Source organism: Ciconia boyciana, chromosome 7 (genome assembly GCF_034638445.1).
Source record: "Ciconia boyciana chromosome 7, ASM3463844v1, whole genome shotgun sequence".
Classification (NCBI taxonomy): domain Eukaryota; kingdom Metazoa; phylum Chordata; class Aves; order Ciconiiformes; family Ciconiidae; genus Ciconia; species Ciconia boyciana.
Genome location: NC_132940.1, coordinates 56,122,114 through 56,405,390, shown reverse-complemented (window position 1 = coordinate 56,405,390; position 283,277 = coordinate 56,122,114). Strand labels below are relative to the sequence as shown.

The following is a 283,277-nucleotide window of genomic DNA, read 5'->3' as shown; positions in this document are numbered from 1 at the left end:
TACACCTTCTGGTACTCCAGGCGAACACCCGGGAGGCCTACCAGCTCACAGAGTTATGAACAGAACATCAAACAGATTGGCACCTTTGCCTCCGTGAGTATATCCCCGTTGTCCTTGTGTCACTTGGGCATGGCGTGGTCATCGTGGCTGGCTTACTCCCTGTGTGCTAGATGTATGCACATGCAGGCTGTGCTCTTGTTGTCAGGAACAGAGGAGAGTGAGTGATTTGCCATGACTTATGTATAAGTTTTTGAATTACCTACAGCAGGTGACATGTCTTAAGCAGTTCTCCTCTGCCCTGTGCCTGCAGTAATGGTGGTAGCTGGAATAATAACAGAAAATGAAAAGAACTCCCATGTAGCTTAAATCGGCTAGCTGGAGCAGAATTTGACAGGTAAGCAAGAGAAGAAAGGAACAGCTTTTCTGGATTCAGTGTAGGTGTGGAGCAAAGACTGTACAGTCCTCCCCACACACATCCCCCCTGCCCATATTTCCACCACAAAGACTGTGTTTGGAACAAGCATCTGGCGTGCTGTACATACAAGCAGCTGGTAGTCTGTTGTCTGTTACCTGTCTGGAAGTGATGACTGGGGTGCAGTTTGGTGTTGCAGTGAAGTTCAGTAAAAGGCAAACTGCTCTCCCTTTCCGCTTGCACTCTTTGTGGTGGTTTATTCCTGGAATAAATTGAGCATATCCTGGAAAGGCAGTGTTGTGTTGTTGCATGATACTGGCAGTGTAAAATCATCATTAAGATCCCAAGATACATAAATGAAACATGCCTCCATTGTAGAGGCACCACTTACAATACCATTTTCAAGGCTGGGAATTCTGTTGGCTGCTTTCCTTTTTATTTATTTATTTATTTTTAAATCTACTATTTTTTCCAGATTTTCCAGGGTCCCTTGCAAATGTTAATTTTGCCCACCAGTAAATCTCTGTCTTGTGTAATGTGAGAATTTGTAACAACATCCCTTTATCCCTTCTAGAGGCTGCAAAAATATGCCTGTCCAATAGCTGGGTTGTGTTATTGCATCCACACAGGATAAGAGTGGGAAGAATAGCTCTAAGCCTATCGTCAAGGGTAGTTACTGCTCCTGTTCCCCTGTGTGAGCAAGTACTTTCACTTCAGTGAATGAAAAATGTGGCTGCTGCATGATGATCTGGCAATAACTTTTCAGTCTGTTAAATCAGTTTAGACTTAACATTGACTTTTAGCTCCTTAGAGGAAAGTCTTCACACATTCTGTTGTCTGCTCTTTGCTGCAAAGACTTTGTGGTTGCTGTTGTAGTTTGGAAGTGCTAGAGTTCAGTTAGGATGGAGAGAGACTGGCCAGCAGATCTGATAATGTGTTTGGTTCCAAATCCTGTTTAAGAAGGACGAAGAACAAGCTTCAGAAAGAATTGTCTGAGCCTAAATCTGGGTTCAGATTTATTCTCTGCTTTTCAGTAGAAGGCTCTAAAAGCTTTTAAATGCTAACCACTAGAGGGCATGTTCACTTGGCGTAAGAATTTATTTTCCACACTGCATTTGGATGTGTCTGACAAAAATAGATTGCTTCTGACCCCACCTCAGTCTTGGTTCATAATTTTATTGGCTATAAAAGCAAATTCCTGCTTGGATGGCAGAGGTCAGAGATTGGAGCAGAATTCCAAGTGCTGACCAAGTCATTAAGGTCTCTGATAAAGTACTTGGGATGGTGTCTAACCCTTCCAGCTCCACTGCTGGTCTGCTTAATAGCTATTGTCTTACTGAGTAGAGTCCTCTTAAAATATGGAAATTAGTATAATCTCTTCCAGTGCCTTGTTTTGTTTTAAAGATCCAGCCTCTCTAAAATCCTTTTTTATCCAGAGAATCTCAAAAGATAAATATGTTATTTTTAAGAATTAGAAAAGATAAGTCCCTTGTCTTCCGGCCAGATTGTCTGAAGTAGACAGAGGGGTGCCAGAATGGAAACTGGTCAAAGTGAAGTGGTCCAAGTGTACCATGGCAGACTGTAAAAGGAAATAAGAGGTATTTAAATAAAAGCTCTGAATAGTGCCTTGAGATCTTAAACCAGTACCAGAATGTGTCTTTTTTCTTAAAACCTGGATACAGTAAAATTAAATACAAAAAATGTCTCGTTTGGAGGCTCCTGCAGTCTCCACGACTGCAGAGAGCAGTAGTTAATGCAGGGCTAATATGTATAGTGTAGAGAGGCTTGGCTGTACCTGATGCACTTGACACATATCCACTGATTGAAAGTTTGGGCAGTAGGATTTACAAGATATGTTTGGAACTGTTCTCCAGAGCAGCAGTTATCTTACCACGGATTTCTTCAAACAAACACCAAGTGACTGTGGAGGCACCTGTTGAATATTTCAAGTGGTCATCTGGTAATGGAGCCAGTCAGAAAAAGGCACCCAAGCTCTGATCCTACCGCTGCCTTCTGGGTATCCTAATCAACACCCTTGTGACGATAAAGTAGAACAGAAGAGGGGAAGGTGGCTCTGGCCAGCTGGTGTAGAAAGGGAAGCCTGTTTCTGTAGGAATCCTGGCTGTGAACAGTCTGAGCAGCTTTATTGTGTGGTTCATGTCATTGCAGGTGGAGCAGTTCTGGCGGTTTTACAGTCACATGGTACGTCCTGGGGACCTGACAGGCCATAGTGACTTCCATCTTTTCAAAGAGGGGATCAAACCCATGTGGGAGGTGAGTTGGAGCTCTCATTTCTGCCTTGGTATTTTCACAGAGTATTCTGGAGAGAACCTTCTACAGTGAAGGGACTCTTGTCTTTAAATGACACTCCAGGCTTCTCTTGGGTGCGGTCCTTTCTTCTGGGTTTCCTGTAAACTTGTCCTCAGAACTCTGTCCCATGTAACCTAGCAGTCCTGTGACTTGCTGGCAGAGGAGAAGGAAGATGCAGAGAGTTGCTAGCTGCACTCCCCCAAAGGTTTCAGAACTGCCTTTGCTTGTGGGCCCAGAGGATCTCTGGGCAATGTTACCTGGAGCCCAATGAAGGGGAGACCCTAACTAAGTTCTGTGTCTCCTAATACAGACACTTGCCCCTTCTTATAGCTTTGTCCAGTGACAGCAGCGTGGGGCTTTCCTCTAGAAGAGCTGGACCCCTGTAAGTGGAATTCAACAAAGCTTATAAGAAACCAACTCTCCTTTTCCAGACAAGGAAGGAAGAGGTGCGTGTGGTTAAAAGCCTACAGCTGTACATAGAGCCGGAGATGGAAAGAAAACTTAGCCCTTCGTTTGCTTTTTTTGTTCCAGGGCACTTAGTTTGCTTCTGTTCATTCCTATCCAAATCTGTTAAAAAAGAAAATAAAAATCTTTGCCCACCAAATCATTCTTCCAGTTCCTGGCCTGCTTCCAGCAATGACCAATACCATTCGCAATATGAGGATTTTATGTGTTGCTCTGAAGTACCTAATTATGCTGCTTGGTCCTGAGAAATTTATATGTGACCCTAGTTGGCAATTATTTTAAGCAAGGTGTTTTATAGCCAGTTACTGCAAATACAATTTATATAGAATGTTTAACCCTCTTCGGACTCCTAGTGAGCTAGCTGCTCTGATAATGTGTCAACCAGAGAGTCCACAAGTTAATGATACCAGAATTTCTATAAAGCATTTCCCTGTAGCCATTTTAAGACGAGGGTGGAGAGATTCTTTGGTTTTTTACTTCTGGCCCCACTCCCTTCTTGTATTTATAGAAGAGGACCTGGGATCTTGCTGCTGGCCTTCCCTTTGCTGCTTGTTTTGTAGGGTTTGTTTATGCTCCTTTCTCTTCCAAACTAATCCTTACTTGCTGTCATTCTTATAGGCACATATATGCGTGTATGTAGCTCTGATCTTTTTCTAGATCCATCTGTGCCTTTTCTGGGTAAAGTCAGAAGCACTAAGCATAATGTTCCCTGGTAATTTACTGGGCTGCAGATCATTATTATTCTGGTAAAAGGAAATCAAATGCTTGACTGAACTGAAGCTTGTTTAACCTGAAAGAAAACTAACAATAACCATAAAACACACAATACAGCATCTGTTTCCCAATCACTGTTCTCTTTGTAGCCTTGAACCTGCTTAAACCACCTTTGAAATATTTTGAGCAATACCATTTTCTCTTCTGACCCCTATTAGTCATTGTGGAAAGTTTGAGGAGTTAAACCCAACTCCCTGCTTAAAGGCTGAAGCCTAGACGGCTTCGTCCTTAGAGTGTGATGTTCACAACTTGGAAAACAAGGATGCTTAATCAGAAAGTAGTTTGCATCTCATGGGAGTATGCCACATTCCTAGAACTTGTGTTTATTTGGATTCTTCACCTTGCATGTGGCTGCCGTCATGCTTTTAGGTTTCTCCGGAGCTGACGCCTTCCCCTTTCAGTACAGGCTTTATCTCATACCTGAAAACTAGGAGTCTGGTGAATGCTGCTGTTATGCTGGCACTTCCATGTTTGCTCAGGATTGCTTCATTAGCACTTGCTCTCTCTGAGAGCACACAAATTTTTAGTTTTATCTGAGCCCTAAAGAAGCTTTAAGGCTAAAATAAAGTTAACTTTGTTTCATTAAGAAGGGTTGGGCTGCTTTGCCTAGCATCTTTAAGGTGTATCCCAGCTTGGCAGAGGGAATTACTGGTGATTTGGCCAGGGATGTCCTGTGTTGTGCAGTCCCATCTGAGTTATCCTTTGTTCTTCTCTGTTTCTGTCCTAGACCTGTCTTCCCTTTCTCTTCCTAACTGCCACCTCTTTGACTTCTTCCTACCTCTCTCTTTTTGGCTTTGGATGGGATTTGTTCCCCTCTCACCCTGTAAGATTTCACAGCTACAGTGTTGTACAAGAGAATGCCACGGTGTTCTGTACAGAGGAGGAGCTGCTGTTTGACGTAGGTGTGCATTCTGTGAAGCAGGGGACTCTGTAGCAGTTTTCAGCTCTTTTTCAGGTGCAACATATGGAATCACAATATTGAGATGTCGGACTGGGCGCTTAGCATAAATTTTTTCTTTACACTCTCCCCTCATTTTTGGTTATTTCTCTGGGTCACCACAGTCTGGAACAAACATCCAGCTGTATGATGTGTGATAATGTCAGTGGTTCACAGAGAAAGGACTGGTCCTTTCTGTGTTAACACAACTTGTGAGCCCATTCCTGGAAATGTGGAAGGAAAGTCTTTTTCAATGTCTGCTTGCATTTAAATATCACTTTGCAAACTCTTTCCCTGCCTTCCATGTTCTGTGATGAGGCATTTTTCTTGTTTTACAAGCAGAAGTACATATACAGGGGATTAGACAAAGAGGGAATCGGTCTCGGGTTTGGGAATAGTTTTAGGGTCCTTGCCTCTGGTTCTGTGTGCAGATTGGTAGGCTGGTGTTAGTCTTTGCTAGTGGGATCAAAACACTAGAGCTGAAGTCTTCAGTGCATAGAGCTTCGTCTGGAAAGCTGAGAGTCATTGTTTCAAATACTTTGTATTCAAAGTAAGTGGTATACCTCTGTCTGCTTGTATGGGGGAGAAGCAAAATGTTTTTGCTTGAAAATACCTCCATTCTGTCCCTTGCCCCACCCAATCAATATCTGCTCCTGTTTGTGGCTCTGATGTCTTATGGGAAGCAGAAAAGAGCTAGAAGAAAACAAATCGATTTCTTGCCCCTCTTCCTAGGATGATGCCAACAAAAATGGTGGTAAATGGATTATCCGTCTGCGAAAGGGCTTAGCGTCACGATGCTGGGAGAATCTCATTCTGGCAATGTTGGGAGAACAGTTTATGGTGGGGGAAGAAATCTGTGGGGCAGTCGTCTCTGTCCGATTCCAGGTAAGTGCTTCTGAGAACTGGCATGTACTTCCATTTGGCAGGGCTACAAAAAGTACCATCTGCTTACCCCTCACATCCTATTCTGTAGGAGGATATTATCTCAATATGGAACAAGACAGCCAGCGACCAGGCCACAACAGCCCGGATACGCGATACGTTACGAAGAGTGCTCAACCTACCTCCCAACACCATCATGGAATATAAAACACACACCGATAGCATCAAGTACGTGTGGTGGCAGGGGGAGGGCCTGCTGCTGGTTGCATGCGTGCTTGAGCAATTTAATGCAGATCGCAAGAATTGAGAGAAGTGCTCATGTGCGTTGGGGCTGTTCACTGTGAACAGTATCACAAACAGCAGCAATTGTTGCCAGTGTGCTTTGAAAGCCAAATATCTGTGTCATTATCGTGCTGTTGTTAGGGACATTTGGTTCTAATAGTAAAACCTTATTTTTTTGAAGTGTATAGTCCAGGGCTTTGTTAGCAATCCACCCAGCCTGTCACTTGGGAGATGGGCAGCCCAGTGTGGGACTGTGGCTTGATGTATTCAAAGACAAGATTGCAGTGGGGGGGACGAGATCATTTGAATAAATAGAGATTCTGGGGAATAAAGTGCGGAAGCTAACGGGGATTTATAGTGCCATTAGACTTATAAATGGTCTTGGGAAAGTGCTGTGTGAATTTACAGTGCTGTACAAATGATTTCTAATCATAATAAACGTCGTATATTAAGTCTTCCAGGCCCTGGTGACAGAGGCTCTTTAACAAGACTAGAAGATCACGGTACACAGAGAGGACAGCTATGTTTTTAAATAAACCTATTATAGCTTACCATACCAGGCCATTCAGGGTGACTTTTATTTCCCACAGAGTGACGAAAAATTGCATATATAGCTATTAGTTAGAAGTGAAAATGTAATTTTTTTTTCTTTTTTTCTTAAGCGTATTATAAACCAATACACTGATTAGGTCATACTGGTTAAATTAACACCTGAAAAGGTGTACCCAGAAAAAGAAGTGGAACAAATTAATAAGACATTGATAGAGCAGTGAGCTTTCTAATCTAGCCTGTAATCAGGGTGCAAGTACCTTTCATGACTTCCTTTCATTATGCTAGCTTGTCCTTTCCACATAATCACCCTGTCATCAGTGTGCTGTCAAACAGCTTGGTGAGATCAATCCTGTTTTTAGCAGACAGCTAGCTTCCAGTTGTGGCCAATTTTGAGTGTGGGTCACTAGCAGTAATACAGAGGTCTCATCCAAACTGCCTGCAGGCATCTAGTGTTCCATGTGGCCCTCTCTCCTGTGTGCCTGGGGAAGAGAAGGGAAGGAGAAATTATTATTAAACTGAATCTTTTGCAGGCAGCTTTGGTTTCTGAAAGTTCCTACTTCTGTTGTTGAAATCTTGTATTCATGACTTTGCCAGTAACATTTCTCATGCACTTTTTGCCAGGAGAGGGCACTATCGACTCTCTGTCCGTGTTATGAGATAACAAAGTGCTCATGTGGACACATAACAGGATATTTTACTCCTGTTCAGCAGTAGCAGACTGCGGTGATGTGGCTTTGTGGTGAGAGCGGGGAGGTGTTTGACTTCTCTCAGTCTCTGTAGGGAAAGCTGTGTCCTGAGCCAGCTCTCCGAAGCTGTGGTGGTGGTTCGTGTAGCAAGTTTAGAATGGAAATGATGTGGGCTTTCCCTTACCAGCTATTGCTACCAGCACTTCCTAGGACAGAGAATGCTGCTATAGCAATGTTTGTAACTGTTCTTGCTCTGGCAGGTGGCAGTCCTTGAGTGATGGTGCATCCAATATCATGGTCTTATTTCCCTACAACAGTGTAACATGCCATGCTTGCTGCCCTCTCTTCCTGCATAGCATCAAAGTTTCATTTTGTGCTGCTGACGTATGGTGCAAAATGAGCTTGTCCAAGAATAACAGGTGTTTGAGGAATCAAGTTTAGTAGCTCAGATTACAGCTGGGAGCAATTCTTAAATAGGAGCAGACTGGCTTGTCTCCCACTTATTCTTCTGTGGGTAGGAGGGATAGTCAGGACTTGGTTTGATGGTGTCCTAGTGAGGTAGATCTAAGCAATTAACCTTCTGCCATGTAGGGGATCATGAGAGCTCTTTTTTTCCATTGCCTCGCTTGAGCTGCAGCAGTCTGATTGCAGTGCTGTCCGACATCTCCTTCTAATGGCACTGGTGTAAATTCAGAGCAGAAATGCTTGTCAGTGGAGTTTCTGTGTAGTGATGCGTGGACCGACTTCTTGTGCTTTTCTCGCCTGGTACCAGCAAGCAGCAGCAGCTGCAGAGAGGTAATGGTGCCTGCTTCGTTGACAGAAAAGAGCAGGACAGCCCCAGCTTTCAGTCTGACTCTGTTTGGCTATGCTTCATATCATTAAGGTTCTCTCACTAATGAAGAATCTCTTGTGTAACTAGTTCTATCCTCCATAAAGTCTGGCTCCTTTTCCTCACCCATCTATCAAGCCCTGTTGAAATACTGTCCATCATGAATAAACTCCACTTATGCTGTGCATGTACCATGTGATTTATGACTCGGGAGCGCTTTCTAAGCCAGCACTCTATATTCACACTCTGGCTGTGTTTTATGAAAGACTCTAATGGAAGAGCTGTGCTGTAGGCTTTGTCAGGGCTGCCTTTCTAGGGGGGCTTGTGGCATTTTTCATTTGTATGGGCTGCATCTCTCCACTAGAGCTCTGCTCATGTGCAGGGTTTGATTGGCATTGATTGTGCTTCGGGGAAGGGAGCACGCTTAGCAAGAAAAGAACAGGCGTTTCTCTAAACCTTGACTTTTAGGTAGTGAATTGACCTGGATTAGCTTTTGACACACTGTAAATGAACGCTTCTGTAGAAATTGCTAGCATACCCCTCACTGTGGAACCTGAGCCTCGTGCTTCGGGTTTTATATATTCCTTTTGTGATGATGCATTTCATATTAACTCATTTTTAGATACCATTTTTCATGAGTTGTCAGTGAGGCTGCAGCCCCCTTTGTTTCAGAAAGTGGTGGTGCTGCCAAGCTGCGTTTGAAAAGTATCTGTTGCTTCACAGCTATTCCAAGGAGCTATTCTGCATTCTGTCCTTTCTGCTCTCAGTGGTGGGGCTTGTGCATTTAGCTAGATAAGCAGATCTTTCATTGCAATTTTCCTGTGTTTGTCCTTTCTCTTGCTTGTGATATTGACAAGCTGCCTAAATCCCAGCGAGTGGAAGGGTCAGCCTAGTCTGTATTAATTTCCAATCTCGCTAGAAGAGCTAGAGCAATCTCTTGGACTCTGCTTAATTCCAGGGGATTTATAGTACCTTAGACGTTACAGTGCAAAGCACCTGAAAAGAACATATGTGACATTTTGTGGGCTACCTTGTTTCAGTAGCTGGAGAGAAATCACTTCTCTTTGTTCCCTCGGAGGTGGACTGAGAGGGGTGCACTGGGATGTAGTGGACCACTTAATAGGTTCTGTTCATCAGTGTTGTTAACCTTGGAGGTGACATGGTCCAGCAGTGACAGTGGGTTATGGACAGTGGCACTCCCTGTGGTTTGGAATTAAGAAAAAAAAAAAAAGACCTCTTACTTTTGCTGCCTTAGGAAGTGCACTGTGCTTTTTTGAAAGCAGAATATTGCTGGTCACAGCCTAGTCATGTCTCAGTGAAGCCACTGAAAATATTCAGGTATCTGTGGCAAGTGAACTGCAGTTGGGAGAGGGGTAGAGGGGAAGTGATCACTGTAAAGTTTGATTTTTGAGCATTGCAGCATGAAGTGCTTGGCTGTCTTGCATATACCTTTGCCCTGCTTGGGGTTATCAGCCTTTCTTTTCCGCACTGATAACTGTATGGTCAGTGACCATCTCCTGTGTTGAGAGCTCTCACCTGCAGTACCATGCCGGAATCCCAGGCAAATTCAACAGTATTGCTTCGTATGCCAGGAGAGACCAGACCTGTGGCCGTACAGCAGGCTGCCACTGAGTGGGCTGGTCTGAAAATATTTTGGTTGCTGTGTGACTTTATGGATCATCCTGTCAGCTCTAAAGCAAGGCTGCTTTTTCTGAAAACAAAGCTTCAGTTATTTGTAAGAGCCTGCTGCAGTGAGAGCTGAGCAGAGTATAAAACTATCCTTTCCTTTCAAAGTCACCACTGATAACTAATGGGATGGCTCGAGTAAATGAGAAGAATAGTTGATCTTAATAGGGCTGGCACTGGGTTCATTTCACTGCAGGCAGTTGGAGGAAATGGCCTCAGAGTATATTTTAGCTAGGAAACAAGCAGACATCCTATGGAGGAAATAAGGGTATGCACTGTAAGAAGAGTGCAGGGGCAAGGTTCTCAGGACAAAAAAGTGAGGAATGACCAAAAAAAGTGAGGAATGAAGAAGAGACATCCCCACAGAAGTGGCAGGTGTTGGGCAAGAAGATCAGTGTTTGTGAGACAGTAAGCTGGTGGTGGGGTGCTTGTGAGAAGTCTCCCTTGTTATTACATCAGAGTTCAGCTAATTCTGTGACTCTTATGTTTTTATAGCACTGGTTTCCATTTGCTTGCTAATTTCCAAGACCTTAGGAGAACTCCTCAATGCTGCTGTCCTAGTTGTGTCATCTTTGTCTTTGTATCTTAAATGGTGGTGGGCAGGCTTAATTTTGTCTGAACTTAGGTGGTTTGCAAATGGGACCCGTACACACTGTCTGATGCCTCTCAGTGGAAGGCAGGTTGCCTTGGGTCTTGCCAGCTCTAGAGAGCTGCATTGTTTCACCCTCATTCCTTCAAGTCTGAAAGCAGGAATAAAAGCTAAAGGACAGCAGTGAGGTTCCAGATCTGATAGCTATCCTCTTCTCCTGAGTCTCTGCAATGCTGGCTTAATTCATTTATCACTCCATTCTCCAATTCAAGTAATATTTCCAGGTGCTGCAAGTCTAAGAGCACTTCTGTAGACCTGGGCTTTGAAATGATGGATTCATTGATTCGTTCTCTGTCACTGTAGTATGCTTTATTCAGAAGTGTCTGTGACTTTGTAAAAGGCTTCCTTATCTTGGTGGCCTGTCTCTCACCAAAGAAGTGACTATATAACCTATTTATTTCATGTTTCTTTTCAAGGAGGTCAGTTCAGATGTGTTCATTTCTAAGTCATGATGACTTCCCTATTTGCCTTTGCTACAGATACTGCCAGGTGTGTGAAAGAATTATTTCAGGCTAGAAGGATATCCTAGATTTTTTTAAAGCTATTAGTTTTCAGGCCTGTCACAAAGTTCTTGACTGGCTTTGAACAAATCCCAAACACTCTGATAGAGCATGGAGAGCACCCTGGAAGAGGCTGTGCTGCTCTGGACACCATAGCTGCAGAGTGTAGTGAGTGGTCAGTGTGCTGGGAGGTTGCGTGCAGGCTGGCGGAAGGGACAGCCCTTGGTGACTGTTGTGAGGGTAGCATGCACTATGAGGTCTCTGTCTCCTTTTTTAACTGGGGAAGGAGATTGTAAGGAGGCAGGGCTGCACAGGGAAATACTGAAGGGGAACTGCTAGGACTTAAAGATTGAGGGTGGTTGGAGAAAACAGCTAGTGCTGCTTGCACAGTGGTGATTTGGAAAGTCCCTTGAAGCAGCTGTGGCTGCTCTTCCTCTTTTTACTGGAGTCCCTGATAGTGGCTACTCTTTGCATTTTTTTTCCCCAGTGTACTTGATGGGGATAAAGCGAGCCCTGCCTGGGTCCTGACCCTGGGCAGTGGGGGAGAAGGTGGGAAGTTTCAACAGTTGTGGGTCAGGAATGAGTGTGGAAGAACAGCTCTGGCTGGCTTTATTTAACCTGCTAATGTTTCCATTTCCCATCTGTTCAATGGGAGTAACCTAAGTGTTGGGGATCAATTCACTGAGTATCTGATTGCTGCGCAGACAGTATAGCAATAAGGTACTAAAAATGTCTATACATAAAAATAACCTCTTAGACTCTCTGGCACTGTGCCTTTGGCACGTCACAGGTCATAAAGATTCTGCCAGACGAGATTAACTGGCAGCCTTGTTCGGTACAAAATGGAGAGCAGTTTGCTCCGCTAGCATAGTTTAGGTACATTAGGGCAGACTCATCCTGGTGGATTTTTTCAGTCAAGTCAGCAGATAGTTGGACTAATTAGTACTATAATATGTATGAAGGTCTTGGCTTAAAAATTCTTGGCTGGAAGAGCTTTTTCTCTATGTCTGTGAGAAGGACTTGGCAGCTGAAGGACTACGTGCATGATGTTATTGGGATGTTGCAACAGGGAACTCCTTGGTTTGAAAGGGGTAATAAATTATCAATTATCTTGACAAATAATCTGCCCTTGTGTCCCTTCTGCAGAGAACAGAAGTTACAAGTTTGGGGAGAACTGTGGGAGAGGAAAGAGAGAAGATGTGATTATGGGTGATGGGAATGTGGTAGAAATACAAGGCATGGGAGGTTGGAAGGAAGACATGAAGGCAAGGGCTTTAACAAGGCTGGAGATGTGCGTTAGCTTTCCAGCCTGTATTCAGCAGCTAAGAGGGCTTCAGATCCAGAGTTTCTCTTCCCCTTTTCTTCTGGAGGGAGGCAGTTGTACCCACAGTGTCTAGTACCATGTGCTGACTGGGTGACATGGGCAGTTTTCCTTTCTCTGGAAGATTTCTTGGCCTTGTGGCCTTGAAGGGAGCTGTGTCTGGGGAGACTTGGGGGTAAAGTTCCCATTTAGGGGCTTCTGTGCTGCTGCCTTGCTTAGAATGAGCCATTTGTGTATTTCTCTCCTGCAAGCAGCGTACTGCTGTACGTCAAGCTGGATTGCAGATCTGACCTGGTGTACTAATGTACCACAGCTGTGTCCTGTGTGCTGTCCTGTTGCATCTACAGCACCCTTTGCTGTCTTTCTCACATTTCCTTTCGCTTCAAGGGCTCATGTCTGAGGATCAGCTAGAGATACCGTGTGGCTTTGGGACTCCCATGGATGACTGTTACTCACTTGTCCATCCTAGTCAAGATCAGGAGGATTTTGAGCTACCATGGATGGAGGGAAACTGAGGAGGAAACCTAGCCAGCCATAGATAAGGACTCTCTTAGACCGGTTGATCACCTTGGTAGGTCACAGGAGCCTGTGCCTTGGAGAACTATGGAGATTTAGTTGCTTCCTGGAAGTTTTGTCAAAGCAGTTTTGAACTGGGAAGAACTGGAGTGTTTTGCTGCTCACCAGGCTCGTACTGGTGGTGCTGAAGTCAGTGATCTTTAGGATTTCACCTTCAGCGCTTTCAAAAGAGGGATTTGCTGTCCTGTGGTCTGGGAAAGCAGTGTCACAAATTCCAAGCTGTACACCACAGCGACAAGCTTCTTGCTTGCACCCTCTTGGTTGGGTTCCCAGCAAGACTGCCTGTATGTGGTGTACAGTCTTGCAGAGTGCACGTGACAGGCGCTCTGCCAGTATACTCTGTTTATTTGGGCTATGACTTTGCTGGGAAAGAGCATATGACACTGACACCTGAGCTGCTTTTGCAAATGCTGATTGGGAGCTTGACTCTGTGAGGCTCAGGTTAAAGCGAGGCTGGGGCTCTGTTTTTGGCACAGGTGCTGACTAACACAGGATTTCCATTTCTGGACTCTCCTGTTGTGTTGCAGTGGCCTGATGAGGCAATGCAGAAAACAAGATGTGAGGTAGCTGCTAAGTACCAGCAACAAAATCTGCAGGGTGGTCTGGGTTTATGACTGACCTGGGTTCCCTTTAAGGTCTCTCCAGCTCCATGGGACTCTCTGGGTTCAGTAAATGGCTTGGCATGTGCTGTAGGCACTAGGACGGTTTTGCTGGGCGTGGAGAACTATGAGGTTCTTTGATGTCTCTGATCCCAGAAGGCAATAGTCATGCTCACATTAACCTCAGTATCTTTTCCCTGAGAGGGCTTTCAGTATGCTGCCTTCGTAAAACAGACAGCAATTTTTCAGTCTGCTAGCTTCGTCCGTCAGTAACATTCTCCACCAGGGAATGCAGCGTTAGGCCTGTCCCTCTAACTTATCTGAAAACATTTTCATTTCAAATAGCTGTAATGTTTTTACTGGGTCGTCATTAACAATGCAGGTTTACAATAGGAAATTAGACTTTCTAATAACAATTGGATTCTGCCACCTGATCGAAGAATTTCGTAATAACTAAGCTATGTGGCATTAAAAGAAGCCCCTTTTGGGGGGATTACTACATACGCAGGTATGTGGTGAACCATGAGGCCAGTAACTGGCTATGGTTAACCAGCCAAGGAATGTGATAATCCTCCAGAAAGACGTAACATCGGCTACTTTATTAGCAATAGGAAATGGATATTCCATTTGTGACTGGGAAGGTCATACCTGTCTCTGGGTATTAATGTGGCTATATCAGCAGCAGCCAGTGGGAACGCTTCATGTCTGTGCAGAACGTTAAAGCTGCCTCGCGCTGTCAGATGTTTGGCTGGGTTTTAAGGATGCTTCTATCCACTAGGGCTATCAGAGAATATTGCCTTGCTCTCTGAAGACAAGTGCCTTTCAAACGCCATTGAATGTTTCTGCTCTCGTTAAAAGTTAAGAAGCCTTTGATCTGAAGTGCTGGTTTTTTTGTTTTTTGTTTCATTTTTTTTTTTTCCCTCTGGCTTGCCAGGGCCTGGGAGGAGTTTCATGGCCTGGTGAACAGCAGTGGCCGCTGATCGAACGCTCCCCCTCCCTCTGTCACACCCAGGGTAGGGCCTCATCTTTCTTCCTATGTGACTTCATGGCATACCTCTCAGCTTCCAACCCTCTTCCCATGGGCTGGCATGTTCTCTTGCCTTATGGGCCTGGTGGTGGGCCCATTCTGCTGCTGGCTCTTTCCCAAAGGTCAAAATTATTTTTTTATTTTTTTTTTTTACCAAAGACACCAACATTCACCGTGGTCTCCATTCACGCAGCGTTTTCTGTTGTGATGCTGTGTGCTATTTTGCTAATGTGTCCTTCCTCTGTGCAAGGCACTTGTGCCCCAGGCCTGGTCCCAGGAGGCTGAGAGGTATGTCTTCAGCTTGGGTCTGTTGCCTAGGGTTGACTGTAAGCAGATATGGAGTGGTAAATGAATGCTAAACACATCCACGTGATGGGCACTGAGAGAGGCGCCTGGAGCTTGGCATACATGCCTTTGCTCTTGACAGTGGGCTGGAGCAGAATAAATTAGTCTGTCAATAAAAGCTTGTTCAGGAAGGACACACAGTAGCTACTGTATTTAGAAATAATAATGCTGTGGCTAATGAGATGAAACCACCTGCTACTTCTGGTAGTGGCAACCAACCATGTGCAGAGAAAATAGCCAAGGTGAGCTCAGGGCTGTTGTGAGCCTCGCAGCTCAGATTGTTTTTCCCCTCCAGTGCCCGCTTCGCTGATGACAGGCCCTTTCCTTAAAAAGGGCTAGCAGGAGGCCTGGTGATGAGAGTTGCATTTGGTTGTAGCCAAGTGGGATTGCTGCACTGCCGAGTGCCAGAGCAGAAGAACCCGCTGGAAGGCAGCGTTACATTGCCTAGTTCCCACCCCATGGCGGCATGTAGCTGCTCCAACATGGCCGAGCTCTGAGGGGCCACTGGGGATCCCAAAACCTCCCTCCACAGCTTTGGGCAAGCAGCGTTCTCATAGCTTGCTCTGAAGTCATGGGTGAAGATAATATCTATCTTTCCTCACAGATTTGGCTTTTTGTGAGGATCAATGGTTACAAAATGTTACACAGGCACCTAGTAGTGCTGTTATTGTTAGATGACATTCAAGTGACCTTCCAGAAGAGGAAAGCAGTTCTCTTCATGAAATACCAGTCTCAGAAGACAGTAAATGTGCCAAGTGTATAGGAAAACAGTGATGGAGTTGATTTAGCTCTCAACTGTATTGGGTTACCTATGCTGAGCAGGGAGAGTAGTGATGAGCAGAGGGCCTGGGGCATCCCGATAAAGGCAAAAGGAGGGGAAATGTAGAAACCTGTCCAAGAGAGAGCTAACCAAAGTGTGCTGTCCTCCTGAGGTAGATGGCACAGGTGAAAGTACAGTATGGGATAGAAAGCCAAACCATTGTTGCAAATTAACTGGAATCCAGTTAATGAATCCTGAATCATGTTCCCAAATGGCAGCACAGCCTGCTTTGGCTGGCAAGTGCAAAGGTGAACCCCAGTCTTCTGCAGGTGGCCTCCAGCATGATTTTTGCTGTCATGTCATAGCAGAGTAACTTGTTTAACTCTCTAAAGAGTGTTTTTTACTTCCTTCTGCTCCTCCAGCTCTCCAGCCCGCTTCCTGGAGATGTTCCAGTATGTACTGTGCTGTGATGTTACAGCTACCGTGCAGCTCTTAGCAGCGCACAATGCTAGCTCAAGGGTTTAAGCAGGATTTTACAGTCCTGCAGAGCACCTTGCTTCTGAAGCCGCTGCCTTTGCTCTTCAACCCAGCTCTGCTGATTTGGTGTGGTATGTGCTGGGGCATCCCTAGGTGTTTGGTTTGGGCAACTTACTGCCCTGTCCCTGTTATGGGAAGAGCTGCCAAACCTATCCTCTCAAAATAATGGTAATCTCATTTATTTCCATTTGAGTTCAAAAAAACACACCACCTTTCTATTAATGTGTAAATATGCTTTGCCTACTGCTGCTGCTCACAGGCTAGCAGTAAGCATTAACGCAGGTTTCTGTAACCTGCCGCATCTTCAGTTACTGCCGTGTGCCGCAAGACAATACAAATGAAGGTTGTGGACCAGCAGTCCTTTCTTTGTCAGTAGCCCCTGCAACTCATGTGGCTGTACTCATGTGAGTAAAAGCTGCTGAAGAAACTCTTCTATTTAAACTTGAGGGAAATGTCCCTTTCAGATTAGATATTATTTTAAGGTAGCAGAGACCAGAGAACTAAACTGGTTGACAGCATGACAAAAGGAGCCTAAATATGAGGGACAGAGGCAGGAGGAGGTTGGACTGACGGTATATTTGTGCTCCAAGCAGAATCCCTGAGCACAAGTGTTTGGGAAGGAAGAGATCTTGCAAGTTGTTTAAACACCAGAATCTGTCAGGGAGGTTTCCAGAGTCTATCATATGCTTTGCTCACAGGAGATGACACTTTTTTCTTCCTGATGAATGGGGATGAACCAGGATCTCCTTGTGTTCCAGGTGTTCTGGAACAGCAGGTTGACTCATGTGAAAAGTCTCTAGTTAGAAAGCAGACCTGCTTAGGAGGTTTAACGAGCGTTGATTGGAGTGATACGCTGGGATGGCAACACTGGTAGCCATGGTGGGTGGAATGGGGGGGTACTGTGATCTGAAGGAATGCACACCTTTAACCTCTTTCTTTCCTCTGTTTTCCAGGGATAATTCAAGCTTTCGAAACACAAAAATCACATTGTGAGAACAAGAGTTGGCACTAAGCTCCTCTCTCCGTGTTGAAAGCACTGAGAGGTCTCCACCAGTGCCCTCCGACCTCTGAAGGGACTCATGGGCCACTCTCTCGCACTCCTCCTTGGAGGAAGGATCCATCTGAAGCCCTCCAGCAGCGGTGACAATAGAGGCTGATTTTGTCATACACAAACTTTTTTTTAGCAGTGGGGCGGGAGGCCAACCTTTCAATTAGCAGCGTGCCCTCGGGGCCGCATCTTGCAGCACTTTCCTCTCTTTCTCTACATGGCATGCAGGATCTCTGGGATTCTGCCTCAACGTCAGAGCCTTTTGCTGAGGGATACCAGTATTATAAGTCTCTCTGCAGCTGGGAGGAGCTTCCCAGTTGAGAGTCAGCCCTATGGTTTTCAAATGCCCCCTTTCAGCTCTGCCAATAAATTATTGGGTCTCTTTGTTTCTTTCAGTCTCTCTGTTTTTTTGGCTCTGTCTAAAAATCGGTGGGGTGGTATTTCTCTAGGCTGTGGTAAGGCCCAAGGCCTGCTTCTGCCAGCTCCATAAAGCATCTTCCCCTGAGCTGGGGGGAGCTCCTACATGAAGCAGCAAAGCACCCCAAGTGCCAGCCATGGCCAAACTTCGCTGTATTTGTGGACTTACATGGGCAGAGGAGTTAGATATGTAACATCTTGCTTAAAAAACAAGATGCTTGCTTTGTCTTTGCCCCTTCTTCATACTCCCTGGTGAGCACTGCCTTGCACCCAGCCCTATTTGTTCGGGGGAGGGATGCAAGCTTCCCTTAAACTAGGACAAAGAGATGCTTGGGGTCACTTAGTTGCCTTGACTCTGGCTGTCTCGGTGGAGAGCCAGCGGTGCTGCCCTGTGTTGGATCCAAGGAAAGGCTGAATGCAGAGCCATGCGTGCTTCTGGGGTGCACTGAGGTTTGCAAGTCTCTGGCCATCTGGGAAACTGGACCCCAGTGGGGGTAGCGGAAGAGGATGATGGCCCAGGCTGCTTCTTATAGCTGCATGAAAGCTGTGACCAGAAGAGGGGCTGCGAGTGACCCCCTGTCTCCTGTCCTCTGCGGTGAGGCTAGACTGATGGGTTGTTGCCTGGAAAGCCAGCATGGCTGCCATTCGGATGCCACAGAAACAATAGGAGCTAATTATTTCCTCTGATTCTGCTTGACTGCAACACTAATTGTACTCATTAACAGCTCCAGCCTTTTCCCCTTTTCCTTGGGGAATCGCACAATTGCCTTTCGTTTTTAATACAGCCTTTGCATCGGGCCCAGGAGGGGAGGCTGCGGCCAGAGATGGGGCACATCTCTTGCCCTGCGTGCTCTGCACAGTCCCCCAGGAGAAGGGGCTGCTTGGGCCAATTTGGTCACGACCGCAGAACTAGCAGCCCATGTCTGGGACAATTACTGGCCTTGGGGACTGGGAGACCTTCAGCCTCATGACTCCAATTGCAAATTCCTGGTGTTATTATTGAAGTCTAGACTGAAGGCAGCCAGGACTGGCAGAGGAAGCAGTTTAAAATATTCAGTCTTCTGAAGGGTTTGTTTTCTGCATTGAGGGTGTCAGTCCTAGGCTGCCTCTAGAAACATTCAGTGCACTGACAGCGATGACTAACTGCTCTCCGTGGTCAGGCAGTTTGTGCCTGCTGGCACCTGGCTGGGCAGGGAGCAGGGCAGTTCCCTGGGCTGTGATGGCATCTCTCTCTGTGTTTCTTGAGACCCCGTGGTCCTATTCCTGCTCTTGCCATTTGTTTGTCACCAGCTCTCAACCAAATGCTCTTTTCCAGGCGCAGTTTGTTTTCCCTGCTGCGATCAGGTACTACTACGGCTGCTACTTAAAATTCCTTTTAAATACAACTCTCCCCTGCTGCTCTCCGGTAGTTGTTAGGGGGGATTTAGTTGTAATTACATTTTGGCAATCTAAGCAAAAATAGCCTTGCAAGGCAAGGCTGAAATACTAGCTGCAGGCTCCTTTTATCCACAGCGCATTTAGCTTCTTGCAGATGACATCACTTAGGGCTTTAGTCCTGTTGTTGTGCCCAGCTGCGCGTCGCGTCCACCTCTGCTATTTCATGTACTCGCCCACTTCTCGCCTCTGATGCCCCGCATCTAAGCTGGTGCTGATGAGTACAGGCTTGCTATTAAATCTGAAAATGCTGCAGTCCTGCTGTGTTCGCCCTTAAATATGTTTTGCGAGTGAGCTGTGGAAGAGCCCTTCCCTGGGAGGCTGTTCCTCTCCTCTCGCTGACACTGTGGTTGAGATTTGGAGGAACTCAGCACTTGTTCCTCTTCCTCAGCCTCGAAAGGAGTGAGCTGGCTGGAGCATGGAGTTTGTCCTCTTTCAGGCTACAACTTTTCCTGAGGTCAGAAGACGAGCAGTGTCCAATCAGTGCCACGCACCAGGTTTGGTGCCTCCTATGGCTTGGAGAGGCATGGAGCCAGACTTTTTTGAGCAGGGCTTTTGGGTTGCGGTCTACTGTGTCCCGCTAATAAGAGTGGTGAAAACATAGCCATGGGGTTGTTTGGGAGGGGAGGGAGCCTCTGTTGTGCTCTAGAAAAAGGTTTCAGATCCTCTTTATTTACAAAGCAAGTCTGGAGCCGTGGGAGCTCCAAATCTGTGGTGAGTCATGACCTTCCTTGTTCTCCTCATCCTGAAGGCTTTGTCTACCCTTAAACTTCCTCAGATCCCTGCATAGTGGCCTTTGGGGAAACCGGCAAGGCTTTGAACGCCTTCGAGCCCTGGAGTCCAGCCCCAGGGCTCTTCTTTCCCAAGGGGATGGTGAGCTGTGGTGGGCTCATGGGCTCTGGGTGTCTCTGGCTATGGCTGGTCAAGTGGGGGCTGATGGCTGGGCTGGGCTTGGCTGGGGGGCTCAGGGAGTGTGGGGTGGGGGGTGGTGTTGCGCTGGGTGTCTCCGAGCTGGAGCTAAGGAGGAAATGTGCTTCCCAGCCCACAGAGAGAAAGGAGTCCCCAGTTTTGGAGGGCAGCAGTTGGGGGATGCTTGGAGGATGATGTTGTCTTAGTGCTTCTTGGGGTGTGGGCACCTGCGGCTAATGCTGGGCTGGGGGGGCTTTTCCTCTCTCACTGCACTCCCCCCAGCACCCTGCTAGCTCTGGATAGGGTGACCTGTGAGGTGTTCCCCCACCAGATCCTGCAAGGCACATCTGCTGCCCGAGACCTCTGGCACCCCGGCTACTGCTTTTGTTTTTGTCCTTGTTTCTAGTGTGGTGATAAACCCCAGGGACCTCCAGAGGGCAGGAAAAATCACTGCTTGGGGGTGGTGGAGAATGCGGTCTCAGTCGTGTGCTCCTGGCAGGCTGGAAGAGCTCGTCCCTTTCTGATTGTGCTGTATGGACGTGCCGAGGACTGAGCTCACCTGAAGAAGCAGCAGCTCTGTAGAGCAGGGAGAAGTGGGTGACAGTACCTGGCCCTGTTGAGAGCCCCCTTGCCCTGGGGACTGGCAGCAGGGTGACGGGGACCCAGGAATCAATGGGAAATAGCCAGGCAAAGACAGACCGGAGCTCATTAATTCTGCACCTTCTTGGGGAGCGAGAGCCCAGGGGCTGGGGACGTGCCTGGTGCTATGGTTTGGGCAGCTTACGGCAGCTCCTGACTCTCGCAGGGCTGGGGACACTTGGCCAGGGCAGCCTGTCCCTTCAGCCACTGTGAGGCTGGGGAGAGGACATCGGCGTGGGGTGGCTGTGTGGGGACAGGAGTGCTGTGCAGTGCCATCACTCACCAGCAAGAAGGCTGTGGCCAGGACGAGTACGGTGTCCCAGGACCTGGTCACCTTGCCCAGATCACGGTCACAGCGCTGCCCCCATGGGAGGTGACCCAGGCAGGGGAACAGGAGGCAGGACCCAGCCAGGGCACTGGGTGCTCGGTGAGCTCCTCTGGGCACCCTGCCTGCGTTGGTGGGCACCATCCCTGCCTGCTTCAAGGTGCCGGCCTGGAGCACCAGACCCACCTGGTCTCGGTGCTGTGGGCATCACACAGCTCCCGGGGATGGGGCAGGAAGAGCCACCTTACAGAGAGCCCGGGCAGGCTGGCACAGCCGGAGGGTGGCTCTGGGCCATGACCAGGCTGCAGGCATCCCAGAGGTGATGTCTCTGCTGCTCGGTGTTTACCTCCCTCCTCCATCCGTGCCCACAATGCCCTCACCTCTGGCAGGCAGTGCCAGGAGCTAGTCGCGGGCCGTAACCAGCTGGTTTTCTCCCAGCAGCAGCAGAGGCAGCTGGTATTGGGACAGTGATGCTGATGGAGACACAGCACGTCCTGGAGCCGGGCGCAGGTGGCGTGAGCTGGACCGCAGAGGAGCAGACGCTGCCCGACACCGTTCCCAGGCTGACCTCCCGCATCTCCCCCGCCAGCAGGGACAAAGCCGCGGGGGCCCCAGAGGTCAGTGAGGGGCACGGGGAGGGGACGTGGCATCTCTGGGATGGGGGAAGGGGCCGTGCTTGACAGAGATGCTCCCGTGGGGCAAGGAGGGCCGGCGGGGGAGGGAGTCATGTAATGATGTTCATAGCAGGGTGGGTGCTGAGGGACACCCATCCCTAAGGGGGTTTGGGTGCCTGGTGGCCCAGGGTCTTCCCACTCCAAGCTGCTTGCTAGGGAGCAGGGACAGCAATTCAGCTGTCCCCAAGAGCCATGGCTCGGGCATAAATGGAAGGAGGAATTACCTGCCCCTAATCCCATCCGTGGCTCCATTGCTGCCCCGGGATGAGGGCTGTATCCATGATTCCTGCCCCGTTGCCGCCATTGCTGTGGCAAGGGATGCCAGGGGCCCCATTTGCCCTGGGCTTGAAGCTGTGAATTTGCAGTGGGCTCTTGCTGCTAGCACTGGTGCATGGCTCATCAGGTGCCTGACTCTGCTCCAGTTCTGCCTTGTCTCGTCTCTCAGCACCCTTGTGGGGTGCTGGGACAGGACTGTGTGGCTTAGAGGTCTGCAGCCAGCCTGCACGGGTGGCACACCCAGCCTGTCTGAGAGCGGTAACCCCATCAGTGGGCATGCAGCAACGATGCCACAGAGGCTCGCGAGACTGCCACAGGCTTTACTTCCATGTTCAGCACAGCATGGCCACCCCGTGTTGTCCCCTTCCCCATCACCACCACTGCTGCGGAGTGGCAGAGCCCTGCCACTCCCAGTCCTCCTCCAGTGCTGTGCTTGGCACCAGGAGCTGCTGTGGCTGCAGGGATCTCAGCCAGGCAGGCTGGTTTGGGGGCACCCAGCCCCTGGGTCCGGCAGTCCCAGCAGCAGGAGAGCTGGCAGGTGCCTGCGGGCATCACTGCGGCAGGTACTGCTTGGGGTCCCCAGGGAAGGGCAGGGCAGGTGCCTGGTTGAAGTGAGCCATGAGGAAGATGCCGATGGTGCCGCACATGAAGAGGGAGGCCATGATGAAGAAGCAGACACGGTCAATCACCCGTCCCACCAGGATCCACTCTTCGCTCTCCTGCCGGTGGTACGAGGAGGGGGGTGAGGGCTGCCCCCACTGCCCCCTATGCAGGTCCCTCTCCCCCCTGGCCCTGACTCACGCTGCTGAAGTCGTTCTGTTCCCGCGTGGCATTGGCGATGTGGTTGCAGGCATCCACGCAGGCGCGGATCTCAGGGCTTGCCTCCTCCAGGCTCTGGCAGAAGTCCTGGGCACTGCCGCTCTCCAGGCCACGTCCTATGGGCAGCGGAGCCAGCACAGTGGGCACTAGTGAGCGCCCAGCCACCTGGCACATCGCCCAGCTTCGCAGGGAGGTGCCAACCCCCCGGGGGCACTCACCAATCTTCTCCAGCACGGTTTTCATCAGCCCGTCCCTCTCCTTCTGTTTCTCAAAGAGCAGCTCAGTCCGGGCTTTCCAGAGCATGTACTCGTCGGCTTTCACCATGAGCCCCAGGGAGCTGCGTCTCCGGGCAGCTCGCGGTGGCCCCGGTGTCTCCTCTGGCATGTGCATGCCCAGGTAGCGGGGCAGGAGGTGCAGGCACACCTGGGCACAGCATCACCCGCGGGGACCTGACCCTCCGCACACCGCCCAGGGCACCCAATAGGTGCGACTGGGTCCCCTTGCATCGCCTGGAGCATCCCCATGGGGTACCCTTGTGCCACCGGGATGCTGAGTGTGTTAGCACCTGCTGCTCCCCAGTGCTCGGAGTGGCTTGGAGGGGTTTGGTGGCACAGTGTGGTCCCTTGGGGACATCTGGGGGGTCCCTCTTTGTGCCAGGACTTGCACTCAGATGAAGGCATGCCCACCACCCCACTCTGCGAGGGACATGGCCTTAGTCCCCAAATACCCACCCCATTCCCCATTTATAAGGGGTAGGGGGATGACAGCAGGTACCTGGCGCACTCTCTGGGACATGGAGTGAGTGTTGGGTGTTCTCAGTGAGATGTTGAGGACAATGACAGCGTTCACCACGATCACCACCGTCACCACCATGAGGAAGGTCAGGTACCTGGGGAGGGGACACCGGGCCTTATATGGGGCTGCTGGGTCACAAGCTATGGGCATGTAAGGTCCTTCTCAGTGCCCTCCTGGGCTGTACGCTGGGGACCGGCAGTGGGACACAGACACGTGGTAGCCCTGTGCCAGCCCCACCTGGGCTGGGGGTTATTTCTGTGCCAGGGTCCTGTTCCTGGGCACTGGCTGCTGCACAGCACCCAGAGACCCCACTGGCACAGTGTGACAGCAGGGCTGGCACCCCCGTCCCTGTGCATCACTTACTTCCCAATGAGAGGCACAGCCTGGGAGGTCTCGGGCACCTTCTGGGCAATGAGGAAGAGGAAGACGGTCTGGGCCAGGAGGACGTTGATGGAGACGGTGCATTTCTGCCCACCCGCTGCCAAGGAGGGGGGAAGGCAGAGGTTGGCACAGGGCAGTGGTGTGGGCATTGCCTTCCTTTGGCAAAAAGCCTCCACCTCAAAGCTGAACTGGCCAAGTCCTGCCATGAGGCTTTAACCATGGGGTACCTGGAAATTCACCCCCCTCCAAATATCACAGGAGTGGGTGAGAGATGGCACTGATGGTCCCCAAGCACAGAGGGGACAATGAGCCCTTCCTTGCCCGTCGCTGCCCCACTTCCACATCCCCGTGCCCCCCATGGGCACGGCACCAATGTGTACCTTTGGCGGGCAGAAAGTAGACCAGCACAGCCATGGCAGAGATGAGGACACAGGGCACGATGATGTTGATGATGTAGAAGAGTGGCTTGCGCTGGATGATGAGGTAGAAGACGACCTGCTGGTACTGAGTGTCATCTGGGGTGAAGTGCTCCGAATTTATGATCTTCCGAGCAGGGCGGTGCTTGATGACCCATTCGCCGTTCTCTGCCATGCAGCGGTGCCACGTGAGTCCCACCACCCTGCCGGGGGCACTGGGGCTGCCAGCCCCCTTGCCCGGGGGGGGAGGAAGGGGAGAGCTGGTGATCGGTGTGGGCTCCACGGGGCACCCAGGCTGGACACAGTGTGAGGAAAGGTGCTAGAGCCGCTGGGGAGGGAGATGAGCACTGCAGAGCATGCCAGGGTGCCGGGGCAAAATACCCCAAAAAGCTGTTGGAGGGGGCAGCCAGGCACATATGGGGCACCTCGAGCCCCTTGAGGGCTCCCAGGGTGTTACGTGTGGGGCTGGGGTCCCCCAGTCTCCCTGCCCCCAGGGTACCATGGGGGGAAGCCGAGCATGACGCTGGGTGACAGCGTGCTGTTTTCCCCCACTGTCTGCGGGAGCGATAGATTTTTCCCAATCAAGATCGCAGCTCGGGCCGGTAATGAAAAAATAAATCTCGCTGCCCGAAAAGCATTTTGTTCCTTCAATATGCAATTAAAATGTGATGGAAAACGTCATCGTTTGGCCGTGACAGCTACGTTCCCAGCATCAATCAAGCTCCCAGGAGCGGTGCTCTCCGGGAGCAGCTGCCAGGCAGTGAAAGACCCAAGCCGGGGGGGTTAGAAAAACAAATCTCTCCCACACTCCTGCTTCCACTAATAGGTTAAGTGCCTATGTAATGGCGGGAGCTGCTAATAGCCCCCACAGCCCTGCTTTTGGCAGCCACCAGTGTAGCACCAGGCCTGTTGGGTGCCCCCCGTGGCAGGATGCTCTTGTGCCACGGGGGCGGCCACGGTGTTACCTGTGAAAGCCTCGGGGTCAATGGAGATCCACTCCACCGTCTGGCCTTCCTCCACTGTCAGCAGCAGGTTGATTTCATTGGCACTGTATGTCTGGGACCTGGAGAGGGAGAAGGTGGTGGCACAGGCTGGCATGCAGCAGGGTGGATGGGCAAAGGGTGCCAGTGTGGCACCAGGTCACGCTGGCCACCTCCAGCTCTGCTTTGGGGTGCTTGTCTTGGCCAAGGTGCCTCCTGCCACCGATGGGGTGCCAGGGGACAGGTAGGTGGCACTTATCTGCCCAGGGACTTGTTGCCCCAGGGCAAAGGTGGACATCCCATGCTAATCCCTTGTGTCCCAGGAGGACCCGCCATGGTGCCCGCGCATGCCCAGCCGGTGCTCACTGGAAGACCATGGTGCAGTTCTGCCAGTCGAAGGGGAAATAGGTGACATGGATGGCGCAGGCGCTGCGGTAGATGGCGGGGGGCAGCCAGTAGATGCTGCCATCGGGGGACACCAGCACGTTGGTGTAGAGGGTGATTTCGAATGTCCCGTCGATGCTGGCGGGGAAAGGGTGGGCTCAGCCCCAAACCATGCTCGGGGGGGGCAGCTGCCATCCCCTGGGCAGGGATATGTCCCCATTGCCCCGTCACCTACTTGTTTTCCAGGACGATGTCAGGAAGCCAGACCATGGTGGAGGGCACCCGCAGCAGCTGGATGTTGTCGTATTTCTTGGGGTCCCACTGCAGGCGATAATCGGACCATTGCTGGGGGAAGGGGAGCAAAGAGGGATGGTCACGGTGCTCCCTGAGGTGGGGGAGCTTGTGAGCTGCCTGTCCCGTGCTGCCCCCCAAATAGGCTCAGCTGGGGGCACCCACAAAAGGGGGTGCAGGTTATGGTGCCAGCCCTCCACAGGGTGCCACCCTGAGATGCAAACGTGGGCCAGGGGGGTCCTGCCTGGAGGTGAGGGGTCTCACCATCTCGATCCAGACGTTGGTGGTGAGGGTCTCCTCCCGCTCGTTCTGGCAAGGAAGGAAGGGGGGAGATGGCTTTAGCACCCTGCCCGCCTCTGCCCACATGTGGGGGCAAACCCATCCTGCTATGGGGACCAGGGAGGGGGTCTCTCACCAGGGAGATGAGGTTGGTGAGGGTGAGCTTGAGGGTGACATCGATGATCTGGTCCCCATGCAGGGCCGGGCGCAGGTGCTGGTTGTAGTTGGTCATGAGGTCCTGGAGCAGCTTCTCCTCCTGGTTCCTGCAGCCCACACCTGGGGAGGGCATGTGCCATGGGGGCACCCCGGGGTGGGGACAGCAGGGCCACCGATGCCCCCAGGACCTGCTGGCGTGGGTGGGGGGGCATGGGGTGTGCAAGGAGAGGGGATGCCCACGCTTGTGTTACTGTGGGTGTGCACACGCGGCTGCGTGTGCCTGACTGTGTATCAGCGTCACAGCGTGCAAGCAGGGGGGTGTGCGTCCCCCCCACGTCCCCCACCCTGCTCACCCCAGGGACCTCTCCAGGGCAGGACGTGGGGACAGCGGGCTGCCAGCATGGGGACACCCCAGAGGGACGGTGCACGGCAGTGCACTACACACCTGTGGGTGACAAACCCCCAAGGGCAAAGGCGAGGGGAGACCGGGTACCCCCCCCCAGGGCAGGCACCCCTTACCTGCCAGGGCGCAGAGGGCGAGGAGGAGGCCGTGGCAGCGCATGGCGGTGCTGCGGGGCACAGGGGCTGGGGCTCTGCTCGGCCGCCCATGCGGCGGTGTTCTGGGCCCGGCGCCCGGTGGGACAGGACAGCTGTCCCCTGCCACCGTCAGCTGTTCCCAACAGCCACGGGGGCTGGGGAGGGACAGGTGACCACCCACGCCCCCCCGCCGGCCGGGTGATGGCAGTTTGCTGGGAAGCTCTTCTGGCATTTTGTGCCGAGGGGGTTGGAATTGGGTCTGGGGGCAAAATGAGCTCCGTGCCTCAGTTTCCCCGTGTCCCCCGCAGAGGGGCAGTGGAAACCCAGGCTTTCATGGGTGATGGAAAAGGGGTGCCCCCCTGCAAGCACCCCCAGCAGTGCCCTGTCCCCCCCATGGCGGTGGCTGCCCCCAGGGTGTAGGGTGGGGAAGGGGCAGGCAAGTCCCACCACGACAGCCTGGGGAACGATGCCTGCCTTGGTGGTCCAAATCCTGCGAGACCCTGTGCAGGGGGGTCGGCGTGGGGGGGTGAGATTCCTGGCTCGGCAGAGGGGATGTGACAGCTGTCCCAGGCCATTGCTGGTGGGGGGACGTCAGCTGTGCCCCCTGAAACCGGAGCCCTGGCGTCCCGCTGCCGAGCTGGGGAAGGAGACAGCCCCTCGGCCCCCAGCCAGGCGCTGCGGGATGGGGTGTGCCGGGGGGCACTCGTGGGTCTGGCTGGGGGGTCATGGGGACGGGGGGTGATGTGGGCACTGCAGTGGGTCTGCAGGGAATGGTGCCATGCTGGGGGGGTCCATCCCCTTCCCCAGCCCATCCTGTCCTGAGTGCCCAGCCCAACGGGGGTAGCAGGGCTGGTACCACGGCATCCCCTCTGGGAAACACCCCTTCCAGCCACAGCTGAGGACCACCGTGCTCAGGACACCCAACAGCACCCATTCCTTGGGTGGGCATCACCCTCCCCAGCACACACACAGCACTCAGGGTGGGCACCGTGCCCAGGGGGACACACCGAGAGCAGCCACCAGCTCAGCGCCCCGTGGTGAGAAGCATCCAGCTTTATTTTCCCAAGCCAAGGCTGGTGAGTGGGAAGGAGTGGGGGGCTGGCACACGGGACACCCCCCCTAGATGAAGCGCTTGTTCTCCTCCCGGTAGTCGTAGGGGTCTCCGGCAAAGGGCAGTGGCGGGGGGTGGTTGTAGATGCCCATGAGGAAGATCCAGAGGGTGCCCACCACCAGCATGGGGGTGATGAGGAAGAGGCAGAGGCGATCCAGGGTCCGGGCCACACGGTTCCAGTTCTCCTTCTCCTGGGGAAGGAGCCAGAAGCCAGGCAGTGGGGGGCACAGCAGGCACAGGGAACCCCCTCTGCCTCCCCATGCCCGCAGCCCCCACCTCATTGTAGCTGTTTTTCTCCTGCATGTGCTTGACGATGAAGTTGGCACCGTCAACGATGGGTTTTATGTGCTCGTAGAGCTGCTCCTCGCCTGCATCCGCAGGTGCCAAACCTGGGAGCGAGGCGGGTGGTGAGACAGGCTCCAAAGGGCTGCCACCCCCAGAGACCTCTGCTCTGCCACCCTTCCCTGTGTCCCCACAGAGGGGCTGAGGCTTACGGGCAGGGGTGATGCGGCTGGCCAGCCCGTGCCGCTCCGACTGCTTCTCGAACATGAGCTCGCTGCGGGACTTGACGCTGAAGTACTCCTCCGCCTTGGCGATGTAGCCGGCCGAGCTGCAGCGCCGGATGCACGGCGTGCCCACTGGGCTCTCGGCCGGCTGCGACATGCCCAGCAGACGGGGCAGGCTCTCCAGGAAGACCTGGGGCACAGGAGGTGGTGTCAGGTCCCTCGGCCACCCCTCAGTGCAACGACATCTTGTCCCCACCCTCTGCCCCCAACCCGGGCATGCAACCCCTTGGGGTGGTGCAGATGGGCCATGCCAATGCAATGGCGGGGCTGTGCTGTCCCATGCCCTCTGTGGGGCACGGTGCCACCCCTGCCCCCACCAGGTCACGCACCCCAGCCTAGCACCCCGCTCACCTCTTTGACCCAATCGGACATGATATGGGTGCTGGGGGTGCGGAAATGGAAGTTGAGGACCACGACACAGATCACCACCACGGCTGTCACCAGCAGCATGATGAAAAGCAGGTACCTGTGGGGGGGCATGGACCTGGAGCTGGCATTGCCACAGGGGCTGAGCACAGGCAGAGGTGCCCTTGGCACCACGGGGACCCTGCGATGTCCCCGCTGCACCTAGGACTCACTTGCCGATGAGGGGGATGGCGTGGGAGGTGGCGGGCAGGCGCTGGGAGATGAGCAGAAGGAAGACAGACTGGGCCAGGAGCACTGAGATCACCAGGGTCATCTTCTCACCACCTGGAAAGCAGGTGAGCTCAGGGCAAACCCTGCTCCAGGTCCACCTCCCAGTGCTCCCAGTGCCAGGATTGCCCTCCCAGTGTCCCACCATACAGTGCCCCATATAGGGTTTTCTATTATGGGGGTACCCCAGGGTCCCACATGGGGTATCCTATGCCCAAGTGTGCCCCTGCCAGGGTGCCTGGCTGGGATGATGGTGTATGTGGGGGTGTCCCAGTACCAGGATGTCCCCGTGCCGGGCATTGGGGTGTCCCCATGTCCCAGGATCTGGTGCAGGTGTGGGACATGGAGGTGCCCCATGGGGTGACCCCCATGCCTGGCACGGGTGCTGTGGGGCTCACTCACTGTCGGCGGGCAGGTAGAAGACAAGGATGGCCATGAAGGCGATGAGGATGCAGGGCGTGACGATGTTGATGACGTAGAAGAGCGGCTTGCGCTTGATGATGAGGTAGAAGGTGATGTCCTGGTGCTCACTGCTCTCGGGGGGGTTGTCAGGGTGGATGTTCTTGCGGGCTGGGCGGTGGATGATTTCCCATTCCCCGTTCTCTGCCGGGGCACATGAGACAGCATATGGCATGGGGGGCCCCTGCCATGCCCATCCTCACCAGCCCCACCAGCACCCGTTCTCCCTGTCCTGGGTCTGGGTAGCTCCAAGCTTGGTGGGATGGGTGCCAGGGTGCCAAAGCCCTGGGTGCTCGGGTGTCTCCATGGCAGGGTGCCCCAATGCCAGGGTGCCCCCAAGCCCTGTACAGGGTGTCCCGCTGCCACAGGACATGGCAGAGAGCACAAGCGTTACCCGTGAAGCCTTCAGGGTCGATGATGATCCACTCCACCGGGTAATACTTGCCCGTCTTCGGGTCGCTATCCGTCTTCAAGTGCATGCTGATCTCTAGGGCACTGTACGCCAGCGAGCTGGCCCGCGGCCGTGGGGGACAGGCGGTGAGGGGCTGCGCCTGCTGCTTGTTACCCACCACCCACCCACCCTGACCTCCAGCACGATGGACTCAGGCCACTGAGTCACCTGCAAACCCTCACCTTGCTGCAGCCCAACAGCAAGGGAAGGTGCTGGCAGCAGCAGGCACTGCAGGGGGCCGGGATGCCCACCCTGCTGCCTGCCCCTGCCCTGCCCTGCCCTGCCCTGCCCCAGCCAGCCCCCTGGCACCTGAATTTGAGGGTGCAGTTCTGCCAGTCGAAGGGGAAGAAGTCGACGTTGATGGGACAGGCGCTGCGGAAGATGGCAGGCGGCAGCCAGTAGACGTAGCCCGTGTTGTAGATGAGGACGTTGCAGTAGTAGGCGATCTCAAAGAGCCCATCGTTGCTGCACCAGGAGAGAGCCGAGGCGATGGCAGGGCCGGTGAGTGGCAGGGGAAGCCCTGGGCATGCCTTGTGGGGTTCGGGAGGGGAAACTGAGGCACGGCTCACTTGTTCTCCAGGACTATCTCAGGCAGCCACAGCATGTCTGGCGGCAGGCGGAGCACCTCGATGTCCCCAAACTCAGACTTGTTCCACTGCAGGCGGTAATCGGTCCAGCCCTGGAGCGGGGGATCCCCAGGTCACCCTCTCACCGCACTGGGACACCCTGTTGCCCGTGCCTCAGGGCACAACTGATGCCGTGATGCCTGTCCCTACTCACGTGCTCAAGCCATAGGTTGGTGGTGAGCGTCTCGTCCACCTCTTTCTGCAACAACAGTGTGGGGCAGTGAGATGCCAGGGCCTTGCCCAGCAGCTGCCCCCCCCCCCAGCCCAGGACCCCCAACCCTCACCAGCCAGGGTTCGGGGCAGCAGCCCCAGGGCTCCCCTCACCCAGCCAGCCCCTGGGTGAAGCATGGCTGGAGGGCACCCCACGGCGGGCACTGCCCTCTGGGGCTCACCAGTGAGATGAGGTTGGAGAGGGTGAGGGCGAGGTAGACGTCCACAACCTCGTCAGTGGAGACGATGGGGCGCACCTCCTTGTTGTAGCCCTTCTCTTCGAAGAGGTGGTGGATGAGCCGTTCCTCCTGGTTCACGCAGAGCCCGCCTGGGAGTGTGGGGTCAGGCAGACTGGGATGGGGCTGGGGGGGGTTACTGGGCCCAGTGCCACCCCACGGGGATGCTCAGTGAGGGCAGGGTGATGTAAGGGTGGAGGAGACAGGAGGAGGCGAGGACACTGCATGTCTGTGCTGCACAGGGGCATGGACGTGGGACATGCAGGAATGACACACGTGCGGGAGCACATGGGCACACGTGGGCATGGGACAAGGATGTGAGCATGGACACAGAGGGACACAGATACAGACCCAGCACACACAGGGACCCACAGACATGAGACACTTGGGTACAGACATGGTGGCACTGTGCACATAGGGGGATGCACAACACAGAGGCACGTGTGGACACGGACACATGGACATGGACCCAGTATAGGCAGGGACATGTGGTCATGGATGCAGCGTCAGTGTGCACGCAGACAGGCACACACAGGGACACACAGACACAGTGGCACTGTGCACGGACAGATGGACTCATACACTGGCACACAGGGACACAGGCACGGATGCAGCCCCACCGTGCACAGACAGACAGACACACACACGGCCCAGGCAGGGACACAGCTCCGGGTGGCACAGCCAGGATGGAGATGCAGGGGACGCTCAGTGATGGGGCTCTGCCAGGTAATGCCCAAAATGCAACCCTGGGGCACTTGTGCCCAGCTTGGATCCTGCCATCATCACCCCCCACCAACCCCACTGAGGGGGCCCAGAACCCCCCAGCAATGGGGCAACCCCGTGCCCAAGACCCTGGGGCCCCGCTCACCCGACAGCACCAGCGCCCCAAGCAGGGCCAGCCGCGCCAGCAGGTCCCCCATGTGGTGCCCGCAGTGCCCTCGCGCAGTGCCAGGCCGTGGCCACCTCCCCGCCTGGCCTGGCCAAGCGGATGTCCGGCTGCCGGCCGGAGCGGGAGATGGACGGTGCCAGGTGCCGAGGGGGAAGGGTGCCGGACCGCATACCCGCTCCCACCCCTCTCTTCCGGCACCCCCGCGCCTGGAGAAGGGGAGACGGGCAGGCGCAGCTGGCCTCGCCAGCCCCACGGGTGTCAGCCCATCACCCTGCGCCTGGGCACCCCAGCATGGGCATCGCTGGGCAGGGGGAGGAGCGGTCCCTTCCCTGCTGCTCAGCAGCCCCAGCGATGCGGCGCGGAGGCAGCAGGCTCCCCAGGAGCAGGAGGGGTTGGTACCCGCCGATGCCCAAGCACGGGGGTGGCACCACCCCGGCAATCACAGCTGGCCCAGGGCACGCTCGGCCCCTGCACCGGCAGGAGGTTTCCTGTGGATCCCCGAGGGGGTGGCACCAGGGCTGGGCACCGGTGTTGTGCTACGGGTGCCGCGGTGTGCAGGAGGGGGGGCTGGGGAGTCTGTGCCAGGCTGGGCACAGCACCGATGCCAGGGGCAGGAACCGAGGCTGGGGGCATCACTTTGGGGTACAGGGGAATGGGAAGGGGGATGCAATGGGATGTCATATCCCCCATGGAAAGTCCCCCCACCGGCGCCTGCCTCGCCAGCACGGGGTGGCACAGCACCCGCTTCACACTCGCCAGCTACTGGAAAATAGAGCCCTTCTTTATTGAAAAATAAACCTTTCTCTGTACAAATAAATAACAGCCCAAGTGCCTCTAGGGAAAATGGGGTGGGGGTGGGCTTGCCAAGGTGGGGGTCCCAGGGGACAAGAGGGCTGTGATGCCCGGCTGAGATGCTCCAGGTGCCCCCCGGTGCCCCATTGCCCTGGGGAGGTCAGACAGCGCTGGTGGGAAGAGGGAAACTGAGGCACGATGGGTGTCAAAAGGGTGGAATAGCCTGAGCTGGGAAGGGAGCTGTGTTTGAAGGACATGAGAGGGCCCTGCCCCAGCGCCCCGTCCCCATGCTGGCACGGTGCCCCAGGGCACCGCAGGCACCGTTAGGTTTTCAGCGCCTCGAGCGCCAAAGCGACGAGGCCAGGCATGCTGCGGGCCAGCGAGTCACTCTCCAGCCCCACGAGGCCAGCGAAGACCGTGGGGCGGCCCCCCACCGTGGCCCGCACCTGTGCCCGGTACAGCCCCTTGGCGTTTTTGGAGCCCAAATCCACCAGGATCTGTGAGAAGATGAAAACACTGTGAGTCCCAGGGGGGCCAGGGCCACAGCAGGATGGTGATGGTCTGGGGGGTGGCCCCGCCTGCCTGCTGGGGCAGGGGGCTTGGAGCAGCTGGACGAGGCACTCACCTCCTGGAAGGTCATGGCCAGGTCCGGCTCGGGCACCTGCAGCACCCAGGCGTACAGCTCCCGCACCGCACCCACCCGCACCACTGACTCGTTGAGGCCGGGGCAGGCTGCAGCCCCGGGGACGGGCAGGAGAGAGATGGAGGGGGGACATCAGGGGTGCGCTGAGGGGTGGGACGAGTCACGGGGGCACCATGCTGCTGCCCGCCCCGGGGAGGAGCACCCATGCTCCGGGGACGCTGAGGGAGCAGGGGCAGAGGGTCCCTGTGGAGGGGGGGTACGGCCGAGGGCTGTCCCACCGACATGGGACAACCAGCCCTGGGACCAGAGTGTGAAGCCAAGGCTGGGCTTGCCACCGTCCCCATGGTGGCATATGGCATCCCACAGTGGCCAGGGGCTGTAGGGCACTTACCTCTGCCTGTGCCTGCCTCCTCCTCCTCCTCCTCCACCCTCGGCAGCTCCGTGGGCACCAGCTCACGTTTCTCCCTCGGCACGGACCCTGCCACCGAGAGAGATGTGAAAACCCTGGCGGGGACGCTGCCAGTGGGCACTGCCTGGGCACAGAGCCGGCCAGTGGATGGATACCCCGCTGCCCCGTTGGCCCCAGTCCCCCCAGCTCCCAGGGCTCACGGCTCGGCATGGGGGTCCCTGCCAGCTCTCTGGGTGCCGATCGCAGCTTTGTGGCTTCAAGAGGGGTGCCAAGGTCCAGCTCTGCCCGCAGCTGGGCGAGGAAGGCTCGTCCCTGTCCCACCAGCTCCTCCACCACCTCGTCGCCCTGCTGAAGGGAAGGGGGGACAGGATGGACGGTGGGGCACCCACGGGGCACCCGTGGGCACCGTCAGATGCACAGTGGCAGAGCGCAGGGCACGGCTGGGCCGGTGTCGGATGGGGCATTGAGGACACACGACGTCTTTATGGCTGCATTGGGTCAGATCCTAAGCTGTGGGGTCAGACCCATGGCTGGCTCTGCACTGGTTGGACTGGGAGCACTGGTTTCAGCTGCAGAGGGTGAGATGCCCCCTCTGTGGTGGCAGAGTGGGAGATGCCACCTCTGTGGCTGCACGGGGGATGATGGGCCCAAGGGATGTCAGGAGGGGACATGGGGGAACTGCTGGGCTTTGGTCCCCGGTGGCACTGTTAACAGAGGGGCAGGGGCTCCCCCCAGCCCATCCCTCCCCAAATACCTGCAAGAAAAGCCATGTCTCCCCGGGGAGCTGCCCCCCGTCCAGGGTGGGTGCTGGGGGGCTGCCCCCCGCCATGGCCCTCAGCGCCTCCACCCAGTCCTGCAGCCGGGGTCCCACGGCCCCAAAGAGCCCTGCAAAGGCGGGCGGCCGCCCGGCCCCCCACCTGCAAGCACAGCAGGGCAAGCTCAGGCAGGTGCCCGGTGGCACCTGTCCCTGGGCAGTGCCACCCCCTGCCCTGCGCACCCCTGGTGGGACCTGGCTGGCCCTGGGCACCCCGGGGGGCCGTGCCCACCTCCATCCGGGTGTGCCCTGGTTGCAGGAAGAGCAGGACCCCAATGCCTTAGGCCATGGCCAAAAAGCCATGTCAGCACCCATGGGCATCTTGCCCACCTCCTAAAACCCTTTAGCCCCACCTTGTCCTGTGGCCCACCACGCCTCACCTGGTGGGAGGTCTCTGGGGTCCCTCTGCCATGGAGCTGGGCTGGCCCCCTGCCACAGCCAGGCCTGTGGGGACAAGAAAGGGACAGGAGGGACAAGGTGTAGGGGACTCTCACGGGGGTGCCAGTGAGAGTCCTGCAGGCTGCTGGTGCCCTGGCCACTGGCATGGGGGGGCCAATGGGATTCCAAGCGGGCTCGGGGTGGCCCAGCCCGGGAGGGTACCTGGGGTATCCCTGCGGACGCGGGGGTGGAAGAGGTGCCCATAGATCTTGCCCAGGAGCTGGGGCAGGGCGCGGGTGAGGAAGGAGAAGTCGAACTGGTTTCGGATGAAGTCCCCAGCCTGGCGCAGGAGATCCACCAAGGTCTGAGCGTAGGAGCGCAACTCTGCGGGCGCAGTGGAAAAGTCATGGCCTCGGCACCACGCCAGCCCCACGCTGCCAGAAACGGGGTCCCACTCCATACCCTCACCCAGGTTTGACCCCCGGCTCACCGCATCGTCTCGTCCTGGCGCGGCAGGTCTCCTCGGACAGGCGGTCGCAGGCAGCCCGGCCCTGGGGGCCCCGGCAGGACCCGGCGTAGAAGGCGCAGAGGCGGGCGCGCTCAGGCGGCTGCTGCTCAGGGGGCAGCTGGGCCAGCGCCAGCAGGTCGAAGCAGCTCGGTTCCCGGCTGCCGGGGGCAGCTGCGAGGGCACCGGGGCTGCCATGAGGTGCTGAACACCCCCTTCCCAGGGCGACGTATCCCAGCAGCGCCCTGGGCATCTCCATCCCCCCCGGCACGGCCGGCGGCACTCACGGTCCATCTGGAGGCTGAGCCAGTCCGCGAAGGCAGCGACGCGGGTGTAGACGCCCGGTTTGCCCCGCTCGCCGCAGCCGTCGCCCCACGAAGTGATACCGTAGAGGACGAAGTGGTGCGAGGAGGGGTCCTGGCATGCCAGTGGGCCCCCCGAGTCTCCCTGGGAGGGGGGATGCCCATGCATAGGTCTGGGCCGGGACCCCAGCCGCGCTGCCGGGCTGTGCTGGGCGCGTGCCCAGCGCTGTGTGCCACGAGGGACTTTTGAGCCCTGGGCATTACCTGGCAGGAGTCGATGCCGCCGGACAAGTACCCGGCACAGAACATGGCGTTGGTGAGCATGTCCCTGCCCAGGGCACCCCGGCACGTCTCCTGGCTGAGCAGGGGCACTCGCGCCTCCATCACCACGTCGGCTGCCGGCCCCTCTGCCGGGCAAGGCACCTGTTACAGGGTCCCCCGTGCCTGGGCACCCCCCTCTCTGTTGCACCTCCCTGCCCTGGCTCAGTGCATCGGCACGATGGGCGTCAGAGAGGGCACTGAGGGGGATACCCCATAGACCCCGCAGGTGTTGGGGTGGCACCTACCTTCGTAGAGGGAGCCCCAGCCTGCGATGTAGCAGGCGGTGCCAGGGCTGGGCTCTGAGGGGCCGCTGGGCAGGCACACGGGACTGACGGTGGGCGATGGGGCCAGCGGCACCGCCAGCTCCAGCAGCGCCAGGTCCCCGTGAAATGTCTTGGGGTTAAACTGGAAGGAGATGGGGGGGTGTCAGTAGGGGGCCCTGGAGCATGCACAGGGAGGTCAGGGGGTGCCCACCTCCACTGACCTTGGGGTGAGGCAGGATGCGCCGGACGGGCACTGCCCGCTCGCCCACGTCCGGCTTGCCCAGCTCATGGTCGCCCACCACCACCGTCCACGCCAGCTCGTTCTGGTTCCTGGCAGGGTGGCGGGCAGTGAGTTACAGGGGTGACAGGGGTGCCACCCCATGCCCCCCTCTGCAGGGACATCATCCCTATGTTGCCGTGCCCCCCACCGTACCCGGCGAAGCAGTGGGCTGCGGTGAGGACCCAGGAGTGCCCCACTAGCACCCCTCCGCACATCAGCTCCCCGTGGAGCCGCACCGACACCAGCCAGGGCCAGGCCCCCCGTGGGGCCACGCTGCCGCCCATGATCCGTCCTCGGGGAGCCGTGGCGTTGGCTTGGGGGCCCCTGCGGCGCCCGCAGCTCCCTGGGGGACAAAGCTGGGGTGAGAGGGGGGGTCTTGCAGCCCCACTGCCGGGACGCCACCTCTCCTGGGTGGGCACTGGGTGGCCAGGCACGGCGGTGCCGGGATGGCCATGGCAGGCGGTGGGAGCGGCGGGTGGCCCCCGGGGGGGTCAGACTGCGCTGGGCGTGCTGTCAAGCCTCATTGTGCTCACGGAGGCGAGCGGGCGGCGGGACGGGGGCACCCCGCGGCCCGGCAGCTGCCGACGCTAACCTCTGCCCCCCGGCCCAGCAGGCAGCCAAGGGGCCGGGGACGCCCACCGGTATGGTGGGGGGGTGGCGCGGACACCACGGGGCTGCCCTAGCTCACCTGGCATCGCCGCCTCTGCTGGTGCATCGGGGTCCGGGGCTGCGGCGGCCGTCCCTGTGGGGACAGGCTGTCATGGCAAGTGGGGACACCCCACCCCGATGTCACCGCCATGTGCCTGCTGTCCCCAGTTCCCTCTGGTTCCATTCAGTGCCCCCCAGACTCCCATCATCCCAAACAAGAGCCCCTGTACACCCCAGGAGTGCTTGTCACCCCCAGTGACTCGGTGTCCCCAATCTGTCCGTCACCTCCCCTTGCCCCGTTCCCCCACACTCCCCTTTCCCACCCCAGATTCTCCATCGTCCCTCAACACCCCATCCCCCCCAAACCGCTCATTGCCCCCAGTACCTCCATCCCCCAAATCTCTACCTCTCACCCCAGATCCCTCCATCCCCCCCAGTCTCCCATCCCACCAGAGATCTCCCATCACCCTACCGTACCCCCACCTCCCCGGCCTGCCCACCCCACCACAGCACCCCCTGTCACCCGCAATGCCCCATATCCCCTCCAGGCAATCCCAGGCATCCCCTGGAGTGCCCTGTTTGTTTATTGTAGGGTCTCCCTTCTTTGGGAGGAGCCAGGGGTGATGCGGGTGCCCACTCACGGCACTCCTGGAGGCGGTGGCGGCAGAGCCGGGCGCTGAGTGGGGCGCAGGCGTGCTGGGCCCCCTCGGGTGGGCACAGGCGCTGGTAGGGGGCACAGGCCTGGCTCAGTGCCCAGTTGCGCTGGGGCAGCTCGGGCAGCGCCTGGGCATCCAGCAGGGCCTGGCAGCTGGGGGGCATGGCGGGGGGCACGGCCGGCGCTGCAAGGACAGCAGGGCCGTGGGCATCCCCATGTCCTCCCTGCCTCCTGCCCACCTCCACCTGGGCCACCGCAGGCTCCGCTTTGGGACGGGTGGGAAGGGGGCACGATGGGACTGCGGTGCTGGCGTGTTTTGGTAGGGTCTCCTGGGTGCTGGGATGTGTTTTTGCGGGGATGTCTGGGAAGGAGGCAAGGGATTGGACAATGTTTTGAGTAGGGTTCTAGGTGATGTTTGGGTATGATCTAGAGAGGATGGGGAATTCCTTGGGCAGGGTCTCTGGTGTTTTGGTAGGGTCTTTAGCAGTTAGGGATATGTTTTGGGAGTCTGGGCACTGTTTTGGTAAAGCCTATGGGGTAAAGCCTACAGGGGAGGGGGTACTGTTTGGGTAGGGTCTTGGGGTGTCATTTTGATAGGGTTTCTAGGGGATGGGGTGGTGCTCTGTTAGGGACCCAAAGCAATATTTGGGTAGGGTCTCCAGGCATGGGTGCCTGTTTGGGTAGGGTCTCTTGGGCATGGGGTGGTATTTGCATAGGGACCACGGGCAGCGTTTGGATAGGGACCCTGGGCAGTGTTTGGGTGGGGACCCTGGGCTCTGTTTGGGTAGGGTCTCCTGGGGATGGGGCCATGGGGGCCGGGGGCCGTGACTCACGTGGGCAGTGGTGGGTGAGGTTGGTGCAGGGGGGGAAGAGGCAGGGGGCACAGAGCCCGCAGGCGCCCCGCTGCCGCTGCTGCTCAGCCAGTGCCCGCTCCAGCGCCAGCAACGCGCTCCTCAGCGCCGCCTCCAGCACCAGCGTCCCCCGGCTCGACAGCGCTGCCGGGCAAATGCAGGGCACTCAGGCCCCCGGTGCCCCCACCACTGTGCCCCACCGCGGCCACGGGGTGCCCCCAGCCCACCCAGTGCACGTGTCCTGATATCTCCATGGTGGGAGTCAGGCTGCGCAGGACCTGTCACCTGTTGGCATTGCCTAGGGTGACAGGCACGACGGTCACCTCCCTGGTGGTGTTGGCACATGGGCGCATGGTGTGGGGAGGGTGTTTGCCCAGGCCTGTGTGTGCCTGCTGCACGTGGGGGCCCTGTGAACACACGTGTGCAAATGTGGGCATGGAGCAGGGTGTGAGCCTGGGCAGGTGTGCCCCTGCGTGCCCATGCGTGTCCGTGCGCACGCACCTCTGTGCACACCTGTGCCACACCCTGGGTGCTCACTTGTGTGTGCCAGGGTCTGTGTGCCCGTGTCTGCACGTCCCTGCGTGTGCCCACGTGTGTACAGTCCTGTGCGTGCCCTGTATGTGCATCCCCACGTGTGCCCGTACCTGTGCCCACCCGTATCCACCCACAGCCGCCCTCCTGCTGGCCGTGCCCTTGCAGAGGGTCCCCTGGAGCTGGCGCAGGTACCTGGGGCAGGAGGGAGCGCTGGTGGCCGCGGGACATGAACCACACCGCTCCCCGCAGCCCCGGTGTCCCCGGGTGCCACAGGCAGCGTTTGCTACCCAGTACAGGTGGTGCGGGCATGGGGGGCTTTGCCAGGGCCCGGGCATTGTGCTTGCGCTTCCCCCTCTTCCTGAGAGTGAACCCAGGAGTCCCAGCTCCTACAGCCGCCTCGTCCGCAACCAAACCCTCCGCAAAGATGCCCCGTCCCTGTGCCCCACTGACCTTGCAGGACGCCGGCTGGCATGGGGTACAGCCCCTGGCCCAGGGGGGCCCCCTCCGCCAGCTGCAGCAGCGGCAGCAGCGGCAGCAGCATGAGGGGGACCAGGCGGACCCCGAGGAGAGCGCCCCGTGTCCTCTTTCCTCCTCGCTCCATCCCCGGGCGGGCAAAGGGGGGCAGGAGGGGGGGAGCCCCCGAAATGCCCGAGGCGGGTGAGGAGGGATGGATATATACGGTGCCCCCCGGGCGGTGGGAGGAGAGAGGGGCCGGGGGAGCACAAACAGGCGAGTTCATTAATGTCGCGCCAAGATGCCAGCTCGGGGCGGGGGGCGCGGGGGGGGCGCAGCCGGGGCCTCAATGCCGCCTTTGTTCGACGGGGCCTCCGGGCGGGCAGCATCAGACGGGCGCTGCGCTCCGGCGCTGCCCGCGGCCCTTGATCATTTTCACGCCAAACCCCGGCCGCGCCACCCTCCCTCCGGCGGGCCCCGGGCGGGGGCAGCGGGCGGGTGGGAACGCACCGGCGGCTGCGGGGCGCGGGGGGCCCGGGCCGGGCGTGGGAGACCCGCCGGGGGCTTCAAAGGCGGGCAGCGGGCCGGGAGCGGCCGGGCGGACATTGCGGGGGGGGGCGTGGGGATCCCTCTTTGTGTGCCAGCCCAAACCCGGGTGAACGGGGCACTGCACAGCCGGGCTGAGCACCGGCTGCCCCCGGGGACCCCCCCCACGGTGCCCCCCCAGCACCCCGTGTCCACACTAAGGCCGTTCTTCGCCTGGGGTGCAGGAGGGGGGACGCCCCCCGGGGGGGTGCCGGGGGCGCAGGTGGGGGCGAGGCAGGGGCTGCCTCTTGCTTTTCGGCAGCGGCAGGCAGCGAGCGGGCAGCAAGCGGGTGGCGTGCCCGGGTCTGGGGGGCAGCTTTGGCCCCTGGGAGAGGGGGGCCACACTCGCCTGCCCAGCTGCAGAGGGTCCCCCCAGTGTCTACAGTTTGGCTTGTCATTGTCCCTGCACTTTTGGGGTGCCCACACTGCCCTCCTGCCCCCATTGCCACCCTCCCATACCCATGGGCCCGGGCTCCGCTCCTTTAGCGGGGCAGGGTGCGGCCACATCCCCATCACCTTTTTGGGGCGCGGGGGGTGCCCGTGCCCCCATCTCTGTCCTGTTAGGGGCAGGGGTGCCCGGGTCCGCACCTCTGTCCCTGTTAGGGGCAGGAGGTGCCCGTGTCCCCCTGCCCATTTAGAGGTCTGGGGGTGCCGTGTCCCCATCCCCATTTGGGGACGGGGGTGCCCACGCCCTCCTCTCTCTCCTCCTTAGGGGGTGCCTCCCCGCCCCCCCCGTCCCCGTTGGGTGCAGGAGGTGCGCGTGTCCCCATCCCCATTTGGGGGCCGGGGGGGTGCTCGTGCCGCCACCCCCGTCCCCATTCGGGGCAGGGGCGCCTCCGTGCCCGCAGCCCCGGCCGTGCCGCGCTCCCCCCGGCCCCCGGCCCCGATGGTGCCAGCGGGGCGCGGACAATGCCGCTTCAGTGGCACATCAAAGGCGCGGCGCTGCCCGCGGCTGGCACGGCGACAGGCCCGCCGCAGATGAAAGCCCCGGCCCCGCCGGGCTCCCACCTCGGCCGCGGGGACACCGCGGGGGCACGCTGCGCCTCCGCCCCACGGGGGACGGCGGGGACGGGGGGGGGGGCAGCGCCATTCCACCGCGGGGAGCGGTCCCGCGCTCCGCCCCGGTGTCCCCGCACGGATCCCCCCACTCGTGTCACGGGCTTGCGCCGTGGGGGGTCAACCTCTCGGTGGACCGCGGGTGCCCAAGGCCGGCGTGAGGTTCACCCCCGGCCCCACCGTGCCCCCCCCCCGGCCCCGGTGCCGGTGCCAACCCCATTAACCTAATTGGCGAGGCGCTCGGCCGCCCCGGGCGACGGCGGCAGTGGGACCCCGGGGCCCGGGCAGATCCCAGCCCCGGCGGCGGGGAGGGAGGGAGGGAGGGAGGAACGGCGCCCCCGAGGGCCCCGATTGTCCGGTAATTGGCGCGGGCAGCCGAGCCCGGCCGGCACCGGCGAGGGGGGGCGCGGGGAGCGGGCACCGGGGGGGGCAGTACCGGGGTCCCTGGGAGCAGCCTGGGGGTGCCGGGTCGGTATCGGGGTGCTGGCCACAGGGCGACTCCGGCCGTTGGGGGGTCGGGGGCAGGGGACGTGTGGCGATGCAGGGGCGCGAGGGCCGGTTTTGGGGTGCCGGAAGGAGTGGGGTGAGTCTCGGGATTGGGGGTCAGTGCGGGGTACCAGGAGTGGGGAGACCCCGAGAGGGCCGGGGAGCGGGGGGATTTGGGGTGTGGGGTGACTCTGGGGCTGGGGAGTCACTATGGGGGTGGTGGGGTGGGACACCTCTGGGGTAGGGGGGCGGCGGGGGGGCCCACTGTGGGGGTACATTTGGGGCCGGGGGCTGTGGGCGGGGTCAACAAAGGGGCGGAGCTAGCCGGCAGGCTGGGGCGGGGTCTATATTGTTGGGCGGCCCCGGGGGCGGGGCGTACCCTCGGGGTTGGGGCGTGGCCTACTGGCAGGTTGGGGCGTGGTCTATCCGGCAGGGCGGGTCCGGAGGAGTGGCCTATCCGGCGGCTCGTGGGCGTGGTCAGCTGGGAGGGGCGGGGCTGGGGGCGGGGCACAGCGGGTCGGGCCCGGGTCGGCGGGCGGGGCCGGCGGGGGCCGGGGCCGGGGCCGGGGCCGGGGCCGGGCGCGTTTCGGGGCCGGCGGGGGCCGGGGCCGTGCCGGGCCATGGCGAGCTCGGAGCGGAGCGCGCTGCTCACGTACCGCCTGTGCGGCGGCTCGGGCGAGGAGGAGCGGGGCCGGGAGTGCGCCCGCGGCCGGGCCGCCGCCGCCCCCCGCAAGCTGCCAACCTTCCTGGGCGTCGTGGTGCCCACGCTGCTCTCCATGTTCAGCGTCGTCCTCTTCCTGCGCCTCGGTGAGTGCTGCTGCCCCCCCGGGCGTCCCCGCCTCCTCCCCCCTCCCCCCTGCCCCCCCCGGCCGCTGTCCGGGGCCCCCCGAGACTCACCAGCCCTGCCCGACACCCCCAGTCCGGGCCCCGTGTCCTCACGAGGCTCCCCGCTTCCGGAGCCCCCCGAGTCCGGAGCCCCCGTGCTCACCCCGAGCCCCCCAGTCTGGAGCCCCAGTATCCTCCCTTTGCTCTCCCAGTGCTCCCTCCCCCTCCTCCCAGTCTGATATCCCCGTGCTCCCCCCAGAGCTCCCCCAGTCTGGGTCCCCAGTGTCCTCCCAGTGCCCTCTCCCGAGCATCGCTCTCTGAAGTCCCAGTGCTCCCCTCCAGTGCTCACCCCGGTGCCCCAGTCGGGCCCCAGTGCCTTCCTAGTGCCCTCTGTGCAGCCCCCCAGTCTGGAGTCCCAGTGCCCTCTCAGTACCACCTCAGATCTCCCCCAAGCTGGGGTCCCAGTGCTGTGTGTCCTGGCCACTCCAGCCTAGGGCCCCAGGGCTCCTGCTGTACCCACAGGGCGGGAACTCGGTTAGGGACCTCAGTGCCCCCAGTAAGGGACCCCAGTCTGAAGCCCTAGTCTCCCTGGGGCGGGACCCCTGTGCCTTCCCAGTGCCTTCCCTAAGTGGGATCCCAGTGCCCTCGTGTCCCCCCATGCCCCAGTACTGGGACCCCACTGCTCCCCAGGCATCCCCCAGGGGCCGGGTTCCAGCACCCCCAGTATAGCACCCCAGTTGTCTCCCAGTTCCCACATGGTGTTCCCAGGGCAGGACCCCAGTGTCCCCCATCAGGCACCCAGCTGCCCCCCGGCTCTGTGCTCTTCAGAGGGCACAGATGGGGTCCCAGTCTGCTCCCAGTTTGGGTTATAAGTTTGTTACTGGGCAACCTGGGAGAACTAGGGGGGCAGCTGGGCATGGACCGGGGGAGGTGGCAGCCCTTTGGGGGGCCCTGGGGGGAGGAGATGCCCCAGCCCGGCCCGGGGCAGGCAGAGGCCCAGAGCAGGCAGCGTCTGCCCTGGTCCAGGAACAGGGAAGGCTTTTCCTCTTTCACTTTCCGCCCACAGTCAGCCCAGGGCGGGAGTTGGCTGCGTGCCCGGGGGGCCCGGTAGGCCCTGGGGGGATCTTGAGCCCCTTCCCCTGCCTGGGGGTCCCCCCGAGCTGTGGGCTGTGGGCACAGCTCTCCCCTGCCATCAATCACCCCCTTCCCACCCCCCTGCTTGGGGTCCTCGCACAGGCTCTGACCCCCCAACCCCTACCTCACAGCGGGCAATGGGGTCCCCCCGGCTCCCTGCCCGGGGGTGCGTTACCCCGGGGGGCCGTGGGGCTGGAAGGGAAGTGCGAGGGGAGGGGAGCTGCCGGGAAGAGAAACTGTCCCACCTGGGGAGGCCGTGGCTCCCCCCGGCAGCCCCTGCTTCAAACACCCCTCAGATCTCCAGGGTGAGCAGCCCCTCCTGCTTTCGGGGCACCCCTTTATTCCCCCCTTCCCTGCTTTTGGCACTTGGGCACCCTCCGGCCTTCCAGGGATCGCAGGGGTGTCCCCAAACCCAGCCTGTCTCCCCGAGGGGGCACCCTCCGGCCTTCCAGGGATCGCAGGGGTGTCCCCAAACCCAGCCTGTCTCCCCGAGGGCTCCTTGCAACGCCCATGCCCCGGCACCCCCCTCGCTGCCCGCAGGCATGGCTGTGGCCTGGCTTGCGGCTGAGATAGGGCATCTCCTTCCAGCCGAGGGCAGCCCCTTCCTGCCCGCGGTGCCGCCGGCTGAGCTCGCTTCCCGTCACCCCGGGCAGGGCCGCGGGGGCCTCTGGGTGCCCTGTCCCCGGGGGGGCTGGCTGGGGAGCAGTGCCCCGGCTGGCGGGGACGCCCTGGGGCTGCTTTTGCTTCCTGCTTTGCAGCGAGCAAGCGGGGCTGCGACGTGCAGGGACCCCATCAGCTCCGGGTGCCCGATCTGGGGTGCAAGGCACCCCCTGCCCACTGAGGGTGGCAGCAGGGCATGGGGGTCCCGGCACCCCCCCCGCAGTGCCCCGGGGCCCGGCAGGCAGCAGAGCCCCTGCCCTGTTTGTTTGCTTTTTGGGTGTACGCCTCTGAGCTGCCTGTGCCCAGAGTGCGCCCGGGCCTGATCCTGGCACAGCAGGAGGGTGGAGATGCCCTGAGGTGGGGGGCACCGGCTGGGCTGGCCCCGGGTGCTGCTGCGGGTGGGAGGTGGCAGCACCCTGGGGTGGGGACATCCCCACCCTGGCAGGGAAGGGGGTGGCATGTTTGGGGGGAGCTGAGGGCAGGGGGATGGGAGCAGCCCATGTGCCTCTGTGAGGATGAGGTCTGGGGGTTGGCTGTGCCCGGGGACCCTCTCTGGGGGGTGGTCCGTGCACAGCTAATGGGCACACCGGCCTCTCCCCCATCCTCGGCAGGGTTTGTGGTGGGCCATGCCGGCTTGTACCAAGCCCTGGCCATGTTCGCGGTGTCATACTTCATCATCGGCATGACGGTGCTGTCCGTGTGTGCCATTGCCACCAACGGGGCGCTGGATGCTGGAGGAGCCTACTGTATCCTTTGCTGTGGGAGCTGCTGGGGCAGGGCATGTGCGCCAAAATTGGGTGACCACCCAACATCCTTGGGGGGCCACACTGGGGCTGTGACCCCCCTGGCCTGGGAGGGAGGGGTGGAGGCACCCAGTGGTGGTTTGGGCTGCTGGCATCTTCCCTTGACTTGAGCAAGATATGATCAGCCGTGCCCTGGGCCCGGAGTTCGGGGGCAGCATCGGGATCATGTTTTTCCTGGCCAACGTGTGTGGCAGTGCCCTCTATGTGCTGGGGCTGGTGGAGGCGGTGGTGGACAGCTTTGGGATCCCGCCTGGTGAGTACCCCCGTGTGTGGTGGCAGGGGATAGCGGGTGTCCCTTACCCGAGTAGCCCTAAAGTCCTGCCAGGTGTGCCAAGCACCATGCCCGGCATAGCCGGCATGACTCGCCCAGCCCTCTGGCCGGTGAGTTGGTGCCTGTCATGCCTGGCACAACGCCGGTGGCTCTCAGCTCCCAGTGATGCCCCCTCTGAGCCCCGCTGATCCTGGCTTCTCTCTGCCCAGGGCAAAAAGTGGGCACAGGCGTCCACGTCCTGCCTCAGAGCTACTGGTACGAGCTGCTCTACGGCACTGTGCTGCTGGCCCTCTGCCTCCTCGTGTGCCTTGTGGGCGCCTCCATCTATGCCAAGGCCACCTTCCTCATCTTCCTCATCGTTGCGGGTGTCCTGGGCACCATCCTCGTCAGCTTCTTCGCTACACGGCCCCTTGGGGTGCCCATCCGCCTGCCCTACTTCAACGGCTCTGAGACCGAGAACGGCTCCTTCACCGGCTTCTCACTTGCCACCCTGCGAGACAACCTGGGCGGTGAGGAGCGGCTCTCCCCACCCTGCCCACCGTACCCACCGTGGCACCTGCGCCCCGGGGAGGGGTGACACTGGCACCTCCACGTCGGTAGGGGCTCACCAGAGGGTGGGGGGAGCTTGCAGGTGCCGTGGGGTGGTTTCTCCCGTGGTTAGCCTATGGGGACATTGAGGAGAGGGTATATGGTGGGGCTATGCCGCCCCGGACAGCCTGTCACAGTCTGTGCCCGTGTGTCCTGCAGGCGGGTATGCGGTGGACTACACCACTGGGCAGATGATGAGCTTCAGCTCCGTCTTCGCAGTGATGTTCAATGGCTGCACTGGCATCATGGCAGGCTCCAACATGTCAGGTATGGGCAGGGGGTGCTGGGCTGGGTGGCACCAGGAGCAGGAGCTGAGGCTGGAGGAGAGCAGGGGGGAGCTGTGCCAGTGGGCACTAATGCTGCCTGCTCCTGCCCACAGGGGACCTGAAGCGCCCGAGCTACTCCATCCCACGGGGCACCATCTCTGCCGTGCTCTTCACCTACCTCGTCTACAACCTGCTGGCTTTCCTCATGTGTGCCACCTGCAACAGGTACGGCCACCCGTCCCCTCACTGGGGCCATCATGCCAGGGTGTGCCCAGTGCCAGGGCATGCTGGCCCGAGCCGAGGCGGGTGCCAGCCTGTGCACGTCCCTCTCCAGGACCCTCCTGCAGAAAGACTATGGCTTCCTGCGTGACATCAGTATCTTCCCACCCCTGGTCACGGTGGGCATCTATGCTGCCACCCTCTCTGCGGCCATGAGCAACCTCATCGGGGCGTCCCGCATCCTCTACGCCCTGGCCCGGGATGATCTCTTTGGTGAGTGCCCGAAGCGCGCCGGCACCTGCCAGACCCCACCCGGCACGTTGTCCGTGCGAGGGACCAGCCCTGGCACTAGGGAACCCTCTTGCTGGTGTGGGGCTGATGTTTTTATGGGTTGGTGTGTGCCCACTTGGGTCACCTGCGTGCCCTGGCATTTGCCCACACCTCAGCACTCAGGGTGGAGACAGGACTCCTGGCTGGTGGCCAAGCCTGTTGGTGCCCACCCGGGTGCCCCAGCCCAACCTTCCTGCTCTGGCTGCAGGTCGGGCGCTGGCGCTGGCCAAGAAGACATCTGCGAGTGGGAACCCTGTGATGGCAGTGATCCTCTCCTGGCTGGTGGTACAGGTGAGTTTGACGGTGATGTTCCTTTCCCAGCCCTGCCGGGTGAAGGTGGGCTGGCGCCTGGGCTGGGTGTCATGGAGCCTGGCACATCCCCCTGCCCCTGGGTATATCCCTGCCCCAGGTGTCTTGCTGCGGCTGTGTCCTTCCCTCCCTGAGCCCATAAATGAAGGATAAATCACAGCAGGGGGCAGGAATTCGTGCCCGTGTGGCAGTTGCCCGTACCCTTTCCTGGCACACTGCTGTGGCATGCCCCAGGCTCGGCAGGGCTGGCTTGGGCACACACCGGGAGTGTCATCCCGGGGGGCGCGTTCACCCTGTGCCCCCCGTGCCATGCTCTCTGCAGTTGGTGCTCTTCTCTGGGAAGCTCAACACCATCGCGGGGGTCGTGACCACCTTCTTCCTCCTGGTTTATGCCACCGTCAACCTGGCCTGCCTGGCACTGGAGTGGGCATCGGCCCCCAACTTCAGGTACCTGCTGGAACAGGGGAGGGAGGCTGCGCTCAGATGTTGGGCTGGCACCTGTCCGTCCATCCGTCTGTCTGCGGTTACCCTCCCATCCCTGTGCCTGCTGCTGAGCACCCCTCTCCTGGGCGTTAAGAGGGGCAAAGACACCGCCATCCCTCAGGAGGGAGAAGGGGCCAGGTCCCGGCGTGGCACTGTCTTGGCACAGTCCCCACGCCCTGGCACCGCTTTGCTGAGCGGGTACAGATAAATCCAGCACCACCGGGTACCACCCGCCCCCTCCCCTTAGGCTTTCCGGAGGTAATTTATAGCCTGTGCCCGCCCGGCATCCCCCGGGCCGCTTGCCAAGCGGTGATGGAGCCCACTTTCCATTAGCGCTAATTAAACTAACGGGGAAGGGGGAAGGAGGGAGGGGGATCCTGGGTGGGGGGAGGAGAAGATCTTCCAGGAAGGAGGATTGTGCATGGCAGGCAGCCCCAGCCTGGGGTGGGGGTTGTGGGGTACCCTGGCATGGGACTGGCCTGGCAGGGCTGCCCAAATCTGGGGGGGCACAGCCTGGTGGCTGGGGGAAGCCTCATTTCCCTCCTGGGTGATGCCTGCTGCCCTTGGTGCAGGGTGCTGTGCTTCCAAAGCAGGGAGAGTCCCCCAGGTGAGACAGAGGCGATGCCCGAGCAGGGCTGGGTGGCACTGCCCGGCGAGCTCCCAGAGTACCCTATTCCCAAGGGAGAGCTGGTGTCTGTGCCAGGCTGGGGCTTGGCCCCCCCCAGCTGCTCCCGTGGCCAGGCACGGATGGGGCAGGATCGGTGTCTGGGGGGAAGGCTGCTGGGGTGGCTGGCGACGATTCCCTTGCCCACCCCACATCTGGTGGCCCCCCCCTCTCCACACTGAGGTCTCCATCAAGCGCAGCGGAAAAGGATTTTAATTACCTTTCAGGAAAAACAACAATTAGAGAAAATAACAGCTTCTTGCCTCCCTGCCTCCGCCTCCGCCTCCCTGCGCCAGGCTGAGCGGGTGTCGTGGCCGCCGGCGCTGCCACACGCTGCCCGACACTACCTGGCCCCCCGGCCGTGCCAGGGCAGTGCCAGCCCCATAACCATCATTACCCCTGTTTGCCAGGGGCTGGCAGCAAGGGGCTGCCCGATGCCGTGGGGGGTACCATCTCCCCCCTGTGCCCTCTCCTGCAGGCATCTGCGATGCCTGACATGCCCTGGGCTGGCACAGCGGGGTTTGCTGGGGGTGGCTGGTTGGCACCTTGGCACAGCCCCCCTTGCCGTGCCCACCTTGCAGCTGTCACGGGGGCCACATGGTAGCGGGTGTCCCCTTCTCCCTGCTCCAGGCCCACCTTCCGGTACTTCACCTGGCATACGTGCCTGCTGGGCATCGCGGGCTGCTGCGTCATGATGTTCCTCATCAGCCCTGTGTCAGCCTCGGCGAGCCTGGGCTTCCTCCTCCTCCTCCTCCTTGCTCTCCACTACCTCTCGCCCAGCAGCACCTGGGGCTACATCAGTCAGGCCCTCATCTTCCACCAGGTGAGCTCTGTCCTCCGCTGTCCCCTCATGGAGTGGAGAGCTGGTGTCCCCGTGTCAGCTTCATCCCAGCCAGTGTGTCCTCGGGGCTGGCATCCCCATGGGTGGTTCGTTGAAGGAAGGAGGGTTCCTCACCTGTTACCCTTCCTCCCTTCCTCCCGCCAGGTGCGGAAGTACCTGCTGATGCTGGACGTCCGGAAGGATCATGTCAAGTTCTGGCGCCCGCAGATGCTGCTGATGGTGCAGAATCCACGGGGCAGCGCCCGCCTCATCGACTTCGTCAACGACCTCAAGAAGAGTGGCCTCTACGTCCTGGGCCACGTTGAGCTGCAGGACTTGGGTGAGGGTCTGTCCTGTCCCTGGCGCTGGTGGCTTCTGCCCCTTGCTGTGGTGCTGGGGGGTTCCCAGAGTCCATGGGGTGCCACCACTACCCAGCTCCTGGCTGGGTAGGGTGGGCATAGCGGGGGAATGTCAGCACTTTGGGCACACGTGGGGCACCTTGGACTTGGCACGGTGTGGGGGACGTAGGTGGCTTGTGTCTGTCCCACGCCTCCTGTGCACACATGTGCTTGCACACACATCCTGCATGCTTGCACATGCGTGTGCTCAAGTATTCGTCCCTACACATGTGCTTGGGGCTCCTGCATGTGTCGGCGCTGGTGTGCACACATGGCATGTGCCACCCAGGCTCCTCTGGGCCCCCACACGGCATGGTCCCATTGCACGGGTCGATGCCTGCGCACACCCAGCACAGGCGTGGGCACGCACTCGGCACAGCCTTGCACATGTGTGTGCCTGTGTCCATCCTCACCTCATGCCTGCCGCTGTGCATCCATGTGCTTCAGGTGTGTTTGCACCCCGGCGTGTGTTGGTTTGCACACGTGTGCTCCCTGGCACATGCCGTGGCTGTCCCCATCCCCGCCCCAGCGGATGCACGGGCTCTGCTCCCCCCCCCCCCCACCGTTGCCGTGGTGACTAATGGCCTGAAATTGGGGAGGGGGGATGGGGCTGCCTTGGTATTTTTTATATATTTATGTATAATTTCATATCTCCGGCTGGAAGCACCTGCTTCCACCCTCCCTGTCTCGTGGGTGCTGGGGTGGGCGCGGGGGTTGGCACTGGTTTTGCAGGTGGTGTGCTGTGGGGACACCAAGGTGAGCTCCCGGTATGGGGTGCCCAACCCCCAATGCTGTTCTCGCTCCCCACCCAGACGCGCTGCCCTCAGACCCGCTGCAGCCCCAGCAGGACTCGTGGCTGAGCTTGGTGGACAAGCTGAACGTCAAGGCCTTCGTCAGCCTCACCCTCGCACCCTCGGTGCGGCACGGTGTCCGGCAGCTCCTCTTCACCTCTGGCCTCGGTAAGTGGCACCTGCGTGAGGGTCCACCCCACTGCCGCTATGGCGTGAGAAGTGCCAGGGAGTTTGGAGGCACCTGGGTGGGTGATGCCAGAGCCAGGTTGGGCCTTGGAGGCATCTGGGGCGAGCAATGCTGAAGCCAAGTTGGGGCTTGGAGGCATCTGTGTTAGCAGTGTTGAGGGGCTTGAAGACACCTGGATGGCCAAGGGCAAGGGGGTTGGAAGCACCTGGTTTGGGCAGCGCCAAAGCCAAGATGGAGTTTGGAGAGGTGTTGGGTGGGCAATGCCAAAGCCAAGCTGGGTCCTGGAGGCACCTGGGTGCACGATGCTGAGAGGTCCGGAATCACCAGGGTGAGCAGTCCCAAAGCCAAGCTGGGGCTTGTTGGCACCTGCAGTGCCAGAAGGGCTGGTGGGGGCCCTCCACCTCTGCTCAGCCGGCCCGGTGCGGTCTCTCCGGCAGGTGGGATGCGCCCCAACACCCTGGTGCTGGGCTTCTACGACAACGCGGCACCGCAGGACGGGCTGGCCCGGCACCCCGCCTTCACCAGCACCCGCGAAGAGGTCCCCCTGGGCTTCCCCCCACTGCGGGCACCCGCCGCACCCAAGCTGCTGTCGGCCCGGGAGTACGTGGGCATCGTGGCTGACGCCCTGAAGATGCTTCGCAATGTCCTGCTGGCCCGGCAGCTGGAGAGCCTGGACAAGGCCTGGGAGCTGCGGCGGACCGCCAGCCCCCCGCCCACCATCCACGTCTGGCCCGTCAACCTGCTGCGGCCCGACAGCGCCCGCTACGCCGACACCTGCAGCCTCTTCCTGCTGCAGATGGCCTGCGTCCTCAACATGGCGCGGGCCTGGCGCCGGGCCCGCCTGCGCCTCTTCCTCTGCGTGGAGGCGGGGGCCATGCCCCATGCCCAGGAGGAGAAGCTGCGCCAGCTCCTCAAGGACTTGCGCATCCAGGCCCAGATCCAGCTGGTGCCCTGGGATGCCGTCACCCGCCTGCACTGGCAGACCCGACGGGGACCCCCGGGGGGGCCGGCGCCTGCCGGGGCAGCGGAAGAGGAGGATGAAGGGGCCGTGAACTTCCCGGCCAACACCACCCAAGTGTCGGATGAGTACGTCTGTGCCGCCAACAAACTCGTCCTGGAGCAGAGCCCCGCGCCGGCCGTGCGCTTCCTCTACCTGCCGCGGCCGCCGGCCGACACCAGCCTCTACCCGCTCTACCTGCACCAGCTGGAGCTGCTCACCCGTGGGCTGGGCCCCACCGTGTTGGTGCACGGGGTGAGTGCCGTCACCAGCACCCAGCTCTAGGTCACCCCCCGGCTTCCCCTGCCGCTCCCTGTGCCCTCATTCGCCCAGTGCCTTCAGCAGCCCGAGCCTGGGGTTGTCCCCAGCCCCGGTGTCCCCACCGCGGCACGCAGGGAGGGGTCGGCGGCTGGGTGTGTGTGTGGGGGGTGTTTTTTGGAGGGGTGTCTCCTGCAGAGTATTAAAGCTGCCCTGGCAGGATCTGGGCACAGCCCTGGCACCGGCCGCGCAGCACGGTGCATTCACAGTGCCTTTTCTTTGGGGTGGAGGTGGGGGATAGCAGGGTCCCAAGGGGGGTCAAGCACCGGGTGCCCCAGTTGGCTGCTGGGAGCACCCTGCACCCCCCCTTCCCCGTCCTTCCCCCCCTCCTGCAGCCCCCAGCCTCTCCTCTGCCGGCTCCTCCGGGCACCCAGCCAGCAGCGGGGATTGATTAAAGGCAGCCTCGACCTTGGTGCCCCGGCTCCCCGCCATCCTCCCTGCCTTTCATTAGGAAAAATTAAATGGGAAGGGGTGGGGGAGGGGAGCCTGGACGCCTGGGTTCCCTGCGTGAGGCTGTGGGGGGGGGAGCAGCCGGGTGCTGGCCCTAATGTCTGCGGGCTGTGGCACCCCAGATCTATCTTGCTCAGCACCCCTGGTGCTGCTGGGTGGGGGCACCCAGATGCTTTAATCAGTAGGGGCCCCCCCCATGGGGTCTGAGCCCCTCGTCCTGTCAGGGAGGGGGAAAATGATATGGGGGTGGGGTGGCCTCCCCCGGACACCTGGGTCCCCTGGCCTTGCTCTGGGACCTGTCTTACGGGGCATCACCACCTCCCCATAATGATCTGTATGGGGGAGCTGGCATTGCCCCCTGCCCCCCGCTTATTCATTAGAGGAGGGCAGGAAATTGCCTGGGTGCTGGGTGATAAATCCATCAGGTGCCTGGCAGGCGGGCAGCACGCCCGGCCCTTGCCTGATGGATCGCTTCCTATTAGCCCCGGCACAGGGGGGGCTGCTCCGGGCCAGGCTGGGCTCCAGTGGGGGGGACAAGTGTGGCACTGCTGCCTGCACCCGCTCTCGCCAAGCCTGACACTGCCAGCTGGCAGCTCGGCTCGGCTGGAGGGCTGGAAAAACCCAGGTGGCTGGGTGCTGCTGGGGGGAAAGAATGGGGTGTGGGGGGGGGTTCCTCCCCACATTTTGCAGTGGGCTGTGCCCAAATTTGTGCCCAAATCCCCACCCTGGCAGGTGGGCAGGGGGCTAGGGCTGGCTTTGCTCCCCGCCACGGGAGGTGGGTGCCGCGGGGTGGGCACCGCATGGCCTGCGGGGTTTATTTACAAACAGGCGGGAGCTGGCACAGGGCAGCCGGGCACCAGCGGGACCCGGCGGCCTATAATGTTAATTATCACCACGTAATTAAAAGCCCATAAAAAGCCTCACACTTCATTAAATTAAAGCTTCCCTGCACCGTGCCGACGGGCTCCAGCAGAGTTAACCTTGGCCGTGCCAGGCACCAGCTCCGCTGCAGCTGGGGACCCGAGGCCGGGGGTGTACAGCCCCCCACTGCATTGTAGGGGAGTGCAGCATTGCACGTGCATGGGCACCGTCCCCAACATCATTCATCACCCCTGGGCCACGTGTGCCTGGGCACATGTGGGGAGCACACCCGGCTGCAAACACGGTGTCACACACACAGGGATGCTGTCTCAGTCGGAGATGCCCACACGGCATCGCATGGATGTGTGTGCCCATGCCACCCCTGCAGACATGCCGTCGCACGCACCGGGATGTGGGCAGGGGGCTGACACGGGCATACACGTGCACACCCAGATGTGCACACACAGCGTCCACAGCCACTGCAAAGGCAGCATTGCACGCCGGCACAGCAGCTCCGGCACACCAGCTCTGGCGCACAACGCCCACACGGCACACACCTACACAAACAACATTTCTTCTTCCCTCCTAACATACAGACAAACAGACACACAGCCTGCGTCTTCTCCAGGCTCCCACCCATCGCCACCGGTGTCTGGAGAGGTGGTGGGCTGTGGGGAGAGCACCCATCTCTGCCTGTCCCCTCTGTGCCTCAGTTTCCCCAAGAGCTGGGCTGTGCCGGGGGGAAGAGTGGTGCATGGGGGACCCCCAAACCCTCCTGGCAGCTGGGTGCCCTGGGTCAGGGGTGCTGTGCTGAGATCTGGGGTGATACAAAGTGGGGGCGGGGGGCCAGCGCACAAGGAGGGGCACATATGCACGGGGTCAGGGTGTGTGTATGCGTTAAGGGGGGATATGCATGGACTAGGAGTGTGTGTGTGTGTGTGCGCGCACACAGAAGGGGGGTGCTGTGCGGGGGGGGGTGTACGTGCACAAGGGGGTGCATGCATGTGCACAAGGGGTGTCTATATGTGCACATGTATTGGGGTGTATATATACCCACCCCTAGGTGTGATGCGCACACAGAGCTCAAGGGCGGGGGGGCCCAGGGGAGCGCACACACCTGTGAACACAGGGTGTGCAAACTGGCACACGCGTGTGCCCAGCACCCCTGGGCACTGCTGCCGAGCGGGGCTGCGGGCAGGGGCCGGCTGGGGGGTTGCGGGGGGCAGGCGCCGGCGGGTGCCCGTGCCCTGGCCCCGCGGGGGTGGGCAGCCAACGGGGCCTCGGCTATTTCTTGGAAATTTTGCAGCATTCATTTCAGTGCAAATAAAAGCTGTCATTGCTGGAGAAATGATACTGATCGGGGTCTGAAAAGACAGCAAATTACCCGCCTGAAAATGCACCGCTGGAAAAAAATGCATATTAAACACACAAAAAGGCACTTTGCCATCAGCCGCGCTTCCCCCGCCGCTCCAGAATAACCACACTTTACATAATTCTCCCTCTCCACCTCCGAATTAATTTCGCAGACAGAGGCAGAGGCAACCCTCTGACAATAGCGGAGGGGAGACATGGTGGCGGCGGGGGGGAGCGGGGCCAGGGTCTGCTGGGGAGGCGCCTGGCTCCGGGCTGGGGGTGTGGTGGGTAACAGGGTGCTTAGGGTTGGGGCTGGGGGGGACCGAAGGGTCTGGGGGGACTGAGGGGTTTGGGAGGGTTGGGTCCAGGAGTGAGGGTTGTGGGTGCTGGGTGGATGCGCCCAGCTGTGGGTGGAGTGCTGCTGTCCTTCCCCTCTTGGGTGCTCAGGATGGGGTCCCTTGGGGTGGGGTTTGTGGAGTGATGCCCACCCCAGCTGGCACGTCTTGGGCCAAATGTTTCCTACGAGGGACTAACCCTCACTCCCTAACACCGGGGTGGGCCCGTCGTGCCCACCCCAGAGCCTGGCACCCTCTCTGGAGGCAGGCAGGCCCTGGTGGGGTGCACATACCCAGCATGGTGGGTATGCACCCCCCTGCCTCACTCTCCCACTCGCAGTGCCAGGCATGTAGGTGCACCCACGGGGCACTGCGAGGTCGTGCTGCCCACCCAGGTTGACACCCCCAAACTAGCATCCCTCTAAGAAACCCCCCAGGAACCTGCCCCACCAGGCATGAGGGCACCATGCCCAGCACCCCAGCACTGCCAAGGGGGAGCAGCGGGTGCAGTGGGGGGTCCAGCAGCGATGGCAGGGGAGTTTGGCTGGCCGGGTGCTCGGCACCGAGGGGCTGGCAGAGGGGAGGGTGGGTGGTGGAGGTTGGCACTGTGCTGCTTTGCATTTTCAATGACAGACCCATGCCGGGTGCTCGGGAGAGTGGAAAAATCTTATTTGTCACCTGCTGGCGGTGCGCGGAGGCTCCCGCGCCGCGGCTAATCTCGGGGAAAATGAGGATGCCGGCGGGGTGGCCCGCGGGATGGGCAGGGTGGAGTGGGGCTGGCAAGGCGTGTGCCACCCTGGGCCTTGCTCGGGGTCGGAGCTGTGGGCCACAGGCCGGGCAGGACCCCGGGGTCACAGCAGCCCGGTCATGCCTGGGTGTATTGGCACCAGGGCGCAGATCCTGCCTGCTGGGGGTGTGTGGGCTGGGCAGCGCTTGTGGGCATCCCGGAGCAAGTGCCCTGCGCCCCCAGCCCTGTCTGCAAAGGCACGACCTCTTTTCCTTCCATCCCAGCTTCAGGAGCAGCCACTTGCCTTGCAGTGCCACCTCCGCAGGTTGGCACTGCCCGCGCATCCCCTCAGGGCACTCCGATTTTAGGGGGGGATGGCACTCGGAAGCGGGTGCAGGCACTGCCTGACCCCCCCTATATCTACACACAGGTGCCCGTCCCGTGCCTGCTGTACCCCAGCTTCTCAAGATGCCAACTCCTGTGGGACGCCGCAGTGCTCTGCGGCCGGCTCAGATTTATCCATTATTTTATATCCACACGCTTTTAATTTTTACAGCCCTGTTGGAGCAATACCCAGGGCTGTTAATAACGCCAGTCCCCCCCGCCTCCTGTGTGCATCCATCATGCTCCCACCAAGGTGCCAAGCGGGTCTCAGGGCTGTGTAAGTGCAGGCATGAGGAGGCTGGTGTGGTGGCAGCCGGCCCTGTGCCCCCACCCTCCAGCCAGCCCCCCTGGTGAGCGGCAGGGCCGAGCACCCCATGTCCACCCACGAAGCAGCCTGGGTCCGGGTGCCCTTGCACCCCGTGGGGTTGGTGGTGCCCAGCTGGTCAGGGTGCCCAAGCCAGGGCTGTCTCTCCGGTGAGAATCACGGAGCTCCCTGCCCTGGCACGTGCCCCAGGAAAGCTTTGCTGCAACGCCCGAGTGTGTGTGTGAGCGTGCGTGAGCGTGCCAGGGTACATGTGCCTATAACGGGAGCGGGACGGCAGTGCATGTTTGGGTGTGTGTGTGGGGGGGGCACAGAACATGTGTCTGTACTGGTGTGTGTCGGTGTGCATGGGCGTACATGTGATGTACATGTGTGCTACTGCCTGTGCGTGTGCTGTTGCATGTCTTGGTGCTGCAGTAGGCACCTTGCCCGGGCCGTGCCCAGCACCCCGGCACCCCAGCACAGGAGAGCGCAGCCTCAGCCACCGCAGGCAGTGAGGACTGTGCCTGGGGCCGGCCCACAGTGCCCACTGGATAAGACAGCATGTCCCATGCCAGCTGAGCCACCCGTCCCACGCCAAGCATGATCCCTGTGCTGCGTGTGGCACAGCACCCACTATGTGCTGCCTGGGGGTCCCACCCCAGCACCCAGAAAGACCCAGGGCCCCCTCCAAGCACCCGGGCTGTGCAGAAGCAGCGGGTGAGGGTGGCAGGACACCCCTGAGCATGGCAGGCAGGATGGCCATGCGGGGCCGGGATACGCGGCCGCTGCGGGGGGCTGCTGCGGGCGGTGGGAATTGCTGGGCTATAAATCTCCTTGCTGGGCCCCCCCGTGGCAGAGCGGCTCACGATATTTATGTTGGGGATTTATCTGCAATGCAGTTTAATATTCCCGGACCTTCGTATGTGTGTGAGTGTGTGGCCCCCTCCCCATGCCACCCCGTGCCATCTCCATGCCCACCCTCTCACTCGGAGCCTCCCGGGCACTGTCTCCTGCCCACCCACAGCCCTTCCCCCTTGCACCCACCCTGGCTGGACGGGACGGGCCCCCCAGGGTGCCCGGGCACGGCGGGGGGGTGCCGAGCCGCCGGGATGCTCCTGGCACAGGCCTCCGGCCGTGCCCACCCGTGTCCCTCCTGGGTGCCGGGCTGCCGGGGGGTGGCAGCAGGGTCCCCGAACGGGGGATGCCAGGCAGAGTGGCACTGCCAGCCCCGTGCCAGCCCCCCGGAGTGGGGGGCCCGGGGACCCCCCCTGCCCTGCCCCCGCCGGTGGGGATGAGGTAAGGCTGGCGGGTGGCACAGGGCTGCTCCATTTGCATAATAATCTCGTTAATGGAGCCTGGCCTGCGGGAGAGCCGGGCTGGAGACGCCACCCCCTCCCCGCCCCGCTGCCTCCCTCCGGCCCCGCCGCTCCGCCAGCCGCGGCGCGGGGCGCGGAGCGGAGCGCGGGGCGCGCAGCCGGACGGGCAGCGCCGGCCCGGCCCGCCAGCAGCCCCGGGCAGCCTGCTGACATCCCCCGAGCAAGCCGGTGAGCACCCCCGAGCACCCCCCCGAGCATCCCGGGCAGCGTCCCCGAGCATCCCGGGAGCATCCCCCAAGTGTCTCGGTGAGCAAGCGGCGAGCGACCCCCGAGCACCCGCGGACATCCCGGGCAGCATCCCGGGGAACATCCCCTGAGCACCCCCCCGAGTCCCTCGGTGAGCAGCCCGCTGAGCCCCCCCCCGAGCAGCCCGGGGAGCACTCCCCGAGCCTGCCGGCGAGCACCCTGCCAGCATCCCCCGAATATCCCGGGCATCATCCCGGGCAGCACTTCCCGAGCATCCCTCGAGCAACCCTCGAGCATCTCCCGAGCACCACCACCGGCTTCATCCCGGCGAGCACCTCCCGAGCATCCTGGGCAGCATCCTCCGAGCATCCCGGGCAGCATTCCCCGTGAATCCTGGGCAGCGTCCCCTGGGCACCCCCGGCCGTCCCCCGAGCATCCCGGGCAGCATCCCGGGTAGCATCCCCCGAGCATCCCGGGCAGCATCCCCGGTAGCATCCCCCGCGCATCCCGGGCACCCCGCGGCCCCCCCCGCGCCCCGCCGCGCCGCACCGTGCCCGCCGCCGGCCCCGCAAACTTTCCAGCGGCGGCGGCGGCAGCTCCCCGGCACGGGCACCGCCGGGCTGCGGCGCCGGGGCACAACTTTGCCCAAGTTGCGGAGGGAGCGGGGGCCGCGGGACTTGGGGGGCCCGCCGCGGGGATACCGGCCACCTCCCCAGCGGCTCTTTGTCCCCAGCCTGTCCTCCCCCGCCTGCAAATCCGGATGCCATTCTGCACCGAGCAAGGATTGGGGTCCCCTTTTGAAGCCCCCCCACAACCCATCTGTGCCCCCACCCTCCTTTCCCCATGGGCAGACCCCCTCCTCCCTGGCATGGCACCCCTGCCAGACACCCCTGCCCATTGGGCACCAGCCAGCAGAGAGCAGTTGGGTGGATGGGGGGGGGTGTGTGCCGTGAGATGTCCATAGGGTCCAGGGCTCCCCCCCAGACTGGAATTAACTTTGCGCACACATCACGCACCGCACCAGAATTTGACACAACGCAATGCAACACGGCGCACCACGACCCAACCCAACACAATGCAACGCCATGCCACACGCCACGGCACAACGCGATGCAACCCGACGCAGGGCCAGACAACCTGACCCAACTCGCAACACCCCAACCCAACGCATTCCCCTGCAAATCTCCCCCAAAGCCCCTCAAATCTTCCCAAAGCCCCTCTTCCCCAAGCTGCTCACCCCCCTCCGTACCCCACGCAGAGGGACTGGCAGCCCTGTGCCCCCGCCAGGCCGGGAAGGGCTCTCACGGTGTGGTGTGAGGATGGGCTCGCTGGACCACCCCGGACATCCACCCGGCGTGGGTGCTCTTGCTGGTGCACTGGGTGGGCATGGGGTGTATGTGGGTGTGGGTGTGTGGGATGGAGCTGTGCCAGGGGCCGAAACCCCCCTGGGATTGTGCAGGCAGGACCCTGCCCTGTCACCAGGGGGGCTGGCAGTGGGGACAGCCATGGGGTAGAGCTGCCACCGAGCTCCTGGCACAGGGGCCAGTCCCAATGCCACCAGCGGGGCACACAGGCAGGGATGGTGACGCAGGCGACGATGACGGCAAGAAGCAACCCCCCCCCTTCCTTGCTCCTCCCAACACCCCCCCCCCCGAACCACCTCCTTTGCCTTTTCCAGGAGCTTCCTGACTCACCCGGGCACCCTCCACCACCTCCCTGCGGCAGGCACAGCTCCAGCATGAACCGTGGGGTGCCCAAGCCTGCCCCCCGCCTGCCCTGAGCCCCCCCGCACCCGTGCTGCCTGCGGGGAGCCCCATCCCCGGCCATGGAGAAGACCTACTCATTGACGGCCCACTACGACGAGTTTCAGGAGGTGAAGTACGTGAGCAAGTACCAGAGCGGCACCCTGCCCAACGGCTTCGCCCTCCAGCTGGGCACCGGGGCCAAGAAACGCCGTGGGGGGCTGCCGCGCTGGACCCGCCGGGAGGTCTGCCTGCTCTCGGGGCTGGTGTTCGCTGCGGGGCTCTGTGTCATCTTGACGTCCATGTTGGTCCTCAAGTACCTGGCGGCCGAAGGGGACAGCTACTGCCTGGAGGGGTGCCAGGAGAAGAAGGCCTTCCTGCGGGCGTCCCGCTTCCTCAGCGCCAACATGGATGCTACCATCGACCCCTGCCAGGACTTCTACTCCTTCGCCTGCGGCAGCTGGCTCCGGCGACACGGCATTCCTGAGGACAAGCTGGTGTACGGCACCATCGGGGCCATCGCTGAGCAGAACGAGGCCAAGCTGCGGGCGCTGCTGAGCCGCCCCGTGCGGCGCCGAGCCCCTGCCTCAGCTGAGAGGAAGGTCAAGGAGTTTTTCCGCTCATGCCTGGACCGTGCTGAGATTGACCGGCTGGGCCCGCGGCCCATGCTGGAGGTCATCGGGGAGTGCGGCGGCTGGGACGCGCCCCCGGGCCGCGGGGACCTCAACGAGCTGCTCTACAAGACGCAAGGGGTCTACAGCGCTGCAGTGCTCTTCTCCCTCACCGTCAGCCTGGATGAGAGGAACACCTCCCGCTACGTCATCCGGGTGAGGGCACCCTGCCCCTGGGGCTGACCCCCCCCCAGCCACCCAGCTGTGCCGGTGACATCCCCCCGGTGACACTGTCCTTGTCGCAGTGGCACTGGGTGCCTTGCTGGTGTGTGGGTTTGGCTGCAGCAGGCGGCCGGGCTGGGGACAGCCCCTGTCCCTGGGACCCCCCCATCTCCCCATCATGGAGTCCGGCGTCAGGCTGCCCCAGGGTGAGGGTGGCACCTCCGGGATGGGGGGAGGATGTGGGCAGGGGAACACGGGCAGGGGGACATACAGAGTGAGGTGGTGCTGCCCACCTGGGTCCTGGGGACAGCCCAGCGGGGCACCAGGTTCTCCAGAGCACCAGTGGCCAAGCCCCTCACCTTGGCATCCTGTCTGCCATCTGCACACAGGGGCCAAACCCTAGGAGGTGACGGGGGATGCCCGCTGGCCCCACAGCGCCGGGCCAGGGTGCCAGGGTGGTTGCCCATGGCTTTGTCAGCCTTTCCCACCCCTGCCAGCTTGTGTCCCTCACCCTGTGGTGCCACCAGGGATGGGTGGGCTTTGTCTGGGTGGCCAAGCCTCAAGCACCCTTGGTGGGTGTGGGAGTGTGGTGGCGGGCACAGTGGGGGCACAGCAATGGCATGGTGGGGATGCCATGGTGGGCACAGTGATGGGCATGGGTGGCCATGGTGGATGGCACAGCAGCGGGGGCACAGCAATGGCACGGTGGGGACATGGCGGGTGGGTACAGCAGAGACATGGCGGGCATGGGGGGAGTGACCATGGTGATGGCATGGTGGGGACGAGGTCTTGGGGATGGCAGGGGCACTGGGGGGACACAGCGGTGGGGATGCAGCCTCCCCGTTCCCTGTGAGAGGGTGGGGCTGGGGCCGAGTGGGGGTGTGTGGGGGCGTGTGTGGGGGTGTGAGTGTGAGTGCGAGTGCGAGTGTGAGTGTGACTGAGTGTGAGGGGCCAGGGAGGAGCAGGGCCGTGCTGACGGGCCACGCGTGTGTACACTAGAGGGAGCGTGTGTCACAGGGAAAGGGGTGGGTGGGTGGCGGGGCTGAGCGGGAGGGTGCAGGTGTGCGCGGGGTGTGACAGGCTGGGCGTGGGGGAGATGGGTGTGACAGCCAGGGCTGGGAGTCAGGGCTTGGCTGGCTGTGTGTGTGTGTGTGTGTCAGGGTGTGATGCGGGGTGAGCGGGTGTGCGATGGGTGTGAGTGTGACGGGGGTGTGGGGGGCTGAGGGCTGCAACGTGTGGCAGTGCCTTTGTGGGGAACCAAAAGGGGGGGGAGAGAAAGGGTGGGGGTGCCTGTGGGTGTGCAGGGCAGCGCTGCGGCTGTGCGCGTGTGGGGGGCTGGTGGGGTGGGACACGGCGGAGGGTGAGCGAGAGAGAAAAGGGGGGTGGGGTGCCGTGTGTGTGTGCATAGAGAGGGGGGTAAACTGGACGGTGCATGCGTAGGGGTGTGAGGGGGGGTGAGCACGCCTAGGCGTGTGCCATGAGGGGTGAGCTACAGATATGTGTGTATATACACACACATACGTGCCAGCGTGTTCAGGTGTGTGTATGTGTTAGAGGCTGTGCCTACAGGATAGCGGGGGGGTGTGTGAAGGGTGGGGGTGTCCATGCAGCGTGGCGCATCCCTGCGGCTCCCCATGGGGCAGGCTGCAGCACAGGAGCGGGGGCAGCCATGGGGCAGGTGTGGGGCCAGCATGGGGCAGGCACGGGGCAGTCTGTGGGGCCACACAACTCAGGCCATGGAGCAGGGACCTGCCCTGTGCCCAGCCCTCCCAGGCCATTGCACACTGCTCATAGCAGCTCTGGCACTCTCTAGCAGGAGGGAAACTGAGGCACGGGACCTGCCCATGCCCAGGGCTGACCCACCATGCTGCCACCCCACAGCTCATGGGGTGCCAGGGCACCCTGCAATATGGGGGAGGCAGGGGGTGCCTTTCCCAGCACAGCCCCACCCCTCCTTCCGCTCACCCACTGCCCCCATCTCCCCTCAGATCGACCAGGACGGGCTGACGCTGCCCGAACGGACCCTCTACCTGGGGCAGGACGAGGAGAGCGAGAAGGTGAGGGGCGGAGGGCACAGATGCTGTGGGCATGGGGACACCAGGACAGGGACTAGCACCCAGTATGGGTGGCAGACGGAGGGCACCCCGCCGTCGGCAGTTCTGGGGCCAGGGTGCCTGTGGGGTGGCACTCAGTGTCCCTTCCCTTGGCACAGATCCTGGCCGCGTACCGGGTGTTCATGGAGCGGCTGCTCACCCTCCTGGGGGCCGAACATGTGGAGCAGAAGGCCCAGGAGATCCTGCAGCTGGAGCAGCACCTCGCCAATGTGAGGGGAATGCCCACCCTGGGCTTTGGGGCCCCCCTGCCCAGCCCTTGGGCACCCCAGTCCCAGATCTTTTGGGCCCTCCGTGCCTGGTCCTTAGGGACCCCATCTCCATTCCCTTGGGAACCTCCACTCCCAGCCCTTGGGGACCTTCATGCCTGGCCCTCGAGGATCCCAGACCCTTGAGGACCCTGTGGCAGACCCTCAGGGACCCCAGCCCCAACATCTTGGGAACCCCCAGTCCCAGCCCTCAGGACAACCAGTCCAGCCCTTGGGGACCCCTGTGTCTGGTCCTTGGGAACCCAGTCCAGACCCTTGAGGACCCCATGCCCAGCCCTGGGGGACCACAACTCCTTGAGGACCCCAGGCCCAGCTCTCAGGTCCCCACTGGCAGCAGAGGGTTCCCGGGGCAGCAAGCCGGGAGGGTTGTGGGTCAGCAGCCCCTCTTGCCCTAGACCTGTGCCCTATCCCTGTGCCACCCCCAAGGCAGGCAGCGGGATGGTGACAACCATGCCCACCCCATGCAGATCACAGTGTCCGAGTATGATGACGTGCGGAGGGACGTCAGCAGCATGTACCACAAAGTGACCCTGGGCGAGCTGCAGCGCATCACCCCCACAGTGAGTATCCCTGGTGCCCAGCCTGCTACCCCATATCACCCATCTGCCCTGTGCCCCACACTTGTCCCTTTCCCCCTGCTCCATGTCCCCTCTTGCTGCCAATCCCATGTCCCCAAGGCCAGCCTGCACCCTGGGTAAGACAGCACAAGCCCCAGCGCAATACCCCGGTGTCCCCAGAAATGTCCTCGCTGCCCCCCATATAAGTTCACTTGAGGGTGATGAATCCATCCTGCACGTTCCTGGGTGGGAAGGGGTGGTGGGAGGCTGGAAAGCTTGGAGGGGTTTTCTGCACGGTGGCATGGAGGGGGGGGTCCCTCGCCCCCCCGACGGTGCCCACCCTGGCAGCTCAAGTGGAAGCGCTTGCTGGACCGCATCTTCCACGACAACTTCTCAGAGGAGGAGGAGGTGGTGCTGCTGGCCACTGACTACATGCACAAGGTGTCCGACCTCATCCGCGTGACACCCAGCAGGTGAGGGCGGCTGGCACCCCCTGCGCCCCGGCACCTTCCCCAGCCTGGCAGGGGGTTGGCACAGGGTGGCTGTGGCTGGTCCCCCCCCATCACCCCCGTCCTGGGGAGGCCGGGCTGGGCAGGGGAACTCCTGGGAAAGCCCCTGGGAGAGGTCACTGTCGTGGGCCCCACAGCACCCTGGTTGTGCCCGGCCACCCGCTGAGACCCCCCCATGCTAGAGATCACCAGACTCATCACACAGCAGGGAGGGACACGGTGCCAGCGCGTCCCCCGGGCCCCCACAGGACATGGTCATGCCCATGGCCTGCCTGGTCCCCAAGCAGGGGTGTCCCCACCCTGGTGCATGCTCCCCACCCTCCCTGAGTGCCTGGGGACATGCCCAGCGGGGGGCCTGATCCTGCCCCCCATCATCAGGATCCTTCACAACTACATGCTGTGGCGCATCGTCGTGGTGCTGAGCGAGCACCTCTCCACGCCCTTCCGTGACGCCATCCATGAGCTCTCCAAGGAGATGGAGGGCAACGAGAAGCAGCTTGAGCCAGGCAAGATCTGCCTGAGCCAGGCCAACAAGCACTTCGGCATGGCCCTGGGCGCCCTCTTTGTTGAGGAGCACTTCTCCTCTGCCAGCAAAGCCAAGGTAGGGGATGCTGCCTGTGGGCATGAAGCCACTGTGTCCCTCCTGTCCCCTTGCCAAGGTGCCCGCCACCACCTGGCACTCCCCTGAGGACTGGCTGGCAGGGTGATGGGTGGTGAGGATGCCGTGCCAGCACCCACGGTGACCCGCCATAGGTGCAGCAGCTGGTGGAAGACATCAAATACATCCTGGACCAACGCCTGGATGAACTGGACTGGATGGACGAGGAGACGCGGAGAGCAGCCAGGGCCAAGGTAGTGGCCCTCAGCGTGGACCCCTGCCCTTGCCTCCACCACAGCTTGGGGGCATGGGGGATGGGGGCCTGACCCCACCGCTCGCTTTGCCCGCAGCTCCGGTACATGATGGTGATGATCGGGTACCCGGATTTTCTGCTGAAGCCGGAGGCCATCGACAAGGAGTATGAGGCAAGGGGTGGCCCAGGGCCATGCAGGGGCATGGGCACATGGAGAGGGAACATGGTCCCCACATCTGCCTCAGGGTCTGCGGAGACCAAGATGAGGAGGTGCCACCCCAAAGCAAGCCACCTCCTGGTAGCTCATTGTGCCCACCACTCACACGGCCACGGCCACGTGGGCAGTGCCATGCTGTCCCTGGGGTCTCGGATGATGTCCCCTTCCCCACACCAAACCCCCCAGAGCTCAACCCCATCCTCAGCAAGGGTTAGGGGTGCCCCTAACCCTGCGTGGCCCAGGGACCCCACGGAGGTGACGGATATGCAGCCACCCACATGGCCACACAGAACAGGACATGAGGACGCACTCGTGCCACATCTAGCCCATGGCCACACCCCCACACCTAAGGCCCACGGGGGTGGGAGGACACCCCAGCCCTGCTCCCCACACTCTTGGGACTGGCGCCTGGGGCTGGCATCCCCCTGACATGGCCGTGCCCCCCAGTTCGAGGTGGACGAGAAGACCTACTTCAAGAACATCCTCAACAGCATCGCCTTCGGCATCAGGCTCTCAGTGAAGAAGATCCGGCAGGAGGTGGACAAGTCTGCGTGGGTATCCCCTTGCCCCGGAGGGGCCATGGGGGGCACAGCATGGCCCCACCAGTGCCCCCTGTCCTCATGCCCGGTTGCACCCCAGGGGTGTAGGCAGGAGGGCACAGGGCAAGCCAGGAATGCCCTCCTGATCCCCCAGCTGTGCAAGGGGGTGGCATTTCCATGCCCCCCGGTGTCCCCACAGCCTGGCACCGCTGTCTCTCCTTGCAGGTGGCTGCTGCCTCCCCAGGCGCTGAACGCCTACTACCTGCCCAACAAGAACCAGATGGGTGAGGCATTGCCCGGCCCGCCGGGCTCAGCGCCCCGGGGCAGGGGGTGCGGGGAGGGCCCGAGGTGGGGGGCACGGCGCGGCGTGCCCTGGTGCCAGGTGATGCTGCAGGTGGGGACGGGACAGGGTGGCCCCCCAGCTGCAATGCTCTCCTGTGTCCCCAGTGTTCCCCGCTGGCATCCTGCAGCCCACCCTCTACGACCCCGAGTTCCCGCAGTGAGTGTGGGGCTGGGGCACGGGTGGGGGGTGCCAGGGCAGGGTATGGGGCTGGGGACAGCGGCATGGGCGGGGGGTGCCAGGGCAGGGTATGGGGCTGGGGACAGTGGCATGGGTGGGCAGGGTATGGGGGTGTCAGGTCCTGGGGCCACCGCCATCCCTGCCAGCACTGTGCCCTCCACTCTCTTACCTCTGCTCCCCCCGCAACAGGTCTCTGAACTATGGCGGGATCGGCACCATCATCGGGCACGAGCTGACCCACGGCTATGATGACTGGGGTGGGTGACCCCCACCCTGTGCCGGGGCGGGAGGTGGGGGGAGCAGCCAGGCAGGGTAGGGGCAGGACGCCTGGGTCCCTCAGGACTACTGGCGGTGGCGGTTGCCTTGGCAGGGGGACAGTACGACCGGCACGGGAACCTGGTGCACTGGTGGACGGAGCGGTCGTACAGCAAGTTCCTGAAGAAGGCGCAGTGTATCGTCAACCTCTATGACAACTTCACCGTCTACAACCAGCGGGTGAGACCCCCCTCACCTGCTGGGCCACGCCTGGTCACACACTGCCCCGTGGGGGGGTCCCCCGCTGCTCCGTGCCCACAGGAGAGCATGGGCTCTGCCCTGTCCAGCCCTGAGACCCAACAACTCATCACACCTCAGCTGGGAAATTCCTCAGGGCACTGGGTGGGCGGAACTGTGGCACAGCCTGGGCGCCAGGGTGGGAATGGGGGGATGCCTGGCTGGGGGGGGGCATTTCTTCTCACTCCATGTCTCTCTTGGCAGGTGAATGGCAAACACACGCTGGGGGAGAACATTGCTGACATGGGGGGGCTCAAACTCGCCTACTATGTAAGTGTCCCCCCACCCTGGGGTGTCATGGCCCGGCAGGGCCATGGGGCAGCTGCTGATGCCAACCCCACTGGGGGGGCAGGAGACCCCCCAGCCCCACCTTGCTCCCTGCAGTAGGGAGCAGGTCTGATCCAGCTTGCTGGTGGCTGGGCGGCTCTAGGGGGAGGCTTGGGGCAGGTTTCGGGGGCACCCAGGCTGTGCTGAGGGCAGCCCTTGTTCTCCAGGCCTACCAGAAGTGGGTGCGGGAGCACGGCCCCGAGCACCCCCTGCACCACCTGAAATACACCCACGACCAGCTCTTCTTCATCGCCTTCGCCCAGGTGAGCCCCTGCCCTCCCCACACGTGGCGCATACTGGGGAAGGGGGTCACCCAGTGTGGGGCTGGTGGCCCCGAGGGACGGGGCAAGAGCCGTGCTGGACCCAGTGCCCATGGCCAGGAGCCGGGCTTGGCTCCATCAGCAGGTCCTGGGCGCAGGGCACGGGGCTCAGCCCTGCGAGGAGCATCCCGCACAGCCCCGCTGCTCCTAGGGACCCCACAATAACAAACATGTGCCCCCCCCCATCACCTCCAGAGACCCCACAGTAACAAATGCACATGACCCTGAACTCCTAGGAGACCCTACAGCCAGGCAGCCCGCTCCCCTAGGAGACCCTACAATAACAAACATGCCCCTATGCTCTCCCAACACCATACACAGACTCCCAGGAGACCCTACAATAACAACTAGGGCATCACTGCCCTAGTGCCCCAGCAGTAAGAAGGGCTGTTGTGCCCCGGTGGGTGCCAGGACCCCACGGGCCCCGGTGGGTGCCGGGACCTGGAGTGCCCCATCCGGCTCACCCATGGGAACCCTTTCTCCCCTGCAGAACTGGTGCATCAAGCGGCGATCCCAGTCCATCTACCTGCAGGTGCTGACGGACAAGCACGCCCCGGAGCACTACAGGTACAGCCTTCCCCACGTCTGGCAGTGCCGTGCAAAGCGGGGTGGGCACCAGCATGGCTCTAGGAGGCTCTGGGTGGGCATCCCTGGGGCAGGGGATGGGGTGCTGCTGGGGTGAGTGGGTGCCCCGAGCGGGGTGCATGGCAGTGGCGGAGAGGGCAGGGGGGGCCCGGCTCTGAGTTGCCCCCCTCTCCTGGCAGGGTCCTGGGCAGCGTCTCGCAGTTCGAGGAGTTCGGACGGGTTTTCCACTGCCCCAAGAACTCGCCCATGAACCCGGCGCATAAGTGCTCAGTATGGTGAGGCTGTTCCCCCCCCGGCAGGCTGGCACCCCCCATCCCAATCCCTGCCTGAGTGCCACCCTGTGCCTGTTCCCCACCTCCTCCTGTCTCCCCTGCCTACTCTCCAGGCAAAGGGGACACCCCCGGGAGATGCGGGGGGTTGCTCCCCCAAAGACAGGCACCCGCCGGAGGGGTGGAGGCAGCAGGGAGACACTTGGGGTGGGCATGAGCTCCTGCCCAGAGGCAGCTGCCTCCTGCCCATCCCCTTCCTAACCCCTGCCCTGCGAACTGGGGGGGGGGCCCTGAGTCCCCATGGAGGAATGAGGCAATGCAGGGCACCCCCCGAGGCACCCGTGTACTCCCTCTTCTGTCCACCCACCCCAAACCCTTCACCCAGCCCTACCACATCCAGCCCAGCACTGGTCGGGCCAGGGAGAGTGAACCAGAGACGCCAGGGGGCTGCCCCACGCCAAAAGCCCCCCTGCCTGGTGCCCTCCCTGGCACCCCCTGTGCCAGCCCCATCCTGTCCCCACACCAGCCCTGCCAGCGGGTGGGCACAGCTGGCAGGGCTTGGGGCCGGGTGATGCCAGCCTCCCCGGGAGGGCAGGGACACGGATGCCTGCTGTATTTTTCGCTGCTGTTTCTGGTCAATAAAGCGCTGGATATGCTGGGCGGGTAAAAAGAGGGGCCGTGGACGGGGGACGGACAGCAGCGGGCAGCACCCCCATCGTCACACCCCACATTTATTAACCACTGAGTACCCCGCGTGGGTGGTGGAGGGCCCCCCCGTGCCCGGGATCTGCTGCCCCACAGCTGCTGCACCCACACCAGGGATGCTCCAAAGAGGTGCCGGCCACCTATGGGTGCTGCAGCCATGGGAAGGGGGGGGACGCGGCTCCAGCAGCACCCGTGGGGTGCCCCGGGGCTGTGGGGTCAGTGGAAGAGGGGCAGGAGGAGGGTGGGCAGGAGCAGGGCCAGGGGGGTGGCATGGGTGCCGGGGGCAGAGTCCCGCTGGCGGCAGGTGGTGTAGGGCTCGAGGCAGGCGGCGTAGGCCATGGCGTGGGCCACGTAGGTCTGCTCCTGCACCCCGTGGAAGAGGTGGGCCATGGGGCCCTTGGCCAGGATGGCCACGTCCTCGCCGCCGTGGGTCTCCGAGATGAGGGGCACGGCCGCCTGCTGCAAATAGTCGTACTGCTCTGGGGAGGGGGGAGAAGGGGGTGAGAGGGCCAGCAGTGGCCCCCAGCCCCATCCCACCACCTGGTCATGGTTCCTGTGCCCTCACTGGCTGTGTCCTCGTCCACGTTGGTCCGGCTGGCACCCGGGTAACCCGGCCCATTCCCGTAGAGGATGGATGTGTAGTTCTTGTGATCAGTGGCTTCGCTGGGGGCCAGACCTGGGGATGGGGCGATGGAAGGGGGGGGAATCAGCCAAGAAACCCCTGTATCACACCTCCGGCCGCAGCCAGGGTGCCCCAGAGCCGGCAGCGCCCAGCATGGGGCCGTGCCCCACTCTCAGCAGCTGGGCAGAGCCCTACCGAAGATGGAGGAGCCGCGCAGGGTGTAGCCACCGAAGGAGAAGACGTGCGAGTGGTCGGCGGTGACAACGGTGAGGGTCTGCGCCTCGTCTGTCAGGGCACCCGCCCGCTCAATGGCCCGGTCGAACTCCACCGCCTCTGTCAGTGCCTTATGGGCTGCACCATCGTGGTGGCCGTGGTCGATTCTGCCGCCTGCAGACAGGTGCCCATGGTGGGCTGGGGACTGACAGCAGCACCCCCAACTCTGACCCCCACCCCAGGGTGTGGGACCCCCCCTCCCGCCTGCCCCAGGGGCACTGGCCCTGACTTATCTTCCACAAAGAGGTAGAAGCCGTTGGGGTTCCTGCTCAGGATGGTGATGGCCGCCTCCGTCATCTCGGTGAGCGAGGGGTCCATGGTGGTGTTACGCACCAGGTTGTACTTCATGTCCCCGGGTTCAAAGAGACCTGGGAGGGGATGCGTTGGGGACAGCCTCAGCGCCTGTACGCGTCTCAGTGGCTGCCAGGTCCCACCACATGGGACATTTGTTACCCATCAAATAATTCACGCTGGGGTCAGCGGCGGCAGCCAGCATCTCCGTCTTGTTCCAGACGTAGCGGGCACCCTGCGGGCAAATCCCATGGGGGGTTAGTGGGTGGCCCTGTGCCCAGGGGCAGTGGGCAAGAGGACCGTCCCCGCCACATCACCCACCGGCCGTGCCTCCAGCCACATGTTGATGAGGTTATTCCCGTCCGTGCGTGTCCCATTCTCTGTCTGGTAGGTGGGATATTCGGGGTCCGGCGTCCCCGCGGGGGTCATGTATTTCCGACCACCCCCCAAGATCACCTGGAGGGGACGAGACGGGGGCACATTAGTGGGGGTGCCCGGGAGGGGTCTGCCCTTTCTCCCCCCCATCATGCATGGGTGCTCACATTGATGTCGACGTTGTGGACCAGCTGCCAGGCAATGTCCTTGCAGCCCTGGAGGCGGGCTTCCATGGGCATGCTGCAGTCCGCGTACCAGTTGCGGTTCACCACGTGGGCATAGGTCCCCGAGGGCGATGCGTGCTGCACCCGCGTCGTCGTCACGATGCCCACTGCCTTCCCTGCCACCTCCCCACCCGTCAGGCCCCATGAAAGGCGACCGGCGGGGGCATGGGGTCCCCCACCACCAAGCCCTGGGATGCTCGTGGAGGGGGCAGCCCTCGCCTTGATGCCCCTTGTCCCCGCAGGGTCACCCCCAGCCCCGCTGCCCCCCATTACCAGCTTTGCGGGCTCGCTCCAGCACCGAGACCACCTCGTTGCCCGCCGTGGTGTTGCACTGCGAGAGGCGGGCAGCCGCGCTCAGCCCCACCGTCTGGAAGTTGCCCTTCACGCCGCAGAGGTAGGCTGTGGCTGTCCCCGCGCTGTCGGGGACCTGCCGGTCCACGTTGTATGTCTGCCGAGGACAGGCGCCAGGCTCAGGGCAGGGGGCGGCTGGCAGAGGCACCCGGCGGGTTGCTCCCCCCAGCACCCCTTGCCACGCTCACTTGCAGGCCTGAGGACAAGCGTGGGACAGGCAGGGACCCTGTGCAACCCGTATGCGCATCCCCAGGGTGCTTCTGTGCCAGCAGCCCCATGGGCATCACCCTGGCCCCGTGCCTGGGGTGGCGGGGATTTACCTTGGAGAGAGCCACGTAAGGGAAAGCATCCAGGGCGAGGGGGGTCTCGGGGCCCAGCTTCCCCTGCTCCTGCCCCTTTAGGATGCGGGTGGCCGTGATGGTGGGGATCCCGAATCCTGGGTGAGGAGAGAGGGTCTTGGTCACCCTCCGGACTGGGTACCCTCCCCGCGTCCCGCTCTGCGGGGCACTGGCCAGGCCAGCCTGCCTGCGGGGGTGTCAGCGGGACTCACCGTCCCCGAGGAAGAGGATGAGGTTTTTGGCTTTGCTTATTCTGGGCTGAATCTTGAGGGAGGCCTCAATGGCTGTGGCCGCCTGCTTGTTCCAGAAGGATGGCTTCTCCTCCTCCACTGGGACAGGGCAGCACCCATCAGTTCCAGCTCGCCAGCACCCGCATCCCTGGGGTACCTGCATCCCTGGGGTACCCGCATCCCTGGGGTACCCGCATCCCTGGGGTACCCGCTCCCATCCCTGGGGTACCCGCTCCCTGGGGTACCCGCATCCCTGGGGTACCCGCTCCCATCCCTGGGGTACCCGCTCCCTGGGGTACCCGCATCCCTGGGGTACCCGCATCTCTGGGGTACCCGCTCCCTGGGCATCCCCATGGTGGGACCTTCTCTGACACGGGCCAAGCGGGTCAGGGTGCTGTTTGGGACGGGGAAAGGTCACAAGGGCTTGCATCCGCTGCCCGGCCTGGCGAGAAGGAGGGGGCAGCAAAAAGGGACACGATGGGGGGAACTATCTGGCAGGTCGGATGGGGCCACATCCATGGAGGGGGGAGGTTACAGGCACCTCCCCCAGCCCCCCAGCCCAGAAGCAAGCAGGAACCTGACCCCACAGGGGGAAACTGGCTCAAGGTCCCCGGAAAAGCAGGAGTAATGCCCATTAACCCTTGCAGAGCCAGGCAGCCCCTGCTCCCCTCCCCAGACCCTCCCCGTGGCCAGCCAGGCTGGTGCCCTGCCGGGTGCCCCACTTCCCTGGGCACCCGCTGCAGCCAGCCCGGCACCCGTCCCCATCCTTGTCCCCACCTGGGATGACAGCAGCGCTGAGCCCTGCCCAGAGGCCCAGGCAGAGTGCGAGGGGTGCCAGGAGCTGCATGGTGAGATCCGGTAGCCCAATGTCGCTGGCACCGTCTGCAACTCTAGCAGATCTGGGGAGGGACTTTGGACCAGGATCAGCCCTTGTGGGGTGCGTGGAGGGGTTCGGCAAGACTCCGACAGCCTGGCGTCCTGCCGGGCAGTCAGCGCAAAGGCCATGGGGCTGGGCTGCAGGCACCTCCTTGGCACACCACCTTATTGCTGCTGGGGGATGGACAGACCGGGGGTGCAGATGCAGGGGGTGAGGCGACGGGCAGTGCCTGGCAGGCATCCTTGCCTGCCCTGGCTGAGGTGCCAGGCGGGGGGATGCCCTGGCCTGGGGTGCCACAGGCAGCGCTGAGCATTGGACCTGGGCCAACAGGGGTACTGGGAGCAGCCCTGCTCTCTGCTGCTCTGTGCCCAGCACTTTCTTGAGCAATAAATCCACTAATCTGGACTAAAACTCCGCTCCTTGCTCAGCCCTTGCCAGGAAGGTACCAACCCTTGTGTACTGTGCCCCAGCCTGGCAAAGCTGGGGGGGACATGGCCTCCCCTCACCCTGATTTCACCCTCCTTCACCCCAGTGCCTCCAGTGCTGGTCCCAGAGGGGGAACTAGGAGCTACGACCAGCTGGGGAAACTGAGGCACGGGGCAGCACCTTAGGAGGCGACCGCCGCTGCAAACCGTTGCACGGCAGATGGAGACGAACAACCCGTGTTTTATTGCATCCCTTGATCCTAGCCACAGCAGGGACCTGGCTGCCAAGACCCTCGATGGGCGGCTGGGAGTGGCTCAGCGGGGGCCGGGCAGCCCGGGTTGAAGCGGGGCTCGCCAGGGTCTTTCAGCCCCCTACCAAGCAGGTGGCCATGCAGAGGGTCAGGAGGGCGAGCAGGGGCTGGGGGGAGTGCTGGGTGCCACGGGAGGCCCTGCGGGCTGCTCCGCACCGGGGCTCGGCGGCGTAGGGCTCGAGGCAGGCAGCGTAGGCCATGGCGTGGGCGATGTAGTGCTGCTCCTGCACCCCGTGGAAGAGGTGGGCCATGGGTCCCTGGGCCAGCACCACCACGTCCTCCCCGCTGTGGGTCTCTGTCTCCAGGGGCACGGCTGCTTGCTGCCTGTAGTCCTTGTCCTCTGCAGGGTGGGCAGGAGAAATAGGGCTGGGGGGCAGCAGGCTCCCCTACCCATCTCAGGGATGGAGGGGGGGCAGCGCCCATCACCCCAGCGTCAGGGCGATTCCTGCCCAAGTGACACCTGAGCCACGCGGTGGTACCAGAACCCAGTGCAGCCCCAGTGGCCATGCCTGTGGGATGCTGCCCCCAGCCACCCTGCGCCCCCCACCCCACCCCCAGCAGGCTCCTACCCACGGCGGGGAGGCTGGCAGCCGGGCGGCCCCCATCACGGATGCTGTAGCCAGGCCCATTGCCGTAGAGGATGCTGGTGTAGGCTCGCTTGTCCTTGGCTTTCTTGGGGGCCAGCCCTGGCACAGGGAAAGGCACTGTCACCCCCTGTCCCAGCTGGGTACCTCTCCCCTGCTACCCACCTTGGCTGGCTCAGCCGCCAGTGGGAGCAAAAGGGGTAGGTGGGAACAGGGATGCTCGCAGCCCCTCCCTGGGACCCACCAAAGATGGAGGTGCCGCGCAGCGTGTTGCCCCCAAAGGTGAAAACGTGGGAGTGATCGGCTGTCACCACGGTCAGGGTGTCGGAGGGGGAGGTGAGCTCGCCCACCCGCGCCACCGCCCGGTCCAGCATGACGGCCTCCATCAGTGCCTGCTTGGCCCGGCCACTGTGGTGGCCATGGTCGATCCTGCCACCTGCACGGGGAACGCGGTTGTCACCCCCTCCCTGGTCTCCTGGGACACCCACCTTCTCCCATGACCTGCACCCCACCCCAGCCACACTGCCCGCCTGGGGCTACTCATCTTCCACGAAGAGGAAGAAGCCGTTGGGGTTCCTGCGCAGGATGCGAATGGCCTTTTCTGTCATCTCCACGATGGAGGGGTCCGTGGAGGCATTGCGGTTCAGCTCGTACTTCATGTCCTTGGGCTCGAAGAGGCCTGGGGGAGTGGGCCGGGGGGGGGGGTCCGCACTGGGGCTGCTTTGTGCCCCCACCAGCACCCCCGGAGCTGGGAGGAGGAGGAGGTGTTGCCAGTGGCGCAGTCAGTGATGCTCTTACCCATCAGGTGGCTCACGGAGTCATCCTTGACCGCGTCCAGACCCTTCTTGTCCCAGACGTAGCGGGCGCCCTGCCAGCAAGAACAGAGCCAGTGCCAACAGCACGTGCCCCATGCCGGGCATCACATCCTCTCTGCCCCAGCGCGGTACCTGCTTGGCACTCAGCCATTCGGCAATCAAGTCCAGGCCGTCCTTCCTGGTGCCGTTCTGAGCTGGGTCCTCTGGGTACTCGGGGTCCGGGGTCCGCCTGGGGGTCATGTACATCCGCCCGCCGCCCAGGATCACCTGCCGGGAAGCTCAGCAGACCCTCCCAGTGTTCCTGGTGTCCCCTCCCTCCCACGCCCGCTCCCCGGCTCACGTTGATGTCCGTGTTGTGCACCAGCTGATAGGCGATGTCCTTGCAGCCATCCCGCAACGCCTCCTTGGGCATGTTGGCGTCGGCGTACCAGCTCCGGCTGGCCGAGTGGGCGTAGGCTGCCCCGGGGGACGCGTGCTGCACCCGTGTGGTCGTCACGATGCCAACCGACTTGCCTGCAGCGTAGGCAAGGATTTACAGGGAGACCGTCCAACCCCGCACGGCAGGGGATGGCTGTGCCGTGCCGTGCCGTGCCAGGCTCTCTGATGGGGGTCCCTGTTGTCCCGTACCCGCCAGCCTGGCCCGGTGCAGGATGGAGTCCACCTCGTTGCCAAAGGCGGTGCGGCATTTGCCATAGACGGCCGCCCCGCTCAGCCCCAGCGTCTTGGCGTTGGCCTTCACCCCGCAGAGGTAGGCTGTGCCCGTGCCGGCGCTGTCGGGCACCTGCTGGTCGATGGTGTAGGTCTGGAAGCAAGCGGGGGCCAGTGGGGTTTCAGGCAGGGGCAGGATGGCCACCCCCCGGCGCCGCCCCACTCACCTTGGCCAGGGCCACGTGGGGAAAGGTCTCCATGGCCAAGACACTCTCCTCACCCGAGCCGCCGGCCAGCTGCCCCTTGTAGATCCGAGCTGCCGACATGGTGGGCAGCCCCATGCCTGCGGGCATAGCAGAGCTGCGGGGTGGCAAGGGGCCGGGAGCAGGGAGGGTGCTGCCCTTCCCAGGCATTGCCTGGGACTGGCCGGGGAGGAGGGGACCTGCACCAGCCCCATCCTCTCGCCAGCTGCGTCCCCCGGCTGCTGTGGAGCCGTGGAGCCGTGGGCCCTGGCTGGGACCCGGGGGACTCACCGTCACCCACGAAGAGGATGATGTTTTTGGCCTGCCGTGCTGCTGGCTGCAAGGCCAGGGCCGACTCCAGCCTCCTCCTGGCCCCTTCGTTCCAGTAGTCCAGGGTCTTCTCGGCATCTGGAGGCAAGAGCAGAGCCGGGGGCGTGTGGGGGCACTGGGCATCCTGAGGGTCCCCAGGGACATTCCCCCCCAGGACCAGAGCGGGCATCGCCACCCAAGGCGAATTTAGCTGCTCTGAGCCCCCTTCCTGGGGGCCTCGGAGGGGCCAGGAGCCCTTTGGGGATCAGCCCGGTCTTTGGCAACCCCAGCATTGCACAGAGCCCATCTGCAGAGGGGGAAACTGAGGCACAGTTTGGCAGGGAAGTTCCTTGTGCCTCTCGGCAGAGGGCATGAGGTGCCCGAGCATCAGCCCCCCGTGGCGAGCGTGCCATGTCCGGGCAACCACAGCCAGCTGCGGCTATCAAGCTGCTTGATCCAAAGCCACTGCCAGGGGGGCGAGGGGACAGCGGGGCTGGGGGGGCTGGGGACAGGGCCTGCTCTGGTGGGGGCTGAGGCAAACCCATTCAAAGGTTGGGGTCTCAAACCACCCTGAGGTGGCCGGGAGAGCTTGCCTTTGCTGGTGTTCCAGGGGAGGTGACAGGGTCCCCGGAGACCCCCAGGGAAGTGGCACCAGCCCCAGCGCCCCCCACTAAGGGCTCCCACCCCCCGTCCCACATGTCCCCTGTCACCTGAGGCTGCAGCGGCGAGCGGGGCGAGGAGGCAGAGGAGAAGGCAGGTCCCAGGGGAGAGCGGCTGCCCCATGCTGCCCACCCTGGCTCCCTCCCCAAATGCTGCCTGTGTCCAGGGCGGGGGGACAGCCCTTTATGGCCCTTCCCTGTCCCGCCGGAGGGCTGAGCCCCGCCGTGGGTGAGACGATGGGCTGATAACACTCAAGGACTATCTCCCAGCCCTGCCCAGGGCCCTCCCAGTGCCCCCAGCCCTCCCCGGGGCCATCCCTCCCCCACAGCGGCGAGGGAGGACCGCCAGCCCATCCCTGGGACCCAGGACACCTCAGGGCCCCCAGCTCCCACGGTGGTGGCTGCCTGTGGGACCCCGGGGAGCGGCGGGGAGGGCACAGGGCAAAGTGCTGTTTTTGCAGACAGGCTGAGCTGGGCTGGGCTGGATTGGCCTTGTTTCCCCTGAGACAAACCTGAGGAAGGGGACGCTGGGCTGAGGGGTAGGGGGAAGGCATCTTGCCTTTGGTGTCGGTGTCCTCAGGTCCCCTCTCCCAGGGGACATGGTCACACGCTGCCCGTCAGGCCCCGGGGCAGCCCGTGCCAGTGCACCCGCACAGCGAGGTACCTGCTGCGGGCAGGGAACAGCCCCGCGTCACCAGTGCCCAGCGAGGAGCAGGACAGCCAGGGAGGAACGGGCTGCTCCCACCCGCTCCTGCATCCGCAGGTGACGTCCACGCACGGTTGCACGAAGCCATCTGGAAGGACGCCACCAGCAGCGCAGCCCCTGGGGACCACAGGTGACCCTGATGGCTTTCGTGGCTCGCCAGCTCCTGGGGAGCATGTTGTACCCAGCCCTGACCCACCCCTGGGCCTGATCCCCTATCCTGAGCTGGGCAGCCTGGGCTTGGCCAGCTCCTGGCTCCTGCAAAGGGCAGATTGTCCATGCCAGGGCCACATTTGCCACCACCCACGAGGCAGAGAGAAGCAGGGCCCCCTCCCTGCCTGGCACAATGGCTCCACTCCTCCTCACCAGACGTCAATCCCTCCACCAGCCGCTGCTCGTGGCTGCCCGTCCCTGTGGGGGTGACGAAGCGGAGGCTGCCAGAGCAGCCCATGCCCCCGGGGACACCCTGCACAGTGTGGGTGGGGGACGCGGGCTGGAGAGCAAGCAGAGGTGGTGGGCGCAGAAGGGCCGGTTGGTCCACAAGGTGCTGGATGCTCTCTCGAGCAGCAGGGAGAAGTGAGGACGTTGGTGCTGCAGGGTCCCCGCGCGGGGTGAGGTTGGAGGCCGGGGAGTGAGGGGCTAGAGCAGGCACCCGGTGGCACCCGGTGAAGGCTCAGACTGAGGGATTAGCTGCTGGAGTGGGAGCCAGGAGCACACGTCCACCCGATCATCCCCCACGCCCTCCCGCCAAGCACATGCCGGGGCTGGGGGAGGCGGCGAGGCTGCTTGGATTTCACAATGCCCAGGAAGCGGCAGGCAGGGGAAGGCAGAGGGCTGCCCAGGAGATGAGTTCCTGCTGGGATTCCCAGCCGGGGAAATGTGGAGAAGACAAAAAACCTGCGTGAGCCATCCACGCGGCTGCTAACCTGGCTTTTATTACATGACACATAACCCTGCAAGAAACCCTCCTGCATGGCCCCATGGCCACATCCCACTACATCCCACCGCATCCCACCCGGGACGGTGGAGCCAGCCCCTCTCTGCTCCCAGCATCACACGTCCCTGCTCAGCCCTCACCACAGGCACCCAATGTGGTTGGGGACAGATATCACTGCCTTAAAAAAAAAAAAAGCATAAAGCTAAAAATATCCAAGAGTAGAAATGCTCTGCTTGGGGCAGGCTCAAGCCCTGAGCCTTGCTCCCAGCCAGAGTTAAAATCCAAACCAGAAATAAAACGGCTTCAGTTCTAAAACTCAAAATCCCAAACTCCTCGTGGGTCCCCTCCATCCCCAGTGGGTGCCGGTGCAGGGCCTGGGAGGTGAGCAAGAGTTGGCAGTGGGGAGCGCACACAGCCCAGGGCGCTCACTTCTCCGAGCTCGGTCTCTTCAGCAGGGCACTGTACTTGAGCGGGATGCCGTCCGACGTCAGCACGACCTCCACCAGTGTGAAAACGGTGATCACCTTCAGCGAGGGAGAGAAAGTCAGAGAGAAGAGGGTTTTTCAGGTGGCTTGGCATCAGACCAGGATTTGCTTAGTGCTGTGCTGGCTTTTGCTGCCTTCACTGCAGCACCCATTGGGAGCTGGGGAATGGGGCAGGATGGCTTCAGATAGCTCTGCTGGGGTCCAGGGTGCTCCTGGGGCTGGGGCCGGATGCAGCATCTTCAAGGGCAACACCACTGGGCTGCAAAGCCAGCCAGGGAACCCAAAATGACCCAAATGAGCCTCCCAAAACATCCTCACTTATTCCAGCCTGATCAGGCCCCAGTCTTGTTCTCTGCACAGTCCGGGAAGGAGCGTGGGTGATTGTGCCCTTGGCTTTGGGTCTCAACCTCCCCTAAAGCCCGCCCGTGCCTCCCTTCTCCAGCCAGAGAACGCACATCATCCCTTAAAGAAGCAACTTGGCCAAGCGCCAGCAGCGAGCTGCGGCCAGAAGGGTTTTCCACATGATGCTGAGTGTTTTCTCAGCATCCTGCAAGGAGGGAATGACCCCCCCGTGCCTGCACAGTGAGAAGAGACCCAGGAAGGAAGCATGATGGATGAGAGACACACAAGGGAATAAAGACCCCAGGAAATCAATCCCTCCTGTGCAGGAACGTGCCGCCACCTCCCTGGTCCTCTGACTCCATCTCTTCGTGCAATTGTGTGGATTAGAAGCGCAAAGCATCGACCAGGTCTATCCACAAGGCATGGTTAATGGGCTGGCTGGGACACCAGGAAGGGGCTGCCCTGGGGCCGTGGCCAGGCATTTAGGGACTTCGCTTGCCCTGCGCTGCAGCAGGGCTGGCTTGCAGGAAGAGTGGGCATGGAGCCACCGGTGTAACCTTGTCAAACCCCTCCTGGCTCATCCAGCGCCGGCTGCTCCAGATTAATTATTCAGAGCAGGAAAATCTCATTGAGACTTAAACGTATCAAAGTGGCCAGCGAGGAGCAAACAGCAGGGAAATCCTTTTGCAGATGGCTGCCCAGATAGCTGCTGGCTATCTAGCACCAACCTCCTGCCCACCCTGGCTGGCAGGAGCGCATGGGGCAGTCCCACACGTCTGGGGGAGTCCAATGGGGATCATCAGGGCTCTCCCTTAGCAATCCTGTCTCATCCCTTTGCTGAACTGCCAGGGAACAGCACGATTTCACATCAAATCCCCTGAGTCTTAGATCCACTTCATACTCAAGCCCTGAGTGAGGTCCTGGCCATTGCCTGGAGCTCGGGGAGAGACGAGGGCAACACCTCCCCTCCGTGGCAGGGCCGGCCAGTCCAGACCCCTGCACAGCTTCCCGCAAACAGCCTTCCCCAATGTTCCCTCTGCCTGGCTGGGCTGAGCCAAACCGGGAAGCAGAGGCTGAGCGCCAGGGCCAGGCAGGGAGCTGGGGGTGCTCGGTGCCGTGGGGTGTCTGGGTGACATCCCCCACGGTTCAGCACAGCTCCCAGGGATCCGGCTCATCCAGGGATGGTCCATGGAGATTTATCAACTTGGGGATCTGTCGGCTTGGAGGACAGCTCAGATCCTGCTCCCAGGGGAGGGCTCTGGTGTTTACTTAGGAGGCGTGGAGGGTTCGTGGAGGAGTTTTGTCTACCGCCGAGTGTTTGCTTAACCAAAACGGGCCCTGCTCATGCTGGGGCGTCATTTTTCATGCGGGTCCCTGCTAGGGCGTAAGTGATACCCGCTCCTGTAGGAAAGGAGGAACTGAGGCCACTTTGGGCCGCATCCAGGGGGCTTCTCTGAGCCAAGCTGAGAAAGGAAAGCTCAGCTTCAAAGGGAAGGAGGCCTGCAGAAACGCCTGCAGCAGCTGGGGAGCTCAGCTGGCTCTGACCACAACATCTCCCCTGGGAAGGAAAGGACTCCCCAGGACACGCATCATACCAGCTGGGAGGGTTAGCCCAGCCCTGTATCGGGAGTCCTTTGCATCCAGCCCTAGGTGGACAAGGATGGGTTGTGCTGGGCTTGCTTGGAAATGGGGTCCAAGCACAGAGCCCCCGCAGCGGTGCAGGGAGAAGCTGGGATTCAGCCCTCCCATCCCTGCCCAGGCAGCAGGCAGGGATCACACCAGTCAACACAGCTGTGATTTTATAGTGACGCCGGACAAAAGTTGGCAAAGAAGCACCACTTAATCAAGCCAGACAAATGCGATTGCTCCCTTTGATTGAGTTACCAAGTTAATAGATGACAGGGACACAAGAGAGATTTCTAGATGCTGTTAAACGATTTGACACTGCAACTCAGGAAGTCTGACTTAAAAAATTCCTCCTAATTGCCATCCCTGTCACAGGGATGGAAACCCAAAGGAAGGTCCATGCCACCGAGGGGGAAAGGAATGCCAGGATGGGGGAAGGGTCTAGACAGGCGCTGCCTTAGGCTTGATCTTACTTAACATCTTAATTGGTGGTCTGGAAGAAGGAAGTAAACAGCATGATAATTCAATTCCTGGAGGAAACTGAATTGGGAGGCAGGGCACACAGCAGGCAGGGCACAGTCTGAAGGCTGTGGAGGGGTCAGATGCCGGGGCAGTGATGGGATGGAGTGGGGCTGGATGGCAGAGGAGGTTGAGGCTGGGGTCGGGCTCACTGGGGAGGGGACACAAAGGGACAGCAAGACCTGACAGCCTGAAAGGCAGTCCTGCCTCCTGGAGCTGTCCCTGCAGAGATCATGGGATCCATACGTTGCACACAGCCTCCACGCCAGCCCCATGGTGTTGTGAGCCTGTCCCGCACTGGGGGGTCTTACCTGGGGCAAAGATTCCTGCTCCGGCTTCTCCGGCTCCCACATGAGCGTCAGCTCTGGCTTCCTCCCCACCTTCTGGAAGTGGAAGCCCAGCAAGGGCAGTGCCTGCAGGCAGAGAGAGTGTTGGGAACAGCCTGTGGCCCTGACAACATCCCCCCACTCAGCTCTCCCCCTCCACTTTGCCTGCAGATGGGGATGACATGGCTTTTGCCCGGCACGCTGCCTCTGCAGCTCTTTAACAACCGGGATGCAGCAGCCCATGAGCCTGAGCCTAGCACGTAAATCAGGGGCTGCTGTGATACACAAACAGCCCATATATCATGCTATATGTCCTGTTTAAAGATGTCATTGCCAGCCATATAACCAGGTTATTAAGAGAAGATGCTGTCACTAACCGCAGGTGCTGGCCTACAGTGGTGCTGTCACAGCCCCAGATATACCGTCTGATTAAATGAAATGAAAACCAGCCTCACTCCCTTTCCTCACTCCAGTGTCAGCTCCGTGTTGATCTCTATCCCCCTGAATCTGTCTTTATTTCCTTTTACCTAGACTAGATCACCCCCAGCACGTAGCAGGGAGAAGCTGGTTCTCAGAAACTGGGCTGTTCCAGACCACCCCAACCCCTCGTGCCTGCCCAGGGCTGAGGGATGGAGGGAAAACCCCATGAAAGCTCCCTCCCCTCCAGCTAGCCCAGCTCAGGCACAGCTCTGCCAGCGGCAGGGCTGGCACAGAAGGCCACCAGGACAGCCACTGCCTCCGATGATGCCAGGCTGCTGCAGCCCTCTCTGGTGAGGCAGCGTTGGCACTATCTCACACTGCTGAGGTACTTACATTGCAATAGATGCGCTTCTGGACTCCAAACTTCAGCACCAGGACATCGAAGGCCTCATTCAGGACACCCATCACCATGGCCTCTGACTCCAGAGGACCACACTCCTGCCAAGAGACAGGGCTGTCACTACACCAGCATCCCCCATCCAGCCATCCCCAAGGGCAGCCAGTGTCTCCAGGTCCTGGAGCTCTGGTGGTGGTGGTTGCTCAGTGCATCCCCTCACTGTTTGCCTTCCCCAAGGCCAGCTGGGCAGCCGCACAGCCCTGTGCCTGAGGCAGAGGCTGAGCCTTCATGGGGAAATCCAGAAATGCCTTGAGGGAAGATAGTCTTGGGTCTTACCCTGACGAAGATGGCGAAGAAGAGGTCAGCACTGAGCTCCTGCACCCTCTTGGAAGCCATCTTCCGGTCGTTGCAGTGATCTGCCTGTCTCTGGATGGCCTCCTTCTCCATCTTGATGGGGGAGCTGGCACCTGGGAAGGGGACAAGTGACAATGACGTGCCCATGCTCCCTCCTGCTCCAGAGCCATGCCATGGCACCCTGGACCCAGATGCCCAGCTCACCTCCACACCCCTGTTATTTGAGGGCACCCACATGTCAGGGAGCTGCCCCGTGGGATGCAGACTCCAAGCACCCAGCACCCATGGCAGGCAAGGCAGGAACCTGGGAGTCCTGCCTGTGCTGGGCACAGCCATCCCCTCCCCTCACAGCACCCAGAGCTGCTCCACAAGCGGCCGGGTGGCACCCACCGAGCGAGGCGGAGAGGAGACGGTGCACGATGACATCCGCGTAGCGGCGGATGGGCGAGGTGAAGTGCGTGTAGAGGGGCACGTTCAGGGCGTAGTGTCGAAAGAGGGTCTCGTCCTCCAGGACGCCAGTGCAGAAGTAGAGAGCCATCTGAAAAGGGTGAGAAGTGGGGGGAAGGGTGTGAGCAAGGATGGCGGCAGGACCCTGCACGAGGCTGGAGGGGTCTGTGTCTGTGAGACAGAGCTCCAGCAGCTGATGGTCCTTCACCTGCTGCTCAGTTCGGGCTGTGCAGGGACAAGGCGGGTGCTGCAGGAACTGAGCACAGAGCAAAGCGGGCAAAGCTGCTGCAGGGAGCTGCTGGCTGCCAGCTGACCCCAAGGATTGCATCAACCTTCATGTCACACATGGGTTTAAGCAGTCTCCTGCTTCTGCTCAGGCCCTGGGGCTCATTCACCATCCCCCTGTCTTTCAGAGGAGAGCCCAGCCTGTCCCATGCCCCCTGCAGATGCTTTCCCAACAAGGGGTCTTGCAGAGCAGCTCCCATGCCAGGCTCTTTGGTTCTGGGTCCGGCTGCAGGCTCCGCACACCCATTGCGCCTGGCTGGAGAGCACTGGGGGCTGGGATGAGTGGCTCCTCTGTTCACTGAGGAGGAGGAGACAGCCCCGCTGTGATCCCCGCTGCTCCATCCCACTACGACAGCTGGGAAGCCGAGTGGCTGAACTGCCCACATAAACCAACACTGGGGCAGCGGCACCGTGCTGCCCAGCAGCGTCTTCAGCGGGAACCTCTCCTGGCTGTGCCGCCCCTGTTATCCCACATGTTACAGCTTTTATTTTTACATCTGTGAAACACCAGCCCCCGGGGCTGGGAAAACAACGGGGGCTGAGCCCAAGCGGGGAGGGGAGGCTGTGCGGGTCAGGGGGGTTGCGGCAGGGTCACAGCGCAGTGGCGATTGAATGAACCCGTTTAAAAATAAGACCAAGTGATTTAAAAAAAACAGGAGTAGCCAGCTCTGATTACGGGGCCGTCCTGGGATCCATGGTTTGGGCAGCTGTATCCTCCACTCTCCAGCCCAGCGGCACAGCCAGCTCCTGCTGAGCAGCAACACACTGATCCGGGCAAGTAAATAGAGCAGGTTAAAAAAAGCAGCATTGGTCCCGGCCTTATTATGAGACCCAAGAGCTGGGATAGGAGCTGTGGCGGCTGCCAATTTCCACAACCCAGAATTAAATTGTTTCTGATGGACTCCACAAAGTATGGTCTCCACTCAATTAGCTCGGCTCCCCCCAAACACGGCTCTGCACAGTCGGGCAGGGAGACACGGCGAGCACTGGAGGCTGCTGCAGGAACAGATGAGTGCCCTTGTGCAGACAGACAGCATGAAATTACAGGGAGTTTATAGGCACTTATGCCTGGCTCCTGGGCAGAAGGGAGGAAGGTCCCGGCAATGCCAGGTAGGTAGGGAGCAGAGCACAGGTCAAAATTCCCCCTACGAGAAAGCCACTGGGAAGGGCTCATCCCTTCCCTAGGCCCAGCAGTGCAGGGCAACCCCTGCCTTGTTTCAAGTTAGAAAAGATGCTGAAGGTCCTGTGCTGCTTGCTGTTGTCTGGGGCACTTCTTCCTGATGGATGTGCTGGCCAAACCCAGCTGCTGCTGGGTTCAGTACCATTTTTGACACCCTTTTGGCAGCACACGACCCTCACTGAGGCTGAGTATCATAGCAAAAATACTCCCCTGGGCTGTGGTAAGGTTACACGCTGCAGGGAGCCCAGTCTGATATGTATCTGATACCCGTCCTTGCCACCACGACAGAGATACCCAGTGACATCAGCCTGGCATAAAGCAGATGTTTTCTCATTAACAGATTTGACTCACAAGTGGTCTCAAATCCCCAGCGTTTGCCGCAATCCCCGGAGAACTGTGAGGAGCCTGGAAATAAATCAGCCCGAGCCAACCAGGGGCGGCTTTGCTCTCATGGACAGATTGAATCCCCGAGTGACTGAGCCCCTGAAAAATGGTATGTCGCTGCTCCTTCATCTGTTACAAGGCTCCTGGCATGGCAATCCAGGCACTCCCGCAGACACACGCATTACCAGTTGCTTCCCATCTCCCTCCTCCTCCAAGAGGCTGATGTTTTGACCACCAGCATGCAGCTGGGTGAAGATGGAAGACACAGGCTTGGTGTGACCATGGGTTAAACCTGTGGGTAGCTTGTTTTGGCCAATTTAACTGCAGCCTTGTCCCTGAAACACCAGCTTTATCACTGGCAGCTGAGATGTGTGCAGAGATACGGGTGACTCCTCAGTGCTCTGACCAGACGGTCTCGCCACGCCATCTGTCAGAGCGATGGCCCAGCCCTTGACACCAGCACAGGCCCCTGCGTGGCTGTGCTCCACAGCTGCCAACGCTCAGATCTGTCCTCTCCCCCATGAGGGACCGCGACATCCGGGGACACAGGCAGGATGGGGCTGAATCTTCCATCTGCTCTAATACTGGTGGCAGACAGCAAAAAATCCTCCTCCCAGGGAAAGCTCCTTCTGCTTAGTAGCTGTCTGCCCTTTCCAAGGGGCACTGACACGGCTTTGTGCTACCCATCCTCTGCATTTAGCAGCAGGAACAACGGTGGGAATCTGAACTGCTCAGGATTTTGGGGAGCTGTGAGTCCACCCCACAGCAAGTGTGGTCAGGGACCAGAGACCACAGAGAGCAACAATGATGTCTCTCGCCCCTGCAGTGCCGTGGTCCTTCCTTATGGACTGGAGGTCATATGGATCCACCATCACGAGCACATCCTGGGTCATACTGGAAAGCAGCCCTAAAGACAAGAGGGGAGCGTCTGCTCACCTGGCCAATGGCTTTGGGCAAGTCTGAAAATCCATTTACAAGCTAAACAACAGTTCAGCAAATGGCCAACTGCATAAGCTCACCCCAGGATCAAGACAGATTCCTGCTTCTTCTGGCTCATGCATCACTTCCAATAATGAGAGCACCCCATCACGCGCGGCAATACCATTCTGATGGGGAACACTGGCAGATGGGAATGCCAGCAGATGGGAACGCTGCTTGCCATCCAGACACGGGCTGCCCTGCAGGGCCAATGGGCTCAGCTGTAAACTGGGTTTTGCCTATTATGGGAGTGTGCCAGACAGCAGGTTTGCCAGGCCCGAGTGGACTGCACAGCACACCTGAACACACGGGCACCTTGGTCTTCTGACGAAATGAGTCTAGTTCCTGCCAAAATCATGTCTTGTGGAATATCTCCTTCAAAAGTTCCTCTTTCTTCTTCCCCAAACTCCCTGTCTGGTATCTACTCTGCAGAAGACTTCATCCCCAAAACCTTGATACCTCTTTTGCGTATGGATCTAACGTGTATTCACAGGGCTAAATCTTAACAAGAGCCACTGGGAGGTACCTCAAACTACACCCACCACTTCTCAGACCACAGCCTCAGGAGACCACAGAGGCAAAATTTCAGCAAGTCAGTGGGTCCCAAAAAGCTCATCTCCTCCTTGGTGCCAGGGCAGAACCAAATTGCCTTCTCCTTGCTCATCTCTCCTGGCCCACAGCCAGGCTTGCTCCAAGCACTGCTGCTGGCAAAGCCCAGGCTTGCACCACAGTCAGCAGGACCAGAGAGGGACCCCTGTCACCAGGGAATGCATGTCACCAGGGCATTCACCTGTTAGCACCTTCCACCAGAAAAGGAAGATGTGACAGAAGGGACCAGGACAAGTCAAAGCAGGACAGGGGATCTGGGACAACGCAGCCAGCTCCAGAGGACACTCCCTGCACTTTACAAAGCAGCACTCCTGAGCTGGACACATACACGAGGGGGTGATTTACTGAAGAACTTCAGTCCCCAATCCCACTTGCAAGCAAGCATTAAGTCACTAAAGTACAGCAGGACTTCAGGCAACTGCTAATGAGCAACTGGAGCAAATAAACGAATTAGAAGAGTGGCAGTCAAATAAGTGGTGTTGGGAAGATGATTCATTCCTGCAGCGATAAGCAGGCCACAGCAGAGAGACCATTTCAGGAATGTGCCCCTTCTCCCTGTGGGGTAGGACTACCCTCAGAAGAGGCTGTGCTATGCCCAGCTGCAAACGTAGAAAGGCAGATGCTTCATAGAAACTTTTTCTGATGGTGATAAGCAGCCAAGTAAGTGTCCTGAGCCGCAGACGCTCCAAACACGACAATCAGTGTGAGCAGCACAAGTCTCCATCGTGGAGACCTTCACAGAAGGCATCTTTGGTCTCGAGGGAGACCAAAGGGTTTCCAGAGCTTTCCTGCTTCTAAGAGCATGTGTCCGGGTATCGTATTGTGCTTTAAGGCCAGTCCCGCAGCCCTACATCATCCTTACCCTTGATTCCTTCTTTGGACCAGTTGGGATACCATGATGTGAAGAAATGGCACAAACATGAACCATGGAGCCCGCCACCAGCTCTTCACAGAGCAGGCTGGGTCCTTGTGAGTCTGTTAACATCCTGCATGCAACGTCAAGGGTTCATCATCCCAACCAGTAATAACAGGGACACTATGGGGGGGCAATGAAAGGCTCAGCCTGACCATGCCATCCAGTGAAGCTCTGTTGCCCAGGGGATACCCCCACTGCCAGCTGCATGGGGCTGGAGGCACTGCGGGAAGCTGCCGGCAGCCCCACAGCACCATGTTCAGTGTCCATTCACTCTCCCTGTGTGTAACAACCAGCTACGGTAATGCAGAAGGGGCGAGGGTTGAAGATGGAGCCACAGCAGACAGTTACAGCCAGATGTGTCTGACAGCACAGTGCTGTTCTCACCTGCATGGGCCTGGAGAACATGTTCGTCAGCACTTCTTTCCTGGCTTCAGAGTATTTGTCAGCACCAAATGTTTCATTTAAGCTTTTCTGGAGGAGAAAAGAGAAAGAGCATTCAGTGTTGGCAAGCTGTGGTGGTAGGGGGACCCAGGCAGCCCTTATTGGGGCAAACAGCAGCTCATCAGAGCCAAATTCCTCCTTTCCCTGCAAATCTCTTGTAAACCAAAAAATGCACGTGAAATTGGGTTTTGCTCTGGTCCCAGCAGCCCCAACAAGACTGCACACACAGTCCTTCTGCGTGTTGATCCACCTCCCAGGGTCAACAGCAGGAAGCACCTGGGCCACGGGGACCACTGGCTCCATCCCCAGACCTGCAGCACGCAAGAGCAACCGCAGCCCGTCTCCTGACTCGTGCCTGGCTCCCATCCAGCTACTGAGAGCTTCAGTGCATGGACCAATGGGACTCTGGGGAGACGTGGATACAGGAGGTCACTGCCTGGGGTTAGTGGCGAGGAAGGGCTGGAGGGTTCAAAGTGCGGAAGAGGAGCTGAGTGCGCAGCCCCGTGTCTGCTGACATAGCCTCAGTGCAGCCAGCAAGGGGGGAAAGCAGTCCCAGCTGACGGAGGGGTGTGCGGGAGGCCAGTGGGGATGGGATTAACAGAGGATTATCCACAGTCCAGTTGCAGTGAGTAAAGAAAATCCTGGAACCTGTGCTGTGCTGTTCAGCTGGAGTTCAGCCCCAGGACATGCTCACTGGAGGATCGGTTGGATACCTCCCGCACTGGCTGTGTCTGACCTTTCCCAGTACCGCTATCCAGTCCTTCCCAGTTCCTGCTCCCCACCCTGCCGTCCCTGAGACCTTCAGCAGCCCAGACAGAAAGACCCCCTTGCAGAGTTACTGCTTCTGTGGTACAGAGCAAATGCCCTGCCCAGGACCTGTCGAGAAGGCAGAGAAAAGAAACATGGGTGTTCCAGCGAGTGCCTCTGCACTGAAACATCCTTCCCATTGCCGAGAGGGCAGCGCTGGGGTAACTTGCAAAGTCCTCCTCGCCCTGCTCTAAGCTCTGTGCACAACACGGCTGACAGGGACAGGCTGGGCCACCCTTGCCCAGCACTGGTGGGGTCAAGAGCAAGTGAGGAAGGTGTTTTGTTTTGGCATGGGATAGTTGTCAGCTCTGCTTGGGTAGAGGGGAACAGGGAATAAACCACGTGTTGCTGTAAACATGCCATCACACAGCTGCCCACCCTTCACCCCCATGGCCCTGCTCCTCGCCAGGCCAGGCCACTCACGTGCAGGGTCCCTGCGCTGCTGAAGTCAATGTCAAGGCCAACTTGGTTGCAAAATTCCATGAGGTCTTTCAGCAGCTTAGTTTGGGGTGGGGGGTGGCGGCGAAGCAGGGCCTGCTCCGGGAAGGAGCGGTAGATCTGATGGGCCACGGCCATGTTCGCGAGCAGCATGAACTCTTCCACCAGCCTGCAGTGCAAGAAAAACAACCCCGGGCCCCAGTTAGAGAGGGGAGTCCCCTGAGACGCCAAGCCAGTCCATAGTGACGGGAACTAATACGACACAGGGGGACGGGGGAGCAGCTTATAGTTGCTGTTATAAGCAAAGATTAGATGTGAGACTGAAGCAAATCCCCCTCCAAATTCTCACTTTCTAGCTGAGGTTTCCCTGCGGACTCAGAGCAAGCTGTCCTGCTGGCGCAGACAAGCAGAAGTCAGTGATAAGTTGACAGCTTAAATTAGGATAAAATAATCTCCCTTTAGGTCATTTTATCTCCTGAAATGCTCGACAAGCAAAACAAACGCTGTGCGAGAGATAGCATGGAAAACAAACACACATCGCTGTCTTCCCGGGCCAGAGAAAACAGCATCTTGCTCGCTCCCCCATCCCGGGCTCAACATGTGTGGTCAAGCCCAGCCACCGAGCCCAGCCTTCACGCTGGGCTTCCACCCACAGCAAGATGCAGCGTGGCCCCTGGGCAGTGCAAACCACCAGCGCAGCTTGCTGCGGGGCTGCCCCCGGCATCCAGGCAATGCAAGGACTCTGGGGGCTCCTCCATGTGACCTGCAGACTGCTGGGGGTACCCCAGGCTGGGGTGAGCCCCCCCACTTCTGCTTCTGAATGTACACGCATTGAACGGAAATCTCCGGGGCTACACACTGCAAAGAAAAGCAATCCCAGTGCTAGAGATCGTCTTTGGAGCATTTATGAATTGTGCTACCAGCTGTAGGGCTCTGCCACAGGAGATTTGTTTAACTGGGCTTAGATAAGCAGAGAGATGTGCTTAACTGGGCTTCCTGCTCTTTTCTGCATGTATCCCCAGGGCTCCTAACTGGTGCTAATTGCCAAAAAAGATAATAGATTTACAGAAGTAACCTCATCCTCTGAGATGTCCACCCTCAGCAAAGCCCGAGCGAGCTGTCACTGACTACGCCAGCTCAGCCGCATCGCTCCTGAAGGCAAAGCAGTGATCTTGCAGGGCTAGCTGGGGAACCCAGTCTGGAGCTGGTGGTCTGCAGCTCCTGGCCCTGGCCATCGCTGGGAGGATTGGCCAGGAGAGATGTGCATGGTGCTGTGCTCCTGGGGTACTTGCTACAGCAGCGATACATTCCCAGCCTGGGAGTACTTGCCACGAACTCAAAAGAGAAAGGAAATAAAGACAAGCCCAGAGGAGGAATAAGCACCTGACCAGTGATAATCAGTGGTGGAAACGTTCATCTTTAATGGCAAGGAGTTCCCTTAATAAGAGCCTCGTGGTTTCTCCCAGAGTGTGTTGTGCCAGAGGCCAATACTTCAGAACCCGCAGGGAGGGCAGGAGGGACACCCTCTCGCATGGGCAGGGTGGGAAGGGGTGGGGAGCAGCACAGCCTAAGTGTGAATGGGCCACCCATCCTGTCCCCTAAACACCTGCTGATGGGCAGATGCTACCAGAAGGCCAAGGGCTGGGTCAGGGGGTGGGCAATGCGCCCGCAGCCCGGCGTGGGAGCAGGGTCCAGGGTCCGTACACGCTTGTGATGGGTGACTTCCAAGAGGGTTGAGCCAAGCTCTTGCTGCTCCTGTGCAGCTAAGCCAGCAGATGGCAACATCGGTCCCTCTATGGCCACCTGCACTGGGGGGCTGCGGGACAGCATGGGCCAGGGGTGCTGGGCACCCTGGCTGCGCAGCACCCAGGCGTGGGAGGCAGGGCAGGGAGTGGCACCCAGAGGGTTATGGCATGGCCATCCCCATCTCCTGGGTGTGGGTGGACCCACCAGCTCTCACCCAGCTGACGCACTTGCAGATGGCACGTGGGGAACGGTGGCCTGAGGACACGTGCGAGACTGTGCCGGCCCACACTCATACCTGGGAAACCCTTTCTGCCCAAGCCAGCTCACAGCGAGGCACAGCAAAGAGCGCGGGCTGCGAAAGGCAGCACCTCACCTTCCCGCGGGCTTTGGTGCAAAGAAAAAGGGAGACATTTCCAGCACTGGCGCCAGCTACACAGATGCACAAGTGGGCAAAGGCTGGCCATGGAGTTCCTGTGCCTCCCTTGAAACGTGGCCTATACGGAGTGTGGTGCAAACCCATTTTTAAAGACAAATCAATAAACACCCGGAACAGCATCTCTTCTCTGTCACAGGCACAACGTGCTTATCTCACGTCCTAGAGACAAACACTGTAAGCGAGTGCTCAAGCAGCCCCTGCCATTCTTGCTCCCGTTGCGCACTAGAGCGTGAAGCCTTTACCTCTTACCTCCACTGACACTTTGGGCTGGATGCAATTTCCACCTGATTATTAAGTTCTGTATTTTGTTTTACCATTTTGGGGCTTGGGGCTTTTACATTTTCCTGAAGATATCCTTGTTCTGATGTTGCAGGTAGCACTGACTTGAAGCTAACACCTGAGCGCCCTCCTGCCAGGGATGCTTTTACCCCCAAAGGAAAACTAACAGCACGTACTTCCCGCTTTGCTCTGCAAAACCCCATCCTCTCTCCCTTCAACATGTCCACACCTGGAGCACCAGCCCCCAGACAGCATCCAAGACAGCCTCCATCAAGAGGAGGTACCCAGCACATGGTTGGATTGACCGCGTGGGCAGGAAAATCTTATCAGGAAGCACCCAGGAACTTTGCACGCATGACAGGGTGCACAGGACGCAACCACAGATATTCAGAGTTGAAAAGCTACTCATCTTGCTCAATCACCCAAAGGCAGGGGTTGACTCTGCGAGACACGGCTGCGGTTTGTGCGTCCGAGGAGCAGATAATGCAGGTGAGGTTGGACACTGCCCTGTATCCAGGGGGAAGAGAAGCCCCAGGACCCAATGGACTGGCTTGTGTCAGCTCAGGTTAACAAACCATGGTGGCCCAGGAAGGCTCACTGCCCTGTGGGTTGATGCCAAAACACCCTGCAGTGATGGAGAGTCCTTTCCAGGTCTGGATCACGTAGGGGTCACAGAGCTGCTCCCGCACACACACCCTGTTGCAGCAGCTCTGCAAGCATGAAAGAGATGAACAGCGTGGGGCTGCTCTGTGCTAACTCCTAGACAGGTTTGTTTCAAACATCGAGATTTAGTCCCCAGAGAGGGAAAAGCAGCTTCCAGAAGGGACAGGTCACAGCTGGGTTAATCTGGAGCATGTGAGAGCCTGCCAGGGTCAGAGGGAAAGGGCTGAGGACAGTGAAGGAGCTGGCATCTGCGCTCAGAGTTAAGCCAGGTCACCTCTTCTGCAGGGGAACGGGGTCTGCGGCTCAGGACACGAGGAGGGAGCCAAGATCTGCAACGAACAGCTTAACATGGCGGTCTCACTGCACCTAAAAGGAAAACCTTATTTCCATATGGGGCTCACGCTGAGACTCTACACGGGACACTGGAGACTCAAGAGGATGAGCCAGGGCTGGGACAGCCCACAAAGCCGGCGTGGCTTCAGGTGCTGAGGAGCAGCAGGGCACAGAGAAGCTGCTGCCTTCCTGCCCTCCCCACATGGCCTTTTAGCTGCACTTTTAGCTAGTGTCCTCACCAGGGCTTCGACTCGGCACGCACTACGCCGCGGCTCGGAAAAAAAGCAATGGATGCTGAGGCAGGCGGGAGCAGAGGCTGGCTGGCAGCAGCTGGGGGCCAGACCAGTGCCTGGCACTGGCGCTCCTGGGAGCCGCACTGAAGCCCTGCTAACTCGCCAGCAGGTCAAACGACAAGAGGGTTTTTTTCTTTTTTTTTCTTAAAACAGCCTAGCTCGGAGCTTGGCTTGGTGTGCCTGGCAGACGGGAGTGCAAAGAAAAATATTTCATGGCTAAAAAAATGGAGACAGAAAGACTGGTCCATCTGAACGCGCACTGAATGAATCCCATGTGAAATGCATTCTAACGCCATCGCTACAGTTTCCTCTGGATTAGCTGAGCTATCCTTGGCTCCTGACTCCATAAAATCCCATAAACAATCTGATCTGAACTTTTGCCCTTTCTGTGCTGATGCGAGGTTTCCTCCACCGTCCTGCGGAGAGGGCTGGGGGTTAGCAGGTGGCTGTCCCTCCCGTAGGTGCCTCCAGATCCTGGCTGTCCTGCTCACCGGGGCAGCAGGAGGGAGCGTTTCCAAACCTGTTCAATGCATCATTTAACGTGTGCACATGTGAGAGGGAGGAGAGGGAGGGGCGGGACGGCTTGTGAGCTCTGTAACATGCATAAGCGTCTTCTGCCGGCTCTTTCAATACCCAGATTTTGCTTATGAGTTATGGGTTCGGTGGAGGACTTAGTGGGTGAAACTCTATAGCCTGCCTTATGCAAGAGGTCAGCCGGAGTGTACTGTTTTCAAAAGCACTCGCCTCTGTGTTTCAAACATGATTGAGGCATGCCAGCTCCTAAATCCCACCGACTGTCGGGGAGCTTTCAGGCTCCTGAGATGCTCTTAAACACAGGACTTGGTGCTTTTCAAAGTACCTTAAATGATGGTCATGGCTCCTGCAGGCAAATAGCCACCTATGAAACCATCCAGCTGATGAGGACTGATGACACCTCGATGGCAGCCCCAAACCCAAGCTACTGCGGTGTAAATCCTCTCACACAGCGTCTACCAGAGCCAAACATCCGTGGGATGCAAGAAGAGGAACTGCACATTCAGACCCTGGAATTGCTTTAGTAGCAGCATTACTATTTGCTCTGTAAAAGGTTAGCTAGACCCTTTCCAATCTCTTGATAGTAACCTTGAAAAACTACTCAGCAAGTTGGTTGGTTGACGGCAAATAAAATATTGGCTTCTCATGCCAAATCTCTGCAGAGTGAAGCTGGGCAAGTAAAATGGCTGTTTGGCTGCTTGTCTCCATGGCAATGCGGCCAGGCTATACAGCAGCCATAGAAGTGCCCACTCTCCCTGATTAACTTGACAAATGACATTAGCTAAGCAAGGTTCACTGCAAGGGAGAGACAAGGAGTACTTTGTTTTCAATCCAGTAAGTGCAGGAACGAGGCAGGCAGCTTGGTTAAAACAAAGCAGCATTAAAACATCTGCTGTTCTACCAGTGTAACAGACCCATAGGCTTCAGAGCAAACGGCAGCGAGGTAGGGCTGAACGGATGAGCACAGCTCTTCCCCCATGCCGCCTTCTTCACCCCCATCCCCTCCTGCAAGATGTAACCACTGGGTGTATCCAGGCATTGGAAGTGTTCTCATAGCTGAGGTGTAGACTCAGAGATAAACCCAAACCACCATGTAGCTCTCCCATGGCAGAGGGTTTTTTGCTTTTGACAGACTGGAGAAGTTGGTCTTTTCTTCATGTGTAGCTCATTGTGGAAACCTGCTCCCAAAGGGACAGAGCTGAACCATCCTGAGCTGCAGTCTGAGCCCTCTTCCAATGGTGGTCCATCCGGACGGGTGAGCTGCCACCAGGCAAATCCCAGCATCTTTCCAGCATCTCAGACTTGAGCCAAATGTGACCAAATAATTTCTGCAAAGGTTACCAAACTTCTTTCCGCTATCCCATTACAAAATCCCATCTGCTCCTCTCAATCTTGTCTCCCCATCACGGCACTTGCTCCCTCCTGCACAGGGAACAAGGCTTTTGCTGTTCAAACTCCTTTCCCTCTCCAGGTGGGTTTACTATCCCGGCTCAGCATGGGTTTGTGCTTCAACCAGCAGTCAAGGCCTCTGGCTTCTCAACCTATAGCTACGTGTCTGCCTCAGGTGTCCAGCTCCATGCTGGATCCCAATAGGAATAGGACAGGTGACCGTTGAAGGCATCAGAATTGGTTTGTGTTTGAACCAAACAGTGCCATGGGAGGCTAGTACTGCAAAAAGGAAGCCCTGATCTGTTTGTGTGTGTCTGAGAGGGCTCTAAAGGCACTGATGGATATACGACCCCTTGCTAAGGGCAGTACATCGCTGACAGCCCTCGCTCTCTGCTGGCTTGAAGGGGATTATCGCTGCAGTGCAATCTCATAACAAACAAGAGATCTACAGCCACCTCCTGGGAATGGGACTCTAAATCCTGCTGCATTCACCAAGAGAAAGTCACCTTCCACAAAAGGCTGCAAACAGTCCTGTGCACATCAAACAGCAGCAGCAGTATCAGCTGAAGGAAAACGGTAAAGAAACAGCACCACAGTTTAACCAACAAACTCTCTCCAAAGCCTTAAGTCCAAAGATGCTGGATGTGGTACGACTTTTTCTTCTTTTCTTTAAATCATGTACGTTTATTTTTGATTACAGCTCTTCCATGAAGCAAAGGAACTTGAGAGGTTTCTATAAAAGCTCTTCTAAAAGCAACATGAGCTAATCCCGCATCTCCTGAGAGCACAGCCAGTGACAGAATCATGCTCTTTGGCGAGTAGCTGGACCGGCACTTGCGATGGCTCTTTTCCATGCAAAATGCTGCAAGAACGGTGTACTGTCTTCCTGGTGACGCTCTGCCTATCCAACGAACAGGAGCATCTTCAGCCACGCACTCCTGAACAGCACTGCTGCTTGAAGAGTTATGAAAATCAAATCCCGTTATCCAAAAAATTGGATCGCGGTGTTATATATGAGCCTTGCAATGTTGGTGTGGAGCTCCCTTTGCCAACAACAGTTGCCAAAAGCCCAAAAGCCCTACTTTTTTTTGAAATAAAAAGTAGTAAAAGGCAAGAACGCTGGCGGTTCCTGGCTTGATGAAAGTCATTTGTGCTCCTTTCGCAGCTAGCAGTACCCTTGAACAAAGCAGAGCTAAATAATGGAATTACTCCACTTTCTGAGATTGCTCAATTAGCTCTTGGATAAAACTGTTAACATTGAAACTTGATGAGAATAGCAGCTCTGAGGCAGTTTTAGATTCATTTCTTACTAAGCTAGAATGGCTTTTCCCTCTAATGAACTCCCTTTTCGGGGTATAATGAATGCCCTTTTTATTAGCTATGGTGCCTTCCCAGTAATAGATGCCTACAACACAAATGCAGGGGAGGGTTTTCTGAATACAAATGTCACTTACTGGCCACTCTCACACCTTGAGGCTGGGAATGCCATGAGACCACTCTCTTTGCTTTATCCAAATTAACTGCGGTACGGTGGAAAACTGTTTTAAGCTCTCAATACCAAAGCTGGGCTACTGAAGGCATTCAGCATGATTAGGAATTAATTGCTTAAAGCCTGATGTACTGGGTTTGCACACAGGGATTTAGGCCGCTAGAAAAACCTCAACCATTTGCCTAAGTTCCTTTGAAAATATCGACACCACCTTGCAGCCCCGTTACATAAAAGAGCTGACTTAATCAGGCAGCACGACGTCAGGCCAGACGTCAGGGTGCCAAAGACAGCACAAGTCAGTCGTGGGGCCTCCGGCACCTATTGGCGCTCGGCTGCATGGATGGCAAATGCTCCCCACCTGGCCTGGAGCTCCTCAACCTCATCTGTGAGTTGTATGGAAGGGATAAAGGCAACGCCTGTCCGTCCCACCACCCTCCATCCTGTCTTGATCCAAGTGGCAAAGAAAAAGTCATCGAACTGAAGAGCGAGTGTTGCAGAGGACGCAGTCTCTGCGGGCTGCGCCTCTTCATTAAATGTTAATATGACTGCAGTCTGCTTCTTTTCATGCAAATTGGTGACAACCTTCAGACTCCTGGCATGAAGCTGAAGTGCCCCTCTGTGCCAAAACAGCGTCTTCAGCTGCCGCGGGCCAGGGATGAAAGCTTAGACCTGCACCCACGTGCTGGGCCACACAGGACACGCAGGCGCAACTTCAGCAGGCTCCCTCGGTCCCAGCTCCCGTGTTCTCCACAATTTTCTCAGAATGATCACATTTTCGAGCCCGGAGCAGAGGACTTCACCCTCAGCATCACAGACAGAGGAAGATCTCCCTCCAGGAATGGCCTTCCTGGGTCAAGAAACCCCTTTTTCCACGAGCCCTAAAGAAGCCTGCAGAGTGCCGTTTGCCCAGCGTGGGCACACAGCCCCACATCTACCCCCTCCTAGAAATGCCTCCACTGCTGCCGCTGCTGTACAGACCTCCCCACTCATGCTGGATGTCAGCAACCAAGTGACAACGCTGTTCAAATGTCCTCCTTTAAAACACAACCCCTTCAGCCTGCCGAAGCATTTCTCCGTGGGGAAGACAATGTCAGCACTGAAAGGGTTTGCAATCCCTGCGTTTAGCTCCAGGAGCTGAGCGGCTGGGAATCCCAGCCCAGCTCCCCATGGATCCGTATCAGATCTGGTTTGTCTTTCCAGGGAGCCACCAGCTTACTGAGATCTCGTCTCTCAGAGGGAGCTATGATGGCCAGGGCCCTGCTCCCTCTCCGCAGAGCCACAGGGGAGGGATAAGCAGTGACCATTAATGCACATAACTCAATGCTGTGTGCTTGGCTAACGGGTCTCACGGGGGCAATCACCACCTGGGCTGGCAAGCCTTACTTTCGGGAATGCATTAGGATGCTCCCGAGCAGGGGTGCTGCCCAGGGCTACAGCAGGGACCCAAAACAGTTTTCTCTGGCCCGTGGGAATTGCCGGTGGGCAGAAGAGCCCAGAGCCAAGCTGGGTCTGGGACGGTGCAGAGGAGCGGGGAGATACCCCCCCAACCGGTGCCCAAAGCGGACTGGCAGTCCACATTCCGGAGACGTACAGCCTGATACGCCACTGGCTCCAAAAGCAGAGCTTATGACAAGAATACTCTCATGGACACATAATATTAATGTCATCCAGAGTCTGGCTAAGAGGGGAATGGAAAGAATTCCTGAAGAAATGCAGACAGCCCCTCTCCTGACAGGAAAGTCTCCGGCCCCACACATCAGGCCAGCACCGCCTGTTATCAGCCTGCATTTCCCACTGAAAGGAGGAAGCAGGAATGAAAGGCACTTTTCCTCACCATTAAAAGTTTACGCAAGTGATTTACGGGTCAGAAAAATTAGCAAGTCCGTTGCTGAGTGCTCCATACAGCAGCACGTGTTACATGGCTGCTGACCAGAAATGCCAAGACCCATTAGGTGGAAGCAAAGGGCAGCACGATGGTAAGTTAAAGATGCTTTTTGCCCATTTAATTAATTAGTCAGGTCTTTTTTCTATCCCCTGCAGCCTTCATTAATGTAACATTGAAATGAAGGAATATTAACAATTCAGACAACACATTAATATTAACCCAACACCTGCAAAATGCAAATGTAAGTCCATTAGGTAAACAGATGATCTTAAGCCATTGAGGCAGAAATAACATTCTGACATTTCCTAGCACAAGTATCCTGCAGAGATACTGTCCATCACTTCTGCTCCATTATAACGCCATGGCCCCTTGTACGTAGGGGGCTCCTCATCTGTTACTAGTCCCCGAAAGGATGAGAAAAACCTACATTTCCATTAAGACATTTGCCAGTTTCATACGGAAAGTGTCTTACTAAAGCCATGTCATGAACCAGAAAGATCAAAAGGGATTTTTAAAAGGATTTTATCTCAGTGCCAGCAAGGGATGGAGATAAAACCTGAAGCTGATAGCTTGTAAATATTAACCTACACTTGGGATCGCTCCAGAACCTGAGCTTTCTATTACGGTGGTTTAATCTGAGACAAGTTTTCAGTAAGGGAGAAACAAACAGTTAATCACCCGGAGATCTGATAGTGCCGTAGGGAGTCACAGACTGCTAGAACCGGCCTTCCTGTACCACGTTCCTCACCAGCTAATGCTCTCCCAGACACTCCCGCTGAGGAGACACTCACTCCTTGTGTGCGTTTCTCCTTTCAGTCTTTGGCTTTGCTTTTTCCCGGCTTTCCTGGCATTGAAGAGTTGATTACTCCCAAAGCAGGAGAGAAACTGATGGACAAGGGGGAAATAAAGAAGGGATGAATATCCCAGGCTGGAAGTTTACTCTGAGATGGCCAATGACTGGGGAGAACATCCATCTACCAACCAGGATGTGACCCAGGGACAAACAAGCAGGAGCCTGCAGAAGCTCATGAAGAGATGAACAACAAAAGCTAGCCAAAAAAGTTTCAAAGACTAAAACCATGGAAAGTAATCTAAATAAGCTGGCAGCCAAAGGCAGTGGTGGCACGACAACCCGATGTGTACACCCTGATGTTCATGAAGTGGAAGCCAGGCAGCGACTTGCTAAGTAATGCCCTCTTTTGCTGCAGGTCTCTGGTCCAACCTCCTGCTCAATGCAGGATAACTTTGAAGTTGGATCCGGTTGGCCTTTTCCAGTTGAGTTCTAGCAATCTCCAATGTCAACTATCTCACAGCCCCTCTGGGTCCCTGTTCCAGTCCTTAACCACGCTCATAAGTGTTGTTTGGGCTCATAGGAAGAGAACTCCAGGAGGAGCAATAACCCGGACTGGCCAGCCTTTAGCAAGGGCCTTGCTGAAGAATGATTGCTCAGGAGAAACTGGCTGCAGATCAATGGAATTAGAGCAACCAGCAGGACCACTGGTTCTGAGATCTGTGTCAGGAAAACACATTCAACCTAGCAAGGCCCCCAGTGGACAACACCCAAACGCAGCTGCTCCCTGGCTGTGGGACGCTCTGCTGGGGGTACTTTCCAGGCAGGGCCGTGGCCGTGGAGCAGGGCTCACAGCGCTGTCCGTCACCGCTCCGGTTCAACCTCAGATTTGCAGTTGTAGCACGGAGTGTGGGCAGGTTAAGGGGAATAGTTGTATCAATACGGAGTGAGGGATCCAGCTGGCTCTGGCTGTATTATTCTTGGTCTGAAATGATTGCGAAGCATAACACATGAACCTTCTGGTTACCAGGACTTTCAAAGACATGGAAACCCTAGGGGGAGGGGAGCAAGGTACGGGGGACATGGACAGCAGATCGGGGTTAAAACAACTAATAAAAGTTGGCAAAGGGGATGAAAGGGAAATGGGCAACACAGGATTTGGGGGTGAAGTTTTCTAAATAAGGACTACTGAAATACTCTGGATAACTTCTGTTTTCAGGCAGCCTCTTGGCAGATTAAAACGTCCCAGAAGGTTTTATACCCAGCTCCTACAATCTTAAACTAAATATTAGGTGAGAAAAACATGCTTCTAAAGAAAAGTCAGGCACAGCCCTGAGTGAAAAACAATGAGCAGGAGAATTAACGTATCGGGTTTGTTGAATATACAATCAACAACAGCTTGCTTTCCCAAAAATAAAGCTAAGGGAATGAAATGCAAAGAGATGAGCAGGATGGAAAAGCTGCAGGAAATTTAGGCAGTCTCCCCCCATCCCACGTCTCCCCCAGGCACTACTCTCACCCTGCCTGGCCTCAGCGGGCAGGCTTGGAGCTACGCCGTAAATTCCTGAGAGCGCCTTACCCCCTCTGCAGTGGGACAGATTCAAGGTACAATAGGTCTTTTCCATCTGTAACTTCTCTCTCTTGACTTTTATGTGCATCGATTCAAAAGATATTTGATTTACTGGCGTAGGGGTTGTGAAGAGTCTGGCTTGGTCTAAGGACAGCCTGAGGTTAAAGGCAGCAATGCAATTTCACCACCCCGTCCATTACAAGAAAATGTTCAGGTCTGGATTTATAGTCACGTTCCAGCGAGCCCACACATCACAGCAGGCTGAAATTAGCCTCATTTACGCAATGGGATTGAGAAGAAACAGCTAAACATTCTACTGGAATTCGGCACACAACGGAGAAAGCCAAGTGGCATGGGAGCGGGTGTTGAACGGCACGCTTGCTGTCAGAGAGGAGGGTGCACGGTTTGGTGACAGAAGGCTGTTTGCCTCCAGCTGGAGCTACTTACAGACAGATGGACAGATGAGGATAGATGAGGTAGTTTCAATGAGACCATAATAGGTAAGGATGGGTGGCAAAGGACCTACTGCTGTAAGCAAGGAAGAATCATGTCCTTAAAGCCCAGAGATGGATATGATGACTCTCCAGAGTTCGATTAGTAAGAAAGGATTTTGTTTCACATCACAGTCCCTCTGCTGAGATCGTATAAAAGAGAAAACAAGCTCTGTTCACACTGAGGTCTGCAAAACTTCACACACTGCTGGGTGAAGGTAGCAAATGTCTCAGTCCCTGGCTGTCACAGCCAGTGAGCTAACCTGGTTACTCCTGCTAGTTCCTCCACTGACTTTTATGGGTCCTTCAGCTGCATCTAAGAGCAGAGGAACCAAAGCTAAATCCACCATGATACCATGAAACTGCTCCTTTGGGCCAGAGTTTTACTAGATCAAGGAAAGACTGGTTAATATGGAGACCCAGGTGTGATGAAGAACTCTTGCAATGTTACCTTCCAGGCTCTGAACTGGAAGCTACAACCAGAGTTCAGCAGCACAGACCAATCTCCTGAAAAAATCTACCATCACCAAAAAGCAGACACACAGATCTGTCAGCATATTTGCGCTGCTGAAACCAACAGATCTCAGCACTGGATCGTGATAAGATTTGCAACACTGTCATCTTGCAGAGCCTTGGCAGTGCCTTTTAATCTTTAGAAAAGGAGCATTTCAGGCATCAGTTCTTGCCTTTGCATATGAGTGTTGCAAAGCCAAAACAACAACCTCTCTTGGAACATGGGGCATATCCTAAGATGCCCCGGAGCTTTCTTGTCCTACAGACATTGACTAGTAATCTCCAAATGACAAAACAGAAATAAAACCATATATCCTCATGTTTTGGTGAGCCTCCAGTTCAGGCCTGACAGATACCTGGCTCTGGGTGCTGCATCTCTCAGACTGCTTAACCCTTGAATGAACAGGATAGCTCTGTCCATTTAGAAGAAGGAAGCACAACGTTAAATCTGCCTTTTGTTTCTAAATCACCATCCTGGATTGGACAGCAATGCCCATCCCCTTTCCCAGTGCCCAAATCTGTCAGTCCACATTGGAATCACCAGGGCAAGTCACCACCTGCAAGGGCCTTGCTGTTGGAAGTGCAACTGTGGCTCCAGCCCTGGCACAGAAGGACCTCCGTGGCTGGATCTCTTATGGTGGTTGGACCCCAACCAGTCATATTCCTCCCGGGCAACCTAGTTTATCATGCCTTCATACTTGGCAGTCAAATGTGAATGACTTGGATCCTAGACCTCTGTTTGACCACCAGATCTGCATGCTGGGTCAGTCATTTGCAAATCTGAGAGTGCCAGTCTGAAACAGCCCATGTGGCTGCACTGCACTGCAACCTCCAAGCTCAGACTAAGCAGAGAGCTCCCTTGTCCTTCCCAAGCTCAGAAAATACTGTGGGATGGGAGAAGAGCAAGTGGCCATGATGACTGCTGCCTCCAGTAGGTCCCTGATGCTCTGGTCACACGGGTAGGAACATATTGAGGTCACTTGGGGAAGGCAAATGCAGTGCCATGTCCTTCCTGAAGTCTGACACCAAAACAGCTGCCCAGCTCTCTACCAAGAGTTATTCAATAACATCAGAGTAAAAGCTTTGGGAGCTTCCTCCAACTGATCAACCTCTTAAATCTGGACAGCGGGGGAGAAGGCCAGTGAAACTCCATCAAATGCCCTTCGCTAACCAGTTTCAGCAGGGGACAAAACCACTCAGAACCACTGCCTGCAGCAGCAATGTGATTGTGCCAAGAGGTGTTAAGAGAAAGGGGACACACACGCTAGTTAAAACAGACAATCCGAGTCCCCAGGAAAGGGCAGGGATTACGTGAACCTGGTAACCCACCACAGGGGGTACAACAGCTTCTGTTATTGCCCACATTTCACGTGCTCACTTACTGTTGTCTGGACAGACAGACACCAGCAACTTCTGTGAATGCTCGTTGGAGCATGTTCCTCCGCAGCAGGAGTGGTACCAACCCCATTTCAGCCTGAGCTTGCTCCATAACACACCGAGATAGATCCCATATAGAAAGGAAGCAGTTCAGGAGCAATGCATGGATGGGCTGGATGTCAAGGCATGGGAAATACAGCTCATGGTACGTGCAATCCAGGCACATCGTACCCTCTCTGAAAGCCACTCTCCCATTGTTATTTAACATCCTGCAAGTTTCAGCCAGAGACGCAGTCTCCCATCCGCGCCCCGAACTGGCCTGGGAATGGCTGGGAAGAAGAAAGGGAGCTTGAAATGAACTGTGGAAAGATTTAAGTGCTCTAACTGCTGCTTTCCAATACAATTTTCCACTTGGGGCAGGGGAAGGGAAGGAGGAGAGCCTGACAGCAGTTTAGAGCCAGTCACAATTGTGACAGGTTCTTCTTTTCCATTTCCAACCAGCTCACAGGCAGAAGGAGCACTTCAACCTCCATTAATTATCACAGCCTTATTCCAGCCCAGGGTTTCAGAGCAGCAGTTGCAAACTCTAAGGACTAGTTAGGAGCAGGTCCTGCCTCAAATTGTGCTTTTCAGCTCAGTGCAGTAAAACTCTGTCATTCATGGAAGCAAGAGCTACTGCAGCGCTTCCTATAGTACCTTAGTTTGCAGCTAAGGGCATCTCCCGTAGGCAGCACCACTACTGCCAGAGAAGAGGATCACACACATGACTTCTTGCACTCCAGACTCTGAAAACAGGTTATCAGCCATTTAACATTCAGATCTGTTGTACAACCAAGCTGTACACACAAAAAAAGGAACTTAACAGAGGAATGCATCACTTCTGCCTCCTCTCTGGCTATCAGAGACTCCTGCTGTAACTCTACCACCACGTGAAGTTTACTGCATTTATCAGTACTGATCATTGGATATGCAGCCTGAAAGTGTGCATGTGTTCAGGGAGACACGGACAGCTTGAATACACATAGCCCTCATATAATTGGGGCAAAACTAATATGAAATATTGCTATGTGGTTTCTCCCACTGCTTGGCTTCATTACAAACTATCAAAGATCATTATACAAAAATAGCTGTAACTGAGATGTGCCTGTGCAGGGACTAAGCGTGCCCTAGCTCAGCATTTCAGCTCACACTGCTCTGTGTCCCTTTCTGCTCCGCTGCTGACAGGGCTGATCCACCCTCAGCTGGTCTCCCCTGCCGAGATCCGGCCCCTGCTCCCACCCACTCCCAGCACCCAGCTGCAGGTACCATTCCTTCATGCTCAGTGACGATGAGATGCGCCATTCTCCCTTCCCTGGTGACACAAGACCTTTGCAGAGCTGCCCGCTCTGACACTTGTGGCTTGCAAGCTGCTCACAGGTATTTTTAGGATTACCCTTTGGCACTGAATAACAAAAGGAGGGAGATGCTGCTGCTGGACGCAGCCAGAGCTCTTCCCGGCCACCCCGCAGTCACACCAGGAGATGCGGGTGAGCAGCTTTCTCAGGGTTCAGGTGTTTCGTGGCTCTGAGCCAAAAACAAGCCCAGCCACAAGCAAGGCAGTCGTTTCCCCTCCTTCACTGCCTGGAACAGCTGATGGCTCCAACCGTGGTAAATTTACCAGTATACAGCAGGTAAGGAGCAAGGCAGTGTGCCTGCGTGTGCGCAGACACATTGTAAAGGAGGGAGCAGGACTGGCTTCCAATTCGTATTTAGAGTGATGGGGACACACTGTGCTGGGATGCTGAGGTTCACACAGCAGAAGCCGGCAGCTTCACATTCAGCTCTGAGTCTCACAGGAACCAGCCTGGGGAGCAATTACTGGTGTACAAATGCTCTTGAGCTGCAACAAAAGGACGGCAAGGAGTTTCCCATCAAAAACCCTTGAAGTCTTTATCTCCCCCACTTAGGCTTGGGAGTATACTTCCTCCTGCTCAGACAAGCGAAGCCTCAGCAGAGCATCTGTTGGGGGGCCTGAGATGCTGGAGGGAAAGTGTCCAGTGATGTGAGTCAGGGGCGAGCAGCAGCCACTGTGGCACGGCAGGTTGGCCCTGCCAGCATCACCCTGCTCCCCTGCCAGCACTTGTGACTGCAGGAACTACGCTCCGTTACGAACAAGCTGTTCCTCTAATTCAGCCCTCCTGACTCTTCTGTTAAAGAAGATTTTCCTGAAATTGTCTGGGGCTTTGACTAGCCAAATGCACTTTTACATCTGACTTCAGTCCTCTAGCTGCCACTGCACCGCTCCCTGCAAGCCCAGCCTGTGCTACTGAGAGCCACAGGCAGGAGGAAACCCCTGAACCACAGCCTGCTCTGAAAACCAGGTCTGCAGCACTAATAAGCTCCCCACACCTCGATCCTTCCTCCCGCATCTTCGCACATACACGAGCTTTTTATGCTAGCAACCCCATAGACTATCTTAGGACTGAAAGGGAAAAACATAACAGCAAGTGCACACCCAGATGTTCATTTTGTATGTGCTGACAGTCTCACTTTAATCCTACTTTCCACGTTTAAGGTGTTAATGGGAACCTTGATGCATTTCAGAGGGAACACGCACGGATAGAAGATAGATGCGTGAGTCTAAAACCGTGCTCTCAGATTTCATATCAAGTGCCGGATTTGTTTATATCCATATGATACAATCTCCATAAAAGCAATCAACCACCACTGAAAGGAGATGTTTCAATATCTGCACAGCCTTCACACAGACTAGGCATTAGGTTTGCTTTTATGATGCAGAATAATATAATGGATTCCTTCCACAAGTTCCCAAACGTTGTTATTAAGTATTGCTTCTCTAATAAAATATGCTGCAACATACAGTAGTACATGATGTGGCATTTACACAAGTCTTTTTTCTATATAGGACTTGCTGGCTTTTAAACAAATCTGTCTCTTCTACACACTACAGAAGCACAAGATGAGTAATTATGTTCTCTGCTTAATAATGTTTTTGCACTGGCCAATTTAACAGCTAATCTCCACAAACCTCTGAGATAGTCCCCCAGCAGCTACATTTGCATGTTGTAATCAAGTCTTGCTATTAAATCATACTTTGCAACAATAGCTGAGCTGTCAAGTACAAGCAGCGGCTCTCGTGCTGGCACTGTACAGGCGAAAGCCCTGGATAAACAGGCACAAAGCCACACTGCCCCACCAGCTAAGAGAGCTTCCCTTTGCACTTTTGGGAGCTTGGGGATGGCTGCACCCACCACGGATCTTAGGACAAGCATCCTTTGTCTCTCTCTGCTTTCTGGAGAGGCCAGTCAGCTTGCAGGTTGTTTTCTCCAGGCCTGCATGCTGCTCTCTGCAGTGGTGCAAAGCCAAACTGGTTTGGCTGTTGTGCTCTGTCTTACTCCTCAGGCTGCTTTCTACGATGTCCTTGAAAAATTGAGCACTCCGGGTGCAACAGAGACATCCCTTCATTGCAAAGGTCTCCTCCTTGGCTGCGTGGGCAGAACAGCTTGTGGAGCCGTGCCGTGAATCAGAGTACTGCACCCTTCAGGGTTAACTACCCTCCTTGAAAATACCCTGCCCAATTTTCTGGTTTCTTTGCTGTCCTTGTTGATCACAGTACAGCATGAAGATGCAGCTGAGAAAGAGGGCAGGCCAGCACTCGTTCAGTTAAGTGTCCCTGTTAGTGTCACCATATTTTGACTGTGGAGCCTGGGAATGGCTGGTGTGATACACAGCATGAAGCAGATGTTTGATCTTCCTCTACCGGCTTCTACTGGGGACTGATCCGCTGCTCCTCACTGTTTCATTCACCCTCCCAAAAACTCATCCCCAAAGTGGCCCATCAACCCCAGCTTAGCTCAGCACCATGCTCCTGCTCCTGTACGTTCACTGAAGCAACATGTCCCTTCTCTGCTGTCCCACAACCTCAGTTTTTTCTTGATGGGGATAGGGACTGCAAAGATCTGAGTGACCTGAGTGCATCTGTCAAATAACTGCACCAAGAGGCAATTCCTATGAATTCCCTGAAGGAAACATCACTGCACGGGTCCAGGCTGTTATCGGTGCCAAAAACTCTTGCTCTGAACCAGATTCTGCCTCTCTGCACTCCCCTGCAACATGCTACAAATGTGCAATTAATAGCAGAGACCTTGTTGAATTCTGCCTTTTGCAGTAGCCGTACCACGAGGCAGAGTTTCAACACAGGGATGCAGATCAGCTGCAGCCCGGCCGCATCGACGATGCTCTTCTGTCCTAATGATTCTTCCTACGCATTAGCACAACATTTATTTCTACCTTGCCCTGTACTTCCCATTTATCTAGAAATCTGACAAGGTCTCCTGCCTTTTAACACGGAGACAGAGGGAAAGGAGAATTTCTTGCTGGAATCGTCTCACTCTGTGAAAGTAGACAGATCAATCTAGATTCAATCTGTCTCGCTAATTGTTGGGGGCTGGAACTGACCCCGGGCTGGCCTGGCTGGGAGCGAGCACGGGCAGCCTGCCCCCAGCCTCTCCTGCTTTACACTGCAAACGAGTCACACCAAATCTCTTTGATTACGGTGGACCCTGCCTGCTCCCCTGTAACCTGGACACTTGTGCCCAGGCAAGTGGCACCACACCAGACGGTGCCTGACTGGCAGCAAGACTGCAAATGAGCACTGAGCTTAAATAAAGCATGAAAAACTCATTAATAAGATGACATCTCCAAGAGGTGCCCTGTTTTACTGCAACAGAGCTGCCTCCCCACCTCTCTAGGTCCTTTTTGACCACAAAGTCCCTTCCAGGGGTACTTCCAGTGGGGCCAAGGCAGTGTGGCCTTTCTTGTCTGCCAGGACAACTGCACGTGTAGCTGCTCGCTAACCTGATTATGTTGAGATGAGTAGGGTTTGCATCAACTCTTTTACTACATCAGGCTGTTTAACCTGGACTGTGTGAGCGAAATGAGATTATGTCAGAGATGCAACATGTACAAGAGCTCTGCCAGGGCTGGCTTTCACCAGGGGGATGGGCAGTCGGGATGTCGGTCTCTGCTCAGCTCAGTTGGAGATTAAAAGAAATAATCTACCGGCAGCCCAGAAGGAGGCAAGAGCTCTGCTGAATGAGGCAGGAGTGAGCAGCGATCCGATCAGTGAGAGATGCTCAGTAACAGTTAATCACTGCTGTGTTCAAGCATCAAAGTTAACAGAGGAGCAGGAGGGCAAGGAGAGAGGGAGGGTAAGCAGGGGATACCGAGTTGCTCAGCTCAGGAGACCAGTGCCAAGAGTAGCACGGCCCCACAGAAACAGTAAAGCCACGCAAGACCTTACCCAGGTTAAAACCCCAGCGGGGCTCTACACCGCCTGCAGGCAGGCAGGCCTGCCCGTACCAGGCAAACGAAGTGTGGCAGGTAATCGCGCCCAAGGCAGCAGAGCTGAACCACCCCCTCTTTGCAGTAACAGACTTGCGTGGCAACGATAGAAGTTCACTTTCGTCTATTCTCTCCTGTTTGATGATTGCAAAGTGCTTTATAAATGCTAATAAAAAAGTCCCAGAGGACTCTTGCTCTTTTCTTCTTTACAGACGGCGGTAGAGCAGAGACAGACGACGTGACTTGTCAGAGACCATGCAAGGGACAGCCTCTGAGTTGGGAGCTGACCCTGGACCTCCTGCCCTGCATGTGGCGACCTGGTGAGGGGTCCAGTGGGGTCACCAGAGAACAGGACATTGCCAGAGAGATCAACAGAGGCCGAAAAACTTGCAGGACATCTTGGCCAATAATGACGCTGCTCATTTAAGGGTGCTTCTGCTCATCTGCCCCATTTTAGACAAAGCAGGTGAAGGACACAAAATTTAACATGTTCAAAGCTGATCTGAGGAATTTAGAACCATCTCCCGTTAAAATTAATGGAAATATTAATGCAAAGTACACTCAGATCCTCAAGCAGGTTCTTTCCAAGCAAGATCTTTCCATTAACTTGAAAGGAAGTTGTGCCCAAATCCTCTTACATTGCTGGAAACGTCTCAGACAATACAGGCAAAGCCAAGATACAAAGCCATTAGGCTCCAGATTGACTAATGCATGGCAAATTGAAAGAGGTGAAAGTGCTAAGCTGTGACTGGAACCCCACTCAGGGTGACCTTGACACTGTGAGTTGCTGAGCACACAGAACATGCTTGTGATTTGAAATTCCTTTTTTCGATGGAGAAGAAGCAAGAGAGGTGTGGAGGGAACAGAGTCCATTGCCAGACTGATTTAGCTGCTCTGAACTATGGAAAAACAGTTGAAAAAGCAGCAAGACCCAGAGCAAAGCACGGCAGTAGCTGGAAAAGTAGAACTGCTCACCCTTGCTGCTCAGGAGGTGGTAAGGAGAGATGCTTCCTCTCTCACCTTCTGATTTGTAAGGACATCATTTCAAGCAATAAGGTACACTGAATGCCCAGCTCGGCAGAGTACATGGAGAGGGGGCAGGACTCAAAGCAAATGCCCTGTTCTTCCAGGCCCAGCAGCTGGCAAAACCCAGCTTTGCAAAGAAGTGAGCAGTGTCAATGCAACGCTGATCCTTTACATTAACACAGAGCAGTGTGCCAGGAATTTAAGACTGGGAGGATTATTCCAGCAGCTGACCTCCTGTGTCTGGAGGGCTTCAGGTAGCTACTGCTCCGTTAAATCCACTGACTTGTAGGGTCTAAAACACCTCCCAGAAATGCACTTGTCCTTGAGAGACGGAGAATTCCCTGGTCTTCTCTTGGGACATTTTGCCAGTGATTAATCTCTCTTGCCTTTCAAATGCATGCTTTATTTCTAGTCTGCATGCTTCAGCTTTCAGCCAGTAGCTCTTTACAAGAGAGCAATCCCAGCTGGCTGACAATCCACCTGGTTACTCCAGCTTACATTGCCGATCCCCTGGGGAACGAAGGTACTTAGTGCTGAACAGACCGTAGAGGTCCTGCCCACGGCAAACTGAAAGTCCTCGCTCTCTCCAGGCAGAAAGCACAGATCAAACAGCAGGTTGGCGAGCGGGACTGGAAGGTCTGTCTCCAAGCAGAGCATCCTTCAACACTGCCAGCACAACACATGCTCCAAGTACTCAGCATCCCCTTCGTCATCTTTGGTCTTACTTCACTGCTTGCCACTGCATGCAACTTTCCACCATTAGTTTGTACCTAAAGCACATCCTAACAAAGCAAAAGAAGGCGGCACATGTACTTGCCCACTGGTGCCAGTGCTCCCTGCTTGTAACATCACAGAGCAGACAGCAAAACCTATACCTGGCAGAGAAGTTGCTCTGTACCATGACTATACATTTGAGGACACAGAGACTAAGCCAAAACAAGGACTCCTCTTCCATATTTGTTATGAAAAAGTATGCCTAGAAATCCTGCTGGGAGAGGAATGGCTACGGGGTCTGGAGATTTTCTAGACAGATCTCAGCTCAGGAGAGGGCCTTCCCGGACACAAAATCAATCCAGTGACTTGTGTTCAAGGTGAAATTGAGAGGTGCTTCTTGTGGAAGGAGGACTATTCACTCCTTCCAACGTCAGACCTGTCCTCTCCCATGTACCTAAGGGCTGATCAGAGACTCGTCTGATTCAGGGCTACTAAGAAAACCCAGATCCATAGGTTAGCAATTCTAGTCCAACTGCCTTTGGCACTAGTCAGACATATATAGGCCAGGGAAATGGTGCTGAAATGCTGATGAGGGCTTCCAAACATATTCTTAAGCAAATGGATACGTAAACAGATCTCCAGGGATGATACATGGAGACAGCACCTCTGACTCAATTACAATTGCAGCTGATTTTCTCACCTACTTGACTGCCACCGAATACCCAGACACCTAACACTGACACAAGGAGGTTTTACAGCTCCTCTCCAAGCAAACACTCTGAAACAGGTAAGACAACAAACTCCCCTGATTCAACCCAGGGAGAGCAGGGAGGTTGCGCACTCACATGGGTTTAAGAGCCCAGTCCTTCCTCCCCCTTGAGGGTGGGAGCACACACTGACTGTTCTGGTACCCCACAAGGATTTAAGAGAGGGATCTACCAGTCGATGTGGGATGTTGTGTAGGACACCAAAGAAAGCCTCAAATGTTCATTTGGAAGGGGTCAGGTCATCTTCAAACCCCATCTGCTTGCTCAGGGGAAAGGCAGGTTTCCTTGATCACCTTTTCCACTTGCAGCCCCCACATGGCACTGACACTCCAAGGAGCTGGCAGTTACTATTTCTACAGCACTGACGGATTGGAAACCTGTTATTAAGCAGCAGGGTGGCAGGAGGAGGCAGGTCTGTTGTCAAGAAAAGCAGCTAAGCAGTATCTGGGCAGAGCCTTTTGCAAGAGCCCTTCTTCCTCAGCTAGAAATGGCCACAGGGTCCCTTCTGCAAGGAAAGAACAACTCGCTGCTCCTCAAAGTCTCAAGTGACAGAGGCTATTTTGCAGCATACGTCCCAGCAGCCTTTGGTTGTGGCATACAGAAAACCAAACTCATGCCTTAGGCAGGAAGGATTATGTATCTTTTGAAGTTTTAAAGGTCAACCTCCAGACTTAATTCTCCTGAACAATTTTCCGTACACTGAACCAATGCCAAAACCAGGAGGACGGGTTTATCTCCACGTACGGTGACAGAATAATTCACCAGCCTTGCCTGGCCAACTCCAATGCCTACCCTTTGGCAGGTGAAGGATATACATCACCTGCTGACTTGAGTAAAGTTTAGTGCCAATAAGTCAAACAAAAACCAAGACACGGTATCATAAGAAAAACTCCAACCTGCTTAGTCTTCTCTTTTGTAGAGCATATCTTCTGGGCAGTACTAACTCACACCCTGGCTTGCATTTTGCTTCCAATCCCATTCTCATCCACACAGGCACACCTTCCACCAGAGCTGGGTAGTGTTTTAAGGCCAGGGGAGGCTGGCTTAGTCTCAGACCCAGGGGCTGGTTACAATGAAAGTGGTGGTATGAAAATACCACCTAATGAAAATACAGGCTTATTTACCCCAACTGCCTCTGATGTTTTTCTGTGGCCTCCAAAGGCAGATAAACCCTCCCACAGCTCACCAGGAGAGTCACAGGGCAGCTCAGCTACCTGTAATCCAACAAGACTTGGGCAATGCTTGCAGAAACAGAACTGCAGTGCAGTGGGACATACCTCGTCCCAGCTAAGCCACCTTGTCGAACAGGGCACCATAAAGTGAAAATCTTACCCTGGAGAATTTGACATTGGCTGGCAGATCCATTTCTGGAAATGGAATTAATTTTATTTTGATCTGAAATCTAAACAAGGCATTTCATAAGCTTCAGGTGAATAACTGCTACTAGACAGCATCCGTCCAAGCCTGTGATGTCAAGGGATTACACGTATATGGATTTCCCCCATGAAATCCCAGTCTGCCAGGCAAGACAAACAAGAGTAGACTTCTGGCCATGCAGGTCAAAGTAGGGCAGAGCACATATTTGCTGATTACTAACCAGAAAATCAGATGCCATTAGGGGAGACGACCACCTCCTTTACACCAATACAAGCAGTGCTGCTTCACTGGGATGCATGCCATGAAACAATTTATTAAAGGCAGGTCAGGCATCCAGCAACTGTGTGAGCTGTGCAGCAAGCAGCTCCTTGTACAAACAACCCACTCTGCAAGCCTCAATTTCTCATAAGGAGCAAAACATACTACGATAAACCTGCCAGCTCATTGCAAAGCAACCAGGTCCATGCTAAAGTCCAACAGATGAGCTCTACACCTGGGAAGTACCTCTGAAAACAAATCAGTTATGCTGTGTCAGCTGCTTTACATACTTTGTTCCTAACACTCTAAGTCAACAAGTCTCCTAGCAAAAAAGAATAAACCCCAAACAATTCTGCTTTGCTCTATTCAGAAAAATACCCCCCCCCCAAACCTCCACCCAAGCTCTGTTTACACCAAACCTGCTGCAGCCCTGAATGGCAGCAATAAATGGAGTGAGCTAATGTGTTAGTGACAAATAACCCGTTCAAACAATTCAAGCATAATTATAGGCTGGCTCTCCTGATGTAACATTGGGTACATCACTGCAGATATTACATTCACCTTATGAAAAGATTGCACAGAGGAGCTCGGTTGGTAACCCAAACAGCATTATATATCACTAGCCTGTCAGCATCAGGAGTGCATGCACCCTGGCATTTGAAGTCCTGGTGTTTTAAGTGATAATCCAATGTACCAGGCATCATTGATCTCTATATAAAAGGGGGCACCACTTTTCCTTTCAACTGGAGCTATTTTTCACTTCTTATCCTGAAGAGTTGTGTGGTGCTGCCCGCAAGTGGCTACACTGCACAGCAGCTCTATCTGTAGTACTCCGGGTCCCCAGAGAGAAAAAATGATCAATACTCCAACACTGCTTTTGTAAGAGGTCTCTAAGTGCTTTCATGCGAGATGCTGCTCCTCTGGGTTTCGAAATTACTCTGAAGAGAACATGAAAGCCCCCACTGCAAATTCATAATCCTGACACAAACGCCAGCTGCAGCAAGGAATTAAAATTAAATTCACTGGTGAACTGCAAGCTGGTCTATCGGCAAAGGCGGTGTCTGCGACATGAGGAGGGGACCTACAAAAGAGACCAATACCTGGAGGCTAAGGGAGCAGGAAAACCATGTTAAAGGAGAACCACCTGGGGACAAGGAAGCATCACAATGCCCTGCAAATACGGCCTACGTAACAGGATGAATCTTGACAGGGATTTATAGCTCCTCGGTGGGTCTGGGACGGCAGGGACCCTGAGCACTGCATCATCTGAGAAAGGTGACAGTAATCAGAGAGTCCTGGGAGGAAGACAAAGGCATCTGAAGGGTCAGACTTGCTGTGGGTAGGTGAGCAGAGCCTAGGAGGTCTCCAGAGAAGTGTCTGGATAGCAACAGTGAATGCAGAAAACAGATTGAATCTTCTATTTCTTGGATACAGCCAAAAGACACTAATTTCTCGCAATTACTTTCTTCCAGGGGGTTCTCAAGTTGGCTTTGGCTCTTCCTGCACTTGGGCTGGAAGAATTCTTTCATGATCATCTGTAACCTTTCTTGACCTAATCCTTCTCGCTGCCTGGCAGCCCGCAAGAGTAGGACCAGCTGCGCCAGGCAGGCAGGCTTCAGAACGGGCAGCCAGTGTTTCTTCAGCAGCACCAGTATCATATTCCTAGATTGGGGACCAGTGAGTGCGTGTTGTAAGACGGGATTCATGAGCCATGGTGGATGCGAATGGCCTTGATGGTCTTTTACTACCTGGCTGGGTCTTGCAATTGGATGCTGTGCAGGGCCAGAGAAACCCAGCCTGTGCAGGAGGCAGCGGCAGAAAGTCAGTCCCACCCTCAACACCTGACTCGTGCCGCAGTCTCACCGTGGATGAGTCTCACTGTGTCCTCTCCTGGATGTGACTGCTCTGGGGCCACATGAAGGCTGACAACATGCTCCTGTTCCGAATGTCACCCAGCACACATCACTGGCCCGTCCCCATGGCACGGCACAGCGCTCCCGTCGCAGGACAGCCTTCCCACAGCGGCCTGGTGCAGCAGCCCGGTGCTCTATCGATTATACTGACTGATCCCCATTAGGGAGAATTTAAGTAACATGGCTTGAAAATGAGAAAGCAGAGTGCTTGCTTCTGTGTGAGGTCAAGTCATTTCCTCTGGGGCCACGAAGGACTGAAGGGCTGGGAAGGACTGGCAGCCAAGGGGAGGAAAGTGTCTGGGTCTGAGCAGGGGAAAAGGGGAGAAGTGATGTCCCCTGGTCTCACCCCTGTGACCGCAGGGGCAGCGACAGCCTCTCTCCTCCATACAGCTCCAGGCACAGCACTTGGATCGCTACTGGGACTATCAAGTGCCATCGGATACCAATATATTATAGCAGGGGGTGGAGGGGTGAGCAGCTGGCTGCTCAGCACCTCTTCTACTCTCAGTGCAAGGCTCCCAAGGCTCTGCTGAGTCCGGTCTCCCCAAAGTGCTCTGCACCCAGGGTGCGATAGCGGAGTGGGCACCTGCCGAGCGTTGTGCCCATGAACGCTGCTGCAGGCAGGCAGGCAACGGGAAGCTGCCGGGAGAGGGCAAAAATTCCTTGGCACGGTTTTATAATTTTAAAGGGAACAAATTCCAATTGATTGCCCTTGTAAGAGCCTGCATGGTACTTGCACTTCTAGCCTAAGCAATAGAAATTTTAATTGCTCTGGTAATTACACTTTCAGCAATGCTGCAGTCCTTTGTTCTGAGAGCAGGAGGCCAATATCCGCTGTTCTCCGGTGGCCCCGTCTGGCTGCAGCTTGGAACAGCATTTGCCACTTGGAGGGGAAGGGACACTCCTGTGGTGACCAAGGTGGCACCGAGCCTTGCCACGCACAGCCCCACTCACACAGACCTCCGGGGCACCGGCCACACTCTCCAGGTCAGAATGGGTTCCTGTGAACCCGGATCACCTCTGCTTCCTCCTGTTAAAGCTGCTGCTCGAGAGCTTCACACACTTGCGCTCCCGCCACAACTCTGTCCCCCGCGCAGGTCCCAGCCCCAGCGCTCTGCCGAGGACGCTGGGCTCCGGGGTGCACATTTCCTCACATGCACAAGCTTGCAGGGATCCACAGCATATTGCCAGCATTTCTTCTCTGGGCTGTAAACAGCTCCAAAACATGGTGCAGACACAAACGTTATGTTACTTTAACTTCCAGATACATCTTTAGAAGAATGCAGAAGAACTGTTATCCCCTTAGGTCACAATGAGTACTGTCAAAGCCTGACTAGGCTTTGGAGAACACAAGGCCTACAATTTACCCTGGGAAATTGCTATGGAAAAATTATCACGACAACTGCAATGCTATTGTATGGATAACAAATCAACCCCATAAAAGGCCCACTGCTTGAGAAGTACGGTCTCTGCTTGGCTGAGCAGGAGCCACATCCGGTGCTTCACTACACTAGTCAAATGCAATGCTCTGCTGCCAATAAAACTGCAACGCATGTGGCCTCCTCCAAAATCACCCAGGGTACAACCAGAACCAAGCACACGTTTGGCTCAAGGGCACTTTACCTGCAAGAATACATCAGCCGTAGCACAGACCGTCATGCTTCAGTTCACCGGCCAAGGAGGGTTGGAGGTGCTGGGCTGCACGCACAGGGCTTAGGAGGGTAAGTGTGGGCACAAGTGAGGCTCTCCCTGGGAAATGAGATCCTGCTCCCCCCAGGTTGGTCAAGCTACAAAATACAAAACACGCGGCCCCACAGGGAGGTACAACTGCAGTTTGGATTCGTTAGACGCGCACAAAGTCTGGGTTTACTTGCAGTCCCACTCATCCTGCCCACACCATATTTTTCCAACCCATGATCCCGGCTGGCATGGCTCGGGGTGGCTCGGCTCCCACGCTTGCCAGAAACGCAGGTCACAGCCATACATCTCTAAATCAACAGCTGCCAACATGCCGCAGCTACTTTGTCACATGCTGGACCACTCACAGCTAAAAGCAAGGTTTCCAAGCGGAATTGCTATTGGCCTTAGCGCTTAAACAAAATAGCTCCACTCCCATCCCCGGAGTTTCCTCGAACAATGGCACAAAACACCCACCGGAGCCCGGGAGAGGAGGGTCTGTGGCAGAAAAAAACGCAGCTTCTGATTTTTGAGATATACGCCACACAATTAGAAACACTGGATCTATAAACATCCTTAACAAACACCAATAGGTCTGCGGGTTTTCTTTTCCTTACTGTCCATTGTGTGCCACTGCCTTTAAAAACCTCAAAACCAAAACACCCTGCCCTTGTTGATTTTATGCTTTGGCGCTGAACCGCACGTTTCCCTGTTAGCTTGGCAGTGCTGGAGGTACCAACTCTGCTCTTCCATGCCTCTGGGGCCAGGATAGTTGGGAAGGGACGGTGTACCACGTGCTAATTGCCCATCCACAGGTGGGAAGGATTCTCCCAGAAATGATCTCCCTTCTTGTTTACACACTGAGATTTCTCAGCTTATAAAGGGGTAGGTGCTGTTTGTGGATGTCCCTCTTCCTCGTCAGGATTGTTCTCGTCAGCGTTTCAGAGCAGATCTAATTACAGGCTGTTCCATTCATTGACAATTTCATATATCCTCCTTTTTTAGGTTAACCTTCAGTAACTGGCAAGAAGCAGAACTATATGGGTGGAGGTAACAGGCTATAGATTTATGACATGCTGGTATTCAGGCAAAGTAACCCACCGCGAACACAGAAATATCCTGAACTGTGCTGCTGCTGTCAATTTGATAATGAGAATGTGATTTGAAATGAAAACATCTTGGGTGCCAATTCACTACAGCAGCTAGTAAAAATAGGCAGAATACCTAGAAATTGAGGATTCTGTTCTCCAAACACATCCAAAGCTTGAATATCATACGGTACCTTACAAAAACTGAGCGCGTGGCTGCACTGGGGCTACAGTACCACAAGTGAAAGGCCACTCAGTGAACCCGTGCCTGAGCTTTAGCAGAGAGAATGGGGTGCTGCGTGTCTCTAGCTGAGCAGAGGTGAGGGCTGCCCTCTTCGGTGCTCTGCAGCCTTTGGATGCTTAACCCCAGCCCATGCTCCCAGAGTCACCCCAGCACAAAACAGTGCAGGGTCTGAGTTGCAAACACCCCTGGGCAAAGCCTGGGTGAGTTCTGCCAGAGCCCATGGTACCCAAGAGCCGGCCTTTTACCCAAATAAAAGCAGCTTTTAAGTGCTGCAGAAAAAAGGGGGCTGCAGGGCCTCGTGCATTTTAAAGGATCTGGCCTTTACAGGAGCTGTTCCCAATTTCAGGTCAAGCCTGAAGCCTGCTTTAATCTACTTTTAAGTGGTACAAGCAGTCGTGATCCCTCTGCCAGAAGGCAGGGCAGTTTCCTTTCAATGCACCTTCCCCTATCTGCTGTGTGCAATCTTCTGTGGGACTTACTTGTTGCTGTCCCGGTACTGATAGATATAACAGCCTTGAGGCATCCCACTCGCCTGGTCCAAGGTAAACGAGAGCTTCAGCTGCAGAGAGGAGAGGGGGTGGGGGAGAATGAAAAGAGAGAGAGAAAAAAAAGCAACATTTTAGGCTCTCAGTCATCACAGCAACTTCAAGCGAGGCTTGAGGGAGAAAGCTTAACTCACCGACTGACACGCAAACACCGTGGCCTGGAACATACTGTGGGGTTCCAAACCTCAGGGAAAAGTCACATGCGTTGCAGAAACCTCTCGCTTTTTCCACCCTTTGTTACTATAAAGTGTTTGTGGTTCTTCTGAAATGCATGGGTCATAACGGTTCACCCCTCCAAACCCACCCACACACACCACCCTTCACCAAAGCGATTGCGGTTCCCCTCAGACACTAAAGAAATGAGTCTTCTCCATCGGCAGCTGTAGTTCCCACGAGTCTTTCCCTGAAAACTTTCCCGGCTCCATCTCATTCCTCCAGTGCATTAGAACAGAGGAGAAACCACAGAGGGAAAGGTGACAGATTTTTCCTTCTGTGCAGAGTTATTAAAGAGCTGTTAGAAGGGTTTGCAGTTTGGATCTGCGTCCGGCAGGAGGCTATGATGTGACCTGGAAGCTGCTTTCTTTGCAGCTCCAAGGCGGCGTTCAGCAAGGGCTTTCAGATTTCAAACACGGCTCATTTTATTTAAGGGGGAAAAATTAATCCTCTTTCAACAAGCAACAGAACAGTTCTGCGGGGAGACATTTTTGCTGAAAATGTCTCCAGTGATTTTATATGCTGAATTGCCTAGAAAATAGCACAGGGCTGAGCCCTGCAACAGCCCTGCATATCCGAGCAGCCCCTCATTCCCCAGGGGAAGGCTGCTGGCCCCCAGACCAGTGTCCCACCAGCTCCCGCAGCCACAAGGTGCAGCCCCTGGGCTCTCCAAAAGGGCTGCAGACTCTGACCAGGAGCCAGCAGGCTGGGTAAGAGGGGCAGCATCCTTCGGAGGAGGTAGCTGCGATCTTTATGCGCTGAGCGCTTTGGCTTTTTTGGGGTCACAGAGATTACTATCAGCAGGGGCTGTTACCACTGCTGGATTGTGCAGGACTCTTGAAATGGTCTGGGAAGACCATCACAAGGGCTCAAAGCTGAAGGAGGTTTGTTATGATGAGCCCAACCTTTTTAAACAGTGAAAGGAGAGAGCAGTGTTGAAGCACTCCATTTGATCACAGGCTCCTCTCCTCTGGGCTCCAAGGAAATTGCTAACTCAAATTAACAGCTTATTCAGGAACGAACACAAAATTAAAACATCTTTCTCCCGTAGGCTGTTAAGAAACCCCGTGTGCTGAATCATTAGATGGTGCACTGATTTTCTCTTCCCTAAAGGGTAGCAAAGTCATACGCTGTGCTCTCACTGACCCAAATAAAACTGCATACCATGAAATCATCGAAAAATTCACCATCTCGGATACTGAGTTAAGAACCAAGTACCAGGCTGAGGCCAAATCCAGCTGATCTCCCTTGACTTCTATGCCCCTAACTCTGTAAGCTATTCTGAAACACGCACTCCTGTGCCAGCATGTATCACTTGTGTCCATGCTTTGCATGTGTCCGTGGTACAATTATCACGATTTATACTGCTGTCCAGATGGCAACCTCTTATGCTGTCAACCACTACCCCTTCCTGCAAGCTCTGATCTCACTACAGCTTAGCAGATTCCTCAGATCCATTTTGGAGACCAGTGCCTAAGGCAGGACTAGCAGGGCTAGCTGGGAACGTTTCTTCTTGCCGAGATCCACAAAGCCAGGCTGCAGCTCCAGCCTTTCCAGATGCTTAGATGGCACATGGCAGCTACCCCACGGCAGCAGGAGGTCAGCAACAAACAAGCCACCTCCCCAAGGGAGACAAACGATCGCCTTGCTGTGGCATGGGCAAAGGTCACTTGTCCATAACCAGAGTTCCCCAGGTGAGCTGTCCTGGTTTGGGGAACTGAAGGAGGAACTGAGAACTGCCCAAAGCCATTTTTCTGGGCCAGGTTCTCCAGAGCTTTCCTGCTAGAGTATCAGAAAGCACCTCTGAGGCAAAAGGGACAGCAGTTATCTCGGGCACAGCTCCACCTGGTCCTGCGCTTTGAGGAAAGGGCACTGCACTGCAGAGTCGCTAGAGAAGAAACACAAAAGAAAGTGCAAAATCGGGCAAAAGCATGGCTTTGGCCACTTTCAACTATATTTCTGATCAGGGCAAACTCAGGAATGCCTGAGCCTCTTGTTTGCAGCTCTCAGCTAAGCAGGCTTTGGGCTTGCAGTAACCAAGCACCCCTGGTTACAGCTCACCTGGGCTCTGGGCCCCTGGCACCACCTGGGGCTGGAGCCAGCTCTGTGCAAGGAGACAAGTCCAGGGGAAGGGAAGGAAGGAAAAGGGCTTGGAAGGAAAACAGCCTTGTTTGGACAGGCTGCCAGGGAAAGCTGTGGGGCAATCAGGTATGGGAGCGTGACCTTTCCACTATCTGGGGGGACGGGATTCCATGGAACCCGCCTACCCAAAAAGGAAAGATCACAGTTCCCAGAGATAGCGGGTTTTCAATTTTCTGTTATTTTAACCCTTCTTTGTCTGCTCACGGTATTCCAGACAAATAAAACACACCCTGTTTGGCAGGCTCAGCCGCCTCTGCTTACCCGCCAGTGCCAGCAAAGCCTGTGTAACAGGGACATTGAGGTGCTGGTGGGTCTCCCAAGAAGAGCAACGAAGCTGGTGAAGGGTCTAGAGCACAAGTCTTATGAGGAGCGGCTGAGGCAACTGGGGTTGTTTAGCCTGGAGAAGTGGAGGCTCAGGGGAGACCTTATTGCTCTCTACAACTACCGGAAAGGAGGTTGTAGCAAGGTGGCTATTGGTCTCTTCTCCCAAGTTACAAGCGATAGGACAAGAAGAAATGGCCTCAAGTTGCACCAGGGGAGGTTTAGATTGGATATTAGGAAAAATTTCTTCACTGAAAGGGTTGTCAAGCATTGGAACAGGCTGCCCAGGGAAGTGGTTGAGTCACCATCCCTGGAATATTTAAAAGACATGTAGATGTGGTGCTTAGGGACATGGTTTAGTGGTGGACTTGGCAGTGCTAGGTTAACGGTTGGACTCGATGATCTTAAAGGTCTTTTCCAACCTAAACAATTCTACGATTCTATCTGGGGCAATACTGTCAGGCAAGAGGATGCTGCTGTCACCCACAGTGACAAGAGGACCCCACTCAGAGAAATGTCAGGGTCAGGCTGTCACACGGAGAGACATGTAACTAAAGGTCTGTCCCAGCAACCGTAGCTCAAGGCAGCTGTGCTGTCGCTGACACACAAAACCCTGTTCTTCTGCCGATCTACCCTGCTGATGCACTGTCATGGCCAGCCAGGAGGGGGAAGAGGGGACCTGTGATTGTCACCCAGGCCAGGAGTCCTTACAGACCCCAGATGAACAGCCAAGCTCTGGCTGGGGGCCACAGGCAACGTTTCAGCTGCCTTGCTCATTTGGTGGCATTTGGTCTCTGCAGGCAGCACGAAGCGCCCAGGCAAAACTCATCACAGGGCGGAAAGTGAGCGGGTAAGACAGGTAGAGAAGGACTAGCTGAGCGCTGCCAGGAGGCAAACTGGTATGCAGAGACTGTAAGCTTCCTACTAAGCTTGAAAAGGTTGTCCACACCCACTCAATATCATGTAGTTGGGTCTTCTCTGCTGTTGGAGCCACTGGAGTGCTCCACTGACCACCCTCAGGCAGGTGCTCACTTCTGCATGGCCGTGCTCAGCTGCAAAGGCACTTATGCTCCCCTGCACCTCGGTGCTTCGGACGGTATGCTCCACAGATTTTTCCTTTCCTCCTGAAGGTAATCTATGAGGCGCCTGCTGCCACAGATCTCCAAGAACAAAACTCAAGTGTCCTTTCCCAGCTCTCTGCACACCCTACACTGCTACTTCTCTCCGGTCCCATCTTCTCCAGCAGCTGCCCTTTCCTTTTGCCTTTGTTCACTAAGCTCAAAACCCCTGGTTACTTCTGAATTAAAAAAGGTTGCAGAGCAAGGCTGGGGGCAGGAGAGATGTCAGGAGCTGATCGACCACTTTATCATTCCTCCTATCTGACTTCTGCTACAGCAATGTCCAAGACATCCAGAGCCTCCCAGATACACAAAGCTCTACAAAACAAGCAGGCTTTTGCAATCCTCCCTCTGGCACAGCTCTAACTCTTAACCAATTTGACAACATTGCTCCAACACCGCGTGCTGCTTTGAAGCTCCTTTTTTTGTGTGTCGGTGCTCCTTGTCAGAACGCAAAGGCTTGCCGTAAAGCCAGCAAACAAGCTAATACCAAGACAAAGGAAAGGGCACTGCTCTTCAAAATACCGGATTTTATGCCTGCAGGGGCAATGGGGAACTGAAGTTTCTTACAGAAATGCAAGTGCAAGGTGACCCCATCACAAGGAAGGCTCATCAGATCAAGGGATCTTCAGCATTAAACATACGAGATAATTTCATTTTACAAGACACTGCTGGGCTTCACTGGGAGAGGAGGGGGAGAGGAAATTTCCCAGCACCGTACTGCGGTGTGATTTGGCTTGCGCTGCCCCCTTCGGCAGTGTAGCCCTGGAGCTCACATGCTAATAAAGATCCCTTTCCACTTCAATAGCTTTGCACATAAAGAAACGCTCGGCATGGTGCGTGCGTGAACTCAATGGGAAAGGGAACTGGAACGTAGCCATGCTGAGAACAGAGTGCTGCCTACCAGGCAAGCCCCATCAATAATTGAGATGTCAGAGGCACAGGGAGGTGTGCGAATAAGAGCTGTCAAAAGGAGTAATTGGGATCTGTGTGGATACAGTGATGGATAGGCTCGCTCGCTACCAGACACAATTGCAATACACCCAAACAGAAGAGGAGCAAGGCACTGAAATTCAAAGGGGCTGAGGCAGGCTGTTTGATGGGCAGGACGTCGTTGCCTCCGTGGTACCCAAAGTAACAAGCAGGCGTGGGCACGTTATCTGGTGATTGGTTGATGGAGCAAGGGAATGTATTCACAACACGTGGCTGATCCTTGGTAATGTCTGGTGGCACGTATCGCAGGCTCGAGGTGAAGCTAATGCCACCTCCTTGAGGAAAGTCATCTCAAGGAAAGTCATCTCCTGTTCACAGTGGTCACTGGGCACAGAGTGCTGTGTGCACGTAACACTTGTTCGTGCAATGACTCCACTCTCTAGATTGGTAACATCCTCCTGCTCTCTATTCCTACATCCTTAAATCCAGCAGTTGGCTGATAGTGGAATGTCCCCTTGTTCTGCCATCCATCAGACACTGACGTGCTTCATCTGCACTCAAGGGTTCCCACACACACTCCCCTGACAGTGGTGAGCAGACACCAAACCAGCACGCAGGCACGGACAGACACAAGACACCGGTGAAAGCAGAAGGGCTCAGGGCAGCTGCCCTTCAGTGCACCGACAGCCCTGCGCTGCCTGATCCCTGCAGGGACCCAGTGCCCTGCTCAGGCAGACAGGCCTTGGTGGGGGGTGTTGGGGAAGCTGCCTACATCTTGGGGCTTCCTCCACCAAGGCCAGAAAGAGGCTTTTCAGAAAGGGGGAGCAGTGCTTAACGCTGTCATGGACCTCCAGGCTTGCCTGGACTTCGGTGCAGCCAGCAGCCATCCTAATTTTAAAGAAAGTTTTAGACCTGCAGCAATTAGGGACCCACTCATGCGATAAAGCCTGGTAGCTCCAACAAGGAGAGAGCATGAGGAGCAGCCTTCTGGCTGCTGAAATGCTGCCAGTACCTATATTGACTTGACTGGGCAAATTCTGCATGCCCCTTGAGCAAATGGTTTGGCTTGGATCCCCCTGTTCCCAGCCTTGGCTCCGAGCAGCAAACCTCCGTCATTAGATGAAAAGTTTTCTCTACACATGCACTGTATCAGAGGGGTATTATCGGTTCAGCCGAGTAACCGGGTCAAAGATTTCAGATGTCCCAGTTCTGGGGCAATGTAAGGGCATGCTTCAGCCAGCCTTGGTTATAACTGTTCAAGGTAATTCCACCAATGTGGTGGGGTATTCAAGCAGAAAGACTTCACCCAGGGCAAGGAGGAGAGGCAGAACACGAGCCTCCAAGACAAAAACCAGGGGGCTGGATCTAAAGATTACACTGAGAACAGTCTCCTGAAAGGCAGGAGTTCTTTTCTACCCTTGGCACTCATTCAAATTTAACCCCATCTGCATGGATGTTGAAAAAGACTGGTATCAGCTCCCTCTCACAATAAAGGCTCCCCCCTCCAGCAAGCTCTAGAAAGCTTTTTAAGAATAAACTTAGTCATCAAGCAGGTTTTTATGCCCCGCCCAAACTTCGGTTTTGACCCGAAAAAAAAATAGCCCTGAAGTCCTGACACTCACTTTTAAAACCACAAAAAACGAGCCATGCTCCAGTAACGTAATCACAGAGTTTTCTGGCACCTCGTCCCTTAAAAATACATCCATCTGCCTCCACGCAGGCCATCAAACTCAATCTTGTTCACAATGGATTTCCCAATTCCTGCGTGCTGGAAGGACTGCAGTGGTGCTGGCTGTGCCGGCTGGACGAGCCCTTACAGAAGCGCAGGCTGCAAACCTCACAGCTGTGTTTTCACTTAAAGAAGCTGCTCTTGAGACCGAAGCACTTCTCCTTCCACGAGCTTTTCTATTTGTGCTGCAGTTCAAAATTGCTGGAGAAAGACCCTGAGTAGAGGCTGAAGAACATGTGGTAAGGACAGGATGGGGGTTATAAAGGACAGACCAAAAGTCCTACAGGTGAAAAAGAGGAAAGACAAGGAAACTTGCTACCAGCTCAACTAGTCACCTCTCGCATTGGGTTGGGGTGGTCCTCCCCTTTTGGCTTTGCAGACAGAGAATGGCTGACCAATCTCAGCACCTCGTTATGGGACTGCTGTTGCTACTGGTTGGAAGTCCTGAACTGGTCCTAAACTGGTCGCATCTCACCCACTGCCTCCTCAGTAAGACTACTCCTCCCCATCCCTAAATGCACATTTTCCAGGTGAAGGTTTAAATTCTCTAGGAGGCTCCTGAGGCCGTCCCTGCTGCCCCGTGTCCTCAGCACTGCTGATCCCCAGGAGACAGAGACAAGCAGAAAGGTAAAACCAGCTGTCCCATAAGCCTGCTCCTTGGGGAAAGGGTGCTCTGATGGGGATGTCACCAGCAGCTGCTCTTCCCACCCCACTGTCACCACTCCTGAGACATCTCAACCCCCAACCCGAAATGCAGAGCAGGCACAGGAAGGAATCAGCAATGATCATGCTGGGCACCCAGCACGCTCCACAGCCGGCCAACCTGCACGTCCTGGAGCTCCTGGGTGTGAGATGATGGTGCCGTGTTTGACAGAAACTCCATGCTAGCCTTGCCCCCTTTCACGGGACACAAGAACAACTGGGTGCAAATGGGCAGCAGAGCTAAGGGTGACTTATTTCTGGGGGTGAGACGACCTCTCCATTCCTGTTTTGCTTTGTCATCTCAAGGTCTCCCATGCAGAAAGGTTCTCTTACTTGCTGTAATACAACACATGATCTTGGGTTTTACCCATTCTGCACAACCCAAGCAACACAACTCTCTAATGTCTCTTCCCTCTCATGACATTAGCCCGCAAACTACCTCTGTTAACAGGCTACAAGATCCATGTGTGTGGCTAAAGGACAATGTCAACCTGAAACCCAATCCAGCCTAGGAAAAGGAGCTGAAACTCATTTGGGGTATTACTCTGGTCTGAAGCCCTCTGCCCATTTCTATTTTACAGTCCCATAGAATCATAGAATCATAGAATCATAGAATCATAGAAAGGTTTGGGTTGGAAGGGACCTTAAATATCATGTAGTTCCAACCCCCCTGCCATAGGCAGGGACACCTTCCACTAGACCAGGTTGCTCAAAGGCCCATCCAACCTGGCCTTGCACACTTCCAGGGATGGGGCATCCACAACTTCTCTGGGCAACCTGTTCCAGTGCCTCACCACCCTCATAGTTTACTCAAATGTGATTCTTCTCCTCTATTGCTGCCTGCATTATACAACTGCATAAAATATATGCAAAGCCAGTGAATCCCTGACATACAGGAAGATAGCAGATAGCTTTGCACCCTTCTTAAACTAACCTCCTAGTCTAGAGGTTCCCAGCCTGGGACCCAAAACCAGTATAAGCTATTACTAAATTATCCCACAGGCTGCAGGAGGTCTTCCTCTCCAAATATCTCCCCTGGGATGCAGCGAGGACCCTGGGGTCTTCCCATCATGGGAGCAAAGTCACCAACGCGTGTTCCTTAGCACATACAAGGGCTGCCCTGTTGCTCTCTAGTGGCCCCCAAAACCTCCACCGCAGGTGGTTGGGCAGTGCAGCAAAACCAGAAAGAAGCGTGGCTGGATCCTTTGCAAAGACACAGGGATGCCGTCATCAAAATGGCAAGCTGGCATCATACCCTTGGCTTTTATTTCACAGCTGCAAGTCAAAGCTGAAGAGCCTTTCTGGAAAGATGGGGCAGGAGACAACTTTCACCACTTGGCAAAAATATAGACCGCAAATGAGTTTATTTTTAAACATTCACACTTGCCTGCATCAGAGATTTCGAACACAGTATGCAATCCATGAAGAAATGGATCCAGATTTATTTAGAAAGAAGAGCTGAATACTTCCGTTCACTTTATAATTTATAAACTGGATGAGCTCATTCTCCAGATACATGATTAGGAAACCACAGGACTAAAATACAGATTATACAATTGCAAAGGGTTTACATTGGTGGATTAAAAATACCTTCTTCAGAAGCTAACGAATTGTGACACTGCACCGCATGCTCTAGACCACTAGGGAACTGTCAATGAAGTTAAAAGTATTTTCTACACGTACATCAATTTTAAAATAAAAGCAAAACATCACTAGGAAATGCCACATAAAAAACTGTGTCACTAACAAGATACATGCCAAATTTCAATGCTTGGCCGTTTTATGTTACTCGGAGCCTGTCTCTCAGCCTCTCTTTGAAGCACTCTCAGCTCTTGCACTTCTCCCAGCCTCGCCGGTGCTCTGACGAAAGACAATTTCACTGATTTCACCTTGTGCAATAACAGAGCCTTCACAAGCTGGGCTTTACCAACCTCAGTAGAGACAAGAGGGTTTGGGCTGCAGAAAATTCTTGCATTTTGAGGACTGATGATGACTTACAGACTTTACGAGGCCGCAGGGGAACAGTTAGGTCCTGCCCAGTCCCAATGGCCTCTTTTTCACCTGGGAGATATGGAAACTCTCTTGGGAAAGCAGGAATTTGGGAGAGGAGGATGATCAAGACTCTACTAAGAGGCTAGATTGCAATCAGGAATTTGAAACAACCCCAGAGATTCGTGGAGGCAGGACTGACCCTTCTCAAAGCCATTAAAGTTGCCGGGAAGTCAAATCTCCCTGTCCATGAAGAAGCTGATGGCTGGAGGGCAGCGCTTGGACACCACATACCTTATCAAAGAGCGAAAATTCCCCAGGAGAGACCAGAGGCCAACAGCCAGAGGGCAGGGGAGCAGCACAGGGACCTGTAACTGGTGTGAACAGGAACAGGCAAGAGCAGGGTCTGCTGCACGAGAAGGGAGATGGGAAATGCAGCTGCTGACACCGTACTGCCCAAGCCCATGGGCACCAGCAGCTGGTGCAGAGCCTGGAGAAGGGCAGCATGACACCAGCAACACCCGACACCGACACCCAAGACTGAGAGAGATCCCAGGCCTCCTAATCCCTGGCTTGTCAGAAAGCTCAGGGGCTGGCAGAGCAGCAAATACATCCACCGCTTTGAAAATTCTGGAGCAAACAGACCAACCAAGTGAGTTAAAGCAACCATGAAAAAAGGGAAATATTTCTCACTATTAGCAAGGCGAGAAACTTTAAGCGTATGGCTGACGTAAAATTTCCCCTAAGCTGACAAGTGTCAGCAGCAGAACAGACAGGCGTTTCTGTGCGGCCACGGTGCCTGCAGCCTGCCGGCCGGTCGTACCTGGGACCCGAGGGGACCTGCAGGACTGACACCAGCTTTTTCACAGGGTGGGCAGTATGGAAGTCCATGTATATGCCATTTTGATCTGATGAAGGAAAGCAAATTTCCCTGATCAGAAAGGGATCCCTAAGGTGTTTCTGTCCCAAAATGGTATGTGAGAGCCTGAAAGACTTAAGAAAAGCAATCAGTGTGTTCCATGCCTGCTTTAGATGAAGAGTGACACAAGCAAGTGGAAAACCCTCTCTAAACACACTGCTTGGTATGTCGTTATTGGAGGGTACTGCCGGTAACAGGTCATTATCCCCAACTGCTGTTATTTCAGACACCTGACAGTCATGTCTGAAAACAGGTCTCAACTTACTGACCCTAGGTTTAAGCAGCCTGAAGTTTAGCTTCACACTTGGCCCTGCTGTTTTCCGAGAGCCTGCGGTCAGTAGAGAGCAGCCTTGCAGAAGTCAGCGGCTCCCAAAGAGATGGCAGATCCAGCCACTGATGGATGTACAGCTCTGCTAAGGAACGTAATGCCACAAGGGAAACACGGCATGCGGCTTGCAGGCTGTTTCTTTAATGGAAAACAGAACAAGAACACTAGCCACAGTAAATGTTCATTTGATGAAAAGCAAGGGGACAAAGAGCCCTTCACAAAGTGCTGGATGGTTTCTGAGAGCTGCCCCAGCCTCGTGCCAGCAACAGATCCCAAAGCGGTGGTTACCTGAAGGAGGACAGGACACCGCGCTGTCTTCACATGGCTTGAGCCACACGGAAAGGCAAGGTAAGAGCTGTGGGCGCATGTGGCAAAAGGAAAAATGGTTCGGTGTCTCTTATTGCACCCGACTATAGTACAACTTTTTTTTTTTTCCTCAAGAGCCTTGGAGGATGCTGATACACATTTTACAAATCAGCCTATTTTGTGTCTTCCCTAAGACTGTTTTGTGCCTTCCCGTAATGTGCCCAGTCTTTGTCATTGCTGTTGGGAGGATACAAGGAGCCGAGGGCAGATCAAACACAGCAAATCCTATTTTCTTAAGTTTGTTAATGCTAACTGCTTCTCCTGCTAAGCCACTAATGGAGCTGTGAGAACCCAGGAGCACAGATTAATTCAGTGCCCAGGTACTGCCTCGTGCCTGGAGGGATTTCCGTAGAGTTGGACTGGAAGACAGACGAAAGCTTGTAATACCCTCCATACCAGAGATAAACCCATTAGAATATGAACAGCCCCTGTGCCGACATGATAAGAGCTCTGCCAGGTAACAAGAGAGATCACAACAGGATTTCCAGGTTTAGTTATATCTGCAAGCCATTAAACTGGAGCTGTGATTATGAAGATGCAAAATGCCCTGATCACACTGCGCTGATCTCAGTTTGACAGCCACGCCATTCTCCCCCATCCTGGGGTGCTACTGGGAAATACGTGCCAGTCCCGAAGTCCAGTCCTAGCACTGCTGCCTCGAGCTTTGCTCGTTCTCTGGGGAAGATCTGGACTCTCTTGCAGCTTGTTACAACCTGCCAGGACTGCAGGCAGCAGGCAGCTGTGCTGTGTCCTTGGCCAAACCTTCTCCTCCCGCCACTGTTAGCAGCAGAGGATGGGAAGGTATCTCCTGCCATACACACTCAGCCCACTGCCTTCCACAGAGCATCTTCTCCACACACCACACGCCATAAAATGCCACCCAGCACCCTGCCATGGCAGTGCCAGCTCCCTCCTCCCTGGGCAGAGGCAGGCTGCGTGCCATGACCTCTTCTCTCTTACTTAACCAAATCTTGCAGAGTACCTAACCACGATTGCTCAGTGCACGAGATCCAAAACTTTCCATGGACATCCTGCCCATTCCCTGCCCATTCCCATGGATGGCAAGAGTTGCCACTATTAGCACAACCACTGCTGGCTCCTGGGCTGCCTCAGGGACGGCCTGGCTGTGGCTCGGTTGAATTCCTCCGGCAGCAACCAGAGGAATCTGGTCACTCTTTCCTAGGGACCTCGCAGCTCCTCTGTCACAGGGAAAGAAGGAAGCAGGAGTGGATGGGGGCCAGGCAACTTGTCCCAGCGAGCCCAGAGCCCGCTGGCAGCGGGACAGGCACCCTGCCCTCCAGCTAACCCACGGCCAGCCGTCTTCCTCCAGCTCCGACATGGCTGTGCTTCAGCGGGAAGCAATTTCTGCATGTAGACGCTTCGGAAAGGGCTCTGGCAAGGTTCACTCTGAAAAGGTGCGGTGTAAAATGTAAAGTATTTTTGTAGGCCAAGTTGATGTCAGAGCCCGTGAGGCTGCTGTCGATCCCCGGGTTGGAGTACGGGGGGTAGGATCAGTGATCTTTTTCCAGCATTAATGCACAGCAGGCTTTTTATAACCCTGTATTCTGCACTGTTATTTAACATATGTAAGGGGCTCGACATGGTTTATGTTCAGTAGTTGTGGTTTCCAAGCAGTACTGCGTTTCTTCAAAATGAAGATACATAATATTTAAAAACTATTTGCAAAACCAGTCACAAATCTGCAATCTTTTATGTCATTCCTCCTTCCTCCTATCAAACCCAAACCATAACACGCAGTCACAGAAGACCAGCAAGCTCACGTGTGAGAACTCAGCTGCAAGAAACACATGTGTGCATGCACACACACAGAGGGAAACTCAAAGCTGTAATTCAGTTAAATTGGTACAAGCTATGTTTAAGGTTTCAAAGATATCCGGGATGTAGTTCACTGTTTAGACTTGTGGGTACCAGCACGCTGTATGTGGAGAAGGAGAACCGAAGAGCTGAACCAAAGCATGAGGTATTTATTTAACAATCTGCCTCAGCAAGTGTAAGGAAATTAAAACGTTTCCTGCCCCTGGGAGTTCAGCATACTAGCAACCTGATCATGTATCATCCTAAAATCTCATCACTGCCTTCCCTTGCCGGGACTGACCCCATCCATTCCTAAAGCAAGTCACAACACAACTGGAACTCTACTATTTTTAAGCTACACTTCCACACGGCAGAGTCGGCTGGGGCAGGGAAGTCTTAGAAAAATCTTTAGAAATCATCCTTAAAAGACAGTCTGTAAAGCACTGCTCCCTAGAAATGCCTGGCTTCTGCTGAGCATGGCAGCTCTTGCAGAGCTTTCTGGTTTTTGCAGTAGTTTTGTATAAATCAGACTTTCCAGTTTCCCAGCTTGATGGACTTGGGGCTTTGTTGGGTTAATTTTGTCTGGTCAGTCCTGGAATTGGAGTTGTCCATACCAAAGTGGTAAGTTTTAAAGGCAGAAACCAACACCATATTTTACAGAGACAGTCAAGTTCTTAAAATTAGTTATTTATTCCAACAATATTAAAAGGAGGCACACCACTTTCTCAGTCATTTTTCCATTCGTAGTATTTTGTTTTGTTTTTTTAAACCCATGAGCCTAATCCTTAATTTCTCTATGGAAAAGCTGGAAGAAAAAGATCACAGGGACGAAGGGTCAGCCTCCTAGAGCTAGTGCTTTAGTACTGCACTCGCTCACCCTTTGGAGAGGTTGCTGGGTTTGTTGCTGAGATTTTTTTTTTTTAAATACACTCTGAAAGTAAATAAATAAATAAAAATATCTCCAGGCATCAGTATTAGCTTGTGAAGGAGACCCAGACAATGCACAGGAGGCTAGAAAGGAGCCAGTAAATTCTAAGGGTGTAGAACAGGAGAGAGGATTAAGCCTGGTGATTAAATTAGGCGATGCATGAATACATTCCAATGCGCAACATCACTCAAGCACTGGACAAAACATATGGCAACAATGGAAAGTGCTGCCCACGAGGTCACTTTTAATATGATTAGCCATGGACGCCTGAAAGGAGATCTCCCAAGTATCGGCGTGCTAACCCTCCTTTGTGCAGGGTGGAGAAGCACCCTCTGAAAGCCTTTGAGGCTCCGCGAACCCCGCACAAACAACTGCTGTGTGTTAAGGGATGTGCCCAAGTCCATTGAAAGCAGGACAAAAAAAAAATCAGCCTTGAGGCCGGGCGAGCGTGCTGAGAGTGGCTTTTGTTCACCACTCGCAGGGCACCAGCGGGAGCCGTCCCCAGGGTGTCCTCCCTGACAGCTGGGTCACCCCACGGGCTCTCCTGTTCCGCTTGGACTTTTCAACTCCGCTGGCCCGCATTCACCGGCACGGCTCGCCTCTTTGAAGGGGGAGAAAGCGCCTCATCCATCACTGACACGAAGGGAGTTAATTCACTTCTTTACAACTGGAAAGGCTTTTGCTGTGAGCAGGAGGGATCGCAGGAAGAGTAATGAAATCCAAAAGGGAGCCAAATGATGCTTTCCTCTGCTAGACGCCAGTGCTGGCAGTGCTTGCTGCTGGCACGGCCCGTGGTGGGTGAAAGGAGACTCTTTTGTGGTATGCCATTAGCTACTTCCAAGGCCTCAGTTCATGTTTACCATAGCCACTGTGTTACTTCACTTGGTATTTTTTTCCAGTCCTGTTGATCGTACTGCAGAACTGACCGAGTCCGTTTGGAACCTTTGCTCACAGAAAGCAGAAACAAATTGCTTTTCAAAAGGACTATGGTTTTTTTTCTTCCCTAAACCAAACCTCATGCTGCTTTCCATAAACCCAAACTAAGGCTGAAATACCCACTTAAAGCTGAAGAGCAAAGGTACCTGCTCGGCTTTGCCCACTCTGGTTATCGCCCAGCCATGCCACTCGCCCCCAGCGCAGCAGCGATGCCACCAGCCGTGGGAGCACCGAGCTATGCTGCCCAGACTGCACTAGAGGGCACCTCGCACCCCGGCACTTCTGTGCACCACGCAACACTGCAGCTGCGTCAAGTAAAACCCCATTACAACAGCAGCCAGCAGGTTGTCTTGTCAACTGTAATGAGAAGAAACACTTGATGACATTAAAGATAATCTTGTGTGAGTCACTTTGCATGACTACTTTGCTGTAATCAGGTGAGCCCTTCAGACTGCTGAACTCTACCCCAGAGGACCTTGGCACGCTCGGCCAAGGTCCTTGCAAGGTTTCTGCAGGCCTTTAGTATTTCAGATTCCAGGCAATGACTAAACAGGGACACGTGAGAGACAGGCCCAACGGCAAACTTCTTCCACACACTTTGTATCTGCACGGCTGGGTGGGTGAAAGTCATGGAGACAATCCCAGGAGGAACTCGCTCTGGCTACACAGGTCCCAGCAGCTACAAAGGTTCAGTGACAAAGCAACAACAAACATGGCACAGGACCACTACCAGCCGAGCTCCTGCTGTTGCCAGGAAAAGGAGAGGATCATCTCCTAAAGCCCTTTCCACCTTTACGTTTCCAGGATGCCATAACTGCAGCTCAAGCCTTGAGGCAGCACATCCCAGGCACTGCACTGTCACAGCTGACATTCAGCAAGCCGTGAAATGCCTACCCTCTCATACCAAAGAGTCACCTTGGACCCTTCTAATACAGCTCATAGACTCTCATGGGATCTGCCAAGACTGAAGATCAAGCCAGTTTCTAATGAGACAAGGTAGACCAGGCAGCTGCACGCTAGTTCTAAAAACATTTGGAGCAGCAGCTCCATGAAGGAGGTAAGATTTTTTTATTTTAGACAAACAAAAAAACCTTTCCCCAAACATAACTCTTTCAAAATGAAAATTAATGAGGGTTGGGAGAAACGCCTGTGGTGGCACCCATTTCTTGGCTGTTTAAGCTCTTTTCAGCAAGTCTTCCTCCTTTGAATGGTATTTTGTGCCCATCGCTATGCTACCACTATTACAAAGGCTACTTGTAGCAAAAACACTGATCCTCAGTGCTGGGTTCAAAGCAAGCTACAGACCTACCAAACAGCAAGAGCAAGGATGAACCAGGCCTGGCAGCATACCAAGCCAAAGCTGTGCAAGAAACCCACCAGCCCAAAGAAGTCAGTTGTAGAAGCTGCCTGCCTTTCAACAATTTTCCTGAAGGGATGAAGCCCAGATGACGTTACTTTGCCCAACTGCTTGGTGGTTAGGACAGGTCCTCTCTTTCCTGCAGTGCTCAGCTGCAGATGGTAGCTGTGAACTCAAAAGAAAGAAGGTCATCAAGTTCACGCTGAGGAGCAGCTGTTTCTCCCTACAAAGGAGGCACACAAGGGCAGGTTTAACACACCTCCACCTGCTGGATTTCTTCATCCCAAGAAGCATGTACAACGTCCTGTTGGTCCTGGCATGTGGAGACCAACTGGCTTCTGTGCTGGGCCTGACCTATGGAAACTCCATTTAGATACCATATTTCTATCTGGCCTCTCTCAGCATTCATTGTGTACTCTAGACTTTATCTTAAAACTCCTGGGACAGTGAGCAATAGCATTCTCTAGCATGGAGAACCTCGGAGGGTTTAATACTGTTTTGCACTCTTTTAAGAAAAGACACACCTGTCTGCTATCTCAGCTGGCTGCAACAGCACCATGTTCATGGTCTTTAAACTGGTTTCAAGGAACCTGTACAAATGCTTGAGAATTTGAAAAGAGATGACCACACTGCACAAGGATTTCAAGGTTGGTCCCCTGCGTAAAGGCTATTTGACAGCAGCACCCCTTGGCACCATGTTATGGATCCATCAATACACCTACCTCTTACTGCTACCTAAACTTGAGAAACCAGTAACTCCCCGGCTCATTTAACCACCTTTATGTTACCCACTGGCTTATTTTAAAAAACCCCAAACCTAAAGAGCAAGGCAATGAGAGCACAGCATTAAAGACTATCAACCATCACTTTCAGTAATGTTTGAAAATAATAAAAAACAGAGAGCTGAAGTGAAAATTCAAAACCTCAAAGTAATTTCAACCATACATACATGAGAAGGGAAAAGTTTATACATGATGCAACAGAAAAAATGACTCACTTTCCAAAATGCCAAAGCCTGTTTTAGTTCATTCTGTCTTCTATACCTGCTAAACACATCACCAACAGAGAAATCATTTAATAAATTGCATTTTTTAAAATCCCATTTTATCTATTTAAGCATTTTATTTCCTAGTATTGTGGGTCAGGTTCTACTCTAACATGCTAATGAGAAGTAAAGTGCTAGCCAGATCAATGGGGTTTCTTCTCAGAAAAACAAGGAGAGCCTTGAGATTAAAACAGAGACCTTGAAACTGAGGTGGAACTGCAGCCTTAAAGCTAATGCAAAACCTCCTGTTGATTCATGGGGCCGAGAATTTCTCAGTCGGAGGGCTGATCTCAGCATTGCCATGAGACACCCAATAAGCTGCAGCTCCACAGTCCCCCAAGGTAGTGATTTTGCATGGCTGGTTTCTTCCAAATGTCTGAAGTCTCTCAAACCACTCTAATTCAACAAATTCTTGAGGCTACTTTCTCACTGTCTCTTGCTTAGTTTTCAAGTGACCATCAATCTAATGGCAGCCCATCACAGATGGGCAATGGACTGTAGCCAACTCAGGTGGTAACTAATTAGCACAAATGCAATGTATCTGCTACCAGCCTAGACCCAAACTGGAGAATGCATTCCCTTCAGAGGGCAAAGTTTAATACTCCTGTCAGGTTTTAAGGCGTTGACAATGCAACAACTTGTGAATATGTATCTCTGGGGAGAGATGGGTATTTGTGTCTCAAGATGGGAGCAGGAAGCAACAGGGAATCACAGTGTCTCCCACAACCAAACACAGCGCTGCACAAAGAAGGAGCACATTCAGGGAGGAGATCTTTCTCAAATCTTGAGTATGGACAAATCTCAGAAACAAAGTGCAACGTGGACCACCAACCTTATCTGGGATGTCATGCCTCATGCTCCCATTTTACGCAATTACATGTTCAGGGGAAATCTACACTCTGAATTATGCTCATATGCTTGAACAACTTCCTTATTACCATATGAAGATGTACAGAAGGGCAAGATAAATGATCTAGACTACTAAAGACAGCTTCAAATCCACTTGCTTTCAAAACAAAACCAAGAGGTTGCTCAACAAAATGTACTCCCAGTGAATCACTGCAAACTTTAGCAGGGCATATAATTTCAGGAGACATGGGCTTGAACTTGGAATGTTTAAAGACAAACGCGAAAGTGGACTTCAGCAGCCACTGGCTTCCTCAGATGGTGCAAGATCAGCTCCGTCCTCAGCTCAGCTGCTGGGATCTTGGCTAAGACTCTTGTAGCCTCATTTCAGAGGGCTGTGGAAACCACAGGTGCTCTCTGAGTTTCTTTGTACTTCAGCATCCATATGCTATAGATGAGAAAAGATAAAACATCCCAGGACTCAGAAGGAATGATCATGCCCAGAGACACCTGATAAAATGAGTTGTGGTCATGGAAAGCAAGAATTTTTCCCCTGCTCTCACTTTGGAATTGAAATGAGAAATCACAGAACTGCAGTGTCTGAATCTTTCATCCCCTTCCAAACGTTGTCTTTTGTCATTATACAATTAGCCTTTCTTCCATTTACTGTTAGGTGAAACAGAAGTGGCTCTGACAAAGAGCTGCTACATCTTCACCTATGGCAGACTGATCACATTTGAAGTTACATCACTCAACACGCAGTGACTCCATCTAAAGAGAATGATGGATTAGCCATGCAGTCAGCTATAATTAATACCTGAAAAAAACCCTTGTCAAGTCTCTGTTCAAATACGTGATAAACGGAATCTGAAACAACAAAAGACTTTCTGATGACGTCTGTTCATCGCCAGGGAAGAAAAACACCATTAACTGGAGGGCAAGACTCTCAGAGCAAGGATAGTTTCCTCAGTAGAAAATGTAAAATAAGAATTTCCTCCCAGCACTCACCCCATATGCACCTCTACACAAACACATGTTTTCCTGGGTTTTATCTGTCTTGCCATCAGAGACACTGAAGAACCAGTTTGTTTCTGCTTCACTGAGAACCAGTTTTTCCATCCTGAACCTCTTTCAATAGAACCAGCAGAAGCCACTACTTCTCTCCCTACCAACCTCAAAAATGCCAGTGAGCGGCTTGCTCAGCACTGAATTCTGTTCACCTTAGCTATCAACTTCACGTTTGGGACACATTCCATCACACTAGGCCACCACCTGCCACAGATGCCCTCTCTTTCCCCTAGAGATGCTATTTGGCGCTGTCTGAGGTCCCTATGAGCAAGTGACCCCAGGCTGCCTATCGCACAAGCACGGGCAAGACCCACCTGTGTCCAGTTAGTCCAGGAAACCAAGAGGTGTCTACTTCATGCGTGAATTTGGAGTACCTGCAAACACCTTCAACCCTACTTGCAGGTCAGCATGTGATGACTGCCAGCTCACCCCCCTTCTACAACGGCTGATCACCAACTGGATTCAATCGATAGAAAAAGCCAAGCAATTTGGAAGGTATGATAAAGCACTGTCCACTGCAACTCTGTCCTGTTCAAGCAAGAGAGACTTCTATGGGATAGCAGCACACTGGCTTGGTCCTGGCGCACGTAGGCAAAGACTGAGAACTGAAAGGACTGGGCAGAGAGACCACTTGTGAAACATGCTGATTGCTTCTGCGTTGCAGAGAAGTGCTGGCTACAGTTCAGCCCTTCATGCTCATGTCGCTTGCTTCTCTGCTCTGTGCCGTGAGAAGTACCTGCTGGGGAACTGGGATAAAAAAACCTGACCTTAACTGGGCCAGCAATAAACAGCAGAAACAAAAAAAGCACCAATTCTTATTCAATAGCTGTCAGTAATAAACGTGAGAGGAAGAGAACGGTCAGCATTGGCCTAAGGCGCTGGATTTGGCCTGGGAATCAGGAAAAGGCTGTCCTGCCAGCTCTGCCACTGACTCACCGCGTAAGCTCAGGCAACTGCTTCACCTCTTCATGCCGTTCCCATCGCCTGGAAGGATGGAGCCGGCCTCCCCTCTGATACTTGCTTTGAGGCTGGCAGATGAAAGAAGCTATTGCTGTGACAGACAGCATCTCAAAATTAAAGCATAAGACCCCTTCTTTTTGGAGGATTTTCTGAGCTTGCAGGTCTATGGTAGATTTAATAAAACTCAAGAGTTAAGCTGTGTTTGTTTGGAAGAAAAACACTTGTACATGACCGGAAAACTTGAATATCTGAGCTAGTGGCTGGAATACTTACTCCAGGAAGAATAAAGTCATAACCCACTCTTGCATTACTGATGGTAAATTAATGCCAGAGCACCACTGTGTGGGGAGCTCCTTCCCGGCCGTGTTTGCCCAGACATCTGGCTGCGGTGGCTCCCAGCACAACACTCTACAGCCGAGCCCTGTGCTCCAGCGTCCGACTCCCCCCTCCTGCCGGAGCCAGCTCGACCACTTCACCACCTGCTCCTGCTGGGACACAGCTGCTCAGCTCTAAAAGAACGATCGGGGAACGGCAGGACATGTGCGAGAACATCAATCCTACTCACACCCCTGGGAGGACTTCATTAAAATCCCAGGGCAAAAGATTAGATTCTGAGGGCTTTCCACTCAAAATCCTAATTTAATCAAAATATTTAAAAACCTACTGGCAATGCAAACATCTCCATGCAAGCAGAGAGATGCTCAGCCAACACAGACCCCCTCCATAACAAGATCCCGCAATGCCTCCTTCCTCCGCACATCCTCAGTGCGTGCGCAAACTGCCCGACCTGAGTTGTTAGCTGTTCCTGACGACAATGATGACATTTCATATTTGCCTGCAAAGTACCATGTTCCCCTGTGGTACTGTAGGAAAGAGATTTCAAAAATCATTCCTACTTCGCTAACGCACCTTTGCAAATGCATTTTGATTACTCCTGCGGGGAAGAGCAGTATCCCCCAGTAGAAAGCTGTGGCCTTGGATGCTCATTTTGACATATTAACTGGGGCTATGCAAAATACATAAAATCCCCAAAGGAAATTAATCTCCAAATACATCCAACATCCCCCCAGCTGCCTTATGTATCACACAGTATAAGCAACTGCCTATAATGATTGTATAGCACCTGCTGTCCCCATTCTGGGTATCAGTGATGTCTCTTTAACCAGACATCAAAGAGAAGGAGCAGACAATAGTGGAATTGTGATAGGAAGTGAATAGTGAAAGCTCCTTGTCAGTCTGCATTTCCATTTATCTTACAGCACCATACGTACAGCCCACCCTGCCTCTGCTGTCACGTTCACGCACTGTTGCTGTAACGGCCGCTTTCCGGAGGTATCATGGCAGTTTTCAGGATTTTATAAATGGGCCTTTTGGATTTTCTCTTGGGCCAAAGCAAGTGCCAAAGCAGGTACACACCTCAACCTACCCTGAGAAAACCAGATCCGAGATGAATTTGGTACCAATGTCACATCCTAGGCGATGAGCACCAGGACTTTCTCTTTGAGACTGGCCAAAAACCCAACCAAGTAACGCTCCCCGGAGAGGTGCAGCCAAGAGTCAGGGGTCGGAGCAAAGCCATTTACTCCTCCCCAGAAAGGTGTGTGCACTGAGAGCGTGCAGGGGTAGCACACACAGCAACCATGGCTAGAAAATCTAAGCATCACACCAGGGAGTACTCAAGCCAGGATGGCCTTCCTGCCCCAACAGCATTTTAAGACATAAATTCAGGTCACGCTATTACGGAAAATATAGGCACATTCAGTTAACTGAAGTCTATACAAGATTATAGCCCTTTGCTGTCCCGTCTAAACAGTTCCTCTAACCCAAAGTGCCTTCCACTCATATACGAATATATTGTATTTTGCACATGATGACTGTTTAACTGGGGTAGAAACATTTACTACTTCCACAGAGCAAGAAAAGGAGAAGACCTGAACGTTTACTATACAGATATGAGGCAGGAAATATGACAAAACAATTTCCCATAATTATTTCCAGCAGTTATTCATATTGGAAAATTTTAATGGTAATAGTAATTAATCTCTGGCTCTTGAGATTTCCAATTGAACAGCATTAGCAGGAGCTACTGTCTAAAAATATGGGTTGCTGTCCTATCCCATTAGCCACAACTAAATACGAAATTTACCAACATACAATGGCACATCCTGCACGTACAGTGCCCTTCCTCCTCATTTTCCCTGTGTGGATGGCTTGAGTCAACTTCTCAGAGCTGTTTGCAGCAAGTAGGCAGAGGCAATTCTGAGAGCTTCAAAAACTATACAGAGCTGGTTAATATATCCAGTATGCCATACACCTGGGTGTTTTGGAGCTGGTATTCTGCACACGTTCTGGTGTATGGAGTGCTTGTTTCCCTGTGTTTCCTGCAGCAGCAATACTCTATTACTTCAGGAGTCCCACCAACCTTAATTAAACAAAGCTGTTCTCAAAGATCCCTTATTTCCTTATCACCAGCAGCCACTGGACAGGACCATAGGTAAGGTCTCCAGCATGATGCAGAGGTACAACAATACAATTTTAACTATCTTTAAGTTATTCAAAACAATAGAGACCCACAGGGAAAAGCAACCCTTGCTCAGACGACGAGGCAGTGACACAGCACACAGGCAATTTCACTAGCAATTCACTAGCATTTCACTAGCAATTCAACCATTTCACTAGCAATTCAACCATTTCACTAGCAATTCAACCCTTAAATTTGCGTAAAATTCTCATCTTTGCCTTCTAATCCTTTTTTTCTTCCCTTTTCGCACACACCTGCAAAGCTGAATGTCTGTTGCGCAGAAAACAAGGAGAGGAGCTATTCTAGCAAACAATTCTATGCCATTAACCAGTCTAACGCAAATGCACTTTGGGTTATTCTCACAGTGAACTTTGGTCAATGCCAACGTTTCGAGCACCCAGGTGTAAGTGCACTGGCAAAGGCAGAATCACCGGCACAACAAAAGCCACCGCTCAGCTCACAGACAGTTGTCATAGAGACAGATCAGCATCCTGGGGTATTCTCATTTTAAATACGCACAGAAATCCTTTTTAACCTGTCTTCTTGTAGGCATCTGTCCTTGTGATTCATTTATAAACTGCTGAGGCCAAAAAGAGAACCATTTATCAGCAGGTCTCCTCTAGGCAGGCTTGAGCTAAGGAGCTTTTCTGCAAACTTGATGGTTTTTGTTGAAAGCAAGTTTCTATTTGATTCTCTGGCTAGTGTTTCTAAAAGCTGAGGTCTGGGGAAGTGATCCAGCCTCAAAGTAACCTGGCCAGGAAAAAAAAGGAAAGCTGTGAGTCGTGCTCACTTTGGTTTTTAAACCAGGTCAGATCCCTGCTCCAATTTATAGTTCGGGTGCACCAAGAGCTGTGAGGGGACAGCACAGGGGTGGCATTTCATGGTCCAGGGCAGGAAGGAGGCTGGGGGTGGGAAGACAATACTGTAAATATCTGAACACTTTTTCTCAAAGCCACAGTACAAGGCACTTCTTGCCTTTACATCTAAAAGGTGCAGCTCCAAATGAGAAGGAAAAGAAATACATTAATCTCTGTCTGTGTGGACAAAGTTTTGTAAGCTCTTTAGCCGCTGAAGGTGCAAAGACTTTAAACCTCTAGAACTCAGTGCTCAGCTGCCTTCCGGAGCTAGGAAGCTGGCAGGCAGCACAGGAAACCATGTTCTACGGAAAAAGCCCCAGAAGGGGCCTATGGGGACAGCGAGAGCCCATGGAGTGACAGATGCGCGGCTCCGGTTGCAAAGATGGTCCACAGACCCAAGGTCCAATACAGCAGGATTCCCCTATAGACCTCTGCAGAGGCATGAAAGGAACTGGGGTGGGGAGGGGGGGGGAAGAGTGGCAGGTATGTAGGTTGCCATGGCCAGGACCGAACTGAGGCAGGAATTCAAAATTACACAGCCCCAAAGAGACACATATATACTGACACTGAATCCACAAATCCTGAGCTTTCAAGACCATGTGCTACCTCTGTAATTTGTCTCAAGGTCTTCTGTGTGACACAGATATGTAACTCCCGTGTTATTAAAAAAAAAGAAAAAAATTCTTCACCCATTGAGCTACAGAGATTCCTGCTTCTAAAATTACTGCTAAAATATAAAATCATGGGCAAGCAGATGCCACTCTCACAGTAGGTCATAAAAATTCAGCAGCACCATTCAAACAGGAAACACACCCCTCACCACGGCATGGCCAGCCTGACACTGCTGGATCTTACTGGAGCCATCCTATGTCGGGTGTAAGGGGTTCCCTGGCCAACCAGTACTTCTGCTATTATAAAGATACACCCATGAATGGCTTCATTTGAGAGATGTTCTTAGTTTCGGGGAATAAATCCCAAATTATACGGATGCTACGGGGGAGATTGATAACATTCCAAAGGGGAAACTGAGGCCGGCAGGGAGACCACCAGCCCAAGGCCACCACGGCCAGTGGCAAAGCAGGACAAGAGCTTCTTCCCCCAGTGATTTTCTTAATACCGACAGGAAGCACCAGAGCACGTCACACTGAAAAATGGCAGGGTGGAAGTAAGCAAAAAAAGTCATCACTATTCCATCAGGAGTGACCCCAAGGTAGAAACTCTCAAACATAATGCAATGTATAGGAAGAGGGCTCACATCCCTTGGGAAAAAAAAGCACAGGAGTCATCCATGCCCAGCCACCCCCTCCCTTAAGATTGTGGGACGATCATTTCCTTCACTCACGTATTTATTTGGAATCTGATAATTCATTGCCCCTAGTTTCCTGCTGGAGTTTGTCTTCTATTGTTCAGGATTTACATTACTCAACAGGAAATCAGTGAGAGGTCCAGTGATTAGAAAGGTGTGTTTCCCATTCCACCCTTGCTTGCTTGCCTGGGGCTGGAAGTCAGACCCAGCGCACAACTGCGTCCGTGGGAACTCAGGGAAGTGGGGGAGCAAAGACTCATCTCCTTCTATTAAAAGCTTACAGATTGCTTTGCCTGGCCATACGCCGCTGGCCATGTCCACACACCCGTCCCTCACATACTGTTCATACTCAGGCCTTACAGTAACCGCTTTCTGCATGCACTGGGGAGGGTGTAGTTTATCAAAATGCAACTATCAAGGCAGTACTTGAAAAGAGTAAGTATGGTGAAAGTGTCCCTTGAACTAAAATACACTTCCTTCTCCAAGAACATTACTTTTGCTGTGACACTCTTGCCAGGGAGAGAGATTCTGCGCAGCATAAAGTGCCACTTGTGAGATATAATTCAGTTTATCATGTTGGTCGAGTAGGCTGAGTAGGAATCAGCCCTCTCTGGTGCCCTTAGCAGTAGCTTTTAACCCTGATCTCACAAATGATGCTCCAATACGTTCTCTTTAACGGCTCCTTTGTAACAGCACAGAGCAAAACAAAACACCACTAACCTTTTACAGGGTATCACTGAAACAGAATGCTTTCCTGGCCAAATCCTCCCATTGAAAATGTCACAGCTGTTTTAAAACATACTTTCCCTGAGGTTAGTTTGATAACAGGTACTCAACTCAGGCACATATGGTGACCACTCAGCTCTACACTGTAAGTGACTTGTGTAATGCAGCTGGTGACCTTTCTGGGCCAGAGCTCCCAGTCACTGTGGACTGTTGTTCCAACCCAGACATCTCCAAGGCTTCCCAGTTAGCTCATCAAGTGCAAAGGTTGGTTTTTTTTACGTTTCTCTAGCATTCCGAGTGTGTGTGGGAACAAAAGCCCAGCTTACTAGCCATTGTACAATAAACCTCAGAGGAAAGCCTTTGTTCCAAAAGAGGTTTAAGCAAACTCTGCAGGATTTCAAAGTGGGAGTCTGATTTCCAAAAATTATTTGAATACAATTTTAAGAATAATTATTTCCTTTGAGCAAGGAGGGACCTTGAGGAAATACCCTTGCTCCAGGCTCACTTATGTGTGTCTAACCAGTCCTCTAAGTCCCCCTACAACAGAGGTAGGCAAGATAGCCTTAGACACCACAGTTCCTACACCAGAAAGTTTATCCTAATGTATAACCCCAATCTCCTCTACTGAAATTCAAGATACAGATGTCTCATCCTGTCTGTCTTAGACATGGGGAACAGAACATTGCCTCCTCTTCACAGCTTTGCCAGACTAAGCCACGTGCTCTGTCGGGGAAGGTCACAGATTACAGACACTCATTGCTCTTTTGCTCTGCAATGATTTCTCTAAAATTAGACTTTCCTGCAACTGGAGACAACACCACAACACCGAGTAAAATTGAAGGGTTACAACATACCTTTTACATACAATAGTCCTGTTTACACATCTCAGTACGCTAGCTTCTTTCTCAGCAATATCCTTATGTTGACTCACGCCCATTTTGCAAAATGAAACAATGGAGCTTCCTTATATTAAGAGATTATTTTGCCTCCTGCTCAGGAAGGCCACTGGGTTCTATCAATTACTGGAACCCCATATCCACAAAAACTGTCAGAAGCCACCTCAGAGCAGCTGAACCTCAAATGCAAAAGTATTTTTGCTGTGATAGTCTAAAATATCTGGATCTACTTGTAAAATAGAAATGACACATACCACAACCGATACAGATTATTTAAATCACCCCAGACAGAAAACCTCCTCACTAGCATTTCTTTCTCTGAAACACACCCAATGCTTATAAGTATTAGCTTAGATAACATTTAGTCATTTTCCCTGCCCAGAGAACTGCTATGAAAGCTGTGGAAAACATGAGTATTGCAAGCACAGAAATAAATGTGGAGGATGAGCCTTTCACAGTGAAACATCCACTAAGGATATCTGAACCGCTTGATAATGAATGACACTGTCATGATTTATTTCACTGTGTAAGTTACTTACACACTCCACCAGGGTCTTAGGATTTTGAAAAATGTTGGAAGATTAATCACTCCTTAAAAAACAGGAACTTTTTTCTTTTGATCCTGCTTTACTTAGTGCTTTTGGTACATAATTTCATGCTGCTTTTAAGAAGACATTGGCACACAAACCTGCCTTCCTATTCCAGCCTGACTTTCCCCTTCGAGTTTTTAGACTGATCAGGAAATCCACAACATGAAATTCCTTCACTGGAGTGGGAGCCCCTTACAGGGGCAGGATTTACTCACCTGGTCTAAGCGCAGAGCACCATCGATGAAGCGCTGTTTACGGAGGTGCTGGGCAATTCGATGCAGGTTCAGCACAGCTTGCTGGATCTCAGCTATTGAGTGCTGAGGGGAGACAGGGGGAAGTTCTTCAGGTGAGAACACCTTCCCGGGGCTTTCAATCATACTCTGTGCATGGTCGTAGCTTAGCTTCACGCAGGAGCAAATGACTGTCCGCCCAAACCATTCATCAAGGATCTGCAAAATTGGAAAGCGTAAATAGATCTGAGGACTTCTTATTCTTCCAGTGCACAAAAGCTTGGGAAGTTGTACAAACACTGGAAGGAATGACACCAGACCTCATCACTGACTGTGAACTTCAAGTGAAGATCTTCTCATACTGAGGCCACCAGCAGGGCTTTTGCCCATATAGATTCTCTAGTGTCTAATAACATGTATATGCATAATAGAGACTTTCTATCACATAGGAACTGCTTGGACCTCTCTCCTCTACCTGATTTCCCTCTTTCATAGAGCTCATAAGAGCTACAGCCCAGCTGGGAGTTGAAATGAGTCAGTTGACTCAAAGGTTACTGGGTGCAGGGGTGGCAACAGGCAGATACACACATGCAAAGAAGGATCTCTTATCTAAAACACAGCAGATTGCATTCCACCTCTTCGATTAGTACGTGGCCAGCAGGGCACCAGGGGCTGGCCCTAAAATACTCCGTTTTCAGGAGTACTGCAGGGACCCCAATCTCTGACTAGCCCTTGTGAAAGTGCCTGAGTAGGACTTTGGTGAGTCTGGAGGAGAGATGGCCAGTCACTGACCCGTCGTTTCTCTGATCATGCCTATGGTCCTAGGCCCAAACTCAAGCCAGGAACTTTTCTCAGCTTCCAAGCTATGTTTGAATCTAGAGGAAAATAATCTATAAATTGTCTGTAAAATTCTTTTATTTTAAACCAGAAGCCACTCCCATTTTAAACTCTGTAACAGAATACCAATGTAGAAGTAGCAATTCAGAATTATTTCTTAAAGCAGAAATGAAAATCTATTTTCAGCTGAGAAATATAAGAAAGTCCAAAAGCTCATCAAGCCAGTGAGAAAGCACAGAGGGACAAAGGGCAGAAGGCTCTTCAGAAAAGTCAATAGCATTGGCATGACGGCCCTGGAGACGGATGCAGTCTGTGATAAACCATTCAAAGCACAAGTGCTCAGAGAATGAATGGAGAATTGTAATTCTGCCTTAGCTACAAGTGCCACCTTACCCCTTCATCAGCACAACAGGAAAAGGTAAATTCTGCAAGTGACGGTGTCTGGGGAGAACAGCCAGCTCTCTCTATGACAGACTCATCAAGGACATTGCTTCAGAAAGGCAAACCCTCTGCTTAACAGGAAAGGAGTGATCCCCAAGATACCTTTGCTGCCTCCCTCCCTTATGCCACACAGAACATATGTGCAGTATAACTCAGCAGCTCAGAGCTCTGAAAGTCACAGGGCATTTAAGCTAATTTCTAATTAGAAAGTGTCCTAATAGCGGAGATGCAGCAAGTGATGCCTTGCAATGTAAAGTGCTCTGACCCTTGGCTCATGGTTATTCTGTGTGTGCCCCTGTCTCTATGCCAAGGAGAAAGAAAGGAAGTGTAAGTCACAAAGCTGGACAGAGATGCTGCAACACTGCTGGCAGCACCTGCTCTGCGCTCTGCTGCATCCTGTCAAATGTGGTTCAGCTTCTTGTGGTGATGGGGGATCCATATCCGGTAGGTGAGTGACATCTGATGAAACCTGCTGGACCTAAAAAACCTCCTGATATTAAGCAACCACGATCTCTGGTGTGGAGGAGGCTGCACTGCTCTTTAAATGATCCGCTTCCAGCAAGTTGAAGACTATTAGCCAGTTGACAATAGAGATACTTCAGACTTCAGTAAGACATGGATGGTACTCGGGCACCGAAAAGGTGGTGTTCCTTGTTCAGATGATCAGGGAGCAAGGCTGAGCAGCCTTCATTTCAGTTGAGCACTTCTACATGCCCTCCAGTTGTAACAGGCAGCTCTTTCAACTTGCTGTTCAAACGTTTTCAGACACCACTTCTATTTCCCTGCTAGGTCCTCCATCTCCAGCTACTAATTTCTGCATCAAAGGTCATTATCAATTCTAGCCCTCACTGTTATATTATTCCACACTAAATATTTTGTGTTTGGAAAGCACTCTTATTTTGCTTTATAAAGTAGGTGAGTCAATTCCATCATGTACATGCATGTTGAAAAGGGTTAAGGACCGGGCACAAAACAGAAGGGCAATTCTGAAGAGAGGCACTTTCCCCAGTCCCCAGGTTACTGCTGAAAGCCAGCTCTGAGGCTACATGGTGCTTTCTGCCACTGGCTTCCAAGAGCTCTCTCTGTCCCTTGCAGGAGGCAACAGACCGGATTTCCACTTTGCTGTCTGAACTTGAAGCTTTCAACAAAATCTCACTTTTCTGTTTGCTTAGAAGAGGCCAAATATTTCAGAGCTCCACTCACTTCCTTGTAAGACGAGAGATGCAGCGTATTGGGCCCCCAGACTATAACTAGAACGTCAAATCTCAGGCAGGCTACATTCAGGGCAAAGCGTCAGGACAAGCAGCCCATTACTAGCAGATATTAAACTTCTTTTATTTCTCTGTTTCGTCAATTCCTTTTTCTGTTCTTGGTCTCTCAAAGGCAACCAAGCAGCGTGATGCAGAACGCCCAATTTCCGTTCCTGCAATGGCTCTAACAGGTGTAAACTGGATAGTGACAATCCTGAGAGTTCTCTTATTAACATACCCAATAAGCACCTTCTCATCAAGATTGCCTGGATGCATTAAACACGTCACGTAGGCAAGGAATGGTTTGGACGCATCTTGCCCCGTGCAGTCCAGTAATCCCTGTGTGTAGTGAGTAGAGCTGCCAGACTCAGCCTTGCTGCGGCAGGCTAACTTAACTCTACCCACTGTCCAAGTATTTCCCGGAAATGCCCTCCGTCTCTGCCTTCAGCGGCCATCCAAGCAGACTTTGGGTAACCACAGCCTTGCATCCCTGGTTTGGAAACCCCACCAGAGCTCCGCCTCTGCGGGGAAAGCCGCACAAGGCTGGCTGGCCCACGTTCCAGTGGCTGATGGATGGGCAAAGCAGTGCAGAGGAGCAACATTTGGGGGTTGTGAGCTGAGACTTGGAGATTACAACGAGTAGCACACAAGACCAGTCTGCAAGGTCTCCCTGATCACAGCAAACCTGGTGCACCCTGACTCCAGACAGAGTACCAGTATCTGAGACATTTCTAGGGTTATGTTAAAGCTTCCCCCAGCTCCAGCTGCTTTTGAGAAAAAGCTGTAGTCCCCAGCACATCATGTGATGGCAGTCAGTGTGGCTCAGCTGAAACCCTCCCACTAGCACAGTTCCCGGTGGTACGGGTCTCTTTGAGGGTGTGACATAGCTGTGCAGGAGGCTGAGGGCTTTCTCCACGCAAGGCAGTGTCCATATCATGTCCTGGCTCACGACAACAGTTTTGAGCCTGGAAGACACGTTGTTTGTATAGGTTGTTTCAGACTGAAGCAATTTCTCTTCCTCACTGGTAGAAGGAACCAGCAGGGCTGTGCTTCAAACATCAGCAGGCAATAACTGCAAAAGGAGAGTTGCATCGTTTGTTTTCAAATATCTTTCTGTTGACTGCATCTGAACAAGAACGTGCTACGTTGTTCCTATAAACGCCCAGCTCTGCTTCTGAAGAACAGCACAGATGCAACAATATGGTTAACGCCTCTGCCCTTGGAAAGTCATCTCAGATACATCATGTCTGGAGTCCATGGAGCTATGTGGAGTGCTGCTCAGGCAACATTTTGTTACACTTATGGAAAACTAGAAGATAAAAACTCCAGAACCCAAAAGCAACAGAAACAAGAAAGTGTCTGTCTCCCAGAAAGGGCTGAGCCTGGTGTTATTTTTCTAAAAGAAACAAGAATTAAAAACCCCAACAACTTATCAATAGTCACATTCAAGTGAGGAATCTGCATGGCTTTTCCTTGGGAGATGCATTAGCTCAAGACTTATTTGCTTTGGAGCAGTAACAGCGGGAGCTCAGAGCAGCTCTCACCTCTAGCGGTGCTGCTGGGTTCTGCTTTGCAAGCTCAAGGTTACAATTCTGCTGTGCACACATGGTGCAACGAAGTGCTCTTCAGCCTCGTGTGTCCCTCACTGAGGAATGTCCTGTCCTCAACGTCAGTGTTCTCATGGTTCTCCACCACCAGCTGAGGCTCAAAGGCCGTGATGGGGCCTTTGACTCACCTCCGTTTCACCCAGCAGAGCCTGGGAGAGCATGTGATCCCGTTTAGACTGAGATGAGGCTATAGTAACACCTAGAAATACAGGAGACACATTCTGTCCTAGCTCACAGATGCGCTTGTACAAGAATGCCCTGCTGGGCAAAAGCCCTACAAGTACTTTTCCTCTTGGAAGGAGTAAATTCTCTTCCAGCCTCCACCTGATATTCAAATCAAGTGACCTCGATTGAGACTGCAGTCCTGAAAGGCCTCCTAGGAGAAACCAGTTTGCTGAGATGGCTGTAGGCAGTCTAGTTTCCAAGAGGCAGCATGGTCACGGCCCAGACCACTGCTCCTGCAGAGATCAGCTCCCTGAGCAGGCGTAAGGCAGATGCTGCAGCTCCTCTGCTTTCTCACTGGCCAGACAGGGTTGGTCCGAATGCTGTTTGAAAAGCAAATAACGTATATATTGCAGGGGACAAGAGACAAGATTTAATTAAAAGCTTATTTTAATTAAGAGTTGATTATTAGCTGTTCAAAGACCACTCAGAGTCAATAAAAGGCACACCAAGTAGCTACTATGAGAAGGTCCCATGAGTAATCATGCTGTCACTATAGGAAGTGGAACGCTTTTCACAGTGAACAAATAAAACCCACCTCAGTGCCAGAGCAGGGACTCGTTGGAGAAATACAGATACAGGACTGCAACTCTGTTTTGCTAAAGCACAAAACAAGATTCAGTATCCTTTAGAGCAGCATGGACAATAATAAGGAAGTAAAGTTAATCTTTGTGAAAAACTACCAAATTGGCACAAGAAATACTCTCCACAGACAGAGTTGTGCATGAGCACAACACTGGTTAAAAAAAAGTAATTCTGAGTACAAAAAGCGTACTTTGCATAGACTGAAGAGTCCTCTGCTTGTGGCAGTCTTTAGCCCTCCTCGACTAGTGAGGGGACCCTGTGATCACCAAAGAGGAGATTGTTAGGCTTACAAAGAGTGTAGGAGAGGAATAGGGAAAGAAATGAAGACCTGGGGAGAGCTGGCAGGCAGCTGAAGGCAGCTCGCTGCACTGATAGACAGCCTCCACAACTGCTCCCTGGAAATAACACACGCAGAGGATGGAGCTGTGCCTTTGCTGAAGAGCTATCGTGCTTTATTTGGATCGATGTAATTTGCAGCTCTGAAGAAGAATGAAATAGTCTGTTTACCAGAGAGGCCACAGAGGGCTACTGCCCTCATCCACTGCATTGCACAACTGCTTATGAGCACAGGGCAGGCTTGGAGTAGGGGGGGAACATCTTGTCCCACCCAAAGCATTAGCTGTGAGCTGCTGCTGGAGGTAAGACATTACATGGATGGGTGACCTGGCAAGGAGCAGGAAATGCTCTGTTCCTGAGATTCATACAAATATTCTTCCTTTCCGCATCATATTGTGAGATTATTCCAGTTGGAAGTTCCACAGTATTTCATCGGTAAAATAAGATAGAGTCCTACATCTTCCAGTATTGTTTACCAACAAGTCCTTTGCTATCCACCTGGGTGTTAAGGGATGGCATTTTTAGCACTCTGTTTACAAGAACAGGGTCTGGCCACCGAGAGAGGACTGATTAGCAGGCTGACTTGCCCACTACCCGAGGTACCTTGCCTTCTGGAGTCATCTTCCACATCACAGAGAACGTGAGCCTATCTTGCATGGGATTGAGACTGCATAACTCCTCACAGAGCAGCTTGGGAAGCATCGGGACCACCTGGAAGAGAACAGAAGAGGAGAGCACCTCGGTGAGATATGGGCTTTTAGTAGACACCTCTCTGTGGCCAAGCTTCCCTGACCAGTTGGTAAAAGAGAGGGTCAACAATGCACAAAAGGAGAAAATGTGTTAAACCTTCAGGATCACATTCTTTGTGGCAGGAGTGGCTACGTCATAGCTCTGGGATGCATCACCCATGCCAGAGCTACATTACATGGCGAACAGCATGCCGGCACGGAATGAGTAAGTAACCCAAATCCTCTGAAAGGAGAGGAAGTCAGACACTGCCGAGGCCACCAACACTCACATCAGCCCCGTCCCTCAATGAGACCAGAGGGAGCTGGCAGTCTCCCACCTGCAAATCATTCCCAGCGCTCCCCTCTGAGGTATGGATTAAGCACCCTGGAGCATCCTGCATCCTCAGTTATGCAAACACTTCCCTCTGCAGCTTTTAAGGTCACAGCATTTGCTCTGTTTTCCACTTCTTTCCCACTGCCATTTTGACACTGGGAAGAATGAGGAAGGCTCAGCACATCAGGAAACTTGATGTTGAAGAAACATGGTTCTGGCAGTCAGGAGCTGAAGAGCTTGGATTTGGGAACTCTGTTTCTTGCTTTGCCACTGAAGACTGTGTAAAGACTGTGTAAAGACTGTGCAAGTCTGCTCCCTGCAAAGCATAAATGAAACCTCTCCCAAACATGAAAGGAGTGGTGCATGGTTTTAATAAAGATTGAGCCATGCTTTGTAGCACAGACAGGAACGTGTAGATGTTGGTGAGATAAACAAAAGCACCTGTTTTATGACTACTGAACATGGCATTTGCAAACAGAGGGAGAACAATTATTATTTTACTATACTCAACTCTGTTTGAACAAAATGTCAGCCAAACAGAAATTTCTGGCAGGGATTTTTTAACCTGTGTCCTAATTCCTTAAAACTAATCAATATTTCTGCTGCTGAACACTGAATTACCAAACCATGAATTACTCACCTGGCTACAGCAACAAAGCAAAAGCTTTGGAGCATATTCGCACTAGAGCAAACCTGAGCAGCTCCAAGTGTTTCTACCATCCCTGAGTTATTTCCCAGGTGAAGTCTGCAGTAAAGATAATATTTAGCAGATGTTTAATGAAGCAAACCTAATTATTACAGTTTCACATTCTTATTTCCATTCTCATTATTTACGTTTGTGAAGAAGCAGTAACTGCCCTCAAAGGACAACCACGTTATTCCTCTTGTTTATTTTGAGTGGCAATGTGGGCTGGTGCATTCCAGAAAAACACAGAGAGAAATGCTCTACTTGGTTGCCATAAGATATTTTATATATTTAATTTAGTTTCCGTTTTGATTGCTCTGTGTGCCACCCTGTAAATATAGGACCAGTAGCAAGCTGACTGGCATGCAAACCGCAGCTCTTCCAGACTGTGACACCAATTTGGTGATTTCAGAGATAACTTTTTCTACCTGGATGCCAGGGCAACAGCTGTTCTTCAAAACAGTAAGAAAAAAAAAAACAGTCTTAGATGTCCATTTTCTCCTCAAGTGCACACACTTCATATTTACCTTTTGCTTTGAAGGAAAGACTCTTAAAATATTTAATCACATTTGTGGTTTGGCACCAGACGATGGCTATAAATCCATTCTAATTGCAGTGCATATTAATGCCAAAAGGTTAACTGTATGGTCTGTGACTGTCAAGGAGTCACTTGCACCATGAATCAGCAGGACTGGTTCAGCTGGAAGGTCACAAGGGCACAGATTATGATAAGCTGTTTCCCGCAACACAAAGGCCGTCAACTCTGTTATTCCAGTTGTGAACAGTACATTAACAATACTGGTACATTCATAACTCACAGATCCAGTACGTGAGCTCTGCCATGCTGCCTGGAAGGACCTACACCACAAGGTTATAAATTTAGCATGAGCAGTGCCAACCCATAGCAGAAAGGAGAGAAAATAGCTTTATAGACTATCGGAAATCCCTGCCTGCATAAAATCGCCCATGACCACCATGAGACCCTGAAGTTCAGGTCACAGTGAACAAAGTGCTAGTAATTTAATAAAAGCTCCCATGTCCTTTTTCACCCAAATTAAAAGCTGCAGTTACTAGCCTTCCTCTCTCTCCTTCCCTCTGTGATTATCTGATAATGGTCTGTACTTATTAAATATTTTTGTGCCTTAGCACATCCTCTTTCCCTGCACATCTCCTGAAGCAATAACAGTCTGCTAGAAAAATGCCTACATGAAACATGAAAGCCCATCCATGAAGAATAGCCCAAACGAAACAACAGGATGCTTGTTTTAAGTGTACTTGAGCAGGATTAATACCCGATTCAAGAGGCTATAATTCTATGGAAGGGCTTTCAATGATGTGAAACACAAGCAAAGCTTTAACTCAGATCATAATTACAGCACTAAACACTCACCAAGCAATTAGCTGTAACAAACCTACTGTTAAATAGGGAAGCATCAACCCGCTTTACCCTTGTTTTACAGGAGAGAAACTTTAGGCAAAGTAACTTAATCCAAGCCATGGAGGAAGCCTCACAGGAGAGCAAGAATTCAGTCAACCTTTTCCTGGGCTCAGCAAATACATACATAACATTAGACAATGTGACCTTGCATTGAAGGTATTTCAATTTTATCTACTTTACTGAATTAAAAGAAGAAACCTGTTTTCAACATCACGAAAGTCTTGGCTAACTGCCTCCCTCTGCTTTAACATCACGATTCCTCTTCACACTCTACAGGGAGAATAAACCAACTGTCACAAAGCACAGAAGTTTAAGTTATAAATCCACATTTCCTTTTTCCTTAACATGATACGGTCACAGGCTGAAAGGATTCTTAGTAGGTGCAAGCCCAGCATTTAACATACAAAGACATCACAATTGTGTCACACTTGGAGAGCAAGATGTTTCAGGAGTTATCCCAGGGGCTGCCCAGAAGGAACTTCTGCAATAGGATTATCTCCATCTATTTCTGAAGGAGACGCAGGATAAGAGGAGATTTCCCTAAGTACGTCTTTAATGCCCAGATTTGCAAAATATCAGGGTTGCATAGCACCGCCTCAAATAATCCAGACATTGCCCAGCATCTTTTAAATTCTTTGCCCTTCCCATGACTGTCTGCCAAGCCGCCCTGCGGAGTGTCACGGCATGCAGAAATCCAGCTAGCTGAAACGCTGCCGAGAGATATCACCTCCAGCGTGAAGCGGTTTCCTTAGCAAATTGCTAAGGATGTGCCTACGTTGGGGATCACATCATTCAGCTTGATTTTACTGCAGCTGGAAATAAAGTCACCTGGGCTTATACAGGGATCATAAAGCTGGAACAGGGGGGTGTATAAATGTAGTTGAATCTAGAAATGCAGTTGGAGAGACCCAGCAGGGCTAGGGGAAAAAACTTTCACAATGAAAAAAAGGACCTATGGCCCCCAGGAAATCCCTTCTAATGAATGTATCGTAGAAACCAGGGCTGAAGAAAGGCTTGGGTGGTGAGAGCTTGTCTGGTTTTCATCCCCCTCTATCAGTCAGACTAATAAAAGACATCATCTCTCTCCACAAGCCTAGCAGGGCCCAAGAGATACTGGAAAGGGCACTTCTTTGAGTGAAAGGCTGATATCCACAATGCTCACAGCTGTGGGTCTGCATTTCAAATCAAATTACAGACAGAGGATTTCTCTCTCCCTATTTCCAAGTCCTAAATGCAAAATCTCCAGTGCTACCGTACACGGCTTGAGATTTAGTGCTCCAGCACTGCCTGACAGCCCTCCCTCCATGCTATCGGCTCTCCCCGCAGGCAGCCATGTGTCCTGGCATGCTGAAGCTGTGGGCAGCAAGGGAAAACCAGAGTAAGAGAAGGCACCGTCAGGGCTGGGGGGTTTCCTACACATCATTGTCCTGGGGTTATAAAACACATGGACCTGTAACCATGGCTGGCCACACTGCTTAGCAGCTGGCTCCTCTGCATGGTGGAATCACTTTGGACATGGGAAGATCTAACCTCCTGCTTGTGAGAGCCTGTTGTTTTGTTTTGTTTTGCCTCTTCGGCTAATAAAGTGCTTCCAGAAACCAAATGCAAGTTTCCAGCCTCAGACTCATTCCTAGGGAGCCGGGCAGTGGGAGGGAGCACATGCATACTGGGATGATAAAACTCCCCGTTCCCTTTAAAATCAGAAACATCTGCTGCAGCCAGGACTGACTCACCGGCCAGGTTCAGGGCGGGTTAGCCAGGGCAGCTCTCATCAATGGACTCGCTGTAGCAGCTTTTCAAGGAACGGAAGGGGAAAATCGATCAGTCAACCAAAGGGAAAAGGGAACAAACTCTGGTTAAGAATAACCCCTTATTTTCACAAAGTCACGTGGGCAGTTTTGCTCCCTTCAAACAACCCCATTCTGCTGGCACCCTGCTTTGGCTGCTCGCTCAGGCTTGGTTCGGGTTGGTTCCGACCACCACTGACTCCCGGGGTCACCCCTTCTCCCACCGCCGGTCCGATGGGGAGGGATTGTATTAACTGAGAGTTTCCATCAGCTGCTCTCCCCAGAGCTGGGAGGAGGACGCCGAGGTCCAACAATAGGGTGGGCTCAGCAAGCCTTTTGCTTACACACTTAAAGACACTCAAAGGAAATAGGCAATTTGTTTATGAGCCAAGATTTCTGCTCAAGAGTTGTATCAACACTTCCATGAATTCAGATTTCGAGCAACTCTTTGTTACTCAGCCTGAGATTATCAAAATATCAACACCCTGACAACCTGCTGGTGTCAAAAGTGAATGTCTCGAAGTCCTTGGACTCAACATGAAGATAGGCTTACAGTTCCGATCTTTGATCTTCAGTATAAAATAGGACCAATAAAATATTATAAGGATTTATGGCTGACCTCTCACTCGAGCTGCTTCACACCTAAAATAACACTATAAGATGTGCCAAAAAAGAGGAAACTGTTTAGGTTTTCTTGCTTCTTAAAACCTGATACACTCTTATTTCAAAAACTTTTTACTTTTATTAAATAGACCACTAGCAATTACACAATAACTCCCTTTCTGCGTAGGTTCAGGAAAATTAAATATGTGGCTTTATTTAACTTCTTTGGGAGGATTAGCATGGTGCTAACCTCTAGCAGAATCACAGCTGTCTTGGGAATCAGTTCCATCAAAGGAAAGCATATTTTCTACAAGAGTCATGCTACCATCTTGTTTCAGACAGCCTGGCTGCTTTCCTTTGCCCATCCCCTCTCTCCTTTTCATCTCTTGCAATTAAAATATTGACTATTTCATCATCTAACCTAGTTTGTGCTCTTAAAATATATTTTTGCAGGGCAGAAGTGTGGGTAAAACAGTAATCCTGACATCGGGGCAAAGGTAGTTGAAGAGCAATTGAAGATTATGGGCAAAAGATAACTTGTGTTGACATCACACGTGACTGACTGGTAGTGCTGGGGGGAAAAAGCACTTTGAAAGAAAATTCAATTAGCTTTTGAATTCAACTAGATTTTCATGAAAAATGTCTCTTTTCTATATAAAAATCTTCCTTCTCCCTTAAAAAAAAAAAATCACATGCCTTCAAATCACAGTATTTTGACTTGGAAATACTGCCACAACATCTTCCCAGACTACAGCTTTGCTGCCCGGCAGTGACATCCCCCCTGGGCCAGCCCACATCTCCCATAGTGAGCTACGGCCGTTGAGTCATCCATCAGAGGTGGAAGCAGAGCACCACAGAAGCCAAGGGCTCATCACTGGAGAGACTGTAGGATTGGGAAGACTCTGGTGCCAAAACTGCTGTTTCCATGAGATACGCATTGCTTCCCACTCCTGGAGAACAGCACGTCACTGGTAACTTGGTCCTGCACTGCAGCATCTGTGTGCTGTTGGCCTCACTACCACCGACCCAGCTTGGGCACTTCTGCATTGCTATCATGGCTATTCCACACAACCCATACCCACAGAGACATAAAATCCACCAGACTCAGAGACCCCTCTGAAGCTGTGCCTTGCTATTTCTACCCAAGGAAAGTTATGGAACATCTATGAAAGGTTAACAGCTTGATCTCAAACCACTAATTTGATTTCAGTAGTGTAAAATAAATAATTTTATCATCTGGAAAGTGTGGAGAGGACACAGTAACCTATTGGAACAAGCATCACTACAAGACCCTCCCCGGTTAGCAACCCTGGGAACATCCAGGCAGGGAGGGGAAGAATCACTCCTAATCCTAAGTAGCAAGTAGGATATGTTTATTTATTACACGAAAGATGCCCTGTCATCCCAGAAAAGGCTGCGGAGACAAGGATTTCAGCCTGACTGAATGGGAGCGTGGGGAGAGGCAGATTAATCTGCTCCTATGAGACTGCCTCAACACTCCTCTTCATGCAGCTGATGCTACAGGCCGACACAGGACGCTAACAGCCAAGCTTCCCAGCTTCCCTGCATGCACAGTGCTGGCGGTATCTGATGGGCTAGGAAATGTTTCTGCACATTCAACTGAAAATGAGACAGGCACAGACAAACCCTGGATGTTTCCTTTCCAATAATGTTAAACTTGAACCTGCTCATTTGTAAAGTTTAGAAGTCAACTTTAAACTTGACTTTAACATTTGATTCTGTTACACTAAAATCTGTACAATTTCAAATATCTTTTCACTGCATGATGAAATAACATAGTTTTCCAGTATTTAGGGCACCCAGATAAAAGAAAAGTGGTTAAATACTGTTGTACCTCAAAATGTGAAATTGCACAGGGTGTTTTACACCGTGCTCTGCTATGCATCCACTTCTGGGAGGGATTAGCTACTACTGCTGCACTGAAGACAAAAATAAAACTCTCCACCACCAGCACCACATCTACAAATTTCAAGCATGCAACAGCAAAGCAGATGAGCCAGCTTGGGTCTCTCAGGCTTATCTCAGGCTCAGCACGGTACAAATGTAGCTATGCAGCTCTGGGCCCTGAACTAGCTCCAGATCAGCAGAGTCCTGTTCACACGGAGCTGCTCCTGAGCTGGCAAGCCCAGGCGTGCCCAGGTCTCTGCCCACAGACAAAGAGTCACAAACTGCTCCTTCACCCCATGCTCTCTCCGTAAGCTCCGAGGCAGTCAGCAGCTATGCTAGCTCTTGCGTTTGCATCAATTTACTCATTTTTGTAGGTTTGCTGCAATAACAGCCAGATTTTGATTGTGGGCATCTGAAAATGAACCTTTAAAATGAATTTATGGTAAATGGAAGAGACAGTTGTCAGATGAAAAAAGGAAAAGTTGTCCTTACCTTTTGCACTAGATAGACACTAGTTGCTCTTTCGCTCGCTACTTTATCCAGCGCTGTGTCTTCCAGTACAAAGTAGCTTACATCCGCGATGTGAACACCCACTTCGAAGTTCCCTGAAATTGCACAAGGAAGTCAGTAGGCTGCAGGTAGAAATGAACTGCTGACATATTTAATTCTAACCGCTCGCCCCCCTCTCCCAGTGCTACCGTAACCTTTTTGCCTTATGCCTAGACCTCACAAAAACAATACTTTGGTCTACCTCCTCCATCTGAGATGAAAACTGTGGTCTCTCAGGACACTACCAAATTCACAGCCACTGTGGCTACAACATATGAGTGAATACACGTACGAGTGAATCCTCAAGCACAGCAGTGGATATGTGAAAACCCTTAAAAACCATGTGGATAAGTCTTCCCGACTAGGAGCCTGTAATAGTGAGCCCGGTCCTCACCCCTTTGCTGTCAGATGACAGTAAGCAAGAAATATGGGACCCCACCTTACAAGCACACAGGGAATGCAGGACACCATTTCGCAGGTATGGAGCAGCAGGTCACATACGCTTTTGGGTTCTCAGAGCTGTACTTCTTTCCACTTCACCCTGGTTGAGCCCAAATTGCTGCTGGGGACCTGGGAAGTCTTCAATGACTTCGTATCAGGCTCTGCAGAAGCACAGCTTTCCACAAGCAGAATATTCCCACTGTTATCCTGCCTTCCCTTCAGATTAGGCTTTTTATCCTTAGAATCCAGTCTAGAAGTATCTTAATTCAAAAGTTAGGCTAGAGAGGAGTACTACAGAGGTTTATCATGAGGCTTTGGCAATAATTTGGATTGGAAGTAGAGATCATCCTCAGCTTTGGAAGTAATTAGTACCTTGGTCCAAGAAATTCTGGTTTGCTAGTCCTCAAAGAAGCCTATTGACCTTTGTTTTCTCTGGAAGGACTAAGCTAGATTTGAGGTGCTTATTTGTAGAATAGTTCTAACTGCAGCGGGTTCCTAATTATAACATTTGGTTCTTTAGAGGAATTCACTAACTTCTTGGTATCCAAAATTATTTTTCTTTCCCTAATTTTTTTGAAAAGACAACGCAATAAGATACCATGCTGGTGACAATCCTGTTTGTTTATATGCCTTGCAAAGAATATTATCAAAGCTTTTCTCTAGAGTGTCAAGTTTTTGAAGGATAAATTGTTAATAGCTGCTGTCATTACACAGTACATCTGCCCATGTGCCCTTCTGATGGATACCGATACTAGATTTCAGCAGAGTGGAAATGTATATGGGCGAAGGGAAAGTGTGAGAAGGTTCAAGCTCGTATTAGGAGAGCCAGCCAGCCCACTGTGCCCCCAGCTGGCAGTTCAGATAAGCGAGCACCAACCCACCCTGTGTGACTGTTTGAATTCGTAACAATTTTAACTTAACTTTATTAAGCCATGTTTGCACAGCACTTTGAGTACATAAAGTATTATCTTGCTTTTTGTGCTGCTTTTGTACACTTGACAGAGCACAGATGTAAAAGCAGCAGAAACGCACATGGAAGACAGGAGCGCTGGGGTTTAGATTTGTCCACATAACCTACAGTCACTGGAAGGTCCTGCAGAGAGTAAATACGATGGCAGCAGGGGGAGAGGGCAATAATCCCATCACACACCAAGGCACAAATTCCACCACTCGCTAGGAAGCTGGGAGAAAAGACTGCAGATTAAATGGTTCACCTCAGAAAGCTGCCTACAGCTGTGTTGTGATATTATCACATGCCTTGAAAGCTGCTCTACATGGATTAGGCATCCAAGCCTGAAACTACTTAGACAGTAAGTCTTAGACCAACAGTTCAACCAACAGGTTTAATATTACACGCACTCGAAGCCAACACACTCAGAAGGTAAAAAAATACAGAATACTTTGAAGTCAATATTGTAACGTATTGACCCTGCAGGCAAATATTGACGAAAGGAAAAGGAGAGGGGATCATTACATCATGCCTTTAATTGTACTTTAATTCAATATGTGCACTGTTACATACATGAACTTTTTGTCCTTGGTAGAAAATCGACAAACCAAGAAAGATCTCATTGCATGAGATAATAAAACATGGAGTTAGCCAACAAAAACACATTGAGCAGAGTTAAATTTCATTCAGGTTTCCCACCAGAGCTTCTAAAAGCTGGGGTCAGCGTGAGCCCCCTGCTTTTGAACTTTTAATGGAAATTCTATCTAAATATTTTCTTACATACATTGACATAATGCAAACTGGCAGCTCTTGGGTTTGTCTTGCTCAAGTATGAATCACCCTATCTCCCTCACCCCCAAAAAATTCAGACCAAGAGAAGTTGAAGATACAGCACAGAGATCAACCAATCAGATTCCTCTCAAATCACTGCTTTTCAATGTGTTAGACAAAATACCAGCCTAAGCCTGCACAGAAATACCTGCCTACTGCTCTCTCCTGGTTTATTTGCTAATTAAAATGAAAGAGCTTTGTGGATAGAGAAATACTATTCACTAGGATTCTCTTCCAGGTCCACAAACAGTTCTTCTAGTCTCATTAATTTTTATGACAACATCACAAAAGGAACATTTCACATTGTAAGTCTTGTGTTATTTCTCAAGGAAAAAAGAAAATGTGGCCTGAATGACGAGAGTTAGACCAGCACTCGTTTATTGAAAAAGTCTTGTCAGAGAGCAGAGAAAAGGGGGAAAGGGTGGACACCATGTGGACCACACACCATACGCTGCTACACATGGTCTACTCCACCTTCACTTTAATGAAGAAATCTACTTTTCCAGCAAACAGAGGCTTCAAGTCTTGGCATGTAGCTCTCCATCATGATAGACTTTACACCCTAAATTTCTTACAGAAACAAGTAATTTGCAAACCACAGACTTGTTTCACCCCAAATTTAAAATTCTCCTACAGTGAAGCTAAAGCTGCTCAACAACCCCTAAAGCTAGGTATACACTACCAGTTTAAGGATTTTTTTTTTAAAGGAATTTACATAAGAATGTACAGGAGATTAAGTGAGACACTTTATATGCTGATATTAAAGCAAGAGCTGAAGGAAGCATCCATTGCAATGAAAAATGCTGAAGGCACTTGGATGGCTTCTTTCACTCAAGATCTCTGGGATTTTTCATTTAAAATCATTTCAGCTGAAAGTGGGTGCAAAATTGCCATCCCATTCGAACTCCACCACTACAAAGCTGCTACGTGGGAGACGTTTAACAACAGGGAATGCAGTTTAGAATCAAGCAACCCATGCTTTATTGACCAGCTGTACCCTATTAGCCCCTCTCTGCAAATACAGAGATGCAGCAACAGAGATGGATGGGAGACAGGAGTATTATTTGAAATTACACTACGGCATTGCGAAACCCAATAATGAGGCCCTTTGCAAAGAGGAGCTCTCCTCCTGAGGTCTGCAAGTAGAAATAGGGAAAGGGCTGGGCACTCAGCCACCAAAGCTCCTCTTGGGCCAACGCTCTGTGCAAGGGGAACAGGATTTGTTGCCATCTCACTGCAAACACCACAGTTCTGATGCCCTTGAGGCACGGCACACAGAGAAGACAATTTCCCTTTTTGTTTACCATCACATAGGCTGCTAGAATGGCAAAATACAATGGACCTGTATTGCTCCAAGTTTCTAGAAGCCCGGATCTCCTCTCTCAAAGCTTACCAAGTGATAGAGCTACGAGTGGCAGGTCTCCCCCAGCACGATGCTGCATTAGGCACACAGTAGCTCTGGAGAAGGTTTGGCTCCTTGATTTGGGAATCTGGTGTGTTTGAACCCACTCCAAAACCTTGTGTGTGTAACACTGATACGATGCTAAAATCAAAGGAGAATTGGTAGCACCTCACAGAAGAACAAAGAACAAGCTGTTCCTTTTTTTTAATTTTTTCACTGATGATCTCATTCTGTACGACAAAACAGTTCAAAGAACTTTTTTTCCTTCTTTATTGAGGAAAATTATAAACAAAAAAGGATTAGCAAGAAAGAGCTGGAAGAGAAGGAAAAGGTCCTTTCAGTCTGTAAATGCTCCATAAAAACTGCCAAGCCAGCAAGTCATATCAAGTATTTGCCCCAGGAATTAGAAAGCTGAGTTGAATGTATTTGAACAGTATGCAAGGGAACACACTGGCAGCAAATCCCTCGTCTCTGTCTTCAGCAACTCTACTCACTCCTAGCACAAAGGCAGACAGAAAGACCAAGCAACTTCACTTCATACCTTAGCATATGCTAATTTTAGGACCATGCAACTTAAAAATGCAACTCTTCAAGGATAAAACAGCAGAAGGTAATTCTCTAGCATGCAAACATATTCCCCTTTATTTTCATCTCACCCTGAAGCATCACCTTTCTCAGGAGAGAAGACAAACACTAGCAGAGCGTTAAGTCAACTTAAAATTTAATACCAAGTTTTTGTATTAATCACTATTTCTTACATTGTCTTCACCCCTCAGTTAGGGAGACACAGAAGAGTTCAAAGCAGATTGCAAAGTGTTTGCTCTAGCCAGAAAACAGCCAGCTACCTACTTGCTGCCAGCAACTAAAGGTAGTTGGCTGTTCCCTGGCTAGACCAAACTCTTGCAGCAAATAATTACAGCTCTTTCCCATTCCTCTGCCCCGGAGGTACCATGCTCTTATCTGCAAAGCAATATTTAACGCCTTGCAAAAGTATGAAAAACTTGCATAAAGAGAGACAAATGAGGCCTTTAACCTACATGGACGTTTTGTTGCTATTAGCAGTGCTACAGTAGAGCATGGGTCTTCATCAAGGCTCAAGTTCTCACATGTGATCGTGGGTGAATGGGCAAGGATAGCCTCTACAGGGGTCTCAGTTACAGAAGGGACAGCCAGAGGGGCTGCAGACAGCAACAGGGGTGGACACAAAACAAATACAAGTTGCACGGATGCAGAAAATGGCACTGAGACTTGGAGAAGCTGCTAGAAGAAGCTAGGGACCATCACAGATCTTAAACACACGCCTTTAAATGAAGGACCTGATCCAAGCCTAAGCATTTCTGTTTCCCTTTGGCATGTCTATGTACATCCATGGCTCAAGTGTTACAGAAGTGTCCCTCTTGAGACAGAGAGAAGAAAAAGAGAGAGCAAAAAGAGAATGACAGTATAAGTGGGAGAAAAGAGCAAGTGGGAAAGTAAAAAAAAAATGAAAGAAAGATGGAGAAGAGAAGGAGAAGAGTTTAATACAAAAATAAAAGTGGTATTTAATACAAAAATAAAAGGGGTAAAAAAAAAAATAGTAAGAGCGAGTTATTTGTCTGCTCTGGAGCCTGAAGACAAAGGTGGGTGGCTTTAATTCTCAGCTGAGGTTACTTTTCCACCGCAGGAAGCCAAGCTATTGTTCAGAAAATCAGTGTGTTTTATTTTACCTATTTTAAAATAACAAGGAAAGTGCTTAAATTTTACTTGTGTGCCCTAGGGCCATTTTGCTTTTGAAAGCGCAGTGCAACTGAGCGTAAATCCATTAATTTGTTTACCAGGAAACCAAATTTTTTAAATTATCACATGATGGTCCTTAGCCAACCGAAATGCAACTAATTACACCTTTTTTTAAGCAAGTAATAGCTTTTTTTCTTCTCTAAAGGTCTCTTCCTTGATATAACCTCACAAAAAGACTCTGGCAAAAGGAGTCAGAATCCTGTATCTCAAGACAGCAGGACAAGTCCCCAGGGCGCAGAGCAGCAACTTTTCCAACCAAGCATAAATATGACTAGTAAATGTTGCAACAACTTCAAAAGAGGAAAAACTGTCTGCCCAAACAAACAGAAAGCACCTCTAAAGGGTAATGATCCACAAAATACTATGTACTACCAGGCATTGCCTCTAGGAGATGTCCCCATCCAGGCCCCTCTGCCACTGGTTCACATGAGAAACGTCCCACAGAAACAGCCCCCTTCACCCACCAGCCACAGAGAGACTTTGAGACCATTGGGAACAGCCCGGCCAAGGTTTTAAGATATTTGAACTCTTCTTTGAACTATGCTTAGTCACTTTTTTCTGGGTTTGTAGCACCTGGAGAGGCAGCCAAGGTCAAGCCCCCGACTCTTCTCATGGGTCGAAGGGAGAGGGAGCGGTGGCACACGCAGCACGTCAATGTGACCGCTCCAAGTGCCTGCATCAGACTGCAAACAGCAAACGGCCTGGGTGGGGCTGGGCTTTTCCTTTGCTTCTTAAATCACAATTAAAACCATTGCTTCCTTTCAACCTTTTAACTCTTTAGCCTTTAGAGATCACTTTTTACATCCTTTTCTTCAGGAGCTGGGCTGATGTAAAGACAATAAAAGCTGTGACTTTTCTCATTTAACTGCACAAACTTGTGAGCTGCAAGATGGACTGTATCCTCAACGTTAGCAGAACCAAGATCAGCCCCAGTTATTCCAAAGTGAGAAACAGGGTGAGATCACAGGGGAAGGAAAGAAATTAAAGTAAAAACATCTTTACATGTTAACTCTTCCCATACTGACGTCTTGGCGTTTCCTGGATTTCTGGAAGTATCTGAGAAACAACTAGGCAGGAAAAGTGATGCTTTCAGCAATCCCAAGAGAACCGGGAAATAGTCGGAGCATTTAATAAAAATAAAGCATAACAGGTTTTTTGTTATTTTCTTTTTTTGTTCTTTAAGTTAAAAGGTCAGTGTGGGACATTAATGAGTCTAAAATCCAGAATAACTCCTACCTGCTTTGTAGTGACTTTTAAAGCACTGTTTTACTCAGCTCTCAAATCCCCTGACCTTTGGCCATTTTGTCTCTGGCATCAACTCAATGTTATGGAGACAACTATGATTTTACAAACCAATTTGGGATTGGCTGCAGGTGAGGCACAAAACAAAACACATGTGCTCATTAAGTGCCATCAAGGACAAGTGAAGATGAAAAGCAGAAAAACATATTAGGAAAGGAACCCTTCCTAAGCAGAATACTTTCTAGAGTTTTCCATGAGCCATCAGCAATTGCTTAAATAGTTTCAGAATTATGAGGAGACTTTATCTATTACTAAATTAAATGCTGGGAGCAGGTCTTCCATGTGAACTGCATACAGCTTTTGTCTGTATCAGCTAATAAATTCAGCAATGTCCTAAAACCATTTGATAGAATTTAAAAGCTACCTTTTATACCTCAAAACAAAGCCAGGACACCTCCATAACATGGCACTTCACGCATCGTGCATTACAGAGCCCTGAGTTTTATACACAAACCAGCAGAAGCCAAATCAGTTAAGCACTGTTTCAAATACTTTGGCTAAGGTTAGCATTTAAAGCCCCTGCAAGGAAGGTGCTCCCCCACACTGCCCACCTCTGAAGACTACACTCAGAGATGGCTCTTGGTCAGCACGAGGCAGTCCCAGGCTCTCAGGAGAGCGGGAGGGTCGATCCTCCCATGGGAACACAGGGTAGACCTTTGTGCTGGTGGTTTTCTCTGAACTTCCATCTCCCGTGAGCTGGAAACATCTAAGCTGGTGATCAATCAGAATTCAGGTCTCCAGACCTCACAGAACATACCAGGATACCGAGGCAGAGAAACATTACACACGAGTATCCTGTCCTGTGGGTCACCAGCAAACCCACGTCAGTTCTTCATCACCTTGTGACAGGAGATGCTGCCATCCAGAATGCACCTACTGCCTACACCGTACCTTCAATATCTCCTGAGGAGAATAAAAGAGCTCTTCTGTGCAAGTAGTACCACTGCACCATTAAGTTGGGTACTTACACAAGGAAGGAATTCTCCTGAGGGAAAAACACTAAATACTCAGGACAGAATTTACACAGCATGTACCAGATAAAACATTTAATTGCAGACTGAAGGACACAGGGAATGATATCCAACAGAATAAGCACACAGCATAAAGATTTGTTCACACTGCTGAGCAAGATACAAGCAGGAAAATACAGATGACAGCAGGGCACAAGTATGTTAATAGTGAAAGTCAGGTCAGAGCACAGGACAGTTGGGGATAGACAGTGTAATGATGGAAAACAAAGAGAATGTGCCATTTCTTTGATATATCAAATGTGTCCAGCATTGGCAGACTAAGACCAGACACAATGGTTCCTTATGCAGTGATGCCTATGTCCCACCTTCTGCCCATGCAGATTTTCTCCCCATTCCTATGCTGGTACCTGTTTACGCTGCAGAGGGTCATGGGTAAGCTCATTTTCTCTGTGCCTGCACAAGTGTCTAGCAGACTTTGTGAGGTGCCAAAATAGCAAGTTCCACTTAGAGGTTTTATAAATTGTATTGATTTCTTTGCAAGATTCAAGTGTAATGAGCAAAATGAAGAGGAGTTACAAACCTCAAATACATCAGATTTATCCACTGAATGCCAGTAGTTGCTATATGGCCATCTCTGGGAGAACCTCTAGATGACTACTTATGACTTAGACCAAACATGAATCTTTGCTACTTGGAGTCTATCCCAAGCACTTGGCATACAGATGTTCAACTCTTCACTAAGACAAGATGTCAAGCAGGACACCAAGGCAATGACTGTGCTGCTGTGCACTCACATTCCCAGCTCAGAAAGCACTCCTCGCTGGTAGAGAAGGTACCAAGGGAGACTCCTAGCAGTCTCTTAACAGTGAGGTTTCCAGCCAATATGATGAAGGTAAAAGGACAATTTACGGTATTCATGTCATGAATTGTTTTTATCACTATTCCAAGACCCATTCAAGAGGCTAACTCTATCAGGAAGTCAGTAATCTTTGAATTTAAAGAGATGTGAAGTGGCACCCAGCAGCTTTCAAGATGAATTACAATCATTTTGGGTGTAGGATGTCATCCTGTTCCTGAAATGAAGGTTTAGAGTGGGGAGGGACCAGCCTCTCTCTACTGCTAGGCCAGTCCCTTTTGTGATATCTCTACTGAGTACAGTAATCCAAGGCTGAGTGAGCATTCCCAGGCAAAGAGACCTTGGGATTTAGTGCTAGGCCAAACACATACAAGGTACTTCCAGTGAACAGCCTTGACATTTCAACTTCCTTGAGAACAGAAGGCAGCCACTGAGATTTCACTTTTAGCCATCCAACTTTTTTGTTTATTTTTTGAAAGATTTCCAAAATATTTCCATCTGCACCTGGTTTTACTCCTTCTGTGTAACTAGCATAATAGTCAACAATGAAGAAATACTGTAGTGAATTGCACTGTAAGAAGATGTTTTTCCTGTTCAGCTGAGTTGTGAAACCACTGCATTGCAATAAATTAAAAGTTAAAACAATAGCCCAGTGATTCTGAGGGATCCTGCCATTTAAGAAAGTTGATAATAAAGAATATATACAGCAGTAACTTCTTTGCTGCCTGCATGCAACAGAACATATGACTGAAGTTAACCATGTGGGAATTTATTCCTAGCTATTTGTACCCTTTTAAAGTTTATCTTCCTCATATATCTTCTGATTCTTATCTGCTGAATTTACTGAAAAATCCTGTTTTCTCTAGCTCTGTCTGGTCATCACCTATCATTTGTGGTTCTTCTCTAAAGACCCTTCTGGTCCCCGAGGTCCTTTTTCATGAACAGAAATCCTAGACAAAGTGCATTTAGATATCTTTGTACAGGAATTTCTGGATCCTCTCCTCATTACCCAGCTCCTTAAAGGCATTTGGGTTTTTTCTTCAATATACAATCAGACGCTATTGTTTTTAAGTCTGTATCCACAAATAATAGAGAGATCCACCGGGACACAAAATCCCGCGCCTCTAAATCTTTGGGGAATTGTCCCAGGTCCTGAATTTATGAACTGAAACAATCCGGAAGGCAACTTCACCCAGAGCATCTCTCCTCCCTGCAGGAAAGTAAACTCACTTTTATGAGTAAATCTACTGGTATTTGCACATCTGTTTGCATGTTCTGCAGCCATGGTCTTCATCAGATTAGTCCTTCATAGACAATCTACCTTTTATTTTGTTTTAATCCTGTGTCTTTTTCCCCTACAGCTTTCTTTGCGTACTGACAAAAAAAAAAGCTTTTGGGATAAGGATGGAATCTTTATAAAACATCTATACTTGATACAAAAATCCAGGGCAATAAATATGAACTCCCAATGACAAATCCTGCCCATTTTTGCTTAACCAAGCTTTTAACCAATCTTCTCACAAGTAGCTTTCAAATATATGCAAAAAATGTTTTAACAAATTATGTTCCAGCAATCAATGCTCCAACCAAATCCAAACTTTCTTAATCTCCACCCCAATACTTTATCACACAGTTTAATGCACTTCTCTGGGGATTAGGCTCAGTCTGTTTCCCTTTCAACCACCATCAGTTTGGAGCAAGCTTCCCTATTTCCACTCAAGCTGAGGGGAGCCCTATGTTGTCAAGTTGTCTCACTGATTTCAAGAGAGATGTTCGGCAGATGAAAGGTGACACAATCCAGCCCTCTGATTCCATTCAGCCCTGCACTCGGAAATTGGAATTGATGTTTATTTCCATACACAACCCCATGCTACTTTAAAAGAAGAGGCAAAATATACTGTACATGCTGCAGTTTCCCAGCATTACACAGGATTACATTATGGGACATAGCAGGGATCTGGATTTGGCACAGACCTGAGTGTATTTTGCACATTTCAAAGAATCTGCAATGACAAGCCCTCGATAGAAAGAAAGGATATGTACCTGTTTCTAATCACTGCAATATGTCTTTTTCACTTTCCTAGTGACACAACAAAACCCCACCAGACCAATCAGCAGGTAACAGGAGAGCCAAGCTAATTATGTCTGATACCAAAGGAAAAACTGACCAAACGTTACGCACAATCCCACTCCTTGTAGGTCTTCTTTATTTTTCCCATATTTGAATCCTGCAATAAATTTAAGTAAATTGCAGTTTATGGTCATTTTACATTTGACTCATATATCAATGTGGGGTTTCTGTCATGTTCTCTCTAAGCTGAGTCTGGTGTCTGTTCACCTTAAACATCTTACAAAGAATGAAGCATGGTAATTTCATAATGTAACTTGTGATTCAACACTAGTCCATTCTTCAGTGTTTATCTTAAGCAAGTCAGCCCAACATGACTCCAGTTACAAACTCTTCCTATACTCTGCGCTGCAGGAACCAAATGGATTAGCTGAAAGGTCCTGTACCACGTGTAGCTAGAGCAAATTTCACCCTACAGTCCTTAAGTGGCCAAAGGGACAAAGCTGAATGGAAGAGGGAATATTTGTGTCTTAAAAAGCAAAATATAAGTTCACACAACTTTGCAAAATTAAAACAACCCAAATGTTTGCAACCTACGTCAGGAAAGAACAAGGATGGAAGGAGAAGAAGAGCAGGTGGTCACCTGGGATGGCAGAGAACATCTCAGGGCTACCAGGGCTCTACAGGTGTTTTTCAGGCACAAGACGCTAGATCTCACACACTAGGGACGTCTACTAAGCTGTCCATGAGGTCTAAGAAAAGCAGCCCCAGTATCTATAAGCCTGCAGTAGACAAGGGATAATTTTACCAACATTTGGCAAAACATTGGTTGGTTTTAGCAAAATGTGTGAAATGGGATCCTTGAACAGAGATGTAAGTCCTCACTCTCTGCAGATCTGTTTCTGAAAACTGCAGCCCACAGTGGATTCACTGGTGTCTGCTAAGAAGAAAGGTCATGCTGCACTCTTCCCAGATTTAGGTCACTAAGAGAAGCTCTCCTCTTTGCTTATACACCATTTTCATGACACTTACAGAAACACAATGTGTTTGAGGTTTTTATCCCATTCCACTTAGATATATTTGATTTAAATTCACCAACAGGTTGAACAGATTTAAAGGGAAGGGAAAAACCAGGGAGCAGCACATTGCAGAAATCTCATTTGCGTAGGTCATCAGGTAAATACTGGGAAGATTCAATAAATGTATCTATATATGACCTCGCTCCAAAATGCAGACAACCAATGTCACTAGGGACATAAAAACCAGGGCAAACAGCCTGTGGAATATATTTCTGTTCTGCAGTACAACAATTCCTCCTAGAATAAGATTTAAATTACTTAAACTTGACTTTGTGAAAGACTGTAGGGATACAGGAATGAAAGAACAACAGTGAGAACTGTGTTAGTCATCAGTAAACACACAAAAAGATGTACAGAAGCTCTGTCAGTATGGCCCAAAGCACTGTTTTGAAATCAGCATTAAAAGACCTGCACACAGGTAAGACAACCCCTCAGAAATGTACCTCGATCATTTTGCTGCCTCCTTCGTGTCACAGCTTGATACTTTACTAGATGGAATTGTCTGCCTTTAAATTTGTCAAATTTCAATTCTGTTCCTACCAGTAAGCAGCCTTCAAACACAACTGCATCAGTTGTGTACATTACCAGAAATACAAACACCACTTGCCAATGGTTCCCAGAAGAGGTTTGGCAAGTGTGGGAAACTTGCCTGGTGCCACTGGGACGTGCAGGTCACCTGGTGTGCTCTTACACGATGAGATCAGAATAAATCTTTAAACGTCTGCACCCTGGGTGAAAACATTCAGGCTTGAAAGTGGTACGGTTGTTTCCTGTGAATGCTCTGCAACATTCATACAAGCTGAGAACAGCTCTGTTGTATGCCCCTGGCTGCAGTAATTTGCTAGATGACGTGCAGAAAGGATCACAAAAGAGTATTGACTGAAATGAACTTGCTTAAAACCTCAAGCTACCCTGAAACAGCTCTACAAAGGCTGTAGAAACTAGATGCAGTCCAGATCCATCCTTTACTCCAAGATTATGCTGAGTCATCTAAATGGAGTACAGTTCGTTCATACTTCTAAAGCTGTTACATAAATAACCCTATTTTCCTTCTTTATTGGAGCTGATCTCTTTTAAAATATATGCTCACAAATGCGAACAGCAAGCTTACCTCCCTACTGCTATCATTAAACAATAACGAGGAGCACGACTGTTAATCAAAAGCAGACTCCAATATAAAATCCTCTCAAAACCAGACTGGCCCACTTAAGACATATATCCCTGAAAACTTTCCAACTGCTGCAATATCCTACTGCAAGCTCCATTAAAAATATAGCTATTCCCACAACCATCCCATGCTTCCTTCGCTAGTGACACTCTGCTACTGGGTAGTTCTTCATGACAGATTTGTGGATTACTTCTGCAAAAAATTCCTTTCCATCTTTTACTGAGGATGTAGCATGGGCGAGTCCTCCATCCAGTGACTGGAACTGATAAGGGCTATGCTGAGAAGTTTTAAAACTAGGCAAAGGTGCAAAAACAGTCTCTTATCTCTCTGCTTGTTGCCCAAGGTCCTTCAAGGCAAAGAAAATGCCTCAGTCTTGAATAAATTAGCAATGAATGCTTGAGGACAAAGACAGTTTCATTCTTCAAAATCTTCTGAAATGCACTGATTTAGCTGTCTGATAGAAGTAGTGTGGGCAATGAGTGGTTTCTTTTTTCTTGTAGTTATTACAGGCGCTATACACCAACAGAGAGACATTTTCTGAATTGGGTTCTGCATTCTCTGTTGATTTTTGGAGATCTCCTGACATCATGAGGATGCCAGATATGTGGTTTGCTCATGTTGAGGTTTTTTGGTGGTGTGTTTTTTTTTTTTTTAAAGTGTTTTACATATGGGCAAAAAAGATGGAAAAAATAATAATTTCTTGTAACCACATTTACATTTGGAATAAAAGCCGTGTTAACTCTTAACACAACTTTGCCCTCATGAGAGATGCAGCCTTGCCAGCCCTGGATAAGCTCTTAACCTCTAAAACAACTCTTTGTCATAATAATTGCAGCTAGCATAGCAACTTTTAAAGCCAAAAATCCTCAGGGTACCTCCAAAACATATCAAGAGGCTCTATTAAGCACAAGATTGAGGTTCCCATAGGGGCTCTTCTTAACACCAAAGAGCTGGGAACGGACGTAGCTTTGCAAGCAAGTGAACACAAAGAAGTGAACCCAAAGGACTCCTGGCACTGGTTTTGGACCTTTCTAAATTTGCAAATTGCTGAAAAAATTTAAGTCAAAGTACAGATATCTTAAAAAATTTCACATATGCTGATGGATTTATACCCCTGATTTTGCCAGCCACATTTCATGGACCTGTGACAGTAATCTACGTAGTGCTATAGTGGTCAGTGGATGACAGGCTGAAAATCACTGAGTAAGGCTATCAGCTCACACTGGATCAAAAAAAATAATGAATCCACAGAGATTAATTTGCGTGCAAGAATATGTCCCAGGAACTTGTGATACAAGATGGATCTGGATGTCTCTTGCCAACTGCAAAGGACAGGTCTGAGGGCTGAAGTCCCCAGTGCTGGAAGCTGAAGAGAAGAGTCTTTCCAGCTGGGTAGAGCTCAGTCCTGTCCAGGAACAGGTTGATGGTAATGAACTAGCTCTAAATGTTAATTCCCCATCAGGATGCAAAATAAGGACTGCAGTGAAGACTGCATATGTCAGGTAATATAAATACACACATTTCTGTTACTTTCTCCTGCTAGGAAGAGACACTTTGTGATGCTCATACCCTGGCTGAGGATCTAGCACCTTGTCTCTTGAGCAACAAGCTCTGCAGCTGTTTCTCTGAGGTGACACCTTAGAAAGGGACACAGAACATAGCTTATATTGCCAACTGCATGTGAAACAGATATCCCTTATAGGAGGCTCACAAAATAATGTTTTGATTGGGTTCTTCAGATCAGGAAGTATTTGAAAAATTTAACCTTTGGAATTTAGCATTTCAATACTGAACCATAGTTGGCAGAGGAAAAGGTGGAACGCTGGATCAAGTTGGTGCCTCAGACAGCAGCACGTTGGGAGGATAACGGACGAGTCCATCAGTACGGTTCTTAGTTGCTTTTGTTACTCATCTTCACTAAAAGGATTCTGCAAGCATCTCCTTGCATGACATCAGGAGCCTTAAAAATGGAGATGGATGTGATTCCAGCTACCAGACCGGACATCTCTGCTTCAGAGATATCTCATGTTTTAAACAAACATTGCAGCACAGATACAACACTGAGATTTCACAGAATCACAGAATCGTATGGGCTGGAAAAGACCTTTAAGATCATCGAGTCCAACCGTAAACCTAACACTACCAAGCCCACCACTACACCATGTCCCTAAGCACCTCATCCAAACGTCTTTTAAATACTTCCAGGGATGGCGACTCAACCACTTCCCTGCGCAGCCTGTTCCAATGCTTGACAACCCTTTCAGTGAAGTAAAATTTCCTAATATCCAGTCTAAACCTCCCCTCCCCTAATTTCCTTCCTCTGCCTGCCTGTGGACCCACGCTGAGCTGGCTGGCCAGCCGCCATGCCTGCCCGAAGGATGAAAAGGGTTTCCTGCAGTCTTTTTATGCCCCTCGCTCCCACTCAGCTCCTCAGCTCCCTCCCTAACTGATCATAACTGCGTCAAAGACCATCAAGGCCTGTTTTCCTGTCTGTATTTCCTTCTGAGCCACAAGGTCTCCTCAGAATAAACACCACAGATTTCAAAATAAAAGAAAGGGTATTTCCATAGCAGTTCTTTTCACATTGATTTAAAACCTTGTCCCTGGGATATTCACCAGCATCAAAACTGGCTTTTCCAGGGGGTGACTTTCCTTGGCCTAAGGCTGAGGCAGTGCTGTGATGGAGTGTGGGCACCACTCTCATGGCAGACCTGAGGCTGAAAGGAGAGGCAGAGGGCACGATGCCCAGGACAGGCAGATCACTCTTAAAAAAGGCTCTTAAAAAAGATCACTCTTAAAAAAGGCTCCAGCTCAGAGCACCTTCTCACTGAGAGGAGCCCAGGGCGGAACAAGCCCACTGGAGGATGCACGGCTCCAGCCAAAAGGCAGAGATCTGGCACACAAAGGGCTGCTGTGACCAGGCTCCTGCTTAATGGTTCATGGAAAATGAGACGTGGGGGTGAACAAAGACCTTCGGGCTGGGACAGCCACCACCGGGTGCATTCACTTGTCTGCCTTTTGGATTTTCTCCTCCCAGCCTCATCTAGAGGAAAGTGGGGTATGTATAATGATCCTGAGATGGACGTGAAACTTTCAAAAGCACTAAATCCACACTAGATTTCCCATCCTATAAATTTTGGATACAAGCCAAGCAAATCTTTACTTTTACTCTCAGGAAGACAGTCGTGCCCTGTCCCCTACTCTTTCCTGGTTTCTTCATGTCTCTTCTAAAACACATTGGCAAAGTGTATTTTGGGGAACTGAAAGAGGAGAAAGGTCCCTTTTACCTGTGAAAGGAACCTTTCACTTTTGTTTTGTTTGAAAAGCTGAGCTTTGCAAACTTTCTCTATGCAGAGTGACCCTGTGGTCTGGTCCATTTTACCTTTCTTTCCCAACTGCCTGGTTTTCATGGGGAAAGGAATTGTTATCTTTGACTGCAGAAGCATCCTCTGTCCCCTCAGGTAAGTGCATCTGAGATCACCTTTGAAATAACAGGGTACCCTGGGAGAGAGAACTGTGCCTGCTCCTGTGTTATATACAGGTAAAGATAACCCCTGAAAGCATGGCTTTGACACGATCCTTTCACATATTCCTTAGCCTTCATAGAAGATCAGGGAAGGGCAGGGAAAACCTTCATCTGGAGGCTCCAGGAGGCCAGCACAGGCCTGGCACAGCCCCTGGGAGAAGGACGAGTCAGAAATAAACAGGCCAAGAGGATTTGGGTGTTTTCTGTCTCCCCCACATGCAGGCAGCTCCCTCTGCCTCATGCCTGTACAGAGAAGAGCAAAGAGCAACAAAGCAGGGAAGACTGGCAAAGCACAGCAGCATGAATTAAGTCCACTCAGAAGGCAACTTTTTAAAAAAAAAAAAAATTTCCGCTTGTTTTTTTTTCCTGAGTTGGATTGCATGAGAAGGAATTGTTCCAAAGAGGTCTGATCAGGGCACGGGGCAGCACTGCAGCCACCCACCTCTGCATCACAAGGGGATTTGTAGCCGCAAGGCTACAGAGCTCCCACAATCAAGTAACAGCCCAGTAACACCTAGAACCCTCTTGGGGTGGACCTTACAAGTAGAGGATCCCTTCTGTAATGGTACATCTCCTTCCTTGTAGTCTGCAGCAAGAGGCCTCATACAGCATTTTCTGCAGTTGGGGTTGGAGAGACAAGGCAGACTCAGAGTGCAGCCACATCCCCAATCGGCAGGTGTATCAACAAGTGCCAAGTATGAGTGACAGCCCTGCAATGCTTTGCAGACTTTCTGGGAAAGAAGAATTCTTGTTCAAACAGATATTTTCCTTGAACACTTTCTCCAAATGGTGGATACAAGAAAAATGCAGATGTATGCACCACAAACCACCTCAGTGAATGGTTTCCTGCAGCATCTAAAACCCACGCGTATGTGATCAGTAGAGGCTCAGAAGCCAGAGTTTCAACACTTCAGATCTGAGGAGCTGTGGGATCACAGCACTGCCATAAATCTACAGATAATTCAGATGACAAAGTGGAAAGAGGGAGAACAGAGTTCAGCTTAGGATCTCTCAAGAAGATTGTTTAAATTTTCTGTGGAATAGAACAGCAATTTTTCTGTAATCTTGCCTCAAAACTGCTATTGTACAGTATAATTAGAAATAATTTTATTGGCCTCAAATTTTCTTTCATCTCTGATTTTTTTATCAGTTTTATAGCCCTGTAATACTATTCTGTACCTGGGTCTAAATGACATGACAATTAATTGGCCTCACTGCACAGAATGAAATCAACCCAAAAAACAGGGAATGATGCCTTTGATATCATTGTATTGTGATGATTAACAAGAACAAGAAAAACTAAACACACACAAAAAAATCACTTTATCTTCTTTCTTAGTGGTGGATGGGCTAATCAAATCATGCAATATTTCTAACCAAGCCTGTTACTGGATCTCATCAACCAAAATGAGCAGAACTTGGATGGCAAAGTAAGCTTACAAGAGGGAAGTTCCTCAAGTCAGAATCATCAAGATTTGGCTTCTAAAGCTTTACTTTCTGTTCTGTTGGCTTACGGCATAGTAAAAGTACAAATAAGGCAGAACAGAAAGCTTAAAAGGCAATGAGAAGAATAGCACAACTTATAAGGCACACTCTGCTTATCTGACAATTCCCAGCATCCTATAAACACCAAAAAGCAATTCAGCCAATGACCTTCAAAAAGCTGGATTCCTTTATCCAGGGACTGCGTATTCAAGGTCAAAGTTTCACTCGACTTCAGCCTGCAAGAGTGGCATATTAGCTATTCAGCTGTAACTCCCGTAATGACAGGAGACAGTTGAAATCTGCTCAAATCAAATTATAGCTCTGATGATGCAAAACACTGTAGTTCTGCATTTCCTGACACCACTACTTCACAGTGCAGCTTGAAGATATCTGCTCTAAGATTTATGAAAACAGGCAATTAGAACAACAAGAAAAAACCTAGTTTATTACTCTACTCATATTTGGTAAAGAATACTTCATGACAAATTATATATACAAATGTGTTAATGGCTAAATATAAACACTGAGAAGTATTTTGTAAAATATATCTCATACCGTCAGGGAGTTGTTTACAGGACAAAGCATCATCAAGATCTTTGGCAGTTGATGGGTCGATGGTGAAAATGCATTCTTTCCTATCCAAGGAAAAAAGAAGAAAAGAAAAATTTATCTTCCAGTCATGAAGAAGGTATCAAAACACAGAGCCCATCAGAGACATCCAGACAACAACAACCATGTTTTCAGAAGACTCTGTCTGTTGAAACATCTTCCAATCTAATCTGAAAGTCTAAATCTAATCTAAAAAAAAAAAAAAGGGTTTTAGACAAGTGAATCTCCTTGGGTTTTTTTTTTTTCATTTTTCTTTTTGGTTTAACTGCTTGCTCTTAGCAGCTTTCATCTCATTACTGATTTTCCTCCACAAAAACTAAACAATTTAGCCCATCAAGTTCACTCTGAAGAAACAAGCAGGAAAAAGTCTTGATACCTTGCAGCTAGAGTAAAAATAGATAGTTCCTAATTGCAAAGCTAAATGGAACACAAATAACCCCTATCCCCATGCATAAGAGCAGATATCGCAGCATCTGAAACTCCATGAGCACAGCTAGCACGAAGCAGAGGCAGTGAAACACCTATAAACCAAGCTGAATGATAACAAAAATGAGTGAGAGTTTTGGTCTCAGTAAAGACACCCAAGGGGTGCAATACTTTATAACATCTATGTTGCCTATTGTGCACCAAAGGGAAAAGCAGGTTCAATAGGAAACACTATGAAAGTTATAGAAGAAAAGAGCTCCAAATCAGCTAATTAGATCTAGCAAATCAACTTGGTGCTTAGGAAAAGCTGAACACCCTTTTGCATATGCTGTACCAGGTGGAACCTGGAATATGCAGCACTGCCCTGGAAGGCTTACGTACGTATGTCCTGTAGCAGTGGGTGGCAAGGACACCAGGAACACACCAAGATGGACCTAGATATGGTCTAGGGCCACGTAGATGAGACAAAATAGAGTATCTGACTCGGGAATCATCATGTTTAATAGAGCAGAGCCTGGCACCAGCAAGAGACAAAACCTGTAGCACTCAACAAATAAAACTTCCTAAACTCCTGCTTTAGGGCCTCCCTTCATCCTGGGCTGCCCTACAGCGACTTCTCCCCCCGGGCCCCTGGACTACGTGTGGAATGTGGGACTGGAGCTGAAGAGCAGTGAAGACAGTAAAGGAATGGGTTTGCTGGTTTATTTTGCTTTTATCTTAACCTTTAGAATAAGTTCGGCCCCTCCCTAGTTAAAAGATCCCCAAGCACAATGGTACAGGCTGAGGCTGCCAAAGAAGAGATCAGACTGCTGCTTTTCTTCTTGCCACAGAAAAACTCGTATCATGATGGCAACTCCCTTCTAAAGATATATAATGAAAACATATATTATTTTTCTTACAGCATAACCACTGGTATACTCCTGGGGTAGGAGAGGTGGCAGGGGAAAAATTACAGCAAACTTTTAAAGGAGCAAGTGTCAGGTGGAATTAGCAAGTCTTAGTCTTTTTGCATGGGTGCTTGCACAGTGAGAGCAATGTCTCTATCTTCACAGGCCTATCACTTCGGTACTTAAATGCTCTGGGTGGTATCTGTTGGTGTCAGACAGCTGGCAGCATGTATTTATATAATTCCAGTAGGCACACTAAATAGACATTTTCAAAGACATAAAAATCAGTAAAGCACTTCACTGCCTTCTGAGACTTTGAAAATCTTTTAGAATATGCTAGCTTTCAGATTGGATAGCAAAACTGCCTTAATCCCCAGATGCACGATAGTTTCTGATCCTTCACATGCATCTAAACAAATTAGAGATTGTGACACTGAAAGATATAAAATCTTTTCAACTACACCGGGACTTTGATCTGTTGCTGCCTAGCTATCCAGCACCAGGAATCAACCCGTTTTTAAAGGCTTGCAAACAAACTTACTTCCATAAATATATATTCCTTAAAATTCCACCTAAGGATGGAATTTCAGGATACCTCCACTCCAAGGTACTGTGCAACTTTCTTAAGGGAGCCCTGCGTATGCAGATACACAGACACCTATACTACAAGCAGTATGGCGGCATGCATGTGTGCCAGCCTGCAGGGATTGATACACCAGGTCCCGCTAACTCACAGGGTATAAAGGCAACAGCATCCTGGCACTGTGACTCCCCCCCAGCCACATCTAGTAAGTAAATCTTCCTTTAAGTTGCTTCATTTAAAGAGCAAACGGCACTGAACGGACACTAATGGCTTGCTTTATCTGACAAGCGAGCAAGAAAAAGGTTTAAGAGCTTCTTCAAAGAGAATGTGGGTTCCTGTGTCAGGGGAATAGATAGCTTATCCCAGATGTTCAGGGCCTGCAACCACAAGCATCTGCCACCCATTGCGAATCATCAGCTCCAGGCAGTTCAAAAATTAGCAGATTGGTTTCAACGAAGCGCATATTTGCAGTCTGCCCTGGAAAGAAGTGAGCATAAATATGCGGGTGCCAAATTCTGAACACATTTATACAACGGCAGCAACTAACAGGCTGCTTTGCTGAGATGTATTTGGCCAGTCAAATCTACTGCAGAGGTCAGTGGTGGCCCCAGTTCAGAGAGCCCAAACCTGCAGGGCAGCCCCCAGCCCGCCCAGGCAGCACTTCGTGCACAGCCTGCTGCCCTTTGGGACACGCTGACCAGGCTCCGAGCAGCCTCTTAGCATGCAAACTGCAGGCACAGACACAGCTCACCGTCTGAGATACTTAAATGCACAGATGCAAAGCTGAAGAGGCGTCCAGACAAATACTGGTCTAGCACTTCTCACCAGCATTTCTATGTGCAGCACAGCTGCGATATGTTTTACCACCAGGCTCAGATCCGCTTCTCCTTTAAAACTACTCAAGGGACTTGGACTTGTAGCTTGTCACAGGCAGTTTATTCTGGGCACAGACTGCAAGGTGAGGTAAGAAAGTCACTGAGCAAGTAACACAAGGAATGATACTCCCTGGCATAAGGACTCTGCAGAAGTGTTGCAGAGCCGATGGCCAGGTAGTCAATGGGACAAGAGAAGCTGATCTGCAAGCAGAGCTCAAAGTTCATAGCAGTGAGATAATCCTGGCACACAAGAGTACACCTCGCTGAAGTTTCCTAAGCGAATTCCGCTCACCAGTAATTGCATTATTAAGTGTGATGAATTATATTTCTGGTTTTCAGTTTTTATTACTGGAGAAGTTTCAGATGGCTATAGGAACCAGGGCTGGCATGTGGGAAAGAAAACAATCCAACGAGTGATGGGACCGCAGCACTGAGCCCAAGGGCAGCACCCCGCACACGTGCTCCTCCAGGGCAAGGTCTCCAAGGAAGGCATGTTCTCAGCTATCTCATTCTGCTTTTCCTCCAGCCCTACCGGTGTCACCTTTTATCTCCAGCACGGTGCAGAGAGCCGCCTCTCGTCCCCAAGAGAATCGGCGCAAGGCAATGAAAAGCAAGGGGAGGAAGGGCTTGGTGTGGGCAGCCCAGCCTGCCCACTGCTCTGCACGCTGTCTCCTCCCTTGGCACCTACACCAGCCACTCCTGTACAAACCCCCAGGGAGGACCCTGGAGGCAGCTGACAAAAACCATCTGGGTGAAGAAATAACATTGCTCCCAGCTATGTGGCAAGTCCTCTCTGCAAAGAGGAAGGAGCCATTCAAATTCCTCCCCTGACCGTACCCCTGATTGTACCCCTGTCTGCCTGTACAATACCCCAAAGGCTGTGGCACAAGGGATCTCGGAGAGATCAGACCACATTTCTGACTGGAACCAATAACAAAACCAACCTACAGTGGGCTGTATGACTAAACCTCAAGGCAACAGTACTTTTTATGCACCTGCTAACAAAGCCGTTGCTTAGGCACAAGCAAATAGCCTGGCTACAAGCATGCACATTTGCATTGACCACAGGTAAATACAAATTGGCAGCTGCCTCCAGCTTCTGAAGGGGTGCCAAGGTGACCTTGTGGGCTAAGGAGCTTGATCATCCCACTCTCCTCCTTCTTTAAAAGCCCCAAAGGAGCCATCTCTCATTGTCATTACACCTAATAAAAATCTGTTTTATTCATTTAAAATTGTCAAAACATACTTTGTAAAAGTAATGAGATGTTCCAAGTACACTCGTTCCAACATACACACAACTTGGTTAGTTAAAGGAAACCAGTTTAGGAGATACAGACACACACAGAGTTAAGAGATTTTCTGGTCTTCATGCTGGAAAGGATTAGAGATAAACATGTGCCTTTAAGAACCCCCCAGCCTCCTCACATTGATCAAAACCAAACATTTCAGTGTGGAAACTTCCACTTTTTACAGGAGCCTCTTTGTCCAAAACATATGTTTAATGCAGGTTTGCAGAGGTGGACCTGCTCTGGCATGGAGTTTCTGTCAATGGAAGAATAAAATCTTTTCTCCCTCCTCCTCATGGCCAGAGGTTTCATGCACTAGGGTGAGGCGATGCTTACAAGAGTTTTGGAGGATCAAGTGAACGGCTTGCACTGAGCATGGTGGACCTGCAAGCAAGAGTCATGAAAGCACATGCCACATGAAGACTGCCCAGACCGTGCCAGCCCCAGGCAGTGCCTGGGAGCACTGACCCAGCCACCTCTAGCCCCAAGGCAGTGACAAGAGCACTGCTAAAGCCAAAGCTCGCATGCTGTTTCCATCTGCTATCTTGCAAACCAACCACCTGGGAAAAAAAATTGCAGAATAGAGCACTTAGTTTATTAGACAGTAACGACAGCATCAACATATACAGGCTGGTATATCAATCCTAATTTAAGGAAAGCTAATTAAGTGCAGTTTCTCTTTGCACAGCTTAAGGAAGACTAATTAAAGCAGACAAGCATATCTGTAGAGCAGTTAGTCTTTTTACCTTTAACAGGACCTAAAATAAATGGCTAGTGCAGTGGTAGAGGTAAGATAAGTAGTTTGTTGGTGAGCTGGAATTACCGTCACGGTAATTAAAACGTTCACAGATCACAGGACGGTAACAGCAGTTTGTTTTTCTTTGTGCAAATATGTGTATCTATGCAAAGGTATTCACAAGAATCAGCAGAAAAAATACTGTGCAGTTGGTGCTGCAAGGTTTGGTACAATATTTCAATTTTTGCCAGCTAAACTCTTCAGAATTCAACATATCAGAGTTAGCTATAAAGAACTATGACACTAGGAGATTACAACTCCCAGTGGTCAGGGCTCCATCTTCACTCAAGTGGAAGGCTACTTGGATCAAGATGAAGCACTGCATTTGTAAGCCATGGGCTCAGGCTGTATTAGAGGCAAGGTTTCTGGCATAGCCAGTTATTGGGCAAAGTTTGGGTGTCACCAGTGTGATTTTCTGTAAAGGCAGCTTGGTGCTGGTAATAGAGAAAAGCGCCAGTTTGTACACAGTAGACAAAGCAGCACCCTGCAGCCATATGCAGATCCTCCTAACACACAACCGGACGGCCTTCCTAGCCAGCAGCACACAGATGAGTCAACCCACCAGTGGAGACACGAAGCCCAGATTTTCACCACTCTAACAAATGCCAACAACTGTGAAATAACCGTTCAGAGAACTGCATGTATCCACTAGAGCATCAGAAAACCCTTGGTGAAGCAAGATGATGTCCTTACCAGCGGAAGTGACCATCTGCAGGAAGCAGAGTTCTAAAGAAGCAAGCACAAGCCAGCTATTCAGGAACCAGGGAAAGCAGAGATGGAGGAAGCACATCCCAGGCACCACGAGCACAAGTCAGCTGGGCAGCCTAACTGCGTCCAAGTTCCTGTGTGCTGCAGATAGCCACCCCTCCTGGCCCTGGCGGCAGCCATCACCAGCTGAAGTTACTTGGATTGAAACCCCAACTTTACCGTTTGCCTGAAGTTGGACTGCTCAGGGCTGAGGTCGTGGGCAGAATTTAGATTGCCAAGTGTCGCAAGAGAGAGAGAGAGCTGGGCGCCTCTGCAAGCAAACCAGAGCACCTAAGGAAGGTACTGAGCAGGGAACCACCAAAGGTGTCCCAACAGGAGACCCAGGCAAAGGGGCTTGGGTAGAATTAAGGTGCCTGAACTAGTTACCTTATTTACCTCCCCATCCTGACTCTCTCCCAAGGGCAACTTTCACACTGAGGCAGTCTCCTGCAATGTTTACTGGTCACTCATGAAAACCAACACATCCAAAACAACTACAAAAGAGAACAAAGAACCCACAGCACCCACTAGCATGGAAAAGGTGGCTGAAACCCGCTGCCTGTGAATTCCCAGCACACAAACACTGCATGACTGAAAATTCAAGCAGCTCAGTAGCAACCCACACACTGACCATCCTGCCCTGCCTCAGGCTCGGTGCTCACAGCCCACAGTCCCTTTAGTCATGCAGTAGCTCCTGAAACACCAAGCTAAATCTTCTGCAGAACCATTAGCCTATTTCCAAAGACCAGACTGCTGCAGCTGGAGGTGAGACAGTAATGACCATCATTTTGTTTATTAAAGTTTAGGCAGTGCAAGCCTTCTTTAAACTTGAGTATGTCAGTGCTAAGACATTTACAGTACGAGTGACTGCATGTCTAGACACTTGCACTGCATTTACATTCTTCTAGGGACTCCTTAGATTGTCCTGTTCTCTCCACTTTGTGAGTACATACAATAGCCTGGTGGGAGTGAAAGCTCAGCCTCCTGGTTTACCCTTATTAACTCCAGCTCAAAGCTGGCATTTTAAAATTAAGCACAGCAAAGGCACTTTTAGAATCTTTAAGCTCTTCAGGTCATTTCTAAGACCCTGCTGAGCTCCATCTTGCAAAAGTTAAATAGACATCATTTCTCGGAGCTGGAAACAGTTGTTTTAATTTGGGAACAGGCATCCTAGAGCTGTCAACTCACTCCAGTGAACGCTACTAACATTTTTTCACACAACAGTCCAATTGTTATGGCAACCACAAAAATCAATCTCGTTCTTCAATCACAAGTAAACCCCGCTCGACCACAGTGTCTGCGCAGGTTTGTTATAAAGCGCCAATAAGCATGGGACCAATTCCACTGATGTTCATCACTCAAATGGGGATGAAGTACTCTTTCTCAGAGAGAAATTTCAGAGAACAATCAGTACTTGAACATTTTAGAGACTTCAACATCCCACTCCTAAAGACATCTATTACGTGTAGTGTCTACCACATTTGTCACACTTGATGCTGGCAGATTTTAGTTAAAACCCCAGAGTAGCTCCTTCCAAGACAGATTCTTAAAAGGAATATATTTTTTAAAAATGCATGCAATAGAAGTACCCTGACAAATCTCTGAAGGCACTCTGAATGCCCTGTAACACACCGACAAATATACTTGACACATCACAAAACCCTTTTGCATGGTGCATAAATTTCAAAACAAAATGAAATTATAAAATAATTGGAAGAAAAAACTGCCCCCTCCAAACACTAATTGTTATAAGCCCCACAAAAATCCAGCACAGCATAAAATGCACTGAAAGCCCAACTATCTACATCAAGCCAGTACTGTTCTTTTTAATTTCTCTGTGTTTATGTTTTAGCTAATGTCCTGTTCTGGTTCAGAAAACAGACCTTGGTCCAAGAGAGCAGCTGACAATGAATCCTGATGTATTACACATCTACAACAATAAACATTTTACATTTTCACCAAGGACTGCTCACTGGATTGCCGAACCAGAATCAATTATTCCTTCTATATATTTATGGCCTCCAAGTAAGGAGGAAGATGGAAAAAAGAGCACTGCAGTCTTGTAACAGACCTAAATGGCTTGAAAAGCTAACATATATATAAACGAGATCAGAGTCTCTGAGAGACCAAGTACCAGCAGTATTTCCTACAAGTCACGCTGTAATTGTGCCACAAATATAATGAGGTCTCTGCACCACCACTATCCCACGCAAGAAGGTGGACTGTAATTGAAAATGCACTTGCATTATATAAACTACTTTAATCATAGATGCACAAAGCTAGAAATGGAAGAGACATTAGGTCATCCAACCCCCATAGGTCAGAGCCGGACTACTCATGACAATACATTTGCAAGGACATTCTCCAGTATAGTATTAAGCATCTTCAGTGATGGAGTTTCCAATACTTTCTTTAGCAGTCTAAGCTACAGTCTATTTTAGGTTGGACAGGAAAGGTTTCCTCTTTGTTTTACCTTACTTGTCTCCTCATAACACCCCTTTCTATCCTCCCACCACCTTAAGTGATTCTCATTTTTTCTTTTTGGTCCACATATTTTAACTATCAACTACTATATCTTTCACAAACTTCTAGTTTCAGTGTTGGCAAATATGCAATGAACAGTTAATCCTTCCTTGTAAATCAATCACTCATCTCCCAGAATATTTTTGTCAGTCTTTTCCAGACTGTCCCACTTCTAATCCATGCTGTGATACCTCCAGTACAACCCTGCCTCATACACCTGCATGTGTGAATCTATATTATGATGGTTTGGGGTTTTTTTTCTTTTTAGAGAGTGAGGATCTGAAAATAACCCAGGAACAAGGATCCAATCACCCAAAAACTTCAGGGCAGATGGACAGGTCAAAGTATGCTTCAGACCACTCCATCAGAATGGAGCCACGAGGAAAATGTTGTTCCTTGTAATGACCAGCCTGTCCTAAGTGATCAGTCCTGAAATACCACATTGGGTATATACTGCCTCACCTTCTGAAGTAGTTCTGGGTTTCTTCATCTACAGCACCAAAGACAGATACCTGGGTTGACACCAGGACTTGGATCTTTCTTCTCCTATCTACCCCCACGCTATCTGACCTGTAGCGAGAGAAGGGCACCAGCAAAGCACTGTAATATCAAGGAAACTGGCAGTATTTGGCACACCTGAACTAGGCCACTTAACATATATAAACATGGGAGGATAGGGCACTTTCTTCTGCTCATCAAAAGCCCACCTTGTGATCCAGTGGAATCCAGTAAGAAATAGATACGTTCTCAAATTGATTTAAGATTTTATCCTCATCTCCCTCTGTTATTCTCTCCATTTCTCTCCATAAAATAGGCAGCCAGGCAGGAACAACATTGTATGTACAACAACCTAGTCACAAAAGTTATTACCGTTTTCCACAACTGAACAGATTCTTAACTAAGCAAGCTTAGTTTTGATGGCCTACAAGATCAGAACGCAATAATCCTGTCCAACTACACACCACCGATTCTACTTGAAGCTGCACTTCCAATGACCACACATGCTTTCCTGTAAGGAAAAACACCAGTGAAGTTGCCAGTGTGTTTATGTACACCAGCCACTGGTAACAAGAGCATCTGAGAGCAAAGACCATGCATCATTTTGTACAAAACAGTGTCACCACAACTGCTGTAGCTATGATGTAGTAGAAAATGTTATGAAAACAGAGAGAAGGATCTGAAGAAGCCAACCAGAAGCAAGGAGATGAATCATATCACTCTGACAGCAGCACCGTATTTATTCAGAGTTTTACTTACTCGGCTAATGGGTGACGATGGAGCTAACACGAGCTCTCCTCACCGATCCAAGAAGGGTACCACTCCCCAGACTGTCTGGACAGCAGAAGTACCCAGCGCAGGTACAGCCACCATCACCATCTTCTGGAATCAATCCTGTTAGAGAGGGACTAGATCTGATATCCTTAGACACCACTGAGTAATCCTTTGTATGCCTTGTATCTGCCTATGGAGAACACTAAATTAGTCACAGAACAGCTCAGTGAGAGGGCAGAGATCATAATCTCACCCTGTTTGTGTCTCCACTCCATGCCAAGATAGCAGTCAGGTCTGTAGCAATGTTGCTTATACATTTGCTAAGCAAGTAATTTCTCAGTTTCCATCAGAAACCAGAGCATTTTTACATATCCTATTATAGCTGAGTAAGTCTTGCTCTACTTAACACTAGCTTTTTGTAGTGGAAAATCTCGAGGAAACAAGCTGTTTAATGATGTTTTAGTTAGAAATGAGTGCAAGTCAGATAAAGTCATCCACCTGCCTTGAAAAGACATCTGTTTCAGAGGCTGACTGCTTTCCTCCAAAAGCCCTTGCACAGCTCAAGGCTGCCATTTTTACCATTACCTCTAATTTTATCAGCCAGTAATCTCCTCGGGCATGTACAGCAAAGAGCATGCTGTCAAACCTTTACTATAAGCACTGCAAATCCCTGTTACCAGCTGTAACACTCCTCAAGAAAGAAATAAATAGCAGGCAGAACTGCAGTGCAGGTACTGTCCTGCTGCCAGTGCTTTCCAGTTACAAACAGTGCTACAGAGCTTCCCTCCACAGTGGACAGAGAGACACAGCAGAGCACCTCCACTCTTCCTCCCTTATCAACCAAAGGAACGATGCTACATTTCTGAACGGGCAGCCAAAATTACAATTTAGCCTTCAATAACTTGGATAGCTTTAGGTCAGTTGCAATTGAGGTCACATGCTGAAATACCAAGATGCAAATTTCAACTGAAAGCTTTGTTGCATTAGAGCTCTTTGCCTGCAAGAGCAAAGTTCATTAACTCTGCCCTGCAAGGGAAGCAAGTGAGCATTGATTGTCTCCTGCCAATGCAGTGGATCCCAGCCTGATGCCCTCCAGGCCTTTTAGCCTCATGGGAGGAATGGGCAGTTATGCTGCCATTCAGAGGGACCTCAGCAGAGAAATGGGCTGATGGGAATCTCATGAAGCTCAAAGGGAAAAGCAAAGTCCTGCACATGGGGAGGAATGACCCTGTGCACCAGTACAGGCTGGGGACCAACCAGCTGGAAAGCAACTTGGCAGAAAAGGACCTGGGGTCCTGATGGATGAGTTGAACATGAACCAACAACATGCCATTGTAGCAAAGGCAGCCAACAGCTTCCTGGGCTGCATTAGGAAGTGTGTTGCCAGCAAGTCAAGAGATGCAGTTCTTCAATCCTTCCCTCTACTTGGCACTGGTGAGACCACAGCCAGAGCGCTGTGTCCAGTTCTGGGCTCCCCAGTACCAGGAAGACATCAACATACTGGCGCAAGTTTGCTGAAGGGCCTCGATGATGATTAAGGAGTTGGAGCATCTGACCTACAAGGAGAGGCTGAGAGAGCTGGGACTGTTCAGCTCCAAGAAGAGAAGGCTCAGGCAGGAAGATGTTATCAATGTGAAAATATACCTGATGGTAGGGAGTAAAGAAGACAGAGACAGACTCTTCTCAGTGGTATCCAGCAACAGGACAAGAGGCAATGGGCACAAAATGCAGGAGATTCCATTTAGAAGTAAAAAATGCCCACATTTTTACTGTAAGGGTGATTGAACCCCAGAACATGTTCCTCAGAGGGGTTGTGGAATCTCCCTCTTTGGAGATATCCAAACCCCAAATGGACACAGCCCTGAGCAGCCTGCTCTAGTTGACCCTGCTTTGAGCAAGGGGGTTGGAGTAGATGATCTCCAGACGTGCCTTCCAACCCCAATGATTTGGTGATCCTCAGGAGTTCAGAGCTGATCAATTGAAGTCAGATCGTTTCTGCTCCTCAGACCACATCCATCTTGTAGATATTTCAGTTTCTTGCCACAGCACCCTTTCTCTGCTCAGTATTTTTAGCTCATTGTTTTGTATTTTGCCAGCTGAGAAACTGCAGTTTGTAATTTTACCTTCAGCTTCATATTTCTTCTTAAAAGTGAATACAATGTCCTGTTTATAATAATAAAATCACTAGTTGGCAGGATGACATCAAATGGAAAAAGAGAAAGCAACTGGAAAATTTAGAGCAAGCAATTTTGAGTGCCAAGTTTCACATTTGTAATAGTCCAGCGGAGGTCAACAGGCTCACTTATTATTAGGCAAATGGTAAAGAAATAGATATCCTCAAGTTCTTCCATGTTAGACTATATAAACCATCTCTACTTGAACAGGCTCTAGTGCTTTCCAAAAAAGTGATGTTATACATTTTCCACAGTAACACCAACAATGGGAGACAAGCAAAAGGCAGAACTGCTTTGCAAAGAACGGCCTTTTTTCTCTCTCCAGTATTTAGGGTTTTGTTTCACACTATGATCGGACTTTCCTGGCTTTAGTTTCTTGTCCCAGTTAAGCAGTAAAGGAAACAAAAAGATATGAATGAAATTAGAAACATTTGGAATGAGTCTTAGAAACAGCTTTTGGGTTTCTTAGATTCCTGGCTACACCTCTTCAAATGGCCTCCTCCTCCAGCCCCCATCTCCTGCACCCACCTCTGAAATTTGCATTTCCTCCTTTGCCCTGACCCCTCTTCTGTTCAGGGGCTATATTTTGTCCCACATCACTGAAACACCAAGTGCAAAGCAAAGCAAACAAGGAAATGAAAACTACATGTTGAACACTGGAAAAGACCGGAAAATGGTTGAAACTTTGCACCCATCAAAATTTCTCTCTATGACACTAATCCTCCAATGTTTCCCTAAAAGCAGAAACCAAACACTTCTCAAACTTCTAATGAAAAAATACCAGTTCCAGTCAACCTGAATAATAAAATGAGAACGCTGGTCCTATCTGTATTATCACATTTAAAGTCTCTGGAAGGGAAGTTTCCTCAACCACGCTATTCTGAGGCTTTATGAAACTTCATGCTCTCTATAAAATACAACTACAATATGCAATGCCAACATGTAATACTTGTCTAGTGCTTTTCATTAGAAGTTTTTGGTGCTCTTTACAAACACGTAAGCTGGGAGTGACCATGAAATACTTGCCTAATTTTACAAATAGATAAACCCATGCAGGTAAAAAGCAGATGTCCATGGCAAAACTGTGCACTAGTGGCAGAGCAGAGAGTTAAATCAGCTAAAAGATTTCAAAGCCATCCACGAGGTTTGGATCTTTCTGCCTTAAGTAATATTAAAATATTATGTAAACCTTTCTTTGTGAGCCATTACTGGAGAAATGAGAAAAAAAAAAGATCTCTTGGAAGCAATTCTGCACAGGCTATGTAGGTGAGATCACAGTTGCTATCCAAACAGACTATGCATGGCAAGAACAGGCTTCCTGTAAAACTGAAAGACTTGCAGGAAGATCAAGGAACATATTTACAAGATGGCATGGACAAAATATCCTTCCCTCCTCTTGCCCAGCCTCAGCAGCTTGGTGAAATGCATTGTCTCACTTTCATCTAAAACCACACTCACAAATGCCTCTGGTGCAGAACCGCCACCTCCGTGCTATATACACTGACTCACAAACAGACCCGACCACACTCGGGACACTGGTTATCAGAACACAGAAGTTACCTTTTGAGGAGGAAAGGGTCATTTCCCATGATGAAAGGAAACAAGGAAAAGTTACCTCAGGAAGAAGAAACACCCAAAAACCCAAGACTTTGCTTGGGTCTTGGTTCCAAATCCCAAAAGCTTAATGTGTGACACTAGAAAATTTACAGCACTGGAGAGGATTTACTAGAGATGAAAGTATTTTAAGCCAAACTCTAATATGTGTTTACTCTTGTCAGGTGAGCAATGTGTAAACTGAATTAGGATGAGCTATCTAGAAGTGTTAACATGGCTGTTTCAGGAGAAAAGATGAGTCCTTATTTCACTGTAATTTATCTTATACTGTACTCTCAGAGTACTGTACAGTAATCTGGGGAGCCTGACAAGATCAACATACACAAAGTACAGCAAAGATGGGCACTCACAGAGGCAGATGCCGTTGAACACGGTGTAAGCTCCCCCAGAAAACAAGGCACAACTCCCGTATGCACCCAGACTGGATACCCAGGTTCAGGTGTCTTCCTCTAGATGCCAGCCTGGGCCAGCGTGTACTGGCTATTTGTACGACACTGCAGACCACAATTCACTTATTGCTGATAATATGAAAGCTAATATTTAATACCAAGTTAAAGCTGAGCTACCTTGGGACTTGTCAAGAACAGTCTCTCAAGGTCTGATGGGTGAGACCAGAAGAGATGGCGGCCAGGTCTCCAACTGCAGGACTCCACTCAGCTACGATTCACACTACATTTACTAATAAAACTCATCTTTTTCTAGGTAGACAAACCTCTCACTGTGAGGAAACAAAAAAGACGACTCATCTGTATTTTACTTTCCATAACTAGAAGTCTCATGTTATCTCCATATGTGTTTAGACCACAGACTAGTTAGTCAGCAATGTGGCAGTTGACATTAAAAGGATTAATAAATTAAGCTCAAATAATTGTCTTAAAAACTTTGACTGTTAAATGTTTATATTTGAGAGGATCAAAAGGAAATCTACTTTGTAGTGTGTACTGTGGTCAGGAAGGGGCAGAGAGGGATTTAAATGGCTTAACTGCAAAACTGTTATCACCTTGATAAGTCCCAGTGTAATAATTCAGCAATAAAAGCAAGAAATGCACTTGGAATTTGTTTCCAAAACTGATTGTCTGACTGGAGACAAGTCAAGCTCTTTATTTGCTTGAAAGAACTTGGTCAGAAGAAACAGAGAATGCTACTGAAATGTAGTCAAGAATATAAAAATAAGCACTTTCCAGTGACTTCTGAACTGCAGCATTCGGTATCTTTTTTTTTTAAAGCTACTTGAAGCCTACAGTCTGGATCTGGTATCTGAGCATTACCACTAGTCAATCAGGAGTGTGATTCTCCCCTGAATAATTCCATTGTATGGCAATGGAAATCCAGTAAAGCTGAAGCAGGTTGCAGGTTACAGTGCAGGATTAGGTCCAAAGTAACATCTGGAGTTCGGGTACAGATATAAACGGCTGCAGTTTATCCGCTTATCCGTTCAAATTGCTAATTTCCATGCCAATAACACAGATAAACTAAGAGGGAGAAGAGCTTGCTACATATATGCAGGTGCTTGTACCAGTGCAGTGTCTTGAGGAACCAGGCTCATGGGGCTGTTTCACCTCAGCAACATGCAAGAAAGCAATGAATCTGCCAACTGAGACAGGATGCTCTAGTATAAGCAAGGGTGGGAGCGGAACACACCGTATCATCTTAATAACACATTTATCGTTTTGCTTTCTTGCACCTTTATTGCAAAATGAGGTTCTAAAATTACTTTTCTTTTGTCTTTAAATCTTTTCTAAGATTTCAGAGATGTAAAGACATCTCTGAAATCTGACACTTTGAAGCATAGCAAATCCACTAGTTTTGGGTAATCTAGCAATGTCAGAGTGTCTACCACCCAACAGACCATGGAGTTCCCAAAAGCTGGTGGGAGCATCACTAAGTTGCAGGGATGGCTAATGTGAGATAGGTGGACAGCACAGAGTTGCCAGGCTGCAGGGAGGGACTGCATTTGCCAGCTGCTAACCTGATCAAGAGCCGTCATAAACTCCACATGACACCAGTTCTTCAAAACAGAGAAAAATGTTGAGACTAGACAGGAAAACGCAGGACAGTCTCTACCTGTGCTTAAGTTTCAAAGTAACAGCGTCCAAGATCATTTGATCTGCCAGGCATTCAGAAAATCTCTGCTATAAAACTACCACTAAAATACGTAATACATTCCAGACAAAAACATAAAGCTTTCAGATTAGGTGCCAAACACCAAATTTTCAGTTTTCAATAGTTCTTTTGAGAAAAAGCCTCTTTGCCTTACAAAACTCTTCTCCACATAACTGATCTTCTGGGTTTGTAGGTATTTTCAAAAGCAGTTTCTTTCCATGCTAGCACAGGTAACGTGTAATACGGTACATGTAGTAAATTCAGTGCCTTCTCAAAGTGTGATGAAAACAAAACAAAACAAAACAACCCTGCACCAACCCAAGAAGAAGTGTCAGACCATGCTTTTTTTTGTTACCTTAAATCTCTTCTTTTGGCCATCTCTCCCGGTGAGATAACCCAGGGCAGGCTCTGAGGAAGACATGCCAGGGCTTCGGGAGAAAAGTCAGAGAAATCCACACCGTACTCTGTCAGGATCCCTTCCGTTTCCGGCTCAATCTCCCCAGCCTGCCCAAGACTTTTGGCCAACTGCCTGCAAAAAGAAAGAAAGGGATGCTTTTTTTAAGTGTATAATTACTACTGTCATGTTGTTACTGTCCCTGCAGAGAAGCTGCTGAGCCCTCAAACATACTTTCACCCATTCACTTCTCCCTGAGTTTTGGCAGAGGACTTAGAAGGAATTCAGACCATACCATGACTTATGTCTGCTGGAGATGCAAAACACTAGCCAGACAGTACAGTACCCTGGGCTGTTTCGTGCATCTCATTTTAAGGAGACTTTTTATATTATCAGGTTTTTGCAGAGGTAAGAAAGTGTCAAATTTTAGAAAAAAATACATTCAACAGGGATAAGAAAAGCACAGTCTTCCACACAGGCAGCTCTAGCTTTACACATGCCTGGTTCCCTTGAGATCCTCCTTCCCCTCCTCATCACTGAAAAACGTGACTCACCCCCACTACCTGAAATGAAGAACAGGTTCCCACCAGATCCCAGAGAGCTCTGCAGAAGACAGCTCCTGGGGAGCTCAGCATCCCAAAGGATACGCATCTCTGCCTGGGCAAACTGATGCCCTATGAAGAATATCATAGAGCGTGAGGACCCTTCCAGGAGTCACACACACAGACATGCCCACAGATCATTGTTCCAACCATCTTCCAGGCTCTTTCCAGGACCTAAACATTCCCAGTAGTTTGCCCCTCCTCTCCTAGCTAAGCAGAAGCCTCTCAATCAGGAGCTAACTGGAGAGGAGCCAACAATCTAGAAGCAAGTCATAGACAGGGGAAACTGTCCCCCACATGCTAATAGGCTTTGATGAAGTATTCTGCACATGTGTGGATGAGGCTGCTGCTCTATTATGCTTAGATAAAGTTTCCATCTGCTCCAGCGCAAACCTCAGCACGCATTTGTCCAAGAGCTCTGCTGTCAAACAAGAGTTCGTCTCTGGACACAGCACGCAAACTGGGACTCCAAAGGAGTGGGACATTTGTTCCCTCCCTACCTCGTTACAAATACTACATGAGAACCTATGTCACATGGTGGCTCTCCTTGTCCCCTTTGTCACCTCCAGATTGCTCTACAGTACATAGAAGTATTTATTTTTTTTTAATATACTGCCATTAGAGCAAATGGCACATTACAGCCAATAGAGATAACGCTCCTGACCCAAGAAAATTACAACTGAAATTAAGGCAAATCCATCAAAATATGACACAAAAGAGAGGGGTAATAACACAGTGCAAAAACAGCCACTCTAATAAGTGTTTTTCCACTGCATAAAATACACAATCATTATATTGATCCTTCTGCTTTAATTCCAATGAGCGAGAACAGGCACTAATTACTTTCCTAAAATGGGGCCAAAACAGTGCACTTGTCATTTGGACGAGCAAGATGCTCTCACGGCTTCAAATGTGCCATAAACCCAGAGAACAAACCCCATCCGCGCAGCGCAAGCAAGCCCATCTTCTTTATGGGAGCACAGCTATCTCTCTTCACAACGGGAAGGGCTGCGTAATAAACCTGTCACATTGTGTAATATGCTGGAAAGGATTGCGTGCTTCGTGGCGTGGTAAATTGTAGAGTTCACATTGCCTAGCTTTAAAATAAAAATGAAAACAAGGATAAAAGATATTTCCCTCCATTGTTTCAATTTTATGTACAAACTGTATGGCAGAAATACATGCGCATTTGGCATCAAGGCTGAGTTCTCTGTTCCTGCAGCTTGGTCCCAGTCTGATCCTTATTTTAATGTAAATAAACGAGGCATCAGCTTTATCTCCCTCTCCCTCAGCAGTAACAATAAACCAGAGAAATCACCACTTCATTTCCAACATCTAGTGCGGAGCTGGGAGACTGAGCAAGGACAAGCCCATGGGTCTGCTGGCCCACCAGCACCACCAAGGATGGATTGAAAAAAAAAAAAAAAGATGAAAAGAGAGGACATGTTGCCCTACAAAAAAGAAATGGCGAGGGCTTGAGTCTCAGGTGCCCCTTCTCTTGGAAGGGCAGAGCTGGGAAGTGCACCAGGAGGGCGGCTGGACGTCTGCATGACAAGTCATGGAAAGCACCTCTGAATGCCAGAGTGCTTTCCAGCTCAGTCTTGAAACCCATGTTCTCTTGATCCGTTTACTGAAATTAGATTACGAACCGTAAGGGGTTTACCCAGAGGTTTGATATAGGGCTAATATTTTTTTAATAGTAATTAACATTTGATTTACAGTGTTCCAGGGAACATTTCCCAAGTACCTTGAAATAAAAAGTGTACAACTGGCTTTAATTGGGGCCATGTTACAGTCACGCAGACATGATGACTTGCATCAGAGCAAAATCTGACAGGACAGCATGTGATCAAAGGTAACGCATATAGGATCACCGATGGCCCTGGAGTAACAGCCAGGCTGTAAAATCACTCACGGGGCTCCGCGGCCACCAAGGGTAGCAAGAATAGTTCAAGAGGCTTATAAACAACAACAGGCACAGGGCCCAGCAGCAGTCAGACGTTCACTCCCGGGGAGTCATGGTGTCTCTGACACCCCAGGCTTGCGTGTATCTCTTTTTTTTTAAATGTTTAAAGGTAAAAAAATTATAATGGTTACAGACGTAAACATTTCTTTTCTATGACGTTGATGGGGGAGCATTAGAGAACCTTGGAGGGTTCCTTGAATTCCCTTGGACTGATGTCAGACACGGTGGCAGCGTACACCGACAGGAACGTGCTGCAGTCGGGGCGTTGGGCAGCACACAGCACAGGGTACTCCTCCAAAGCAGCCAAAGCTGCAAGCTCATTGAACTGCTCCAAGCTGCCGCCTCACCAGAGCTTGACCTCCTATGCGTGTGCACCTGGGGCAGAGCCACACTCATGCTGCCATCTTCTCCTTCATGGTGACACTGATGGCATCTATTCGGCCACCCATTTCTACAAATATTTGAGCCCTCTCCGCTCCCCAGACTCAGCTGAAACTGGCCAACGTGTTCAAAGGTTACATGATAAGAACTCTCCAAAAAGACAAAGCATAATTACATAAGGCTTGTTTCCTTTGGAAAGCCGGGCAGGCTCCCAGATGGGAGTGAATAACTTCCATGGGGACTTAACAACCTTACTCAGTCTCTCCTGGAGCAGACTCGTCCACAGTCATCCTACACGGAGGGTTTCTTTCAGCAGCAGCAGAACATCCTACACATCAATAAGCCACCAGTCCTAGAGGAAGCTTGTACAGGAGCAGGAGAGGGGACAGCAAGGAAGGCCACCCAGCTGCTCCCACCACCCAGGTCCTGGAGTTCACAGGCAGAGCTGCACAGGCTTGATAAAGCCCAAAGGTCCCAGTGTAGATGGCAAGATCTCTGTAGGGCTGAGCATCATGGAGACAGAGAGCTGTGTCACAGGAACCCCCAGCACCCAAGAGCACAGTCCAGCCCCACTCCGCACCATGGAGCTGCCTCCCTTCAGGTGCCAGGCCACCCATCACCGGAGTGCAGGAGCAGCATGGTGCTCCCCACGCAGGTGGGGCCATCCCACGCTTCAGAGTGGTACGGTGATTAGCTGTGCCAGGGGAACGCAGCTTTACTGAGAGACAGTCCCATCTGCAAGAAGGTGTTTTTGCAACAGAGCTACACTGCTTGGGGATTAGACCTTCCCTCAAGCCTTACAGTGAGCTACCCAAGGTATCTGGTCATTTCCCCTCACACCAGATACATCTGTGAATTAAAAAAAAACAGAATAAAATGCCGGAGATGAAAGGAATTCAAGCCACTTGGATGGCTTTGGAAAGAGCATCTAGTGAAGGAACATCCTGCAACGTTTCATTTTATTGCAAATGCCATGAGAAATCTTGTCAGCTTGACAGACCAATATCTAAGGCCCTGAGCTAGAATAGCCACAGGCCCCATGCGATACAGAGGGAGTCAGTGATTCAACATTTTACTATTACTTTTTTTTTTTTTAATAGTCTCATCCATCATCATATGTGGGGGCAAAAAGATTCTGCCTTAACCATCTCCAAGTGTGGAGACGTCTGGACTAATATTCCAAACAGCCCTGGACTGCCAACACTGAAAAAAGGACCCCAGAAAATAACTGTACATGGCAGTACTTGTAATATTTATCTGGAAAAGAAGAATATTTTGGAGCTATTTTGCTTTACCTGCTACCTGAAGCAGGTACAGTTAGATGGCATTTCACTGTCACGGTAAAATCAGTTCACATGCAGGAGGGAGCACAGCAGCACACACTCGGGGCATCACCAGCGGGACATGGAGACATTAGTTCCTCCCTGCTCCTTCCCAGCACAGTCGGGGTGACAGGGTGGCCTTCAGAGGGGACAGTGTCTCACTGGTGACCACCAGGTGGCAATCACGACACAGAAACACACCCCCTCCCCAAGAGGACCTCCAGGGACTGTCAGGTTGCCCCTGTGCAGGTGACCACCCTGCGTGGCCAGCGCCACCGCCAAGCCCTTGGCCAGAGCATCCCACTGCTCCAGCCACACACAGTCACCATGAAGACCAGACTATGCCATGAACTGTACTTGGAAACCCAGCACTGAACTTCCCAAGGGAAAAGGAAAGCTGAGGAAGGTGCATGACCAGCCTGGGGGAGTTCAGCTGCAGGATGGAGAGCGCCTGGAAACACCCAAGGTATCCAGGGGAAATGACTGCCAACTACGGAGGGAGTTTCCCTTATTGTAGTTCCAGCAGACTTAGACAGCACAGAGTGATGACCTACAGGCTCTTTAGTCCAGACACCTTCAAAACCATGGTGGTACTGCCAAAGGAGTATCATGAAGTCTGTGGGCAGAACTAAGGGGTGCATGAGAAAGTTCAAAAACCCAAGTATGCAATGAACTGCAGATCACCTGCTCATGTCTCCTTCAGGTGGGCCATGACTACTAACATGGCTTATAAACAAGCTTATAAACTAGCCCAAAAGCAAACAGGAACTTCTGGGACCTTCAAGAGGTTTCCTTGTCTTTCAGTGTTTAAAGAAACATGTATTTATAGTTAAAAACAAAATGGGTCACCAAGGTTTTATGCTCCCATCTCCACAAGGCACTTACTGGAGTCCCAGAGGAAATGGCTATGTATGAAGACAATCATGGATGTTTTCTTTCCTGACAACACCCTTTACATCTTGGAAACTACCAAAACAGCCAGATGAGAATATACAATGCTGTCAGAAGCACAGATTAAAGAAACACACATTAGCCAATGAAAAAAGGGATAAGCCCATCCTCCTAATTTCCCCCATTTCTGCTGAAAAGGGGGGTTGTTCATGACAAGAAGCCAAGCAGTACAATTACCCTCCAGTCTTTTCTCTGTTGGAGTCAAAGACGACAAAGAAAATCTCTGCCAATGAGAAACTTAGTCATAGTGAAGTTCACAGCACAGCCAACCCCTAGTTAAGTGGGGCTCAAAGGGAGGCCACTTCAGTTCATGCACTGCAGTTTAGCTAGGAAATACTGAGTGACTTAACGGCTCATGTGGCTCTCAAGGAGTACACGTGAAACTTGCTATTCCTGGGCATACAAAGCAGCCACAACTGATAACGAACTCAAACTCAGGGAAACAGGGTTTAGTTTACTTTGAGTTTTAGAGCTGATAGATCTGTGCCAACATACTTTAAAGAAAAAAGTTTTATGTAAGTTTTAAGTTTTACCAGGAGTTTGAGCTGAGGACTCCAAAAACCACGCTGCTGACACTGTACATCCGTTGTGCTACCCCATCGGAACAGCTTTGCAAGGGGAAAAGTTGGGCTTTATGCCCAATTCCCACTACCGTGCATGCTCCAGATTACATCCAGATTCCCATCACCTGTAAAATTTGACCATAGCATTGCCATAGGTCAGAGTTAACTACTCTGGATCACCAGCTAAACCAGGACTACTCAGTTTTTCCCAAGATAACTGAGTAGATTTATCAATGTCCACCATTTTTTATTGAGACCCACTCAATAGGAAGCAGCATGGCCACTCCAGGTGGGTGGTTGGCACACTGCAGCTGTTCCCAAAAAAAGAGTCAAAATGCTGAAAACTACAGGGTCTTCCTCAAGAAGAGGCAAAATGAACTTGCAATCTGGATCCAGCGCAGTATAGGCCATTTGAGTAGCCCTGACTTAAAATCTCCTCCTTCACAGCACTGACTGCAATTTGAACTCTGGACAGCAATGGCTTTACAGTGCCTCCTGAAAAGCACAGAGTGCAACACTCCTCTCATCTGCTTCAGGAGTGAATGAATTTCTCTTGATTCCTAGTTTCCTTCCTTGAAGCAATGCAAATTTAAATACCACAATAATCTGATTTCTTTCTACTACTTATCAGTAAAGGCTTAAAAAACAAAGATGAGCCTTACAGCTACTGATCGTCTTCCTCTGGCAGAAATGAAGTGTCTACACACTGTGTACTCCTCTTACACAAAGGGAGGAAGGACTGAAAGGCTGCCAGCACCCTACGGTGCTTGTGCTGGTCAGGATAAGTACCTCTGTGTGTTCCCTCTAGACTGCAAGCTCTTCTGAGCAAAGACCATACGCTCATTAATACTGTGACGTGCCAGCACACTGAAGCAAGCACCAAAAGAAACTAACATTATGTAGCCATGAGATTAACTAGCAATGAGCTATCCTTAGCCTCATCACAGTTTATCCACCAAATACCAGAGGGATACAAGACAAGTATCTTGTTAACAGACTCCTGTCTCTATTGCATGTATCAAACTAAGTGAAACCAAGAACTCCAACTAGAAATCTCAGTCATCTCTACTTCCAATGGCAGCCACATACCCTGTTGCAAAGTTGCTGTCTTCTTTCCAGTCCACTATGCGACAGATGAAGAGCATATTTGAATAGTCCTCAGGCCTAGCTACAAAGTCCGGAGGGCAATCAGCCAAAGACACATAGGCCCTGGGCACTCTGTGGTCCACAGGTGAGAACATGGCACACCTCCTGAAGAGTTCACTGTTCTTGTCTGCCAGAAGCTTGATGAAGCCTGTAGCTGCCCGGGAATGCTTCCTTTCCAAGATATAGACCACCTGGAAGAGGCAAAGGTTCCTACAGTTAATACCTTCAGAGAAACTTATTGTCTTTAACAGAATAGGGATACACAGAGGCTTAGCAGAATATCTGGAAAAATCACAAGGCCTATATCATGTTTTCCCTGTGTGTGTATATGTGTCTGTGCATTTTTTAACTGAGTACCTATTTACAATGTATTTTTCTTGCCATCTTGCTCATGGCTATAGAAGAGCTAAGTGCCTTCCAAGTGCTAGCTCTCTACAGCAATTTTCTTGATTACAGAACAAAACCAGACAAGAAGCAGATGCTTCCAAATGCAAGGAATTAGCCACAACATACAAGCAACTCCTGTAAAATCTTTCATTTGTATCCTCGGCCTGCGATTTCGACATTCAGCGCAGAACAGGCCAGTCCAAAAACAGTGCCGCTGGCGGATCCAACGCTAACCACAGGAAAGGATGTGCTGTGGGGAATTTGGCAGTTCTCTCCTCCTCTCTGTGCTTTCTGAAGTTAGGGGTTATTTTACCTTTATACAAGATGGCTTTGAAAAGAATAATAAATTACAATATCACTAAATAATTGTTCCAGAGAGGTGTTCATCCAGGCTATATTTTTGTAGACCATAATAAATCACTGGATAACAGAAATATTATAGCCGATTTCCTAAGCTTATACAGAACAGTCCTTCCAGAAGGTTTCAGGAGCTGCACCTCTGTGCGATTCTGAGCGCTGGAATTGCCACGCTGGATGAGACCAGAGGGCAGCCCAGCCCAGAAGAGGGACCAGAATCAGAGGCTGCAAGGGAAAACACAAGACGTGGAAGAGACCTGACCCAGCCTGACCCAGTAGTCCTTTTCTGGTCTCTTAACATTCAGAGATTGACTCAAATCTTGAACCAACAGCACTAACAGCCTTTCCAAAGTCTGTAAGAATTAATTCTGACAACTTTGGATATCCTGACACTCATATTAGTAGCCAATCTTTTTTCTGAATCTTGCTAAGTAATTTTGCATAACAAAGGGAATTTAAACTAGAATAATTGGTAAAAATAACAAGGCATTTGATTTTTATCAGATCGGACAATTACTCTCTTTGAAATGGGGAACAAGATTCAAAGATCAACAGATGGAGACTACAAGGAGGCCAGGGATGGCCTCCTTCAGCCTTTGGGAGCGCACATGCGCTCGCTTCTCACTCTCCACAGAGTTACCTTGGCTGTCCTTTGAAGAAACTTATCTGGGAGGAGCCTGGGATCATTCACCTTGGGTCCTTCACCTTGCTTTGTTCTGTGCACACTGCCAATCCCAACAGCCTTCACTGCATTAAACAAGACAAACACAACAGTTACTGTAGCATATTTCTATCATGAAGTAGTGTTGGGCTTTCGCTGTAAACTACAGTACAAGGTGCGTGTAGTAGACTTATTTGAAAGGAAAAAGATCTCTTAAATGTCAGAATAGCCAAGCATGAAGCAATTATTATTTCTCCAGACTAGCACAGAGGGCAGATATATGTTCACTTACCATGCAGATCTGCTGAAAAACAACAAAAATCAAAATAAATCCAAACTTTACAAGTACAACTATACCAGCCATAATAAACAAAATGGTGGAAAACACATTCTGTTTATTAAATACTAAGGACTACATGAATTTCCTGGCATTTCTTAGTTGGAGTCATTAACATTATATAAACAGTCTGTTAAGTACATACATTCATTTAATATTTAATTTCCTTTAAAAATGTTATGCAAGGTTATAAAATGCATGTTTATCTTTGAAACTGAAACCATATCGACTAAGTTGACCCTCTTCAGCTGTGGACCAGGATTATGAAAAAGTCTTATGAAAGTAATCGCTACATATGACAAACAGCTCCTTTCCCCTGAAATTTCTTCACCAGATACTGAGAATATTTAAATCAACTGTCAACTAATTTCTAGTTTGCAATTTTCAAATATTCAGGTATCTGAGTTTCAAAGTATCTGCTATAGGTGGCTGGCACGCCAAACACATTTAGTGTTTACAAACATCCAAAGTGATCTTTGCCATGGAGAAGGCTGGGACTGGTCCATTCTTGAGTTGCATCCCTGCTGAGAGCCCGTGGTTACTGCTCTGAGAGCGTTTTTCAGATGGAAACATCCATGTGCTCTTCTCCGAAGGGTTCATGGAGGACGGATGCCTTTTTCCACTTGTATGGCAATTGCATCCATCTCAATCACATGTGCTAAAATCAAGCCCTGCGCGTTCAAAAGAAATTTTGCTTTCTTAAGGAGAGACCGCGGCACCAGCTGCAAGTTTCAAGGGACGTAGCTGTCACTGTTTCCCTTAGAAGACATGAGATAAAGCAATGTTTCACTGAAGACTGTGCTCCAGCAGGCCAACGGCACTCATGCACGCCAGAAAGCCTCAAGGAGAACAGCGGTGACACGCAGACCCTGGCCCCCAGATGACACCCATCTGTCCCGCAGGGACCCTCGACAGAGGCTGCTGGTGACATGACGGATGAAGGGGGCCAGGCTGTGGGAGGGGAGGCTGCAGCTGCCGGCAGCGCCGAGCAGTGCCGGGACACCGGGGACCAGCGCTCGGGGGGAGCCGGGGTGGCAGCGGGGGCCAGCAGCTTGCCCCGAGGGGAACGGCTGCGCACCACCATCACGAGGGCACGTTCACAGATGGTCCAGCCACCACGGACGGCCTGGGTTGCCCTCGGGCAACGTTACCCCAGCAGTTGTTTGACAATGACAGCTATCGCTCTAATGACAAACTCTGCTTCTCATATGCCGCTAATTATCCCTAGCTTTGCCTTCTGATACAAAGCTCTTCAGACTTCGCCTCTCCCCAGAGATCATCTTTTTCAGAAGAATCTAAGTGACTTTAATTTTATTTTATCTTTACTGACTGGCTAGCAAGGTTGAGAGGAGAACAGACAGATATTCAGGGGTTTAAATAAAAATCTACTTTCCTTAAAAAAGCAGCAGTAGTAGCAGCAGCAAACCCCTTTCTCTTTTACTTCTCCTACTGAAATGAACTCAGATGTGCCACAACCGGGGTTACTAAGGGATAAAACCACCCAGAACTTCATGGTGACAAACAAGCTGAGGAAAAAAATTGCTTGGATAATTATAAAAAAGTTTAAAAAGTGGGGATACCCAAGTTACACACCTCATTTGCTTGCCTCCTCCAAGATCTCTGCCAGCTAAAGGTCACACCAAGCAATCAGTTAGTAAAGAATAAAAGCAAGGAGCCGTTTTGTTTTCTTAAAAATTTTCAAGCCATGGGTTAATAGTCATGGGTTTATGGTGTGCCAACCATAAAGACAGCTAGGACAAAGAACGGGACGATCTGGAACAAAGAAACGTTGGCAGGCGCAGAGGGAGAGAGGAGGTTGGTAGCCTTCCAAAGGCCATGCCTTCAGGCACACCTGCCACAAGCCCAGGGCTTTACTGGAGTGAACTCTCCCCCACTGAACAGCACATAGTGGTTGGAAGAGAAACCAGATCTAAACGTGTTTGGAAAAAAGCAAGAGCTGCACTTGCTGCTTTCCCAGCGCAGCAGAGTAACAGCACCGACTCAAGGCACAGCGGGCAAGAATGAGAAAAGCACCAGGAGCCACGTGAGGAACATGCCCTTGTTAGCACTGCCTTCTTTCCACTTCTCCTTCCAACTCCCGTTTCTCCAAAAAGTTGCTCGCATTTTTTCACAGAAGCAGGTTTCCCTGTCAAAAAAAGGAGCCAGCAGTGGTGTCCTTGGGAGGTATCACATACATGCATGCAAAAGCACAGAAGCACCAGGAGAGAGCTGTCATGGGGAGCACAGCAAATGGGTCACCACATTTGCCTGGGATGAAGAACACGCAGGGCTGGGGCATTACCCCCCATCCTGATGAAGCTGAGTCCCACATGAACCCAGTACAGGTACCAGAAAGCACCTAAATTCTCACTGTAGCACATGGTAGAACCTGCCTTTTTCCTTCACAGCCAAAATCAACCAGGGGCCTTTGGCTGGGTGGAGAGTACCTTCTTCCTCAGGGGTCTCTCCAGTTTCAGTATCCCTCCCAAAAAATCCTATGATTATCAGAGACTCCAGCAGACAGAGGCTGGGATCTACAACTATACCATCAACAGAAAGAAAGAAGGAAGCAAATTCCAGCCATCTACTTATTCCTACCCATCTTTCTTAATCAACTTCAGTATCTAAAAGTTCATCATGTACATTTACTGATGGGCAACGCTCCTGAAACAAGGGACAGGGAAGAAAACACACAAGGAACTCTGCACTCTTGGGGCCAAGAGATGTGGACTTCTCTATAGCTTGTAGCTGCTCCTTTTGAAGTCAAAATTCTGTCAGTACCAGGGCTGCACCTAGTGCTTGGAGGTCTACATTAGCAGAGGACCAGCAATGAGGCCTCCCTGTGACAAACCCCTCTGCTCAGAAAGGACAGCTACCCAGACCAAATGTCCACCTGGCTCAGTTGTGAAATTACTGCACAGAGACCTCCGTCTCAACAGCGATAACCTGCCACGAGAGTCTAGTACCTGAGTTCCCTACATACACTTCTGACAGTCCCTGCCTTTCGTTGCACATCCGCCTTCCCTCCAGTGAACTGGAACTTGGTGGGTGGGCAGAGAGAGGAGGTATCCTGGCCCCACTGGAGACTGGTGGTCTAGAAGGTCTGAGCTGGGAGACACAAACATCTCCCACAACAGGGCAGAGCCACGGAGGCAATCCTAAAGGAGAGTTAACTTGTGAGAGGAGCAGGATTTTGAGCAGGGGAGGTGGGAAGAAACTCCTTGCATTATGCCAAACTAAAAATGAATTATTCTGACCCCTTTACTGCAGTGGTTATCCAATGACCATTCAATATTTCCACCCTGGGCAAAGACGTGTTTTCTGAGAAAGATTTACTATGTTAGCTTGGGCAATACTTCATAAGCTTATCTTACAGTGAAAACACACTTCAGCAACTGGGATCCAGTGAAACTGCATTATAATCTCAGTGTTTTCCTTTCAGCGATTATCTGACAAACCAAAACTGTAATCGTCTTACTTAAAAAAAAATTAGGCACGAGATACAAAAAAGCAACTCAAATTAGTTATGTTATTACCAACAACATAGATCCAGGACGCTTGGAATTTGCCTCCCTCTGTACGAGATCAGTTTAGGCAGCTTCAATACATACTTAGATTTGCCTGACAGGCATTCCTAGGTCAAACATTATTTTTTATAAAGCCCCCCAAATTTCCTTTTACAATTAAATTACCATGACATTAAAAGGTGGCCAAAGTGGACTAAAAGTCATCAGACTAGAATTCTGATTACTTGTGACAGATCCAAAATTATTTTCACTAGGTTTGCATTGGTCACTGTGGAAATTTGCAATTCTGTCCAAAACGAATACAATTAAAGATGCAATATCCACTTGCAAATGAAAACATATCGCAGTTTCAGATCTCAAAAACAACTCACTGGAAAAAAAAAATCTCTCTCCCTGAATGGAAAGAAACAAGTTTTTTAAAAAAATAGTTCAATGTTTGCTATTTCAGCTAGGAAAAAAAAAATCTACTTGAGAAGTTATTTGGCTTACTCTACACGGGCATATCTATGAATCCCATCAGAAGGCATTATTGATATGAAGCTTTTAAAAAAGAAAATACTGCTCTTCAGCTTAGTGCTCAGATACCAGCACATCTGTAAACCTTTCAGTAGCAAAGTCTACTACTTACTAATGAAGTAACAACACTTAGGTTCTTTGATATCTGCTTCAATAAGCAGTTTTCAGCATATTGTTTTAGTACCAAATACATAAGGGAAGTGGTGTAAAACAAACCAATTTATTATAAGTATCACAAGGATTGTGTGTCACACTCAAAAAGGATCTGTTTTTGGAAGTTCTGTCTATATCAACACAAGAGACATACGGAAATGAAAACTCCCTTCAACGAAAAAGCGATACATTCAAACGCATGCCCAGATTTGCCCTGGATTACACTATTCTGCTACAATCTTCATTTTTAGGGACAACGACAAGGAAACATGTTGCTCTTTCGAAGACAGTACAAGGGCTTTTCACATTCTGTCATCGATGTTTATTGGCACAGAACAGGATTTTCCTCCGGAACACGAAACTGATGGTAGGAACCAGTGGTTCACATCATATCTCGTCCTCCCTTCACCAAGTAAACCAAAATGTAATTTTTTGAGGATCAAAGCAAAGGGATTTGGTTTCTTAAAAACACCTGTCCCTAGCTGGATGATTTCAGTTCCTACAAAGTTATGTTGGTACCTACAGAGGTAGGAGCCTCTCCTGACCTCAGCAGATTTCTCCCCCATGGAGTCCACAGTACTGAGGTCCAAGTGACCTCTGAAGTCTCACCCAGCAGGCTAAAGAGCCTCTCCTCCCTACCCAAAAGGGAGGGAGGAAGGAAAGTGCCGTTTCACTTGGCACCAGGTACTACCCAAAACTGGAATTTATTTTAAACAGGCTATAAGAAGGCTCACTTGGGAAAATATCATGCAAGAAGCAGTATTTTGCGAGTATTTATATCTCTACACACACAGCTTTCCACCTGTGATGGAGAGAAGATAGATAGTTTACTATGATGAGACTGTTAAGCCAACAGCTTTGGAATTTAACACGTGCAGCCTGTCCAAAATCAGCCTAACAGCTCCCACGTGCAATGCAAGAGGGCTCTGCAGGTACGAAGCAAAGCCGCTCCAAATCATGCAGCACTCCCGAGCTGTCTCATCACAGAGCCGTGTGTCTAATGAACAGGACTAACTTCCTTAGAGATGTTTATTTTGAATGCTCATTTAAGCAGACTCACCCTGCCACAGCTGTTCATGTCTAAACACCTGAACTCAGACACCTGCGTGCCCAACGGCACACTGAAGATGAGGACTAGGAGACTCAGATGATTAGCAAGAAGATTTTTGAAGATGCACAGGCAGGAGGAGACCCTCAGAGAGGGAGAGGAAAGGCATAATAATGGATGCGTACAGCAGAAAGACAAGCATCTGCAATAACACAGAGCAAAGGCAATGTGAAAAGGTGAGTATAGCTGGCTTCCTTACATACGCAACGCAGCCAAGCATATAACTATTTACTTACATTTAGTAAACATCCTTCCGTGAGGAAGGATGGAGGAGATGGCTGAATGATGAGATAGGAGTGTTACTTTTCCTTAGAACCCTCCAAGCCTGATCCACAACAAAGATTCAACATCATTTTGGGAAGCTGCCATCTAGCCCAACAGATCAAATCGTAGCTGTCTCAGTAGCCACATAACATTACTACAACCACAGCACGGGTACTCAGGCCTCCTGGCCCTCTCATGTCCTTGAGAAGCTGCAGTCAACAGGGGGGTTGGAAGCTTATTGCAACAGAATTAAACCTCAAAAAATCAGGTAGTGTTGCAGTCTACACAAATACAGTTTTATTACATTAATAAAAGTGAGTAAAATTACAATGTTACAAAAACATTTCCATTGAGTATTTTGCCTATCTACTTAATGTTCTTCCTTCCTGCATGTGCATTTGTTCCTAAAGTGTGTGTGTCCAATTTTACTATTGCATGGAAAATATGTTAGCTGAATGAATCCTAATCTGATTCATCCTGGAAACCTTGCTGCTAACAATGACCATACTCTAATATGTTTATTTTCACACCCACCATTCATTCTCAGTATCATGCCCTCTCACTTACTTGACCTAAACTTGTAACTCAAAGGAGAAACACAGGTGAATTCAGGAACATATGGTAAGAGGCTGAACTTAATCTTATTCCTATTACCTAATTGCATAAGTCTTTTTTTTTTTTTTTTCCTTACTTAAGAAGTCATTTGGGGGTCAAGATAACTTACTAGGGAAGAACAGCATAAGAAGCTTTCCCAACATTAACTTCCATTGCAGGCATCGGCTGTGCAACAAAAGAATAACTGGAGCTTATTCAGCCCATAGCATTTAATCAATGCAACCATAAAGCCCAATTTGTTCAATACCAGTAGAACACTTCTCTTAAGTTGCTATACTATTTATTCTTCAAGAAATCTATGCTCTCATTTAAGAAAAGTTATTGCAACAACCAAAAGAGCTAGATCCAGAGACCCACAAACATGAACTTAGGATAAACTAATACAGAGCTGTCTTGAGCAGCTGAAACGGCTCCAGCTTCTCTGCTGGTTTTCCAGGCTTCAGCAGAGTGAAACCGATCTGATTTTTGACAGTTCCACCTCAAGGATTTCTATTAAAAGCCGTGTAACTGAGAAGATTTCCTGGTGAGCTTTCATTCTGCTGTGGCCTAGAAATGTTAAGAGCTATGCAGTGGAGACGATCCATCTCCAGCAGGCTCAGAAAGAAGCGTGAAGACTCCTTAAAAGCACTCAGAGCAAACGGGAGCCTCTGAAGAGGAGGCAGAAGAACATTTGTTCCTTCAAGCAGCCAGTGATATTGGTGGGCTCCAAATTTGTCAGAGATTTCATGGCAACTAAACTGAAAGAAGGGGGGACCTGAGCAGAGCAGAGCAGAGGGACACCATGTGGTCCAGATTCTTATCACCATCATCCTTTCCCTACCAGCCTTGGCCAAGGAGAGGAATAGCAGTATCTCCCTAAACTCTGCCTACACCAATACAAGACACTGCTAACTGCAGAAGGGCTCCAGATGCCAGAGGAAGACACAAAAGGCAGGCAGGCACCTAGTCAAGCTTAAAAGAAGAGAGAGAGCACACAAAAGCACAAGAGGGGACATGGAAGCGCATGAGAAGGTGCAGAAGTGCAAAACAGAGGTTAAACTGTACAAATGCATTTTTCTCCTTCGCTAGGATCCAAAAACCTTTCTAAACACTGACTCCAGAGAGTCATCGTCTTGAGAAAAGAATGGCTTAATGTATTATCACACAACCATACTGTGAAGGTACCAAATGCCACCACTTCTGTTGAGCCAAGTAATCTCGAAATACTCAGCAACAGCTTCCAGTCAGTAGTAGTGTGGACACCAAGCAATTTTAGATTATAATTTCTGACCTTACCAGGGCTATTAGAGACTGACAGTCACATTTGACTTGAAAAGAGACCAACCAGCATCCACCTGGCCAATGCTGAACAGACAGGCAGACAGGAGCAAGTTCTGCAGCAGCTCCAACCCAAATTCTGTTGACTCTACCTATTAGCCATCAGCTATTCAATTCAATTTTCCAGCACACAATTGTCTGAGTTAGCTGTCAGTTTTCTCTGCCTGTAAATAGGCTATTTCTATTCAAACTTCATTACATCAAGGCAGTGAGCAAGCCTCGGACATTCACATATTCAAACTCTGATTTGCAGAAGTGTAGGTGTAAGTGGAAATCCTGAACAAACACAACTATCTGATTGCTGCCAGGGCAGCCAGTCCACCAACTTGATGACTTCTGTGAGCCACCCCGTGGGAAGCAGGATATTCTGCGTATCTGGTAAAGTAAGATCTCTCGTGAGAAGAGTTGAAAAAAGCTGAGCAAACTAGTTTGACAAGGACAGCTTTTGGCGTAGTGACACAGTTTTACAAACTTTTATTTGAATATTCTTTTGCTAAGAAAGGCTGAGGGCACTTTTATGAGCACAGCTGCCATTCCCAAGAGTACAAGTAGCTGCTACTGTTTGATCGCTGATGTTTCTTTATCAGAGTAATCTGATTCCAATATTTAACAAGAGACAGCTCTCATTTGCATGAAACTCGTGCCATGCAAGTCTGTGTAGGGATACACCATCATAAAGTATTCTGTACAGAACATTTTGCACTTTTCCTGGGTTGGGAGGATGCAGAGAAGTTTCTGATTTTTATTACATATTGAAATGGAGTATAAGGAAAATCCTCCTACTGCAATGACAAGTCACAGACATAATGTATTCCAGCTCAGTACTAAGTGATAAGATAAAAGTTACATTACCTGCTGCAGTAGTCAATGTGAATGAGGATTAAGGAAAAGAATTGTAGACCTGGCAAAGGTCGTATCAACTGGCGGATGACTTCTCTGGATAGCAGTGACAAAGAAAAAGTTGAGGTCTCAGAGTAAAACACAGAGGACTTGCATGTCAATACCAAGCACCATAGAGAATTAATGTTTTCTGTGTACACAATATTGTTCAGACTAGTGCCAGGATGCTATTGCCTTGATCTTTGCCTGCATTTTAACAGGACATAAAAACCCCAGAGAGGGTTTGAAGGACACTAGTAAGAGAGCTGAGAAACTTTCTTTGGGGTGCCCATTCTTACTGTCTTTGTAAAGAAAAAAAAACAGAGAGAAAGTTTGTTCAGCTTGTAGAGATATTTATACCTTGGCAATACAGCTGAAAATGCCAGAGGAAAGAGATTTCCAACTTTGCTAAAAAAGACCTACCTCCAATGACCAAAACTTAACATTAAGAAAATCTAACTTTGGAACAGGATAATATTGCTCTTTGTGTAGAACAGTGTGCTGGAGAGGAAAATGGCTCATCACTTCCTAGATCTGAGACTTTTCTGAAGATAATCTTTAACCCAACTTCTTTGCAAGAAGAGTTCAGAAAAGCAGAGCAAACTCGTTTGACCAGGACAGCTTCTGGCATAGTGACACCAGCTATGAACTTTCATTCAAATATCCTTGAGCAAAGCAAGACCGACGCACTTTTATGAGCACAAGAACTATCAGAAAGTACACGGGCTGAGAATTAGGCTGAATGTGATGGTCTCTTCACTTCTGTAGACTTCCCTCTTGCTTATCCCATCCCTTCTGGGGTCTTAGGAAGAGAAGGGCAGGAAGCACAGCCCTCATAACTGCAGCACTTAGTGAAGACAGATCCAGCATCTGAGTCTCAGCCTGCAGCCCCACGCATAACAATTTCTACCAGTTTGTTTTAAGCCCCACAGAGGCATAAGAAGCCAAACATACCGTGACTTCAGGGAAATTCAGTCCACTCAAATCTGGGCCATAATCAGTGAACACAATGTTTCACGCTTCAGAGCTTCTGACAGCAAGGGCCAACTCAAAACTCTTTGCCCCAGTGCGTAACTAGAGATGGAGGGGGTGACTGGTGCTCTGAAGAGGAACAGAGCCACAACAAGGGATGGGACACAGGCCAGGGTAGGAAAGATACCAAAACAGCCTGCACTCCCACCGTGACCCAGAGTGCTCTTATTCAAATGACACGTCTACTTTTATTCTTCATGGTTCATTCTGACCGTCAGCAGCAGAACAAATGAGCCAGCAGCAAAGATACTGCGTCATTCTACTCCTCCGTCAGAATGGACAAAAGCCATCTTGCAACTGAGAGGCAGCAATCTGCAGAGCTTGTGTACATGCACAAACACTTGAGCACCGTCTGGTAATGTCTAGAGCAACATGGCTCTGTTCCTTCACCCCAGAATGAGTAAAATTTACTTTTGATTCTATTAGGGTAGCTATACTTTTCACCCCCAGAAATCTGGTGGGTTTTTTGTTTAGTTTGGATTTTGTTTAGGTCATATATATATGGATCTTTTTTTATATATATATGCACATACACACACACATATATGTATGCATATACATACATAAACTGCACATGAGAACATGATAGACTGTTTCTTGATTTTATTTTGTTAAACATGATACCCTTGATGGCATCTTTGTCCAGCTTGAAACCTTCAGACTGCCCTATGTTAGGGAAAAAAAGAAGAAAGTCCACTGCAAGTGTTCATTTAAGAGTTGCACTGGCCACAAATTATTTCTCCTGGTCCCTCCTGTGCATAAGGCCATGCAATGAGTCTGTGTAACAAATCCTACAAGGCAATGCTCTCAGGGAAAGTAAATAAAGCACCAGTTTTGGTGGGAAAGCAAGAAATCCCCCCATGGGATCTCATCTCCCTTCTACCTCTCCGTGTTTTGCTGCAGTAGTTGTTTCCAGCAGAAGGGTTGTAACATAAAATAAAAGACTCAGCCTGAAAGGAAAGTTCAACGGGCAGCACCAGCCCAGCAGCCGCCCCAGGGGAGGCCCACATTACACAGGGAAGGGCACTTCCACTGACTACAGTCCAACCCTGCAAAGCACTCTGCCTCCCAATGCCGGCCCCATGTTCCAGTGGATGGCCTTAGCTAAGTTCTGCCTTGAAAAAGTGTATGTTTGGTCCTTTTAAAAAAGCATTTTGAGCCACACCTGTGAAGGCTGAATTTGGCAGGATATTTTCTTTTTTCATGACAGTTATCACTGATGCTAGAATAACTATAGCTGTTTTCCAGGCAAGACTTAAAATCTGGATAAGTGATGATATGAGAAATTGCATGAAAGACAGGAAACAAGCCAAAGCAATCATCAACTGCTCAAAAACACCTTCAGAAAAAGCAGCATCGTAAACTTTATATGTATAAAAAAAGGAGGGCATTAAAAAGCAGAGAAAGAAGAAACTAGAGAAAAACCCATATGGGTTATATGGCCAAAGAAGCTGAAGCAACTATTAAAAGAGGTGATAGCAAAATACAGACTCAGCAGAAATCTAATTGGCACATCCACACCGGCCACAAGACTTGTTAAGGATGAACACGGAAAGGCCTTGAAAACAAAAGAAAACAGCTGGCTTAGGCAACTGCAATGGAAAAGTAGGTTGGATTTCAACTGTGTAGACAATAAGCTGATCTAACATCTCCCCTACAAGTATTCTCCAAAAATAGAATTAAACAGCAAAAACGACTCAGATGGCACAGGTTTTAAGAGATGACTTGATAACCTCCAACACAGGTCACTCCAGAGCATCTCGAGGAACTATGACGCATCAAGAAAAGTAACTCTCATCAAGCCTTTACACTGAAGCACAGTTATACAGGTAAAGGAAAATATTGGCTCGAGTCTGTACTTGTTTTAGGTGCTGCTGTCAAACTATAACGTATTTTTTCTGAATTTTAATTTGGCATTGCTATCAAAAGCAACAGAGATGCAACAGACGCAACATGTGACTCAGGAGCACTTTAGGAGATTTAGAATTGTCGAGTCAGCGTCAAAGTGGCAGCTCAACGGCGTACAGCTATAACACGGCGTCCAAGACTGCAAAAAAGATAGGGTTAATAACGAGCTGCGTAAAACATCTGCAGACAAGACAAGTAACTCCCAACTCAAGCCCTATGCTGGAAAGTAATGGAACAAGACGGAAGTTCACATACTTTGGCAGTAACTCAAAGACAGTGGAGGTACCCAGAAGGAAATAGCATCATGAACTGGTGAGGTGGCAGCTCCATTCATGAGCTGAAACCAATGTTTTGTCATAAAAACTACAACACTTCCACTCAAATGTTATTTCCAGTTTTATTAACAGATGGGTGTGAAAAATGGAAGTCTACCAACAGTATAGGCAGAGGTCTGTGCATCTTCAAAAGCAATCTCTCAGGAAAACACGAGGTATTAAATAGAACAGCTTTAAAACCACCACTAAGATTTGTCAGAGACCAACAACTACTTATGTCCTAAGTTACTGCCATCTTTTCTGGACAACTGGGGCATGCGTCAGGAACACACCAGAATATCTGTCCTGGCAAATTTTTCACCAGCAGCTGAAAGCACATGTTAAATGTGCTAATTGTCAGAATCCTTTCAACACACAGCTCTTCAGGAGGGGATTTAGTACTAGAAAAGACATGCAAAGAGCAGCATAAGCATAGTTTGGGACAGGGGAGCCTATTTTATTTTGCCCTAAGCAACACTTGATGGTTTGGATGGAATTCAGATTCAGAATAAAATAGGTTTGCCTTCAAAACAGATCGCATAATTGGCTTTAGGTTTTAGTGCAATTTTCTTTTTAAATGGACCAAATCTTTAAGTTGCTCATAACTCAATTGTTTGAAAACAGCAGCAAACCTAACTGCCCCCAAGGAAATATATTCTTATCCCCAAACTGAGACACATAGATTGGCCAGCCAAGCTGCAATGAAGGAAACTGCTACAGCAGCATCTTGAATTAAACAGCAACCAGCAGTCCCCAGACAGCCCTGAGAATTGCAAATCTAAAGGTGTGACTTCTGTTTCACAGATTTACTTTGCATCAATCAAAACTACATAAAACCCAGTCCTTAATATCCATTCAAAACTATGAAGGCAGTTTAGCAGAAAGGGATAGAAGTGATAAGGCATTAAGCTTTTATGCCTGTATTTTATATCTTGCAGCAAAGCAAGGCAACAAAGTAATACTTCAACAGTTTGCTCAAATAAAGGTTTAAATCAGCAATCTGATCTACTCACCCTTTTCACCGGTATCCAGGGAAAGTTTCTTAATGTCATCAGTCAACGTATCCTGCAAGTGGTCTTGTCCATGCTCTGCATCATTATCATCAAACTGAGCTTCTATAATGACATCCGGACTTCTAGCATCGCCTTTCGCTGCCTCTTGAGGAACGCAAGTCCCCAACATATCCTCAGGGACATCTGATTCATGTGTGGCTTCTGTTTCTTTGTCACTACCATCTGGCTTTATTACCTGAAGGAGCAGGGGATTAAAAAAAAAAAAAAAGAGGGAAGCTAAATCACTGGACTGAAGAAAAAAAACATTATCTTTCCTTTTTCATCCGCATCCCCAAGGAGCTGACAATGAATTGTGGGTGGCTGGTTGCACACTGCAATTGCCATGTAATTAGCCACAGATATTGCACCATCAAAAGAGGTACCTCACTAGGATAAAGACGGGAACGGCATGGCTTTTGCAATACCTCAACTGTGACAATAATGTATCCAAACTGTATCTAGAGCATAACCATACAGTTCCTGCCAAGCCTCTAATCAGCTCTCCAGAAGTTGGGAGTAAGCGTAGAGAGGGAGGAGGATACCCTACGATTTAATAAGTTGCTTAGACCATTGTTCACCAAGATACACTAATCATCCTGGGAAGTCCCAAAACTCAAGCAGTTCCAGTGAATGCTGGGATCATGTCAAAGCACATCTCTGGCAGAGCTCCCCAACACACAATTAGGAACAGACTGAAAAAGTACAGACCAGGGAACACGGTGCCCTGCGACCTGCAGAGGAACTGGACTGTGGCAGCTTGGTAAGGCACCAAGCTTTACATTTATTTTAAGCTCCAGTCTTTTTGTTAAAGGCACTCAATTATTGCTGTTACTTATACAAATCTCCTAATTAAATTACCAAGAGGAATGAACTCAATTAAAGTACAAATTACTTAACCATTAACTAACTGGTAATTCAGATAAGTAACTGACCGTTGCTACAGATTTGTCCCCACTTTAGTGCAGCAATGCCACAGGGGGAGGAGAAACCATATGTGTAATCATGTCAAACAAAATCATGAAGAACCCATGTCCCGATAAAATAGACACCAGACCCGGACGGCATCCCTCATTGCATGTGACAGAGGCAGAAACTGCTCCATCTCAGGTTATAATGATCAAAATGGTTCATACCTTGGGTATATATGCCTTTACTAGCATCCTTCATGCAACCAACAGCGAGTTGCAAGCACCTATCTGGCCCTGGAACCTAGATCCAGGTTTTAGTTTCAAAAATGTTTACGTTTCACTCAAGCTGTGGTACTTCAGTGTGAGATTCAAATCGGCATGGAATAAGAAATAACCTACTAGACATTAAAATCACAAAGAAACTGGGTGACCCCATTCCAATGCCCTCCTGGCGACTGAGCTCCTCTCCAGCTGGTGCTGGTGTTCGCCAGGCAGGTAACTCCCTGGGCATGCTTCTCCAAGGTCCCCAGTCCTCAGCATCGCTAACCCAGTACATGACAGCAGCAACTCATGCCACCAGCAAGGCAAGCAAAAGGGCCCTTTAAAAAATGCAATTAAAAAAAAAACTTTCTGGTAACATACTTTACATGATAGATATAGTCACTAGAAACAAGCATAAATAGCCTCAACAGGTCCTAGATGAAGACAACCATTCCAAGTAAGAAAAATACAATCCAAAAAGCTCCACAAATTATTGTTTAGTAACTAAAAAGCAAATAGATCAAATCAGACCTGTATGGGGAAGACTGTCACAATTTTACATATACAGAGCTACAGTCATGCTTTCAAGTGGTACCCATTTCTCTGTAATCTTTTCACAATACATAACAGAAATAAAATCAATTTTAAAATAGGGCTGAATTCAAGTCTTTAAAAAAAAAAAAACCTCAGATGACATTACTTTGAACTCTTGTTACCTTTTGTGACTCTAGTTTCCATCTTTATTTTCATTTTTTAATATGTATATAATTTGTTACCATAGCAGATTTTGACTCAAACATTAAATTGTGACAAAAAGGGAAAAAGTTTGGCAGAAAGTGGGAAAATGGCCGATTATTAAACCTGGCTACATTTGGTACATAAAATACTGACACACTATGGTCTGGGCAAGAACAGTCTATTAGATTAGAGAGCTGACAAGGCTCCACACGCTAGTGATTCTGCCAGTGTGCCTATCCAAAAAGAAAACCAGTGTCAACAGTAATGTTTGGACCCTACCATGGTCAGATGTGGATGTATTCAGCTCTTAAATTTCAATTGCACCAGATGTGTGCAAGTGTGCAACTGCAACGGCAGTTCATTTTCTTCAACCCCTTCAGGCTTTGCCTGAATTTCTTTCTCTCCAAGTCGTTCTTTGGAGAGTGTGAGATGTGTTTCGGGTGCTAAATTACAAAGCTTTCTATATGTAATGCAGCGAACAACATCAAATATATCTGAATGATAGGAAGTGCTTCTCTAAAGATGCAGCACCGAAAAGCTTATGCTTGAAGAGTTTATGTTGCATTAAAGAAGGCAGCAGATACGGATTTCTTTTTAAATGCTATATGCTAAAATTACCATGCTTCCCCCAAGCTAAAGGATACACGCTGCTGTCGCTAGCTAGCATGATACTCCAGCTGTGACTACCTAAGCCTCCAGTCACACATTTCCTTATGGATTTGCAAATGGATTTTTAAGTAAAGTTTTCCAGAGTCCACAAAATCATGACCTCCACACAGCGTAGAGCAGCAAAATGTCCAGATGCTGGCAAGCATGGGTGATAGGATTTGTTTTCTTTCTAAGGCCAAGACAGATCATTGAGGCTGACCTCATACATAACAGAGCAGGGAATTTCACCCAAGATTTCTTACATCACACCAAAAATTTAGGGAAGCTGTATATCACAAGACTGGAAAGCTGCATAAGACTTCACAAAATCAGGAGCTCAATGGATACAATTACTCCATTTAAAATGATCAGAGCTGCTGGCCAATATGAGCTCATCACACAGATTCCAAAAAGCAGGATCCTTCTGTATATGAGCAGCAGCAAATCCGACCAAGACAGAATAAGTATTTCTTACATGCAGCATCTCGGAAACCAGAATCTGATGATATTGCACTCTCCTATTTCTTATTAGGCTATTGAAGCTCATACACGACATAACACATACAGTTAGATAGGTACTTATCAGAGATGCAGAATAAATCAAATAAACAATTGGCTAAGTCTATCATGTAGTCATACATGCAGTACAGAGTGTTGTTCTTTGCCAATGCAGCTGACTGCCTGGACCCAGAAGGAGGGGATGGCCCCATGCTGCATATGCACGAAATGCATGACCCTACTACCATACAAACATCCCAGGATGCACGGTTAAAGACCCGTAAAGGACCTTAACTTCCTGACCTGGGAAGTCAAATGTCACCTTTATGGTTATATTATTATCATATGCTTTTTAATAAAAAGATCTTTTAATAAGCATTTTGATGAAAGTCAGTTGCTTATTTGAATGTCTGATCCCTAAGATAGTGGCTGAATAAGTTTTCTTCCAACTTTAAACAAACATCTATCACTGAACAAGCATCAAGTTTCTGCCCTACAGTGATTAGTTTGTAAAGTCATAGCTGACTGAACACAAGATCTTTGAATGAAAATCCCATTTCAACCATAAATGTAATAAAAAACAGCTAGTGGGCAAGTACATCCTGGCATGGATACGTACAATCTGGACAGCAGAGTGATTACCTCGCTGCATCCAGCCCAGTCTTGAAGTAGCCATCAAACGAACAATTGTCCTTACTCGGGAGGAATTTGTTCCAAAAGAAAACTGAACCGGGAGCCTGTGCATCTGAAAGCACAAGTGTTACCTTCTGAGCTGCAGGAGAAACTGCTTTCTCTGCCAGAAGCAATCTTATACCTGCCCTGTTAGTTCCAAGCTTTTCACAGACTTTCCAACTAAGCCTCACACCCACACATGGACAAAGTCCAGGCCTGTTTATTCTTGGATCAGGTATGGGGTTTTTGTTGCTGCATCCTCAATGGCAAAAGTTAACAACTCATACATTAGTCTATAATCTCAAACTACTGAACCAGACCAGTGATTTTCAATCATCTTTGAGCTATTAACCCCCAGGCTTTTTCCAATAAATGCACCAAGTCCCCAAAGTGTTTAAGCCTGACACTAATAGGTTTGCTTTTCTTCCTTATTCATCTCTGATCCTTACAAGCAATCCATGAATCCTCATAGATCTGAAGATGAAACATGGATGACTACCGGTCTAGACACAGTTGGACAGATGCACCTTGCATGGCTAAGGTTACTGTTTTCAACAACAGGAGCTTGTGCAAAGAGACCTCCTTCACTGAAAGCATTTTGCGGTAAGGAAGCAGGATCATCTTCCCTACAGCTGTTTTGGACACAGATTCAAAAAAAGTGAAATTCTTCATCTCACTCAAAATGCTGGTATTAAAAAGAGGGACTGAAATATTGAATTTTAGACATTTCCACTACAGCATACTATTCTTGGGATTCTTCAGGTCAAACTTGCCCACCACGCTCCAAGACATCACTATTACTTCAATCAGAGAGCATCTTAAATTCTTCTTTAAACATCCAACTACTTGTGCTCAGTTTTCGCTGTCCTTTTTTCCATAGCAGAACTGCTTCAGAAATTCAAAGACAGCATTTGCTTCCACTTAAAAAAGAAACAACAAATAGATACATGACTCATTCTAAAAAAAAAAAAAAAAAGTGTTTAGATCTGATAATGAAGGAGTACGCTTATGACATGTATCACATTAGCCAAATTTGGTCAGGTAGACCCCTTGCGAGGTATCCTTCTTGCCACCCCAGAATTCACCAAAGTCCCCAAAGGAGGTCTTGCAATGAACACGCAGTAGGAAACCCACAAATACACAGAACAATCCACCGGGAATTAGGTTTTTGGTGGGATTCCACAGAGGTCTGCAGTAGGCCAAGCATACCCAATAATCTGAAACTAAATATTAAGTCACTGGTAATAAAACTCATAGATGACAAAGACTTGCAGAGCAGTCAAGTCCAACTGGTGAACAAGGCTGATCTGAATCCAGAATGTTTGAGAATAGCCAAAAGTAAACTCAAATATCTAAGAATATGCAACACATGCCTGTGAATGGCTCTGCCTTGGAAATCGCTGACTCTGAAAAGAATGTGAAAGATTTCTAATGAACAATAATCTCGGCAATAGGATCCTTAGTATTATAAACAGTAAAAGCAAGCTTAGCTCTGTAATATTGCACTGGTGAGAGATGCCAGACTTGTGCAACATGTATTTTCATAAGGATACTGGGGAAGAATGAAGATGATATAGCACAATACCTCTTCTCCCTAAGTCAGACAAAACCCAGCAAAATGCCTCATAATGAGTAATCAAACCCAAAATGTGTAACTTATCCAAAGGACTTTAGAAGTGCCAAGCCATTAATGGTAACTCTCTTCACTGGGGCAAACAGACGATGCACAAAGAGGCTCCTCACACTGCTACAGAAAGGTGCCATAGATTCACCAGCAAGTGGAAGCTGAAGACACATTCATAGCAGGCAGGGAGCTCAGGTTAAACAGGGAGGACTAAACATGGGAACAGCTATAAGGGAATTAAGGTCTTCAGCTCAAGCCTACCTTCTGAGGACTGCAAACCAAGGTAAGGTGCCTTTCTTCCAAAAAATACTTTGGTCAAACACAAGTTCTGCTTTAGCTATAGACAAGTTATTATGCTCAATACTGGGTAGAGACACAAAGTTTAGGTCAGTTGTTGGTCCTCTCTGCAGTTGAGCTTTAGTTAAGCAACAAGTCTGAGAAACAGAAACAGGTTGAAAGTGGTAAATAACCAAAAGGAAGACAGCTGAAAACAGGGGCTTTGGACCAAGTTACCATCTCACCGTTAAAAAGACCGTTGCTACCACAACACTAATACAAACACCACATTTCATACCAATACTGCGAACACCTGCATCTATTAGTCTCCCAGCTTTTGCCATATTAAACAGGCTTCACTTAAAAGCTGGTTCCCTTACGTTCACTCACGAGGGAGTAGGAACGGAGCCTGGCTAACATGAGGATGCTGTCACAGCTCATACATACATGCTAGAGCCAAGCTACCATAAATATTACAAGGAGCTTTGCTTTTCTGAAAAGAGCAACCAAACAAAGGCTGGCTCACACTAGCTCCCTCTTGGCTAAAGAAAGGATGGCCCTTCCAATAAGAGAAAAAACACCTGTCCCAATCACCCTTCCTTCTCTTTATAATCCCACATACACCAAACAGTTCTGGCAAAGACAACAACTCAGTAAAGGTCACTAGTCTCAGTAGGAGCAGTTATGGCATTACTTTTAAATAGCAATAAGGTTAGAGTGGGGTTTTTTGTTGTGGTTTGGGGTGGTTGTTTTGTTTTGTTGGTTTTTCTTACAATCTTTTAATTCTAAATCACTGGAAACGCTTGCTAACAGCCTGCAGGATAGCTATTTTATATTAGACAGCACATTATAGTTTACATTCCAGGCATCACATTGGATGCAATAATCATACAAACATCCAACCCAAAATCTCTCCTCTTGACTAGGAAGGGCTACTTGCTCCTCCCCAGCTGGCTCTTGTGTTCCCAGATGTTACACACAGTTTTGTCATGGCAGTCGCTAGAAAGCTGTCCTGCTTGTGGATTCAAAGGGGTAAACAATTTGAGTACACAAAGGCTTCTTGGAAACGACAACTTTTCAGAGCTCCTCTCTGACTCGCTCCCACTGTAGGAAGTGAGAGGTGGGAGAGAAGCAAATGAAATCTAATGCATGTGTTTTCAAAACAAAATATAGAGACAGATCTGCAATACACCCATCAAACCTATTGCATCCCCAAAGCCATCTCCCCTGCCCTTACCAGCACCCTGCATGCTCTCTGCTCAGACTAACGTGCAGCAAAGTGAGTTTTTACTGCAGAGGTAATTCAAGTAATCAGACTGAGCATCCAGGTTTAGTCCAGCCCGAGCAGACACAGCAGACAGCCCTACATCCAGGCATGTCAGGCAGCTGCACAAGTAACAGAATTAACTGCAGAAAAAACCCACCTATCTCCAAACAGCCACCTGTTCTCACTACTTCATTCTGCTTCCACCGATAAACCTGATTCCTGAACAGTTCACTCATCTTCTCTCTGTGCTTCAGGCTGTACTTAAACATCACAGGTTACAGTGTGTCCCCTCCAAGTGCAACTCAAGTCCTTCTCCTACCACCTTGCACAAATAACCAGAATAACAAGTGGAAAAGCATCAACAGGGAAAATCCTCAAGACTGACCTTTCCAAAACCCAAAGCCAAAACAAAAACTGTCTCCTCACCATGTATCTCCACTCCCTATCTGGTCTCTGACCTATCACTTGCCTCTCAGAGCTCAACGCTAACGTTGCCCTGGCCCTTGTCCCACACCTACAGTCTGCTTCCAGACACATTTATCAACACTTCATTATCACCTAGCAGGAGACAGTTGCCTCTGCCCTTGTTTCTCCTCAAGTCTACTCCTGCCTTCACCCCCTTCCTGCCACCTCTCTGTGGTCTCCCCGGACTCATCTCTCCCAAGTCTGGCTCTTGCACCACTGCCTGTAGGACACACAGTCCTAGGATCAGCACCACATTCCCTCAGGTTCATTTCATCTGGTTCTCCTAACAGGATAAACTAAACAGCTCCATCTGTGTGTTCCCACCTTTTGTACCCTCTAACAACTGCTGAGAAGCAGGAAAAGAAAAAGTTGTCAGAAGCAGCTGTTCCCTGTGCAGCACAGGTACCCCATGTGCCATGGCACCAGTGGTGCGGGTCACACCACTCCAAAACTCCAAAAAGGAGCCACTCCGCAGCCTGCAGAGGAAATATCTGAGGGTCCCTTGCCCCAAGCTGCTTTGAAAACAGAGCTGGTAAAGGCTCATAATAGGCCCATGGTAGGTCTGTACAACCTTTCCCAAGAATTACCTGGGGATACCTGTGAGAGATATCTCTCTGGGCTTGAGGGGATTCAGAGCTGCTCTGTGATATTTAGACATGCTGAGGCTAACAGTGTCAAGGAGACGTGGGGAAGTACAGTGTCCCCATGCCCACCTGCAGGGAACACAGTATGATCTCCTTTGTAGACAAGCCAACCTGGTAAGGACTCCCAACAGCATTACAAAGAGCTGTGTGTTATTATAGCCAGATCAACAAACCTGTTCCACACTTTCCACTCCTGCTGCCTCCCCCAGGATTTGATTTGGTGCTAAAAAACCAGCCTCTATTTTCAGCATACCTACTGTTACTGCACTGACCTTCCCACACATATGCCCCAAAACAGGATTCCCTGGAGCAGAAGCGATGCAGCAAACACTTTGTGTCCCAGTCACGGCTTCCCAACCCACACGCTGTTCTTCTGTGCAGCTGTATGTTGTCACACTTAAAGCAGTGATGAATACTTAGCCATAGCCCATCATCTGTACAGCAAATCTCTCTAGTGAGAAAAGTTTGATCTTAGGGAGGTGCAAAAGATCTAGTTCAGCATCCAGCCTTTAACAACACCCAGGAATCAACCTTCTCCCACACACTCACAAAATCTGATGAGGCACACACAGTTCCTCCATCTCCTACAAGCAAATTCTTTTCATAAAAGAGGCCTTTGAAACTGGCAGCCTCCCTGCTGGACCCCAGTGAAATGTTCCTTGTACCTTGGGTCTTTGTATTGCCTGCTCCTCGCAAGACCTCCCACTTTGGTGCATCTCATGAGCTGTGTGTTGCACTCCAGGCCACAGCGAACTGGAAACAAAAGAGTAATGCACAGGGCCCAGCTATGAGGTTGCCAGAACATATTGGTTTGAAACATCACAGAAAATATTCGGCTCCATATTTTCAACAGTAGCCAGGAAGAAAATGCATGGAACAATTTTAAGAACTGTTTTTCAAAAGTCATTTAAATCAAATTATGCCCCATCCACACTGGCAGCAAAACCCTCTCTACTAACTGGAACTGGTTTTCTTTTCTTTGCGTGTGTGTTCTTTTCTTTTTGGTTTAACATATTTTTTTTTTAAACTGTCTCCCAGCCATCTTTTTCTGGTAATGTGGACAGGCACTGCAACACTACAGGAATGGGTGCCAGGACAAAACCTATGATGCACAGTCCCTAGAATAAATCACTCAAGAGGGGTGGATTAGAGGAAGAGAGCAACGTAAGGTTACATCTTCAAAGGTACTTCTCTGAAATCACTGCATTTTCAGCAAACTACTGCAGAAAGATATCCAGTTTGTATCTGATCTAAAGAAGCAGACAGGCTTTTGGATTATTTGCAACTTCAAGACAATACCATGAATCAATATATATTTTTAAAGATGTAATTATTACACAGTGCTTGCATGTAATCAGAAAAGAATCTACTTGTGCTGAGTGTGTATCATTTGAAAGCTGCAATGCCAAGCAAATCTATACCACTGGCTCCCACAAACCCAAAGTATTATCCATTACTGCCTTTTTTTTAAAAAAAACAATACAAGTATGTATGAAAAACATATTTCCTGGAAACAATGATACTCTTTGAAGACTTATTCAACATTTCATAAACCGAACAAGCCTGCACCCGCACGTGCCCGTAAGAGGAAAGTGGGTTGACAATGCAAACTAATCGAAATGTGCTGGAAGGGCTATCCAAGATATTTGCATACCTATACCTCCCAAGGCTATATAGGTTTGAAGCTTTGTTCAGAACTGTGTACAAATGATTTCCCATGTGTCTAAGAAAATCTCTTACTGGTGATCAGCCCTTTAACTCATCAAGGCAGAAAACAAACAAATCAACCAAGAGTTAACACATTGGGGCTCATGCCTTAAGCCCCTCACCTTCTTTCTTCCTTTTGATCGGGCTCCGAGTGCCAGTTCCCAGGGGTCTTAGCCCTGCGCATGTTTTGACACACTTTCAAAGCCCAGAATGGTACACCTGGGACAAAGCACACACTGTTCAGGAAGTGCACGGGGGCCAAGAAAAGCAATAGAAATTTCCACAGTTAACTTGCATTACTGGTTGCCAATAAGCCTCTTATTATGAAAACCCATAATTGGAAACTGTCATATTACAGAACAATTTATGGAAGTTTTCAGAGTATATATGCCCCAGTGGGAACTTCCTTTGACTGGTGTGTTCCGTCAGCCCAGGTCTGCTTATTTATTCACACAGTGGGAGAAGAGCATCAGGAACCTAAACAAGTCATTGCTGAAGTGTCACCGAGACTCCCACTCTAGAAGTGCTTCAAATAGTTCTTAGCTCCTTAGTCTTTCCAGTCATCCATCTTTATGGCTGCATTCAGTCAACAACTGGGCTGCCCTATCTTTATTTAATTTTATTTTCTGCAGAAACATTCTTGCATTTACATTGTGATCAGCTGCTCCTTTGAGAACACAGAAGGCAAAATGCAGCTGCTCTGGAGTGCATCCCACTATGCCTGCCTCAATCCTACCAAATGAGCTTGGCAAAATTAGACCCTACTCCTACAGGCTCTACCCTGTCACACCAGGGAAACTGGCACCTGCATTAATTCCTAAATCAGATTTCAATTGTATTAAAATACGGCTCCAACCAAGAACAACAGCCTCCTCCAATGCCAGCATGATACTATTAAAGTATATTGCCCAAAACCAGCCAGTGTTTCCTTTGCAGAGAGTCATGTTTTGGTCTGAAGGCAAAGGGATTTCATAATAGGTACTGGAGATGCATCCCAGGAAACTTAGAGACTTTTAGCAATAGAAGACTGGAAGTCCACTTTAATGCTACATTTTTTCATACAGGAGCCAGCAGGTACCATCTGCCAGAGTGGTTTCTCACTATGAGCAGCTCCATCCTCTAGGAAATGGGTTGAGACATCAACTGACCATCAGGTTAACTGTATTTTGGCATGCTGCACTGCTGCCAGTTCCAGTCATGCACATCAAGACCACTGTGAATTCAGTACCTTCCCCACCACCCTGGGATGGGCACCAAAAAGGCTCTGTGCTCAGGGGCAGAACAGGGACAGCCATGGCTGAAGAGGACCACCCACAGAGGAAAGGAATTGGAGGAGCTAATCCCTGCAAGCCTGGTAAATTGGGGAAAAGAAAATCAGATGATTCACTGGGGATAAAAGAAAACAGCTTCCTCTATTGTTGAGAGCTTTCTGTGTCCCTTAAAGTCATTTCTGAAGAGAAGACAAGCTGTGAGCCAAACATACTCCTTCGCACTTGATATCAGCAAATTCTGACTCTGGACAGCATCTCACTGCAACATAAAGCACCAAGTGCCTGTGGAGGAGAGGAGGGAGATGACAGCAGCACATTTTGCTCAAAGATTCCTGCAAATACACAGTCTGGGTTTTCAAGCGGGGAATGTTTCCCACCTGTGAGCTAAACATGCTACAAATCCATTTATTGGGCTTCCTGACTTAGAGACCGTTTCACTCAAATGCACAGAGGAGTCCTTGAATGCCTAGTTAGAAAGCACAGGTGGGACTGCCTTCATATTAAATCACTATTATAGCCAGGAAATCCCAGACTTCCATATCTATCTTAGACTCTCAACAGGTTCCTTACAAAGTGCATAAGGAAAGTAATCCTGCTCTCAATCATCCACAACTTTTGGTAAGTCATTCAAACCATCTTGCCTAGTTTGCACTACTTGACACTGTGCTAGGCAGATCTGCATACTCTGTCCTGAAGACGTTACAGCTGAATTTCACACAGCTAGCAAGGCAGAGTCCGACTGTGAAAAGAAGGCTGAAAATAGCAAAGCAGCTGTGGTAAAGTCACACACACAAATACCTGACAGTTTTCATAAATTAAGCATCTTGGGTTGCTCTGTTTCATGGGGATCAAAGCAAGAGCACATCAAACAAAAACACATTAAGGCAGCTGGGGAGGCAGGTGTCCCAGGAGAAAGTGAGGGGGGTATTTCTCCACTCAGAAAATGGGGATGATATTTGGTTTACATACAGATGTGAGGATTAATGTTTCCAAATACTTCACCTAGGTTCAAAGCATTATTTAACCCTTGGGGGCTTATCAGAAACACTAGCACACCAGTTAGCTTTCTATGAACGGAGGGAGGCTTTCTCTCTTCTTCCCGCCTAGGGACTAAGACTTAACCACACAGACCGAGTCCAGGGTTTCACAACTGTAGATCAGACTTTCACAGCAGGTACTCACATAAGTGAAAGGCTTACTGCTAATCACAGCAATTACTGAATTCCTATTCAAAGATTACCTGAGACATCATTCTGTTGTATCGCACTTGGGATTATCATTAAAACAGCAAAACAGAAGCAAAATCATGAATGACTCCATAGTTATAACCATAGCATAGCTACCTCTTCTTAAGTTTCAGGCACTTACTAATAAGAATTTTTGGCAATTTGGTTATCCATGCCTATCCAAAATTGGTTCATACCTTGGTCAAAGCATTTAAAACCAAAATTTCAACTAGTTTAGAACCAAATTATCTGATTCTGAAATGTTTGTTTAGGTAATTGTCTATTATAATAACAGAAAACTAAATTTTTAATATAAACTTCTTCACTGAACTCACCTCCAGCAGCAAAACTAGTTCACCAAGTTGTTCTGCATAAACACAGTTCTGCTATGACTTTTTCTTGTTATGTAGCTTCATCTATACACAAGCAACAGGAACAGTACCAAAGAACTAATCTCTTTCTAAAAGCAAGTCACAAACCTGACACAACAGAAGATATACTAGAAAAAAAGGCATAAGAACATGGTAACGGGTCTATCTCCAGGGAATTGATATGTCTTTCTCTTCCTGCTGGAAGGCAAGGAAATGCCCACTCAAGACAAGGTTCCACACACCACTATCTTTGACAAAATGCATCCTTCCCAGGGTTATTTATTTTCTAGTTGTGCTCAGTTGCGCTAGTCAGAACCAGGGACACACCAAACCAAGGCCTGTATCAAAACATACACAACATTGTTAACGCTCCACAGAACTTTTAGGAAGTTTTTATTAAAGACAAAACGTATTAACAGGAGGAAATAGATGAGAACAAGAAGGTAACACACAGATTGCCTCTGAAAGGAGCCCATCTTAATGGAAATTCAAGTAAACTCACTTGAGTTTGCATTTGCAACTAGGGGCCCAAGGTGTAGTAAAGACACTTTTTGAAACAGATGGGTGACGCTCAGCATTTTGCTGAGGACATGTATTGCTGCAGTGTTTTCTCTCCGTCTAGTGAAAACAATCAGTATCACCAGGTTTCCTCTTGAAATGGCAGCAGGGAAACGACTGCTGGCATTTGCGTCATATGGATCTGCTCACATTACTTAGTGACGAATCTTATTAAAAAACAAGCACCTCAAGCAAAATGTCTATAGCTCAGTTTGCTTGCATTTACCTTTAGCAACATGGTATGGCTTCATTAAATTTTGAAGCAGTGTTTATTAGAAGAGTAAAATGCATCAGCATCCTTCACCAGGCTTCTCAGCTTATTTTTATGACGTCAATATTCAGGTTGATTTAATCCAGCGAAAATATACATTGATTAAACATGGTCTCAGAGCATCTCCCGCAGCACTGAAAAATGCAGTAAATAGCAATGACATATTTTTATTTCTTTCCTTCAGAATAAGATTTACCATTACCATAAACAAGGTATATCTCACCTTTGCAACCAGCAATTTAAAAAGCCTCTCCCTGCAGTGAGCACTGGGAAGGACTGGCCACCACAGAGTTCCCTGCTTCTTGACACCAGGTACCCTCTGGTCTGTTTTTCCTGCCTGGCAATGGATGCTGTTTATCAAAAGCTTTTCCACAGAACGAATCAAAAGTTAAGCTCAATTGTTATAACTCAAGTTAAAAATTAATGCAGGGCAAGGGACTAACACTGGGGAGTTTCTGTTGTACTACTTCTCTACAAGCTGAGTACCACTAACAAGAGATTTCAGTGTATACTTCTCCTCTGTAACCTCAACTTACAAAGCAGTCCAGGTTTTCCTTCCTTCTCTCAAAATTCATTAAAAAGCCTTATTCGAGCTGAGATTTTGTATACAAGTTTTCTGCCAAGAACAAATTTTTACAACTGAGTTTTAAGCTCCTTTAAAAAAAATCCAGAAATTTATAATGGAAATACTGACAGTGCCCATAATCACAAGTACAGAAACATTATTGCGATAGGTAGTTTGTATCCCATCCAAAAAGAAAAGAAAAGTTGGTCTCTCAACCAAATTCCACGTTCGTTCTGTAACAATGGCCAGTTATGAGATCAGTAAAAACAGGTGCAAACAAAAAATACTGAAGATTTAAACACTGATGATGGCAACATAAAGCCATCACCTTGGTCATTAAACTCTGATTGTGCAAGATTTTTTTTTTTAGAAAGTCTTGAATTACTTTGTAATTCATTTCTCCTGGGCAAACTCTTCTCTTAGTGGTCATCACAGGCTAACTTGGCAAATCTTTGAATCATGCTTCCAAATCCTAATAGGTTGGCCATTCCCAGAAATTATTAATATACTGATTTATATTCAGTTTTGTCAATTTTATCTCTTGGCTCAGTCTGATGAAGCCCACCACTATACGTGTGCAGCTCAGACAGTCACACAAAAGCCAGCTATTCCCTGCTGACAGACTAATGCTCTGCCCTACGACTTGCCAGGAGTTCTCCCCTCTGCCCCAGGATAAACTTCGTGTTCCAGTAAGAAATGGATGGCTGCACACTGTAACAAACTGGATCTCGCAGGCTATGCCGAAGCAGTGATGAGCTACCTGCAACATCGCCTGGAAGAGTTACACATCAAACAGAAAGAATCAGTGTCCACCTGTAGCAATATATTCCTCTTAATATTCTGAACACGCTTCCAATTCTCTTAACAAATATGCAGTAAACACCGTAACGCAAAGTAGAAATACAAGAAAAATTATGTGCTTGGTTGTGTTAAAGAGGTACAAAGCCGAGATGCTAATGGGCCACGTGGGGAAGCACCACAGCGTCAAGTGTTAACCCCATTCAACACTCTTGCAAAATGAATCTGAGAATGGCAAAATTCAGAAGTACAGCTCAAAAACATGTGACTGTGAACTAGCCTTGACACCTGCTTATGTCATTAATAAAATATTGAATATATGAAGAACCCTGGGTCTCCAAAAGTGCCTTAACCAGTGCTGAAACGTGTTAGTCATCCAACAAGAACTCTCACTTCAACGTTGGAAATTACAGAACAAGGAAATCAAATCAAACCTTTACAAAGTAGCCAGCTCAAACGCTAAGTCTGGACTGTGCTACCTGCAAACATTCATTATTAAAAATTACAGACTGCTAGTCCTTTTTACCAGAAAGGAAGGGAGTATCTCTCCCTTGCAGTACATTGTGTACAATTATTGGATCTGATGGGGCTTTCAATACACTCATTGAACAAGCCCAGTAAATTCACAGCTGTTTCATACAGATCTGCTGAACTCAAAGTAATCCTCACTTGTTCAATCTTCCCCTCTGGGTAAAAGTAAGTATGGGATGACATTTAACAATTTTCCTTACCTGGAAGAAGTTATTTCAAGAATATCTACAAAGGTAAACAGTAGTACATACAGTAAATGTGTTAATGATAAATTGTTTAAGCAACTTGACAAAAGAAAAAAGGCAAATTTGCACTCAGCAAAAAGGCAGGCTATTCCAGAAAACTGAGAAGAAAGTAAATTTGTGTTCATTACAATTATTTATGTATCATTTAATTAAGCTGTTTCCATAATAACTTCTGTCATGTAACTTAAGAGGTCTTGAGAAGTATATTTTTGAAACTCCACAAGTGACAGGACTAAATCTCAGCTCCACTTCATCACAGGGAAGTTTGGAAAGCAGCCTCTGGAAACAGTACTGCTGCTCTGCAACTCACCAACGGAGTGTATGTTTATCTTGTAAAAAAAGAAAAAGTTAGCCCTTTCATATACACACACTTTTAAGATAACAGGATTTTCTTCACAGCTTCAAGTTAGGCACTGAAGTACTTTGTTATGATTAGTTTTATCACATTGAATCCAAATGCTCTGGATTATTAATCAACTCTTCTGACAGGTCTCCAATAATGAAACGCGCCATGCAGCTAACAATGACTCACCATTCATCTTAAGCTGATAAAACAGAAAAGGAAGACAGGCAAGTTCTCAGATCCTACCCAGGCAGCCCACAGCTTTAGGAAACCCCTTCCATTTGCTTTCTCTCCAGCAAAACCAGTGTATTTGTTGACTTTGACGTGGCAAACTTCCCACTTGCCTACTCCCATTCTACCCATAGATGACAGCTACCACATCAAAGACTATTAGTACCCAAAGCATCTACGTTGTCTCGAGAGCTGAGGACTGAATAGCAAGTTAATGCCCTCTCAAATAAAACATTGTCATCCACTTCCTTTTTGCTTAATACCTCCTTAAATTCTCTGCCTTGTTTTGAAATGTCTGTTCACCCTTCAAGCTAATTTACTGTTTTACCACATGCCATGCTACGCCTATGCCATAACACCATTATCAGAAGAAGAAACCACTTCACACAGCAGTTTGTTCTCGGGCTGCTGGGGATCCAAACTCAAATACCATGTCTCCATTTGGGACCCAAAGTCACCACTTCCACCTCCACAGTTTGGCTATGCTGGGCCCTGGCACTGGCGGATGAAGGATGCATAGAAAGAAAGTGAAGGAGGTAACATAAGGGTAGAGATTGCCCATGTGAAGCGTTGAAGCGTGCACACACTCTCCCACCTCAGTCTACCCATTCTCACCCACAGACTACTGAATAAAGTACTTTATAACCCCTAGCCCCCCAATTATACAGCACTGGGAGAAGTCAAATGACACCAGGAGGCTGCACATTAGGCACTGGGAGTAACTGCAGTTCTTGCTTAAGCAATTATAACAATGTGGGGAATACTTGCTCCATACCCTGCAACACCCCCCTGCACACACGCACTGCTCGGTGGCATCAGCAGCTCCACAGGCACTCTGCTGGGGCAGCACCCCCCAGAAACCCCTTCACTGCCCTTTTCTGAAATTAAAGCTTTTTCTGCATGTTGCAGATGATTAAATGGCTTTTACAGTCCCTGATCCAAAACAAATTAAAAGGGGTACAAGTCCAAAAACATCTGGTGATAAGCGTTTGTTCACAGTGAAACAATTAAACGGAAGGAATTGTCTTGTTAAACATACAAAAGGTTATCGATAGCCTACCAGTTCACACCATGTCTTCCAGCTCCAGGGAGGGACTGGTTCCCACTCCATAACAATGCACCTGTGCTGCCAGCCATGAGCAGGCACGGCCAGTCACCTCCACCAAAGGCATCCTTCCCCTAAGGAGCACATTCAAACCAACTGAGAAAGGCTTCTGAAGAACAAAGGCTATCTGCAATGCAAACTTGACTTCAAACCAAGTACATGATCAAACCTGCTTCCTTGTAAAATCTTAATAGGACTCCACCATAATTAAACAAAGCAAATTATTCAATTCTTAACTAATAATTTTCTTTCTAATCTGACCACATTGTAAAGTTGTCTTAAAACCTCCCAGAAGTTATTTTACTGCATTACGCACAGTCCTACGAGTACAATTAAAATGTTCTACCCAAGCTCTACAATATGAATTGTTTTCATAATTTCTTTGCCCAGCAAAGTTTTCATAATTGCTTTCTGTGCCCAGCACAGTCCATACACCCCCAATTTATCAAACCCCTACTCTAGGCTAGTTAAAAATAAAGCCAATACTTCAAAAAATGGATGAAAACCAGTTTCACTCCTCACACCATTCAACTGTATGCTCTTATTTTATCCTCTCACCGTGACTTTATGAGCTGCTCCCACCAAATTCCACTTCAAATGACACTGAAGAAAGCTATGAATTTGTAATTGAAAGATGCAACTGAAACATTTAATAGCTTTGAAACTGGCAATGATATAAAACAATGAGCCAGGATCAGCAAGCTCTAAAAGCACCGAGACCTGATCTAAAAGAAAAACAGAAAGTTGCTATGGTGCCTTGAAATTAGGGGTCAAGGGAAATTAATACACAAATCAGTCTCACTATAGACACAATTCTCACCTGTATAAATATTTCGCAGCAAGTCATATAAAACATATGGATAGTGCAAGAGAGGTACAGTGAAACAAGCATGCTACGGCCCCCCAATACAAAAAGCAGTCTGTCTTATTTTTCTTTAATTATAAAACACAAAACTTTTAGAAGTATAAGTTACTCCAGCATATTAGCTCGAAGCCTTGCAAGCTACAATTCATGTAACTATGCATTACTTGGGAATTTAAACCGCTCTTGTTCCTTTCGAACAGTCAAAAATTGCCACACAAATACCAATGTACTCTTGACCTCCACAGGGAGCGGCTCATTCCTGTCTAACATGCCAACAACCGCTTAAGATGAAGTTTCCCCATCGCTGGCCTAACATGCTCGTCTATCATATCAAAACTGTCACATGCACTTGTACGATTCACTAGACTCTAAAGGTATTCACTTCTAATGAATATTAGCTTTTCCAAAGCAACCCCCAAAAGTTTAAACACATCCTAAAGACTCTGGGTCTTTCCTTTTTTTATTCCGCTCGTAGACAAGTGGAAGCACACATGTCACGTTTTCATCCTGGAGTCATCAGCTGCAAAGCTTCATCCTAAGAGAAAATTCTTCAGATAAGTCCTTCCACAGGTACAACAACATGAAATGAAACCATTTCAACACACAGCGTTTTACTTTAATTTGAGAAGAATCACTGAATAGACTTACCACATTTTGTCCATAAAACACCGACTTCAAAACAAACCTCTAAAGTCAGTTTTCTGCCCAGAACAAGTTTCACTGTAGACTTACACTCAATTCTCTAAGCTTGTAACAAAGAAAGGTTGACTAGCCTCAACTTTAACTATAGTGTTTACACAAGTATAGATATCCTGAAATGTGTAATGTATTAAGGCACAATTTAAACCTTCTTCAGTGAAAATTTTAAAAAATCATCCTTGTCTGTCTGTATTCCCTGTCATTTATCAAAGACACATGAACTGGGCTTTTCTGTTCTAAACTCACTCATTTATTCTGTATTTACCTCTGCACAGTGAGACTATTAGGAAGACTGTGCTGGAAAAATCTCACAGGTTTTGGGTAAAATTTTTTCACAACCATGTATCAAAGATAACTAATGCGGGGGGGGGGGCTTTTTATTTTTATTGTGCAGAAAACGTTACGTATAGCTGGTAAAAAAATAAAGCAAGCTTCCCCCAGTATATCTTGGGAAAGAGCAGAGGTTTTGCCAAGCCCGCATTATTTTTCATTTCAGAGCTGAGGGGATGCAATGCAGGCAGGAAGATATTTATCCTGATGCTGTTCTGACTAACCCTGGAAAATAGAGACTTGAAAAACTTTAAAAGATGGCAGCAACTAATAAAGCAGCACCTGTGGCAAATTTAAAATTCGGTGTTCACGTTTTCATCACTTTTTTATATCATAATCCTATAATGTATAGCACACCCAGCCATGCACTCAGCTGGAAAAACACTACACAAAAATGGTCGACCCAGTTTAAACAAAGAGCATTTCCTTGGGTTTCTTGCTAGCCAGGACATAGGAACCATGCTATACACCTCCTCACATCTGCAAAGGGGAAGAGATTTTCTTTAATAGACACGAGGGCACAGAGCAGCTGATTAGAAGCAAGTATTTCCTCTCATCCTGTTCCCTCACCTCACCCAGGTGACATGGATCAACCTGTGCAACCAGCTACTTTTACATATGAAGTTAAGGCTGAGGCAAGGTGCAGGGCATGGCATTCAGGCCACGAGAGGGGTAGGAGAGACCATGCCCAGCCTGCTGAGCAGCAGAGGTGTTGAGGCAAGTCGATGAAGACAAAAGGATCTGGGAGTGAAATATCCGAAGGAAGAGTATTTAACAAATACTTAGTGCTTTCTAAAGTAAACGATCCTTAGCTGGTGAAACCACAATGTTTAATCAGAGAGGGTGATAGGCAAGTGTTGGGAGCTCTGTTTCCTAATACCACAAAAGCCCTGCACAAAGAGTTATGTATATTTTGTTGTCTGTCATTTTGTACAGTGCCCTTCCCTCAAGCACTGGTCCTCAGAATGCATTATACATTGTTAGAGGAGATTAGTTTAACTGCAGATTTTTTAAAAATTTTTTTCTTTCATTCACAAAGCACTTAACAGAAATCAGTTCCTGGGGAACTGGAGCTCTGAAGCACAGTCTAAGTTTATTTATGATCCTAGGAACTAATTGCTCAAAGACAAGCCTCAGGCCCCAGGACCATCCCCACATCACTGAAGTTGGCTGCTGCACTGATGTGCCACTCATCCCCAAGAAACCAGTGTTGTTAACTTGCTTAAGTGGCTTTGCTGGTGCAGGAGGGCGGACAGCTGAATAACTGACCACTGGATAATGCTGACTCCTTCAGAGACAAAAAGACAATGGAGAAAAAAAAAAAAAATCAATTTTGACATGTGGTAGTAGTTTTGTTAGCAAAAGTCTGCCCAAGGTCTCAGTCAGCTCATAGGAAATTACTCTATAGATGGAGACACTGCCCTGACAAGGCCAGCCTTCCCCTCCCAGCCTTTCCTTTATTTGACAGTGACGGCTGCCACCACACCTAGTCTTTGGGCTCCGTTATATCTTAGCCACTGATAGGAGTCACCCCATGGGAAAGTAGGATGGTGGGACTAAAATGATGTCAGGTACCATGAAGAACATTTTCCTTTTTTTCCTTTACAAACTTTTGAACCTTACAAGAGGGGAGCCATCCGCTTCTATGCTTTTTTTTTTTTCCCTACAAACAAATTTTAACAATGCATATCCTGCCAGGAAACGTTACCATGCATTAGTGATAAAGCGTTACACAAAAAGGTAAATTAAGTTTCCAAGATGCGAATCTGAGCTGATAAACATATTACATCCACAGTTCAACAACTGTGCAGAGAAGAAAAAAGAATAAACCATTTTAGAGAAAGCTTCAAGAATATGGGGGAAAAAAACAGGAAGAGTAGATAAAGTAATGCCATGCTGTCAAAACACTGCTCTGACTATGCATGAAGCACAGCTACCGAACTAAATCAGATTAAACTAATGGCTACCCATTAACCTTGGGTATGTCTACATGGTACAACACAGACCTGAAGAGGGGAGCTCAAGCACCAGATGGCTTGCCAACACAGCACTCACCCATGGCATTAGACTCCCTGCTCAGCTAGATAAATAAACTAGAGCCAGACGAGCCATTTATTCTCACCCAGGGGCAGCAGTGGTGGTGATGCTGTGCAGCTCTTCAGTACGAGAGGCAGCGACTCTACTCCCGCTGGGTGATGCAGCCGGGCGCAGTCACCAGAGAGGATCGCTGGTACGTTCCCTCTGGGTACTGCTCTAATACAGAGATACTGAAAGAAATTAGCAGGGAGGCCATACGCTCCTCTCTAACGCCAGCAAGCCAATTAGACATTTAAGGGACAACTGTGAGACACATGCAGAAAGGCATTCGCAAAGCTCCAAAGTTGCCAGGCTGCTTTGTCAAGAGCATGAGCCTAAAAGTCAGGGTACTTGGTTAGAAAGAGACTGGGCTGAAATGGGCAGTGAGCCGTTCCCAAGGCAATCAGGCTGTGCAGGACATGGGTCCCACAGCATCGTCGGACACAGCAGGGCTCTGCCCAGATTTGTGGATGGGACCCTCTAGAGAGGATGCTTGTCACTGGACAAGCTCTCATCCTCAGGCCGAAGGGAGAAGAGCTACAAGTCCAAACCTAAGCCAGACCATCAGAGCAGTTGTAGTTACTATAAGGGGCTACAGCTCCAGACCTAGTCTGCACAGAAAATAAAAAAGTCAGGCAATCTGACATCAAAAGGGATGGTAAAACCCTGGAGGAAATTCACTTTACAGGAAAAAAAATCAAGGAGGGCATAGAGGTGGGTTACACAGCTACTGTACTAAAGGCTTTTACCAGAACTCCCCACCCCGCTCCCCTGAACAGTCATTAGGTCAGGAAGAAAGAGAAGCTGCTGAGATAACCTTCCCACTCCTTGGGACTTTCCCCAGGCAGCAGCAACCTGGCAAACACGATGCCACACAGGATTTAGAGACTACAGGAAAAGAGATGCCAATTTCTATAGAGCTTACAAATAAAAGCGGCCAACGGTCATTCCAACAAACAAGCAAAAAGCAAGGAGAACAAGAACAGAAGGATGTCCTGGCAGCTAGCTAATTAGCAAAAGCATTATAGTCAGGACTTCCAAGCACCAACAAGAACTAAGCAGGATATACACCTTTATGCAGGACTTTTTTCAGACAGAACAGAGAATGATGTCTGGGGAATTCTTCGCCAGTCACTTTTTGCAACCAAAATACACAAGTGCTAATTAGATCATGCCAAGTCTTCATTTTCACACTTCCAAGGCTGCTCAATTAAAAGTATGTGTTTTGGCACTGCTCTCTATTTTAAAATAATTTAGACAAAGCTAAAAACAAAGAAATGCTTCAGCCCCAGGAGATGATACAGCTGAAGATGGATGAATCATTAGCATACTGGAAACCTAAAAGACTCATAAGACACATAGACAGACCTACTTTCATGAAACAGTTATTGCCTAATGTGACAGAACACAGAAAAAAAAATAAACCAATAGAAACAGTGAGAAATCAAGGAAACATATAAAAGTGACTGCCTTTTTCAGCAGAGTTAGTAGATCAGCAGTCTGTCCTGCAGTATTTTCCTATAGTCATTACCAACACTTTTTTAAAAGCCTCCAGGTAGTTAAGGTTGGGACAAAAACTGGAAAGTGCAGAGTCTGGGACCTTCAAAAACCCACATCAGTTGTCTTATCAGTGAGAACATCCTGAGAAATGATGTCAAGTACACAACTACTGAAGCAGTGAGGAATTTGTTGGAAAAGATAATCAGGAGGAATTTTAATTTATCTTTCAGTGTTTTGAGTGGCACCTCTTAAACAAGAAACTTGATTGAAAGCATCACTTGCAATTCTTCAAGATGTTGTAGAAAGAGATGCTGCCACAGTTACAGGTTCCTGGGCATTGACTTGTATGTTAATTGGGTGAAGGATAATAGCAAGTCGCAAGCAAGTAAGACTTCCTATGTCAGCAGTGTTAAGAAAACTGCGATTGATGCATATAAATCACTGGCCACCTTCCACTGTGTGACAGTGCACCAAAAATAGACTCATTCCCAGTTCTTGTGATGTGCCTAGCAGTTAGGACATTAGCTTCAGAAATCCGAGGAGAAGGGAATCCCCTCATAGCAAATAATGTTCCAAAGCTAGGACAGCAGGGAGTGAGAGGCCAGGAGATCTCAACCTGGCTACACTTTGCCTCATCTGGAGGAAGACACAGGAACAGCGTTTGGGAGAAGGCACAACCATCCCAGCCCTTTGAAGTTAGCGGCACGCTGATTCAAAACCTAACTATTAGACTTCAGACACCTTTATCTTAGATAGTTACAAATTACCTTGTGCCGACAACAAATTTAAGGCATCCCTTCCCTGATGACAAATATCTTCCTTATCTCCAAGAACCACGTGGTTATAAATGAGGTCCCACATCTTGCCCTAAAGAACCTGCTGTAGAAAAATCCCTGTCACTCCTCCAGCTGCTGCAATTCTTTATTTACATAAATCACCTCTATTTTAGATTCCTTGTCGCTCTGATTTACCGCTTTAAGAAAAATAAACATGAATTAAGGAAATAAGCGAAAAGAGTTAATAAGCCAACCTTAGTAGCTTTGACCACATGTAAATACTGCAGCCAATTGTTGTTTCTCTGCCAGCCGATGACAAGAACAAACATGCAAATAGATATGTAGTACTTTTCCGTTTCTTCAGAACTTAGGATATGATCCAAAACCACCTTGCCTAGGGACTGTAAAGATTAACAGCTTTTTAGTGTCATAGTAGCTCTTCGTTTCTCCAGCTATCAAGCTAAATTAGGGGTATGATCTCCTTAAAAAAACAGAGTATAACATTCACTGTACAAATTTTAGGCCAGATGGGACTTTTATCATCAGTACACTTTATTTAAACATTCCTAATTACATGGATCTGAAAGAAACCCAGACTATTGAAAATCTGGACAGTCTTTCAAGAAAGCGTTTATAAAAAGTTAAGTGAGTTTAATGTGCATGACATTCCAAAAACCAATCCCATCACAACAACAGGTATCCTGACTCTCTCTTATAAGGTGTGGGCTCCAAATACTCATGTGATATCATCAAATAAGTGTCCAAACTGGCATAACCCAAACAGTTCTAAGAAATACTAATTCCACAGGAACCAAGAACTAAGAAAAGTCCAAAATGATAGTGGTTATATAAGAGATTGGATTAAAGATAATCTACTGTGATGTGTGCATATTTACAGAAGACTTGGAAGAGTAGAGAACAATCACTTGAAGAAAAGTTAGTTGTTAAAGGAAACAATTTGCTGTACTAGATTATATTCATGTGACCAAGGAAAAAAGTGAGCAGGAACAGAGATCAGGTATTAAATGTTGGCTTGACTCCTATTGTAAAGTAAGATCAGATGCCCCCAAGAGCGCTTCCTTCCATTCAAGCTGAAGCTCTTCTAGCAACACGCACTGAAATTTAGTGGTATCTCACACAGCCTGAAGTCACCCCCATCACAAGGGACTTATCTGCCATTATTCCACTAGGGATATAACAACTGACCACATCCGAGATGAATGATTATTTAATGCTTGACTGTTCACCTAAGGGTAACATTTTTATCTTATTCTGCATCTGTGCAGCCAAACCACATCTGCAATGTAATTCTGCACGGGTAGGACAGGATGCAGGCAGTCAATAAAAAGAAGTTTGCCTTCCTACCTAACAAAACAATTTGCCTTTTAATATCACTCTTACCCAGCACAGAAGGAGGAAGAATAAAAAGGACATTAGATTGTTCAAAAACTCTGTACCTTTCTTGTGATTTTATTATTTGGGATCCTGGTTTTGGCTTTCCCATCAGAGACACAGAGGCAGGTATTGACAGGAAAGTTCCTTCTCAGGAAGGTAAGGTTGCTTGCAACATCCAAAACACTGGTATTTCTACCTCCTTGTTTTACACATCCGGGGGAGGCAAGGGCTGAACGCAGCACTCGGTCACGGCAATTTCACACAGCCCAGATCATTATAGTAATTTTATCATTATATACCATAAAAAGCATGCCAGGTCTTGCTATTAAAACTCACTGTGTTAAGACGTCGGTTGATTCACTTCAAGTGATATTTGATTAACAAAATGTGAAAACAACATCTGCAAGAAGAGCAAATTTACTGCCACATATGCCTTGGTGAGAAACACTTCCTATTTTCTCAGCTTTTTTGCTGTCAATCTCCTGTATTGCTATTCCATACCCAGCCAGTTTGGAGCTAAGCAAAGCCTGGAAAGAGCCATGCCAGCTCACAGCGAAGGTCCATCAGGTCCAGCAGTGTGGAACAACATGTGGCCATCCAGAGAATGGCACAGTCAGAAAGTAAGCATGTAATGAAGCTTCTCCAGATTCCACCAATTTGTGGTTTGGGGATTTTCTGAGATGGGGAGGGGTACGCATGCACTTGTGTGCGACCATCAACTTACAGCCTTCACTGTAAAGCCTACAGCAAAACAAATAAAAAACCCCAACTACCCTTCCTCCCTACACCATCCATCAACCTTGCAGATTTGCTAGAGCTCTGCTTTTCTGGACATCTTCCTAGCTGGCCTCTTAGGCTTCCCACTCTACTCCTGGATGTCATGAATTACACTTGAACATTTTTAGCGTGCCAGAACACTTACTATTTCAATAATGACTTCTCCAGAACTTTTTTTTATTATTATGGATGTAATGTTTCCAAACAACATTCTTGATTGTTAGACTCAAACAGTATTGCTGTGATAACCCTCTAAGAACCCCATCTCCTCCTGAGTTACTGTTATCCTTACATTAGCTGGGAGATTTTGAGAAGAAACTGACTCTCAGAAGAATTTGGTTGAAATGAATCATTATTCACCAGGGCAAATCCAAAGCTAGCATCCCCTCTGGACAACTAATGGTTCATAGGTTTTCATCCACAGTTGGAGGCAGGGACTTGCCAGGATACGTAGCTCTGTTCAAACTATACATGGTGATATTTGCGATGTCTGCTTGAATCAAATTGTTCCTTCTCTGCCTTTGTTCGTAATTATGCCAACAACAGCCACAGCTGGGAAAAGTGAATTGTAGTTTATGTCTTCTGTACAGAAAGTGTTTAAATATTTATCTCTGATGTATGGCTTTAGAAGAGGCAGGTCTAAGATCTCCTGCTGCACTGTATTGTATCTGACACCTCAGTGTTGAACAGAACATGTGCTTTCATGAGCTATAAAGAATTACTATTTCTATCACTTTCGGATACTTCATGACTAATATGCTGGACCCATTATCCTATTATCCAGCAACACACACTGTACGTAAATGAACAGTTCTACATCCTTGGCCTTGGAGACCTTCTGACAAGATCAAAAGAACCAACTGAAAAATAGTGCAAAGGAGCACTTTAAGCTGAGGAGGAAACGATTCATGAAACAACAACAATAACAAAAGATACCACTTGCAGGCACCGATTTCTGAGAAACTGGCAGGTTAATCTGTCATTATTTTATGTACATATATAGTATACGTTGTTATTGTTTTAATATACCACTGCTGCAAGCAGATGCAGAACTGGAGATCTCTCCTGCATATTGTAGCAAGCAATAGCGGGTTGGACCCCAAAATTCCTTTCAAGCAGTTTTGAGCAGCAAAAAGTCCTCGTCTATTTTCAGACTAAGACTCTAAAATTTCAGCCATAGCATGCAATGCGTGAGACGGTTGTCATGAAAAACATTCCACATTATAAACTACTACGCTAAAAGCACAAGAGATTGGGCCAGGAATCCAAGCCCCAAGTGATATCAAATGACTTATTATGCTATTTCCTTCCACCAAAGAAATTACATCTTGCAAGAAAAACCAAAACAGATATCTGAAATTAAACAAATTCTGTCTGGCAATTAAGCAGACGGTAAAAGAGCAAAAAGAGGCTGTAAGGAAAGATGGGTTAGGTTTACCCTTTATACTGACATGCTGCTTCCCTCCTTGATGAGCCTGAGAAATATTGCTGTAATCATCATATCGACAGTTTTTTGCCTTCCAGTAATTATGCCACTGTATAATTGAAGCTCCTGAAACTGATGTAAGCACAACTCCATAAAATATAAGAACCAGGGGTGGAAGTTAAAGTAGTAAAAATCAGTCAAGAAATAAAGCACCATTTTTCTTCTTTATCAGAATAATTGACAAGGACTGAGGTAAATCCTCTGTCACTGGCTATCTTTTATTGTGATGTTCTTCCAGAAGATAAAGGCACAGATTCAGGGAAGCCCTACAGCTTGAAGTAAGAAGGGGACTGTCTAGCTAACTGCAATGATACTCTGACTTCATTTGCTAAGAGTAGGTTAAGTACCTGGAAAAACAGTCTAAGTCAAATACCTTACTTTGCAAAAGCTAAATATTTGAAAGTTACCATAGCACCTCAATATTCCCAAGATGTAACACAAGAGGACAGGAGAGGAACTTCTGAAATACAGCCTCCAAATGCAGTCACCGCAACGCATGCCACTCGACCCTGGCAGGAAGCCGATGGCCACCTTCTTCAGGAGCGCAAGATAACAAATTTCAGGGACAAAATGTCTCTCCCTCAAGCCGGTGGTGCCACAATGAAATTGTTGGCTCTTGATCAGAACTAATAGTAAGCACAGAAATATGAACTGACAAACTGATCATCACTGAACAGCAAGCAACTCTCCCAGAGGATGTAGGAACAAACAGAGCTTTAAGACGAGACAGAATAAGCACAGGGAGGACCACGGTAGCTCATCCAAGCACTTGATGCACATGCTGGGAAGGACATGATGTTGAGAAATTCAAGCCTGATAAATTTCCCACCACTGAGCCAGGAAGTGGAGGGCTGGAGGAAGAAAATATTGCTGTCCCTCTCAAGAAGGTATTACATAAAGTATAACCACGCATCTAGAGTATTTCACCATTCCCCTACATTTCACTGTGGCATTTATACCTGTGTGTAAGGTGTCAGCATTACAGGCTCAGCAGAACACAGTATATCCCTGGAGAAACTGTTCTCAAGCCGGCGTTTTTTCTCTCACAGGCACTTGACCTGCAAAGAGTGACTCATTGGGTAAGGGCAGCTCCTAACTTTCTCAACTCTTCAAGCCCATAGTTTTATGAGTCACAGGTTTTCCCCCTTTCTCCCATTTACATACATACATTGAACCGAGGTTCCAGCTAAGTCAAGTCCTGCCATTAGTGGGATGCAGCATTACACTGTGACTTTGCACAAAGAGGTCCATGGCAGGAATCACCTGCACTAGCAACAGGAAGATCTTCTCCCAGAGCACTCAGAGGCCATCCAGGGTTCTTGAAACTCAGAAGGCACAGACCCACCATGCTGCTGTAACAGCAACCTTATCTTGTGCAAGACACTGGTTTACCAGCCAAAAACCCAGCTCAGTTCTCAGTGGAGCACAGACTAATGGGTTGGGAATAGCGAACCATAAAAATGATCAGCACGCACATCTCAATCCTAACAAACCAATATGTACAGAGCCTGTAAAGTCTCCTCTGAGAGCATCAGTTATACCATACATCTGATTTACATTTTTCAAGGAAATAATTGAAGCTGTTCAGCTTGTTCCAAAGGCCCAACAAGAAGGAGAAAACCCTCAAGACACCTATGTGGCAGCTTTGCAGCAGCATGAGACTAAACAAATGGAAAAACCTAAAATAGGTTGTGACAGTTAATCATTAATCAGTATGAATTACTTGGCAGAATGCAGTATCTTTCAGTGCAACTTAGTGGCACCTTTCCCAAAGAACTAATACAAACATGAGCACATAGCAAGAGATTCAGTGAGCAGGGGAAAAGGGATGTCATCGCCGATTAAGTTGCTGATGGCAAGAAACAAAAAATGAGACTGCATAGGGCAGCACCTGTGTGGCTGAAAAACATGACTGGCATGTTCCAGCTACTTCATTTGGCAAGGTTAAATTCACCACGGAAGAATCATAATCATACTACAAAACACTGAAGTCTTCTGAATTGCCTCCTTGCAGTCAAACACCACTTCTCCACCAGTTCTATTTATTCCAGCATTTGCCCAGGACGGGGAGAATATTCTGAACCCTTCCTCTAGTATTCATAAAAGAACATTACTGTTGAACATATGAAGGTATGAGGATATAAGAGAGAGAGAGAGAAAGAGGCGTTATCTTTGTTTAGAGACAGATATAAATGGAAAACTGCAGACAAAGCTTCCAGCTCAGGCAACCTCTATCAAGCCTACAAAGAAGCCCTTGTGCTGGCAGGTTCTGGCAAAGTATCTAAGCACCCAAACTACTCCATTTTCCAACTATATGAAACGGTCTAATACAAAAGATAATTTATGTATATGGATTTGGTGATCCAAACATAGAGTAATCATCACAGCTTTAGTGAACTCTGATTTGGACTCTTGAATAGCTATCAAAAAAATTTTGCTTTGACCCTCAAAATTGGTTTTCAGAGGTTACATAGCAGCAGAACTCTTTCCCATATTTGTATATGGATATACCTGTAATATCTTAGATCCCACTTATGATTGCCTTTTGCATAAGGTAGTTCTGCATTTACATGTGTCAATACAGGTCATTTACTCATTTTATGCACACTTAAAAGGAAGAGACAAGTTCCAATATGTTTCAAACCATCATTTCCATTGCTATTAGATTTAAACAGAGAAGGTAGAAAGTTCAACAAATGACCAGACTGAAGACCTTGCACTTGCAAGCCTAAAAACACATGACCTCAAACAAAGACGGGCAGAGAAGGCAGCTAGAATGAGTAAAAAGCACCAGGCCAAAGTAGTTCAGACCAGTCCCCACCCAGCTGGAATCGCCCTCACTATTACTTTTGTCCAAAAGATATACAGTAGTCTTTACATTCTCAAGAAGAGTTCAAAAACCATGTTTGGAAAACAATTTGTGGCAGTTCTGTCATGCTTATGTGTGAAAACCCATGTTAAAATTGCTAACTGTAGGTTACATCTCCCTGCAACTAGAGAAAAGGAGTAGAACTTTACTTGCATAGCGGTGTTAAAAGATAAACCTGCAAACAAAATAAAATTATCCAGATGTTTGAAAGGACTTTGAGTTTGATCAGTGAAAGAAAAAAAACCCAGAGAGAGTGATCTTAGTGAAATTCCCAGACATGAAAACGAAAAATGGATTGTCCCACATTTGCATTGCTCCAATCATTTCACACATTCTTCATTCATGTAAAGAAGGGTATTACCACAAAATCTGGAGCTATGACAAGATAAGCTTTCCATGGACTGAGGACCCATAAATTAGAGAGAGTTAATCATTACTAAAGCTTTGTGAACAGCACTTGTCAAATACATGAGCAATTGCAAACACCTACACAGAGCTTTCCAATGCCACAGCATGAAGACAGCTAAATAACAAGATATCAAAAGTCACCTCTGACAACCGTACTTTGAACCAGCCTTGTCATCAGACTTCTCCACACAGTGATTAAGAAGGCCATTCCATGCAAAGAGTGAGGTTTCAACACTTTAGGTATCACTTCTTCCAAACGCTGTAATGGATAAAGTGTTCTAATCTACAGCAGCATAAACCACAATTTAGCTAATGTGATTTGTAGGAAACTCTCTATTCTCTGTCTCAGGCCCTAAGTTTAGTGAAGAAAACAGTAATAAGCTCTTTCTGTCAAATCACAGAAAAATATACTGAACTGACCTTCCATTGCTCCTTGGGAAGCAGTTTCACTACCACGATGTCACCATTCAGGGCTCTGTTGCGAGCAACCACTCCGTCAATAAAGATATCACGAGTCCCATCCTAATCAAAGAGGAAGAAAAATAAATGCCAGACCAAAACATATTAAACTAAAGTTATTATGAGGTTTAAAACAGTCATCAAAAAAGACACACACCCTGCTGAGACAAACATCCTGCAGTTGCGCACAGAAATGAAATGCATTCACCATATGCCCTTCAACATGCAATATCTTTCAGCAAATAAGCCCCTTTGTATGTATGTGCCAGCACAGTAGTTCCACACTATTTATTCCAAGACACAGCCAAGCCCTCAAGATGTATTGTCTGCAAGCTCTGCTCAGTTCCTCTACAGTTACTCTTGGGAATGGGCAGAGAGTTTTCTGCAGTCACAGCTCTTCACACATTAAGTTCCCAACTCAAGCACTCAAAGCTATTGTTCAGAACATGTTTACAAGACAGTCTCTGCAAAGTGCCCCGTGCAGAGCTGCCTGCTGCTCTCCTGGTGAGATGGGAAAGCAGGGACACGCAGCTCCGGGATCAGCAGGTCAGTCTGTGAAGGTGGCCTGTAGCGTGGCTGGGGATGCAGTCTTTTTTTTTAAATGAGTTAACACCATATAGTCCCCATTTGGCACAACTGATGTTAGAAGACATTCCAAAAAATGATGACTACAGATGCCAACTGCAAGCCAGAAGACCTTTTACTGTAACAGACATGTTAGGACACCTCTCAATAGTCTGGGTTAACTTGCTTGCACAAGAGCCTCTATTAATTGTAAGCACTATGTAAGCACTTATCCACCCCAGACATGTTTGGCATCCAGCTAACCTAGATTTAGTTTGGAAGATTCTCTTCATGGGGTGAATAAAGATGAAGTTTCCTGAAGATGCCAACACAAAGGTTTTAGTTTTTAAAGGACTGCCAGTTTTGTCCTTGTTTTTGGCTAATTATTGACAGTGCTCTTGCCGCTTTCATTTCTGTTTCCCCATAATATGGGGAATTTTTCAGTATATGAAAAATTCCATGTGTCTGTTTACAGTGCCATGAACGCATCAAACAATGTGAGCATTTAGTATCAACATCAGCAGTCAACATAGTTTTTCTAGAGCGTGCTATCTTTGCATAGTTTTGAGATACAAAAAAAGAGGATTAGTTTCTTTAGATTAGTACTTCATTGTCTTTCAATGAAAAAAACAGCCTCACAAGAATTAAAATCTTAATCACAACTTTAGTCACTTCTCAGATACACACTCCTGAGTCTCATATGCTTGAGTAAATCCAGTCAGAACTACCAGTGTGCTCAGTCTCCAAGAAAAACTTCTTTTATAACCTGAAAACATGAAGCCCTAATATCACATAAATATCTTACTCTGCTTAGATACCAAAACAATAAAACGGGCAGAACCCTGCCATGATGTGAAACTAAGGCCGTCCTCCAAGAGACCAAATTACTCTTAGAAAGAAAAGCAGCAGCAGCTCAACAGCTGTGTGGAAGCTGCCTCCCATGACAAGATGCAGAAAAATTGCAAAGCCTCTTGGACCAACATAATTCAAATTGGAAACTGTTCTTCTCAAAAAGCCAGATTTTTTACACATGGTCTTATTCCTCATTTCTCCCCACCCTCTCCCTTCTGCCCCAACTCTTTACCTAAATCCACCACATACATAAAAAGAAAAGTTCAAAGTCACTTTTTAAGGAAAATGCCTGCTTTTTTTGTGTGTGTACCTGTAGCTGCTCTGCGCTGCAGGACACAGGCTGGCATTCATGACAATTTGTTTGTTCTATACTTTTTTTCCTTCTCTCCTGTGTCCAAGAAAACACAAGGCAGACCCTTTCCCCCACCCCCTGTAAAGGTGCCTCATGTGTCACACCACCTAGTTAAAGCTGCATCTCCATACTCTGCAAGAGTCTTGTTTTGAATTGCAGACAGTGGCTCTCATCCGAAACAACATACCCCTATATATATATACACACACACAGGCTTATATATGCGTATGCACACCTATTTTAAAGCAGTTAATTTCAATGCCTGCAACAAAGCCGTAATTAGGAAATTGCCGTCAGTTTTGGGTTTGATCCAAAAAGAAGCATTTCTGTATCTTGAGCTCCAGGCTCATGCTTGTTGGGTGAACTTACACACTTCCAAGAACACTTGTGTGTTCCACTTTTTCCTTCAGTGTCCCCTACTCTGCTCAGCTGGCACTTCTGAGTAATAATACAATTAAAATGGCACCGAATCACAACAGAACACAATCACTTGCAAAGTCTCAGCTGCTCCCGGGGTGCATATACTGTATTGGTTGCAATGGCTTCAAGACTTCTGCAGCCCCCTCTCCAGGGAGCATGGGGCTTTTACTGCTCCACAGCCACGTGTGACTATCACCGGCAGTGCTTTCTATCCCCCTCTGACAAGAGGGAGATGTACAGTGCTTTCATCTGCTCTGGAAGTGTCTTCCACAAGCACAGCACAGCCACAGTCACTCCATCACTCATGCTCAGCAGTAGCATTCTTCACACTGACAATGCCGTCATTTCAAACCACACTACTGTGTGCAGGGAAGATATGAGATGAAAGGCAGAGAATTAAATGCTCAGGTCCATTCTCTGAGTAGGTTTCAAGAGAAAGGCCCTGGGCCTTCCCCTCAAGTCTTCATGCAATGAGACAAGCAGACAGAGCACATTTGCAGGAAGAAACACCCTGGGACTTCTGGTATTAGAAGGTGAACAGCTGTTGCGTTTGAACTCCATGAAGCCATAGCCAAGTCAGAGCTGAAGAGAAAGGGGTACACAGTGCCCTAGTCAACAGCAGGAGAGAAAGGGTAATTTTTCACAGCTGCAGCTCTTGCAGCATCTGGCAATGATGGGAAGTCCTGCAGAACACGAATGATGCAAACCCTCCATTATGGCAAATAATGTTATATGAAGGACAGGTGTCCTAAAGCATCTGTCTTAAAGTGAGGACTGTGTCCACACCAGCCAGAGTCATCTTCATCCAGGTGTTGATTCTGCTTGTTATCAAGGACAAGGCTGGTTCTGGTATTCAGCTCCACAAAGGGCAGAAAAGTAGAAAGATAGCTGAGATAACAACCTCAGCCAACACTCCTTAATGTGTGTATTCCTGCATGCAGAAGAGTGAGCCATCGACTGCAGAAGGCAACAGCTGGACATTAGGGGCGATTAGGGGTAAAGCTTTACATCCAATTAAACTCATCTGAGTAGCTTGATTTCTCATTTAACCTTGCATTTTGTAATTTCAGGGAATATGTTTAACAGCTTACACTTACCACACCTACAAGGACACCTATAAAGAAAGGATCACAGTTCCTTTCACTTATGCACACAGAGCTGCTCTACTGATGTACCGGAGAGCTGCTCTGTACTTCTTCCTCTAGTTAACCTTAATCTACTTTGTGTACCCCTGACCTTCCTCCACCCCTGTAATCCCAGCCTTCTCTAACAAAGTGGGCTCCAAAACATTATCCCAAATTAACAACGTGAACTGACAACGCCACGAATTTCAAGGCTTTCAATCCAAGCCCCAAAACAATAGCACTGTTGGTAGCAGGGGCAACAACAGAGTCAGTGTTTCACTGCCCCAGGGCAGGCTCTGCCTTCTCTCCCCCACACCAACGAAACGTTTCAATATGAAACTCTCTCTCATTGACCGGTAACATTTTGACCAAGTCAGTTCCAGATAAAAAGCCTTAGCTGTGCCAGCTGTGAGGTCACCTTCCCTACTGGAAGTCTCTGAAATTGCAAGAGCCCTTCTTTTCTGTCAAAATAAGGAAAGAAGAGAGAAGAGGCGCAAGCCAGTCCCATGTGACTGAAGCACATCCCAAGCCAACCAAGATACAGTTCGCACAAAAGCGGGCACATGAAAAGGAATCACGCATATTATTTCTGGAATGATTTTTCAAATTAGCTCATGCAGCAGATCGAAAATGGAGAGCATATTTGTTTAGGGAAGATTAACTTAAATCAGTGGAAAATCTATAAAACCTCTGCAGCCATAAACCAAGGGTTTCCGATTACGCTATCTGGTGGTCCTCAAACCTGACTTCAGCTGGCTTCTGTGGGACCCAGAAGTATCCCCAATTTCAGCCCAAGCTAAGCAAGTAGTTCTTCGAGGTATGGAAAAGCAGGATTTGTTTGGGAATATCTGATTTAAAAGAAAATCCAGATCATGTTCATTTATTCCAACTCATTCACCTCTGAGTGACCTTTTGTGCACAGCATAACTCCTATCTTAATGCACCTTTACTTATGAACTTTAAAGCATTATACAATTACACTTACTGGAGATGGAATAAAGGCTTCATGGTACTTCTTAGGATTTATTCTCAAGGGTCCCTTAAAAAAAAGAGAAGAAGGAGAAAGATTATGCCTGAATCTTATTAATTTTATATAACATCAGTTAAATTAGAGAGCTGTGGGTAATATATCTACTGTGAAACATGAGAGATACATCTAAATTTCCATTATACATTTCAAGTCTTGACAACTTAGCATCCGAGCAATTTCAAGCCAAAAGGCAGTTTCATGATAGGCTTAAGCAGTCTGTCATCAAAGAGATGTTGAATCATTAGTTGTTGCTGCTACTGGGTGAACTGAGGATCCAAGCCCTCCTGTTCCCTTCACACATTTTCTGCTGAGCATCCAGCAACTTCACTAACAAACAGAAAATAGAAACAATTTGTTTTCCTCTGTTTTGGAAAAGCAGAATGTTGGTTTTGCTTATTTTGGAGGATGGGAGGAAAGAGGAAAAGCTGACCTGCTGAGCTTGCACGGCAGCAGGTATCAGCCTTATGGGGCTCTGGCTGCTTAGGCTGTTCCTGTAAACAGACAGTAGCAGTAACTCCATGATAAAGGACATTTCCAAAGAAGAATCAAAAGGATTTTCCAAAAACAAACATTTAAAGTCTACAGGATTAAATTCTGTCTAAACACGCTTAAAGTCAAACTATCTTAAATACATTTGAAACTCCATGGTCTATCTATTTCTGCTTTGTAATCTGCCACCTCAAAGCTCCATTCACCTGCAACAAATTCATATCACCCCTCCAAAGTAAACCAACTAGTTTTGCTGCTTGCGCTCAGGTCCATCCAAGAGAAAGGGAGAGCCAACCAAGGACTTACAGACTCCACAACAGTGCCGTTCCCATCCCAAGAGGGTCCTGGGAATTGGGATTCAGGCGACTGCAGTTAAAACTGACAGCATTTGATTCTTACGGAAATACAACTAGGTAACTGCCTTCAGACAAGCTTCTGCTTTGGGCTGAAACTTTAAAACTTTCTCCACTTGTGCATTTGAAATAATGTTGGCCAATTTGTTATACGAACAGATTCCATCTGTTTGCACTTCTGTGTTAAGCAATCATAGGAACCTCTCACAGGAATTGCTTCCTTAAAAATTTACTGCGGCATATAATTTTTTTATGTATTCTGGGAAACACTCAGACGATAGGAAAATAAAGCTGATTACATGTGAAAGTTTTGCTGCCTTGAAGAAGAATTTGCAGATTTATGAAGGTTTTCCATTGTTTTTATTTGCTTAAGTTTGGAAATACCAGCACCATATATTCTATATTCTTTAGGCATTATTTGAATACTTTGCTGCGATGTCTTATTTTGTGCCTTATGTAACTAGTATTAACAAGCACACTAGCCACATGGCAGGCACAACCCGGGACAATGGCACAAAAACAAAGACGGCCCACTGGGAACAACCCTGGGGATAGTTTATGCTTAGGCAAAATGAGAGCTAACTCACTGTCATCAGCCTCTATTAGTGCTGGTACCCACTGATGGAAAACTCTCAATGGCCTTTTTTCTCCCCTTATTTCCCAGAATCAGCCATCAAAAACAATACATTGTTAGTAAAGGAAGCTGCTATGGAGAGAAAGGAAAAAATGAAAAGGGATGGCTGCTCTGCTTGACAACAAGTCAAACAATTCCCATACCAGCATCTACCCACCAGCACAAAGCAGATGAGGGGATATCCTGTGTTACTCTGCAGAATCCCCTTGAATAGTTTGGGACAGCTGTCAATCAGCCAGGTGCAAATGCCCATTATGCGCGTGAAAAATCAGGTTTTGTGTCCATGGCCCAGAAGGCGCCAGAGCGGCTACGTGCACATGGATGCCCAGCTCCAGCAAACACACAGAGGAGCAAAGTGTTACCATGTTTACCGTGCAGCGGGTTTCTCTACATTTTATATGCACTACCTAATTATGATCAGCATTAGAATTCTTACATCAAGTAGCATTAAAATACTTCAGCTCTTTCCTTAAAGCAAGGAACTCCCAAAATTTATCTTAGAAAGCAGATGGGCCCTATTATCTGTGCCTATGAAAATCCTATTTACAATGTTGTGCATTTCACGCTGTGATATCATATCTGGAACCAGTCACTCTCCCCATCTGCAATGAACAACTGTTCTCATATGTGTTTTAGGGGGTGAGGATCTGGCTGCAGAGTCTCATGATGTCACACTAATGTTGTATTATTTTACAATAGCTTGCAAATAATAGCTGCTATATTTATCAGTGTTTTTATGTCAGTAGGGCCTTTGTTTTGAAAGGGAAGAGAAAGGTTTGCAGGAAGGTTTCTAAAACACTTTCTGATGATTCAAGTCAGCTTAACACATACTTGCCAAAAAAGTTTCTAACCTTATTGAACTTCCCCAGCAAGATACAAAAGGGTCATGATTTCTCAAGTTGCTCTGCTAGAACCAGGGCAGGCAATACTCAGACTAAACTTCAAACATCTCAAATCAAGCAGTTTATAACAGCTATCATAACACATGTCTAGATTCATTTTTATGTACAAAACACCAAAAAAGGTAAGAGTTCAAGTATGTGCTTGCTACCAAGGCCACCTCTGAAAAAACAATCCATGAAAATTAGGGAAACCCCAGCCTTCATACCCACAAAAGAACAGCTTTCCAAGGAAAAACACTCTTAACGGCAAAGCAGGCTCTGCACCTCTGTACGCTGTGCACTCTCGCTCCACCTGACCCCAGCAGCCCTGCAGGGAGGGTCTGAGAGACGCTGGAGGCGTGGAGCAGACATGAGTTTCTGGCTGGTACTTCACAGGATGATTACGGTCCTTTGGGTCAATGTTCCTTAATACATAACCTGACTTCATCTGTTGTGTATAGCCAACACCATCCGCTTACGTAACTATGCAGAAGTTATTCAGTCTTGTTTGCCTTCAGACGGGCCGATGTGATTCCAACCAACCTGACATGCTTGGTGTTTGCTCATCACAGACAGTTTTACAGGCGGGGAAGTGGGAAGTCTACGCACTCTTAAACGCCTGAGCTCAGATCCCCTTTCTTGTGGAAGGACGCTTCCGCACACGTTGCATGATTAAATGAATCCAGGAATCCCTCGGGGCACGCTTCTCCATGCTACTTATCAAAAACTGAGTTATGTCAGATACAGTACCAGAAATCATTAAGACTAATATTATTGACAGACGTCAGCACCCATAAAGATAACACTTTTGTTCTTCTTGATCTAGGACTGCTTAATCTTCATGGCCCTCGTGTTTTATCTGAGCGATCTCCACGTCTGCCAGTAGTTTCCATGGGTTGGGCTTTCAGGAGCATTTAGTTGCGTAGCTGCATTGCCCGGGTCCAGCAACATCCTCAGAGTTCATGGGAGGGTCTTTTCTCTCTAACAGTTCTCTCAAGTTCTCACACAAATATAAGCAGATCCACTGTTTCCAGGATGCTCCAGCTGACAGCCCCTGCTCAGAGAGTCATCCTTCTGTCTGGCTTGCACTCATGTTTGCTCAGGACCATCAGATTCAGACCAATAGGTTTGTTCTTCTCTTCCACATCCTCTTGTGGAGCATTTTTGCAGGTTACCATGCCAGACTAATGCCCTGCTTTTGGGAATTAATGCAACAGGTATTTGTTCACTGTGTCTCTTGCCATTGTACAGAATAGTGCTGAATATTTGTCCATTCACTAAAGTTGCTTTCAGGATCTCACCTATCCTCGTTGAGACTGCAATGATGACTGGGCTTGATGAGATCATGAGGATGAAGGAGCTGAAAATGAGAGATACTGAGCTGGGATGCCCATGATCTGACACTCAGGCCTAAATGATTAAGTCCAGTTTCTACAGCCTCAACTGTTTCCCTGAGATGTGGAACTGGATGAAAGGAAAACAGATACAGCCTAAGAAAGGACATATGACTCTTCCAGTTATGCAGCACATGACCTGGAGTAGACACTACTCATTTACAAGAATTAGGGATTCTTCTGCCAGAGAGCATGCAATCACAGGTCCTCCGGGACTCAGCATTTCAATGGGATTCTCAGGTAGTAGTCATAGTCTGATGTGCCTCATCTGCAGCTGCACTCGACCTCATGGGCAGCCTACACACACTGCACTTAATGCTATCAGGCGGCATTACCAAAAACAGGTGCCAAAAACACTCCTGAAGGTAAGGCAGAAGCTTTAGTTGCTGCCATATGCCACTGCAGCCATGGGGAGAAGTCACAGTTTGAGGCTCCCATTTCTTTCCTCACCATTTACTTCCCATTGTGAATGTCTGTGATGGTCTTTAAAAAGGCAGTGGCCTAAGGTCTGGGTAGCCCAGTGGACCACTCCATTCATCAGCAGGGATATGCCACATAGTCATTTTTCTGAAAGCTAAGAGCTCATCAGATTGGTCTTTAGGATGGAATCAGGCAATCTTATATGTGGAATCCTCATCACACCTCCAGAAATTATGCCATTATATTATTATACAAGAATTACTATACAATTATAACAAGAAATTAGACAAAAAGTGAGGTGATGCCACTTGCAACTTCAATGTATTGATGAAAGTAAGTATCACAACCTCACCAGCATTACAACACTGATTAAATGGTAATGCCATTATGTGTTTGGGTAAACAATGCCTCAGCATGAGTGTCGGTCATGCCCTTACTGACTTCCACCTGCCTTTTTTCCCCAGCCAGTCTGATCTCACTGGGACCCCAGGAGTGTCCTGAAGAACATTACACCATGTTGAGGACGGTACTACAACAGTGGTTCTAGGATGCTATCCTCTTCTCCTACTCCTCAGTGAACCTCAGCCCTGACTGCCTTTATGCAAAACTCCTTCTGAAATCCAGCTACCCACACAAATGGCAGGTCCACCCCCACACTTTGCTAGATATTCAGAGAAGAACTGCTGCCTAATTATGGCTGCAGTTTTGCTGCTCCAAATGGAAGCACAAAGTCCAACCTTTGATCTTTGCAATCTGTAAAATGAGAACATGCTTATTGCTAGCTGTCCAAGGCAAATAACTATACACACACATGCAAATGATTTTCCATATCTTGATGGGCTCTTCAGCTCCATCTACTATCTGTGCCTTACTTCAGTAAACCAGACTCTGTCATCAGTGGCTGGGTCAGCCCTATGACCTTAGGGGAGTGCAAAGAAAATTATGCAAGCAAGGGTCCAGTACCACTGCCTGGCCATTTGATATTAATTTAACCAGTTGCATCATAGTTTATAACAAGTTATTGCAATGCCCTGGTAGGCACAGCCCTATGAGACCCCAGGGACCACAGCGTTACCTGCACCAACACTCTCCCTCTTTTTTGTGGGAGGGAGACTTCTGGGAAGAGTTGATAGATTGAAAAAAGAAGAGTAGATCTGGAAGCGGAGGCGTCTGCACCTCATTGCTGAGGACTAATGAACATCTTCGTAAGAAATTTCAACAAGAAGTATCTTGCTAAGGGCATTCATTTTTACTTACACTGACAAAGACAGAGGCTGCCAGCACCTGCTGTGTTTTTGAGCATCATCTGTAAAAGCAAGTGTCTCCACAATAATGACTATCACAGCTAGCAGACCATCCAACCAGAACTCTGCAATTCATCATGAGTGTGAATCAGGAATTTTATAGAACATGCAATCAAACTAAAAACTATACTTCAGCTGAGCGTAAAAGATTCCATTCTACTGCTAGAACCTTCTGAGAGGTAAAAAAATCTTCCTCTAGCATCTACAAGTGGTACATCAATTCCCTGTCATGCAACCAACTGACATTGATTTCCAACAACTGCCTGTGATTTCCACAGACTTATCACAAGAGCATGGACATTGTATGTTCCAGGCACCTGAATTAGCTCTCCTCTTTTCAGTCCTGCTGAAACATCTTCTTTTGACATGTAGGCTTCAAATATACTCTTCTTCCTCCCTCGAGTGGGTTTATTTCGATTCTTTCTATCACCTGATGTTGGGACAGCAGCATAGGATCCTCCTGCAAACAAAAATTCATAAGCATTATCTTGTCCACCAAACTTGTCTATGTGTCTTAACAGCAGCTGTACAGAGGCTTTGTATTCAAAGTTGAACTTCTGAGAACAGTTTGCCTAGAAATACTGGCACCCGACTTCAGAGCACCGAAAAGCCTGGAATAATCATATTTTACAACTAATCGACAGTCTTTTACAGCTCATTTTAGAGTTAAGAGCATTCATCCCAGCCCATCTTTTAATAGTGCTGAGCACATGCTTCAAGGCAGCTTATTCCTGAAGCGTGTACGCACTCTGCTTTAATACCTCTGGGAGTTCCCAGTTGTCTAGGATTTATTCTGCTGTCTGAATTGTTCATTGTTTCTGTCTGCAATTCAGAGAGTTGCCTCTTCCTATTGAAGTTCTGGGGAGTTCTTGCAGATTCAGAGTTGTTTCTGGTCCTTGCAAACCCTCTCTTTTCTGCACCTGAAATCAAACACAGGTTTGAAATAACAGGGGAGGGAAGAGGAACCCCATTGCCAGCTTGTGGTCCTGGTAAAACTCATGGTCTGCAGTACATCAGTATAAGTCACAACTGTGAGTCACACTCTTTATCCAAAAGAAACGATGTCTTCATTAGTTCATTTGTAATCTGTTGGCTATTTGTGCCTCTTAATCCACCACTAGCTTATTTTAGCATAAATAAAACTCTGGAAATTACGATACTAAAGTTGGATACAACCCTTCCAAAATCCTGGGAAATTCATTAGGGCACATAAAATGTGAAATTGTTAAACTGTTTCCAAAGCCTCCACCCCATTAAGCCCCCAAGTAGTGAGAAAATATAACTTCCCTACAACTTAATTAAGTAGTTCAGGAATCATAGAGAAAAAAAAAATCTCAACAACCCACTCTGGAGTAATTAACTTCTGAGCTACCAGAGGCAGCACAGTACACAACACCACCAAAAAGCCAAGGCTCCAAATGTCCAGCCTGCTCAGAATAGGCCATGATCATACAAAAATATTCTGCAAAGACTCACCCCCTCCTTCCCTGCCATCACCTCAGCCCCTTCCCTACAGCCAGGAGAGCAAGCAGCAGCTTCCAAAGCATATGCCAACGCTGTTCCATGGATCAGCACATTGGAATGCAACCCAGCACTGCGCAGCTGCCCTCTTGGCCCTCCACCTGGATACTGAACATGTCATCACAGCTTTGCCTTCCAGCCCCTCCTGGCTACACTCCCTGGGTCCAAGCTTGTACCTGCAAGTCAGAAAACGTGCAATGCCAACTTATTTGCTATGGGGCTATCCAAGTTACAAGGCAAATTTTTTACGTATGGTATCCTTCACAAACGAAATCACAGATTGCTTCATGGAATTAAACAGAAGCAGCAAGAAAAAAAATGTTTTAAAAGCTGTACTTAAGAAGAGATGTTTAAAAATATGGTACGGTAAGAGAAAACTGCTACTTTACCCACTCACAGACAAAAAGCAGCTTCCATATATAATAACAGGCAAATCAGCAGGAGGAGGGAGGGATCCTCCTAATTCAGGAGAGGAGACACACAGACAGGCAGAGGGACAACTCAAGGTGCCGACTCAGACCAGCCCAGGTAGAGATTATATGCCACAGCAGTGTCTCCAAATGGGATGCTTAAATGAAGAGGGGGGCTCTGTGTTCAGTGACGATAAGGATAAGAGCAACATAGTTTGGCCTCTTTCTACATGATCAAGCTTTTCATACTCTGCGCATGCTTTCAGGGAGGAGACTGTCCGAGGGAGGTTGCAGCTGTAACACAGCGAGAGCGCAGCCGCACATTTAGGTTTCAACCAATGTGAACAAGGCAATACTACCCGTATGGACCACATGATGAGACAGAACTAAAATTAACTGATTTGCAAATGCCTAATGAACTGATTTGCAAATGCCCTAAGCGTCAAGAGATTAAGTTCAAAAATAGACACCAAAAGTAAAAGTATGGACTAGAGAGATCTGAGCAGAATAGCTTTTGAATTGGCAACACGGTTTGCTCTTGATAGGGTTTTCAGAGACATTTTGGTGAAGGAATCTGACTTAAACTGCAACAGGCAGGATCTTAGGAACACTATTAAAAAAGCAAGGCACTAGGCTGATCACTCAGAGAGGTCACACAATCTGCTTCGTTGGAGGTTCTTAAAAATAGGTGAGACAGACGTCTGCCAGAGTTGGTCTAAAAAGAGTAGTTTTTTCCTTGATGTAGTGAAATGGATTACACAAGCTTGTAAGGTCCTCTAAAGCCCTCGTTTCTATGACAGCAAGTCACAGAAAATACTACTATGAATTAAAGAACTTGGAATAAAAAGGAGGCTAAATCTTAACTTGTAATTAAGAAGGAGCCGAAAAAAAGAGAGCAGAAAACTAAAATGCAGGGGATAAAAGAGAAAAAAATGTCTCATGAGTTGGGAAGTGAGCTGAGAGCCAGAATTAGCCACTGCAGAGCAGAGCTGCCCCAGCACTTGCTGTGGCCGTCGGTTCAGAAAGTTTGGGACCACTACTGCCAAAAATAACGCACAGCAACAGCAAAGGGTGGAGAAGCACCTTTCCATGCCGAAAGGTAGACACGCAGAGAGGCACTTGCACGGTTTCAACACTTAATCCTTTGGCTTGCTCTCCGGTGGGATTTTTCATCTGCTCAGACTCGGACACAAACTCGAAGAAAAAAATTCACTCAAATGAACAAACTCTGCTTCGACATAGATGGCTTGCAAGCCAGTTTACACACAGCCACTTTGGATAAGTATTTGACCCCATTGGCCGTGATGTTTATGGCTAAACAAAACCACCCCTGTTACAAAGCCACAGACAACTGTCACAATTAGCATTCAACTGGAACACATCGAATTCTGCATGACTCTAATTTCTTGTATTTCTCCTTTTAAAAGAGAGAGAGCTAACTACAGGTTGCCATCTGTTTCAACTAGATTCAATATTTGCTTCTATAATGCACCTGTCCCCTAAAACTGGAAGTTAGAAGTATTTCTCATGATGGGCTTTCCTGCTGTCCCTGCTGCCCAGCATTAATATTCTGATGGATAAACAGACATCATTCCACAAAGCAAACTGTAACTTGACAATTCTATAGGTAGCAGGGGATATATTGAGACTATTCTTTCCGAAATAACTGCTGTCACTAACTTAGTTAAATTTTATTGCAGCACCAGGTCTGACTTTTTCTGTGGTGTTAAATTTGTGTGATTTGTAAGATATAACAAAATCTTTTAAGGTAAGATGTCACACAAAGTAATAACACATACTAGGCATTAAAATAATCAATGACTAAATAAATTAGTAAGTAAATAAATATAATAAAAAATTAAAAATAACTTCAGTAGAAGGGAGACTAAGGCACAGTGACTGAGAGCTGAGGTTGGTTGATACATCCTAACAGGAGGGCTGAAGCAACCACAATGCACCAGACATGTCTGCGTGTGCAGAACCACTCAAGCTTGAACGCAGAGCAATTCTAATGCAAGACACAGATGTATTCACAACACACAGCAAATGCAACATGTTCGGGTATGTTTACCTGGCTGCACAGATGATGTAGAGCTGCTCTCTGTGGATGCAGCCACCACTTGCCTGGGACTTCTAGACGTTCTGCCATTTCCAGTGGGAAATAATACAGGAATAACAATTTGAGGAAAGGTGGTTGACTGTTGATTACCTCAAGTCCTCTGGAGGGAGATAGTTTGAAATAACCCCAACACCTGTATCAGGCAAGGAGACTGCCTACAAAGGTGACAGAGGGACACCTACATAGGACCAGGACCACTGCACAGGCAGAACAGTGAACCACCTCAACCTAGCCAAGGGGAGGCACCTGTGGGAAGTAGAAACACACAACCAGGAAAAGGAGCAGAAAGGATGGAGCTGGCTCCAACCCAGGAGCCCAGTCTGGCATCCCGCATGCAGGCAGCAGCGGTTGGTTGAGCTCTGCTGGAAGGACAGCGCTGGAGCTCAATCTAGAATCCAAACCATCACACTTCATCTCTGTCACAACAACGACATCACGATGGCACATTTTGGTCTTTAAACCTAAGTACCTATTAAACTTATTTTGGAAAAAAAATGCATGCAGGCAGCTTCTCAGAATAATTGATCTGGCTTACAGTAAGAGAAGAGGCTAGATGTTTTAAATCAGCTTATTCTGACATAATTTCTACAAAATCACTCTATAGTTTAGGTTTTGAAAAGTACTACATTTAATTAAATTTACATCTATTAGTCAGTTGATCAGCTAGATGGTCAACTAAATCAACTAAACATGAAGTTAGCAAGGCCAGAAAGTATTTAATTTTATATTAAAATTTGCATATCGCTTTACACAAGAAAGAACCAAGACCCTCAATTTTATTTACCAAAAATAAAACATTTCCAGCTGCCCTCTAACACCTGACAAGCTATTTGATTACTACCAGCACAGAAGGAAAGTATTCCTCACTGAATTTTCATCAGAACATCCATGACTCCTTGGATACCTCCCATCCAGGATCCAGCAAGAACTAATTTTACTTGAGCGATCTAAGTGAATTCCAAGGTATGGACATCTTGGTATAGCTTTCTCTATTCCTGTCAAAGGGCATCTACCTTGCCATTAGGCATTTTTATCTCTAACTAAACTTCCAGCTTTGTTACCATCTACCTTATTTATATTTAGCCCAGCTCCCTAGGGTGGGCAGGACTGTGAGAGCATAACACCTCCACAGGTTTAGGACTCTCACCCCACTGACAGCTATCTCAACACATAACAGTTCCTTTTACGTTTAAAAAAAAGGAATTCTGTTGAAAGCATTGGACAGAACAATATTGTTACAAACTTTTCCAACACAAAATACTTCCCTCTATTACTTACCTTTATCAGTCCGTGACTGGGCATCAACACCTCTGCTAACTCTGCTATTGCTAAGAGGATTTTCCACTGCTTCCCAGGATTAGATCATGATCTAGATATGCAAAGGAATCTTTCAAATACCCCTGCTTTACAGTTAGCATAAGCATGAGAAGAAACAGAAGCATATCCCCAGAACTGTTAACATGCAATAGAACAATTTGTTATCAGTTAATGAGACACTCTCAACACACGGTTACTAAATATTTGTCCATATTTCTACAATGTTTCATTTCATTGCTGACACATTTCAATGACTTAAACCAATTTCCTTCAAACCTTCCAAGAGGTTCCCTGACATTTAATTCTTCAAGACAACCCAGCTATGCACTTAGGAAAACACTGTAAGGATACACCCATGAGCTAGAAGGCATGGTAGCTACCAAATGAAGGGTTACCCAACCTTGCCCTACCTCCAAAAGCAGGAATTAACCAACTAAAGGCAACGACAACTACTCTGATGCCAACCCTTGCTTAGTCCTATACTCCTGTTTAAGTCAGACTAGGTTAAGCATGGCGAGACAGCTAAATAAAGCATGTTCCTGCTCATCCTTGCCAAAGACTCAAGGAATTAGAGTCCAACCATATTCAAGTTGGCCCTTGGCTCCGGGCAGGGTTGGCAAAGCAAATTTTAGAAACCATCAGATTTGGTCTTTTAGCAAAGGAATACTCTCCACAACCTGCCAAGAAGTCCTACCTGCAACTTCATGAGCCACTATGGATGCTGACGTGTAACAGGGCATATTAATAGTCTCAATACAAGAGTTTAGCCAATGGAAACTCTGCCTTGTTTTGCAAAGACGTCTAGGACCCAAAAAATCCCAAATCCTCCATAGCCCCTGAACAACCCATCCCAGGTACTTCTGTGAATCTAACTCTGCCACCTTTGATGAGCTGGGGGGAACGCAGTTTCTAGCTGGTAACTCCAGATAGGCACAGACCTAGTGTTGACACTATTGTACCAGGCAACTATTTGTTTCATTCTCCGAAGTCAAATAAACCCTACAAGCAAAAGCATGCTTTGCCAGTACAAACTGCATTAACATCAGGGCAGTTTTGCTAGGATCCCCATGTCTTTCCCTTTCATATGCTTAAAGAGTCAATTTAAAAGCCATTTGATATTTTCTGCTGCTCTAAAGCCTCTAAAATAATTTCCTCTCAAATTTTAAAAGCCAAAATACATTTGGTACATTGTTTTTAATTTCTAATGCACCAGTGACATCCAGTATATGCCATATTATATAAGTGACTAACTCAAAAACTCCAAGCACTTAAATGATTACTACAATATCTGGGATCAAATTACCACACACAGGCAAAAACAACAGGCAAAACCACCAAACACCATTGAAGTGATCTCAAATGCAAGTTATGTCAACAAAAAACACTGGTCATAGACAGGCCAGAAGTAACTAGCTATTTATGTTTTGCAAAATATTTTGCGGATTTAAGAGATTAAATGTCCCACTAATGGTAACAGCCAAGTATTTTCTTGTTCTATTTTCTTTTAAAAGGAAACACACAAAGACAGCTGTTGGTATAGCTGCTCAGGGAAAGACTTCTGTACCAGGAAGAAAAAAGACACTCCTTGGAAGATGCCTCAAGCAAAACTCTGTGCTAGAGCCCCAATAACACAAACAGGACCAAAACCCATCCACCACACTCCCTGTGAGCTCAGCTCTACTCCAGCCTGTGCTAGGAACAGCCATGCTTCGACACTGCTCTCAACATGAATTAAACAAGTTCAGAGTTCTCCGACAGCCTTGGAACAGAACCACCTCCATGCATTTTACAGTATCTTGAAGCAAACCGGTTAAGTAAAGTAGATGGCTCAAGATTAAAGACAAAGCAATAGAGAGAAATGAGGATGTCATGGGAAAGAATTCATTAGAGATGTAGGAGGGAAAGGCAAGACTTTGAGATACGTTATCAGTTCAGTGATATTTCATAGCAGCAAAGAGACTTTCAGGAGATAAACCTGGTAGGCAGTATTTCAGATGCTCAATCTGGGGCCTAAGAGAAAGCCTGAGAGCACATTCTCCTTATCACGAGCAAATAAAAAAGAGATCATCCTTCTCTGATGAAATGTAAACTCAAAGAATCCTAAACTGGAGGTTCTGCAGCACACTCCAGTGCTCAGTCCAAGCCTGACCACAGAGCTAAAGGGATCCTACAACATTGCTGTGAGTCTTCCTCAAAAATAACTAAGGATGGGAATGATTTGAAATTATCTTAATGATTGAAAAGTAGGGCAAACTTCCAGGAAAGGGAATATCTTGGCGGAATTGGGAAAGGACGGTGATATGACAGCACTGTAGGGATTTAGGCAGATGGCAGATTGCATAATTAAGTTTAAAGTTAATTAAACAGTCATTCAAAGAAGAGAAACAATGCAGACCTACATTTACATGCACAGGCTCAGCCAAAATGTAAATTCTATGCAAATGTCCTGAACTGAGTGGATGATGTATTGAAATCCAGCTGCCAGCACTAGCTCCCATGTCCACCAGTCTCCACTAATTGACCCATTACGATGGGCCACCAGGGCCCTGCCACAGCTTAAAACTGAGCTGTAACTTTCCACTGTCTAGACAAATCCAAACAAAGTGAGAAGACAGCGCTTAAAATGAAGGCCTGTCCGCACAGCTCTTTAATGTGATTTCAGTAGTGATTCAAAGCAACCGGTTCCTCTAGCAGCAGCCCAACTGGTTTCAAGCAACCCTGCGCAACGTAACACAGCTCCTCCGCCTGTGCCAGCCAGCAGCTTGTCTACCACCATGACTGTGTTTGTGCACCCGAGAACACATGTCATTACCAGGACATGGTCCGGCTGTGAGCCATCTGTGCACCCGGGAACAAATTTGTTGCTCTCTCACCCTGCCTCTTTGGAGAAGGTGATTCTCCAAACATTTTTAGCAGAAAGTTTGCCAAAATTTGCGCAGAAGAGTTGAAAGTCCAAGAAAAAAAAGCGCAAAGGGAATCCTTGCCACATGGGGGACAAGCTGGCTGCAGAAAGGCAGCCTGGCCCCCAGCCGGTGACTCCTGGATGGGGAAATACAGGCTGTCATGGTTTGTGAGTGAGTTCATAGGGCCCTGAGCTGCTTTTGGAGGTGACTGTGCCACTATAGCTGGTTGTAAAAGATTCAGACATTCGGCATTCTTACAACATGCCACTAAGGAAGAAACATTCCCCCTTACAGATGGAGGTAGCAAAAAAATGAAGTGGCCTGTCCATGGATACCCAGGAAAGTCAGGAGCAGAGAGAGATGCTCATTTCCAGAACCCATGGAAATGAGGTGGGAAGCACATGTTGCCCCCTCTCTTTTGCTTTAAGCTGCACATCCTTATTTAAAACTCTTGTGCTGCATGCCCCTAGATTTCAATATGGAACTAGGGAACATGAAAATGTTCTTGCTGACTTTGGCTTTCTGAAAGGGCTTATGCTTTGAAAAACTGAAATGAAGAAAAATGCACAATGGATTCTTTCTGCTGTGGAAAACAATGCTGTGGAAACTGCTCCCAGCCGCCAAGATCATGTGCCCACGACACCATGATTCCTCTTCCAAAACACTTCCAAGCATCCTGATGCTTGCAGGATTTTGACTTCAGTAACTCAGACAGTAATTGCAGTTTTATTCAATTCCTCAGCAGGGTTTGTGTTGTAGGAATACTACATGAGTGCAAGAGCCAAAGATACCATTCCAGGCTCTGAACTAAGGGTTGGTGACGAAACTCATTAAGTAGCAATAGACTAAAAGTTTATCAAAATAGTTACTGTGCTCCAGCTGCGTGCAGCAGCACAGCGGCGTTGTCAGGGAGGGGATACAGCCCTTCTGGTTTTCAGGACTCTCTGTGAACCTGCTCCACCCTGCCCGTGACCTCCTAACTACCTACTCCGCCTGATGACTGCACTCCTCCAGGCTTCTACTCCTGCCTTGGGATGTGGGTCAGGGCTGCTTCCACTGCCCCCTCGTCCTTCCATCCTCCCAAACCATCTTTCACAATACCTTTTGCTCTTTGTTTTATCCAGCAACTACACTGTGAAAAGGCTTCTTCAATACTTCAAGAAAAACATTTTAAAAGCATAACATTGCCGAAGTTCTCTCTTTGATTTCCCTGGGCTTCAGTAGTTTGAGGGAAGCAAGTTGCTTGACGATCACAAGAAGTCAAGAGGCTTTGAAAGGCAAAATATCTGACGGGAGGTGCTAACATAGTAGAAGACATTAACAGCTGAAGAAATGAAGGAACTGCTTTCAGATTCATACATATCCCAAGGTTACCAAATGTGCTGCAGAATAAGACAATTTGCTGATGAACTGTTCCCCATACTGTCCATTCAGTGTAGTAGGTACATAATTCAAACCCCTTAGTACTGTGGAGGAAAAATGCCTAAAAACATACAAACTGAACAAAAACGCATTACCATTACAGGCTTGTATCTATCTGTAGAGCGCCTGAAATATTCTCCAGGGCATGACCTGCCCCATACATCTGTGGGCTGCAGCTGCTAGTGTGGACATTTTCCTTCAGCACCCTGGAAATTTTTATTTTTGTCACAGAAGACATTATTTAATGCAAGAGATCCCAACATTTTGTTTTCCATCCTGCTTCAGCCAAGTTTCAACTCTCCGTAGCTCAGATTTCCCCACAAGAGGGAGTTAGGGACATGCAGCCCACAGCATTTCATGGAGCTAGTTAGCAGGGGGCTTGAGGGCAAGAGATGGACACCAGCACATAGGACAGGAGAGGCAGAAGCAGAGGCTGGAGAGCAGGGCAGCAGTGAAATCCCTGCAGCAGCCATGGCCCGGAGAGGAATCGCAATTAGCCACTGAAGCCAGCTGCAAAGCATCTGTCCTACCTACCTGGGTACCCAGGGTGAAGGAGACACTTCAGAGATTATCTGAACAACAGGCCAGAGCTGATTAGGGTGTGCGGGCTGGCTGACCTCACGGATAGCAAAGGGCAGAGGGCTTTTTCAAATTAATTCCTTTTTGAACTACAGTGTATTTCAGGCATAGAATTTATTATCAGGACTTTTAAACGTGCCAGTGACAGCCCACATGCCACAAGCCTTGGTAAAACCGTTCCAATGGTCATTCACCCTCACTGCTAAATTGAGCTGTATTTCAAGCCTGGATTTGTTTAGCCTCAAATGTGTTATATCATAATCTGCTCAACTGAGTAGCCTATTATTGAACATCTGTTCCCCATGTAGGCAATTTACTGAAAGCTCCCTTCCCCCAAGCATCTCTTTGATAAGTAAAGCAGGGTTCCTCAAATCATTCACTCATGATCCCAGCATTTTAATCTTCCTTGTGGCCATCCTTTGAGTATTCATCAATTCATCACCATCCGCCCCGAACAGAGGGCATCACCACAGGATACAATACTCCAGAAGCTGCTGCTGCTGCCGTGCCAGACACACGCAGTCCATACTCCATCTTCCAATTCCCATGCTCATACATTACCCTTTTGTCCACATTTCACAGGAGGGGGATGTTCAGCTGACAAATCCATCAAAGCTCAAAACTTTTTTCCAAGCTGTTGCTTCCCATACTGGGTTCCTCGCAATGCTAGCATGGCTCTACACTGGCCCAATAAATGGATTTTGTTTTGCCTGCTTCCAGTCCACCAAGTGATCCAGACAGCTGCCAGTAACTGCCCCTGTTATTCAGTACTCCCTGCAGTTTCCAAGTAATCCAAAAAAACTTTCAATCCTACTTGTATGTTTTCTTCCTGATGATTGGCAGAAGTATTAAACAGCACAGGATCAGAACATGACACTGCAGGAACTAGACACACCTGTTGGTAACAATTCTCAATCTATTGCTGCATTTAATTAGTTCAGCTAAACAGCTTTTAAACCATTACACATGCTCTGTGTTTTTATTGTGCTAACACACTAGCATCCATACTCACACCTTTATCATCAAACTCCTAATCTCATAAGAAACTGACACTGAGGGAGCTCAACAAGACCTTTGTTGCATAATTTGATAACAAGTCACATTAAAGAAAATATTTTAAACTAATTAAAAAATTAATTCAATTCTTCTATTAGCCTATTATTTTCCTGGGACCAACATCACACTAACAAGCATAGTTACCTGAGCTACATAATGGGGGCCTAACTTCAGAGACTGGAGCTAAAAAGAAGAAAAAAACATAGTTGTGGGGTTTTTTTTTTTAATTCCATGTTAACAGCAACAAGTGTTTCCACTGATGAACATTTTCACATGAGCACTAGCAGGTGAAGGAAGCTCCTTCATGGAGATTAAAGCTTTGCTGCCAAATGCAAGGGCTCCTGCTGCAGAACTCAGTCCCACTGCACCACGGTGTGCTCGGGACTCTGGTAAAGGGCATGGAAGACAGTTATTAGATCACATACAAAAACCATAGTCCCTGCAAGGGCAGGATCTCATCTCCCCAAGAGAGGATACATCAGATATTAACTCACATACGATAGCTGATGTTAGCCAAAAACATTAGTTGCACAAGATTCAGGAATGCAACATTTTTTTCTATCAAAAGCAAGAGAGAAATTTATGTTCATGATGACGTTGCTGAACCATTAGAGAAAGCAGCATTCTATTTTTCATGTGTTTCTCAGATGGGGCCATACAGTAAATCCAGTTTTCTCTCCTCTCCCATATCTTATTACTATGATTAACGTCGTCTAAGGAACGTTACATTGTACCTGGCAAGATCAGCTACGTTTTAAAGATTTCCACAGCAACCAACATTCTCCATTTATTGAGCTGATTCTGTGGCCTTTACTAGATCGCTGGCTCATATCTACTGGTGCCAGATAGGGAGATAACAGCATTCTTAAGTACTGAATTTCACCACACAAGAACTGGAAGGCTCACCACTAAAAAGTAGCATTATCTTAAATCTGCCTTACAAGAAGGGAAATGCAGAAGCTGTGGTTCTTCCTCCAAAGTTCCCCCAGAGAAACAAAGGCAAATACAAAGTGTACGACGGAAAGACAAAACCCCTAAGATTTTGCCATCTTGTTATGGCTGGTATTTCTTGACCAGCTGTGCCCATCAAACATGCAGGAAAGCCGTTCCAGAACATTTCCTTTACCTATCCTGAACCTTTTAAATGTCAGGGTTGCAGCCACAAACACAACACCACCATCCAACAGCAACAACTGTTTTTAAAGCTATGATGCTAAACACCAGCCTGCTTGCCAGCGACACTCCTCCGTGGAAGCCGCCCAAGTTGGTTAAGTACCACAGGCTGGGCAAATAAATGCCAAGTGTCAGACAGATGATAAATCAGAAAGGGCCGTGGAAATCTTATGCAGTTTCAGATAAGGCATGTTGTTACCCAGGAATTGCCTGTTTCTACTCAGGGGGCATGCTGACCCTGACAGACGGGCAAGATACCTCCATCACATCATAAACCCGTGAAGCTTTTAGTGAGAGCAAAGCTGGTGGTGGTGTTCTTCCTGAGGAGGATGTCTGCAGATACAGACCGAGACTGTATATCCAGCCCTCCAAAATCTGAACCTATTTCATAGCAATCAGCCTTCACGAGCATCCTGCTCCACTCAAGCTTTCAGCATCAATAAAGCCACCTCACTCCCAGGTACTCTAGCTCCTGAGATCCTCTGAAACTCAGTGTAGCCTCCACATTTGGAGGACAGTTCTCTTCTGCAGATGTCTGTTTTTTAGGCTTTCCAGCAGACTCAGGAATATGCTATCAAACAGCAATGTTCCCTCAAAAACAAGCTGAGAAGTGCACGTACTCAAAAAGCAACCAAAACCATGCTGTCCCAAATAAAACATGTAGCTTGGACTAAACTACTTACTCATAAAGCAATGCATCACAGATATTTAAGATGAAGTTCCACTTAGCAGCCATGCAAATCTCAACTACTAGCATGTGACAGATGGATGCTGCAGAAAGAGTCAGTACTTCTGTCCTCAAGGAAAAGGGGGTTTTAAGCCCTTTTATGACAGAAACATCAGTCAGTCTGAAAAGAGATTTTGATGACTAACTCTGGATTGAAGTGGGAAAACCTTCAGAGTCTTTGATCAAAACCAGAAAACAACCCAGGGGACTTCATAAAAGACTTTCTGTTAAAGAAGTTTAACCAAATTTTAGCACCCAAAGAACCTAGAAGATTGGAGATTTAGGGAAAAATACCAGCAAGGAAATCCTATTAGATTAAAAACTATAAGCATCGCAATTTAAAGTGGCATTTTACAATTATTTTCGGTCTTATTGGGGTTTGTTTGAGAAGAAACTTCAGAACAGGAGGCTTTTTGGCAATTCTCCTCAGAGAGGTTATAGCTGCACAGAAAGGAGCGACAATCTGTGGAATGCATCTATATGCAGCTTTGTCTTCCCAAATCCCAGAGTGCTGATACTGTAGAGTGAATCCAACCTACAGTTTCATGACCGTGTCAGATATTTCAGACAAGGGACAACGGAGTTTTGTTCACACTCAGCTCTCTCAACTGCAAAGTTTCCAATACTTAGGAAAAGCAGTTACTATATGGAACACCAGAAGAGACTGCCATGGTCAGTCTCCTGATTATCTGCTATGAAATTATTTCTATCCCCTAAGCCTCATCTTGGGGCCTTATGGCACAGAATGACAAAGGCAATCCTCAGTGCTTCTTGTGGACAGCAACACATCATCAGCAGTGAGCCCCGTGGCGCAGTGACGCTTGCTTGGGACTCCACAAACCACTCTGCTTTCCCCCAAGGCCACAGGAACTGCTGCACCAGTGGAAGGACATTAACAAGGACCAGCCCCTCGCTGCCCACAGCCTGCCCCAGGGCACTCAAAGGGTTTCCTCAGCCCTCCATGTTTGCCTTCAGTTTTAGCGCTTTAAGTTTTAGGATCATTGCAAACCTGACCATGGCTAAGCCTGAGCTGAAGAGCTGTTAAGAAGAGGACAATGAAAAGAAGCGATATAAAGAGAGATGCTTGGCTTTGAGATTAGCTCAAAGAGTCTTTTGGAAAGCCTACAGCAGCCTGAACAGAGTTAATTTGTGAGGAAATGTCACTACTGAAAAGATGATATGCCTCACCACTATGACAGAAGCAATTCTTGCCATCACAGTTTCACAAGCCTTGATTTAAACTGATCAAACCAGACACCTGCCTATGCAAAGTAATATGACTTACATCAGCAACAAGAAAGACAGACAAGCTTTGAAGTGAGAAAATATTAATCTGGGACTGTGATGTGTGAGTTCTTATACCTAAGCGCTTGCATACTGTAAAACCTTCATTTGACTTAAACAAGAGTGCTAAAATATACTCAAACTGAACAGCAGAAAAGACGTTTCACTGAATCAAATTACGTATTTTTTCTTCCTATTTCTTTCCTCCCCAGGAAACTGCTTTCATGTCCCTGCAAGGGTTCTGGAGAGTAACGAGTCTCAGCTACACAGGAGGGTGGCTGGGGAGGCATGCAGCAGGAAGAAGAAGAAGGGTGTCACTGTTAAGCAAAAAATTTTCCAATAATCTTCCCCACAGTGTGAGGTTTCCACCTGGGAGGTCAAACGTGAGGGTCAACATTTTTTGCTCTAGGTCTTTACACTAATCAAACAACTAGTTTTCAAAGGGTTTGTGCAACCCCACTCCCAACTACAGCAGGAGGGAACTGCAGGTGCTTGCTTTTGAAAGCCAGGGTACTTTTATTTTAGACTAAAATACATATAGGCACCTATCGTTTTCATGGCTACAAGCTGTAAGCCTTCTACACTCTCCATCTCTGTTAGCTGCTCTTCCCTAACGTCCAAAAGCTGAAGGGTGAAAGGTAGCAAAGTCTATTATAACAGGCTAGCATAACAGTGTTATAATGAAGCTTTCAAAAAAAAAAACCAACCCTCCCAAAAATCAAGCTCATCAACAAATTTTAGCATAATCTGCTTGTGTTAAATCTCTAACTATGATCTGTCTTGCAAGAACTCGTGAAAGTTTACCAACTTTAGCACATAATCTACTGTCACAGCCTCAAAAATACCGCAAACCCTGTAAAAAGCATATTACTTGCCACTCTTGAGTGATAGGGCATATTTTTGTAAGATTGACTTAGTTAAACATTTACTTGATTTCCAGTCCAAGAGTTGTGATAGGCCTCAGGCCCATCTTACCCATCTGAGAAATCAGTCTCTTTTCTACTTGTTACAGAGAATTTAATACGGTGACATTTATGAGTTTCTCCAGTAGTAGCTCATAAGATCAAGCTATCCAAGTATTTCACCATAAATAACATTCAGAGGAAGTTTTAACCCATTACACTAAGAGATCAAATTTAAACTGCCTGGCTTTGGTTGCTTGTTGATGCTGTGTTTTGGGTTTTTTTTTAAATAAAGAATTTTATTTATCTCCATAAGTGGGCTTTTTGCCTTGAACATCGCATTAAAGACACATTCACTTTACTACCGCAAGATGTGATCTCTTTGTTACTAACAGCAAAATTTACTGAGTCAACAGTGTATCAGGAAGTAGATATTATACAGGCATCTTAGCCCCTAAGTGTGAGATGGACTGGGACCCTCCGCAAAGGCAAACCAGCACTCCAGATCCAAAGAGGCAATGAAGAGGAAAGCATGACTCTGCCCTGAGTCAGCTCAGATCCAGCAGTCTTATTAATTTGGACTCTACACCACAGAAATTGGGCTCTCCTACTCTTGAGCTGATCCTGGAAGCAGCACAGCCACATTCACAGAGCCTAGGCCAGGGGATTAAGTCCTGCCAGCACCAAGCTGGCTCCACATGAAGCCATTTGCACATGCCGGATGGCTTACTTGTAAACCAGGACAAAGCCACCCACAGGTAACTAAGGGCTGACTAACTTGGACAGAGTAGAACTGGCTCATGTTAACTCACTCATGACTAAAACATCACATTTAATTCCACAGTAATTGTAGCAAATGGACCAAACAGTTCATTAGTGTGAACTCACCTTGGGCTTGACCTGGAGACAAGTGACTCTTTTTCCTGGCATTTATTGCCAGCACATCCTCACTAAACTGCTCAGTCAACAGGTGTGCAGCTGCTGTATCTGTGTTGGCAGGACACCTGCCTCGTTTCTTATGTTTCTTCCTCCACATGTCCTCCTCATCCTTTTCATCAGAACCAGAAGACTTCTGCAGAGCTGCACGGTGTCTCAGGCTGTTCGATACTCTTCCACCCAGGCCATCACTCATATTTAACAAGTCAGCAGCAGATCCACGCTGATGTACATAATAGTCTTCCTCCACCTCCAAGTCTCCTTCTGGGCTAACGATGGCATTTTTTTTCTGATGATATCTGTTCAGAGTGGTTTGGGGTTTATCGTTCTCAAATCCTCCAGGCATGGGCTGTTCCAGGTGAGATGTTCTGACCGGTGAATAGTTGTGCACATTCAACCCATTCCTGGCTGGATTATCCTTCACCAGGCCTCTTCTCAGGGGCGGGTCCAGATCCGAGCTGGGGTCATTGGAGGTACTCTCTTCTAGCTGCATCTTCTGCGCAATGTGATTCAAATAGGACCGGAATCGGCCACTGTGGTGCTTTTGCACAAGCCTCGCATAAGCGTTCTTCTGGGGAGCAGCGGGCTTGCTCGATCCCTCTTTGGCACCTTGGGCAGAAGTAGTACTTCTCACATACCCCATATGATCCATAGTGCAGTAAAAGCCTCAAGCTTCAAAGAGTTATAAATAGACACAGGGGAAAAAAGTGTTATTTTCTTGAAACAAAGCGTCAAATAATTGATTACACTAAAAGACACAAAAATGTACTAAATGAGAATGTATTGACCTTTACAGAAATTCTGGGTTGGTAAGTCACTGCACTGGGGGGAAGGGGTTTCATGATGTACTCAACATCTGCCCTGCATCAAATCCCCATCAGTGACCTAGGAGTGACCACAGCCCGTAAGCCATACCTGCCCGCATGCCACACAAAACAGGAATTTTTATCCCGAGGCTGACACCCCAAATATAAGGGAACCCTTTAATCTGCTCTTCCTTGCCTTTGAAAAAGCCAGGTAAATTAAGGCAGTAACTGACAGACTGTATCAGATGCCTCAGTTCAGCAGTTATCAGTAGTAAAATCTCATCATGTCCAACCTGGAGCCTTCAAAAATAACTGCATCCTTACTGAAGTGCTTCAATGTTGCAGTAAAAAGCATACATTGCCTGTTACCTCCCCCTGCAGTGACTGACACTTCGGGATTATATAGGACATTTGCTTCAAATACCAAGACTAACCATTTCAGCTTGTCTTTCTAGCCATAAACTCTCTCCCAGTGCGATGGAAATTAAATAAATTCTCTAGCACAACTAACTATCTTGCAAGAGCTCGTAATTCTTAGTGATTGAGACACGCTGGCTGCTACTCCATCCAGCACCAGTTTCTGTAGATGGTATTATGCCTCCACCTTTGCGGCATGAGTGTGGACCTTAAATAGATCAAGCATCTTTCAATCCTGTTTCAGCTGCTCTAGCTTTTAAGGTTTTGGAGCAAAACAACCTAGTGAATTGCTCTCAGCTACTATTAAGGTAAATTATAGGTATAGACAGGACATAGCAATGATTTTTGCTGTACATAACATCAGAGAGGAATATAAAAATATATTGATAATGGAGCCCAGTGCATCTGCAGCTTTTCATAAAAATGCCTCTTTTTTCCATCAAGACATGTTTGAAGCTGAGCAGCTGAACTTCACCTCAGCTGGCACATTGAGGACTTCAGGGCTCACTGTCATCTCTTCTATGCCAGAACTGAGGGGCACTGGAGCCTAAGCTAAAATAAAGGATACCATCCATTAAAGCTCTCTCTCTTCACTTCTCTAAGCACAGGGGTGTTGGAGAACAGAATACAGAGCTCAGCAAAAGAGAAATTTATATTCCCTTCCCTACTCCCACCATGCTTGGAATTTTTCTTTGCCCTTACCCAGCCCTCTTCTCCCTTTTGCTGCAGCTGCACAGAGGATAAGCACCCAGGCAGTCTCCTCCGTGTGCCCGCTGCCTGGGAACGGGGCATCATCCGGCAGGGACCAAGGACTGTAGCGCCGACTCCTCCTCAGAGTGCCTGTTCTGGCCCTTTCAGAGAAACGACGTGTGTTGCAGTGAGATTTACTTAAGTAATTGAGCACGGATGTGAATAGGCTTCACAATACAAAGCAAAAATTAAAAATCCCTGAATAAATAGGAAAAATTCTTTGTGTGGTTTGTGATTCTTGTTCCTAAGATTTTCCATTGGTGCTGGCCAATGGCTAAATTTTTCTAATAGACTGACCTGCTACAGCGCTATTACAAAACCCTCACACGGGTAGGTCTACAGCAAGCTTTCTTTTAACGTCACTTTCTCCCGTTGCCAACTCAATAGAAGTAGATAACATTTACAAAAGCCAGCGAGACTACTCTCCAAACACCGGTTCCGGGATACAGGAGTTTGCCATCTTTATTTACAAGTAAAGAATAAACATTCGCACCTCGCTTCCACTATAATTTCTGCAACTGTAATCACATTAGCAGTTAGCAATTGCAGCACAGACAGAAACGGGCTTACAAGCCCCCACGCATTACAGTTTCATTATTAGTTTTCCATGGGCAACCAGGAATTGACAGCTCCCGAACAGGCGGAGAGCAGAGGGAAGGCAGAGGGGGGTACGAGGTAACCCACCCTGCCTCGTTCCCACAGGCGGGACAGCGATGTGGGTGACTGAGATGCCGGGAAGGATGCTCGCTTATCGGGGCCCAGGATGACAACTGCCCCCGTTGTTTTTACCCGGCTGTTCGTGAAGAGCGGCAGTGGCCTTCACCACCCGCCTGCCACCACCCTGGACACGGCGCTCTGGGGGTGTCCCAGCACCCCAGCACAGCAGCGAGGGTGGGCGCACCCGCTACAGCGCCAGGAGCACGACCGGGAGCGTGGCCGCAGGGCCTCCCCCCGCACCCTCGGGGCCAGGGACAGCCCCGGGACAGGCCCCCGCCCGCCGCCTCCCCTGGTGCCGAGCGCCAACGCCACCGCTCTCGCCCGGAGCGCCCGCGACTCCCTCGGGAACGCAGCCCAGGCTCCCGCCGCCCTTCTGCGAGGCCCGAAGCAGGAGCTGACCGCGCCGCGCCCGCGGGACGAGCCAGCAAACCGCCGGGCCCGGCCCCCCGTCACGGCGGCGGCACGGCGGCGGCGCTGCCACAGGGCTGACAGGGCCTGACCGCCACCGGGATCGGCCGGAGGACTGCTCCCTCCCCCCGCCGGGACCCCGGTGACGGGCCCGCGGAGGGGGCACGGCACGGCACGGCACGGCACGGCACGGCACGGCACGGCACGGCACGGCACGGCACGGCACGGCACGGCACGGCACGGCACGGCACGGCACGGCACGGCACGACCACTCACCGACCGCGCCGCTCCCCCCGCCGCGCCGCTCCGCGCTGTTTAAATGTCCCGACGCCCCACCGTCCACTTCCGGGTCAGAGGCGGCCTACGGGCCGCGGCAGGGCCCAGAAGCCCTCACGCGCGAAGCGTTCGCTCCCCTCCCTGACAGGGCAGCCCCGGCCCCTCGCAGCCCCGGGGCGGGGGCAGGATCCCCGGGCGGCCTCTAGTGACACGGGACGGGCCGCCATGCTGTGGGTCCATGCTGCGGGTCCATGCTGCGGGTCCCTTTGCACAGCGCCGAGCGCAGCCCGGGCCTGGGGATGGACCCCGGGAAGGACCCTGCGAGGAAGGCAGCGTGGGGAGGGCGGGCAGGGTGTCCCGGGAGGGGACAGGGTGACCCGGGAGGGGACGGGGTGCCCCAGCTCCACTCTCTGCAGAGGAGGGTGCTCCCCGCAGGCAGGGCCCGTGGGTCTCCACAGCCTGCCAGGGGAAGGGGAGCCTCCAGACAGGGTTGAGGCTGGGCCTGTGCCCCCCGCCTTGGTCAGCCACAGCGGGTGAGGGTGGGAGGCCGCCCAGGCCGGGGCTTCGCCTGCGGGAGGCTGAGCCAGACATCTAACAGGGTCCCCGCAGGGCCAGGGTGCTGTGCCGGGGTGGGAGACAGGAGGTGCTTTCACCACAGCAGGGACCCAACTCGGACTGTCCCCAGCATGCAAGGTTTGCAGACACCTTGGTCCCTGGGGTTTGCGGACTGCCCCTTCCAGCCAGGGCCAGCTGAGGCCTCTGCGATGGTTTGGTCCAGTTCACTGCCAGCACTCCTGCTTCAGCCAAAGTTTTTAGCCAGATAGGTGAAAAAAGCATAGTTTAGCCGATTTAATATTGTGAAGAGCTGAGACTGGTATTGTCCCATTGGAAACCCTCAGAGCTTTGCAGGCGCCTGGACCTCCAAAAGCAGCGCGGGGAAGCCTCCTTCAAGACCTACATGGCCTCACCTTCACTGCAGAGGAGAGCAGGCTCCCAGGCTCCTGTTCCTGGGCCCTTCACGCTCCCCCAGCACCGGAGGTTGGGCACCAGGCTACCTGCCAGTCCTCCAGCCCACCCACGCCACAGCACCCAAGTCATGACCAACTCACGGTGCTGAGCGGCAGCGGCCTGATCTGTGACAGTCAGAGCCTTCGCATCAGAGGGTGATGTTAAAGCATGAGACCAGAGTCAGGCTCTGGGACTTGGACTCCCTGCTTTTTCTGGGGCTGCAGACCTCCCCTGGGGCTTTACAGCAGAGTCAGATGCAGGGTCTGGCTGGCTAGGAGTAGGTGGTTTGGTCACCCTGGTGTTACTTGCAAACTCAGGCTGGCTTTGCCAAAGAACTTCGGCCAGAAGAAAAGCTGGAGAGCGATAAACTGGCCTCATGGCATCCCCGATCAACCCTATTTGAGCTGTTTGCCTGGAGCAGCCCCTCGGCGGGTGGAGGAAGGGTCCAAAGGGACCTGAGCCGGTGTCTCCAAGTGGAGCTCTGGTGGGGAAAGGCTCTGTTCAGTCTTCAGTTTGGCAGGAACATGGGTCTGAGTAGGCCGTCCATGCTGTCCCTTCACTTAGGATGGGGAAGACGCCTGCCCCATGGTGCTTGTTCCTCATCCTGCATCCTGCTGGTCGGTGTCCACAGCACCTGGCATCAGTCACTTCTAAAGACCATGAGGCCACGTCTGCTTCGTGTGTAGTACCACCTGTGGCTGCCACCCTTTCTAGACACAAACCAGCCCCGCGGCCATGCTCCCAGCCAGTGCTGCTGAGCCTCCACAAAGCTGTGGCAAGCCCTCTCAGACGGAGCTGCTGAAGGTGAAGCTCCCCATGGCACCTGTGGCAGGCACAGACCGCTCCAGCTCTGGCCCTTAGGTCGGTCGAGGGAGCTGCCCTGAGAAAGCACCGGGCTTTTGCTGTGGGACCAAGGGCAGCAAGCGCAGACCTGCCTGCACAAGGACAGTCACATCTCCCCGAGTGCCAGAATGCCACCGGCAAAGGCAGTGTCTCGTTCACGTAAACCACGCAGAGCCAACAGGCTCTGCCTGCAATCTGCTGGCACTGCTGCCAGCTCATCAGCTGCCCCCACCCTGGCAGCTCTGGCCACCTCAAGGAGGGGAGCGAGGACTCAGCTCTGCCCTGGCATGGCTGGGAGGCAGCGAGCTGTCCCACGCTGGCCGCACAGCCACCGCACAGCCCGGACAGCGAGGAAGGAAGCAGCCCTCCTCCGTGTGAGCAGAGCCACCAGTCACACAGCAGCTGGTCCTCCCCAGCCCCAAAGGTGGAGAGTGGACGCCGTTTCCACTGGAGCTGGACCCAGGGGGAGCATGGCCGTGTGGGATCACCCTTTCGTTGGAAGGGCGCGTGCTCCCCCGCTTCCTCCCGCTCCCCAGGCTGCTGCCAAAGTGAGGCAGTTGGGATCTGCTCTACTAAGGCACAGCAGTGGCACATCCCCAGCTGTGCAGGGGCTGGCCTGCACCCTGGCAAGGAGCTCACCCGCCTGGAAGAGCAGGAGATGGGGCAGGGGGGACCCAGGAACCCCCAGCCCCGCTGTCCCACTCCCTGTGCCAGCCAGGTGGGAACAGCAGCTCTTCATCAGGCCGCTGAGTCACACCATGTCTCTGCTCTTCTTCACCCCCGTGGGGATGAAGCCGAGCCCAGAGCTTGGCCGGGCTCCCTCCTGCACCAGGTGGTGCCACCAGCTGCAGCGGCTTCAGTGTGCCCGTTCCTTCCACAGGAGACGATGGATGGGGGGAGGAAGCGGGGGGGATTCGATGTTTGTTAGCGCCGCTGCTGGCGTTGGGGCCTGCGGTTTTGCAGTGATATCATGCGTGGCGAGAGGGATACGGCTCCACGGCTGGACGCCTCCGTCATCCTCGCCTCCTGCCTCCAGCTGGGCCCCTGCTGCATAAGGGGCCGCGAGACCCAGCAGAATGGCAGAGCGTTTGCTCAGCCCTCCTCTCCCAGTAGCAGCCGGGGATCTGGAAATCTGGTCTGGTCCATGAGGCAGAGCCTGTGTTTGTGCCCCCTTTTGCTCTGCCCCATTACTGGCCCAGACAAAAAAGAGATACAGCAAATATGTGTCATCCTCCCGGTGCCCCGCAGGCATGCAGCAGATCCTTGTGTGGCTGGGACCAGCTGCATGCCCGTCCTTCGCACCCTTTGAAAGAGGCCACATGCAAATGTGGCAGCAAGCTGGTGCCTCATGCAGGATCTCACCAAATGCCATCCCTCCCAGGGAAAGGCTGGGCTGCTTCACTCTCGCCTTTGGCTCCATCTTCCATCTGCGCCATCCTCATGGCTGTGGAGCAGAAAGGAGCAGTCGCCTCGCTGCTGCTCCCACAACCCTCCATGGCAACTCATGGCCTTTCTAAAAGGGAGCGGGTCCACGGGCAGATTTTTCCCCTGCGCTCTCTTTTCCCGGGGTCCTGTAGCAGCAAGCCCAGCCCGGTGTCCCAGCTTGCTTTCCCACAGCACAGGATTATCTCACCATCTTCCCGCGGGCAGTGACTGGTAGCTGCTCCCCCGACATTGGAGGCTGGAACGTGTTGCGGCACCTCGGCCGAGACGAGAGCACCGCGTGGCTCCTTGGCTGGGAGTACCCCGCTTACGAAGGCTTTGGCTCCTCCGCTTGTGGTTTCAGCGAGGAGTAAGGGCCCGCCCGGCGCTCGTTTACATCAGTGTTAATCAGGAGTGACTGGCCAAGGGGCTGGAGCCGCCCCGAGATGACTCAACGAGGGGAACCCTGGGAGCAAAGTGGTTCCTCCAATGCCTCCGTCCACTTCCTGCAGCCCACCCGGCACAAACTGACATTGCTGGTGGAAACGTTGCCCCTGCCAGCCCGAATGTCACCTCTCGTTGATACTGAATATTTCAGGTTGCAGGCTGTGGTGGTGGGATGGAGATCAGCAGGGTGGTCTGCCTCTGCCTCCCTGCTGTTGTCCAGAGGTTTGACCCGCACAGCACAAGGATACGCTCAAAGGCAGAGCGTGGCCGTGGGTCTGCTCTGGAGCCTCTGAGCACCCTTGGAAGTGTCTCGATTGCAGCAGCAGCACCCAGAGTTAGGCCAGAGTCTCACTCGCTTTGACATTGCTCAGGCACCAGGAGCCGTCTGGGCACTTGACCTGAGGACACAAGCCATGCTCGGGGGGTAGAGGGGAGGGAGACAGATTTATTACCATAAATAAGGTAAAAAACATCTCTCTCCACAGTAGATACCCATCTGCTAACTGTGTCACAACACATGTGGTCTTGCCCCACCCGTCCTTCAGCTTCTCCAGTTTTCTCCTGAGCCCTCCATACCTCTGGTTGGGAAACACACCACCCAAGATCAGGACTGATGAGTTCCCCTCTTATTCAGACGCAGCAGCGCCTGGAGGAATGCCTGCAGCTCCCGAGGGAGGTCTGGTTTGGCTGTGTCTGTCCAGCAAAGGAAAGGGAGACCCAGACTCCAGCAAAGAGGGACAGGCAGCCAAGAAAGAGGTGAAGGAGCCAGTGGAGGAAAGAGGTGGGGTGCCGGGGTAGGACGTTGAAGCAGCAGGGTGAGTGCCTTGCTCCTGATTTAGCTGGGGTCTCCTGGATTTGTCTCCTGGATACCTTCAAGTGTATACCACCCTAGTACCTCCCTATACCTCCCTAGTTATAGATGGCCAAATCTCTTTTAAAACCCAGCCCGCAGTTTCCCTGCATCCTCCTGCCCTGCCAGTAGCAGGACTGACCCTCCCAAAGGTGCTCAAAGTGGTTTTGGATGATAAAGCTGTGAGGTCCCAGAGTGCTGGGGCATGCGATGGGACACAGTTCGACAGATCCCATCAGGAAACCCAGGCGGGCAGCTGCCCTGCACCTACCGCGCTTGTGGGACCGGGGGACGGGCAGCAGGGCTCAGGGGGCAGGGGATGTGCAGTGAGTTCAAGCCCCGTCTGATGTCCCCAGGGAGGCGGAAAAGGCACCTTCGAGGCAGGCAGGGACTAACGGACTGCACTGCTCTGCAGTCCTGGGGTTAGGGACTCACCCCACAACCCCCCGTCGCTGCCGCCCCGTCCTCCACCCCCCGTACGTGGGACGGGGTCTAAACAGCCCCCGCAGGAGCCACTTCAGGACAGCACGCCGAGGGCGAGCGGGGGGCGATGCTCCAGTGGAGACCGCGGGACCAAGGGGCAGGCGGGCACGTCCCGGCAGCTTGGCGAAGGCGAGTGGGGGCCGCTGCCGGCCCCACTGCCGGCTGGCAGGCGGACTGGTGAATGAGAGCGTAACTTATCAGTATTACCTCATGTGAAAGCCCTGTGCCTTTGTATCTCAAGCAAACACCGGCCATTATACCCTAGCAGGCCGGCATTGTTATTCTGTCTGGTCGCAAAAGGTTAGGGCTGTGGAGCCCCGCACGTCCACATCGGCTGCCCATGGGGCGGCAACGGGGCTGCCGCGACGCCCCGCAGCCAGCAGTGCTCCCCGGCTGTAGGAGCGGCGGCCCCGGCTGTTCCCAGGCGTGACCGAGGCCCGGCCAGGCCGTTACCGGCTCCGCAAGGCTGCCCCACCATCCGCGGCACCGAAATCTGCCCCTTCCCTCGCCAGCCCCTTGCCCTGGCCAGGGCGACCGTGTGCTGCTCAGCCTCGCACCCACACAAACCCTCCCGTGGGAGACAGCCAGACTCTCTCCCAAAAAGAAAAAAAAAAGGGGCAGAAAGCCCAAATTTGGCTTCAGCGGGATCACAGCCCTGGCAGGAGGTCAAGGGCTCCACCACCAGCATCCCCGAGACCAGCACGGATTCGGCTCCCTTCATCCCAGCTCTCCCCTGGGGTTTCCCACATCTGGGATGCTCTAGGGAAAGGCCCGGGAAGCCCAAACATTTTTCCCCAAAGGACCGATGCCAAAAGGGACTTCCCACTGTCTGGCGCTGGGTTCCCAAGAAGCCAGCTCAGAGGGGCTGGGGGGCATTCAGGGCTGGCGGGGGGGGTGGGCTGCAAGGGAGCTGCTGACAGCATCTTCAAGGGTGACAGGGTTTTGCCCAGCCAAGCCAGGTGGAAGAGGCTCCTGCCAAGCCAGGGTGTACGCTGCTGCCGGAGCTGTGGGGCTAGTGAGGACCTGCTTGCCTGGCCCGGATGCGTGCGTAGCACGTTAGGGCACAGACCCCTCCCGGGGCTGTGGCAGGGTGACGTGGTGCGGTGGTGGCATCCGGCTCCAACAGCGCGATGGGGTCCCCCCTGGGTACAGGTTGGGGGGTCCGTGCCCGCTGGTCTGCTGGATCCCTGCCCAGGATCTGCACAAGGCATGGCTTCCCATGGGGACAAATGTGGTGACGATAACTCATCCTTTGGCCTTCCCGGGCCATCACCTCTTTGGGCAGTGCCTCTTCCCAAAGGGATGCTCAGCGCCAAAACCGACAAGCCTGGGCTGATGTTGGGACCTCCAGGCTGCCGGTGAAATGCTGCCAGACCCCCATTTCTGGGGGGAAGGCATCTGAGAAAGGGAGGACAAAGGCAACTGTGGCATTTAGCTTGGAAAATCCCAACAACCTGCCCCTACATTAGCTGCGGAGCCAAGGCTGCTGGCAGCTGGAGGCAATGCAATTCGTATCCTCCGAGGACTGACACAGAGAAGGCTCACAGCGTGGACTCACCCGTGCGTTAGAATTGCTTCATTTTCTCAATGTTCAACAAAAGTCTGAGATGTCGTGTTCCCACTCCAGCCAGCCCAGCAAGGCAGCCCGGCCCCAGAGCACGGCCATGCCAGCACAGCCCAGGGAAAAGAAACACCCAGAAAGTCAGGAGAAGACTGGGGCGTCTCAGGGAAAATGGCAAACCCCAAAAGGCAAACCCCAAAGCAAGCTCCTGGGGGGAAAACACACTGTGCATGCCAGGGTACCAGCACTTCGCTAGCAAAGACCCGGGAGTCTCTACCTGGGGCTTTCCCTTGTCTCCTCGCCCTAGCCACCCTGGGAGGTTCATGAAGGGACGGGGATGCCCTCTTGGTCTCCGTGCCCTTGCCGTGTCTGCAGCCCCGACCTCACCTGCCCCATCAGGGCGGCTCTGCGGGGCCTCTCCCCATCAAGGTCCCAGTTTGGGAAGAGGGGATGTTGGCCATGCGTGTGTCCTGGGCCAGAGCCCTCTTCCAGGCCCAAAGGAGACAGGGGAAAATGTAAAATCATGTAGTGTTTCCTGTAATGCCTCATTCAGCAGCAACATCCAAAATAAACACCTGGGATGTTCAAACAGGCAGAAATCTCCATCAGCATTTCAGACATGGAGACCCAGAGGTGAAGCAGGCACCGGTGCTGCCACAGCACCCCAGGAGCATCGCACCCCGGTGTGCAGAGCCACCTCGTCCCCATGATGACCTGGTGGCTGCCTGGGCCCCGGGGCTATTGGTGGCCATGTCTGAGCCCCCAACCAGTGCTCCTACCCTTGGGGGCTATAGGGTTATTCCTCAGAAAAGCTTGCTTCAAAGCATCCTCAGGAGGCATATCACCTGCTGCGTCCTGCCACAGCGGTGGGACCAGATGCTTCCCTGCCACCGCGTGCACTGGGGACTGCTTAGCCGTCCCTGCAGCCAAAATTGAAATCCCCCCCAAATTGCTTCTCGCTGAGCCTGCTATCACCAGACCCCTAGAGAGTTACTCTAAAACCTGTGATAAAAAGGTAAAATGTAAAAAGCTCCTGTTGTGGCATGTCAAACCCTCGGTGGTGTTCTCTTGGCGAACAACAGCACGTCTTGTTCCTGGGGACTGGTAGTTGGTGGCTGCGCTGGAGGGGAAGTAGCTCCTCCATCCTTGTACTTCCTCCATCCTTGTACCTGCTCCATCCTTGCACCTGCTCTGCTCCCCTGGCCCTGCCCCATGTGGGTACCGAGCAACGCGGGCAGGACGAGCAGCGAGCAGCAATGTTTTGGGACTTGTTCCAAAGCCACCAATGGACTTTGGGACGGTGCTTAACCAACAGCTCCTTGGGTTGTCCACTGGTTGCGGGAAAACATTGGCCACTCTGGCATCTCTGGCGCATGCACGCAGCCTGCTGATGTCTCTTTTTGCAAAGGGACAACCGTCCCTCGCTTGGCATCACCTGGAAATCCTCACACTACAGTCATCCATTGCTCCATTGGGAAATGCTCCCTGGCCCATGGCAGCAGAAGGGACATCAATCTGGGCAGCGATTTCCCCAAATCAATACAGAAACACATTCCTTAATGAAGAACGAGTGGAAGAAAAAGGGGATAGATAGCTGGCTGTTCGCTGCTGCGGTGGCACAGCTTTCTTCAGGCTAGAGCCCACGTTTCTGTCCTGTAAACCTTCGCAGGGTCATCCTCGGGAAGGTGCCTGGAACCTGGCTGCTGACTTCAGCCGAGAGAGCCAGGGCCCCAGCGCTGCGCGGCAGGATCCAGCCTCACCCACAGGCATCACTCACCCTTCCTTGTGATGGGGCCAAAACACCCTGTGCTGCTGTCACACATACCCCTGTGACCCATCTCCTCCCACCCTCCAAATCATGCTGGCACCAGTCACACTTTGATGAATCCCTCTCCATCCTCAGGCTTGGGGACCCGTGTGCCATCTTGCACACGCACTCCCTCCGCTCCCTTCCCCACTCCTTACACACCGACAGTCCCCCCGAGTCCCCCTGCTCAGGGGTCACCCCCACTTTGGTAAGACTCGGCAGTATTTCCCCACTTTTAGCCCTACAGCAGCGATGTTCTCTGCTTTCGGGAGGTTTCCAGCGCATGCAGCTTCCCACCCCACCCGGGGAGCGGGGCTTTCTGGAGTGCAGGATACGTCCTGGCTTTGGGTGATGCCCAGCAGGACCCAAAGGGGTGAGAGGCTTGAATCCAGGCTGGACGGAGCGAGCACCTCTGCCACCACACGGACACCTCTCAGCAGCCCTTAGGCTGCTGTCACACGGGAAAGGGCACTGGGGACATTACGTGACATGAGAGCAGTCAAATATGGATTTTCACGCCTTTCTTAGGTCACCCCAGGCCACCCCCTCACCAAGCGCACCGCAGCCTGTCTCCCCATAACCCCTGGTTCAACGCTGGTATTTCTCAGGGGCAGACCAGCCCTGGAGCCCCTCTCTCCCCCCAGCTCTCTTTGGACCCCCAGGTGCGATGGGGAGGGGTGTCACCCCCTCCAGCCCACCCCGCGGGTCTCCATCCCTCCTTGTCCCGCTGTGCAGAATCCTCTTTGCTCTCCAGCGCCCAGGGGAAGCCCCCAGCAAGCACAGCCCTCTTCGCCCCACGCTCTCAGCTTCCACACATGCCCCGAGTCTGACAGTTCTCAGCCTGGGTGAGCATCCTGCAGGGCCGTGGGCTAATGCAGGTACATCGCTTTAAGGGTTAAAAGC

The 283,277-nt window shown here is 50.3% G+C and overlaps 9 protein-coding genes across 13 annotated transcripts in view; 3 read left to right on the top strand and 6 right to left on the bottom strand.

Annotated features, from left to right (window-relative positions):
• The window catches only part of EIF4E2 (eukaryotic translation initiation factor 4E family member 2), a 19,929-nt gene extending 2,366 nt beyond the window's left edge, over positions 1-17,563 (top strand). The window contains exons 3-8 of one of the 2 annotated variants that reach the window (XM_072868111.1): positions 1-93; positions 2,582-2,686; positions 5,631-5,783; positions 5,872-6,008; positions 14,395-14,473; positions 17,083-17,563. The exon at positions 1-93 is cut by the window's left edge and continues 42 nt beyond it. In XM_072868111.1, coding sequence (XP_072724212.1) covers positions 1-93; positions 2,582-2,686; positions 5,631-5,783; positions 5,872-6,008; positions 14,395-14,440 — 534 coding nt within the window. In that variant the 3' untranslated portion in view covers positions 14,441-14,473; positions 17,083-17,563. The remainder of the gene's footprint in view (positions 94-2,581; positions 2,687-5,630; positions 5,784-5,871; positions 6,009-14,394; positions 14,474-17,082) is intronic. The other variant, XM_072868112.1, reaches the window with a different exon arrangement.
• A 4,839-nt stretch (positions 17,564-22,402) lies between these two features.
• CHRNG (cholinergic receptor nicotinic gamma subunit) lies at positions 22,403-27,121 on the bottom strand. Its single transcript, XM_072867472.1, is given in 14 exon segments — positions 22,403-22,570; positions 22,653-22,786; positions 22,889-23,093; positions 23,445-23,559; positions 23,829-23,943; positions 24,227-24,430; positions 25,228-25,325; positions 25,609-25,764; positions 25,862-25,971; positions 26,182-26,226; positions 26,333-26,472; positions 26,872-26,929; positions 26,931-27,071; positions 27,074-27,121. Coding segments are annotated over 14 exon segments (1,737 nt in total).
• An 887-nt stretch (positions 27,122-28,008) lies between these two features.
• CHRND (cholinergic receptor nicotinic delta subunit) lies at positions 28,009-32,101 on the bottom strand. The gene is made up of 12 exons (XM_072867511.1): positions 32,050-32,101; positions 31,128-31,273; positions 30,890-30,934; positions 30,679-30,788; positions 30,419-30,574; positions 30,053-30,168; positions 29,602-29,802; positions 29,145-29,256; positions 28,918-29,032; positions 28,495-28,696; positions 28,277-28,389; positions 28,009-28,191 (listed from the first exon to the last, which is right to left on the bottom strand). Exons 1-12 carry the CDS (start codon positions 32,099-32,101, stop codon positions 28,009-28,011), a joined length of 1,551 nt encoding a protein of 516 aa, XP_072723612.1.
• A 1,084-nt stretch (positions 32,102-33,185) lies between these two features.
• Positions 33,186-39,937, bottom strand: PRSS56 (serine protease 56). The gene is made up of 17 exons (XM_072868242.1): positions 39,916-39,937; positions 38,914-39,075; positions 38,067-38,264; positions 37,466-37,519; positions 36,931-37,120; positions 36,719-36,827; positions 36,480-36,639; positions 36,178-36,320; positions 35,899-36,058; positions 35,597-35,785; positions 35,329-35,490; positions 35,109-35,172; positions 34,669-34,831; positions 34,115-34,262; positions 33,897-33,983; positions 33,488-33,594; positions 33,186-33,359 (listed from the first exon to the last, which is right to left on the bottom strand). The coding sequence occupies exons 1-17, from the start codon at positions 39,935-39,937 to the stop codon at positions 33,186-33,188; spliced, it is 2,292 nt and encodes a 763-aa protein (XP_072724343.1).
• Positions 39,938-42,594: 2,657 nt separating this feature from the next.
• Positions 42,595-54,235, top strand: SLC12A9 (solute carrier family 12 member 9). The gene is made up of 13 exons (XM_072867937.1): positions 42,595-42,852; positions 45,276-45,410; positions 45,583-45,720; positions 45,948-46,247; positions 46,486-46,593; positions 46,706-46,817; positions 46,927-47,084; positions 47,350-47,432; positions 47,773-47,897; positions 49,228-49,420; positions 49,583-49,757; positions 50,628-50,774; positions 51,231-54,235. Exons 1-13 carry the CDS (start codon positions 42,666-42,668, stop codon positions 52,073-52,075), a joined length of 2,706 nt encoding a protein of 901 aa, XP_072724038.1. The 5' UTR covers positions 42,595-42,665; the 3' UTR covers positions 52,076-54,235.
• A 5,674-nt stretch (positions 54,236-59,909) lies between these two features.
• On the top strand, positions 59,910-68,295 carry ECEL1 (endothelin converting enzyme like 1). Of its 2 annotated transcripts, none has more exons than XM_072867595.1 (17): positions 59,910-60,653; positions 62,648-62,716; positions 62,872-62,982; positions 63,507-63,599; positions 63,945-64,069; positions 64,484-64,706; positions 64,859-64,957; positions 65,054-65,128; positions 65,621-65,718; positions 65,938-65,996; positions 66,160-66,211; positions 66,422-66,489; positions 66,603-66,727; positions 66,989-67,054; positions 67,279-67,374; positions 67,922-67,998; positions 68,196-68,295. In XM_072867595.1, exons 1-17 carry the CDS (start codon positions 59,910-59,912, stop codon positions 68,293-68,295), a joined length of 2,280 nt encoding a protein of 759 aa, XP_072723696.1. The 2 variants fall into 2 exon arrangements, with proteins under 2 accessions (XP_072723696.1, XP_072723695.1); XM_072867594.1 differs by having other exon boundaries at positions 65,621-65,724.
• A 778-nt stretch (positions 68,296-69,073) lies between these two features.
• LOC140654230 (intestinal-type alkaline phosphatase-like) lies at positions 69,074-72,541 on the bottom strand. The gene is made up of 11 exons (XM_072867337.1): positions 72,472-72,541; positions 71,677-71,793; positions 71,447-71,562; positions 71,049-71,223; positions 70,719-70,891; positions 70,498-70,632; positions 70,339-70,411; positions 70,121-70,253; positions 69,808-70,001; positions 69,556-69,666; positions 69,074-69,469 (listed from the first exon to the last, which is right to left on the bottom strand). Exons 1-11 carry the CDS (start codon positions 72,539-72,541, stop codon positions 69,207-69,209), a joined length of 1,560 nt encoding a protein of 519 aa, XP_072723438.1. The 3' UTR covers positions 69,074-69,206.
• A 700-nt stretch (positions 72,542-73,241) lies between these two features.
• On the bottom strand, positions 73,242-77,718 carry LOC140654787 (intestinal-type alkaline phosphatase-like). The gene is made up of 11 exons (XM_072868497.1): positions 77,634-77,718; positions 75,888-76,004; positions 75,582-75,697; positions 75,334-75,508; positions 75,047-75,219; positions 74,839-74,973; positions 74,690-74,759; positions 74,438-74,570; positions 74,136-74,329; positions 73,877-73,993; positions 73,242-73,647 (listed from the first exon to the last, which is right to left on the bottom strand). Exons 1-11 carry the CDS (start codon positions 77,716-77,718, stop codon positions 73,361-73,363), a joined length of 1,602 nt encoding a protein of 533 aa, XP_072724598.1. The 3' UTR covers positions 73,242-73,360.
• A 470-nt stretch (positions 77,719-78,188) lies between these two features.
• Positions 78,189-274,037, bottom strand: DIS3L2 (DIS3 like 3'-5' exoribonuclease 2). Of its 3 annotated transcripts, XM_072868187.1 has the most exons (23): positions 273,954-274,037; positions 272,505-272,653; positions 270,532-271,251; positions 254,992-255,150; positions 254,548-254,690; positions 248,711-248,764; positions 244,375-244,476; positions 213,512-213,746; positions 200,508-200,614; positions 199,067-199,314; positions 192,154-192,327; positions 176,459-176,538; positions 157,993-158,105; positions 150,621-150,728; positions 144,725-144,958; positions 117,833-117,912; positions 89,144-89,327; positions 87,857-87,943; positions 83,064-83,211; positions 82,656-82,786; positions 82,316-82,420; positions 81,488-81,589; positions 78,189-78,728 (listed from the first exon to the last, which is right to left on the bottom strand). In XM_072868187.1, exons 3-23 carry the CDS (start codon positions 271,229-271,231, stop codon positions 78,630-78,632), a joined length of 3,393 nt encoding a protein of 1,130 aa, XP_072724288.1. In that variant the 5' UTR covers positions 271,232-271,251; positions 272,505-272,653; positions 273,954-274,037; the 3' UTR covers positions 78,189-78,629. The 3 variants fall into 3 exon arrangements, with proteins under 3 accessions (XP_072724288.1, XP_072724290.1, XP_072724289.1); XM_072868189.1 differs by lacking the exon at positions 254,992-255,150; XM_072868188.1 differs by lacking the exon at positions 272,505-272,653 and having other exon boundaries at positions 273,954-274,019.
• Positions 274,038-283,277: the final 9,240 nt, after the last annotated feature.

Bases quoted from the DNA above. Each gene is read 5' to 3' on its own strand.
- CHRND (XM_072867511.1), bottom strand. From the start codon at position 32,101: ATGGGGGACCTGCTGGCGCGGCTGGCCCTGCTTGGGGCGCTGGTGCTG. The intron at 30,789-30,889 runs GTGAGTAGGGAC...CCCCCGCTCCAG, and splicing joins CCAACCTATGGCTTGAGCAC to GGCTGGACCGATTACCGCCT. The intron at 29,803-30,052 runs GTAACGCTTGTG...GTGCCCCGGCAG, and splicing joins CGACCCTGAAGGCTTCACGG to AGAACGGGGAATGGGAAATC.
- PRSS56 (XM_072868242.1), bottom strand. From the start codon at position 39,937: ATGCCAGCCGGCGTCCTGCAAG. The intron at 39,076-39,915 runs GTCAGTGGGGCA...TTTGCCCGGCAG, and splicing joins GCCAGCCGGCGTCCTGCAAG to CGCTGTCGAGCCGGGGGACG. The intron at 36,828-36,930 runs GTACGGTGGGGG...CCACCCTGCCAG, and splicing joins GCAGCCCACTGCTTCGCCGG to GAACCAGAACGAGCTGGCGT.
- SLC12A9 (XM_072867937.1), top strand. From the start codon at position 42,666: ATGGCGAGCTCGGAGCGGAGCGCGCTGCTCACGTACCGCCTGTGCGGC. The intron at 47,433-47,772 runs GTGAGTTTGACG...TGCTCTCTGCAG, and splicing joins TCTCCTGGCTGGTGGTACAG to TTGGTGCTCTTCTCTGGGAA. The intron at 47,898-49,227 runs GTACCTGCTGGA...TCCCTGCTCCAG, and splicing joins GCATCGGCCCCCAACTTCAG to GCCCACCTTCCGGTACTTCA.
- ECEL1 (XM_072867594.1), top strand. From the start codon at position 59,910: ATGGAGAAGACCTACTCATTGACGGCCCACTACGACGAGTTTCAGGAG. The intron at 64,958-65,053 runs GTAGTGGCCCTC...CTTTGCCCGCAG, and splicing joins GGAGAGCAGCCAGGGCCAAG to CTCCGGTACATGATGGTGAT. The intron at 67,055-67,278 runs GTAAGTGTCCCC...CTTGTTCTCCAG, and splicing joins GGCTCAAACTCGCCTACTAT to GCCTACCAGAAGTGGGTGCG.
- LOC140654230 (XM_072867337.1), bottom strand. From the start codon at position 72,541: ATGCAGCTCCTGGCACCCCTCGCACTCTGCCTGGGCCTCTGGGCAGGG. The intron at 70,633-70,718 runs GTGAGCACCCAT...CGTCCCCTCCAG, and splicing joins TCCACAACGTCGACATCAAT to GTGATCTTGGGGGGTGGTCG. The intron at 70,254-70,338 runs GTAACAAATGTC...ATCCCCTCCCAG, and splicing joins CAGCGTGAATTATTTGATGG to GTCTCTTTGAACCCGGGGAC.
- LOC140654787 (XM_072868497.1), bottom strand. From the start codon at position 77,718: ATGGGCTGCTCTGGCAGCCTCCGCTTCGTCACCCCCACAGGGACGGGC. The intron at 75,509-75,581 runs GTGAGTGGGGCG...GCTTGCTTCCAG, and splicing joins CCCACGTGGCCCTGGCCAAG to ACCTACACCATCGACCAGCA. The intron at 73,994-74,135 runs GTGGGTCCCAGG...TCCCTGTGCCAG, and splicing joins GCGCGGCACCTCCATCTTTG to GGCTGGCCCCCAAGAAAGCC.
- DIS3L2 (XM_072868187.1), bottom strand. From the start codon at position 271,231: ATGGATCATATGGGGTATGTGAGAAGTACTACTTCTGCCCAAGGTGCC. The intron at 200,615-213,511 runs GTGAGTAGATCA...TGTTTAATGCAG, and splicing joins CCTGGATACCGGTGAAAAGG to TGAAGGCTGTTGGGATTGGC. The intron at 87,944-89,143 runs GTGAGTGGCCTG...TTTCTCCTCCAG, and splicing joins GCAGCGCAGGGACCCTGCAC to AAAAGCTTAAATGAAACATT.